At 39.2% G+C, this 288,358-nt stretch overlaps 4 protein-coding genes across 4 annotated transcripts; 3 read left to right on the forward strand and 1 right to left on the reverse strand.

The window, feature by feature from the left end:
- The first annotated feature begins 24,606 nt into the window (after positions 1–24,606).
- LOC149289381 (fibroblast growth factor 2) lies at positions 24,607–55,993 on the forward strand. The gene is made up of 3 exons (XM_089490766.1): positions 24,607–24,784; positions 42,567–42,670; positions 55,808–55,993. The coding sequence occupies exons 1-3, from the start codon at positions 24,607–24,609 to the stop codon at positions 55,991–55,993; spliced, it is 468 nt and encodes a 155-aa protein (XP_089346892.1).
- A 473-nt stretch (positions 55,994–56,466) lies between these two features.
- Positions 56,467–72,089, reverse strand: LOC149289382 (nucleoside diphosphate-linked moiety X motif 6-like). The gene is made up of 5 exons (XM_089490750.1): positions 71,822–72,089; positions 70,558–70,761; positions 68,584–68,639; positions 58,205–58,259; positions 56,467–56,861 (listed from the first exon to the last, which is right to left on the reverse strand). Exons 1-5 carry the CDS (start codon positions 72,087–72,089, stop codon positions 56,467–56,469), a joined length of 978 nt encoding a protein of 325 aa, XP_089346876.1.
- Positions 72,090–72,601: 512 nt separating this feature from the next.
- LOC149289383 (ATPase family gene 2 protein homolog A-like) lies at positions 72,602–207,752 on the forward strand. The gene is made up of 16 exons (XM_089490695.1): positions 72,602–72,728; positions 75,443–75,567; positions 76,297–76,454; positions 77,512–77,573; positions 78,084–78,707; positions 79,747–79,876; positions 80,286–80,342; positions 80,491–80,614; positions 81,903–82,158; positions 92,513–92,667; positions 93,713–93,922; positions 97,932–97,985; positions 98,676–98,755; positions 115,534–115,660; positions 180,893–181,057; positions 207,576–207,752. The coding sequence occupies exons 1-16, from the start codon at positions 72,602–72,604 to the stop codon at positions 207,750–207,752; spliced, it is 2,631 nt and encodes an 876-aa protein (XP_089346821.1).
- Positions 207,753–228,901: 21,149 nt separating this feature from the next.
- LOC149289384 (protein sprouty homolog 1-like) lies at positions 228,902–229,861 on the forward strand. The gene has a single exon (XM_089490779.1). It carries the CDS (start codon positions 228,902–228,904, stop codon positions 229,859–229,861), a length of 960 nt encoding a protein of 319 aa, XP_089346905.1.
- The last annotated feature ends 58,497 nt before the right edge of the window (positions 229,862–288,358 follow it).

Genomic DNA, 288,358 nt, shown 5'->3' on the forward strand with positions numbered 1-288,358 from the left:
AGGATGGAAAAGAGAATTTCTGGAAAAACATGCATAATAAGACAAAACATGAGGACAATATGTAAATGAACTAAACAGTAAAATGATATCAAAAGCCGCTAGGTTAGGATCCCTACTATGTCTATACATAAGACACAACAAGGAATGTTGCAGGATTCCCTGAATGAGAGGGGCAAAAGAAATAAAGGAACGATGCCTGAGTTGTCGTCAAAAGGAGTAACAATCATTGCGCCTGTGAGTAATAACAAAAACACGGTAAACATTTTCTAATACATGGTGCATCATGGAAATTCTGTACTTAAAAGTCTCCTAAACAAGGACAAGCCTCCATAGTGGTAAGATTAAAAAGTGCGTTAAATATTCTTACGATTAGACTTAATTTCATTTCTAAAAGACGTATCCTAGCTGATTGTGATAATTACCTTTCCCTGATCTGATAGGAAATGTCTCAGCACACAGAATGGAAATGGCTATGAAAAGAACTGCTTTGTAAAACATCTTGTCACTTTGAACGACTAGATAAACTGAGTGCTTCTTCTTGTTGTGAACGGTTAGAAGATTCTGCTGAGTGCCTGTGACATCACAACCTAAATGTGAAATCACATCTGCTTGATGTTCTGCTCGTGTTCTGTGATGTCAACTGGATGAAAAAGTGCTTTTGTTACTCAGTTAGGCTGTCTATTTAAGGACAGAATTTATGTTTTTAAAACTGATGTCAATCACAAATAAAGAACAGTGGCTATATGGTGTCCATAACAATCAAATATAACAGAAACTCTGTAATGTGGCTATTACTATACTTATCGAGCAACATACTGCATGCATTTGAGTATTTATGCTTTGAGTATTTATTCGGGAAGGTTAATTCACTAAAGGTTTAGTGCAGTCGCGCTGGGGGGGAATTTGCAACATATATTCAGCTGTGGCAGACATTTATCTCTGCACATTCTAATGCGAATTGAAAAACAGCAGCAGCTCTGGGATTTATTAACCCACAAGTTGCTGGAAAATGAAAACACGCAGGTACATGTAGCTGTCTAAATTTTAGTCAACCGACAACTTGGCTGTGAATCAATTCCATTACATGGATTGCAGCCTTGCAAGCTTTCTATTAGCAGGATGTGCCTAATAATTTGTCCCAGTGTGTTAAACCTCCAACATTGCAACATGTTTGCAACATTTTGATACACATTACCAAGCGCAATTACCTATTTGATGGAATATGTGGCGAGGTTTTTGTCAGAGCAAATGCTCTGAAAAATACCCCTCATGTTATATTCAAGGTCGGGGACAAGTCTAGGGATGCATTGGTAAGTCTGGGGGGGACAGAGTGGCATATAGGGGTGTATAAGGCTGACCTGGTTTGCAGAGACACATATTGGGTGCTATAAGGCTGATCTGGGGTAGAATGGCATATAGGGGATATAAGGGATATCTGGGGGTGGGCAGCATGGCATATCTGGGGCAAATGTGCAAAACTGGAGGCAGATGTGCATAACTGAGGGTCAGGTTGACGAATAAATGGAAATAAAAACAAGAAATGCATTTTTATCAATCATAGTTTTTATTAAATATGAAAAAACAGTTTACATGTGAATAAATATTTACTAGTAGAACTTAGAATCACTGTCATCTTATAGTCAAGCAAATACGATACATATGCGTTAGACATGAATTTTTAGCTACATAAGATGTACTTATCTCTTTGAAGAAAAAAAGTGAAATATGATTTCAAACTAACGGATGAACTGGCAGTTAGTTTTCAATCGTTAATATTAGATCCTTCTGCCAATATATATTAATATTAGACCCTGATGCCAAAATACATATATACATATTACCCCTTGTTGAAAATATATTTTAATATTAGACCCTGCTGAAAATATATATTAATATTAGACCCTGCTGACAATATATATATAGATCAACATAACATGTAAACTCAGCACTGATCGCATAGATGAAATAAACAGCGCATGGAAACAGCACTGCAGGTATTGATCAGCTGAATAAGACATAGAACCCCTGTATTTGCAGGTCTACATAAATAATATATGGAAACATAGCATAGCAGATATGGATCACACAAACCCAGCTTTGCAGGTATAGATCAATTGGAATTCACATACAAACTCAGCATTGAAGGTATAGATAAAACCCTAAATTACATGCAAAGATCACAGGTTTCACACCCCGAAAGCCAACCCTGGCGTCCACACTGCCCACAAAGAACCTGACCTGCACCCAAAACGCACACATAGGATTTGCCATCTTTGCCCTCAACAGCCCGGTATGAGTCAACTTTGTCTCCAAGGCTCAAACGTGTTTGGGAAAATCACACACAAAAAACTACTACTGAGTACAGTGATACCCCCCATGCATTTTTCTTCCACACACACAAATACGTGGCAGTATGCTTGGCCCATGGGTGGAGGGGTTGGCGATGCTGGGGTTGGAGCAGGCTTGATTAGGGAGATCAAGGATCTCCCTCTAACTGGCTTATCCGGAATGCAGACCTTCGATACTGGTCCCGTGTGATACGTGCGGCAACTGTTGCGTTGTAGTTTGGCGTCATATCCCGGCGCACAACACCGGCGCCTTCCGCGCCAATAGAAATAACAAAGAGGATGTGGAAAAGGAGCTGTAGCGAGAAAAGTGACAGTGACAGAGGAAAGATAGGAAAACATTCAGTGAGAGTGACTGTGGATTAGTAAATGTGGATTAGTAAGTGTGTAACAGTGATAGGTATTATGCTGTAGCCTGTACCATTGCCGATCTCTTATTCAGTATATAATTATGGAAGTTATGCTCTAAAGTACATCATAACTCCCATCACTATATACTATGAATATGAGTATGATTATATGAATGAGTGAATTAATGTTTGTGAATGAATAAGTGTGTGTGTGTGTGTGATGGCATGGTTCTGTAAGAGGGGGATAGCATGACATAGGGAGGCTGTAATCTCACTTCTATCATGTCCAGGTTCCAGCATGTATATCTGCCTTGGCATGATAGGGGTGCGATTGCTGTTAGCAATCATATATGTATATAATATTGTTATTGATTTTTTTTCATGCAATTTTGGTGTGTTAACCACCCTTTTATTAAATAAAATAAAAAATAAAAATAAAAGAAAAATTCAATAAGAATATTAATATATACTAGGAAAGCTTACACCACTGGCTCACCAAATATAATGAAAAAGTGATATTAATATACTAATGTGATATTGGAAGTTATACTGTTCCACTGTCAGTGTCTGACTCAGTATATAGTGATGAGAGTTAGGGTGTATCATCGTCAATGCCTGGTAAAGTATATAATGATGGAATATATGCAGATACACTGTACCATCCTCAGTGTCTAGAGCACTGTATTATGATAGTAGTTATACTATTGTGGTGATTGAAGTTGTAGTATACCACTCTCAGGCTCAGTGTATATCATATTTTGCTTGATTATAAGACAACCCCCCAAAATCTGAATATTTATTTAGGAAAAAAAGAAAGCCTAAACATAAGACTACCCTATAGGAAAAAAGTTTTACTAGTAAATATGAATTCATGTACACTATTTTTTGTCATATTTAATAAAAGCTATGATTGAAATAATTATTGTTTTTGTTTTTATTTCCTTTTATTTGCCAACCTGCCCCCCAGTTATGCTCATCGGCCCCCAGGCTTGCCACTCAGCCTCCCTGATATGCCTTATACCCTCCTATATGCCACTCTGCCTCCCTGATATGCCTTATATCCTCCTATATGCCACTCTGCCTCCCTGATATGTCTTATACCCTCCTATATGCCACTCTGCCTCCCTGATATGCCTCATACCCTCCTATATGCCACTCTGCCTCCCTGATATGGCCTTTAACCCCCTATATGCCACTCTGCCTCCAGAAATGCTTATACCCCTATATGCCACTCTGGGGTTAAAAGGCATTTATGGAGGCAGAGTAGCATACAGGGGGTTAAAAGCCATATAATGGGGCACTCTGCCTCCAGAAAAGTCTTATGCGCCCCATATAAACACTTCCATCAACTTACCAGTGCTTCTGACTCCCCGGTGTCTGGTGGGGGCAGCGGGTGGAGGCTGGGGTTAGTTCCGCAGGAACTTCTATGAGCACTGGAAGGTCTTGTGAAGTACAAGCAATAGCTAGGGTTGTCTGCGTCCATCAAGCGGACGTTCGCCGGCTGCCAGAGAAGAGAATTCCCCGCAGCCGGGGAAGGAATGCTCGGCTGCTGCCGGCACTTTTGCCGGTACTCGGTGATAGGCACCCGGTGTAAGTGCTGAGGTTACCAGACAGAAGGATCCAGGTCCCCTGCAGTGCTGGGGGGGAGTCTGGATCTTAGTCTCATAGTCAGACCTCATTTGCTTGGGGGACCCCAAGGGGACCTCCCTTGTAACTGGTCCATTGTGTGCCATAACACCGGGGGGCTATCTTCTTTCTTTGTCCACTTCTCTGCGATATTGAATCCATTCACCAGGCATTCCGGAGCGCTTCTGCATAAGGGCAGAGCCTCTACATACCACATGGACAATCTCAAATCTGAAGGAGAAACAGAATTTGACAGCACATAAGAACTACTCAGCCCATCTAGTCTGCCATTTCTCCTGATGTAAGTGATTCAAACCCCTATCAGTCCTTAGTCAGGTTTCATAGTGAGGAACGCTTTATATCTATTTTTAAATTCCCTCACTATATTAGCCTACACTACTTCTGATGGGAGACTGTTCCATTTGTCTACCTTTTGGTAAAGTAGAACTTTCTTACTTTACCTCTGACCTTCTAGTTTTAAAATATGACCTCTTGTTCTCACATATGCTTGCCTCCTGCCTTTGTTAATGTTTCTATTGCAACCCCCATTGTCTTCTTTCCTCCAAGTTATATACCGTATATTAAGATCCCTTAATCTTCCTGATAATTTATATCTGGCAAACCACTCACTATTTTTGTAGTCCTTCTCTGAACTCACTCCAATGTGTCCATATCCTTGAAGAGGATATCACACCATTATAACCTACAGTACTGATCCCTGAGGTACACCACTAGTAACAAGTCTGTCCTCTGAATTTACACCATTAACTACAACCTTCTGCCTCATATAACTCAACAATTGCCTTATCCATCAACTATTTTGACATCCAAAGATTACAATGTATTTATAAGTTTTCTATGGAGGACAGTGTCAAATGCTTTACTGAAATCTAGATTGGCTATATCAATAGCTCCTCCGTGGTCTATTGTCTTATATACCTAGTCAAAATATAAAGTTAGTTTGACTTTATCTTCCTGTAGTAAACCCATGCTGTTTCTGAACATGCAAACCATTTGCTTCAATATATTTGAAAGTCCTATTCTTTATCTCAGTTTCCATTAATTTGCCAACTACTGATGTAAGACTTACTGGTCTGTAGTTATCTCAGTCTTCCCTGACACCTTTTTTGTGGCTCTTTTAATAACTTTGGGTGCATCCCATCATGTTCCATGGATTTGTCTGTTTTTTTACTTTCCAGAATTGAAGTACAACATTTTCCTCTGTAAACACATTTGTTTTACATGTCAGATTGCTTCTCTTTTCTAACTGAGGACACTTATCTTCACCTTTCTGTGTAAACATTGAACAGAAGTATTGATTTGGGCAGTTAGCTAGATCGTTATCCCCATTTATATATTTCCCTTCCGTCTTTTTAATTATTCCTGGTTTATGTTTTTCTTTTTAACTTATATATCTATATTTCCTCCCATCATCTTCATTTAGAGCCTGTTTATAGTTTCTAAAAGCAAGCCTTTTCTCCTTCAATACATGGAGAGTACCACAGTGGTTTCACTTTTCTTTTATTCCAACTAACAAGTTTAATGCAATGTTCTGCAAGCCTTTAACAAAGCATCCCTTAAATAGTTTCATTTCTCCTGGACTCCATCTAAAGATGTTAAGACCATCAGAGACTCGGCTACAAAAAGAATCCACCTTTCTAAAATCAAAAACCTTAGTTTTAATGTGGTTCAATGAAACACTCTTCTACAGTGACATCTGACATCAGGTTCCTATTTGTAAATACTAAATCTAGCACAGCCTCCTTCCTTTTTGGCTCTTCTACCAATTGCCTAAGACACAGTTCCTGTAAGGAATTTAGGATGTCTCCACTCTTGGCTGAACTCGCTATTTGGTTCTCCAATCTACATCAGAGAGTTTAAAGTCCTCCATAATCATAACCTCACTGTTCATTGACATCTTATTTTCTTCAACTAGCAGATGGTCTACCTCCTCTGCGTGTCCTGGGGGTCTATATATTACCCTGATGCAAACAACCCCTTTGTTACTACATTCTAAAGTTACCTTAACTGTCTCTAGGGTCTCCTTATTACTTTTGTATATTAACCTTTAAACTATTCTTTACATAAAGGGCAACCTTCCTTTCTGCCATCTGTATCCTATAACAAGTATCCTCGTATGGCAACATCCCAGGTCTCGGTAACCACCAAGCCTTCATCACACTATTAACCCCTCCACGTCACAATTCTCTTACAGGCACTACACTACGCCAGACACTTACTACCTTAGCTTCTTCATTTATTACTAAGCACAAACAACATTAACGATATTGTATAATATATTATATTGCACCTTTACAAATGTATTTGTGAAACTTTATGTCTGTCATCATAAAACATCCCTTGCAATGGTTCCTGTTTTCATGGGACAATCCTAGTGTTTGGACACTGTCCTAGGTAGCTGACCTACTGTCCCACAGACAATGGGTAACATGGGCCAGTTGGGTAGATCCTCTGATCTCCCATGACTGGCCCAGGGAGGTGTAAAATCATTTGACATCTTTGTAGCACAGACCTCCATTACAGCTCCCACATGGATAGGTGGTCATGTCTCTGCTACTCCCCCACCTTTTGCTGCATACCCCAACATAGGTGCCCTCATTTGGACACCTGAAATGTTCAGTGTATGACAAAAGCACCAAACAAATCTTTTTGCTAGGACAGTACATTCATGTTTTTCTGGCTTTGGTACAGAAGGCTACCTGAAGGAATGAATGACTGCAGTTTAAATAAAAGTATGAGCTCAGAATGTTCCAGCAGCCATAGCAAACTAGGAACATGTTCATCATATGAATTATGTTATCCAGATGCAGATACTACTCCACGTAATTAAAACAGATCTTATTAATGCAAGATAATAATGAAAGTGTATTGCATACTACATGTTGATATCTAATTGCCTAATATTTCTTCCATTTTTGTTGGCATACGTAGCTCCTTGCTAAATTTATTTTTATCTTGATGTATAAACTAAATTGTTTTGGTTCTCAGAAAATGACTTTTCCAGAAATACTCTACAGGAAATAGCCTATGAGCAAATCAAGTGCTTCTGTTGATACGTGTTGCGTGTCTGCACTTTCTACAGACAGAGAGAGATTTTTGTTTTGCAAGTTTTCTTGGCAAATATTCTATAAAGAAAGTAAACATGTTTTGCTACTGGACCAAAAAATTGTGTTAATATAAACTCACTTAATCAGCTAAACCTACTGGGCAGGACTGGGATTAATGACTATTGGGAAAAAGCTGGAGGCTATTTCAGTTTTAACCGATTACAAGTTCAGTGGGATATGTGAGGGCAAACAGGGCAGCTGCCCTGAGCACAAGCATTGTACAGAGACTCGCAGCCGTTGTGACAACTGAAACAGAAGGAGAAAAGTTTAGATTTAGGAAGTAAAATGAAAAGTTACTTTTGTAGGAGAAATTGATTGTGAGATACGGTAGAGATGGCACTGGGTTGCTAAGAAGCACCTGCAAAGGTTCCTTCAGGATGGCATAACCATAAAAAACCTTACCATTTAGGATGTGAAGACTGAGAAGACCCCCCCCTCCAAAAAAAAAGAAAAGCATGTGATCAAACTTTAATATGTATCTTGTCCTTATATAACATATTGGTATGAACAGATTTTCATTCTCTAAGATTAATTATACATTCTGTATGTTCATCCACCTTTTTTGGAAGGGAAATGTATACACAGGCATAAACTAGATTTCAAAGCTGAGAATGATAAGTTAAAAAAGACTAGCAGTGAATCCTCTAGACAGTATAATTGATGGTTCCAAAGGTGTTACGAAACATAAATGACAAATAAAAAATACCAAAATAGAAGACTGCACACAAGAAAGGAAACAAACAGGATATACTTACAACACCTGGTCACTGGTTCATGGTCTGTTTGTATACAGATTATATGGTTTAAAAGGCTTATTTATATCATATATATATATATATATATATATATATATATATATATATATATATACATCCTATGAAAACGTGATTACCTAGAAATAAGCCTTTGCTGCTGGATTTTTGTTTATTATTTTATTGGTATAATTACATAGTGTTTTAATCCTAATTAATGATAACTCTCTCTACAGTTAACAGTTGAGTACCTTGGAGAATGAGAGGATTTACCTCATATTATGGGTTAAATTTCTAGATTGTAAACCCAATTGGGCAGTGTGATGTTATCATCTGCATTCCTTTTGAGATTTTTCCTAGGAAAGGAAGGACATGAGTCCCCACAAGCAGGGCACTCCTCGCATATTGTCTTCACAAAATGTTGAACAGATCAACGTACTCTCTCTATTTTATCCCATTCTTTTATTATTGATCACAGTCCCTTATGTACAAACCTCTCCGCTCGATAATGTATTTTCATTTTTAGAGACGGATGTGAAATAAGAAGAGGAAAAAACAGAGAAAGAAGAGATAGAAGACAAAATACATCAAACACATACAGTGTGTGTGTGTTTATACAGGTAACGAGCTGAGATTAGGAGCACTCTCTAAAAGGGAGTGCTCCTAATCTCTGTTTGTCACCTGTATAAAATAAACCTGTCCACAGAAGCAATCCGTCAGATTCCAAACTCTCCACCATGGCAAAGACCGAAGATCTGTCCATGGATGTCAGGGACCAGATTGTAGACCTACGCAAGGCTGGAATGGGCTACAAGACAGTTGGTGTGATTATTCGCAAATGGAAGAAACACAAAATAACTGTCAATCTCCCTTGGTCTGGGGCTCCATGCAAGATCTCACCTTGTGGAGTTTCAATGATCATGAGAACGGTGAGGAATAAGCCCAGAACTCTCAAGGCAAGAAAATAATTGGTAACACATTATGCTGTGAAGGACTGAAATCATGCAGCGTCCGCAAGGTCCCTCTGCTCAAGAAAGCACATGTACAGGACCGTCTGAAGTTTGACAATGAACAATGAACATTTGCCTATGACCCCAAGAACACCATCCCTACCGTCAAACATGGAGGTAGAAACATTATGCTTTGGGGATTTTTTTCTGCTAAGGGGACAGGACAACTTCACCACATCAAAGGGACGATGAATGGGACCATGTACTGTCAAATCTTGGGTGAGAACCTCCTTCCCTCAGCCAGGGCATTAAAAATGGGTCGTGGATGGGTATTCCAGCATGACAATGACCTAAAACACACAGCGAAGGCAAAAAGGAGTGGCTCAAGAAAAAGCACATTAAGGTTGTGGAGTGGCCTAGCCAGTCTCCAGACCTTAATCCCATAGAAAATCCATGGAGGGAGCTGAAGGTTCAAGTTGCTGAATGTCAGCCTCGAAACCTTAATGACTTGGAGAGGATCTGCAAAGAGGAGCGCGACAAAATCCCTCCTGCAATGTGTGCAAACCTGGTGGGCAACTACAAGAAACGTCTGACCTCTTTGATTGCCGACAAGGATTTTGCCATCAAGTCATGTTTTGCAAGGGGATCAAATACTTATTTCACTGATTAAAATGCAAATCAATTTATAAGTTATTTGAAATGCATTATTCTGGATTTTTTGTTGTTGTTATTCTGTCTTTCACTGTTCAAATAAACCTACCATTAAAATTATAGACTGATCATGTATGTGTCAGTGGGCAAACATAAAAAATCAGCAGGGGATCATATAATTTTTTCCTTCACTGTATATCACCTATGTTACAGCGGCACCATGGAAAACAGACGTATTTCATGTATTCTGTGAATACAGTGATGGCACATGACACAAACGTAGATGCTTCTATTCCAGATTAAATAATAGTAATTTTTGATTATGCTGACATGCCTCCTCTCAGACCTTCTCTGGTCCTTATCAGGTAAAGAGTTAGCTATATACTAAAATGTTTTCCTGCAATGCTAGACAATGGAAATGTCTTGAGGCCTGTGTGGATGACAAGAAAAATCCTGACTTCTGCTGGTTATAAAGCTTAGTTATGTTTTTTTAGGCCTGCTCATTCATCCTTTGGAGAGTCTTTTCCCGCTTTCTAAAATAAATATAATCTGCTTGTTTAAATCACAGGTAGACCTTATTTTCATATGAAGACAAAATCTACATCTCTGACTGCATCTCACTCTTGACTGTGAATTATATAACATAAGTAAAAGGTCACCACTTTTTGCGCCATTTACCATTCAACTGGTCACTAATTTTTCCTAGCTTTTCTACTTATGTGGAACAAACTTGTTGTGCATTTTACCCTCGCTCCTTCTTATATTATCTTTTATATCTTTTCATCTTAAACCATTTCATTGTGTGCAAATCAATGGTAGACAGTAACACTGGGGACTAATTATTTTGTGAAGAAAAACAGATAAAGCTATTGTTTAGGCTCTGACTGAGAACAGTGACTTTGTCCCAATACATTTCTTTAATGCTCTATTGTGTTTACAAATGCTGGAATAGTATATATATCTATATATATATATATAAACAAATACAAAAAGGAAGCACTCACCTGAACTAGCATTAATTATAAGGGGATGCTGCTGAAGACCAAAATCATACACAATCTCTAAATCAGCGCACACACATCAAATAGATTATAAACTCTCATGACTGTAGTTAAAACTACTTAAAAACACCTTTCTAAGATGACAAAATAGGAGTTTTAGTCACATTATATGGCCATATTATGCTAAGCCCACCACAACTAAGCAGCAGTATTTAGGTTAGGACCCACCTACATTGGAGTACTTTGGCGTAGTGGTGGGCTTAGCATAATATGGCCATATAATGTGACTAAAACTCCAATTTTGTCGGGCAGGCGTCATGACGTAGAGACGTAGAGACGCAGGGATGATTGCAGGAGCCACGGCGATGGGAGTCTGCAAGAGAGGGTAGCAGTGTCGGCACTATCTCCTCTATCACAGCTACGAGGTTTCGTGGAGTAAACCAAAGGATCTTGCTCGGACATTCCTTGAAGATAAGAGACGGGAGGTTTGAAACCTGAGATTCGACTCACTAAGGAAGACGGCACAGACAATAAAAGGTCGGAGGTTAAGTGGGGGAGGAGGGGAGATCACGAATATATATATATATATATTTTATTTTTTTTTTTGGCTGCATGTTCTGATCTGCTTCATACAAATACTTATATTACCCCTGGACCTGGAATTTAGAAATACTTGCCACACTATCTGCTTTGAGGCAGGCAGACTGAGGATTGCTCCTATTTAGAAGCAGAAATACAGTCCTGATCTCACTATAAATATATCATATTAACCATTCCGTTAAGGGTCTTTTTTACGTGCTACATGACCTGATTTTCTTCATAATAGCATCCAGATATCCAGTTTACCTACAGATTTGGAATTTAACAATATCTGCTTTACCACAAGCTTAGCGGCAGGTAGAGTGAGGACTGTTCCTTATGTGTGGAATTTATACAAACAGCAAAAACTCAACTGTGATCCTACATGAAATAGTGGGACAAGAGGAAGCAATCGCAGCGAACTCTGGGCACTATTAACCATTAATTTATGCTCTCTCAACTACAGGATTTAACTCACTTAGAATATATGAGAATTCAATAAAAACTCAACAATAACTCTCCCTCCATTCCTCCCTCCTGGTCTTACCCCTCCATCCTCCCTTCAGTGAGAAGTACCATGGGCCCAAAAAGAACGCCGGAAAAAGAAAAGAGACAAAAAAAAGATAAAGAAAATAAACAAGACCTAAAACCAGAAAAACGGTTATCCACGTTCTTCTCTCCTCATGTAGAAAGAGGAGCTACTGGGAGATTGGAAGAGACCATTGGTGATTACTCTAACTTAACTGACCCGACTCCGGCTGAGGAACGGCATGGAGTCTCGCAATCTTATTTAGATCAATGCCTCGATAGTCATCTTGAAAAAATTAAAATTGAATTAGGAAAGATCAAAGAAGAGAACTATATCAACACAGTTGATATAAAAAAAGATATAAACCATATATTAGAACGGTTTAAAGCCTCGGAGTTAAAAGCTGATTCAGCGATATTACAACTAAATGCACAGCGAGATGTCTACAAGGGTCTGGAAAAAAAGATCAACTCCCTAGAGATAAAATTGGGAGAAATGGAGGATAGATCCCGAAGGAAGAACCTGAGAATCAGAGGGATCCCTGAACATATTGCTCCCTCTAATTTAGAGGGATATGTTGAAACTTTTTTTTCATTTTTAGGCCTGCATCCTAACAAAATTATAAATCTAATTGAAAGTTGTTACAGAATCACGAAACCATCAAACATCCCAGAATCACTCCCTAGAGATGTAATGCTGAGGTGTTACTCCCTCACGTATAGATCTCAAATCTTAAAAGCTGCGAGAGGACAAGATCTAAAAGGCTCCATGTATGAAAACCTGAAAATCTTCCAGGACCTTTCTTTTGAGACGAGAACAAAAAGAAGAACCTTTTCAATACAAACAGAAGTTCTACGAAAGGCTAATATAAAATACAGTTGGGCATATCCAAATAGGTCACTGAGATAAAGGGACAAGCAAAGAGTTTAATTTTTTTTATTTTTTTCTCCTCCCCACAAATCTATCGTAGTCACTCCACATGAATATTAGTATGCACCATTAAGTAAGGGAAAATTTCCCTCTCCACAATATTCTTACTCCAGTTATCTATAGTATATTTATAGATCTTAATTTACACATCATACTTTCACAACTTCCCACAGACACTTTGTTACTACACTAACACCTGTATTGGTATATTTTTAGTGTATTTAACTATTTATTTATTTATTTATTTATTTTTACTTCCTATTTATTTACCTATTCATCTTTGTCAATATGACGAAATTCACTTAAATTCACAAAACACACAACAGCACGCACAAACAACACATCAGTTTAGTTATTTATTTAGTTATTTATTTTCCCCCTTCACACGTTCTATGGATGCTCCACCATGTAATTATTAGTGTGTATTAATATATAATTATTCTTATCTCAGGAATTTATACCAGACTGATTTCAAATTATACACTTAACCCGCACAATTCCCTATAGACACCTTCTTACTACACTAATATCTGTATCAGCAGATGTTCTTTTTTTTTTTTCTTTCTCTTTTTCTTCTTTCTTTACAATTAGTAGTTTTTTCTTTTATCTATTATTGAGCTCACAAAATAATAATCGAATACTAATTACTCAATAGAGCTTTCCCAGATATCACATCTGCCCTATGTATAAAGAAGTTTCACTTTAGTTATACTTTTTATTATTATTATAATTTTTCTAATTTATTATCTATTTACCTATTTTATTTATTTCTCTTCTTCTTTCTATATTGAGGGGACATAAGTGAAGATTCTCATAAAGGAACACTATCTCAGCATAGGTTGTGAAACAAGGGTACTAGAGACTCACTTTTCTCTCCTACATTTCTTTCTTTTTTTTCATTATTTTTATTCCCCCTCAATATGCACACTCCCATCAAAGTGACTCCTGCCAGGTCCCTCGCAAATGGGTTGCGAGTGTCCTTAATACAGTCTTAGCTCAGATTTGAGCAACGGCTGTGCTCCTATAGAGACATGTGCTCTATCTATGGGAGCAGGGATGGGAGGGTTTATGTTTTTTTATATGTAGTTTGTAACATATGGTTTCAGGTGTGGTCTAGCTCTTCCTTGTTTGGATATGATACAATCGGGATCAGGGAGCAGGGAGGAAATAAATTGGTTAAGCATAATAAAGGTTTAAAGTCTGAATATTAAGTTAGTTTCCTTTAACATACAAGGTCTTAACTCCCCACAGAAGAGATATAACCTACTACATTTCCTAAAGAATGAAAATATTCAGATATGTGCCCTTCAAGAAACACACTGGAATTTACACTCCACTCACAAAATGAAGTTTAAGAAATAAGTGCTGCCTTACTGTATAAAAAGAAAAGAGGTGTAGCTATTATGCTCTCAGACTCAATCGACTTAAAAACGATCCACCTCGATATAGATCCAGAAGGCAGGTACATAATTATGGTGTGTAAATTAAATGGAGATATATACACTCTGACCAACCTTTATGCTCCTAATAAATCTCCACTACAATTTATAAATAACGTTTTTAAAAAAACAGAAAGAGTTAAACAAGGCACCTTAATAGTACTGGGTGATTTTAACTGTGTTCCTGATCCAACACTAGATAAAAAATCTGCTAAGAGTAAAAAGAAAGATACAAATCTCTACAGTTCTGCTAAAAGGTTTAAGGAATTGATAAAACAAAACGCCCTACTTGATATTTGGAGAATCTTCCACGCAGGTGAGATAGACTTTACTTGCTTTTCTAAAACACACATAGCCTACTCTAGAATAGATTTAGTACTGGGAGGTCTTGCCTTGGCCCAAAGAACAAAAAAAATCCTCATATCAAATGTTACATGGTCAGACCATAACCCATTAATTTTTGATCTGAAGGATCAGTTTAAAAAACACAGATCACACTGGAGACTAAACGAATGGCTTTTGGATAAAAAATCTATACAGGAGAAAATAAAAGAATCTACTGATCTTTTCTTTAAAGAAAATAAGAATAAAGGTGTTGGTTCACCAACACTTTGGTGTGCCTATAAAAGTGTAATTAGAGGTGAATTGATAAAGATAGGCACGATAGAAAAAAAGAAATACGGACTTAATTTAGCACAGCTATATATATCTTTAGACGACCTAATAGCCAGAAACAAATTTAGCCCTACTCCCGAAATAACAAATAAAATTACCGAAATCGAGACGGCTATAAATGAAAAACTAATAGACAAAGCTAAAAGAACTATGGAAGTACTTAAATGTAACTGGTACTGTAAAGGCAATAGAGCAGATAATCTAATGTCATTAAGACTGAAGAAACAGCGAGCAAAAAAGTTTATTGATAAAATCAGAGATGGAACAAACATAGTTCTAAAACCAGATGAAATAGGAGAGGTATTTAGGAAATTTTATTTGAAATTTTATAACATTCAGAATAACACCTCCAAAACAGAGATTGAAAAATAAAAAAAAAATAAAAAATTTTGTCATCTTAGAAAGGTGTTTTTAAGTAGTTTTAACTACAGTCATGATAGTTTATAATCTATTTGATGTGTGTGCGCTGATTTAGAGATTGTGTATATATATATATATATATATATATATATATATATATATATATATATATATATATATATAAACCAGCATATAATGTCTTGATATGTATGCTATTCAGTGGAACATAAGAATGGAAATGTTTCAGTTCTACAACAGAGAATAATTATGGGGTGTAAATTTCAAGTCTATTTAGGAACATATTTTTAAAGCATCCAAAGCAGTTTGCGTTAAACCAAAGTGCATAAATAAGTTTCTGTCATGAAATATACACTCCAGGAGATCTTTTAACCGCTTTATTCATGAAACAACACATAACATAACACACAGGCAGTGTCTGTCATGGCTGCTGTCAGTTACTCTGTCTCTGGAGTCAGTTACCAATGTGACCCACTCATTGTAACTTTATTAGCAGGCCTGCTCCCATGACAGTTTCAAGATCCAGGTTATTAAGCTTTAGATACTAGGTACAATAAAGAAGGTATTGGAAGAATATTTTGTTTTTTATATCCTCCATTTGACCACCATAGCTCTTTTCACACCTTTTAACTGGACTGTCATTGGAGACAGGAAACCCTTAAGATGTTGTATTTGTAGTTGAATTTGCAGCACTGATTGTTTGATGATTATTTGACGGTGAAGTGATGCCAAACTTTGTGAATGACATCAACAATGACTATAAAAGGAATATTTTATATAGTTGTGAAAGTAGGAAAAATAACTATTTAGATGTTACTCTATAAATTCTTTTGCGTGGAACAACAAAGTAGCTAAGTCTTCCTAAATGAGCGCTTGGTGGACAGATGGAATTACACTGGAGTTAAATTAGAGATAAACAGCAGGGAGGGGTGTTGGTGTACCCGTTTTCCCGCTGTACATTTCAGTGTTTACCACAAACTCTCTTTCTTCCTTTGACTTCACTGTATCTGTCTCTTCTCTTTATTTGCCACACATGTGGTGGTCATTTCCTGATGTCCTCTCACCTCACTACCCATTTGACCCTAATCCTTAGCACCTCTTACCATTTCTTTCCAATGTTCTTACACTTACATTAGCCCATCTGTTCAACCCCTCTTTCAATTGGCTCTCATCTCTCCTATTTTGTAGAAACTGTCCCTAGATCCTACACACATGTCCAACTACTTTCCTGTCTCCATTGACCTCAAGGTCTTTACTACTACTACTAGCACTGTTAACCTGCAATTGCCTAACACACTTTTTATTTCTTCTAACTTTCAGATTGGCATGTTATAATCTATTTCTGTCCACAGCACTTTACTGAGGCAACCCTCAAGCAAATTAGTAACAATCTCTTCACTGCTTCTGTGATCTGTGAGCATTCCTATGACATTTTCATGTTAATTGGATGTCTTTTCTGTCATTCGTTGAACCACTCTTTAAAACTATGACGAAACATGCCAGACTTTGGTGCTTTCCTTTACAATGTATATTTTTTTAAGGTACAGTAAATTTGTTGAATTGTCCCTGCTTGATGCAAATTCAGTCTGTAAGATAACATTCAAGACATCTCATTGATTTAAGTAAGGAGCCTGAACGACTAGCTCATAATAACAATGAAGTCACCTAGTCACAATGCATTAATACAATTGAAGATTATGTAGGTATTGACAATAAATAGCAATGGTTGTATATAAAGGTAATACAAATAATAATTCCCAAGATCCCAAATTTTCCTTGGAGGAAAACGTAATTCGAAATATTAAGATGAGTTAGTTGTAGAATGTAGACAAGTCATGTATTTCTAAAGAAATCCACAACCCATGTGGTCTCCTCCTAGTGTCCTCTAAACTATGTGTCTAAACTACATGTGCAAATATTACAAAGTCAAACACTAGGTCAAGCCCAAAAAAAATAGTCCCAGTACAGTGTGTCATAGGGATGTTTTTATTATTTTTTCCATTAAGTTCCAAGCCAGTTATATGTGACTTTGAGCCCCACCTAGGAGTCACAATATTCAGAAAATTAATAATAGTGTCTGGAGAAAGTACACTCATAATTCACAGTACAGACTAAAGGCACACAACACCGCACAGCGACAGACTATGGGTGTGCATTCATTAAACGGGATGTTTCCATGAGATTTCAACTTTTCAAGTGTCTATGCACTATGAAAGGGCAACTCCAGAGAGTTTCTCCTGAAAGACGGCCAGATCAGACCCTGCCTAATGCATAGATAATTCACAGAGGTAAAATGGACTAAGTTAGTAAATACAAAAATGTACAAAAGTTAGTAAATGTCCCTTTAAACCTAACCTATTACTAAACAGCAACTTCAAAAGCAAGGATTTAACTGCACATAAGAACGCGAAAAAATCTTATGACTTATTTAAGAAACACATATATTAAAGTTTTTTCCTTGAAATGTGTACCGGCAGTTGGGTTGGAGGATAAGAATATAAGCCCCCCTTGTGGCTGTATTTATTTTTGTTTACTAAATAAAACTAACAAATAACTGAGAATATTATTACCTATAGAAATAGAAACAGGTATATTACACAAGTTATTTCTCTAAAATTATGTAGTTCCAGTTGCATTTATTATTCCGCCATGTTACTATACATGAGTTCAATAATGCTATTAGTACATCACTTAGGGTGATGAGCTTTTGCACCTTGGCTAAACAGAGTGCCAACGCATTATGATTATTACATGTGTCTGGATATAGGTTTGTTAATTATTTTATTCTCAGATATATAGCATTTCAGGAACAATGCATTTCTGTTATTGCAACTTGTCCAAGAGGAAGTCAGAAGGCATTTCCAATATAGATGTGACTGTAGTATGTATCCAATGCATACCCCCCCATTCTTCCATCTCTGAAAGTAGGTTCCTCCGGCATTGTTGCAGTTAACCAAAACACTATGCGATGTAATGTGATTACTCTTACAAGCATCTTACTTCATTGTCGGTGACATTAGGCATAGACAGATGGCGTGACTAACTCAGATCGTGAAGATGGGTTGTGTTCAGACAGCTCAGTGAGATCAGAAAAATAACCTAATTCCTAAGAGGTGAGTTGTTGCTTTGTTTAAACCTATTTGACACATCACAAATATTCTGCTGATTTGGAGTTAAACTATAAGAAATTATAATTATGGTTCTGGGGCGATCTAGAAGAATTGAACACTCAGCACAAACATTCCATTGGTTGCCAGGGTGATTAGACCTTGATCACCACTTTGCACTAGAACTAGTTTGTAAACAGCCCCTGACGTTTTAAATAACTGGCAATGGATTTTGCTGATCATTGGGCTGATGATATTATGGAAGGCCGATGTTATTTTTAGATCATATAGCTAGGGCTGGTGCTTAACAATGAGATTTTTGGAATAGGTCCAGTTCTTCTACTTTATTTTATATGTAATTTTGGATAAAGACAGATGCTTTGTGGTTATTAGACTTCAAGAGTCCAATAAATCACTGATTATGCAAAAGCGCAATCTTGGCATTTATAACAATATTTGGCTTAGCATGTACTCCCAGCTTCCCAGATCTGAGCAAACTAAAGTAAATTTCTTTAAATGTCAGATAGTTGTGTACATTTGTTGGAAACCATTATTTTATCTTTATTTATAGATAATATCATTTAGAGGATGTTGCAGACACATGGGTGGTCCTAATATCCCAGACACATGCCATACTTTTTTTCTTGCATTTCCAAATAGGCAATATAGTTGTGCATCTTTCTAGAACACTATTACTTGTGGGGAGCTTATTCAAGGTGCAGATCAAGGTCGGATTGGGTCCTGGGGCAAAACTATTACAAGGGGTACCTAAGGGTACCTACTGCACAGGTCCAGGTCAGAATGGCCCTTTTTAAACAATTCTGAACAGACACGGAGAGAGACAGGCACGCAGCTGGGTCATGTTACGCCATGAAACTGTGAAACAGTGTGTGAACAGCTCGACAGAAGTCTGCAGCAGAGGTATGGGCGAGAGACAGGGGTTATGTATGCATGTTTGTATGTATGTTCATCGTGAGGTCGAAACGTTGTTGGTCGTCTCTTCCAATAAATCTGCCTGATGGAACCCATGAGTGCCTGGAGCCTTTTTCTATTTAGGTATAAGTGTATGTGACGATGGATGTGTAAGTATAAGTGTGTGTGAGCATGGATGTGTATCTGTAAGTGTGTGTGAGCATAGCTGTATATGTTTAAGTGTGTCTGAGCATGTATGGTGTGAGATGGAGTGTGTATTAGCATGAATGGTGAGAGAGGGTGTGTTTGTTAGTGAGTATAAGTAAGCATGTGTAAATTTGTGTAGTACAAAAGAATGAAGATGCTATAAAAACAATAAATAATATTACTTTAGTACCTTAGTTTATGTTGGAGGGGGGGTCAAGCTGTTTGGGGGCACTGACAAGCTGGAGCAAAGATGACACAGGCAGGCTGTTTGGGGGCACTGATAAGCTGCCTGGGGCACAGGTGGCACTCACAATATGTTTGGGGCAAAGGAGGTACTCACAAGCTTTTTGGGGGAAAAGGGTGGGACATGTTGCTTGGTGAAGTTGGGTGGCAATATTTCACACCAGGGCACTGAGGTTTCTAGTTATGTCCCTGGTTGAATGGCTAGTTGTGTTAGTGTGAATGTCTGGATACCTGTATTAGTATGAGTTTCTGTGTGTATGATAATGTGAGTGTTTTAGTGGGTGTGTTTGTGTGAGTCTTTGCATGTGTGTATTAGTGTGAGTGTCTTGTTTGTGTTAGTGTGCGGCAGTCTAAATGCCCTTCCCAAGATCAGGCTATGGATCCACCCCTGCCATGCAACTCCCTACTCATTGAAATATTTTCAACACCAGTGTTATAAAGTGTGATGTGAGCTATGGTTTTTGACGTGACAGAAAGCAGACACATATGATTATTAGCAGACTTACACAAAAGAGGTATACAATTTATACATTATCTACAAAACAGATTTTATTCACATTAAATAACTCTACTTTTAGGTGTGTTTCATTTAAATACTCAAATCTCTAACCTACTGGTGCCACTTTAATTGACAATTGTACTTACATAGATCAATTACATAGATGTGTAACAAATCCTTGGGGTGGGCATGGCACCCTGCGATATAACTGGCCGCTTTAAGCTAAAACAAATGACATTTTCTGCTAAAAATTTCTGTAATTATTGATTAAAAGATGTATTATCATATAACTTGCTTATTGTTTTACCTACTTTGCACCGTGTATTTCTTTTTTTTTTAATGTGACTGTACACAAGAGAGACCTAATTTCACATGTTTGCGAGACACAAACATTTAGATTCAAAATAGGATTTACACATGATGGTGGACTTTCAACACAGAGACCTGGGGTTTTGATTCTTGCCATTGCAGTCAGGCCCTGTGTAAGCTACATAATACATAATTTTTTTGCCAGAAAAAGGGGACAACTCAATTGTCGACCTCTTGCCAACAATGGTACATCAGTAAAGATTCAGGTTCCATTCTTTAATGCCAAATCATAGTAATTCCACCCAAGTAAAACCATGGTATGGCTGCCAATATGTGAACTAGCCTTGACCTCTTCTTGCTTTTAGACAATGTGTAAATAATTTATGGATTTTCCTATTCTTTGCCTGCCCCTGCTTAACATGGAAAAATGGTGCATAAACTACAAATTTTATCATGTATCTACACATTTCTACTGGTAACCAAGGTTCCAAGTGCCCTTTAAACCTAACTAGTTAATTTTCAGTGTTCAGGATGGCTGAGCTTATTATAAATTCTGATTGACCTGCCGCCTCACAGCAAAATACTGTCAAGTGAGACACTCCGGCATTATGTTCACACGTATTTATTTTAGCAGTTAATTTTCTATAAGTGATATTTCTTCTCTACGGTTTCCTTCCTTTGCTCCTTAAAGAGTCCATTACTGAACATGAAACGTCATTCAATACCTCCAGCACGACTAGCCTTCTGAAGTCTCAGTGAAACACATGTGCCTGGGGGTAACCAGTATATAATCAAAACTATCAGATGTCATTCATTCAGAACAAAATGAATTCTGGAAAAAGGCTGTATTTACTTTCCTTATTATTTTAGTTCACTGATAGTTTTGTGCGCAGTGTTAATGTCTGAATACGAAAATTGTTCTGTGAAGTGATCTATACAGGAAACATACACATGACATCATATAAAATGATAGAACATCAAACAAATACAAAAATATTCAAAGTAACTAGAACGTATTTGCTACAATTGTGATGTAATCTGAATTGTGCGTGACATCACCTTCATATTGAATGAGGCATCTTAACTTGTGGCAGGACCTACCTTAACATAAAGGCCTCATGTTCAGTCGATAATAAAGAAAGGAGGCACTCTCAGCTTCCTGTCCTGCTTTTCAGTATGGCGCCACAGTAAATGCTCTGTTTACTTTAGTGCTCAATCCTAATGCACACCACGTTATGAAAGTTTGGAAATATGGTTCCATTTAAAGAAGATGGGGCCCCACTTCTAAAGACTCTATTGAGAGCTTCCCATTAAGGAGACAATTTTTGGTTCTCTTTAATAATAAGTGAGGTTATAAAAGCCTGGGGAACCTGTGTAGCACACTGCTTTCCAAAACAGTGTCAATAGAGTTTGCCACCATCCCAGGTGGCCAGATGGCTGCCATGTCATACATGAATCAAATTCAGTGAACACCTAATATGATACAAGCATTTTTTGGCAGATAAGAACCATTCAACCCATTTTGTCTGGCCATTTTTCCTGATTTAATCAATCCTTTGTCTTGTCGTATCTTTATGCCTATACCATGCATTTCAATTCCCTCACTGTATTAACCTCTGTCACTTCTGCTGGAAGGTTGATATCACGTTTGTGAACAAATTCAAACCTTTGTGGATAGACCTTGCAGAGATTAATAAATTATCTCATATTGAAATAAATGTATACTTAAAATGTATGTATGGATCACTTCACACAGGATCTCCAAACTGAAAATGTGATGATATATGTCATAGACCCCATAGTTTAAACATATACAATGGTTTCTTGTAGGAAGATAGTTTTCCAATTTTGAGTGTATATGCTATCTCAGATTCATGATGTGTGGGGGCAGGGTGTACATTTTCCATGTTTTGCAGAAGGGCACATACTGGACACTGACCACTATTATTTAGGATCTGTGCAGAGTTTTCTTGTTAAATGTCCTTTTTAAGTTATCCCTTCATACTGTAAGTATTCACTAAAACTGGATGGGTCAATGTAAAAATTCAAGATGGAGTCAAGCTGGGTCAAACAACTCCTCTAGTTTAGTATTTTTACCCTTGTCTGTTTCTTAACATATTGTCTCTCTATCCCAACAGCTTGGTTACAGAATGTGAGGTTAACGAACCCCACGGGACTAAAATGCATGTGTTATAAGTGCACATTATTAATTGGACGCTGTATATGAAATATTATGTAACTTACTCAATGACCCATGGCCCAAAATAGAAGTGACCCATTTTCAGTAAACCCTTCAACTTGGCATGATCTGCACCATTCTCCATTTTTAGAAGGTGACATGAATACTTTTACATTTTTGGGTTTTGTTTGAAATGTTCCAAGTCATATATATATATTTGTGTGTCTATGTTATGTTGGTGCATTACCTTTACAGAGATCTTTTTAATTGTAATACATCTTGTTTTGTAGACAATATTAATATTAAATGTATTCTCACTAGATAATACTATGGAAAACGTGTTATAATAGTTGTATTACTTACATTATATAGTACAAGTGTGTTTCATTTCACACATTGTATACACATCTAGCCTGCTTGAAATGGGATGAATTCTGGGCAATCCCGTTAACCCCTTTAAAAACCAAATCTGACCCACTGAACGCACACGCAAGCTTTCATGTCTTTAATCAATGTGTTTCTTAAGAAGTGTCTTCAGGCTTAGCTCTCCAATAAAGGATCTGGCAGACTTGGAGCACAAACCCCCTTTTTGGCCTTCCCTCCTCCCTTGTTTGCCCTGTGAAGCTATTCAGTACTGGGGGAGGGAGCTGAGTGCTGAGAGGTGACTGGCAGAATCTGATTTAGAAAATACCCAGAAACACTATACTCCTTCTTGCAGAGCGTTCGTATTCTGGCACTGGGCTTAGCGTTTGCTTCCTACACTTCTAGAGCTGGGAAAATATGTGCTGGTTTTAGAAGCTGCTTGCAAAAGCTGTGAGAGTCTGATGCTTCTTCCCAGTTACTCAGAGTTTAGGAACAGCAGGAGGACTGCCTCACCTACATAAATAAGTGCACTATGACATGTGAAGTCCTGATGACAGAAGGCTGGGTGAAGGTGAGCAGCTGCCTGCACAGTGCTTCTTGACTCTGGATCCTCATCTCCGCTCTATGAAGTAGGCTGTACTCATATGCAAAACTTGAGCACTCATCACTGCCCAGCATGGGGGATCTGCCTTCTCTCAGACGATGACAGAAGAAAGGCCAATAGGTGGCAGAGATAAAATCCTGTGATCACTGGAGCATCATACACAGAAACCCCACACCATGCATCCGCGAGGCATCAGCAGCTAGCGAGAAGAATCACCTTTCACAGTCTTGGATGGGGATTATCCAGAACAGGGTTAAATTGACTTTAGTTGCAGCTGCAAGTTATTGAATGAACAGAGGGGCCCTGAAAAGGGAGAGCGTCGGCTGACAGAGGACTTCAGGACCAGGACTGAATTTACTGGACCTGATTGTGGACTTACAAGTGGCTACTGTTGATTGCTCACCTGTTGCTGCTAAACTTGGGCCACCAGATTCTGGACTGTTTTTTTGTCTCAGCTATATTGGCTGAGCCCTTACCGAACCAGTGCTAGTCACATATTAGCTAGTGTTGGCTGACTGAAGTAGTCCTGCTGATCACCTCCTACCAGTGCTGGACCTCATCTGCTTCCGAATCCTGAGAGTACCCTAGAATTGCTGAACTTTTTCTGGACCAAGTCGAGCCTCCAGCACCCTCTTCCTTACTACTTGCTAAGCCTTGACTGGGCTGAACTATAGACTTTCCATTACCCAGTGAGGCTTAGTAACCACCAACCCAATAGTCCTACTCACCGCGGCTTACTGAACCCTGACTGCACCGGTAGTGTCCGCTGCTGCTCCCTGCTGCTCCTTGAGAGTAGTAGATCTGACAGATAGGGGGCGCCTGTGACTTTTATTTAGGATCGGAGGTGGGAATGGCAGCTGGGAGCATCACCACCTTACCGACAGGGCCCGAGGACGGAGGCAGCAGCCCGTTCCCTCCGGGAAACTTTAAAGACCCCAAACGGCTGTACTGCAAGAATGGGGGGTACTTCCTGAGGATCAACTCAGATGGGAGAGTGGACGGTGCCCGGGAGAAGAACGACTCGCACAGTGAGTGGGGCAGGGTCGCATTGTTATTATTATTATTATTATTATTATTATTATATGCAGTTTCTCTATAAAAACTTTCACAACCGTGCCAGTTATTTTCTGAATTTTCTTTTTTTCTGGCACTTAAACAGTTTATTCTGTTAATATAATCAGTTAATATTTGTAAATAATAATATTCCTACTGATGTGAGTATATCATCTGTATAGAGATCCACCATACACAGGGCAGGAGTGATATTTCATGCAGGAGCTGTTTTGGGGTTTTTTTGCGATAAGGACCACACTGATCATGGGTGTGCAGAATGATACTTAACTTGCTACAATGTGACACCATGAATATGATCAGTGATGGAGACATGTGTTACCTGCCTTTGTAGGATTAAATGTATTTTTCAGGATAATAAATCTATGCTTTCGGTTTCTAGTCTGCAATAAATTGGTGTGCAATCTATTTTGCCTATTGCCCTATTAACCCCATAGTTTACATCTCATGCCTTAATTACTAAGGGTTATTTAGATGTGGTGTAAAAAAAGCTGCTAAGTGGACTAGCCTCACAGCAGAAGTAGTACAGGTTAACACAATGAGGGAATTCAAACATGCATGGGAAAGGCATATGGGTATACTGAATATAATACAAAATCAAGGACGTTTCCAGCAGAAAGATTGGGACAATGTTTCTTAACTCGCCGTTTGTAACAGCTGTCAAGAGGAGTCACAGATCCCATTTCATTAGAATAACTAACACCAATTTGCGCTCTCACAATCTCAATATTATCTACATATTTCGCAGGATATATATTTGGACAAAATGTCATAGTCCAAAGAGTCATAGGATTAACTGTAATGAAGTTTTATGGAGACAGTGGCAGATAAGTGGAACAGACTTTCAGCAGAAGAGTATAAGGGTTTAAACATACATGGATTATTCATAAAGCTCTGTTAAATATAAGAAAAGTCGAAGGACCAAATAAGGTTTGAGATTTCTACAGCAGAAAAAAGGGCAGGATAAATGGGACAAATAGTTCTTATCTGCCATCAAATTCTCTTTCCATATTTACAGTTTAGCTACAATCATGAAAGTGCTTTTACGCTTGTACCAAAATAACTGCATTTCAACAATTAAGATGATGTGACCTGTTCTTGAATGTGCTCAACCACGAAGACCTACAATGCATGGGCACTTATGCCATGTGCTTAGATGTACAGTTGTTTATATACTACTTGTTATGTCCTGTCCACGCATTGTACAGCGCTACGGAATATGATGGTGCTATACAAAACAATTAATAAATGTTTCCTTTGGTACAATCAATGCAATTGTTGCATTCGTTGCAAATTTAGCATTTATATCCCTCCACATAATGTATTGAACATTTGTAAACATTAAATATTGTGTAGCATTTGATACAATCCTTTGATTCGACTTTTTGGATCATCTTTGGGCATTTAACATTTTTTTAAGATCTCTTTGCCCTGTTTCTTTGCAGGGCTATGCTAGCGATGATTGCGCACATGACAGATGAGATCATATCCAGTTACATCAGTGAGAAAGTAAAGCTAGGCACAGGTGTTGAGGAAAATAGATGTGTGCCTTCTGTACATTATAGCTGATATTCCAAATGTTTGCTCCTTGGGAAACTCTCCTTCGCCATCAGTGTTAGATCTAAAATGGGAAGGAGAACAAAATCAACATTAGAGGAGATGATGCCTTATCCTTCTCTGAGCCAGGTGCCGAGGTGAGGGGCAACTGCAGTTGCTTCCTTTCATCTAGTGTGATCAAATGTCATTCTTTGTATTCAAGGAAGGTGGACAAGCCAGTCAGAGCCGGCCTTAGGTGTTCTGGCGCCCTGTGCGGACTACTCCTCTGGCGCCCCCCCATCCCAAAAAAAGAAAGGAATAAAAACTTGTAACAAAACTTGAAACAAAACCCCAATCACTATATACTACGCCAAACATTGATGTGGTCTAGGCCTACCACTTCATTGTCTGGCTTAGTAGTAGGGATGTACCGAAACGAATTCTGGACTGAAACCGAAAGTGCAGCATTTACCTGGGCAAAACCAAATATGACCCCCCCCACACCATAAAAAAATCTAACACTTTTATTTAAAGAAAGTAAGACACCAAAATAGGACAAAACAATTAAATAATATTATATATATATATATATGATTAACAGCAATCACATTCCTATCATGCCCAGGCATACCCAGATTCCAGGATGTACTCGCAGACTTGGCATGATAGGAGTATGATTGCCCTATCTACCCCTTCTCACTCCCTTCTCCCTATCTACCCCCTTTCCCCTGTCTCACTCCCTTCTCCCTATCTACCCCCTCCTAACTATCTACCCTTTCCCTCTTTGAAGTTCACTTACCTTTCAGGAGTCCTGCGGTGGGGGTGCAAGGCCTCTGCCTCCCAGCTCTGTATGGAACAGTATAGAATGATGGGAGTTATGATGTACTTTTAGAGCATAATTAGATCATGAAAAAGACATTGGAAATGGTACAGCATAACACCCATCACTCTCACACATTTACCAATCCACACATATACACCAATCCACACATATATACCAATCCACACATATACACCAATCCACACATATATACCAATCCACACATATATACCAATCCACACATATATACCAATCCACACATATATACCAATCCACACGTATACCAATCCACACGTATACCAATCCACACGTATACCAATCCACACATATATACCAATCCACACATATACACTAATCCACACATATATACCAATCCACACATATATACCAATCCACACTTATACACTAATCCACACATATACACCAATCCACACATATATACCAATCCACACTTACCAATCCACACATATACACCAATCCACACATATATACCAATCCACACATATACACTAATCCACACATATATACCAATCCACACATATATACCAATCCACACACTACCAATCCACACACATACCAATCCACACACATACCAATCCACACATATACCAATCCACACACATACCAATCCACTCTCACTCTCACTGAATGCTTTCCTACCTTTCCTCTTTTCTCCTTACAGCTCCTTTTCCTCCTCTTCGCTCCTCTTCTTCAGTTCTTCTGTCTTCTTCCGGGTCAGAGGGCACGGACAGCGGTGGGCGCGGCTTCAGTGTTGTGCACCGGGATCTGACAACAAACCCCGGTGCACAACAGCTGTTGCCGCGCGGATCACAAGGGAGCGGTATCGGAGGTTTTTAACAGACCTCCGGCTCCCTTGAGTGATTTTAAGCCGGGTTCAAGGGAGATCCACCTCCTGGAGTGTGGCGCCCTGTGCGGTCGCACAGGTCGCACACCCCAAAGGCTGGCCCTGAAGCCAGTTAAATGCACAATATTCCAGTCCATTAGTGCACCTGGCACTTGTCAGAGTAAGCAAGGCACATGTGTATGTGAAGTGTCTGGTCTAGCACCAGATCAGATTTAGGTTTCAGTGCTACCAAACCTGGTATCACAAGTGCGCATACATATATGTACCCGTGCTCTCACAATCTCCTTCGCTCAAACATACATATATACACATGCAGTCTTTAGTACACATAGAGTACCTCCTATGAAGCTGATCAGTAGGGGCTGCCTTCATCAGTAGACACCTTTCAGGAGACACCTTAGCTAATTTACCGTTTATCATTTAATAATGCATATTAATTATTTCAGGTAAATACACTGTGTAAGCATCTTAATTGCTTAAATAGCAATTAACTAATTTACATAGAATAGGCTGATGAGTCCAAGTTATGTGTATGATATTGAATGTAAGAAAATATAATGGTTATGTCATATAGATGCATCATTTATATTAGGGTCACAAAGTCTATTTTCATTTTCTCAGTGTTTTTCCTTATTAGAAGTTTTCTCAATTATTGATCACTTCAAGACATTGGCCCATGTTGTGCTTCTGTACATAGCCGGCCTTAGGTGTTCTGGCGCCTTGTGCGGACTACTCCTCTGGCGCCCCCCCATCCCAAAAAAAGAAAGGAAAAAGAATCTTGTCACCTTTCTCACTATCTATCTCCTCTCCCCCTTTATCACTATCTACCACCTCTGCCCCTTCTCACTATCTACCACCTCTGCCCCTTCTCACTGCCCCCCCTCTGCCCCATCTTACTGCCTCCCCCCTGCCCCTTCTCACTGCCCCCCCTCTGCCCCTTCTCACTGCCCCCCTCCCTACTTCTCATTATCCTTACTTACCTTGTTGAGTCCTGCGGTGGGAGCAGGAGGCGTGCGCTCTGCTGCGGTGCACGCTTCACAGCGGAGTGCTGGAATATGACATCATATTTTGGTGCTCAGCATGAAACGCCGGCACCGCGATGGAGCCCCTGCCCGGGACTTAAAATAAAACATTGGTTTTTTTTGTTGTTTTAACTTTATTTAACATCCTCCATGTTAAATAAAGTTAACAAAAACTTTATTAAACATGGAGGATGTTAAATAAAGTAAAAAAAAACCAAAAAAAAACGTTTTAATTCAGTCCGGGGCAGGCGCCTCTGTTGCCATGGCGCCCTGTGCGGCCGCACAGGTCGCACACCCCTAAGGCCGGCCCTGCTTCTGTACATACACTTTGAGTATATATATTCCTGCTGGGCTCAATGTACAGATGTACTGTTCCACATCTGGAAGTTATTTTCCATCCTTTATCTGTCTGCTCTGGCTTTGCTAGAAGAATTGGAAATGTGTACAGTTGAGCTCAGGTTGCATTTCCTTCCCCCACCCAGAAAGTTTTACAATGAAATACCTTGAATTTGTTGGGGCTTTTGCCATTAAGGTTTAATAATAGCTACCATTTATTATAAAGGAAAAAGTATTATCAGCCCTAGCAGATACAAACCAAATATTTAAATGTGAACCATCACTGACTTTAACTGGCTTTTCCAAATGAAGTTTCTATACACCTTGTAATACACAAATACTGCATTAACAGCCACATGCTAACTTGCAAAAAAACAAAACTAATTTGGGATTTCGGTGTTCTCGCTCACTTTATTTCCAGCATTTAGGTAATGACAAATCGGAAACCAAAATCTGAGCATTTACATAAAAAATATTGTTAAATAACATTATAAGTTAAATCAACATTGACTATTTGGGTGGCCCTTTCCCCTTTGGGACATGGACTCTGAAGTTAGAATTTCCTATGCACCAGCGTTGCCTTTTATATCAAGGTGACAATGGAAGGAAGCACTGAGAGGATAAGACTCGTTATATGGGATAGGAGACAAGGTTATAACATAGGTTATGAAAGAATAGGCTGTATGTAGTTAAAAACACAAATGTGGGTAATAACCACATGGACAAGCTGCTTATACAGCGTCATGACCACTTCTGAGTCAGTAAGGGAGTATGCGGCCAGTTGTCACGCCAGTTTGCCACTGGTGTGGCCTCCACATCACCCAACTCATGTCATGCGCACGCAAACAGTTGTCTTAATTGACTGGGGAATTAGTTATTCTTCAAAACGGACATTTTACTGCATTGCAAGAATTTGTAGAAATCAAAAGTAAACGGTCGCATTTCAGGTGTGCATGCTGCCGATGACTTACTTTACAATCACTTGCCTAGCAATGACTTATCTGTGTTTACCAGAGCAAAGTTAAAATGAAACGCTGTATAAGAAATATACTGTAAACGAATACATTACCCATATAAAATGTTTGGGAAAAATATTTAATGCTTTTTATGCTTTAGAATTTCACCACTAATAATCTTTATGTTTTACGGTGTCATGTTACTGCAAACCTCCCTGAAAATAGCGTGGATTATTTCCATTTTTATTTGCCCAATTATTGTATGTAAAGTGATGTTTGCGAAGAAGAAACCAGATTGGGGTTACTACATTTTACTAACCCTATACGGAGGCATTTTTATTATGTTTAAACCAGGCTTTGACGTTTTTGCCCATGCCCCGGATTGAGCGGGGTTAGTGGTTAATGTGCTGGTCTTGAATACACAAGTTTGTGGGTTTCTTTTTAGCCTTGGCCACTTAGTCTTCGTATGATGTTGGACAAGTAAATTTCTCTTGCTGTTCCTTGGCTTACCCACCTGCACTTGAGAATTCGAATATGTTTTCTTTAGTTCCGTCGGGAATTCACTGTGCAGAAATGAGCTTGCCTGAAAAAAATCTGGTTCTAGATCTTTGTGGCTACTGTACATTAGCTACAGTATTTGGAAACACGCACTGGTGGGAGCTATCGTTGTAGAACTAGAATGTAAGGACCCTCCTCGCCTGTAAGTCAAATTGTTATGCTATAAACTACTTGTTATATGCTGTTTACTCTGTACAGCGCTACTGAATATGATGGTCCTATATAAAACAATAAATAATAATAACTAAGGGAACTGAGTAACAGTGCCCGTAGTTTGATGACAGCTTATGTTATCTCAGTCAGATAGGTTGGAGCAATATCTTTTTTTTACACATTGATATTCCTTGGTCATCGCTTTTTTGGGGGCTACTTGTAAGATTATACAATAGGACAAATAATAGACGTGTACAAATGGACAAAAATTATTCAGACAAAGTTGAGTTTTTGGTCCATTTGTTTTTGGACAATACATTTCGTTAACAAGTGTGCTTATGGGAATAGAATATTTAAGTATACTGTATAAAACAATACCACTTCAGATGGCAATAACCAGTTGTTTCTGTAAATACTTAATTTAAGTGAAAATTACATACACATATCTACCAGCTACTAGTTATCATTATGTAACCTGTATTATTAGCAAAAATAAAACCACCAATTGATTAATAAACCTTTTTAAAATGTTTTTAAATACCATTCCCCACTAGGCAATTAATCATATATGGGCTGCTTTACTTTAATGCACCTTTTTTATTATTATTGTCATAAATAATGGGATAAGGCTACTATGGAGACATGATAAGCTAGTAGGCTGGATTTGAAAAGTTACATTTAATTACTTTTTTATTATTTCTTAACTCTCTTAATAATTTTACAGTTTGTTAGCAATAGTAAGATCAGTACTGTTTTCTGTAAAGATATCCTATAAATGATACAGTACATATCAGGAAATACTCCCACTGTATATATGCTTATCTCTCTATTAATATATTATGGCTTTCAGCAAATATGATATTATATATAAAAAGACTAAATAATCAAAAAGCTTTGGTACATAATGAATACAGACAATCAAGCCATACGAGTCTCGTCATAGTTAAAACAAGCATCTGTATACAATGTTGAGAAAGAAATAAACAATCCACATACACAATTCAAGATTTTCATAGCCCCTTGTGCCTGAAAATATAGATTTTATAAAAGACAGGAGGCGAGTATTATGCAATAGTCTTTCTTTACTACTGGACAGCAATATATGTTGAGAAAAAAACAAAGAATCAATCAAACATGCTAGGTATGCAGGTAATAACCAATCAGAGCATATCACAGGTAATATAACAGGTAACTTCCTTAGACTCCTCCTCTTTCGAGCTGTAGAAGTCATAAAACATAAGTCCAATATAAGGAACAGAAGAAACGTTCAGGAATAATAACTTGGGAAACTGTGTCAAGATGAGACCGAAGATGAGGAATCCATGGAGATTCAAACTGAAAAATATGAGAGAAGAACCAAAGGGAGGGTTAAATGGGTGGGATAATACTCGCCTCCTGTCTTTTATAAAATCTATATTTTCAGGCACAAGGGGCTATGAAAATCTTGAATTTTATGGCAGACAGGAGGCTCGTATTATGCAAGTTTAAAGCTAAATAAGCATAATAGTTATAATATTACTGCGGAGACATGAGGTTCTGGTCTAAAATAGAAAGTTTTGAACGTGGATTCCGATGACCAGTCGGCCGCCGTACTTTAGTAGACATTGCTCCCCTGGTGGAATGAGCCCCAAATTTTGAGATGTCAATGTTAGCCATGGACATGGTTAGTTTAACCCATCTCGCCAAAGTGGGTGAAGAGACAGGAAGATGGGGTTTACGAAATGAAATGAGTAATTGATGATAGGACGGGTTTCTAAAATCCGATGTCTGGAGTTCATAAGCTTTAAGGCAACGAACTACGCATAGGGAGGGATTATGAGGGAAAGCAGGATAGAAAATAGACTTCAAATTGGTTTTTGTACGTCTATGAACAGTGAAGAGGACACCCCGTGGGGTGTATTGTCTTTGTGTCAAGTCTAGGGCCCTAACATCTGAGACCCGTTTAAAGGATATGAGACATAAGAGCATAGTAAGCTTAAAACTTAAGAGCTTGAGAGAGAGAGAGTCATAATCATCCCATGAATCAAGTAGTTGTAAAACTAAATTAACATCCCAGGTAGACACGTATTTGGGTAGGGGAGGACGTTTAAAACGAATGCCCCTAAGGAGCCTGCAAACTAGGGGGTGTTTGCCTATAGGTAAGGCATCAATGGGAGAATGCTGAGCTGAAATGGCTGAGCGATAGAGATTTAATGTACGGTAAGCTTTACCAGAATCGAATTCAGAGGACAAGTAATTAAGGATGCAGGCTACAGGTGCATGAATGGGATCCAGGTCCCTTTGTGTGCACCAATTAAGCCAAAGTTTCCAGGCAGATCTGTAATTAGATCTGGTACCTGGAGCCCACGCTTCTGAGAGGATGTCTCTAGTAGATTGAGAAAACGGGACGTCTGGTTTGGGAGCCCCGAGATCAGCCAAGCTACTAGAGAGAGATTCCCCGACAGGATCAGAGGATGAGGTTCCCCTGACGGATTGGTTAATAAATCCTGAGACAAGGGAAGAATTCTCGGGAAGTCTGTCAGCATTCCCAGGATTTGGGGAAACCACGACTGGGTAGGCCACCAGGGGGTTATGATGGCTACAGTGGCCTTTTGTGAGAGTGTCTGGAGTAGAACCCTGGGAATCATCATGAATGGAGGGAACGCATATAGGGTCCCTGATGGCCATATCTGGGTGAATGCGTCTGAACCCAAAGCGTCCGGATCCGGACGCCAACTGTAGAAATCGGTGACTTGCCGATTGAGACGTGACGCGAACAGGTCTAGCGTTAGAGGTCCCCAGAGATGGTTCAATTGATGGAAGACAGCTGGATCTAGCATCCAATCGCTGGAGTCGGCCAGGTAACGGGAGTTCCAGTCTGCAATTGTGTTTGAGAGGCCAGGAAGGTACACTGCCTTTAGGACAATATGTCTGTCTAGACAAAAGTGCCAAAATCCCTTGACAAGGTTGGTCAGTTCTTTTGATTTGGTGCCCCCCAACTTGTTGACATACTGGACCACAGATATGTTGTCCATCCGCAGGAGTACGCAGCAATGGGTTCTGTCTTTCACAAAACTCTTTAGAGCGAAAGAACCTGCCAAAAGCTCCAAACAATTTATGTGCAAGAGAGATTCTTGAGGGGACCATTTTCCTCCCGTGGAACAGGGGCCGCATCTCGCGCCCCAGCCAGCTAGACTCGCATCGGATTCTATGGTAATATCTGGGAAGGATGCGAAGATAGTCTTCCCATTCCAGGATTGGACACGGTGAAGCCACCATAGAAGTTCTTCCCTGGTTTCTGGGGTCAAAGAAATTTTCGTCTGAATAACCTAAGCCTTCTCTCAAGTGTTGGGCCTTGAGGCGTTGAAGTGCTCGGTAATGCAGAGGAGCAGGAAAAATTGCTTGAATAGAGGCCGAGAGAAGGCCTACTACCCTGGCAAGGGAGCGTAAGGATATTAGATTCTTGTTTAGGATCGAATAGATTTCCCTCCGAATAGTTTTCAATTTCCGTGAGGGTAGGCTGAGAGTGGCATCCAGGGAGTTCACTAGGAAACCCAGGAACTCTATACCCTGAGAAGGGGTCAGAATAGATTTCTTGGAGTTTATAATGAATCCAAGATTGGACAACAAAGATAAGGTCCAATAGGTATGAGTGTGGAAAGATTCTAGGGATTGAGACATGATCAAGATGTCGTCTAGATAGATGATTAGACGAACACCCCGGCTCCTGAGGAGGGCCACCACAGGTTTGAGAATTTTTGTAAAGCACCATGGTGCTGATGAGAGGCCAAAGGGAAGACAGGTGAACTGCCATAATTTCTGATTCCAAAGGAATTGGAGGTATTGTTGGTGAGAACGGGGTATAGGCACGGTTAGATATGCATCTTTGAGATCTATTTTTACGAGCCAATCGTATTAGTAAAAGATCTCTTAACAGATGGATGCCCTCCATCTTGAAATGTTGATAACGTATGAAATTGTTTAAATCTCTCAGATTTATTACAGGTCTGTGACCCCCTTCTCGTTTGTTTACGAGGAATAGATTGCTTACAAAACTGTGAGGGGATAGAAAAGCTGGGATAATAGCTCCTTTTTTCATCAAATCTAATATCTCTAGATTTATGAGATCGTGATGCATTTGGTCGAAGACCAAAGGTTTCGGGATTTGGGTTTGGATTGGAGTGGAAAGAAATTCTATCTTGTAACCCCTGATGGCGTCTAGAACCCATTTGTCTGAGGTAATTTGGGCCCAAACATGGAAAAAATGTGAGAGTCTGCCCCCCAACTTTGTGCGGGAAGAAGGGAGAATAAACAGACTTACCAGCCGATGGTCTGGATCGTGGGTAGCCACGTTGGCCTCTAGCCCTCCAAGGTCTTCCTCGGGAAGGGAAGAAAGGGTTGGCTTGATATGAACCAGAGTATTGAATTCTGTCATATTGTGAAGGGCCTTGTTGGTGTTGTCTAGATTGAAATTTTCGGCTGGGAAAGCGGCCCCTGCCTTTCCCAGCCCTGACGAAAACCTTCGGAGTAAACACCTTTTTAAGTGAATTCTCTGCCTTGTTGAGCGTAGAGAATAGCCCCACATTCAGGGCGGAATTAACATTGCCGAAAAGGCATATAGATCTTTGAATCCAACCCCTAAGATTTTCAGTGTCAACCGGTGTACCGGATTGGCACGCTTCTTCAGCCATATCGAAGATTTTGGCAAGTGGACCCAACAGGTCGAGAAGCTTGTCTTGACAAGCCTTAAAAGACCTGTCCAGGCCTTTTTGGGGGTTCTTACCAGTTTTATTGAGGTACTGAATAATTATGGGGTCCAATTCAGGGGTAGCGGCAGCTTTATTAGGGATAGAAGGTCTTGGGCATTCTGTCCGTAATTTGTTCCTGACTGACTTGTCGAGTGGCTTGCGCAGCCATAATTCCATGTACTGAGAAACATGAGTGGCTGGGATCCACTCAGAGGATCTCGGGTGTTTAATATTACCCGGGTCAAAAAGGGGGTTGCCTTTTTTGTCGAGGACCAAATCCTCCGTAGCGGTAGTAGCCGCCTGATCTTGTGACTCCTGAGAGGAGACACTAAGAGGGGGTTCAACCTCCGAATCTGAATCCTTGGAGGTGTCCGAGGATGAATTGTCACTATGGGACGTGTCAAATGAGTCTGGTTTACCCCTGTAAGGAGTTATCCGAGCCCGTTTTGATATGTCGTCCTCTCGGGCGGAGGGTATGTGGTGTCTTTTGGATACACCATGTTTTGAACTGCGGTGTGAGTGCAGAGTGTCATGAGAGTCTTGATCCATTTCCCTCTGCATAGAGGTTGGATCGTCAATACAGAAGTGTCTTTTGCGGGACACTTTACCAGACTTTTTGAGTCCCTTTGATAGGTGTCTAGTGGACTCTTCAGTGGACCAGAATAGGTCTGAAGGAGTAGAGGGACCTTGAGTTTTACGCTCATGTGTATTGTGAGCAATGGCAGCCGCCACAGATTGGGCAAATGACTCTTGCATCGAAGTCATGGCCATGATAATTGCCGAAGAAATTGACTTATTAGTAGAGTCTTCCTGAACCCTCTTATAACGGTCCTCATTTAAGGAATCCGCCTCACCTGCCGGCCCCATAAGGCTAGCGTCTGTGATAGCCTTCTTAGAATGGTCCTTAGAAGACATAGTAGGAAATAAGTAACAAACACTTTAAATATGAATAAAATGCTGAGGGTTCAGAGGGTTGAAAGGCTGCCAGGCAAACAAATAAAAATATGTAGAAATGTATATATATATATATATATATATATATATATATAGTTACAGTAACGGAATTCAGGATGCACGGCAAACAGTGTTTCAATTCTGAGGTAAATCCTCAGACTGAAATATTCCCGCCCACACAAACAGCTGAGCACCAGCTGGCGGAGCCTCGTGGGCAGCGAAGGGAAGCCGCATCCCATGAGGCGGGGCAGGGGAAAGGCTTCCACAAAAGGAGACCTCTCAAAATGTCTGCCGTGCAAAATGCACAAGTGACTCCAGTGTCCGTTTGAGCCAAAGAAACAAACAGCAGAGTGCACAGGAGGGCTGAAGAAGGTTTCAGGTGAGCGAAACCACAGCCCTAGAAACAAATATCTGAAAGGAAAGCGGTCCAAACGTTGAAAATGCGGCCGCAGAGATAAAATAAAATGTATGTAAAATGAGTTAATGAAACCCCTGGAAAGGGGTAGGAAGGTGAAAAAGAAATGAACACACAAAGGTGTATGTAACTTTGCAGTATATGTAAAAGATATATATTAACGATAAGCAACAATAAATCTGCTACTGTGAGAGAGAAAAATATATAGGTGTATACTTAACTGTCGCAGCAGCTCGAAAGAGGAGGAGTCTAAGGAAGTTACCTGTTATATTACCTGTGATATGCTCTGACTGGTTATTACCTGCATACCTAGCATGTTTGATTCTTTGTTTTTTCTCAACATATATTGTTTGGTTAACCCTTGCTGCTGTCCAGTAGTAAAGAAAGACTATTGCATAATACGAGCCTCCTGTCTGCCATAAAATTCAAGATTTTCCATTACATGTATGACATACAAAAATCAAACATTTCCATATGGACAAATGAGCGCACCACATGTTAAAGGGACACAAAACTCTGCATTGTATTATATGGGCTGTCTTGTACCACATTTCATTGTTCTTACTCAAAATGTGAGTTTAAACATCCAGTGGGATCTTTCCAATGGGTTGTGTTGAATAAAGATATAAAGACAGATGGGTAAATGGATGGGTGGACTGACAAATGGATAGGCAGACACATTTAATAGACAGAGAGACAGAAGGGTGCGTTCACTAAACTAGGTTTTTGCAGCAACATTGATCACTCAGATCACTCACTTCTCTTTGCATTATATAGGCTAACTAATTAATAAAGAATGTAAAGGAGTTTATCCTAGAGCTTGATAATGGAAGTAGGATAACAGGCAGGCAAGTAGATACATTTTCAGTTTTTTTCTCAAAATGTAATTTCTAAAATCCCAAGCAATAATCTAAGTTTGTGCGTTTGTGTAGCTAGAGTTTATGGACAGATTTATTATAGATAAATAGGCATACAGAATGAGCATCAATCCCACCAAAGCTGGGAATATATATATCGTGTGTGTATATATATATATATATATATATATATATATATATATATATAAACACACACACACATATGCACACACATTAGCAGCACTTTGGGTGTGATTGTACCATCATCAAGTTGATCCAGTTCCAGTGGTTTCAGATAAAGCTGTGAGAATGTTAGTGTTCTCGTCCTCACCCTATGACTAGAGAAGAGCAGGTCAAGGTCACTTGAGGAGGAACTGATTATGTCAGCACACATATCATTCCTTCGTGTATTTACACTGGAATGGATCCCAGTCCGAGGGATTGAAATAAGGGTCACATAGCTTCAGCATCACATCCATTCCAGTTTATGCAACTTACTTCTCATTAGTGTTAGGTCATAGTGTAGTCATTAAACTCACATTGCCGTATGACCGTTTCCATTTGCAAGATACATATTTTCATGAAATATTCATGAAATCGGCTTTGTTCTAAAGAATAAAACTGAGTGTGAGTACTTTAATATACATTCTAAAACACTAAATAAGAAAAGATATTCACTTAGCTGAGATAGAAACTGCAGCTGTGCAGCTGCCCTTCTTCTCCAGCCAATAGGTAGCAGGAAAGTACTACCATTCAAATCAATGGAAGTACTTTCCGCACATGTGCATGGGGGTCTGAACTGACCACTACCTGCATCTTTCACTGAGTAACTATATCGCTTGCATGGAGATATGTTCAACTGGACACATATATTGCATGAAAAATAGCAGAAGGGGAGGGAAAATAGGCAAATGCATGAAAATTTAAAGGGACCACACATCATGTGCATTAAAATAAATATGGTAGCTGGAGTGTCCTTTCACCCCTTCATTATTAGTTGTTTTTCCATATTTAACCAAAGCGGGGCTTTCTTTTAAAACCATAGAAATACATAAAACATAATAATTCTAAGTGATATAATCAGAGGAATACCCCACATACATTTTGTTCAAAAGAGTCACATTCATATATTACATATTACCCTATATTACATATTTATTAATACTACTTGCTTAAAGGATTTTGGAGATAGAGATTTTTATATAACTTTTTAGTGGTGGGACTAAGAGATATTGGGGCACTTATTAAAAAAATATATTTTTTTTTTCCTTCTTTGGTACTGTACCCAGTGCAGTATGGATCAAGATAGCTTTGTAGCTCTCTCTAATATATAAATATGTATTTAAATGTCATTTTCCATTATTTTTTCCCCTTTTGTCAAAGAGTGAGAAATTTTGCTTCTCCCCCTGACTTGTGATCACACTGTTAGGCAGGGAAGAGGGGAAGTGAATGCACCCAAAATAATTTCCTCCTTGTTCTCAGTGAGTCTGGGGGAAGCAATTTAATTTGAAATCTAAACGCCTTATTTTGTCTTACATGAGCCTTAAAACACACTAAGGAAGTGCTTCTACGTGAAGATTTTTTTTATAAAATAAGTGGGCTTTCATTTCTTTTAAAATAACTTTTTCTTCCAGCAAAATATTAATTTTCGAAACGGAAGTCTCCTCATTGCTAATGCTAATTAAACAGACATCAAATATTTTTGGTTATTAACCAATTGTTTGTACAAAAAAAAATAGGTGATTCATTCTAATAATTGTGGTTTGATATAATGACTTCTAGTCTTAGATGATTCAACAAGTCGTTTCTAACATTTCATATAGTTCAGTTTTTCCATCTTCCTTGGTGTGCCTCTCCTTCACTTTCATGGCCGGAACTTGACTTTATAAGGTTCTTCACTGTGATTGTCAAAGCTACCCTGTTAGTGGTTTCCTCTGGCTGATGAATGGAAGTGTGGGGGCAGGATCTGCATCACACAGTGACAACGCTTGGATCTGAATGAATAACAATACTACCGCAGCACGCTTCATCTGGGAGAATTACTCATTTGGACTCCTTTAACATCTTGGCACTATTAAGGCCAGTAATTTGCAACCTTGTCCTGGCAGTGGCAGTATCTTCCTGGTCACCCACACTCTGGTTACACAGCCCTTTCTTTTGAATGGTTTTGTTATGTGCTAACTGAATCTATCTAGAAATTATATTTCATACACTTTTAACAATAGATTTTAACTCTCTGGGTTTTCACCAAACTCAGGGTGAAGGGGCAAAATATCAGGGTCACACAGTTTGCAGCTGACTCATTCATACCCCTCTGATGATAGCTAAGACTTCCAATTCGTATTTTATGGTTGGTATCCCTGTTTGAATGCAGGTAAATCAATTAAGTGTCTCTGTAAATAATGACTTTTATAATAAATCAAGGTTTCCATGAAGACCGGTATTAGAGACATTTGATTAACGCATTTGATGAGTTTCTACAAAGAGTCTGCATGATGGGCCATTATAGCGTCAGCTCATTGAGAAAGATCCCAGGCAGTGACATAACTACAGGGGTCACAGCTGTGGCAACTCTGATGGGGCCTGTCTCTCTAGGGAGCTCGGGCGACCGCTGTGACCACTTATTCCTGTCTCCTCGAACCAGTAAAAAATTGTTCAGGAAGGGCTCTTCCGACATGGACTGCTAAACTATTTTGAACCGGCACCAGAAGACATGAACTTATCAGGGTCACATTATGTCATGTGACCCCACACCGAGGCTGCCCGCACAGTGTGCCGGATATATGTGTATTTGCATATATGTATGTATGTATGTGAGCATTAATGTGCATGCATAAGTGTATGTGGGCATGGATATGTATGTACAAGAGTGTGTGAGCATGAATGTCTATGCATAAGTCTATGTTATCATGAATGTGCATAAGTTCATGTGAGCATGGATGTCTGTGTAATTGATGTGAGATGGAGCATGAGTGGTGTGAAAGGGAGTGTGTATTTGTTTGAATGTGTACGGTGTGTGTTAGTGAGTATGAGTAAGTATGTGTTAGCATGCATAATTTGTGTAAGTGTGTTTACATATGTGTGCCAGAGTGTATGTTGCAGGGCAAGAGGCAAAGGAGGCACAAAAAAGCTGTTTGAGGGCAGTGATGGCACATACCAGCTGTTTGGGGCAAAGATAAGCTGTTTGGGGGTACTGACAAGCTGGGGCAAAGATGGCACAGGCAGGCTGTTTGGGGGCTAGGATGGTACTGATAAGCTGATTGGGGCAAAGGCACTCACAAGCTGTTTAGGGCAAAGGTGGCGCTGTGTTGCTTGGTGAAGCTGGGGGGGCTGGTGCAATTTCTAGTTACGCCCCTGATCCCAGGTATGCCCACCTGTCATGAGAATATATGCATGCACATAACGAGTGTTAGTCCTTAGCCAAGTACGCCAGGCAAAAAGCCCATTCATTGTCCCGTGCACATGCCATTTAGAATACCTTTTTTAGGCATAGATATCATGTGTTAGTATCCCCTCACATTGTGGAGGCCCCCGCTGAACCCCTGCTAGATAACAGGCTGTTATCGGTTTGTCTTAGTCTGTCAATTCTCGTCTTGTCATATATGTATTGTATTAAGCACTGCATAAATTGTTGGCACTATATACATAAAAGATAATAATAACTCAGAAGCTGCCACACTAGTAGCCCACCGATTGCTTGCCATAGGGGAGTAGGGGATTACTTTTACTACGATTATTTGAGTAGGGGATAATTGATGGTGCCATAGATGTTTTGTTTCTCTAGCCCAGAGGCGTATCTAGGGTATGGCAGCTATGGCTCGTGCCATAGGTGCCATTTGAAAGGGGGCGCCAGTGAGCGGCTTTTAAACGCCGTCTTTTTTTTTTTTTGATGCGGAGGAGAGAGAGGGGCGCCTAGCAACGGCTCGGCGCCCCTCATTCTCCTCCAAGAGGCCTCTACCTCCGACCCGGTGCCGGCATTTCATGCTGAGCGCCGTAATATGACGTTATATTTCGGCACTCAGCAGTGAAGCAGCGGGCACCAGCGAGCAGCTTTTAAACACTGTCTTTTTTTTTTTTTGATGCGGAGGAGAGAGAGGGACGCCTAGCAACGGCTCGGTGCCCCTCGTTCTCCCCCGCATCAAAAAAAAAAAAGACAGCATTTAAAAGCCGCTCGCTGGTGCCCGCTGCTTCACTGCTGAGCGCCGAAATATGACGTCATATTACGGCGCTCAGCAGTGAAGCAGCGAGCACCGCAGCAGTGCAGGAAGACAGAAGACTCCCGTCGCTGGACCTCATGGTGAGAGAACTACAAAGGGGGAGAAGAAGAGGGTAGTAGGGAAAGGGGAGGGAAAGGGGTTAGAAAGTGACAAGGGAGGGAGAGGGGGTAGTAAAGAGTGTGAATTAATGTGTGGAAGTTTGGACAGGGGCGCAATTTCAGTGCTTGCCATAGGCGCTATTTTCACTAGATACGCCTCTGCTCCAGCCTCTAGCATCTATTGGACTCTAGAAACCTATGCCTAACTTTCTTTTATTTTTTCAGTTAAGTTACAGTTACAAGCAGAAGAGCGAGGTGTGGTATCTATCAAAGGAATGAGTGCAAATCGCTACCTAGCGATGAAAGAAGATGGAAGGTTAATAGGCTTGGTGAGTACCTGCTTTTTTGTTTTGTTCTGCTACTTGTAATGAACAAATAATCAGGCTCTCGAGACTGTTCTGATACATTTGCTTCAAGGGCACATACCGTATTTGCTCGATTATAAGACGACCCTGATTATAAGACGACCCCCCAAAATCTGAATATTAACTTAGGAAAAAAGAAAAAGCCTGAATATAAGACGACCCTAAAGGAAAAAAGTTTTACCAGTAAATGTTAATTCATGTAAACTATTTTTTTTAATAAAAGCTATGATTGAGAAAAATATTTTTTTTGTTTTTATTTCTTGTATTTTCCAGCCTGTCCCCCAGTTACGCACATCTGCCCCCAGGCTTGCCACACCAATATGGCACTGTGGCCCATGATATGCCTTTTAACCCTCTATATGCCACTGTGCCCCATGGTATGCCTTTTGACCCCCTATATGCCACTCTGCCTCCAGAAATGCCTTATACCCCTATATCCCATTCTGGCATTTAGGGGGTTAAAATGCATATTATGGGGCAGAGTGGCATATAGGGAGGTATAAGGCATTTCAGGAGGCAGAGTGGCATTAAGGGAGTTAAAAGGCATTGTATAGAGCACTCTGCCTCCAGAAATGCCTTATACCCCTATATGCCACTCTGGCATTTAGGGGGTTAAAAGGCATATTATGGGGCAGAGTGGCATATAGGGAGGTATAAGGCATTTCAGGAGGCAGAGTGCTCTATTAAATGCCCCCTTAACGCCACTCCAGAAATGCCCAATGCCCCCATTTAACTAACACACACACACACACTCTCCCCCCCCCCCTCCCCTCCCCTCTCCTCTCTCCTCTCTCCCCTCTCAGCCCTCTCTTACCGGTGCTTCCAGCCGGGGCAGCGGGTTGACGTCGCCTTCTGCTGCAGCCGGAAGGAGGTGGAGTTGGCAGCGGGGGTTTGTATGCGTCCGTCGCGTATACTTTCCCCGGCTGTCAGAGATCAGAGATCTCTGACAGTCGGGGAAGGTCTACGCGACGGACGCAGACAACCCCCGCTGCTAGCCACACCTCCTTCCGGCTGCAGCGGACGTTGTCTACGCGGATCGCGTAGACGTCAACCCGCTGCCCCGGCAATACAGCAGGAAGCACCGGTAAGTGTGTATGATGGGGGGGGGGGGTGAGACAGGAGGATCCAGGTCCCCTGCAGCGGTGCGGGGGATCTGGATCTTAGTCTCCTAATCAGACTCTATTTGAGGTCTGATTAGAAGACGACCCCGATTAGAAGACGAGGGGTATTTTTCAGAGCATTTGCTCTGAAAAAAACCTCGTCTTATAATCGAGCAAATACGGTATATGTCTTTTATTAATTCTTTGTCAAAATCCTCACTTTTCCTAAAATATGAGAGATATATCCAATGAGTTTCTCTTCAGGAGGGACAGACCCTCGTTGGGACCTACATTTTTTTGCCCTTCTTTTTTTTCTATGTATCCTTCTTTTCTGTCTGACAGGTATCAGTGTGTCACGATATTCTACACAATTACAAATCACAATAATGTGTACAGAAATAGCAGGAATTATATTTAGAAATAAAATGTTGCGAATACAGTATGTTACTCTACTCCCTTACCTCAGGGCTAGTCATAGTAGCAAGCATCAGAGAATTGCTGGGCAGTAACAACATGGCATGCAGCACTATGGACCGCAAGTCACAAAGAAAGGATTTGACTTACTGCTTTACTCACTTAGTTACCCAAATCTGTCTTATTATAGAGATACGTTAAGTACAAGATTGTTATGGCTTTTAATTAGCTGTTTTTGATTCACGTTTAGCCCTCCACACTATCGCGTATGTGTTGTTACTGTGCTAGATTAGCTCATCATTGAATGTGGAACACAGACACTGTTTATGTAAGACTTGATTCAAAAACAGCCAGTGATCAAATACGGGGTTTGGCAGAGTCCGATGCAGCTAAATTCAGGAGCTGGCATTCAGATTCAGGTTCCATTATGCACAATAGTCTCCTTATTCCCCCGCGCAGAAATGCTGGTGTTTGTAGGACTAGAGGAATCCACGAAATGCGAATGTTTCTAAAAATTCTACCATTTAAAAGCAGTGTTACGTGAAACTCGACTGTATGAAAACATTATAGTTGTTATTATCATTATTATGTTTTCTTTCATTTAGGTCCATCATACACCACAGCGCTGTACAATGGGGTATTAGTTAGTGCGGAACGCATTAGACGAAAGATTAAAAATGTCACAGAGATTGGTTCATGACTCCATATATGTGAATTATTATAACGTCAAAAAAAACTAACGAATAGCCTTGAACAATTACCAGCTCTAGATCTAACCCTGCAAATGCATATATTGAATGTAAGGTAATTTAGCCAAAGTACACAAGCTCATCTGCCATGTCAAGGTACCCCACATGGAGTCCTAACTAAAATACAGTGCATAAAGACAGCAAAAACAAAAAAAAACGGTTTGGTCCTGTAGCGCAAAGATTGTAAAATACCCCCCATCATGAAGGGGTTAATAGCGAACTCAAACAAGATATATCCAACAACCTAAATGTAATTGCACATTTCCTTTTTAAAAAAAGGAAAAAAACCCATCACATATCCGTATTTGTATATCTGCTGGGATATACTCTGCTGGATTCCATACTGGCAATTTTAACGTCCAAAAATGCCATTTGGAATTGGTCCCATCCGGTGTTAGATATGGAAAATCAGCTGAATCTCACGGGGTTATTTTTTATTTGTCTGTAACTAGAATTTATCAACATAAGTCATTGATTTAAAGTATCGATGGAAAATCCCAGCCCTAGTCATAAAAACATTCCAAAAGCAATACGAGTTAACAGCACACGTGTTAAACCCCTGTTTGCTTCCAGGAACCAGCATTTTATCTGCTAAGATAGTCTGCCTTGCAGTTAAACCCAGTTATAGACAAAGTGCCTGTACAATAACACCATTATCTGTAATGAGCCTAATGGAAGTCATTGGTGCCAATGGACATTTGGTAAGATGGCTACCACACAGCCTGGTGGTCTAGCATAGTGTATGGCACAAGCTGGTATTGATTGTATTAATTTGAGGGCTTCTTTTAGGCTTCTATCAGTTACAAGAGTTATTCAATTCCTTTCTAAGGATCATTTATGAGTTTAGGTTACATAGTTCATAAGGTTGAAAAAAGACCTAAGTCCATCAAGTTCAAACCTTCTACCTAACCTTCATATTCTTGATCCAAAAGAACGCAAAAAAAACCCTAATTAAGCTACTTCGAATTCTGCCATCAGGGGAAAAAAATCCTTCTTGACTCCAAGAGGCAATCGGATTTCTCCTTGGATCAAACTTCCCAATATTTGTGACTAGTACTAGACTCATGGTCACAGGATACAGCAGCTTAGGTAAGGCCTTACTCAACACAAGCACTTAATAAAAGGTGCCGCCGTGTTTCCGATAGTTTTGTCCCTTACTGAGTCAGGTTCCTAATTTCTGTGTTGGCAGTGAAATAAGCGGCAAAGAACATGTTTAACCTGAGCATTGGGTATTGCGGTGGATGTAAAAATAAGGCCACTTCATGGAAACATGACTGCTTTCTGGCCCTCAACAGAAACAAGGGGATTGACCTTCTGCTGGCTGTGTAATGTTACAAAGTTGATTTGAAGGTTTTCCCAGCATTTCCTGTAAGTAGTGAGACATCTGGGTAAATGAATGCTTCTGTGACCTGGGTTAGCCTTAATGATCCATTGAAAATACAGCAAAACTATGTTTTTAGATTATTAAACCTGTTTTTATAAGAGTCAAACTAGAGGATAAATTAATATTATATATTATAATCCATTTTTATACTGTACTTGTATGGCCAATGGGTACACTCAAATAATTCTTGTGTTCTTACACTCTGGTTTTTTATTGTAGGCAGATGTATTATTTGTGTATTAATTGTCATTGTAGGATTATATATATATCTTATATGTTTTTGTTTTATATCCCTGAAAGCTGGCAGCTTTTGGTTTGGTATATTTCATATATTTGTGAGAATTTCATATATTTGTTACAAGGACGTGTGAGCAGGATGCAGGCTGTCAGTATCCGTAAGCTGAGTAGCTAATTCACAACTATAGTTAATATATTCTTAGTCCTCTTAGTTTTAGTACCTCTGCTCTCTATGCCAAGTCTAAAGATGTATAGTGCCTTTGTGTTTCCATGCATTTTTCCATGTGCTAGATAATTTCCACTGTGTTTCCCTTTGCATATGGAACTCCCATCTGCAACCCTAAAGCGATGGTCATCCAACCCGTCTTCTCAAGGCACAATAACAGGGCATACTATGAAGCCGCTATCTGTTCTTCAGCCCTGAGTGTCTTAATGATCTTAATAACTCCTCCAGCTTCTTCTGTAACCCTCTTGGTGTTTTATGCTTTCAACTTATGTACAAAAGTTGAGGTTGCATCCCTCATCTCTTTGTTTGCTCCGACCAAATGTCTCAAAAAGTAAGAGCATATAGCTGGTGAGTCATTGTTTGTTGTTGTGTCATGGTATAAGGACAATGCCCTTGGTGGAGATTGAGTTCCTTAGTGACATAACTTACGGTCTGTTGGGTTGATTCCTCGCTTTGCTTATTATACTGTATACCTGCCCCTGTAGGCGCTAAACCTAGAAAATGTGCACTGAAAATTTTAATTGTTAGACACGCTATGAGCTTCTTAAGAGAGTACACTTTTAAACGACATATTAAAACTTTTTAATCTTGTGCTTGATTTAGTGACCGCATAGGATCTATTTTTGCATCTGGAAAGCGGACTAAGGTTTTACTTTGTCAGTGTTTTTCCTGGCTTTAGTTCCGTGGAGATGTATTGAACCTACATATGAGATGTTTTCCATGTGGCATACATTTATGTGCTGGATACAGTATTCCTGACTTAATTGCCAAAGAAATCCCAGGCCTGTGATTACAGCGCTAGTAGTCTTGGACTCATGCAGGTACGTTGTCAATGCAACTCAACCGTAAGGTGGCTTATACAGTAACCAATTATGCTGTAAATCATTTAGGTTTTCTCGCAGAAATTGTTGTTAGATTTATAGCTGAATGGTTTATGGGGTACAGCAGAGCATGAAAGAGTCATTTTGGATCAATATCAACTCAGGGAGTGACCATCACTGGAGGGGAATCATAAGTTCATATCTTCTGTCCCATTCATCTCAAAATACAGGCTGCAGGGTGTCAGAGTGAAATATGTTTTTTTAAAGTGTTGATGACCTGAAATCTCGCCATCTGAATACAGGTTTAAAGGCAAAGTTTATATTCATTACTTTGTAAATTGGTTGCCTCTTTGTGGTTGCTTTAACTAAAGGTTCACCTCCAGGGTCTGTCCTGACCAAATAGACCCCAGACATAATTACATTTATAAATTAAGAAGGGCCCAAAACAGAAATACTGGTATATAGACTGTCAAGATACACAAATATACTCTTGTATACGGCCCATACACTTGTACATATTAATGGTTGCAAATATCCTAGCGTACATGTGACCTTATAGACAAATATTTAATTGCCCTTACACATACACGCATGCCATTACATACAAACTTTCCAGGGTCCATATCCAATAGGGGTCCAGTACTGTAGGGTGGTTTGAGTCTGCATTGCGTTTTAAAACAAACCATGTGTAGATATTTACTGGGACCAGACTTCTAGTTAGTATGTATAGCTGAATGGTGAAGTTCCCTGCTCTCCCTGCTCCCTGCTGCCCACTGCAGGTGAACCTGAATTATATTTCCCATCATGTATGTTCCTTAACATAAACTTGATAAAAAAACCATAAACTTGATAAAAAGGCAAATCCGCATAAGCTCTAAATAGCTGCTTAGTGTAGTGATGTGCTTGGCTCTTGAATAATCGCTTGTATTGTTTATCCAGCATTCCAAAAAGGGACATGAGAATGCTACGGCTCTTTGGTTATCCCTGGATTAGCAGCACAATTATTATTGCTAGAACATTACATCATTTACTTGGGAGACTGGAAGATTACTCAGAGTTATTACAGTGGCCAACATAATTTACACTGGATGTGGTTATTGTGACTATAAGCCCAATAGCCCAGTTTTCTTTTGTTTTTAGGATTTAATATGCAGTTTGATTTATTTGTGCCTAAGTGAGATGCACTTTGACTAGGACATATCTGTTTACATTTTTACACATATTTACTTAGTGTAGTGGTGTATTCTGGCCTATACTGGCATTTCCAAGGGGTGGTAGACCGTCTGCCATGCCAATTGCCCTCTTGGGTGATTAGGCTCCCTGTAGGCTCCTTGGGTGATTAGGCTCACTGATCTCTCTAACTAGGCAATAACATTGACGTAGGTTAGCACTTTTGTTGACAAATCCATGCTAGCTAGCCCTTTATTAATCAAATCCAAACCTACTGTAGCCATATCAATCTGCATATGTTTGTCATTGAGCTGAAGGTATATACCGTATATACAGCTCTACAGTATTATATAGTTATTTAGCATAATAAATCATGTAAAAGTATTTCAAAATAAATAGAGGCCCTTTACTAAAGGAAGAATGACATAACACACTGGATCCAGCTCGCCTGAGATACATCCTTCTTCTGGCTGAAGGGTGGGTGAAGGGTTTTAGATAGCAGGACCTTATGTGAGCTCGGTACTTGCCACCCAGGAATCCAATAGGAGTACAGCTGAAGAATAGTAAAACAGAGGTCAGGAGTAGGTACACAAGCCAGTAGTTAGGGACACCAGGAAACAATAAAGCGTTACGGACTGAGGATAGGGAAGTACATTAAAACAGTAAATAACAGATGACAAGAATCCAGAGTAAGCCCAGGTCATACTGTGTAGGGACTTTAAAAAAAGGTTTTTGGCATTACTTTGCACATCAGCACAGGATCCACAATTCTGAAATCATCTTCCATCCTCTTAAAGGGGGGGGGGCTTGTTTTTTGTTGGAGGCATACTTATAAAGTCAGGATAACTAGTAATGTTGGCTTAGAAGATAGGTGTTAGGTGAAGCAGTGTACTGGAACATGTATCTAAAGTTCCCATGAGTGACTTTACATGCACAGACTGTTGTATCTTACATGGAATAGCTTCCTCAGCTGGACTTTGAACCAAACAGGTAGGCGCTATCCCCCAACAAAGTCAGACACCCCATGGGTACTGAAAATAAGGCCGTTCTTTTCTGTACATGGTTTCCATATGGCATATACTGTCATATTAATCTTAGTTAAACCTCTTTACATTTAATCTTAATGCTTTATTAAAAAAAAATATTGGGCAGAATGGTGGGTGTTCCCCAATAAGTGTGTTATCTTGAGACTATTGGTTTAGGACACATGCATGTGATAAGAGTGGAGCACAGCTGACGAATAAATGAAGTGTGTGTAGGGCAGCAGTCCCAAGTTGATGTGTGTTCGCAACCTGAAGCTCTACACAACAACGAACACCAAAAGGATGCCCACAGAACTCACCTCAGGGACAAGGTAAGCATCTTGTAGAAAGTGGATCATCTACTTATTGCTACTGGATCGAGAGGTCAAAGCCAGAATAGATTATTAATGCTTCAAAAAGTATCTTTTGGAATGGCCCTGGAGTATTAAAACAGTGCTTTGGATTTATACAGTCTATTTTGTAACAAAACCACTAGTGTTGGGGGAGATCGGGTTCAAAGTCTACCTGCAACTGTATACTTTCAAATTAGCTTGTATTGTAAGAACGATAGTACTGTATTTAGTTCTTGTAAACATAACCAAGTCAAATTGAATATAACTATAAATGGCCAAGGATTAGGTAAAGCAACCACATCCTTTTGTAGTTACCCATGAGTGTGCTTTTGTATATTAAAACCAGACACACTTAACCACAATAACCCATTGTCTGCATAAATAAAATAATAGCTGCAGATGTGCATTACACCCTGGGTATTAAGCCTATGACACTCGCTGCCTAACACCACTTGAATTTAAAATTGAAATACGTATCTCAACAAATGTGAAAAGCTTAAAATCCTTTTACAGAAAATGTTGGCTTGGAAGAGGCATGAAAACCACAAGCAGATGTTAGCTTTCCAAAAAATATTTTTTTCCTAGATATAACTACTCAATCGGTTTTATCATTGAGACGCAATGCACAGGAATGATAAATCAGACTGAACTTGGATTTCAGATTTCATTGTACATTTTTGATGAGAGTAGGCTAGGTAATTTGGGATTCCATGGAAATGTTAGGAAGATTAGATGTCCCTTTTGGACTTCCCAATGCATTAAACTTCACATACAGATTATTACAAGTGTTAAAAAGATTTGTCCATTTTCCTTTGACCTTGGGGGACCCTTACATTGTACATTGTATATTTGTATAATGAAATTAATAGTTATTTTTAGGCACTCTGTTAGAACTTTTTGCTGACACCTTGTAAAATCATAATGTACTAAGACATTTTCAGAGAATATTTCCCAGTGTTGCATTTAATTCTTAAGCATAACACAATCAGACAGATGCATATCCCACATAAAGCACATACTCTCGTCCATAGTTGGAAGGTCCATTGAGACATAGGAAAGGTTCAGGATTTTAATGTTGTGTTTACGGCTTGGCTCCATCATATTCTAGATACACGCGACTTTATCTGAAATAGACCAATAAAAATGTTTAGTTGTTTTTCATCTTCGTTAAGCCCCCCCACTTCCAGACATTGCACTCAGATGCTTCAGTCCGAGACACGACAGTAATGTTGTAGCCCCCTTATCAGCTGGTATCTGTGTAAGGACGTTAGGGGACATTATAATATAAATATAGGAAAATGGAAATAATCATGCACATAGGGAGTACAGAAATAAATTAATCATTTATATTCTCTGACCATCTTTCAGTTTTCTTTACAAGTTCACATGCTAGCGATATGTTTGTCCAGACAGAAAAAATATGAATGGGTGGGAGATTTGTGATAGAGTTTTCCATATTTCGGTAATACTAGTCAGACTGATGATTTTGGCCAAATGTTTTCCGTTACCTGGAATATGGAAATTTTTATTAGCCCACACGCTAATTATTTGAAAAGGGAAACTGTCCTCTTTATATAACAAAAAACCTGTAACCGTAATGCATCTAGGGCATAAAAATCTCCAAGGGCAGAGTATAGAATATTTGATACTGTCCTAACCTCAATATGTGAGGATTTAGGGGTAATTATTTCTGAGGATTTAAAGGTAGTTAGGCAATCCAATAGAGCAGCAGGAAATGCTAGCAGAATGCTTGGTTGTATAGGGAAAGGTATTAGCAGTAGAAATTTGCTTGTTTTTTTATATATTTTTTTAAAATTAAAGTTATCAGTGCAGTATAGTTAGATGTCCTCTTGAACATGTTATTAATGCCAGTGATGTCACAATAACATCACTTAGCTCACTTTATTTTTTATTATTATTTATTGTATTATTTTAGTGATTTGTTTTTATTGTTAAAAAAAATCACTGACACTTTTTTTTGTGTTGATTTCTGTTTGACATGGTTTCTCGCTCATCTCCCTGCAATCCCCCTGCACCGATCACACTGTGATCTCTATGCAAGTCCCTATAGACTTGCCTAAAGATCACAGTGTCTGTGATCAGTGCCTCATCGGAGCGATCTGATATCTCAGCAGGGTCTAGACAGACCCTGCAGGGGATATCCTGTCCTTCTAAGACCTTCCAGGTGACGTCAGCAGTGACACGACCCGGAAGGGAATGTCCGATGCTGGCTTCTGCTGTCAGCCTGATATCCCGTGTTAAGAAGGCCAGGACGTACCAGTACAACCATAGGCGTTTCTTGAGATGTATTTTATGGACGTACCGTTACGTCCATAGGGGACTGAATGGGTTAAATTTGCATTTTGATTTGATTTGATGGATTTTTACTGAATCGATCCTTGAGCATATACAATCTTTGAGGATTTATCATATACAGTGCAGTACAAAAGTTTTAGACAGATGTGGAAAAAAATGCTGTAAGAATGCTTTAAAAAATAGACGTGTTAATAGTTTATTTTTATCATTTAACAAAATACAAAGTGAGTGAACAGAAGAGAAATCTAAATCAGTTTGGTGTGACCACCCCTTTCCTTCAAAATAACATTATTTCTTCTAGGTACACTCACACAAAGTCAGGGGTTTTGTAGGCATATTTATACCATATAGGTGCTAATAATCATCAGTTTAATATGTAGGTTGAAACACAATCAATAACTGAAACAGAAACACCAAAAAGTCATACACCATTTCAGGACTGAGCACAGCAACAAGACACAGGGTAGTTATACCGCATTTGCAAGGCAAACAGGGGTTTCCAGATGTTCTGTCCAAGCTCTTTTGAAGAAGCACAAGGGGTAGTTTCACAAATATCAAATTGATTTACATTTTTCTTCTGTTCACTCACTTTTGCATTTTGTTATTTTTCTAGTTTTGTCTATTTTGTTTTTAATCATTCTTACATTACAGCATTTTTTCACACCTAAAACTTTTGCACAGTATTGTATACATGTCTGAACGTAGGATTTATATGAAATTAAGTAATGTGGAAAATAACAGTATTGGCAGCTAAGGAACACTCGAGACACCAGCATGAGATTCATGGTGCATTAACAGTCTATCATTCCATTGTCCTTAACTGATGAACAATAATCCCAGAGTGGGTCTGTCATGCTCATTATCAGTTGAACTTCAAATGGCTTTTATGACATCTACGGAATGCTATGATTTCCTATTCACTGTGTACCATGAATTTTATGGGAAAGTCCCGTGGAAAAAATATTTTTCTCGTTGTATACAAATATTTAAGCTAGCATTTTGATTCTCAAAGAGGATAGCAATGGATTCTCAAAGAGGATCAAGGTTTGCAATTTTGAGTGAAAACTACTTGGATATTAAACAAAATAATGAAATAAAAATTATTAAAAAATTAAAGTTAAATATTATCTTCTAATAAGAGATCTACATTTTAAAAGCTTCTTCTTTTTATTTTAACAAAGTAATGAATTAAACCTTTGAGAAGGCAATAAACCAGCAAACTGAGATGAGCCATTTTAGTCTGCCTGTGCTACATGTTTTATTCTTTTTCTTATACATATTGAAAACCCCCATATAATAAAACAATAAAAAAAACATATGTATATAGTTCCAAAATTTGATTCCAAAGCATCCACATCACACTTCAATCTACGATACATCTGAAGATCTTCGCCCCGTCCTCCTACAGTTAACAGTCCATATTTTATCGTAGACATACACTGTATTATTACATCTATGAGACATCTCTTCCATCTCTGTTTTCTTCTCAAATGGACATAACCTCTAGAACACGGGAAGCATCTACTGTTTTCCGTCTTCTCGCCATTGCTTGTTTTGCGGCAATAAAGTCATGTGAGATAAATTTCCACTCAACCTTCTTAATATATGCTTGCTTCATATGTAAGCCATTTTAGGACTGGGGAGCCGAGGCTAAACCAAGAGCTCTGCCAACATTTGTAACGCTACATTTATCATTTTGTAAGCACTTATGGTGAAAACAAAGCTATAGAACTACAAACCATAGAAAATGGTTGGAAATGTGATTACAGCTATGTGGGAACAATAATTACAAAATAAAAAAATAAATACATGTTACTCATTGAAACATTCAGTAACGTATCTTCATTTAGGGAAAGGAGTAGAAAACTGCATTAGTTGGCTGGAGAGTGTCTGAAATTAATGTATTATAGAAATAGATTGCAGTTCTTGTTAGCAGCTGGAAGCGGATTTGATTACAGTTTCTAGAAAGTTAGATAGTGGCAAAGGGTGACAGTGAATTAAATGACATCTCTGAAGCAGAGGCATCGGCTGTTTAAAGGAATAATTAAAACCTTTGTATTTATTTTTTCCACAAAAAGGCGATAGAAATGGGGGTCCCTAAAACAGGACATTTCTCCTATGTCATTATTTTATTTTCATCCAAACATAGCCAATTGATTTCTTTTTCTTAATGCCTTTTCTTCTGTTGGCCTTCTTTCTGAAGATCCATGAAAAACATCCCCAACATCTGTGAGATTATATATAATTACAAAGAGCATGTTTCCCTTAAGATTGTAAACTTGCGAGCAGGGCTCTCTGCACCTAATGTATCGGTTCGTCTCGTCTTGTCACAGCCCTTGAATATATGTATTGTATTAAGCACTGCGTACATTGTTGGCGCTATATAAATAAATAATATAATAATAATAGTGGATGCAAATGCTGAAAGCAGAACCAGACACTATTGCCAGCTTGTCACAAACTAAGGTTCAGGGCTGGACCCTAGAAAACCAAATGATGCAAATGGTACATAAACTGTTTTTCAGCCGCTTATCACTTACTCTTATTACGTTTTATTAATCTCACACCAAAACGTTTTTTTTGCTGTGCAAAATAAGTTAATGAATAAGGAATATTTTGAGCATCTATTGCAAATTAATTACCTGCACCAAAGGAGTCCAAAACGTATCCGTGTTCTCTAATCGTTTCTCCCTAGTGTTTAGTATACAATTGTAAGTAAAACCACAACTCTGGGAGAGATTTAAAAGTTAACTATCAAAGTAAACACATTGCGGAGCTAATGCGGAGATAATTACTGGCAGAGACGCATTAGAAGTATATTTATCAGTGTTCTCTTTTTCTAAGATAGGGAAAATCGTATCATTTCTGATTTTGCTTATGTAAAAGTTAAAAGAAATGTTTACGTGGTGTGTGTGTGGCTTTTGGTTTTAGAAAGTATACTTTGCCCTAATTACGTTATCAGCCACCAGGAAAGACTGGATCACAGATCATCATTAACACTTGGGTTTTAACAGAGGTAAATGTCCTACAAACCCTAAATGAGATGCTCGATCCTAACCAGAGGTGTAGAAAACAAAGAACCTATTATTTAAAAAGGTATTAATTTACACTGCAGCTTAGTCTTAAAACCAGAGGAAAGAAACATTTTAAAGTCATTTTCTTTGCTTGAGTTTTGATACACATAATGATTATATGCCCTCGATCTCCCCCAAAGATTGTCTTCTATGTTCACGTTGGAAATGTGAATTGAGATCTCGCAGTCGTATCATCATAATTGAAACACTCCCCCCCCCCCTCCTTTTCTTTCAGAGATGCATAACCGAGGAGTGTTTCTTTTTTGAACGTCTGGAAGCGAACAACTACAATACTTACCGTTCACGGAAATACAGCGACTGGTACGTGGCACTGAAGCGAACCGGGCAGTACAAAAACGGAAGCAAGACGGGACCCGGGCAGAAAGCTATTCTGTTCCTTCCAATGACAGCAAAGAGCTGATCTTGTGGACACTTCCAACATTTTGTACAAAACACTTGGTTTAATATTAAAGAGAAGAATATAAATGCATTTCCGATAGCATTAAAATTGAGCTAGAAAGTTAGTGCGTTTGTACATGCCCTTTAAGTATAATCGTATAATTATTTGTAAAAAAAAAAAAAGGGAAAAAAAGTCATTTACTTTTTTTAATGAATTTATATAAATATATATATTTGTGCATCTGTATCATACTGGGGAAAACACTTCATTCTTGTATAGAAGAGTCTTTCTAATCTCATGAGGACATCAAATCAATATATATTTAAAATGAATATTTTCCTTGAAGACCAACAAGACCCCCCATGAGGTATTTAACTAGTATATATATGAGAGCTGCTCACAGATACAGCGTTCCAGATCTTATCTAAGCACCATGTTGGTATAAAATGACATTACAATGCCTTGGTTAATAAAGAATTAAAATGTGAAGCTTCTTAGAGGCCCGGCTTGCTTTCATAGGCCTCCGGCAGTTCCTTATGGTAGAGAGAATAGAAAAGCCCTGAGTAAACAGCTGGAAGTGTCCTCATAGCTAGGTCGACGTTATGGAAACCTTCCTTATAGCCATAGAGCAGCAGTTTAGCAATCCTGCTGGTGATGGGGGTTGTATCGCTACAGTATGCCAGTTCTTGGAGGTCCATCCACTCACACTTTAGGCACTCCTGGGGGCAGAAATTTATCTGGTATGACAGAGGCTTTAGGCGACAAATAATATACATGTCGGACTTCCCAAAGGCTCCTGGGTGATTGTGTTGTTGTCTTATGCTCAAGAGGGATTTAAATTGTGATGTGATGCCTGTTTCTTCAAACACTTCCCGAACTGCAGTAACACCTGCAATGAGAAGGGAAACAAGAACATATGAAATGTAATGCTCCACAGATGACTACTTAAGTTATCCATTCATGAATCCATCTTCAGCTAATTACCATTAATCAGCAAGTTACCATTAATCGTTTTTGAGGTAAACTCACTCTAAGCACATCAAGTTCACTGTTGATCCCGAAGACAAAAACCCACATTGAAATTATTTCCAATTCGCGCGAAAAGGGGAAACATTCCTTCTTGACAAAACGGCAATCTGATCTCTCACCGGATCAGCAAGATATAATCACACCCTTATAGCCAGTTATATGCCTGTATATTCCTTTTTTTGCTAAAAAATCTAGCCCATAGGCATCTCTTGCATTTGATGGGACACCCGTAGATTGTAAATTCCACATTCTTACTGTAAAGAACCCTTTTGGCCTTTTGTGGTGCACTATAACTAAATACCCATGTAATTTTGGCTCTATTTATCTTATGATAGTTCTCGTTTCCATTTTTTTTTTTTAAGCATACAAAAGATCTTCCTTACTTCCAGTAATTTTTTACACAGGTATTATACCTCATCGACTCTTACACTGTATGTCATCACATGAGAAAAAAAAAACCCACCAAGACACCGTGATTAAACCTAGCAGTCCTCCTGGTTTGACACGGGGTCTCTGGGTGAAGAGCTGTGTCCTGGATCTCCAGGTCACTTTTCTTTTACTCCGGGCAGGGCAGCAGCTATTGGTCACACCCACTTCCCTCTTACACCACACCTACTTAAGACTAGCTATGCCCACTTTCAAAGCCACTCCCCATAAGAGGGAGACCTCCAAATAGTCTACCCAGTGACAATGCTTTGTTGAAGCAGTGGTAAGCACTGTTTTGCAACACTTTCCTGCAGTAGAGGGTTTGGTGGAATTGGAAAAAAAAATTATATCCCCATGAGTTTTGTCCAAAGTATTTGCTGCATCCATTGTACGGGTTTGGTGAGCATTTGTTTATTAGAAAAAAGCCACACTTTTTTTGATTGATGGACAACTTGGGTGAACCAATACTGTAACAAATCTTATGGAAAAAATAATTCTTAAGAAAAAAAACCCAAAAAAAAACAAACCTTAAAGCCTTGTTATATTTGAGTAAGATGAAATGTTTTGAGTGGAGGTCGAGGAAAATTCTCCCCGCATGTAGTAATCGCGGATCAACAAATCTGGCACTTTTATTTACACAATAGAGAAATATAAGATAACCACATTAATAAGTCATTTCTGGATTTATTTTGAAAATGTAAGGACCGGGGGGGCAGTACTTTCTAGCATAACAATTTTACCAAGGAAGCTGAATTGTGAATTGATTTGAATACCAACCAATATCTTCACCAGGATCAGAGAGTCCTCCGGGAAACTTCCATGTGTTCAAAGTCTGTAGATAGAGAGTATTTGTCACTTAATTTTTGCAAGGAAGGAGACCTTTTCTCGACAGACGTCTCATCATGTAATATGTACTTTATAAATATTTTTTTTAAAGGGTTGAAGCAGATTTCTATTGAAACTATATGACTGATTTCACATTACAGAATACTCCACCTTCGAAGTCAAAATGGCTAATCAATATACAATTCAGGCAAAACAGTCGCATGAAAAGAAAACCTCTTTATAAGAATATATATTTTCCAACAGCAGCTTGGGTAAATTATTTTGATCCGTTTGAACCTCGTGTTTCTTGTCTCTAACATATTTGCAGAGTCCTGGTATGAGATAGAATTGCATTGTTGCTTTCAGCTTTATATACTAAAAGGATTTAGAAGCTTTGCAAAAGCCACCAAAAGCAGCCAATCTAAAAGGAACAGTAAAGGGAGAAGAAACGCTCCTTAAAATGCGATTTCCTCCAGTATTGAAGAGTCAACAAGTCACGGTGCTCTCTTTAATCCTAATCCGTCTCCTTTTTGGTGTCAGAAGGGGGTACTTCAAAACCAAATATATTTATTTTTTAATGTTACTGTGCCGATTAGAAGAAATGTATGTGTTCCAGTGTGTTCTGTAACTATGCTGCTAGCGATCTAGTAAATCATGTAGGGAACCTGAGGAAGCTGCTATGTGAAAGAATAACCCTGCCTTGTATATGCGTTTATTTAATCACGCAAATATTTACTTGTGTTTTGTAATATATTTAACCAGCTGAACAGATTCTGACGCGTAGTACTGTTCCATAGTGCACTGATTTCAGTAGTTTGTCTGGATATTAAATGTGTATGCTGAATTCAGACAACGGCCTCTTCGTTTTTATCCTTCCACTGTTGCCTCTCTACTTAACAGCTTGATGCTTTAGCATCCGGTACCATTATTTTATACACACACACTCAAAAAAAGATGTTTTATGCTTTAACACAACCAATAATTGTAAGCGCAACATTGCAGCTGTGACCCTTTCGCTGCCTTATGCTTTTTGTAGCATGACCATTGTAGAGCTTTCTGCTAAGCCACCGATCCATCTCCAGTAATGAACCGCTTACACACACACATGGCTGGCTGTAATGTACCCAGTTTATTTAGCGAGCAGGAATCATACCTCCTACACGTGCACAGAAGCACTCCTTTTAAAATCATACATATTTCATCATCATATACAAGTTTCAGATAACATACTTGGGTTGTTGCTACTCCCTTTGACTAGAATGGGAGCGCTACTGAGCAGGAGCATACACAAGAACGGGTCATATCGTGCAACTTAACACCCCTTGAGCACTAAAATACCCCTTGAAACTAACAAAATTTTGTATCCACTATACATTTCTTTAAATTTGGGAGTGTGCTCCCCTTTTACTAAACTTTAGGGTAAATCAATGTTTATTGAGATTTTCAAAATTTTCAAAATATGTGGGATACAGAAAAGAAAGGGTAGGGGAGCAAACAAACCGTGACATCCAAGTTGGTACACATCAGAACAATGGCATCCCGACAATCCGCCCCCCGACAAATTACCCGCCTAGCGACAAGATATCATCAGAAGACCCCTGACAGACACATGTCTTAAATAGCACACCTAAGAGAGGGAGTGAGGAGCCTCAAAGGTTGCTGACTTCAGCTCTGAATGGCCTTAGTGGCCTTAAGTGCTAAATGAGCGCAACCACCAGCGTAGAGGCGCCAGGGATGGAGCAGCCTGTCAAGGGGGATCCTTGCACGGGCATACGGCCCATATAACCGCAGAGGAGAGAACGGGGGTCGAGCGGGTAGAGTCAAGAGCGGCATGCGAAGGAAGGCAGGCCACGGGGGAAGGGAAAAAAAAGGGAGAAACAAAAAGGGGGGGAGAAGCGAAAAAAGAGAAAGAACGAGAAGGAAAAAAAAAAAAAAAAAAAAAAGGGGGGGTTAGAGGAGGGGCCAGGACTGGGGATGTGGACCAGAGCGCTACAATATCGTCGGGCAAGGGGTCAAGATATAAGGGCTGTAGGTAAGTCCGCAGGCGCCTGGGACAGTAAGGAACGGGCGAGGGGACCAGAGGCACATGCCAGCCAGTGGTACCAGGTGCGTTGGTATCTCTCAACCGCATTCGAAGCCGACAGGGCCAATTCCTCCAATGAGCGCTTATTGTCCACCCGGAGGAACCACTCCCTAAAAGAGGGAGGGGAGGGGTCACCCCAGTGGAGAGGTATGAGGGCCTTAGCGGCCGTGATCAGGTGCCTAACAACCGTCCGTTTGTACCAGGAGAAGGAGAACGTCATATGTTGTAGAAGGTAGAACTCCGGGGTGAAGGGGAGGACCCTGTCAGTGAGGGACTGAGCACAATCGTGCACGGCGGACCAGAAGGGAGCGATACGAGGGCAGTTCCACCAGAGGTGAAGGAGAGAGCCCGGGGACTCCCCGCACCTCCAGCACTCGTCTGTCGACCCAGGCCGGTAGCGAGACAACACCGAAGGCGGGCGGTACCAGTGGGCTAGCAGTTTATAAGACATCTCCTGGTCTTTAGCGCTGAGAGAGCAGCGATGTGCGAAGATGCACATCTTGCTCCACTGTTCCTCAGTAAGGACGACCTGCAGCGCCGTCTCCCACCTCCCCATGAACGCAGGGGGTGAGGGGGTCAAGGCGGACAGGAGGAGGCTGTAAAGTTTGGAGATACCGTGGGATAGAGGGGCATCCATCACACACAGGGACTCAAAAGGGGAGAGGTCACGCAGCACGTTATGTTTCCGAGCCAAAGAGCGGTAAAAGTTTTGCAGTTGCAGGTAGCGAAGCCTAACCATCAGGGAGGTCGTCCCCTGGCCGACAAGGTGATCCAAGGGCTTAAGCCCCGCAGGGGTCACAAAAGATCGTAATCTCGGGACACCCTCCGGAGTCGCTGCAGGGAAAAGATTGAGTCCCAGCCCAGGCGGAAAGTCGGGGTTATCTCTGAGTGGGGTGAGTGGGGAAGGGACAGAAGAAAGCCGTGTAGTGCGGAGCAAGGAGTGCCAGACCCGTAGCGTAGCACACATGAAGGGGTGAGGGGAGGCAAGACGACGCGCCGTATCCACAGCGAGCCAGGGGAGAGAGGAGATCGGGAGGCCCAGCAGCGCGCTCTCCACTCCCACCCACTGTTTATGGGCCGGAGAGCGGGTCCACTCCACAATGCGCAGCAAATGACAGGCGCGATAATACGTTCGCGGGCAGGGCAGGGCGAGGCCACCCCTAGACTTAGGGAGGATCAGCGTAGCGAAACTGATGCGTCGCGATCGAGGGCCCCACAAGAAACTGAGAAAGGCGGAGCGGACAGAGGAAAAGAAAGAGGGTGGGATGGAAATCGGCAAGGTTTGAAACAGGTAGAGGAGGCGAGGCATAACATTCATTTTGATGGTGTTAACCCTACCCAACCAGGAGACCCTAAGTCTCGACCACTTAAGCAGGTCAGATCGAATCGATGACAAGAGGGGAGGGAAGTTAAGGCTAAAGAGGCGAGAGGAGTCATCCGTCAGCCAAACACCCAGATATCTCAGCTGGGAAGGGCACCACTTAAAAGGAAAGGAAGCAGCCAGGGAGTCCCTGTCCGCCGGGGGTAAGTTGACATTGAGAATCTCCGACTTAGACATGTTAATTTTAAAATTAGAAAGTTTCCCGTAATCGGAAAGCTCCTTCAGGACGACCGGCAAGAAAAGATGAGGCCGGGTGATAGCGAACAGAAGGTCGTCGGCATAGCCCAGGACCTTGTGGCTGGACCCCCCGCCGTCAGACCATGAATGTCCGGGTTTAAACGAACGGCCTGGAGCAGGGGTTCCAAGGAGAGCACAAACAGCAGGGGCGACAGGGGGCACCCCTGCCTCGTGCCGTTAGATATAGGAAAAGGGTCCGAGAGGGATCCGTTGATACAGAGGCGAGCCGTAGGAGATGCATAGAGTGACTGGATCCAAGTCAGCAGGCCGGGGCCGAAGCCCATGCGCCGGAGAGTAGCAAACATGAAGGTCCAGTCGACCCTATCAAAGGCCTTCTCGGCATCCGTGGAAAGGAGGATAGTGGGAAGGTTGGAACGCTTGGCCAACTGAAGGAGGTTCACAGCACGAATAGTGCTGTCCCTAGCCTCGCGGCCCGGAACAAACCCCGTCTGGTCAGGGTGCACAAGTTTTGGCATTAAAGGGTTGAGTCGGGTGGCTAGAATTTTGGCAAAAAGCTTGAGGTCCGAATTAAGGAGGGAAATCGGCCGATAGCTGCCACAGTTCTCGGGATCCTTACCGGCTTTGGGGAGAAGAGTCACAGAGGCGGATATGGTGTGGGCATGGATGTGGCCACCCCGTAGTAGAGAGTTGAAGGCCTCAACATACCGCGGGCCCAGTTGGCGAATAATACTTAAGGGGAAACCCATCAGGGCCGGGGCATTTCCCGCTCGGAGACGACCGGATGGCGAAAAGTAACTCCGGGAGGGTAATAGGGGCGTCTAGCCCGGCCGCGTCTTCAGCAGAAATGCGCACACGGATCGTGCGTTGCAGATAGTCCGCAATTTGCGATTCCCGGTCTCCAGTGGAGTGGGGGCCTGACGGAGGAACGATGTTATACAGTTTTGTGAAGAACTGGACAAAACCATCCGCGATATCAGAGTGAAGAAGACACACCCTGCCGGCGTCGGAGCGGATTTTAGGGATGTAGGTCAGAGTACGAGAGGCCCGGAGGGCCCTCGCCAAATATTTCCCAGGCTTATCTCCATGTTCATGGAACAACGCCCTGGAGCGTTGGTAGGCACGTTGGTGTCTGGCGTTCAAGATCGAAGCCAGTTCCCCCCGCAACGACACAAGCAGCTGCAGGTCGTCCCCCGAGAGAGAGTCCTTGTGGGCCCTCTCCGCGTCCGCAATGCGCAGGCAGAGAGAGGCTATCTTTTCCGTGTCGAGTTTCTTGCGCTGTGAGCAGATGCGGATAAAGTGACCCCGAAGCACACTCTTGTGGGCCTCCCACACCGTAAGGCTGGGGACATCACCCGTGAGATTCTCGTCAAAATAACTGGTGATAGCCTGAATTGTATCGGCACACACCGAATCATCAGACAACAGAGATTCAAGAGCGCCGAACGAGAGGTGAATCAAGCGATAGGAGCACCGGGGCATGGTCCGACCAAGTGGTGATGCCGATGCGGGCACGACAGACGAGAGCCGTATAGTGGTAGGGGAGGAAAAAGTAGTCGATACGAGAGTAGGAGCCGTGCGGCGTCGAGTAGAAAGTGTAGTCTCTAGTCGTGGGGTGGAAGGCACGCCAACAGTCTACCAGGCGGTGGGAGGTCAGCAAGGAAGAGACCTTTCCCAGTACATGTCGAGGGATATGGGAAAGTCCCGTAGAGGCGTCCAGAGCAGGGTGTAGAGGGATGTTAAAGTCTCCGCCGAGGACCAGGACGCCCTCCTGAAAGTCTCGTAATTTAGCAAGCACCTGTCGGAGGAAAACGTGTTGTCGTCTGTTGGGGAGGTATAGGTTAGCGAAGGTGTATTTTTGATTGGCGATAACCCCTTTTAACAGAAGGTAGCGCCCCTCGGGGTCGGAACAGACGCCAACCTCCGAGAAGGGAAGATATTTGGAGAGGAGAATAGCCACGCCCCTAGTTTTGGTGGAGGGATTGCTGCTGAAATAGCCGGTAGGGTAGAAGCGATCTGAGAGCCTAGGGGACCTGCCGGAGAGGAAGTGGGTCTCTTGAAGGAACGCTACGTCCACTCTGTCGCGACGTAGATCCCGGAGTAGGTGAGAGCGCTTCTCAGGGATATTAAGTCCACGGGCGTTAAGGGACAGGAAGGTGAGGGGGGAAGCGCGTGGTGGGGGCGACATGCCCGAGGGGAGGAAGGGTGGAGGAGAGAGAAGAGGAAAGAGAGAAAAAAAAAAATAAAATAAAAAAAAAAAAAAAAAAAAAAAAAGGGGGGGGGGGACAGACAGAGGGGAGGGGGAGGAGTACGAGGGAAGGGAAACCTGAAGGGTTCGAGGACCGGGAACAAAACGGTCAGTAAAGACCGCGAGACGCACTAGACACGCCAGCCAATAGGGCAACACTAGGTTGCCCGAAACGACCCTAACGGACAGGGAGGTCGATGGCAGAACGAAGGCGTGAGCGTGAGGGAGCCGAGGCAACCGAACAAGGAAGAACAGAAAAAATAGAACAAGGTATGAGAGATCAAAAATATATTGGTAGGAACAGCGAGAACAACTGCGCGCCGCCGCCCGCAGCAAAAACAGTAATAGAGTAACACAAACTAGCCAGCTAAACTAGGTCGAAGGAGAGGGAGGAACGGCATGAGGCATCAACAGGCCTCAACCACCAGCCCAAACAACAAAGGTACATCAACACATATCCGCCCCGGAAAAAGAAACAAAAAAAAAAAAACAAAAAAAAAAAACAACAACACAATAATCAACACGGACAAACAAGCCCCAGGCCCTGGTGCCATGGGAACGGAGGTATGGTACGGAACATAGATAGAGGGCAGAGGCCCCCGGCACCGTACACTCAGAGCGGTGGGGAGTAGGCCACCCCAGGTCGCGCATCAAAGGCAAAAGTAGCCACAATGCAACCGGTGGGCGAACGGAGTACAAAGACAACGCAACAGACAAGGCGAACGACATATAGATCCATTGACACAAAATATATATAAAGAGGAAGTGACATTATACACACTTGTTAAGAACAAACCCCGGGCCCAGGCACCGCGGCGTCGCGTGAACAAATGTATGGTAGGAAACATATATAAAGGGCAGATACACCCGGTACCGCAGGTTCAAGGCGGGGAGGAGCAGGTAGCCCCTGAAAGCGCAACAAAGGCAAAGTGCGCATCAATGCAACCCAAGACAGAAACACCGGGGAGGGCGAATGGGCTGCAGAGACATTGCAAAAGATAAGGCGAGCAAAGTACGGACCTACTGACCCATAGGAAAGTTGGCAGCAATGGAGTAAGAGACCAGAGAGAGCGATTATAGTGCATAAACATTGCAATAGATAAGGCGAACAATATACAGGCATAGGGACATAGAGAAACAGAAATAAACCTGCAGACGTCCACGGAGGAATATGGCGAGGAGTGGAGCCCCACAGGGGTGATAAAAGAAAAAATAAATAAATAAAAATAAAAAAAATAAAATAAATTAATAATCAAAACAGACAAACAAACAAGCCCCAGGCCCCGGTGCCGTGTCGCCACGTGAACAGAGGTATGGTATGAAACATAGGTAGAGGGCAGAGGCCCCCGGCGCCGTACACACAGAGCGGTGGGGAGTAGGCCACCCCAGGTCGCGCGACAAAGGCAAAAGTAGCCACAAAGCAACCTGTGGGCGAACGAAGTACAGAGACAATGCAATAGACAAGGCGAACAATATATAGATCCATTGACACAAAATATATATATATAATAAAAAATAAAAAAAAGGGTGACATTATACACATTTGTTAAGAACAAACCCCGGGCCCAGGTACCGCGGCGTCGCGTGAACAAATGTATGGTAGGGAACATATATATACACCCGGTACCGCAGGTTCAAAGCAGAGAGGAGCAGGTAGCCCCTGGAAGCGCAACAAAGGCAAAGTGAGCACCCATGCAACCCAGGACAGAAGCACCGGGGAGGGCGAATGGGCTGCAGAGACATTGCAAAAGATAAGGCGAACAAAGTACGGACCTACTTACCCATAGGAAAGTGGGCAGCAATGGAGTAAGAGACCAGAGAGAGCGAATATGGTGCATAAACATTGCAATAGATAAGGCGAACAATATACAGGCATAGGGACATGTAGATACAGAATCAAACCTGCAGACGTCCATGGAGGAATACGGCGAGGAGTGAAGCCCCACAGGGGTGATAAAATATAAGAGAAAAAAAATAAAAAAAATAAATAAAAAAAAAATAAATAAAAAAAGAAATAATAGTCACAATTCCGTATAGTGGCGGAGTGAGCATCGAGGGTGGTGGTCAACAGGGGTGCAGAGGGTGATCATTCCTCAATCTCCAGATGGCGCGAGAAAGGTTGTGGTGCTGGTGGTTCGCGCCGGGTAGGCTGCTCAGGCAATCCACGCCTGGTGCGCCGAGAGAGTGGCTGCCTCGCCGGCCCGTCGTCTGCGTCAAGGCCAGACAGAGCCCAGTCGGCCACGGTCAAGGCAGGGAGGCCCAGGGCACTCAGCAAGCGGGGAAGTTCGTGGTGGTGCCGCAGCGTCAGCGACGTGTTGTTGTGCCGGATCAGGAGCGCAAACGGGTGACCCCAGCGATAGGGGATGTGAAGGCGCTGAAGCTCCAGGGTCAGGGGCCTCAGGGCGCGACGGGCCTGCAGGGTGAGGTCAGAGAGGTCATGGAACAGGGTGACAACCGCGCCATTAAGCGGCCACGTGCGCACTTCCCGCGCGCGGGACATTATGGCCTCTTTGAGGCGGAAGTCCGTCAGGTGACAGATAATGTCCCTGGGAGGACTAGATGGGTCAACACGGGGCCTCAGGGCACGATGCACCCTGTCTACCACCGCCGAGGCGTCCACAGCCCTGCCCAGGAGGCCGGAGAACAGGGTAGTGAGAAGGGCCAGCAGGTCTTCAGAGGCCTCAGATTCAGGAACACCCCGGACTCTAATATTTTGCCTGCGTCCCCTGTTGTCCAGGTCCTCCAGCCGCCTCCTCACAGCACGGAGGCAGCGCAGGTGGTGTTCAGCAGACCGAGTCACGGCCTGGCCTACCTGTTGCTGCGAGGCCGAGGCCTCCTCCAGGACCGTCACCCTGTGCTCCAGTGAGGAGAGGTCAGTACGGAGGGTCGCCACTTCGTCCCGGACCACCTGCCGGAGCTCCGCGATGAGGGTGGAGAAGTCCGAGCGCCGAGGAAAACAGCCGGAGCACCTCAGGTGAGTGGTGAGGCAGCGCGGGAGCAGGAACGGACGTCGCCTCCTCCAGGGAGGATGAGCTGGCCGGCGAGTCCGCCGCGTGGTCCGCCAAGGCCTGCGAGGCCAAGTCCGCAGGCGTCCTGAAATACTCCCGAAGGGAGTTAGCGGCTTCTCTGGTGCGACCGCTCGGGGTTGGGGGTTCGGCGGGAGCTTTTTTTATTTCGCCCCATCGTGTCTGGCAGCCGGATGACAGCAGATGAAAGTGCGGGGGGCAGCGGAGCACAGAGCTCAGACGTCCATCTTCCTTGGCGGCTGGACACGCCCCCCCCTTTTACTAAACTTTAGCTTTTCCTCATATGCATAATTTTCTCCAAGACACTTAATATTTTGTTTCGAACATAAAAAATGAGTTCTTTTTTACTACAGCCAAGTTTGGTGCATCACCGAGAGTAGTTGCCAGAAAAAGGTTTGGGGGCCGATTAGAGGATCTGTACAGACCAGCGAGCACAAACACAATGATTCTTTCTGCATGACAGCCTAACCCTGGACCTCACTGCCCGGGGCCTCCATTCATGGCATTCATTAGTGTAACATGTCTTCCACTCAACAGAGCGGGTCCTCCAGCGAGGAAACCAGAGTGCCTAGCCAGCTCTTACAGAAGCATTAAGTAAAACATTTTAGTAATTGACATGCTTACCATTAATACCGTTATAGTTACATTAAAGATTAGCATAATTCTGTGAAAAACTGAACATTTTGTATCCAATGTGTACATTTTTAGATGTATAACAGGGGCCAGCATAAACACAGTTATATGGCTCACAGGGAATTTCTGGATCTTATTAACAACTGGTGTTGCGACCATAAACCGCATTTATTAGTTTAAAGGAAGATGCAGCAACTGTCAATGTGGTGTGAATCAAAAGCCATGCGTGCAACAGTTCTAAACGATATAAGATTCTGCAAGCTTTGTAAACACCCATGATTCTCAATTACCATGCGCTTCTTAGAAATAAGACGCTCGGTTCAAAATCCAATTATAGTTTACAAAGTTAATGAGAGAATTAATCACAGCACTGTACTAAACAGGAACATATGCCTGGAGCTACATTGTATACAATGCAAAACACGGCCGATCTATTGTGTGTCCAAGATCAGACTGATAATTATGAATGGTAAAATTAAGAGCACTCTTTTCAAACAACGTAATTTATACTAGCAGCTGGGAAGGAATTCCATCTCATGGTGCCAGTTTGGACTACAGTAATGTCGTATCAACGGTAGTACACACAGTGACTAGATTAATCCCAAATTATTTGGACATCAGGCTCCTCTCTTGTGTTCAGATGGACGTTTTATCAGCAAATGCAGCTGTGTTGGAGCAAATTGATCTTTTAAAGTGCGGCATCATGCAACATGTTATTATACTACACATAACATACTTAACCAATATTAATCTCATTTTTCTTACCTTATTTCTATCCTGCACTACCAATACTTTGCCAGTGTCCTCGTCTAGAACAGCTCCTGAAAAACAATTGGTGCAGATACATTTGGTAAAGCAAGACAAAGTTCTCTGCATGGTCCATATTTCAATATATCATAGATGTGCATGATAGCCTTATTATACCATGCTACAGAATTGGGTTACATTTTATAAATAAATTGTTATATGCCTGTGGCCCTGGAGTGGTTTATGTAGAGGTGATAAAATAGTGACACTGCTATTTTTTTTAAATTATATTTAATTTACAATATTATTTCCAGTGCTTGTTAGACAGTGTGAAACTATTTGGATCATTAATTCCTACATCAAGCAACTAATCATTGTCTGTAGTTCTCTGGATTCTCAGAGAATATCTGAAGCTCAGTTAACGGGAAGAAAGCACTTCATGATGAGTAGAGTAAGTGAGGTGGATTCACGATCATTGAAGACTGGCATTAAACGTTAAAAGACAAGATCAGAGAGCAGCCAACTAATCTGCAGAACACTTAGCAAAAGTAGATAAGCCAAGCAACAGAATAAAACATTGTTTGGATGCATTATTGATTTGATGGGGTAGAGTCCAGTTAGATTGGTACAGTAGTCCAGCTGGTGAAGAAACAGGTCAAGGTTTTAGATATTGCTTAGTGAGAAATGGATAGATTCAGGAAAAACACTGCTTAGCTGAAGACCACTGGGTAGAAGGTCTAGGAACAGAGGTGAAAATGTTCACCAAGGGCTGATGACAAAAATGTTTATAGAGTCAAATATGCCTTTCTGGCAAGGAATGCAATGTGACCTATTGACTGGAAGCACGGACTTTGCACATAAGAAGCGGTTACCTTCACCTTTAGTTTTAGCTTTGCTAATATCAGGGGTTAATAGGCAGGAACTAGGAGAGAACTAAAAGAAACCAAACACGCGACAGGGATACCTGTGGAAGATAGCCAGGGGCGGCCATGATATTTGTCCCCATAAAATGTTTGGCTCAAAAGGATAGACACCACCTGGTCACATAGAAAGAACTATGGATACGACGCTCAAGAAGAGTGGCAACAGAAACGAAACAGGTAATTTATGAGACTACTGGGAATATCCTTAAAATCTTTTAAACAGCTTCTGATCTTTTCCATTAACGTGGTAGAGATGCTACATAGCATCGAGACACTTCTGCCTCAACCCACTTGCTTTCTAAATCAAAGCAGTACAATTTCGTTTACATGCGTCAATTCCTCTTCAGTTATATTTAGCTAAAATCCAAACAATTCCATGAACATTTTCAACAGATCCATAGCTAAACAAATTACAATGCGGTTTCGCTTTAATAGGATGACACAAATCTTGCGTTTGTTCTATGATGAATAAAAACATGTTCTAACATGTCTATTGATCAGTTTTTTCCCTCTTGCTGCCCTCTGCTGGTTATCGGCAGTAACCATCGCAGAAGGTGTCCGTACAGCGAGATGCAAGAACCAGCCCGTGTCATTATTGCTCAGTATTAAAGCAGGGAGAAAGACACTCATATCTGTACATGTAGACACCAAAAAGTGGGCTCCTGTCCTGGCCCTCCTGTGCTAACCTCTCCTTCTCATTCATGTTCTCTCCAGTTCCGGATGCTATAATTTACAAGTGTCCTGCTTCTCTCAGACCTGCAGAGACCACAAACAGGAAGATCTGCTGGCCCCTTTGTAAAGGGACGCTTCAGCCACCATATGCATTTTAATGCATATGATAGCAGTATGGTCCCTTTTCAATATAGATGCCATTGCTTTTAGAAACTCATGGAGGGGAGATTCAGTTTAATGGAGTATTTCCTGCCACTAATTGTTTGCTTCAATGAGCCAATCAGTGGCAATAAACAATTGAGCAGGAAAGAGGAGCATCTGCAGCAGAAGGGTTGCAGCTTTCAGGAAACCTTTTCCCAAGCCCCATAGTCATACATACAATAATCTCTGAAGTTACCTGCCACCCCAACTTGGTGTGTTGCGTATCCAGGCAGTTTGCTTGGCCCATCCTTTAACCAGAGCGTAAGAGTAGATGTGTCACGTTCTGCATGATGAAAAGTAAACCCCTCGGAGGCAGCGGAGGTTATCAGCTTGCTAAGAATGATCGGAACGTGCAGCCATACTGCAATTCTGCCATCTTCCCTCCATGCTTTAATAGATTCTAGAACGAGCGGGGGAACAAAAAAAAAACCAAAAAAACACATTATTCTACACGGGTGTAAATAACTCAGCACAACGAAATAAGCATCTGGAAACATTTTGGATTGGTCTGGAGTAGTCTGTGTGCTTAATGTATTGCATGCGGCGGTTCGTTCTGCCAATATCCACCATGTTATTCGGGAATGTCCTCTACATCTGGAAGCTACTACACTCGGATGGTTTGGTATATGCATATTACACAGTAGTGTACCCAAAGGGGGACAGTACGCCCTGGGTGCCACTCATCACGGGGTGCCTGGTGGCCTGACGGCCGCCTAACACATGCTCGCAAATGATTTCACTTTCCTGCTAGAGACAAAAGTGGCCCAAATGAACAGATATTAACAGGGAAAATATCCACGATAAAGTTTTGGACACCACTGATAAATGAATTGCCCGCTACAAAGAATGCTACTGTAGACCCAAACGCATTTGCTATCTACCTAGTTGACCAAGTTTCACCGCACGACAAGCAGTTTAATCAGCCAGGTTAGTCTCCAATGCTGAGCTGGATCTTCCAAATGCACCAATACTGCCATTCTAGAACCACACATGCCTCCATCAAGAAATAGGATTTATCAAATACAGAGAGAATTTACAGGGGGGGCAGAAAATGTTTAGCGATATTAGAGAGTTAAAAATATCAAGGGCAAAGTCCGGCAAGTTTATCCGGCAAAAAAGAGCCAACTTGTCTCTGTATAACGCATAGAGAAGATTGTGTTATACAGGGCCATCTAAGGTCATCAGATCACTGGGTTTGTCCAGCATGCCTCATAGTGAGCTGGGTCTGTCTTATGTATGGTTATCAGCCAGCTGTGCATTATACAGGGTCCAGCCCCCCCATAATGAACAATAACAGCACTGCAAATCCCAACTCGCCCTTTACCGAAAGGATCACGTTATATCTATGGGTCATTTAGTAATGCTGGGGGTAATATTTGGTTAAGGGCATGCTGCACACGGTCACTGTTAGCCGGCACTGGCCGGGCGGCCCGTGTCACTGTGCGGCATGCTGCACTTGCCATGTAGCCAGCTCTTGAAGCCGGCTTCGTCCAGATCATGATGAGGCCGCAGCCGGACCGTAACTCCCCCGAAGCGGTCTATCTTTTCCTGGGGCCAAGCGCACGGGGCTTGCTCGGACCGGCTGGGTTCCGAGGTGAAAAACCTGCCCGTCACCGCTTTTACCCCGGCTGTAGAGCCCCGAATCAAATAACGCCGACACACAAGCCGCAGCATTCCAGCAATCAGCTGTAGCACCCTATCCTTACATAACATAGGCGGAAGCGACATCACTAGCCGGGCGGCGCCATCTTTGTTATGGATACGCTTTTCAAAATGCTAGAGCGCCAGCCTCATGTACCGTTTCGCTTCCGGAAACATAGTAGTTTATGTAACCCTAGAAAGGGGTCGTTCACACTACACCGTGATATAGAAACCATTTCTGCCTATTATAATCACATTGTTTAAAGACACCTCTAGAGTCAGGTCAATGGTCGTTCTTTGCCGGAACCATTAGAAGCTCATGGCTAGACATCTTTCCATAGAGTTTCGTACTGACTGGTGCCCTGCCAGGAACAAACATGTCTGCTACCACAGGATTTTAAATTTCCTGCGAATGATTACCGTAATTATTCCCAAAATCTACTACTGTCTGCATCAGTTAATAACTCCTAACCCGGTAATTGCGCCTCTGCTTTACACATTACGGTAGGTCACAAATCCCACCCTCCCTTCTGCACCCGGAAGTTGTTGTTCTGCCGGTAGAGCACGCCTAATGCTGCTGCTGGTGAGATTTGCTCAATATGTCTGCTTCCAAAAAGAAAAGCAAAGAGAAAGCTCTACAAGGGGCAGCGTCCCCCTGTCCGGAGCCCCGAACGGGTAGTAACAGCAACCCTTGGCTGTTTAAAGTCACCGACTTCTTAGATAAAGGTATATTGCCCAGCGCTTTAATGCACATGGTGTTTCACGTTCTGAATGATCTCTAGATGTTATAAGCACTTAAATACGTCAAACGACTTAACAAAGTACGAAAAGGAAGTTTATATCAAAGGAGAGGAAATGTTAGAGCATGAGGTCATAGTCAAAAACTAGAGGGACAGAGTCCTGGATGTAATGTATGATAATTTTGCTTCACTAAGATAGTGGTAAATAAGTGGAACAGCCTCCCGGCAGAAGCCATAGAGGTTAATATAGCAAGGAAACCTAACCTTGAGACGTACAACTATCCTGAATCTAAGACAATGCCAGGTACTGATTACGATCTGAGTCTTTACAAAAAAAACGGAGCCTACGCGGGTTCTTATCTGCCATCAAATTCTGTGCTGTCCCTGAAAAAGTGTCCCGTGTGTTTGGGGGTAGATGATGAATGGGCCAGCTGTGGGCTTTCCACGGGTACTGTGTTAAATCTAGCCCTGAATTTATCCCGTCACGGAATATCCCGTCACGGAATATCCCATCAGTGACGGATGCTGTAATATGCTTGTTCTGAGTGATAGGGAGACGTATGTTATATCGATGACATCACCGGAGTCTAACCGGCAGCTCTTACAATATCCTTGACAGTCCGTGGCAGGGGCCTAGGTCTATACTGTCACTGTGGCATGTATAATAAAACATGTATTGATCTATCGGTCTCTGTTTTCTTTTTATATGTCTGGATTCCGGTGCTCTCTGGTGTGTTATAAAGAATGCATGTTTATTTTGTATGGCTACCCTATACATATAAGAGCATATCCGCTTAACGCCCGATAGTTTCACTAGCCTGTTGAAGGCAGGGCACGTTTCTCCTATAGAAAGAGACGGGTTGTCCCTTCCTAATGCGGAGTTAATTGGTGAGGGGGTTTGTCAACGTATAATCAACTTAAACCAAGCTTTATGCAACCTTCTTAAAACCTTTGTGACATTTCATGCCATCATGAAAAAAGTGACCAACAAACCTATCACAACAGCATTGAAAGCCAGTTAGATCAGCTGGCTAAACATTTTAACCCCTTAATGACAAAGCCCATACATGTATGGCCCGTGCCGCCCCCCCTCGCCCGATACATCACATATGTACTGGAACACACATTCTCCTTTACAGAAACTTATACCATCGCACACATTCATGCTCACACACACATTCATGCTCACACACAAACACTTAGATGTTTTTACCGTGCGTCTAGAATATTACATGACCCTGTTGCATTCCTGCTTCCCCGGGCTGGTCCAACATTGTTCACCAGACCAGCACTTTGTGAAGACCTTGGGACCAGCCAGGGGGCAATTCCCTCCTGCCCCTGGGCCAGCCCACACCTGTTTCTTCTGTCTAACCTGCGTATGCTGTGTATTATGTCAATTTCCCTTTTATATTCTATGTGCCTACCCTGCCATATTCAGTGTGCTATTGCGCAGCGAAATTAGTTTGTTATGTGGTGTGCCCAGTAGATTTGAAACATTATACAATAACCTATCCACATGGAGTATTTCTGTGATCTGGAGGTGCAGCTGAATACGTTTTGGGGAAAAAGAAAATATATATATAATGGTAAAGATTGGTGGCCAAGTTGCTGCATGACAAGAGCCTAAATGGCCCCAGTAAAATACCCCAGGTTGTCTACTTACCAGAAAAATGTTTTTTTTTTATAGTTTTGTTTGTAGTTCACGTGGTCCGTGGTAGTGGAGAAGACATTATTCTGTTAAAAGGGGGATAACATGAAATAATGCTTTTTAATAAAATCTGGAAAAGAAATGACTCATATACATTGTAGGGTTTTATGTTTTAATCATTTTAAAAATAATAAAAAATCTATTGTTCACTTATGATGTCATTGAATGGTGTGTTTGGACAAATGTTCTACCTCATACTCCCCTAACCTTAAATTGACCTTTCTACATTTTGATGATGGTAGGGAGAACATATTTAGTGGATAAAAATGCTTTTTGGGAATATGCAATAATTACAACCAAAAAATCTTACAGCTCAAGAAGGGATAACTGTATGTGGAAACAAATTTTATCAGAGGCTGAACCCCCCCCCCCCCCTTGCACTCGCGGTTAGCGGTGGAGGTTGGGGTAAAATGGTTATAGGCTTGTTGACTTTGCCCATCGAATTCCATACGTGTTTCTGTAGCATGTCCAATGAATCTAATCAATGTATACTCCAAGAACATGTTTAATTGTTTGCAGGGACATGCTCGAAAACCACTTCTTTCCCTCTAAACTAGATTATCTTCTTGGGAGCCGAAGCTATCACCAATCCAGCTTGCCATTTGTGGCATCTTCCTTACAGGAGAAGTATGGTAGAGCCTCCCCACTGCCTGTGTTTAAAGTGATATGTTTATAGAGTTCTGCAATGACGTCGTTAGGTGTGCTGGTGTAATATAGATCTTTCTGTTCCAGTAACTCATCGATCGTGCCAAGTTTTCTGGCGGTATCAGTCGGCGCTGTACTAGAAATTCAAAGTCACCACATAATTGGCCCAACTAATTGCTGCCAACCTTATGATACTGATCTCTCTTAACCGCTGTCATAGTGCATACTTTGTAATTGTTACATTACCTAATGATTTGTGAAGGTATATAGTTGCGATCCCTACCAAATCAAATAATTCGTCCCAGAATCATCTGTCTGTTTCAGATTTTCTTTTCTTTTTATTGTAGCAGAAGACAATGTACCAAAGGCTTACAGATGTTCTTTCGTACAGCTCGGCCTGAATAGTATGAAATCGGCTGACGTGTGTATTGGACGCCCTGTTTTGATAACCAGCATAGATGGGAGACAAGAGGTAACCTCCGATGGGATTGGAATATATTGTGGATTTTTTTTTTGTATAACTTGTACTATGTTGTACAAGTTTTTTTCCAGAAAAAAATATCTGAAAAAATGACCACATCTTATAATCAAGGTCATCTTTTATTCAGACCTCAGATCCATGGCACAATCTTTTTTACTCCTTAATTTACAGAGCAGTATTGCAAAGAACGCAGGGGCTAATAAAATGCAGTAATGGGTTACTTTTTTTTAACTGTTTGTTTAAAACTGTTTACGGGTTGTCTATATTGTATGATCGTTTTCTGCAGTGTTACACTATAGACAAAATAACCATATGCAACAAAGTGACATTGACAAAAGTAGAGGAAGCCCGTAAGAGCTTACAGATGGTTAAGTATTCATGTCTCCAAAAGTGGGACGAGGAGATAGGAGTAGGAGCCCATACTAGCGGTTATGCATGAAAATGTATCTGAGTTTAAGGTTATATGTTTGCATTAACCCATACACGTATTGTACACAGATCCCTACACAAATTCTGTGTAAGTTATCAGCGCCATATAAATAAAAGATAATAAGTGTTCTTTATGGTCATATGGACCAGCTTCTGGATAAGGGGCACACCAGTTAGGAAAGATGCTCAAAGGGACTTGGGTACTGGTCCCTCCAATTGTGGAACGCCCGAGAGGTGTAAAGCCGGTTACTTTTGCCGGTAAACGTTTGGATTCTGTGCTTCTCTCTGCAGGTGTGTACAGCATGGCCCGTGTCTGGTCTTCCTTCTGGCAAAGTTGGGCTCGGGGCAACAGCGCAGAAAAACCTCAAGGTGAAACCCGGGGACTCGGTGCTTGTGCGGCCCGTGACAGGCTCTGTGCTGCAGGCTGAAGAAATCGAAGTCAGCCTCAGGTAGGATATTGTAAGAATGCTGTGTATGTAGACTGGGCTGACCACCCCATCCGTAACTTTCCTTCGTCCTGCAGTCCTCTCTGCTTAGTGCCTGGATATGAAGTGCTATCCCACACATTTTACAGATTTTCAGTAATATGCTGACTAGTTGTAGACCTCTGTAGCGGAACTGCTGTAAAGTGGGGATATATTATCCCTGTTCTCCACTCTTTGTCACATATAAAATGAAAAAAACATATGGCAGAAATAAAAACGCTCCGGGTTTTTAGAGAATGATATACCCTAAGTAAAGAAGGGGTTACATAATGCCTTGGTTTAAATGATGCAATGCTTTATATTTACCATGTAATCAAAAAAGAGGGAACTGTCATTTTTGCAGTAAAATGTCTCCGCGGATCAGTAGGAAGGAGAGAGTTGTTACCGTGCATGCATCTGAGCTGAAAGTATGTCGGCGAGCTTGGTACATGCCTTGCACATGCAGACCTTTCAGTCTTTTGATTTTGAGGGACTTTATACGATATATTTTCTATTACTCCTAATACGTGAGCTCATACATTTTGAATTCAGTTTTTTTAAATATAGATGATGCATTTTTGTGTACTAACAGCGTTTTAACCTACTAAGGGCTTCTTGACTGCTCAGTGTGAGTGGAGCAGTGTAACAGATTGGTGGGATTGGAGCGCCATCTAGTGGAAATATTGTATATTTGTAGAGATAACAGATTTTACAGACCATTTTTAGTTATTTTTTTGTAGATGAAAAGTGTTTATATTTATATCTTTGTAACGGTCCAGAATCATGGAGCTGAAACTTACTTTTCTCTCAGAATTTTTTTTTTTTAAATATACTTTAGTATTTATTAAAGAGACACTCTAGCCATCCCTTTAATTGGTCGCTTTAAATTTTCGTGGTGTCCCTCTTGTATAGCTCAGAGAGGTTCTGCAGAATCCCCCATATTCATTTGGCCTTTCCTCCACCACCTAGCTATATGCCTCCAGCTGATGTGTTCTCTCAAACACAGTTCATGGGGTTTGTATGTTTCCATCCATCATCACAGGGAGAAGAATGCCGGTGGGATCAATCTCGAAGAGCTGTCTGCCTTTCTGCTAAGGCTCATGGGTAAGAGACCTGTAATAAAGTATACTTTTAACTTAATATGTATAATATACATATAAAGAAGTATCGGGTACTAATAAGCGGATTGATAGATCAAGGGACTCCTTGAAGACATGGCCGAGTTAATTATTACATACTACACAGTTGCCTTTTTTTTTTTTTAAAGGTGCTGTTCCAATTACTTTGGTGAATACAACACTAGTAGAGGATAAGAACAACATATTACTAGTGGATGACCAAACTCTGTCAGCAAATAATTCGATCCAGATACATTTTTGTCCTGTTTAGCGTTATAAATAAGTGATAGACCGGCTTGATTTCCATGGTTTAAAACGGTGAGCCAGTTTACTATATCTTGTTACAAAATGGACCACTTTCACATTTCACAGACTTGACTTGGTTGCTGTGGAAATGTTGCTTACACTCCCTATGAGTTAACCCCTGAAAGCAAGAATTATGACTTTAATGCCCTACATGCAAGGTGAGCTTCTACTGTGTGTTTTACCTTTTCAGATGGAAAGATAGTTTTGCTTGGGAACCTTTTAAGTATGAACTTCTACGGTAGACCATGCACCTTCCAAGTGACTAAAATTAAAGGCATTGATGACATGGTGCAAGAACCACTATCGAGTAATGTTTTTACAAATGACATGTCTATGGACAAGAGCAGCATGGAGAGCAGTGCCTTGGATTTGTCTTTGCAGCTTGGCCAGCTGGATATCGATGATAACCAAAATGTAGCTGCCACAAGTACTCCATGCAGAAGTGATATGGTCAGGCCCTCAGGTCCTTTTTGTCAGGCTGTGGCAGAAGTTAATCCACAGGAGCCGAGCACAGGGCAGTCACACCAGGACAGCTTTCAAAGCCTTAACTCGTCAGACAGCGATAATGACAAGCGAGGACAGATGTCTCCATACCTGAAAAATGGCTCCAAATGCAACACGGATACGTTTTATTCAATTTGTTCACAAACTCAAATCAGATACAAAGATTTCAAGTCGACATCAGAGTCTGAAGAAGGTGAGCAAGGAAATAAAGTAACTTATGACATGATTGGCGGATTGAAGAGCCAATTGAAGGAGATACGAGAAACGATTGAGTTGCCTCTGAAGCAGCCGGAGCTGTTTAAGAGTTATGGTAAGGCGGCAGCGGACTTTTTCTAACTCTACTCCAGAACTCTCTTTTTTTTTTTTTCTGAACTATAATAGTTCTGTATATATTTTATTATTGGCTGGCCCTTCTGTCACGTCTTTGCTTGACCAACCAAACACTATCAGGTCAACAGTGTAATTTCTGAGCTGCATCCCGGGTACAGGCTTTGAGTTATACAGAGCAGGGTTGAGCTCTTCATTAGAAACCTACTGCTTGGTGACTTGGTGTTAAATAACATGCATTATGTAGCTAATCTGCGCAGGTGGACACAAGAAAATCCCTCTTGTTTATTAACCATTGTGATTGAAATTGGTGGTGGATTCATTTAGGTTATAAACTCTCTGGTACATTTGATTATTTAGATGGTATAGAAAAACTTTGCAGTTTCTACCTGTTATTCAAGTAACAAAAATTGCGCTAAAGGACAATGATATGCCCAAAGATATGCTTTATTGTTTCCTACACAAACCTTTTATTTGCTGATGTCTTTAATAGAAAAGATATATATATATATATATATATATATATAAAAATAAAAGAAAAACCTTAAAGGGACACTCCAGCCATCGTTTGCACATCAATGCATTTGATAGCTGCATGGCCCGTTTAAGGTATTGTGTTGTCAGCTTTACAAATGCATGGGGTTATTCTGCAGGATCCCCCTAAATGCATTTGCCCCTTTCCACACAGCTAAATGCCCCGCAGAAGATGTTCTTGGCTGAACACATCTCTCTTAACTTGACTTACCTATCTCCAGTCAGATGAAGGCTGCATGCAGAATATATGTTCAGACGCCTGTGCACATGCGTGGACAATCCTATTGATTTGAATAGAGCACTTTCCTGCCACAGATTGGTTGTTCAATCAATCAATGAATCAGTAGCAATGTTTATTCTCATTTTGGAAGAATGTATATTAAAGCATGCACGGGGTACTTTAGTATGCATTCTTCTACGGTGGCGGTGTCAGGGACTTTTAATGCTGTGTATGGGCTGGTAAAGTATTTATTTTGCTTTACTTCTAGGAATTCCTCCTCCACGGGGAGTGCTGCTCCATGGTCCTCCCGGGACAGGCAAAACACTCATCGCTCGAGCAATCGCTAATGAAGTCGGTGCTCATGTTTCAGTTATCAATGGTCCAGAAATAATGAGCAAGTAAGTTGAAATTTGATCTTGAAGTCCTTGGCTCGCACTTTTTGTTGACTTGGAGATAATGAACCCAAGCTTTGTCTTATCTGCTCTGTGTTCGACGCTCTATGTCCCTTTTGCGGGCAGATTATTTTTTGGATTCATTATTTGCAGGATTCATACTAACCTGAATTACCAGAATACTGATTTGGAGAATTTCACATACGGCATAAGTGTAAATAAGCCTATTATCGCTCATTGATAGAACAACCGCTTTAAGCTTTTGTGTGGGAGAGTTGTTCAGGCGTACCTGAAAGCCATTACTGTGGCAGGTTTCATTTTATAATTGATACTACCTAACAGGCATAATTATCTTGCATTCTGAGCTGCTATATTTTATGTTGAGTATTTTGCTTATGTTATTTTATATTTACAGGTTTTATGGGGAGTCAGAGGCCAGACTGCGCCAGATTTTTGCTGAGGCATCGCTACGGTAATATTATACAAACCATTTTTATACGTTTAAATTAAGTGCTATTTATAATATAATAAGACAAGAATAATATTGTTAATTTTTTTGTCGTCTTCTTCCACTGAGTTTTTTTTCCTCATCTTATTGATTTACTGTTATGTTTTTGTAGCCAACCCTCCATTATATTTATTGATGAGCTTGATGCTCTATGTCCAAAAAGAGAAGGGGCTCAGAATGAAGTGGAGAAACGTGTTGTGGCCTCCTTACTTACACTTATGGATGGAATTGGATCGGTAAGTCCTATTGGTACAAGACCCAGCATTTATTTTATTAATGTTTTGGGAAGTAAGTCAGACATACATGAAAAAAGTTTATTTAAGAAGCTAAAATGTTGCTTACCTAGCAAAGTATCAAACTTGGGATTAATGTTGTCTCCCTGTATGACCTTCCAACTAATCAACTTTTTGGTTTCGCGCACCTCTCTGTTCTGTTACTTGGAATCTGAAAGTCTGCATCTGTACTCATCAGACATATCTCTAAAAGAATAGTAGCCAGAAAATATAATTAACAAGGATTTGTGCTCAGAGACCATTATAGAAGAGCCAAAAACAACTAGGGTCCTTAGATTTATCCAGCTCTTTAAGCAGGTGTGCCTTTGGCTAGAAGAGGCAGTGTAGAAAAGAAAGTTAAAATTACACCCCAGTTATCATATTCACTTTAATACATATGACAGCTAAGTGTCACCATATATGTTAGCCTATTTTTGTTGCATCAAAATGCAAGTTGAAATGAAGTTCTAAGTACTTTTAATATCCATTCGTAGACTGTCCCTTTAAGTAGCATAAAAATGATCTTATTTATTATGACAGTTGCAACGCCCTACAATACTTTATTATATATATATATATATTCACGTTTATTCAATTTTATTTACTTTTAACTGTTAATTTGCAATTTTTATATGCATGTACCTGAAAGCCTAGCTAAGAGTAGAAAAAAGACCTGTCAAGCTCTTGTTATAGATTCTTTGAGGCTATTAGAAATATGTTAGTTAAAGAGAGGACTATAATGTATAAGAGAATATCATATTTTCCATACTTTTGCAAGATTCGAGAATGTTTATTCGGATAATAATGCGGGTTCCAAGAGAAAGTCTTGGCCTTGGTAAATATCCTCTGTAACCACTGCATAAATATTTGCCGTGCCAATGCTACCAGTGCGCTCACTGGAAATGCCTGCCACAGGAAAACGACTTTTTATTTATGATTGTTCTGGGGAAAGCTAACATTAGCACTCCTCTGCTGCCACCAGACATGGATGCAGCCACCCATGACATCTGCACTCCCTAGAGAGACCAAAAATGCGTTCCATTTGTGCAACTTCCTGGAAATGTCACGCGGGTCACGGCTGTGTGCTCATTGTAGCATCTTTCCATGTCATATGGCCAAGAGTATATTTCAAACGTTCCTAAACGTCAAAATTAACTTCTAACTGATATTTGTGGGGGTTTGCCTTCTCTGTTATTGAGACACTTGGTAGCAGCTGCTAATTGATGAAACCATCTTGATTTTTGTATCGTAGGAAGAAAGTCAAGGCCAGCTTTTAGTGCTAGGAGCCACAAACCGCCCTCACTCGTTGGATCCCGCTTTACGCAGACCTGGACGCTTTGACAAAGAAATAGAGATTGGTGTGCCTAACGCTCGAGAACGTCTTGACGTTCTCCAGACCATATTGAGAAAGGTCCCTCATCAGCTGACTGAAGAAGACCTTGTGCAGCTTGCAGACAGCGCCCATGGATATGTTGGAGCCGACCTGGCTGCCCTGTGCAAGGAAGCAGGTGCGTTGCCTAAATTCTACTTCCACAGAACAATGCCTTTATATTCCTTTACCACAGATTATTGAGGTCTAAGAGTTATGTTCTTGGCATATTATTTATAAAGTGCCGGCAGTGCCTACTCGTCAGGCTCGCCTGCTTTTTGATTCAACCTGAATTGCGTGCATCTTGTAGTGTTTTTTTTCTGGGAAAACTTAATGTCTACAACTTTCTCTCCAGTTGTGTTGACAAATCAATTCCCCCTTAAAATTATTGGAACAGCTCTGGGTAGCTCAAGTTGTGGGTCTTGGATTGAGTATGAGGATTATAAAACACAGTGTGTCTAAAAGATAAATGATACCATCAGAGCTCCGTTGGATTATATGTGTGCCTTTTATTAACCCATGGCGACATCATTGCTCATGGTGATATGATTACTCTGTCACTGGTGCTAGAAGACATACTGAAGAATGTACTGTGCACAATGCTATAGAAATCACTAGTGGTCATTTGCATAGTTATTAACGCTACTGAAAATTCACACGTTTCCTTTAGCCGACCCGGGGGGTCACAGCTTAACTCATGTTGTTTAATGAAGCCTTTCCAGCGATTTCACAAATTAATATGCATTCTAGCCGTTTGGGTATCAAGAAAAAGTGTCCAAATTGCTAGCTGCGCTGACACCCCTCCCCCCCAGGACATAAATCCAATCCTTAACTGGTTTGTTTTCAGGGAAGTTATAATTTGTCCGGCATTTCATCAGAAAGCAATTTATCAGTAGCCCCTTTTAGCATTAAATGACTTATGGCTCCGTTCTTACATATTGCAAATATATCTAGTTCCTGTATAGCACATCTGTTATTTCACAGAACGTTTGGGGAAAATGAATCCTCGCCCAGCGCTGGCCAGGATATTAATCTCTGAAAGCATGCTTGAATTTTCATGAGAAAGGTAAGCCCTCCAAACCACTAGGAAATGTTAATAATTGAGCAGAGGACAAGCAGTTGTGATCTCTGCTCCAGGAATCTGGTTTCCCTAATATAGGGATTTATTAGAGATCTGGCCTTCTAAGGCATCCTGCGCAGCTGCACCCGGGCGAATGTAAATAGAGCCTGATATTTTTTTTTCTTCTTCGCGAAGGGGATTCATTTGATTTGTTTGGAGTGGAAGGAAGTATTTGGTTTTGTAATGCTTAAAATTAATCTTCAATATCCGCACGATCTGCACACCATTCTAGCGTACCGTTGTGAAACGTCGGGCCTCTGATGTGATAGCGTCACGGAGGCCTGGGAGGGAGGAAGGCATTGTTTAAAAAGTAAGACTAGACAGTGAAACTCTAATTGAATCCAGACCAGGCTGTATTACTGGAATGTTTATTATCATTTAGAGGAAGGCGAAGGGGGTAGGGAGCAACTGATGTGCAACAGGAAAAGAAATTATTAGTCTCTTTTTAAAAAAAAAAAAAAAAAAATTAATAAAGAAAAAAAGTACTTTAAGAAGCCAAGATCTTAAACTCAGAACAAGGAACCGCTAGCACTATCCCTTATTTAGTTTCTTTTTTTGTTTTTTCTTATATAACAGTCAGTGTCATAAAAGGAGAAATGAATAGCATTCCTACATGGTTTCTAAACATGTAAAGGCACAGTTGGCAGGCATCCAAAAGCCAGTTTATGAGAGTTTCCATTTAACCCCCTGATCTCCAGAGGCATGCCCAATAAAATGATTGACCAAGTTTAGCAAATATGGCGTGCTTCGGAGTTGCGCCTTGTTGTGTTGTATTTGAACGCTGAGGTCACCACAATCCCACTGATGGTCTCTAATCAGTGGGAATGGCTTTATGGCCGATTCTGTGTTCGTCGCATATAAAGTACTGCGGGATGCGCATGAACGGCCGAACTGCCTTTACGCAAAAAGGAAGGCACATGGCATTGGTGGCTTAAAACTACAACAGATGTTTGTAGGCTGTTTCGTGGACTATATGTGGAGTGTTTGCTTCAATTCTAAAATGATCTCATTTTGGCATTCACAACGGAATGCATTTGTCTTCAAGCTTGTTCTTTTTCTAACAAAACATCAGCAATATTTTTAGGAGAGGGCCTGGCGTAAGGTAACCACACGCACTCACGGCTCAAACACTTGGGTTTTATTGACTACGGATCAGGTTCTGCTGATGGAAAAGTTGCTAAATGGGAATGGAAGGTATGTACCATAGCTGGGACGCAGGAACAATCAGGGCAGCGTTTGGAATATGTTCTGGAAGAGTATTAGGACTTTACCGGGAAGAACGGGGACACAGCTTAGGTTTTGGGCTCAGTAGCACAGCACATCATGGCATGGCTTCAAACATGCAAGGAGGGTGGTAGAGGAAAGATGCAGGGAGCGAACAGCTATAGACAAAATGTATTTATTAAAAAAAAAAAAAATTTTGTTTTTGCAACTTTAATAAATGGCAGTGAAAAGAAATGTTTGCATAGAGAACAAAAGAACACGATTAGAGATCTCCTGGGATCTTTATATACCCCACAAGATTGCATTACAATCTCAGGGCACTTCCCATGCGTGGATTCGCTAGCCAGTGGTGCAAGCCCAGTCGTTCTGTACGTGCATTCCCTCTCAATACCGATGACACAACTCATCGGACACACTTCTTTAAGCCTTATCCATACTAGAATTTCAGGGGAATGGTTTTGTAGAATAGAATGTTGATATTAAAGTCAGCACGCACACAGTCTCAGATCTCTCTATATTCTAATAATTTTATTATTAATAATATAGGAGATTTCAGTGTTCGCACATTTTTCCACAGGCTTGCTGGCTCAAACGTGTTGGCTTCTCACTGGCAACCCTTTTCTACCTTATCCATAATTATTAGTACATTTTTTTATTAATATTATTTCTTTCAGACTTCCGGAAGAGTATTTTAAGCGAAAGGCGCTTTACTCTCCATGCGCTGTCGACCATCGCATGGATTTTATGTGTGCTTAGCGCTCTTGGCATTGCTGCCATCTTCCTGTCCCATAACAAATTGGGAAAACACTGCATATCCACCCACACAACATTATACGAGCCAAAAAACATGTCCTGGTTGCTAAGGGCTTCGGCAGCTTGTTAAGGCCAGCATTCATATTCGGTACAAATATAATTACATTTTAGGAAGGCGTAATTGTTTGGAAAAGAATTATGCCCCTTTCCAAAATATATAACACATAACAGACATCCGAGTAAATGTGAGGCTACCAGGAAAGAAAATGAACAAACCACAAAAACCACATCCTTATTCTGTATGGTAACCCAGGGCTAATGGACAAATATGAAAGGAAGGAGCAGATTGTAGAGCGATTGCCGCTCGAAAATATTAAATCCAGACCTGAAGAAAAAAGCCTATGCGGAGAAGTGATTTGACTGCATATTTTCCCTGTCAGCTAATAGTGATCCTGGTACCTAAGCAACAGTCTGTATTAAAATTATAAAGTGTCCACATTCTTCTGCTTGTTGAGTTCTGCACTGGAAAAATCCCGCTTTGCTTCCACATGTGCTTTAATATCCTGCCCTTCCTTTATTCCGAAAATGTATTGTTCTAAACTAAATGACTTTCTAGAGACCTTGGATAACCTCAGGAGAACGAGCAGTCTGTGTAGGCAGTGGGGCAGGGACTTGGATAGCGAGAAACGATTAAATAAGTTACTGGAGCTCGTAGCTAGAATATAAAACATTGTGGTTTACGCTCATGCTATAAATATATATACTGAAAAAGTTAAGATGTAGGAAATTTGTTTTCTGGCGGATGATTGAAGCAATATTTAACTTTTCAAACAAGGTGAGATTAAGAGACTTGGACATCCTGGAGAAGTTCTAAAATGTCATCGCCTACTTTGAGGTTAATAATTCTATAAGAGAACCCGCCCCATCAACATTATGGATGAGCCTGACATGTCCTTTCTAATTTTTCTGTCACTTGATTAGGGCTGCAACTAAGGATTATTTTCATAATCGATTAGTTGGCCGATTATTTTTTCGATTAATCGGATAAAAAAAATGAATGTAAATTTTTCATTTATTTAAAATAATTTTATAAACAAATGATGTTAAATACAAACAGCAGAATAAAAAAAAACTTTGATAAAATACATTTCTTGTCTTTATTTCCCAACCAGCCCCCCCCATTTATGCACATTTGAGCCCAGGCTTGCCACGCTGCCCCCCACATATGCCACTCCACGCTGCCTCCCACATATGCCACTCCACGCTGCCCCCCACATATGCCACTCCACGCTGCCTCCCACATATGCCACTCCACGCTGCCTCCCACATCTGCCACTCCACGCTGCCTCCCACATATACCACTCCACCCCCACATATGCCACTGTGCCTGATACGCCTTATACCCCCTGATACACCACTCCATCCTCCCCAGACATGCCACACTACCTCCCCACATATGCCACTCCAGTCTACCCCCAGATATGCCACTGTGGCCCCAGATATGCCTTATACACCCTGATACACCACTCCGTCCTCCCCAGACATGCCACACTGCCCTCCCCACATATGCCTTATATAATGTATATGCCTTATACCCCCAGATATGTCACTCCGTCCTCCCCTGATATGCCTTATACCCCCCAGATATCTCATAGTCCCCTCATAGAGTCACAGACCCGTTCACAGCACACTGACACCATACTTTTTTAAATAAGTACTGGGTTAATCTTCACTGCCCCCAGGATTTAGATTCCCCTTAGTTTGGCCCCCCTTTATCTCTAACTGCACCTTAAGTTAACTTTATTAAATTAATCAAATTAACCCTCAGTCCTCATCATTAAATTAACCCTAAACACCCCATTAACCATAACTACCCCTAAATTAACTCTAAATACCCCATTAAAAAAACTACCCTAAATTAACCCTAAACACCCCATTAACCATAACTGCCCCTAAATTAACCCTAAACACCCCATTAACCACAGCATCCCCTAAATTAACCCTAAAGACCCTGTCAACCACAACAGCCCCTAAATTAACCCTAAACATACCATTAACCACAACTGCCTCAAATTAACCCCAAACACCCTATTAACCACAGCTGCCCCTAAACACCCCATTAACCATAACTGCCCCTAAATTAACCCCCACCTCCCCTAACTTTCAGTAGCCCAAATATTAATTTTATACTTACAGTTAGATGAGTGTCACAGCCATGTGGTTCTGGCCTTCTGGGAGAAGGAAGGGGGCGGGGCCAGTTGTCACAGTGATTACAGGGAGGGGCTGGTAAGTAGGAGCTGCTGCTGTGAGTCAGACTAAACGGATTATATAATGAGGGGTATTTTTCAGAGCGTTTGCTCTGAAAAAACCCTCATTTTATAATCGATAATAATCGATTCAACTAATCGATAATGAAATTCGTTGGCAACGAATTTCATTATCGATCATTATCGATTTTATCGATTAGTTGTTGCAGCCCTACACTTGATGCAAACTCTCATCTGCCTATGTTGTTTAGCTGTTGTGACAAAACCTTGCTGCTGAGGTCCATGACTGTTACTTCTAAGTGTGGTCCTCTAGGGCAGTAAGGCTCAGGAACACTGCCATATGGCAAACTGTGCCATTTATTTGCACATGAAAACCCCCGTAAAAATAAACCCCCGTAAAATAAAAGCCTAGGTCGAGATATGAGAGCGTTCTCTAGCCTGTGCTTTGCTGGCGCAGGTTGACCAGCCTAAACACTCACCAACTTCTCTGCCAGACCCAGGTAAACCAGGCTCCAAAAATCCTCCCCTGCACAAAACACATGTACAGGTTCAGGCAGGTACAGGTGATGCCTTTCCTTGCCCTGGGAGCACAAGCACAAGGGAACATCCTCGCCCAACAATGCCCAGAATCTGCTTGAGGGAGCTTCAGTTTCCTTTACCTGCACCTGTTGCAGGCTTCATCAGTGTCTTAGATTGAACTTTCAAGTCTAGAATATACTTCGTCTGTTGCAACTCTGCAATTTTAGCCTCAGCTAACCTTGTTCTCCAAATGCTCCACCATATACATGATCTGGGCAGCAACTGCGCACAAAATCCAAACAGATCAACTCCCGGGGGTTCAATAGTGTCCCACTGTCTAACGTACTGATAGGAACCCAAGCAGAAGCCTCTTTGAAAACCAAAGGGATACATTTTCCATGGCAAATGAACCACTTTCACAGTGTATTTTTTCTAGGCCAGTGGTAGCCTACAAATGGCTTGTGGGTTGTTTACAAGTAATATCTCAGTAGTTCTATCAACAACTCTGGCAGAGAGTGTCTCTCATTTGACACTGAATGATAGTGTCTTTATTATAAGTTGTTCTTTTCCCCCAATCACAAGAGCAGTGCATAAAGCAATGGACCTTCCAGACGTGTGTTGCTCACTGTCATATTATGACACTGTGTTACTGGAGCACAAACCTAATTTTGGTGTCTACATCTACATCTATGGGGTTTTGACAACTATTGAAAAGTACCACTGGCTATATAGTCAGGATAAAACACAAGTATATGTGTCTAGGTAGTCATCAAGGGTACCGTCTAGGTAATTTACCTTTTGGCAGTAAACAGTGGATGCGTTTGAATCCTAAAAATAAAGGTCTTACTGCAAAATGCCCTTGAATAAAAGTTCATTTTTGTGTCCATTTTTCTGATAAAATCCCATTCCTTATTCAAGCCAATATGCCAAGTTGAGGCAAAGTATGGAAAGACTTCTCTTCAGCCGTTCTTCAGTATTACTATTTGAACAATGCACGAGATTCCTAAAGGGTTAAATATCTACACGCAATCGTAATTCTAGGTTATTCATTGGTTTCCCCGCTTAATCTCGTAGGATTATCTGTTGACATTTTGCTAGTAGCGGCTCTGTGAAAAGACAACGATGAAAGCCGGGTGTATTCACGCACGCTTTCCTCGGGGTATGTTGTGGTATGTTGCATTGTGTTTTGTGTGATGTAGCAAAGCATTGTGGGAGGAGAGGCGAATCCTAAAAACAGGAAAATACATGCTGCTATCCGCAGTCTGCTTTTTATTATCGCTCGATGTAACAGTTCTTTCCAGCTACATGATGACCCCAGAAGCAGCCTGTGCACGCACATTCTAAACCAATGACTTCAGGGTTTGTTTGGTAAGCTTTGATCATTCGTTCCCTGATTTGGAAAGGGGAATCTGGATTTTTGAAACATAAATAGATCAGAGTTTCTGATTTTAGATTAATAGCGCAAGCACAATAGAATGCATTTCACATGGGGGTTTTGAATTAACGTCTGCTTATTTCCAGACATTTGTGTACATGGTTACAGACACGGTCAATTGAGTGTGTTACACGAAGGAAGTCCTCATTACTACATGTTATACTTTATAAAACCAAAGCCTGTTGTTGTTGAAAGTGTCCTGGAGTTAGTAACCTGTATCCAAGCAGGGATTTCAGCTAACGAGTAGACAAGTCAACACCTAGTCTTTGGGGGCATTTTGCATTTGCCCCCTGCCAAGTGCCTTTTAGGGGATGCGTTTGGCTGAACAGATCTCCCCGCACGTCACTGGTGAATGCTGCGTGCAGGGGCCTGCATGTTTGTAAAAGCCTTCTATTGGTTTAAACAGTAGCACTGATTGATCGCTTCAAGCAGCCAATCAGAAGCTAGGAATCAGATCATGGAAGATGTCGCCATCAGTTTTTCAGCATGGCTGCATATTCTGTGTTGGTTTCTTGATTGGTTGCTTGAAGCAGCCAATCAGTGTCATGAAAGTGCTACCATGCACATGGAGAGTCTAAACAGACCGCCACCTACGGCGCTGGTGCTGATCGATAACTATACCTAATGCATTTGCAATGTAAAGGTACCACGTGCCGGCAGAAATACAGCGTTAGCAACATAATTGTTAGAACAGTTTCCAAACTCCTTCCCCAAAAACAAATCTTTTAATCAAGTAAAATTTGGCCTCGTCTGTAATTTTCGCTGGAAAGGCTTGTCAAGCGGTATGAAAGCAGGCATGGTTGTTGTCATAGAAACTAGGAAGAAAAATTCTTAAAAGTTTCTGTGTTGTTTATGGGACTAAACGTCGAGAGGAAAATCTAAAATGACAGATCTGCCAAGTTTTATTTGTCTTAACATACAAGAACTGCAAAAAATAAAAAAAAGATTTTATCTAAGTAGAACAGCACCTTTAAACTTGAAATAAAAATCACTAGTGACGTTACTGTAACGAGCGAGCGTAGTGCCTGCCGTTCCATGAAGAGCAGGGGCTGTAATCATTGTCAGATGTCTTGCGGATATTATGATGACCTCCGTTGTGTCACAGCTTGTCTGCCTTTGCCGTGGGGCTTCTTCAAATAATGACTTTCAAAACCTGATCCCCGCTTCCACTGGAGAAGATATTTCCAGCGGTTTCCGTCCCCCGAAGCCTCGTGCGGCCGTGTCTCTTATCCATCTGGCCTCCTGGAATGCTTTATTGATATTGTAGCGTATCCTGTTCATTACGAATGAGCCACATTACAGGAAGTCTGAATTGCAAATATTTGTGATTTGGGTTCCAGGGCCTGGGGATTGAAGGCAGGTGTTCACGCAGATTTTTTTTTTCTCTCCCCCCATTGCTTTTATTTTATATATACGCTGCACAGAGCTTTTTTTTTAGGCTATAGAAGAGCAGATGCTGTAAAGCATATCGGGTCTCCTTAAGCACATTTAGCAAATGTCACCCAATCTGTTTCTTTTACTACGTGGCGATGAATAAAGCCCCCACTCAGGTAACTGCAATGTACCGAACCGTGAAAGAGGGGAAGCGGGTTAACCCTTTCAGAACTATGTCGTGACTTGCCCCTCAGGTTCTCTTGGGTTTAAGCACTAAACTTGCGCAAGGAACTGTAAGTCTGATGTAAAGCATTGCGTTGGTGCTGATGCTATTCTTCAAGTGGATACGTGTAGCTTCCTCGAAGTCGAAAGGCACGTTCCGGTTCAATTTTACACATCGGATTTAAGTACGAATAGGGTCAAGTTCTGCAGAGGTGGTTTTGTTGAGTTGCAGCCTGTTCTTGACTCGGCTTGCAATTGGATCGCCAACTCGCTCTTTTTCTCGGTTGCATCAATGTAGATCATGCCTGTTACTTATGGCACCAGCGACGTACTTACCAATGGTGATGCCCTATGTGTTACCTGTATGCGATGAGATGAGATGAGATGTACCACTAGCCATCCCCCCCTCGGCACTACTGTCCTTACTGGTGATCGCTGGGACATGACATCATATCCCAACACTCTGCCTTTTAACAACGTGCGCACCTGGCGGAAATGGACTGTGGAGGCCTGTAGAGTTAGAAGGCCAGTTGGGGAGCAGTGGAGCTACAGGGAGCCTGATTGTCCAAGAGGGACCTGCTGGACCTGCGGTCTTGGCCAGAATATGCCACTCGATGGCCTATTTATGTGTTTATTCTCTATTTCCATTTGTTACCTGGAAGTGTTTTGGGAGAGTTAATGACAGCCAGATTTAGCAAAAACAAATACTTAAGGTTTCATTTTGATCTGTGTGCATCCATAAATAAGTGGAAATGCTAAAAACCCAGGTATTCAGAGAAACGTACATGCTCTCTTTCCTACTCGTACCTACAGTCTTTGTTTCGAAAGAAGCCATCTGTTCTTCTCACTTTTGATAGCCTCGCATGGGTTATGTGGTGCTATGGTCAAAATCGTACTCACCCAAACAGTCTCTCTCCTTCAGTCTCGAGCCTTCTAATAGATTGTAAGCTCACAAGAGTAGGATTTCTCTCTCTTTCTGCTTGCCTTCAAATCTATTTTGTATATTGCCAATTTTCATATTTTTAGTTTCCACTCACCTTTTGCAACAGAGAGTGCTCGTTCTGTGTAAATCAAATGTAATAATATTTTTACAGGTCATTGGAATATAAACAGGGAGCACAAATCTTATCACCAGGAGCGAGCATTTGTCAAGTTACTTTCATTCGCAGTGGTGTGCCATCTAGTGGTCATTGCTGTAATAGCGTTTTTTTGGGAACGTGATGGCATTCTGTAATCAGCTAGCTGAACACACTTTGAAGACCTGATCTTGGACTTTTAACTACTCAGGCAGCACCTAATAGTCTCACAATGATTGTAGTTATTATATATATACCAACAAATGCTGGCAGGTTTGCCCATTACATTATAACATTTATTGCTTGTACCCATAAAACATGATTATTTTAATATTTTGCAATGGAAAACATCGTGTCGCTTTGTTTATCGTTGCAAAGTTCTTATTCACAGTGCAGTTCGGTAATTTGAGTATGCTGTAGTATTGATTCGAAATTCTCTTGCTTCCATTCGGTTTCCATAGGGAAGACAGGAGCAATCATGTTGTAAATGGTTTCCTTTGCAGGCTTGAATGCTCTGCGCAGTAAACTTGGAGAGCTGTCCTGCCCGTCAGACAGGGAAGTGGCTGGGTCCGTGGTCATCGCCCTGAACGACTTCCAGCAGGCAATGAATGATGTCAGACCCAGCGCCATGAGGGAAGTTGCCATTGACGTGCCCAAGGCAAGTCATGGAGAAACACACTGCGACATTTAAATGGCTGCAACTTGGTTAAACCTGATATTTATTTGTACCTGTCTTACACGCATGCGTCACCGTAGAACTTTCCACTCGCTGTACTTTGGTTTTCTGTTAAGTATATTTTAATCCGGTCTCCACAATGAAAAATCCATTCATCTAATAAACATACCTATTAAATTTAGATATTCTAAGGCAGAGGGGGGGTGGTGTTTTATATTCCCTCTAGAACGAGTTCCGTTTTTCTGGACTGTTTGAGATTCCAGTAACAGAACTCCCTGAGTGTAGCCCTTTTTGGCCTTCCAGCATGAACATCTGGAGATACTGTTGCGTGTCTAGTCATCTCTCAGCAATTAATCCCGGCCAACTTTTCTCTGTTGAACTCCTGTTCAGGAAAGGCGTTTAAAGCTGGTTAAATAAGCAGGTGATCCCAACGTGTTGCCTTTTGGTAAAAGTGGGATTAGGTTTCCTTTGTGGAAGTGTTGGAGCTATTCTCTTTGACATTTGAAACCCATATCTAAAAATACGGATGAGATTGCATATGTGTAGGGTAATAGATATCTCCATAGCTTTGGGTCACTTTCCTGGAATGGAATTTTGAAACCATTGAAAATAAGTAATAATATTACTGTGTCCTGTGTATTGTTTTGATACGTGGACACATAAGTGTACTTCACACGTGTACAATACTTACCGGACAGTACTGGAGTCTTTAGTTGAAGTTGAGAAAAGATGTAAAGTGACATAGGTTTTTGAGGACCAACAATATCTCTTCTCCAGGTGGAAAACCCATGTACTCATCAACCACTCTTAGTTCAGTGAGTGTTGTTTTTCCTTTCTGATTGTTTTCACTGCTAAAATTGATCTATATCAGAGTAAATACACTGGACTTTTCAAATTTCTCTTTATTCAATTTACAGTTCATTATTTTGCCATCTACCTCCAGTTTAGTCAACGTATAGCATATATTCCTGGAATTAACTTTTGTAGGTTTAAATTGGTGTATTGGTTTGCTGTTTACTTTTTGCAGGTGTCATGGTCAGACATTGGAGGTTTGGAGAATGTTAAACTAAAATTGAAGCAGGCTGTCGAGTGGCCGCTAAAACATCCCGACTCTTTCATTCGCATGGGAATACAGCCACCAAAAGGAGTGCTACTCTATGGACCCCCAGGGTGCTCGAAAACCATGATTGCAAAGGCTTTGGCTAATGAAAGTGGACTTAACTTTTTGGCAGTAAAGGTGAGTCATCTTTGTGGTCTGTGTTTAATATTTTATCTGTGTATAGGTACATACACATATATGCGGATGTGTGTGTGAATGTGTGTGCATAAATATATATATGATCAGGAATCCCTCGTGATCTGATCGTTGTTTGGTTTGAAGATTTGCTTTGTGATTGTATGGCATGAAATTTGATATACATAAGTATTATTTTAGAAGTTGGCTAGAAATATTTAACATATTGACAAAGTTACAAACATTATTATTATTGTCTAATTCTCTAATGTAATTTGAGTGTTCACTCGAGTGTTCATTAGAAGGATTTCCTATTGGGTGGTTAAAGAGATAGTTAGGGTCAATGGTCCAAGGAAAGTGCATCTTTGTGCATGGTTATTACATGGTTACTGATTAAGTACATTACTAAACTAGCATTATGAATTTCCAAGCCTCCTCATAAAATGCACAAGACCATATTAGCAGACAGAATAAAACTAAAAGAGATGTAAAGTTTTCTTAACCCTTCACAACAGAAAAACACCCCATTGGTGACAATTGATGTAGAAAGCAATCTATAGTTGCTTTCCTCACCCAAACAGTGTTGTCGTAATGCCTCGATGTGTGGTTTCATGGGGGTAAATTGAACTGACCGACTTCAAAGATGTCCCAAATAGGACATGGGGCAGATTGACCATATTTGAAAAAGAAAAATGGTTTTGAAATAGAAAAACGCTACTTGTACTTATTGCCCTATAATGTGAAAAAACCCATAAAAAAAAATTGGCTACTCCTAAACTAAATGCATTACTTTTTCTAGATGAAGAAAAGGTTTTTCAAGTAAAAGTCCTTTTTTCTCAGTTTATCACCATATTTTATACTTTTTATTAAGTAGTCGATCAAAATAATGGCAAGATATTACGGCTAAACACAAGCGCAGCATAAATGTTAAAACAGCCATTGTCACAAAGGGTACAGGAAATAAAATCAGACGTTGTGACGAAGGGGTTAAAAAATATAAAGAAAACAGCTTTTGTTTTTTCTTAAGATGTAGATTCAGAGAGTTTTTGTAATGGCTTGGCTTGTTATTAACAGATAAATATATAGTTCAAATGAGATTACAGATTTTTTAATTCTTGTTAGGGTCAAGATGTATCATCTCCTGATTCAACATTGTTCCTTCTAACCTTGTCCCCATCTAAACTGGCAAATAAAAATTACATTTTAAAAAAGTGTACGACTTGATTTATTCGGATCAAAGGCTTTCGGTCAAAGCATATGTAAAATATCCTTAAGAACTTTGCAAACGTAAAGGTAGGGAGTTCACACAGAGCACCTATGAACATGGTCAGTTGAGGAACCACCAGTCCTTACTAAAACCGTATGATTTAAAGTGAATGTGTCTTGCGTGTATAGAAAAAAGTCTCAGTGATTTGGGCTGCTAATTTCAGTTTAACACCAACTTTAATATAATATTATCCACTTGCCACAACTTCACAACCCACTTAGTGGCAGAGATTAATGTCAGGAGGATGACGACATACCTTTAGGAAACACTTTTATATAAAATCAATAGATTTGGTTCCTCTTTGAAAATATTTAAAGAAAAAATATTCTGGGAAACCATTGCTGTGGGGAATGGTTTTAGGGTTCCTGATGAATGGTGGGTTTTTGGTTTTTTTAGTTACTTGTGAATGCATTTTGGGTAGTGTACTGGGTTTAACTGTTTAATAGCCATAGAATCCCTTGTGTAGTGTGGTTTTACTTTGGCATTCCACTATGGATCCTGGTGTTTGATATATCTGGCTAAATTGAGTCTATGAAGTACTTCTCTATATCTGAAGAGCCACAGAAGCTAACACATAATATAAAATATAAACAAACAGGCTTTGCAGTGCTTGATTGCCCTGGAAAGTTTGATTGCTCTCCTTTCTGGGATTGAAACGGTTCCATCTTGCATAGAGACAGGCTGTCTGTTAGATAGCCATCAAAATGACTTATTCCTGGCATTTCAAACAACCAGGTTTCACATTTTGAACTTGGAATTGATAAAGATAATAAGTAAAACACAGCACACAAAAAAAAAGATAAGATCCAGACTCCAGCCACATGCCTCATATACAGAACAGCTGCACAAATATTTTCTGACTATGGAACATTGTTTTGACATTCTATAAACCATGGATGTATGAAACTTGTGATAAAAAGACAAAAACTGTACTCCAAGTCTCATGGAACAGAAAAGAGCTATTTTGACATATTTGTAATATCTGACACCTTCTTTTAATTCAAACAAATTGCTAGACTTGAGCGTTATCTGCTATACATTTACTCCCGACTGGCCTCTCTTCACTGCTAGTAAGGACATGCAGTGATCAGTGTTATTAGATGCCCTTCCAGGTATAGAACAAAACCTGATTGTTCCTTTAAAACAATTTTTTGTTGTACAATGACGTCAGACTTTAAAGCTCTGGAAGTCAAAATAAACTCTAAATACAGGTAGAAGCGTGTTTATAAATTAAATTGTGTAAATAAAATATAGGATTTGTTTTTTTCTTAGAAATGCTTTCCTCAAATACATACAAAATGACAGATTTTAAAGCCCTGAAAGTCAAAACAAGCTCCAGGTACATGCAGAAGTGTATTTATAAATTAAATTGTGTTAATAAAATACAGGATTTTTTTTTTCTCAGAAATGTTTAACTAACTTACATAAATACCTATGACAAAGTCATAGTCTTAGTAAAAAATCTGCCCTCTAACCATTCCCCCTCTTTATGTGTCTAAAATGTTGAGGTATGTTTTAGGAAAGCATGTTAGTTTCTAGCACACACCTAGGGACAGGCTCTTTGCACATGTTGGGTGATTTTTGTTACACTCTTTCTAAATGCAACCCCATGATTTGTCACTTAGTTCTGGCATCTGCATACTTGTGATCTCTCTGCTCTCCCATCATATTTCTTTTTTTCCCCTCCCGCTCCTTTCCTCTTTCTGTATTTTTTCTCACTCTTCTATTTTTTTTTTACAACTCGCCTACAGACAACACTATCCAGCAGCTTCTCCCCCGTCACAACACTGTCTGGCAGCTCTCCGCCACCCCTGAAACAGAAGGCTGCCCAGCAGCCCCAACCTTACATACAACATCTCGCAGGCCCCCCTCCCTCACACAATATGATCGGGATGGTCTTTCATTCATAATAAATGCTTTAACCAAAACTCTACTCTGTGGTTCTTTCCAAAGTATTTGTTGCGGTATGTGGACCAGGTGGACATTTCAGTCTGACTCCCAGCATTTGATCATTTTTCTCAGGGTGTTAGTATGAGGCTAAATGTTTGCTCAAAGACGATATGTATTTTCCATCATAGATACTGTATTTCCTTCAAAAGACATTTAGGGTCAGATTCAGTGATCCTTATTCCATTTTCTTTTTCTACGCACTGATGGTTGAAAACTCAGTCACTATCCAACATCTGCTGCCTGGGACAGCTGCTATGGGACAGATAAACACAATGGGTGGTGAAAATCACCAAACTGGAAGCTCAGATACTAGGCATAGGTACATAACCTTTGTGTATCAGATGTCGTTTTTCGGTCCACAGGGAGGACAAAATATTTTCTAGAGACTGAGACTCCCAGCCTTTGTTGTATGGAGCCCTTGTAATTTTTTTTGTTTGTTTGTTTGTTTTTACTTTGGGTTGGGGAACTGGCAAGGACAGAAATTGGCAAATGTGTTTACCTGCTGCAAGGCCTTTTCCTTTTGATATGGAGGAACGTAAGCCAAAACAACCTAATTAAGCTCACAGTGATGTTTATGACTCAGCCTAGCCAGTGGTAGCCATCTTTTCTTCTTCAGCTATTGAGCAACATTAAATCTGTCCCTAGTAACGTAAATAGCGTCGTTTTTATGTGGTCTTGCTTCCTCCCTGCAATTACAGATATTGAAACTTCCCTTTTGTAAAATCTATATTGCATATCCAAAACAAACGTCTAAGTCTAAATTTGTATTATAGGGTTTTTTTTCTGTTTTTGTAGGGCCCGGAGCTGATGAATAAGTATGTTGGTGAATCAGAGCGAGCTGTTCGAGAGGTAAGAGGTGCAAAAAAAAAAGCATTTTTACTAGGCATATTGATAAATAAGCTATTGATGTTTTATAGAAGTCTGCATTTTGTAATGTAGCCAGCGTGAGCCTAGGGTCGGCCTGGCTGCCGTATATTTTTTTCTTATTCTCTAAATGAGTGACACCTTCCAATGAATTCTAAAATGATACTATTAGAGTGCATCTAAGGCCCTCACAAAAATAAATCTCTAAACAAGCTCAAATTTCCTACCAGTAAGACAAGAATAAAAGGAAACTCTTATTTTTTGTTTTACTAGTATCACATATAATTTAGAAAATATTGAGCTGTTTTGTATTTGTTCTAACTCGGTTAGACTGTTATCTACTGGACAGACACCCTGAATCCTTACTACCTTTTGGTAAACAGAAGAATGGCTCCGTCTCAATCTCCTTGGCACTGGTGCTGCCTGAAAGTCTATGGAAGAGCAGACTTCCCTAGATAAACATGACCTAATTAGCATTGCCATAAAGAATCAGCTCAGTGTAGTGTTTGACCCCAAATATTTTATGTCCGACGACAATGGCAAACGTCGGGTTTGCAGATAATAAAATGAAAACACATTCTTGTCAATGCTAAACTTCGCTAATGTATAAAGCGCTGTATTTAATGCTCAAAGAAAAATACTTTCTTTTCCATGATTTCTGTTTGTTTTATTTAGATATTCAGGAAAGCAAGGGCTGTTTCTCCTTCTATTTTATTTTTCGATGAAATAGATGCTTTAGCTGTTGAAAGAGGAAGGTAAGCGAATGATTCAACCTCTGATTTAAATAATTAAATAAATCAACATTTGTACAAATTATTAATTTCCCTTTTATTGTATCCACAATGAAATGTGTGCATAATTTCTATAGCTTAGTTGGAATAAGATTGTTATATTTTATTGCACGCATACCTTTTAATTGTATCAGCAAACTTGGCTTGCATTTTGCATTCCAGATCAACTTGGCAACCATGTTACATTTTTTGCAAGTTTCATTAAAAAAAAAGTCATTGAGTAGCAATTGGTCTTGGTATGCTATTCACAAAGTAAAGTAAATCAGTAAAAACAGATTTTTTTTTCTTTGAAATATGAAGGAGAAAAAATAGAGTATTGATGGCTAATGGCAGGATTGGAATTTAATTCCATAAGTGGTGGCGTTCTATTTTTTTTTAGCAGTTTAAACACTAGTTATATATTTTCATTTATTTTTTCATTATTTTTTCATTACCTTTTTTTCTTTTTCTCTTAAGTCTCTAGGGTTTTTTTTTGGAATGGGGAGTTTTTTCTCCCCAGGTAAAGCCATGGTTAGTTTTACTTATACACACAAAAGCCAGGAAATACAGTATGTTCTCAAACCACTTCCCAAAGTACTTTAGAAACATCACAAATAATACTTTCAGTGCCAAACGGACATCACTATTTACATAATCAATGACATCATTTATGTTATTGTATTCCAAAATATGTGATCTACTTTAGAGCAGATGTGCTTGATGATGACAAAGACAATGGTTACCGGAAAAGTCTCCTGGTTTACTTTTTTCTGTATTTTTTGCTGTGATGTATATTTTTAAATTACTTTTCCTACAATAGGAATTTTAAGGCTCTTGAGTGTGAGTATTATACTCAAGTACAAAATAACATGATGCCGTATCCATCTTCAGTTCTAAATGAAGCATGTATGTTACACATGGCTGCATATTTTATCCACTATTGCATATGATCATTTTTGTCACGTAGCTCTTGTACGTTGGCTTTCAGCTAGCTATGCTTATAGAGTGTTATACGGGGGCACATTTTTTGTCCTTTGGCTATTAGGAGTAGATCCGTTGATGGAAAAAATGACTGTATAAAGAAGAACAGTTTTGAATTATTTCGGGTGGTATTTAATCCTGAAAGCTTTCTCTTCAGTAAAGCGTTTGAGTTTTTTTCAGTAATGCAATGGAACCTGCTACCCGCATGTTTTCATGAGAGACATCTGTTCGGAAAGCTCAAAAAAGTGTGCAGGTTGGGAAGTACAAATATCTCATTGTCAAATGGGAACCAGATGGGAGGTAAAATATGTAGCAAAGTTCTCATTAAAGTCATCTGAAATTAAACGGTGTAGGAGCCCAGACAAGGCACTTGTTAGAAATAGCCTGTTTTTACAAGCTGAATTTGCACAGTAGGAATTTGAAAATGCATTAGAGATGCTTACAATTTGTTGCCTCTAGAGATCAATTTCCTGTACTGTTATTACTAGCCGTGCTGAGTTTTTAGGGAAACACCTGTTTATATTGTCTCCACCAGCCACCATCTACCTTGCTTCACAGTCTTTTTTCCAGGCCTTAAACAAGTCAGCTGCAATTTTTAGGGAATTATCTGAAATTGTAGACGTCTATTCAGCAGAAACTTTATCATCTGAAAGGGATTTTCAGATGAACACTGTATGGTCATGCTTTGGAATGACCCTGAATTTTATCCTCTGGCTCCTGAACAAATAAGGCTGTTTCTCATTGCGGAGTGTTAGGGTCACCAAAGGTTTAATGAAGAGTTAAAGCTCTCAATTATGGAACTACTCATTTAAGTTAATTGGTTTTTAATTGTGAATCAAGACTGCAAATTCTGTGTGATGAAGAAATTGAAAACACTGTTTGGGAAATTGGTTTCCATAAGGCTTGGATGTACCAGCTGACTGACTCATAGTCCCTAACGTTTCATGTGGCCATTTTGGACCCCTGTGTTGAAGGGTGAAGAGATGAAGAGGGATAGAGGGATCAAGGTGGGAATGTGTGGGATTGGAGGTGGGAGTGTGTCGACCCAGAGAAAGGACAATCCACCTCTCTTACCTCAAGAACCACCTCATGGTGTGCCGCCTCAAAGCATCTCAAGGTGGCCAAATGGGAGCTAGAATACTATTCATTTTACAGTTCCCTGGGTCGGTAAGGGGAAATCAGAGGATGTCCCGAACTGGCCCATGCCATCCTGAAAATCAGCCCTAGGGACATATGTGGACTTCATAGTATAGAAAGAAGAGTTACATTTTGTTCTGGGTAAGATTCCTTGAGGGACTTGTGGTCAGCATATGCCAGTTCATTGGGTTTGATTGGTATTGATATCATCCCAACACTTGATCAACACTACTGTAGACAATAAATTACTGCTACCTACATACTGTATTAATTTGTCTATATGTTTCTGTTGAGTAATGCACTTACCAAGTTAACTAACCAAGTATATATGGAGTTATTTGCAGTCTATATTTCACTTGTCTGTTAGATAGTATGCCAACACATCCAGTAAGTAAGGTTCATGCAAACACCATTATTTTGCAGTATTAACTTTATAGAAATGTTTTATTATGTTAACAAGTGCGAGTATTGGGCTCCAAGATACACACTTGAAATATTTGCTTGAGGAAGTCTTTCTACTTCAGATGTGATTGAAATGTGGACATTTTAAACCCGAGCGTGACCATGCGTGTTTATGAGTACAATTGTGAAACAGCTTAAGAACTACAAAGTAGACCAGAAGTGCTTTATGGCTTATCAGCAATTGGTAACCATAATATCAGCAGTATATGATAATTTCTTGCACTATTAAACCATATATATATATATATATATATATATATATATATATATATAATATTAATTCCTTTCTGTAAAGAGAATATAGTGTTCTGTACAACCTACGCAGCTTCAAAAAGTTTTGTTAATTGGAACACATTTCAGTGTCTTTAGAAACAGGCGCCATACAGTGTGATAATGGAATAAAAGTTGGACCTTGTGTTTACTTTCTTAAGAAATACTGATTATTCACTTAGCTTAACACTATCAGTCTGTATTAGGTGTGCACGTTTTCTGCCTCCCCACTTGCAGGACTGTAAAGTTAAAGTGGAGTGTTGGAGAACAAACGTTCCAACAAGCTCAAGCATATTTTATTGACTGTATTGACCCCATAATATGAAGCTGTATATCCATGCTTGGGCGCCGATAAAGTTTTCACTACTATTTCTCCACAGCCAAAATGTAATCTTGAGTGTTTCAGATTATAATGTAGCATAAATGAAAATGCATTACACTTTTGGCATTTGTAGAGTAACCTTGTTAGTGTGATTACGTTTATGATTTGTATCTCCCAGTTGATCTTATCCAAGAAATGTTTCTGCGGCTTAGTGAGGCATGCAAATAACATGTGAAACTACAGTTGCAATGTCATGAATATTTAAGAAGAAACATTGTAGTCAACTACCTTAGAACAGATTTTAGCCATCAGCAAACTCCACATGCTTATTATATCATGTTATTTAATATATAGATTATAAAGTATACCATACTAATACTTAAAAACATTACACAAATTTCCGCTGACATCGGTGGGTGTTCTCGCTGATGACACCAAACGCTGGGATTTTTTAGATTTGATAATTAGTAGTCTAACACAGTCTCCCACAAAAGGCACGGCTTTGCCCACCATTAAACCCTTTATAATGTAAAAAAAAAGTATAGATTGAGAGCACTTTATTTCTCTGCCCCATGGATCTAGCTCTTTTTTTTGTTTTAGAGTGCCTGTCACTTCATGTAGAGAATATTTTCTCTAAGTCATAAAAGGAAAAATATTTATTAAAATAATGCTTGTGTGTAATTTCATAAAAGAAAATGGTACTTGCCACATTAATATTGAAGGGCTGCAGTGCACCCCTGGCATGCTTGATCTGTTTGTTAAATGCCCTATTTTATAAAAAAATGTAAAAAGCTCTAAGTTTAAACCATGTCCTACATTTTTAAACCTACTAACTCTACTAGATGCTTTATTGTCCAAGTCCTCTGCCTAATGTCTCTAATGAATGCTTACATGGAGTTGCAGAAACACATGGGTTAAATGCAGCATCTGTTATTCTAATATTGATATGAAAAGAAAGTTGGCTGGCCTTTTAAAAGAATGTGTTAAGGAAATAGTGTCCAGCGTAGTGTGCCAGATTTCTTTCACTTTGAAATATGGAAACCTTAAGCACTGGCAAGAATGGTCTCGAACACCCGGGGCCTCAAAATGATTACACCAGGAAGCGAGGGGGGTAAAAATGTGTTTTTCAGTATACTTGGCACCAATTTACCAAGGCATGTTGTCCAGAAATTCAATTTACATTAATGCCTGAAAGCTAAAGCAAGTAAATATAATAGTGGAAAGGGGGATATTATTAAAATGACAGAGAGGCTTCACGTTTAGTTATTGGTGTAATCCTATTATAAATGTCACATAAGTGATAAAAGTATTGTTATCATCCAAATGCTGCCGGTTCATATAGTTTAAAGTCCTATTTTTATGTTGAATGCAGATTGCAGCCAATTGTAACAATCTAGCGAAGGCAGTCTTTCCCGTTAGTAAATTAGACTTCTCATTCATTTAACACCTCCCCCGTCTTCCTCCATTGACATCATGGAGCATACTATAGTACACTTCTTGCATGTGCTCACTAGAACTTCCATTCTACATAATTAAACAAGACTTGTTTTAAAGATTGCTTTAAATTAAATAAAGACATCACAAAGTATTAATTACCTCAAAAAAGAAGTAATAAAACCCCCCAAAATGGAGCTCCTTATAAATACATTACAAATAATGATACTAGAAAATTTTAATAAAACACATTGGTGTGTCAAAAACATTCAATATTTAAGTATTTTGTAACACATAGTTGATCTTCTACCTCTCCACATGCTGTGCCTTGCAAAAGGATTCACCCCCTTGGCATTTTTCCTATTTTGTTGCATTACAGCCTGGAATTAAAATGGATTTTTATTTGGATTTCACCATCTAAGTGTCACATGATCTCGGTATATATATATATATATATATATATATATATATATATATACGGAGGTCTCTAAACAGGTCAGGGACAAAGTTACCCTTACAAAAAAAATACTGCAGTTTTTCTGAAGTAATACTGCAGTTTTTTGGACATGAAAAAACTGCAGTACTGCACTTTTACTGCAGTATTACTGCACATTTACTGCACTTTTACTGCATTTGTACTACAGTTGTACGGAAGTACAAATGCAATAAAGCTACAGTACTTTGAAGTACAACTGTAAGTTTGCAGTATAAAAAAAAAGTGCAGTAAAAGTGCAGTATTGCAGTTTTTTCATGTCCAAAAAACTGCAGTATTACTTCAGAAAAAAAATCTGCAGTAATTTTTCGTAAGGGTATGGATAAGTACAGATCAAAAATATCTGAAACTTTCCAACGGTGAACCTTTAAATATATTATTAAGAAATGAAAATCATATAGCACCAATATATGTCAATAGAGGGCCCCTACCAAAACTTACTAACCAGGCAAGGAGGGCAATAATCAGATTAACCTAAGAAAACTCTGAAGTAGTTACAAAGCTCCATAGCAGAGATTGGAGTATCTCTCCATAGGACCACTTTAAGCCGTAGACTCTACAGAGCTGGCAATTACAAAAGAGTGAAAGGTTCGATAGGGGGCGCTCGTGTATTCCGCTCAATAAAAAGAAAAAGAAAAAAACAATAGTGCAGGTGTATAGGAAATTGATGTGCCCTGCGTATTGCAGATTTTGCCCTCACAGTGTTTTTGTTTAGTTCAATGCGTCGCAGGGGTACCCTCAGGGTCCACGTATGGGATATATGTCAAAGAAAGGAACAAGAGAGGAACCAATAGTGTGTATTGCATATGCCGCTAAAGGGCGCAACAAATAGAGTTGTACTTACACTAACACACGTGTAAAGATGCCCGTAGTCGCTGGTGATGTTCTGGTTGCATCCGTGTCCTCCTCTGTTTGATGGATCCAATGATCAATATTAGTGGATGTGTGGTGTGTCAAACAACCACTGTCCACATAAGCGATATGGTAAAACGTATATTTATTCCAAAAATTACAATAAACTGGATCTATGACAGATGCAGCTAAAAATTGTTTTTTTCTTTTTATTTTTATTGAGCGGAATACACGAGCGCCCCCTATCGAACCTTTTGCTGAAATTCCCCAACACCCGGAGAGTGTTGTATAAGGGCTGCAGCTGTGATTCCAGACAAAAAAGGAAAGTCATTAAGGCTAATTACTCTATTTGTTCACTACTCTATTCCTCTTACTGGTTTTCTCACTTTTTACACATATTTACAAAAGAGTGACCAGAAAAAAAGCCATAGCTTATAGAAAAAAATAAGCCAATTTGCCAAAAAGCACGATGGAGACTCCCCAAACATATGGAAGAAGGTACTCGGGGCAGACGAAATTACAATTTAGCCTTTTTTGCCGTCATTGAAGACACTATGTCTGGCGCAAACCCAATACCTCTCATGACCCTGAGAACACCATCCCCACAGTGAAGCATGGCAGTGGCAGCATCATGCTGTGTCAATGGTTTTCATCGGCAGGGACTAGGAAACTGGTCAGGATTGAAAGAATGATGGATAGCACTAAATACAGGGAAATTCTTGAGGGGAACTTGTTTCAGTCTTCAGAGATTGGAAACTGGAACTGAGGATCACCCTCCAGCAGGACAATGACCCTAAGCATACTGCTAAAGCAACACTCGAGTGATTTAATTTGAAATGTCTAAATGGCTTGGAGTGGCCTAGTCAAAGCCCTGACCTTAATGCAATTGAGAATATGTGGTATGATTTAAAGATTGCTGTACACCAGCGGAACCCATCCAACTTGAAAGAGCCGGAGCAGTTTTACAATAGATGTACTGGAAAAAAAGAAAGGGGAAACCATAATAGTGTAAAGTTCCCCTCGACCAAAAGACTTTTCTTCACATGTATAAGAGCAGGGATATACTGCACTTTTAACCTCTGGGGTTAATATATGATCAAGCTTGCTGTGATCTGTAGTCTTCATTTCTCTGACCTAACACACTCCACATATACAGTCGCGTGAAAAACAAAGTACATATCAGGACATAACAATCTGTTCTTGAGCAGGTCTAAAAATTAGGTAAATATAACCTCAGATGAGCAACACATGACATATTACACCGTGTCCAAATTTATTAAAAAATAAAGCCAAAATGAAAAAGCCATGTGTGAAAAACTAAGTACACCTTATGATTCAATAGCTTGTAGAGTCACCATTAGCAGCCATAACTTTGTATAATCTTTTTCTGTATGACTTAATCAGACTCTCACATCGTTGTGAAGGAGTTTTGGTCCACTCTTATTTACAATGTTGCTTCTTTGAAGTTTGCATACATTTGTTTATGCAAAGCTCTCTTAAGTTCCTGCCACAGCATTTCAATCGGAGTTGGGGATCTGGACTTTGATGGGCCATTGCTACACCTTGACTCTTTTCTTGTTCAGCCATTCTGTTGTAGATTTGCTGGCATGTTTAGGATTATTGTCCTGAACGAACCACAATCATTCAGTCTTTTTCTAATTGTACTGTCATGAACTGTAACATTTAGCCTGCTAACTCAAGCCTGTACGGTTTGAGTTTTTTGCAATTTCTCTGAGCCATGGTCTGATCTTGGGGTGAATTTGATCGGACGTCCACTCCTGGGAAGAGTGGCAAATGCTTTCCACTTTTGAATAATCTTTCTCACTGTAGAATGATGGACTTTAAATTGTTTGGAAATGGCCTTATAACCCTTCCCAGATCAATGGGCAGCAACAATTGCTTCTCTAAGATCATTGGCGATGTCTTTACTCTTTGGCATTGTGTTAACACACACCCGAATCCTCCAGACCAGCAAATTGCTAAAATGTTGGCTTTTATAGAGGTGGTCACACTTGCTGATGATCAATTAATCAAGTGTATTTGATTAGCAGCACATGTCTGCTACTTAGCATCTTAATTCATATGGAAGCAGTAAGCGTGTACTTAGCTTTTCACACATGACTTCTCCATGTTGGTTTTATTTTTGTTGAATAAATCATGACACAGTGTATTATGTCTTTTTTAGACCTGCTAAAGAACAGATGATTGTTATTGATATGTCCTAATATGTAAAACCATAGAATTCAAAGAGGGTGCACTCTTTCCACACGAATGTACATAAAACAGAAAAGACACCATAGTGCATACAAGTGTCATTTTAATACGCCATTAAAAATGAATGGAGGCTTACAATATTTCAATTTGGGAACTCGCAAGAAACTCACTCAAAGTGTATAGGATATAGCAGTGTTGAAACTGAAACACCTTAAAGTTTGCAATTACTGTTTTTTTTATAACTATTTTCTATTATTAACGTTATTTTTATTATATTTATGAAGCGCTCCAAATGTTTTGGGTTTTAAGAACTTCCACTGTAGTCACTGCAGCTGAGCTTCTGGCACTTAAATGCAACATCTTGGGTAACAAGTAAAGGAGTGGGCTACCCAGTCTGGTTGATGGGTGACAAGAAGCTTGAGGGGACACTGTAGCCATCATATGCACCTTAAACACATGATAGCTGACTGTTCCTTTTAGATTAATGATTCACCTCCCCCTTGCAAATGCATGGTGGGATACAGCAATATTTTCTCCCATGCACTTGCCCCATTTTCTGCCCCCAGTACGTTGGCTTTAAGGAGATGTTTTTAGCTAAACACATTTCATGTGTGCCAATGCACATGCTTGCCATACTTACCACCAGCCAATTCTAGGGATTCTAATGTGACCCCCGCCATGAAAGGGCAGAAGGTAACCCTTTTGTATTAATGCCTCTGTATGGGTATTCTTAAATAACCTTTACATGGTCACTCCTAGGTTGGTCCTCAAAAAGTAGCGATAAAAATGTTGCATCCATTTTGCATCAATCCTACCTTCTGAGGTTGTCAGTTAATGATGACATTGATATGGAGGCGAATCTAGTCCATTGGCTATCCATCAATAAAGCTTTGGAGCTGGACTGACAGGCTGGGTAGGGATATCGGCTGTCTTAGTATGATAATGAGCCTGCTTGTCTCCTGTCCATTCATATAACTATTTACAAGAAAGTCTGCAACCTAATCCTAGCTGTATTGTTAGACCCTTTACCCCAGAGACAAACACTGAGCAGGATGCGGTTCTGCCTCAAGGGGGCACTGCCATTTCCACAACATAAGGAAGCAGTTCACCGTGCCTTTTCTGCTTATATACTTCCTCTACTGTTGACTTTTGACCTAGAGGTTGGTCAATCTTGCTCCTGTTCTCCTGATTAGGTCTCAAGGGACCATCAGTGGACCCGTGTTAGAACGTTCTTTGTTTTTTTGCAGATTTTTTTTTGTTATTTTAGAAAAACGCCAAGACACTTCAAAAGCCCGCAGCTATGTGGTTAATGAGTAATTTTGATTAGGAAATGTGTAATTGTTGTTGGGATAAAACCATATATCTAATTGTGAAATACAGAAAATGTTATAATTAGAATATGAGCAAGTCATATTATACAAAAACACTTATAGTCTATGGATCAGTTAAGATCACTGAGACAAGAAATATTGTTTTCCATTTTTCCTAAGTTAACAGTTTTCTAAACAGTTTATGAACAGTCATGTATTAGTATCTTTATACTTAACATGAAAGTAACCACAAGAGGGTTTTTTTTTTTTTTGCAAAGAGGGCATTTACTGGAGAGGTGCATTATGAAGAGATATCCCGAATGAGCTTCACTTGGCCTTGTATAATGTATAACTAAATCTGTAAGATTGCCCGAAAGTATCCTTACTAATTGAACTACACATTATGCAGGGCTGGTTTATCCCTTTCTCCTGGAGAAGCTTACTGGGATTTGGGCCTTTGTAATGTATGTAGTAAATTTTGGAGAGTTTAAATCAAAACTTTCCTGCAAATTCTAACTCCTACTATTTGTATAGACAGAGTCAGTAGAGTTTGCGTGGGACAGGGTGTTTATCCTGTACATATAAGTGGACAGCCTAAAATTACATTTTTTAACAAAATTTGCCAATTTCATCAATTCGTACAAATGTGCAAAAATGAGACAGGACGCCAAGAAACAAAGCAGAGAGCTCCCGATTTTTGTTTTCATGTTGTTTTTTTCACTCTTATGCTCTCTCACACTCTCACTCCCTCTTTCATGCTCTATCACATACACTCACTGTTTCTTTTAGTGTCTCCCTACTTTCTCTGTCTAACATTTCCATGTCCCTGTCTCTTTTCCTGCATCTCCATTTCTTCTCTTGCGTCTTGTTCTTCTGTCTTCTTCCGCTTCTCCCAGTGCCTCCTTTCTTTGTCCGCTTCTCTGTGAACCATGCCTCCCGGAGCACTTCCACAAAAGGATGGAGCCTTCGGGCACACCCTCTCTACGCTGTTCCCGTGGCTCTGCCTATTTGCGGAAGTACTCAGAGAGGCCAGAATAATGCTGATAGATTTTCGGATAAAGCAAGGTGCAGCAACGCTGCTATTTCATCATGAATCTGTCTTCCGGTTCGACTTTATTTCCTTTTGGAAACAAAATTTGTTGTCACGCTCTCTCACCCAAACCCTTCGGATTTTCATCCATACCGCAGGGGCAGAAAACTAAATTCATTGTCCAAAGACGAATGAACCAAAAAATAAAACAAAATATTTTGGTCGATTTAAGTCTACTTTAGAAAAAAGAAAAAAAAAAGTGTGAAATAACTTAAAAAGTGTGACTAATGCTGGAAAGTAAGAATGCTTTCACTAATGGACATGTCCATAGTTTATTTTTTAATCATTTAACAAAATGCAAAGTGAGTGAGCAAACGAAAAATCTAAATCAAATGAATATTTGGTGTGACTACACTTTGCCTTCAAAACAGCATCAGTTCTTCTAGGTACACTTCCACAAAGTCAGAGATTTTGTATGAATATAATTAGGTATATGTTTAACCCCTTAATGACAATTGCCGGTCCTGGCACGGCACGGAAAAGCATGTGCTTTACGACAATTGACGTGCCAGGACCGGCACGTCTTTAAACGGGTGCAGAAAGCGATCTACTATCGCTTTCTGCACCCAAAAAGCGTTGCTGAATGCCTCGACCTCGAGGCATTCAGCAACGCCGCGATCGGCACGAAGGGGCCATCTCTGGCCCCTCCACGGGGCGTCAACATCCGCCATACTTTGTATGGCGGCGGACGCCCGTTTTAAAAGCGTTTAGGAGGCGATCGACGATCGCCTCCTAAACTTAAATGGTGTCGCTGGAATGCCTCGATCAGGAGGCATCCAGCGACACCAAACACTAACCTTTTGATGGGCTGTGACCGCTCCGGAGAGCGGTCACAGCCGCAGCTGCCGGCAATCTTCGCCATCAAGGAAGATGGCCGCCGTCCTGTAACAGGAACCACAAATTTTAAAAGTTCGCTAGATAGTCCAGACCATCTAGAGAACTTTGGCTCCACTTGCAGGTTGAATACAGGTACTGCATTCACCATGCAAGTCAATGGAGCCCAGCTTTCTAATCACAGTGTGATTAGTAAAAATAAATTAAAAAATAAAATAAAATTAATAATAATTAGAAAAAAATAGTAAAAAAACAGTAAAATGTAAAAATCATTTCCCACTGATGTCACTATCAGGGGAACCTCCAAGTTGAAAAAAAATGTCAAATTTTTTTTTAAAAAAAAATAAAAAAAAAATATATATATATATAAAAAATATATTTTTGTGAGCAAGTCCTAAAATTAGCATATTAGCTTAAAACAATTCTCGCATGGAAAGAGTTAAAATACTGGCATATTAAATGCCCGTGGGGTGTCTACTTTTAAAAAATGTATGATTTGATGGGGTAAATTGAATGGGCCAGGTTCAACAACGTCCCAATTAACACGGGGGGAAGGATGGCCACACATCTAATTTCCAATTAGAAAAATGCACACGTACCAAATGTGGCCTTTTAGTTCCCCCCAAAAATGACACACCCATGCATGTGGGGTATCACTGCACTCAGGAGATGTTGCTGAACACATTATGGGGTGTCGTGTGACAGCGGCATATACCAGGAGCTGTAAATTCATACATAAAGTAGGTGTGTGTGGGAAAAATACACACACAAAAATATTACTGCAAACTTTGAAAAAATGCTGGTGGTAAAATATGTGCATGCAAAGAGTTAAAATACCAGCATTTAAAATACCCTGTGGTGTCTAGTTTTGAAAAATATATGGGTTTATTGGGCACACTGAAATGGCCCGGCTCAAAGATGTACCAAATAGGGCATGGGCAGTGGATCCCCAAATGCCAAAGTTCAACATTGAAAAATGCGCATGCCCCAAATGTGGCCCTTTTGCCCCCAAACAGCCAGGCAAAATCATTCATGTGGGGTATCGCTGCGCTCAGGAGATGTTGCTGAACACATATTGGGGTGTTTTGTGATAGTGACATAAACTAGAACATTTTAATTCATACCTGAAGTAAAATGTGTATGACAAAACAAATGCAAAAAAATGACTACCATAAAGTTTGACAAAGACTGGTGGTAGATATGGTGCATGGAAAGAGTTAAAATACTAGCATTTGGAATACCCTGGGCTGTCTAGTTTTCAAAAATATATGACTTGATGGGGTAAATTGCATTGGCCGGGTTCAAAGATACCCGAAATGGCACATGGGGGGAAGAATTACCAGATTTGGAAAAAATGGCTTTGAAATAGCAAAACGCTACCTGTACTTATTGCCCCATAATGGGTAGAAAAAAGCAAAAAAACATAAAAACATTGGGTATTTCTAAACTCAGGACAAATAGTAGAATCTATTTAGCAGGTTTTTTCATTACCTTTTATAGATGAGTAAAAGATTTTTCAACTAAAAGTTAGAAACAGTCATTTTTTTCTAAATTTTTCACCATATTTTATAATTTTTTTAATAGTAAATAATATGATACAATCAAAACAATGTCATCTAAAGAAAGCCCTTCTTGTCCTGAAAAAAACAATATCTAATGTGTGTGGGTTCAGTAAACGGGAAAGAAGAAAATTACAGCTAAACACAAGCAGCGCAGAAATGTTAAAAAGGCCATTGTCACAAAGGGTACAAAAAGTAAAATCAGCCTTTGTCTCGAAGGGGTTAAACAATTATACCAAACAGGTTGAAACGCAATCATTAACGGAAACAGCTGTGTAGGAGGAATAAAACTGAGTGAGGAACAGCCAAACTCACTAACATGGTGAGGATGCTGAAAACAGTTTAATGTCAAAAGTCATACTCCATGGCAAGACTAAGCACTGGAACAAGCTCTCTCCCAGGCACAAATCCCATGACAGACAGGCGTTGCAGTACCCCAAAAAAGTGCGTCTCTGTACAATTGCGGTCAGCTTAGCTAGCACAATGCATAGGTAAAAACTACTGTATTGCACTCGGTAAAACTGTGTTATATTCTACTAATTAACACATAATCTGTCTACATTCTGTACAACTGTCCCAATCTTCTATTTGACTTCCCTGAAGGGTAAGATCTGTGAATTTATATGGGTGTACCACTGTTCTTTTTTAGATTTCTCCAATCTTACTAAATTAATTGTGACCCCTCAAAATTGTATGTTTGTATGAACATGTAGTCATCAGCTGGCAGGACACATAGATACTTGAAGTTCCAGCATCTTGGAAATCAGGCTGCTGACGCAAATATCCGGCAGGAGCAGGCTAAATCTCTCTCTATAAATATCTAGCTGCATTCCTGTACATTATCTCAGTAAGCCCACAAGCTTTGCTTTCCATAAGTTTCACACCAAGTATTGCTTTTCAAAAGTTCCTGGCACAGAAAGGACCCATCTAAACACCGGATATAAGACTCTTCATGCGTCATAGGAATTCCTAACATTTCGTTGCTTGCCTTCGTTTTCATATTTCTTTTTGTTTGTGAATTTAGTACTTGTGAAATGCGTGGGAAGCAGTAAAAAATGAGGGGTGACATCACTTGTGTATCCCTACAACAGCTGCAGCATTTTTTCTCTGTGGTGTCCGACCTTGTGTCTTAATGATTTGGGTCCCAATTTAATTGCTAACCTTTGTAGAAAGCCTGTATTTCGTATATATATATATCATTCTATTTTTTTCTCATTGTATCTAACTTGTAATAAATAATGGTAATTTGTGTTAAGTTTAATTTTAAAAACAATGTTAGTTTTGTTTAAATTGTGGGAAGAGCTTATTACAAAGAGCAGTGATTGATGTCCATTGATGTAACTTACTTTAAGGATATATTTTTGTACTTTATACTGGAATTTAAAGTCCCTTTTCACGTAGACAAAACCGTAATTGCACTCTTTATCAAGAAACAAAACCTAAGCATATCTGTACTTTTATTATTTTCTTCTGAAGGTTTAATGATGTTAAAACAACATAAAGGTTTAAGAAGATTTTTCAGTTTTTATGGCAACAATATATCTAAGTCAGCTTGTAGCATTCAAGGCAAAAATTATGAATGAGACAATTCTTTACGCGATTAAAGATTTAATTGTGTGAATTAAGCTACACCCCCCATTATCATAGTATCTTTTATGTATTTATAATGATAATCTTTGGCTCTGCTGTAGTCCTTTAAGCTCAGTTCTAATTAACTGGTTACTGTATAAACAATAGTGAGTTTTGACAAAGAAAGCAAAATTGAAATGTGAAAGGATGTGTGCATGCATCCCTAGGCAAGAAATATGTAGAGGTCTAGAGTTTATCTTCAATGTCAAAGTTCAGGCTGTCATGCGTGAGATATTTCCAAACAGTATAACTTAATCAACAGTCTAATTTATACTTGTCTAAGGAGACAGGTCCCTGGGTTTGCTTAAAGCATCATTCTTAGCCTCCTGCTAGGAGCTGCTTAGCATTCCATCCACTACTGGAATGAGAGGAGATTACAAACGCCAAAGGGCTTCCTGCCCTTCTATCGCCACTGGATCACTGTGTCACAAAACATCCTGCCTCGGCTGTGACTCTCTTGAACCAAGATGTTTGCATCAGACTTGAACCAAGTCTGATGCAAACATCTTGGATATGCCACAGCAAGCTTTCCAGATCTCCTGTCAAAAACAAAATTTAAATTCCAAAAGGGAACTCTTGGACTCAAAGACCTTACAACTATCTTGGTTCCTGTTACACAAATGTTAAACAATAGCCATGCCAACAATGGCTTTTATGTGGAGAGTTTTGTTTTTGACATGAAGTATCAATGAAACCCTTTCAGTTTTGTTATTACTTCCTATTTATTGGGGGTAGAGGATGGATAGATCTGCTTTCAAATGTTATTTCTTACTGATGGTAACTTCACTGTGATTCTTTGTTCACATTTTTTTTAAAGCAACATCTACTGCAGGCACGCAGATGAAAATTCTAAAATATGTTTTCATCTGTATGTTGATAAGCACAGTACCCCCATTTAACTCATTTTCATTATTACACAGCTCTGCTATATGTGGGTAGCAGATCCACTATATGCAAGTATTCTTTTTATTGCTTCAAATTCCTGAATGGTAATAGCCTCAACATGCATTATATTTATTATGGTTTTTATTAGTATTTAGATTTTTTGTAGCCAACTAAAATGATACTGTTTTCCTCTTCTGTGGCTGTAATGTGCAATTCTACCAATGCACACTGTTCAGACATAACATTATGGCCAGTGACAGGTGAAGTGAATAACACTGATAATCTTGTTATCATGGCACCTGTCAGTGAGTGGGATATATTAGGCAGCAAGTGAACATTTTGTCCTCAAAGTTGATGTGTTAGAAGAAGGAAAAAATGGGAAGCGTAAGGATCTGAGCGTGTTTGAGGGCCAAATTGTGATGGCTAGACAACTGGGTCAGAGCACCTCCAAAACTGCAGCTCTTGCGGTGTGTTCCCGGTCTGCAGTGGTCAATACCTATCAAAAGTGGTCTAAGGAAGGAAAAGTGGTGAGCCGGTGACAGGGTCATTGATGAACATGGGGGGCAAAAGCTGGCCAGTGTGGTGAAATCCAACAGCCGTGCTACTGTAGCTCAAATTGCTGAAAAAGTTAATGCTGACCCCTGTCCACTGCCGAAAGCGCCTACAATGGGCACATGAGCATAAGAACTGGACCACGGAGCAATGGAAGAAGGTGCCCTGTTCTGTGATGTAAAACAATCATGTTTTCTTTTACATCACATGGATGGCTAGTTGTGCGTGTGTCGCTTACCTGGAGAACGCATGGCACCAGGATGCATCCATGGAGGCCTCACCTTGCAACTTACAGGACTTAATGTATCTGCTGCTGACGTCTTTGTGCCAGATACTACAGCACACCTTCAGAGGTCTAGTGGAGTCCAAGCCTCGGCAGGTCAGGGCTGTTCTGATGGTAAAACAGGGGAACTACACAATATTGGTCATAATGTTATGGCTGATTGGTGTATGGTGATGTTATTAATTGATCCATACCATGTACAACCTAAACTGCTAGTGAATGTTCAGAAATCTCGTTTTACCTTCTCTGTTCCCAGAAAGAACACTCTCCTGCATGTTACGTCTTTGTATGCATGATAATTGAATTTTTTCCAGATTCTGTATCGCTTACAATGTAAAAATAAGAAAATAGTGTGCTACCTATAAAGAGCAAAATGAGATTCTGACCCTCACTTCTGGTAAATATAGTATTGTCATACAACTTGGAATAATGCCATGTGATGCTTATCTCCCCTAGTTCTTCTGGAGCTGGGAACGTAGCTGATCGTGTCTTAGCTCAGTTGCTAACAGAAATGGATGGTGTGGAACAGCTGAAAGATGTTGTGATTGTGGCAGCTACAAACCGCCCCGATTTAATAGACAAGGTAGGAATATGCCTTAAGTTCTAACAGCAGGTCTGGAGGACAAACCTATTTTTGTGGGATATCACCAGGCTCCATCCTCCTCCAACTTCGTAAAAAAAAAAAAAATGTTAAGGCAAAACCAACCTTTAATTCATTTTTGTTATAGCACTATGGGCTATCCAACTGCAATTTATTTTTTTCCTCTCCTTTTTTCTCACCTGGAATAGTACAAACACATACAAGCAATACGCACATATGGACAACTTAAATGTAATAACTGTGACTTGCATATAGACAAAGCTACATGGAAAATTAAAGAAAAAAAATGAAAATAGTTTCAGTGAATTAAATGAGAATACTGTATTCACAGCTTTTAAATGATTCTTTTTAAGATTTTATGTTTGGCTGTGGAATCCTTACTGTACTTTCCAGGGATTTGCTTGACTTATAGTGTCACTAATATTTATGCTAAACATACATTGGCACAATATCTTGGACATGTGAATGAGCAGGGAAAAGACATATTATTCTGAGGAGGCCATGCACTAGAAAGAGAATACGACTACATAGAATAACAATGGAAGTTCCCACTTTAACACTCTAACACTAATTAAACATCGTATTAATGAAGATCTGTAGGGATTCCTCTCAGAAGAAAACAGTGGTAAGTCAGTATTAGATAGGTGTATCACATTAATGATGTATGTATAGATCGTCTAAAAGCCTATATATATATATATCGTTACAGTGGAATTTTCATTCTATAACGATGAGTTAGAGATAAATACTTTTTCAGTTTTGATTATGTTCAAGCTCTTTCCTATTTATTCTGTCACTAACGTCACACGTGACTGTTAATTAAAACGGAAAAAAAAACACACCCAGGTACTATTGTCATTTAAAATCTGTGATATCACATTCCCCCCCCCAAAAAAAAAATTTGGGAGAAGAGCTATCCCAAAGATTCTTAAGGTTTGTTTATGGTTTCAACAATGCAAGGAATCAGCACCGACCGAACAAATACTAAAAGGACCTATGTGAAGCATAAATATGTGGCCGTATATTGCTTAGCCTGCCACTAAGTCAAAGTACCCCAAATTTGTCTAGTCCTATCTAACCCTGACATGGCTATATTGCTTACCAAGGAGCTGATTCAGCGGGGTTACACTGCCAGCAATTAATGTCCTCTCTGGACAACCATTAATGAGGTATCCATAGGGTAGGTGGGGTGCTTAACCTTCAGAGCTAGTCAGAACCTCCAAATATACACAAAAAAAGAACACAAAAAGGGAAGCTCACCCTAAAAAAGCATATCAATTCAGATTTTGCTTTAGATAATTTAAATAGTATCTGCTAGGTGTGCGTTAATTTCTTGTTTTGTTGAATGTACATATTGGTCATTCCAGCAGCACCCCAATATCTGAATTTATATTCGTTTTAGTGCGTGCTTCCCTTTTGGCTTTTTATGTATTTACGGTTTCAAATACAAGATTTTAGCTTGTAAGCTTGTTTGGGCCGTGTCTTCTTCCTGTAAGACCTAATTGTTATGTGGTACACTTTGTTGTGTCGTGTTTACCCATTGTACAGCTCTGCGGAATATGATGGTGCTATATAAATCAAATAATAAGATAAGCAGGGTGTCATATCCACAGGGAGCTCGCTGATTGCGTTAATATGGGAAGTGGAAGGGACTGAGAAATGGGATTACTTTGTCCCCCATTGAGATGGATGTAAATGTCAGGGATATTATCACGGATTCAGAGCACAAGGCGCAGAATAAAGGCAGGGTCTGCTGTCTGTAATGGCACCCTGGGGGCTTTGACAGCCTTTCTCCACCTTATCATAGAGTGCAGAAAAGATGCATCCTCATGTGTCCAATTTACATAAGAATGACAGGATGTGATTGGACAAATGAAGATGAATGAAACACAGTGATGTCAGCCTGGCCCATTGTGTGAAGATGGATGGGGGGCCTGAGTTCCATCAAGCTTCACGGGCTTCCTCACAGTCCAGAATAGTTGCAGAAAGGACACCACAGCACAAAGGAGCCAATTCAATGCCAGACAGATGGGAGTTTATATTTCCTCAGAAGCTGTCACTCTCTGTGATCTCGTAAAGCTGGAGTGTCTTCATTAAAATAAACATTTGTGTGACAGGATCGTGAAAGATTTCTGGACACACAACAATAATTGGAAAAAGTTCTTGGGCACTTTTTTTTTTTAAATGCAGAATGCTGTCCATGATGTATGTTTCCTGGTACTTAAATGGTTAATGGATTAAAAGCTTTTTGTTCAATGGCAACAAAGGTGCCTATTTGTTACTAACCTTGTGTTACACATCTTTTTTGGTTCCAGTGGCTTCATCCTCAGTTCCTAACAGAATGCTTTTTTTTTTGTCCCGTAATAGCGGTGAGATTAGGTATCGTTAGCGTGTATATGTATATATGCATCAGTGAGACATGGGACACTATGTGATGTACAATTATTCCTATTTCTATCCAGAGCTGCCCATCCGGCCAGTTTTATCGACTCGATCTGTATATTTATTTTGTCTGTTCCCAAGCCCCTAAACCAGGTCCTTAAGAAGTAAGGACCCGGTTATGGAAGGCGGTGAAACGATTTCCTCCCCCACTCAAACTTCATTCTGGCAGGAGCATTTTCCATCAGTATCGAAGCCTAGTTTGGCTCTTTTCATATGATGGAACTCTATACCATGCAAACGTTCTTTTTTCTGACCAGCTGTCCCTATTTGTGACTCTCTCTTTGCTCTTCCGCGCTTAAGTATCACAGTGATCTACAACCCTAAGGTCAACTTAACATGTGTATAAACAAGAAACTAAAAGAAACATCTTTTGCAATTGTGTAACTAAAATACATTAATGTTTTTGCAGATGCTTTGCTCATTTACTTATATAGCTTCCAATATGTCACATTAAAGCCTGGATAGGGTCATATCTCCTAGTCATACTTCAAACCAAACTTTCCTCTATTTGAACAGATCCCAGTACCAATTTGTTGGTTGTGAACAGTTGCTTAAAGATATTTAATATTTTTTTTAAGTTGCAACGTTAAGTGATCAGTATGCTTTATCATCATAAAGAGTAAGTAATGACAGCCAAGCTTAGTACTTTAAGGCACTACCAAGGAGCTGACAGTAGGTGGCTCCTTGCATGAAACCGGTATTTCTATATATTTAGTTAGTGTCACAACGTTAGAGGTACGACTGGCTGCTGTCATTCATTTTCAGGTTTGAATCATTCAGCAACGGAACAAACTTTACCACAGGAGTACGTGTGTGGTTATGGTTAATAACCGTTCATTTGCAGCATGATTATAATTGTAACTTCAATATTTTGAGATATATATTTCTTTGAAGCCCAAAGTGTGTCACTGTGCTGTAGTAAGGCCACAGTGATGGGTTAGGTGGGTGGATTGTCCGGCCCTTCCTCCAACAATGTTCTGGTCACGAATTCCAAATTTTGACATCTTAACTGTTTAGTGGTATGCATAGCTAAATCAGTGAAAAGTCACCTTCCAGATTGACCTGTGAAGGAGAAACGTTCCAGGGTTCTTTGTGCTTGATGAATTCAGTAAGTGAAAAACCAAGCTCTCAGGAAATACACTATACATATATTAAAAACTAACATTTTTGAAATACAGGTTGAGTAATCTTGATTTCATTGGCATTACGCCTACAAGGCTATCCCAAATTTCATACTAGGCCAAAACCCAGATAAGGATTCAGTTAAGAAGGTGACCTGCAGGGATTCTGAGGAGGGACAGCAGGAAATTGCCTCCTGGCTTCTGTAATCCCAAAGGTAGCCACAGAGGTGTCTATAGTAACACGTAGAATGGTCATAAGGCAGTTTTTTGCAGTATGTTTCATTGTATAGTCTTACTATAGACCACACAGACAAGTCTGGAGTGTTTGTGGGTTTGCAAAGTACAGGGCAGCGAACTTGTTGCGTTGGGCTTTTTGCTAAATGTATCACTAGGCTATTTGTCTGAGTAGGTGCCAGCCCGCTCTTATTGTGAAACTTTCCAGCTGGTTCAAAAAAAGGGACAGACAAGGTGGGTCAACTATCTGCCAATATATTCTACTTGCCCGTGTGTACCTGGCTTAGAGAATTTTGGTTGGAGTTGTAGAGTGTGGTTTTGGCTGTGCTTCTTTATGCCTTCTACCGCAGTCATGGTGGTACTGTGTCTCTGCTAGCACAGACACCTCTTCCACTTATATCCTGCCACCATCCTTGTTCGATGAAGATATGTGTCAGTGATTTTCACATGTAGTCACTTATTCTGTCACTCCTCGATGAGTGGTATTGGGCCCTAGTACTCTTGACAGACCTATATCTAATTAGAGGAATGGTGGAGGATTGTTCCTTGTATTGTTCTCCTGCATAATGCATAGTTGAGTTGGTGAGGTGACTTTCAAGAAACATATTTTCATCATACAGCCTAACCATGCTTGTTTGCAGCTTGAGATCTCTGGAGCTTGCCCTTCCATATTTCTAGTGATGTGAAATCATTGAGACGGCAACTTTTCCACAAACTCCCTACCAACACTTGCTTTAGTGATGGGTTTTTCATACTGTACAGGGCCTTTAAGGCATATCTAAAGGGCCCACTGAAGATAAGAAATTATATACTACCATCTGTGACCTCTCCCAGCATTAACATCTACAAGACCTGCTTTGTAAGTACTTTGTATGGCACAACCTTACATGCCCCCCCTTAGCCTAATTGCAATTATATTTTTGCAGTGCACCATCAGTGTGATAGAAAATAGATAATTTTGTCTCCTAATTTCCAAATCCCGTCATCACCATAGTTAGGTCCTTTCTTGCACAAAAACGTATTACCGAGAACTTGAAAACAGAGTTTTTCCTCGAGTGCAGCCTATAAATATTTCCCAGGTGTTCAGCAATGATATATTTTTTTTAAACTGTCAAAGCTTTAAAGTAAAGCAGTAAATCAGAGATTCCAGCCTCCAGTCCAGGTATAATAAAATGTCTTAGTGACAGCTGAAGAACACTGCCACTTTTTGGGAAAAGTCACTTTTTTCTCAACATACCACTATTTCACCATTTTGGGGATTATTAAAATAGCTCTTTTGGTACAGTACATATACAGTATGCACAAAAACCCCTAATTTTGGTCAATTTAAAATAGAATTAGGAAAACTAGTTTTCATCCATCAACAAACCATAAACACTGCCTGGGTATTATTTATTGATTTATATAGTGCCATTTTATTCTACTGTTCTTTACATTGGACAAACAGACCATAACAAGGTATGCATCACATAATCATTTGGATTTACAGAAACAAAGTACTCTGCTTACAATTTCGAAGCTGACCAGTATACATTAAAAAATAAATAACATTTCCATAATGTAATTAAATTTTAAATGCTTTTCAGATTTTTACAAATTATTTCATTTATAAATATCCATTATTAAAGATAAATATGCTAACAACATGGGAACTTGCCGGTTTCCCTTTAAATGCATCCTTGTCAATGTACAAAGAAGTAGGTATTATCTCATATTATGCCTTATTTAAACCCTGATAGCTGTGTTATTACCCAATCTTACCTGGCTGTTTGCATGGGAGGGACCTCTGTTATAATGTATGTCAATATAGCTTCTTTTGACAAACATTGTTTCTATAGTGTTACGAGTCAGGCGAATGCATGGATTTTACCTACTGTAGACAAATCGTATGGTTTGTAGCTAATTTATTTTACATGATTTATCTTACATGATTTTATGGTGAAGGCCACTCAATTCTGATATCCATTCTACTCTATGCATTTAATTATAGTATTGGCAACAACACTGTACAAAGTATTGTAATTTATGGTTGGTCCATAGGTCATGTCTATTGTATCTTACAAAAGTTCCTTGGCAATTTAATATGAGCAGTGTTGGGGACAGGTTTATAAAGCTTGACATACTTTCTATATTATTGCTTTCAAATGATTTCATGAGTGAGGTACTAGGTCGTCAAGATTTCCAAGCACGTTGGCGTATCTCTATTAAGTAATATGACATGTAGCTGCAATGCAGTGTTTACAGGTCAATAATCCAGAATGTGTTCCCTCATGATACAAAAATGGTTATATAAGACTACACAACAGATAGAAAGAATCTGCTATGTGGCAGTGAACAGGAAAGTGCAAAAGTTGTCACGTGCTTTCAGGTTTGATTGTTACATTGCAGACTGATCTCAACGAGATTTTTTATCTGTATCACTGTTGTTTATGATTAAGTAACCCCTAAATTCCTTATCTTTGATGGTGTACTGGTTGGCGAACAACTCTCCTGCCCTGGTCTGTATAGTCTGGAAATAAGCTTGCCACCTAGTGGTGTCCAGTCAAACATTAATGTGTTGCTTAAGTTATGGTATTGTTAAAATACGTTTGTTTTCTAAAGTTACATAAACTTTTGTGATCTCTTTGGTCTTGCAGGCTTATGTACTTTTACATCTGTTTCTTAGTTGAGCTCAATAAAATGAATCCACTCCAACAAAAGACTCTACTCTCTTGGACTAACATGGCTTCATCCGTATTGTTAGCGCACACACCGTGGAGAGCTAAAGGTTGCAATGCATATAGTAAGCCTTTCTTACTGGTCAGTTTAGTTTCTTCTTACCCCAGACTTTCTTTTGCCCTATCCTCCCACATCCATCGAAACTCTGGTCCGGTGCAAATTGTCTATAGTCTTAAAAATCATGTTCTGGTTCTTGGAGTAAGGGCAACAGCTTTGTGCTATGTGATCAGATTTGCTTATCAAGCTGGTTAAAAACTTATTTACCTAGGTAATGTAGATAAGATTAGAACTTTTTTTTATTTTTCCATCAGACGTTTATCTCCTACATATCAAATGCCTGTGATTGCCTTAAACATTATCTTTAGATCATTAGATATGGATAAGCAGAAACAATCAGAGGTCAAATGGCCATGTATTATTGGCAAACTATTCAGAGGTTCTGCCATATTTTTGTGGTTTGGTATGTTTTTTTCCCTCCCCAAAAATATTATTTGGTTCATAAGCTAATCACTGGGTGTTATAAAAGCTGCTACTTTTCAGCAATTGAAACAATTAAAGTGAGTGAAAAAGATACTGTAGTTATGCATGATGCATGTGATCCCTAAATGTGTTGTGGCTTGTGTATAAAAAAAAAATATATATTTATATATTGGTGCAAAAGTTCAAAGGGGTCATATCACCATAGAAAGCAATTAAATGTTCTTGCTAACTAAACTATTACATTAGGTGCTATGGTGGTAACACTTTAACTAGATAGCTCTATTGTATTCAACTGTTTATGCGACAGGTTGACATATCAGAGAGACAGTCCTTTCAGTGAACACATCTCCTGTTTTGAGAATTACTTACTGCCGATCAGCTCCGGCACTAGCTTGGTGAGCACTTTGACTCATTGCAATGGGAGTTCTTTCTTGCCGTTGATTGGCTAGCTCCATGAAACGCTGGACCACAGAGGAGGCGTTCTGCTGCAGCCCTGGAACTGCAACTTCTCTCTGGAAGGTTTAATGAATGTATATTAAAGTTCTTACAACATACTTTAACATGGATTCTTTGTTTAGGAGGCTGTCTGGGACATTAAACAAGCTAAGGTACCATGTTGGTGTAAAAGGTGGCTAATGTGGTTATAATTATTAGTTTCTGTAAATAATGTCAATATACAGTGCATAATGATTCACCTTCTTTATTTGTCTCTGTTTATTTAAGAAAAGTCATTATTATATATGATTACGGCCGTAAAATTCTGCAAAATTTGTTGACGCTCTATAAATATTAGTTTCTTTGTTAGAACTTTGAGCTCTCTCTTATTTTATTGCTTCCTTGTGTAAAGTAGGAAGAGGAATTTAAAACCCTGTTACAGCGGTTATCAACATGTCGTTTTTACAACTGACTCCAAGCACTACAATTCTTGAAATGTTCTTCCAAACTGACTTATTAAGATGTTAACAATAACTCATGGTATTTGTAGCTAAGAAGCAAGGTTTTTGCTATCAGTGGTCTATAGTGTTTCCTCAATATTTACCTCTTTCCTCTACTTGCCCATTCTGTGTTTCACAGAATCCAAGTGATGTGACCCAGTGGTTAGATTCTAGGTGGTTTTGCTTCATATTGTTTACTCATGATTATATAATATTAGGTGTGGTGGGTTTTAGGAACTTTCCAAATGTCCTTAAAATGTGTCCTTTCTGTTAGTTTAGTATATAAAATTAACCTGACCTAAACCATGGTATGAAAGTTTCCTGGCTGGTTGGCTGATGAAGGACGTCATTCTTTTAAGTGCGTGGTTCTTTCTAGTCTATGCCCTGGAGACTGGGAGTCAGCAGAGTGTGTCAATAAGCAAACAGTGGTCCCGAGAGCAAACTATTACATTTCCAGCTCCTACTCGGCCTCAGTCTTTCTCCATGTCAACTCCCTGTGATGAAAGCACCCATCTCTGATGTGCTGTGTTAAGTGTCATTCAAGATAGCTCATGTCTCAGCTGCCACTCTTTCATCTAGATGAAAGATGCCTTTATGCCGGGAGAATTCCTTATTGGTCTAAAAAGTTAAAGCTTGTCTTGCCTAATTATCTGTTTGTGTGGATAGAAACCAGAGATGGAATAGCGTTTGCTATGATGAGGTGAAATGTTTTCAGCCTCCCCCATGGAATATAATTACATATACATAAAATGACAGGAAGTCAACTTCATTTTTGTGCGGAACGGCCTTGTTACTGTGCAGTAAGCCACTTCTGGCACCACGAGTCTCAGTAAAGTGTTTTGGGTATATCATGTTTCCAAGCAGATAACATAGAAGATTGCATCCTGACATGGGGATATAAGGCTACTAGCCACAAGAGTGATTTAATGTCAGAGGAGTAAGTGGCCTTCTCTTAATCCTTGAGGGTTCCACAAAAGTTTATGGTGCTTTAGTTAAAAAATGATTACTCATGGTTTTACAGTGCATCCACAAGTGTATCACCATACGTGGTCCCATAAAGTGCTCAAAATGATTAGTCTTGGGGGAGAATGCTACCTATAGGCCACATTTTCTTCTGCGTATTTATATCTGCAAGTGCAGTTCAAAGAAGTATATCTTTGGTGGTCCAAGTTAGTTTTCAAACTAAGAAAAGTAAGGAAGCAATACTTATATTTGCACTCACAGCCTATAATAGATATATGCATGACCAATTATGTGTCAATTATTATATATATATTTTTTAAAGTAATGCACCAAACACAAACTATGTTGTACCAATCTTTAGTTGGTCTACACACTACCACCACTCAAGCACTGGAAGGGTTAACTATTAGTCTTCCATACCACTTATAACCACTTAGGAAGTATTCATATTGGCAGGCGGTGAGTGTTATGGGTGTTTTAAAAAACAGAACATTTAGCAATTAAAAGTATTCTATGTATTTTATAGCTTTAATACCAAAAAGTCTGATATTAAAAGAAAGAAAAAAATGTGATGGATATTATCTCTGGATATTAGCTCTGGTCAGTCAACTGCAGGCAACAGTAAACTGTCTGGCTCTTGAGGAGTTTATCGTCGGAAATGAATGACGAGCCTGGCTAAAACAAGATAAAGTGGTGCTTGGGGGTCACATTTGACTTTCTTGGTGGGAAACACCATTGCTTCATTTTCTTTTCATTTTTTCTGCTCCCACATAGCTGTCCCTGTTTAATTTGCAGCTTACAATACATCGGGTTGCCTGTGGTGAGCCATACCAAAATACAGCTTCAGGTTCATTCAGCTCCTTTCCACGAAAGGAACCATATTTTATAAGAAAAGAAAAAAAGACACTCATTCTATGAGCCCATCTCTTCATCGCATTTTTCCCTAAAGATTGTGCTTTTTTATTTATTTATTTTGTAATGAAAGGCTTGGAATGCTCAAAAAAAATGAATTTATATTTGACCTAAATTATTAACTAAAGGAAATTCATTTGATCCACAAAGATGCACTGGCTGTAATCTAAATATATAAGAAATTTGTGCCCATAATCAACACTAAGTGATTATAGAGACAAACCTTTCCTTCTAAATTTAATTTGTCCGTGTGCTTGTAACGTCTATGTTCAGGCTGACAACAATATCACATTAAGATCAGTCAACTTTAGTGATGTGTTTATTATTTTCTTAATTTTATGCATGTTGACAGATTTTTTTTTACCTTTTAATAGTAAACTAAATTGCTCCTAAGGTTCTTCAGATTTGATACTCATACAGGAAAGAACATTAGACTTTGATTAAATACATCCTCCGTAAATTAAAAAAACGACTTCTGCTTATTTACATGTTCTTTTCAGCTTGTCCTTTTTATCCCTTTTATGTCGAAAGCATGCACTTAATTTCTTGCTTCCTTTGGCTACAATGTTCTTAACCGCCTCGGCTATTTATCTATTCGACCTCCAGCGGTGATCTTGTTATGATGAAGTCCGGCTGTCACTTTTCCTTGCTTGTCCTCAAAGGGAACAGAGGACAAAAACAAAGAATGAGGTTGTGTATATATAACTTTGATGTAGTTCTCACTCAGACGGGAGACACATGAATATAGCAAAATAAAAGTAATAAAGACAGAATAATAGAGGTAATGTAATTAGTGTGCCTCCAAGGTTGGGACTGCATTAGTGTGCTACATGTTTTTTCAGAAGATAAGCTTATGTGAGCCACAATTTCCTTTGATTGAAGTACTGTTGTGTGTGTAATTGTATAGCTGCCAGCAGTCTAAAATTTGTAGGGATAGTCACCAGCTACCAGTCTCGTGCCTTGAATGTCTGGGTGGAACACCCCATAAGGTCACACAACTCTCCTATTAACGTCAAAGGAACGTGATATGACATCCCACCACTGCCCACATATTATGAGCGGTAGTTTGGGTGACTTTGCCTGCACCTCGCTGTCCCGCTTGCTAAGTATGTAATAGCCGGTGGATTTTTGTACATTGGCCCCACTCTCTGAGAAATATCATAGCAGTTGAAGAAGTACACGTGGGTAAAATTTATGCCGCTCAATGAAACAATGAGAACTTCCTGCCTGTGGTTCCTCAGTGTTAACTCTGTCACTCGATTCATAAGTATTAGCTGTGCTACTGAATTCCAGTGCTAGAAAGAAAAAGATAAACAGAAGAAAAGCTCTAAAAGTGTTTCCACTAAAGATATGTAGCCATACCAGTCAGGCTGCTTTTTTTTCTGTGTGCAAAGAGGGGTGGGGTATGGCTGGCAGGAACACGTTAATCACAAGGGACTCTTCTCCTTCTCTACCAGTATGTCTTAATATGCGTCAGTTGTATTGTCTACTTGTATAATGTTAATTTGAGTGGTCTTGTTAATTTTCACTCTCCCCTATTATAACGGCGCTACAGAAACTGCTGGCGTTCTATATAAATGATCTATAATGAAACAATGAAGTCAGTAAACTACAGAACACTGGAATTCTGGAAAAAGGTTAACACAATGTCTGAATGCATAGGGCTAATAAAACATTTTAAAGCTAAGGCTGTGAGGCTCAAAGTTATGTTATTTAATTCATGAAATAGCTGTTTGCAAGTGAAAAGTCGATTCTCGAGAGGTGACCCTATAATATAAGCAGATTAAGCTACTGTATAGGGCCTCTAAATGGTTTCTAGTCCTAGGGTGGCAGACCTGAGCATCAGTAGGTCCTCTGTCGCATAACCATCAAGCTCCCTGGAACACTGCTTACTCGAAGGGCCAGTTGGGTAGATAAGCACTCTGCCCTCCATAGCATGCTGTATCCTGCACCATGTGTCTTTAAGAGGTGGTGCAATGGAAGGTGAAGTGGATGGCAGAGCAGGGGGTAAGTGGCAGCTGTGACGCTACGTGGGGCAGTCCCTGACCCAAATACACCACTGTTGGTGGAAGAAAAGGTTATATGTGTGATATATGCGTGAAATTCCAAATACATTTCTAGCACTTGAAATTAATTGTCATTATAAAAACTGTGTTCATGTTTCACGCGCAACTTTTTTAACACAATTTAAAAGAAAACTTTTTGCAGAAGGAGCTGCCCCTGGCATGGAAATACAATACCATATCTCAATATTTTAAACCTACTCATGTGCAAAGGATTATGTTTCATGTCACGGATGCATGGCTGGCACTTGATGGCACTGCATGCTCTCCAGAGTGCTGCTTTAGCTCTCTCTCAAAATGTCAGGAGGAGGCTTTTCTTTTCTGGAACTTGCGTGCATAGAGCAGCCCACAGTGTTATTTTAAACAACGTCTACAATCATAATAATCACCTATTTCCGAAAAGCTGCAGAGAATGTTACAAATGTAAACAGCTTGTTGGAGTGAGGCAAAGCGGAGGGGAGAGCTCAGATAGGGCGGAAGCTGGATTGCACAATACAGAACTTTATCAGATCGGAAAGTGCCCTGAGCCACTCACCTCGTTTCCTATTGCCTGCTTAACCCTTTGAGTGTCAGAATAGCCGGCTAATCCTTAAATTAAAAAAAAAAACCAAAAAACAATTAGAAATTAAAGTACATCTACAAATCATAAATAATAAAAGGTGGTAATAAAGGTCGAGAGATGTGCAAAAAGAAGCAGTATTTTGAAAATCATTCTTTTTTCCTCCCAAGGTTTAGGTTAGTACACGTCAACATCCACATAGCGAGGGGCCAGATTTCCCATTATAGTCTTGAGTCGTTTTGTGCCTTAGATTTGGGGCATGTGTTGTTACAGTCTGCCATTAAAACCCACTTCAAAAAAAATAAATATATAGAATGTCAAATACTCTTATCACCTACATTGAGACTAATTATAGTTACAGATAGAGGGGGTTGAGATTGTCTAGCTGTGCTAATGTTTGGCCCACAACAGGGAAATGTGTGTGTCATACACCACTATACTTATTGCTGGGTCTCGGGGTACCTTTGGGACCACACGGGTTAGTTGACGGAAGCAGATTCCTGACTTTTTCAGACTGTATTGAAGTGAGGTAGCTTGAGTGGTGCTATGGAAAACTAGCAAGTACAGATTGCTATAGCATTAATTTAGGACATTTGAATTAATTGAATGTTTTAACCAGAATAAGTCTCCAGATCTAATTTATTCCACAAAATCTCATGACTCCCACCACAATGACTCGTCAGTATTCTCATTATGGTTAGTATTATTCACATTGATTTATTAAGCACTGACGTATCCACCAATTAACACTAATATTTGAAAATCCTGCCTTTGAGCACCTTATTTACAAAGCCTACAAGAGTTCTGGAGTTACAAAGGTCCTCCTCTGCGAGGCATTTGTGGCCACTGGTGAGTAGAAAGATACCGTAATTAAGGACCAGCTCCCTCCCACTAAGCAAGTATTCAGTGGGGTAACCTTACGGACTCAAGGCTTGTCTCTTCTCTAGTTTTCCTTCTGCTGTTGCTTTGTTACTTCAAATTACAGATGTTACCCTCATTAGAAAACAATAAGGATTTTTTTTTATTTTTATAAAGTTGGATAACCCCCTTAATTTTTGTTTTATACTTTAACTCTTGAAAGAATGAGATTGCTTCTTCCTATAGATTTACTCCCGCTTTGAAATGGTTATGTCATAAGCTGGAGGCTAGCTGCTGTAGTTGTCACTGCAGCCAATAATGGGTGTGTGCGTATGGATTTTATTTCTATATTGCCAAATACTTACATAAGTAGATACGAGTACAGTGAATTACGATACAATGTAGGGACAAATGGATCCAAGCATGAAGGCAAACATTGAAGAGAAGAAGGTTACTGTCTGAGTGGTATATTGGAAGGCATACAGAGAAATTTGGAGTATGTATAAGTGCACTGGTTTGTAGTGTTTGATCAGACTGGTGAGCATTTTATAGAGAGGTTTGTTGATTCTTGATTTGAAACTGTTGAAATGCTTTATTAACAAGGCGTGTTTTTGGCAAGTGAGAGAATATTTTGTGTGAAGGCAAGGGGTCATCTTTGGTTATACTTTATTGTATTTATGTATGAAAAGAGGCATGACAGGTGGGCTAGATAGGAAGTGAATTCAGGCAATGCAAAAAGGTTGGTGTTTCCTTAGAATAATAATTAAAAAAATAATAATTTTTGTGGCTATTTCATATTGATTATGCTTGCCACATTTTCTACAAGTGCTGCTTCCAAGTAGCATTTGAAACTAGATGTGCTTTTGAAGTATATCATAGAATATTGATAAAAGATCAATAGCGCTTAAGAACCCATGCGTGTTGTTCTCTATGATGTCATCTTAATAGACATTACTGCCGGTTATAGGCAAAGTGTCCGTGCAAGGACACTAGTGTCCGTGCAAGGACACTAGTGTCCGTCGCAAGGTTTGTCAAGGCCCGTAGAACACAATTAAATTGTCTACCACAGACCAAGTAAATAACCACCATGAGCAATAAAATTTGCTGCTTTACAGTGTCCATGCAAGAAATGAAAGCTGTTGCTAATAAGAAAGTAATGTATGAGCTGTTTGGTGGGACAGAGTATGGTTGGGGTTCCCAAACCAACCCAGAAATGAGCACCACCAAAAGTATGTTATCTGCTTCCATTTTGTCTGAGGGCCTTTTACATTAAAACTCAGCTGGTAAGAGAACTCTAGCTATGAACTACAGAAAGATAAAATACCTATAAATCATATGCTAGCAGTGCTTAATAATGAGGGTTATAAGTCTCAGCAGGGGCCTCATCATTTGTTTCTGGATGTCCAAGCTGTTATGTGATACTCTACTTGTTGTGTCATGATTACCCATTGTATACCACTACATCATATGAAGGTGCAATGTAAATGATTAAATAATAATAATAATGAATTTTGCATTGTACTCTGAATAGAAATATTTGAAGAAAATGCTCTTTTCTTTTCTATGGGACCAACCCTAAATCTAGATGAGTGGTTCATGTTTGGATTGAAAATCAGACATGCAAATCATACCTTATCTCCAGAAAGGAACAGACATCCTGATCCTATATAACAAGACCACTTGTACCAAGTGTTAGATACTGGAATGCTCATTTTATTCAAGGACATATACTTTCACAAGCAAACATTAGACACTCTTATTGTGTATCTATATATATATATGTGTAAGAATAGGACATTTCTTATGTAATCGGATGACTTACTTACAGTCATTATCTTGGAAGGTAAAGTCTGCTGTGTATAAGTGTTTATACTATGATATGATCGTATTAGATTTCTGCTTGCATCAGCAATACTGAGGGCCTGCTTCTTTTGTATGTCCTATAGTTACACTATATATTCATTGATAAGGAAGTTTGCACCAAAATCCAAGTTGCTAATAAATTAAATGAAAATAAACTAGTTTCCCATTTTGTGTTCTACAATTATTTTATTTGTGTGTATAAATAAACCACATAGGGTGCTGTCAATAAGGCAGGGGTGGAACTACCCCTGAGCTGTTCTGATTTAAACATTTTTGCGACTACCTACTTTAATTTCCACATATATCCGCCAGGCTGGGTACATTAACATGGCATAAAGACAACATTCACAGTCCTACTGCTCTTCTAAGGGGCTTCTTTACATTCCCTTTGTAAATATGTTTTGGAGCAGACTGCATAATACTTAATGAGCATACCATCTGATATGTCTTTGGATGCTTTATTACTTGGCAACTTACATGGATGTGGATGAATTTGCCCCATCACCAGCCGCCCCCTTATATGGCATCTAATATTGTTTGTTCTCTTTTCAACTGATTGGGGTAGGCCCAAGATAAACGGAAACGTGTCCAGAACCCACACATTTCTAAGGAGCCCACAGTGGGTCACCAATACATCCAACAACCAAGTTTGATTCATCAAAGAATTATCCATAATGTCCCCACATTAGATTTGAAATGACCATTATTTAACATTGTACAACAGTAGTTTATTTAATTTCCTATTTACTTAACATCTTTATGGTCTTTCTGTTTTAGATGCTGAAAGTTCCATTATCTTTTTATACCCAATGAAATATTTTGTACCCATCTTCAGTAACCACATTTTATTTCTTCTGAAAACTATTGTTAGTAATACCAGCCACACTGTTGCCTGATACAATAAAGCCTTATGCCAAGAGAACATTTTTTTGGCTCAGTGACTGGGCCAATTTTTTATTTGCATTTATTTTTAAGGCATTTCATCTTTATTAAATAACGTTACGTTGTAGAATGGTAGTGCAACCATTAGTTTACTTTTATGTTAGTAAATATGTGCAAATTACTACAAGCTTAGTAGGTGCCGCTAAATGGCCCAAATATGCCTGATTACTGTTCACTGCTGGGCCAGTGCTGGGCTAAATGACTTAATGTGCACTCTTCTATTAACCCCAGGTATCACTTATGCTCTAATATTTATAATTTGTCAAACATGATGACACAAGCATTCAGCATTTACAAACAAAGGAATCCCATAACCATATTTCATAAAATTCTGCAATGATAAAAAATTTGTGTATCATCTATTTTTCACCCATTTTGCTCTAAACAATGTAAGACTTCAGAAATGCCAGCGCTCTGGATTGCCTTCCAAGACTTTTTTTTTCCCCGTCAAACAGATGCACCAAGACAAATCTATTTAATTTTAATAGGAGAAAGGAAGTTGGAGTTAAGAACGAAATAAAGAAACACGCTGTATAAAGAATTAAGTGACAGTCTTGTGCCTGTGAAGCTAATTCCCTCAGGGATCATGCAGCTGAACGGCTTGTGAGCTTGGCAGCTTTTCCGTTTGCTTTCCCTCTTCCTTCCTCTTTTGAGTCCACCAGTAATAGGTCCCTTGTTCCTGAAGAACAAAAACAGAACTTAACGGTAATTCAGAAGAATTTATTAAAATCAGGAACTGGGTAATTGTACACAGATGTCCTCCACCATAGCCCACGGCACAATAGGCACATGTTCTCTGGCACGACTTAGACTCTAGGAGTGTGAGGGAAAAACACATCCACGGATGGCCATGGATGGGCATATTCTAGTTTCCTCTTCTGTGTGTGTTGCAATTTCACCATAGGGGGCCAGAGAGATTCCAAATAATGGAAATGTCATCATCCTTTGTAGAGGTTTCAAAGCAGTCGTTTGAGTTTTGAAGGGAAATTATGCAGCAAAATGGAAAATATGCAATCATGTTTAGTCTGAAATATGGTGTGTCATTGTATGGCAACAACTGGAATACAGGGTTTTTGAGTTGATTTGTGAAATCTTATACGCCTCCATCTAAATCTGTGGATCAGGAGACTATGATATTACTCTACTCCTTCTTTCCAATCAGCCATTTGTGGAGCTTAATGGACTTATGGGCATTAGTCTAACTGGGGTCAAGTACAATGCACAAATGCTTCTTTCTAAGCACTTATCCATAGTCTTAAGTAGATATATAGTAACTATTATTAATGTAAATATATATATCTGAGGAAATTTTGTGTACAAAAAAAAGCAGTGGGTTTGACTTAAATTTTAAATTCTGTTTTAATTGAAATATTGTTTTAGAGGAGATCATTTTCACAGTATAATTGAGGTTACTAATTATAACTAGATACATGGACTATTTTGCATCCAGAAGTAAGTGATCCATACTTGCCCACCAGAATACGTAGGGTTTCTCATTTGGCATTTATGTAATCAAGCACTCGAAAACATACAGAGCCAGCCCCACTGCTTTAAAACAATTAGTGGGGCAATTACCCTATTCTCTTTAAATATGTCCACTGGTTTGAACATAATTTAATAAATATTTTATGTCTGAAGTGAGCTTTCTAAATTATTTTGCTTAGGGACCCTGAAAACCTAGAGTCATATCTGCTTATTCTATAACATAATTAACATTATTCATTTGCTTCAGTCTCTGATGCGTACTAAGTAGCTTGAGGAATAATGTCGGCCTCTTCCTTCTGTTTCTCACACAGGGCTGGTTGTACAGTCAAGAAGCCCCTGAGCACAAAGATTATTTGTACCATACATGTTAAAAACATGAATGTACTTTGTAGGATGGGCAAGGGCATTTCATGGGTATAATCAAGGCATACAATGTGGCAAAATGGGTGCAATTTTGGTAGGGCTTACATTAACGGTGCTCTTGCTCTTAGACAACGTTAATTGCATTTAGTGCGTTCAACCAATAAACCTTAGCTGATCTGTCATTTTATTATTTTCTCTAAAAATGTAATCATTTCCCATTTGACTCCCAAGACCCCCTACAAACATGGCACCATACACACATGCCTGGTCTATTCCTAAACATACACTATATGACCAAAAGTATGTGAACACCCCTCCCAATAATTGCCTGTGTGTTTTAGTCACATAGACATTGCTAACAGGTGTGTAAAATCAAGCACATAGGCTGCCATCTCTATAGACAAACGTTGGCAGCAGAATGGGTCATACAGAACAGATCAGTGTGGCACTGTCATAGGATGCCACCTTTGTCAGAAATGAGTTCATGACATTTCTATCCTGATAGATCCACTGCAAGTGCTGTTATTGTGATATGGAAGCATCTACTAGTGACAACAACTGAAGAGGGAAGTGCGTGAATACTGCCCGTCCTCTGTAGAATTATGCACTACAGTTCCAAACTGCCTTTGAAGGCAACTTCAGTATATACCTCCAGCAGATTCACAATAAGTACACGTGAAAATAAATAATTTAATATAACATTAACACATACTGGGATAGAAGGAAAATAAAGCCCTGCTCTTGCAAGCTTACAATCTAGTCAGTGGTCTCACTTCCCCTTCAAGCACGACTGCTTGAATAAGGATGAGCAGATTGAAGCAAGGGTGATATGTAGATGTTACTGATCTTTCAGGTGGCTTGATTAGGATGCTGGCTGTGAGTGTTAGGAGGAAAGGTTGCATGCTTCTCTGGGTTTTTAGGAAGCAGAGGGAAAAATTCTGACAGAACGTGGTAGGGAACTCCAGAGAAGCAGTATAGCATGTGCGAAATCCGGATATTTAAGTGGGAAGATGTAATGACATTAGAAAAGAGACGCTTCTACCTCCTATCCTCGGAAAGTCTGATGGACGAATCTGGGTTTGGCGGATGCCAGGATAACGCTAACTACCAGAATGCGTACATGTTCTGTGCATGGTAGTCTGGAACCATTGGTGGCCATACCTGCAGCACATATTCGTGACTGATTTGTACAAACCCCCTAGGACATCCCTATTGCTTGCAGTCAGTTTGGAAGCTGTTCATTGTAGTCACAGTCGTGTTTTGAACATGTTGTTTCTTGCTTCCTGGCTTCTAACCGCCACATGAAAAAAAAGACCCTCTATTGATTTCTGTAATGTTTACAACACATGTTGGTTTAATTAGGGCCTAATTTAGAGCGAACAGAGTAAAGAATGCAGCCAATCATCCAATTTAGCAATCTTCGTTGGTCACCCAAACAGTTATTAAACACAACTATTTCTCCAAACAATGGAAAACTGCATCTGGATTTCACAATGTAAAGGAAGAAGAATGACATATTTTTTTAAATGAATGCATCAAAGAACCCATCAGTGCTTAGACGTGTAGATGTATTACCCAGCCACCAGAGAGAAACGAGAAGGGGCCTACTCCGGGTCTGCCTCAATTAGCCCTTTGCATGCATTAGCAGCGTAGACAGACGGAATTTTTGGTAAAGGTTTCTAAACACAGCGCTGATTCACTTGGAAGTCACAACTGCTATTCTATCAGCGCTCACTGCCAGACGACCCCATACCCCCTAACAAATCAAAACGTAATTGCATTCATACATATCCAAATATTCCAGCCATAAACTCTATGTAATTAGGTCTAATTGCACAAGAACCTGACTGAATAAATCAGGAAATGACTGATTATAGGGTTACAAAAAAGAGAAAGAATATTATAATACCAGCGGCATGAACTCTTATTTTTCTTTTGGTTGGTTCAGTTGGATTCTCTACCTTGTTTCCGAGCTGAATATTATATCCACTGGTTAGATTTCAGTGTGCGCCCGATGACACACGACAAGGGAAGGTAGAAGGAGGAATATTTGCACTGGCTTTTGAATGCGGTTTCTTTACTCGTGGCATGGAATAATAAATGTTATTGACAATGATTAATAGCATGTGCTGATGAAGCCATGCAGATCTATTTTTACACGGCCACTGAATAATCAGAGAGGGTAGAAACTACAACCCCATTTTGTCTTCAAGAAAGCAGCGTATAAGGAGCTCGTAAAGTGCGTATAGTTACGCGCAAATGCAACTTCCTATGCTAATCCTGAAGACGTGACCTTTTCTTCCATGAAATCGTAGCCGGTGAAGAGGCCGACGTGAATATAGATTTGATTTCCTGTGGCAAGCCACTGTAAATACTTGTCATCAGACCACTGCTGTGCGAGGCTTCGTGGCTTAATAATTAATCACGATTAGAGTTAACGGCGTGGAAGCCTCAGGCAACAACCTGGAATGAAAACCAAGGTTATTTTTTTTTTTTGCCCCTAGCAGCCTCTTGGAATTACAGAGAGACAGGTATTCCCAGTTGATTGTCAAAGGGAAACATTTGTATTTACTTAATGCTTGATGACAAACACAGGATCTCTTTGATCCAGATTGTTTAATACCTTTAAGTGCAGAAACATCCAAGGGTACATTGTATTTTAAAAAGGGTATTTTTGTGTTCCTAACCTCAGACCTTTTCCTTGCAGGATTAACCTATTTAATTGAAGGGTAGCGTGTCAAGACCCCACCACACACCTAGCAATTGGCAGAAAGGGTTAACTCATGTCAGTTCTTTGACCTTGGTTGGTGACTGTGTGGCAAATCCTTTGGGAAGTTAATTATTTATACGTTTTTTAAGTGCCAGGGAAATGGGATACTGGTTGTGTTTCAATTCCTTGCACACTCCAGAAGTTCGGGCCCAATATATTCTCGGTACTTTTTTTTTTCTTTTTCTTCCAAGACTTGGTGGTTATTTAGAAATTATGGCAACTGCTAAAACAAATTTTTCTTTGATTTTTCCCCCCCTTTTTTAGCTGTACTAAACTATATGCTTTGTGTGCATTTACTTTACGTTGTATACTTTCCTTAATATTTGACTTTTCAGTTATTCAACTTACATTTTTATTTTTTTTTTACTTATATAGGATCCCTTATATAGGATATGCCTTTAACATAACAAGTAATGAGAATAATTATACATATACTAACGAGCTTAATATACAGACATATAATCTTTAAGGAATCTGTGCCACTTTTCTGAGTGTCTTCCACTTCAGCCTGTAGGGGGGTTATGAAATTTCAGCTTCTGATGGAATAATGAAGCCCTAGAATTCTCTACTGTTTAAAATGAAACTTTTTACACTACCGAGGTATAGCGTAAAATATCTTGGCAGTGTAAAATAAAAATGTACTAGACTAGCATGATGCAGGGCCCCTTAACTTACTCTCTGGGCCCATGGACAATATCTCAAACAAATTGTTAACGTGACCAGGCAGGGTACATTGTAATATAAATGAGGTTTGCGGCTAGATTTCTTTTCTGGGCTTGCATGTCAGTAACGGTGTCTCGTTGGAAGTGGTTAGAGATATTATATTAGAGGCTTTCGTTTGGCAAGCGCAATTGGTATAAGAAAACCTTTCGAACCTGTAAGCTGGCCAAACCTCTCTGTGCATTACGACTGCCCAGTATTTAACATTTCTAGCCGTGTACAGTAACAAATACTTCTGTGTCATCTAATTAGCTTAAAAGGTGGCTGGTCTGCATACATTCCTAAAGCTTTCCAGCTGCTACAGCAAAGTATGTGTATGCATGCAGATTTTATGTGACTGTTAAGTTTTATGTCCGCAGACCATGGCAAATATATGTTTTTATCGGTGCAATTTAGTGAGCACAGCTGGCAGCTACATAGCCTGGGACACCTGCTTGCTCGGTGCTACCGATGAGGCACATTTAATGTGTGTTGCCTGAACACGAGGCGCAACCATACTTGCTACATTTAAAATGAACCTGAAAATGTTGTGTAGTTGGTTTACATGCTCTTGCATTGACACATTTTTTGGCAAGTTTCACCATGTGCAGTGGAGCATGGCGACCTTCTAGCAGTGTCTGTTCATTCTTGTGCAGTGCACAGTGGTGTGTTTATGGGAGTCACTTAGGTCTGACTCTCAGGTCCTACCACAAACTTCACGTCTTCTCTTCTAAAAGATAGGACATTATGTCCCAGCGCTCTACCTCTTGTGGACCTGTGGCATGTGGGAAGAGTGCTTCAGAAGCTGTGCCAGCTCGGCCTTTAGGGTGGAAATGGTTAAAATTGAAGTCACCTATGGGCCTAACGAGTAAGAGGCACACCTGCGTTCCCCCAGACTTACCGTACTAGGCCACAATATACGGCTGGTAGTGCGCACTCACGTAGAACCATCATTCAAGTGGGCAAGTATGCAGCTTAGGGCAGGCATGTGAACTGCAATTTACTGTAGGTAAGGATGCTGGTTAACATCTGTGGTTTCAAACAAGTTAGGAAAAAAGATCAAATGTCACAGAATCCCATTGACGTCACTTTTTATTTCGTTCAGAGCAAGCTTACATTCTAGCCAACCTCTCCGTAGACTTTCCGTAGATAGTTGTATTCCCCAAAGAGGCACACACTGTCCCTGTGACTTTAAAAAGTTTAAGGGGTTAAGGCAATCCATTGCTATCACCAAGAAGGAAACAACTAATTTTGCAAAACAAAGGCCAACCGTAATAATAGACACAAAATGACTTTTGAAGTGGTGCTAAATGCACTTCTGCCGTTTCTTTTATTCTTTAGTGTTCTGTTAATATTAAAACAAATCCCATTGTTTCATAAACAGTATGTTGCAGTAGGTGCTAGGAGCTTTAGCAACAGCTGGGAAGAGATCTCTCATTAAAGCAAGAAGACATAACGTGTGAACCCTGAGCATGTGTATCTACAGTAAGCCACAATGGGATGATAAAGCTTAGTAATTATGCAGAAAAGCTGCTTTATCCCTTTGAAGATTTCACAGAGGTGGTGTTTATTTTGAAAGGGCCTAAAAATAATCCATCGGCCGGAAATTTCAGAATTAGAACAAACACTTTTCATTAAGCTTCCAAGGGATCTTAAAGGGAAATTACACCCAAAAAATGTTAGGCTTAATTACTTGAAATTGTATAACCTTTAATGTGATCATTTGTTTTTACATATGCAATTGCAGCCTTTTCATGTATTTTCAAGAGGCTGAGTGGAACCAATCTTGTTCTCTTAGTAGTTAAATTAGCCGAAGCAAAAAAAATAACAATACCTTTATTGAGAAGTTTGTTTATGTTATTGTGCAAAATGTAATCTGAGATCACATAGTTCATAGACACAATAACACAATGAGTGATCTCAGCTTTGTTTTGGTAATGTTGCATAGTTCCGTACACTTTACTAAATTGACCTGTTTCTTATGGTTAGTAAACAGCCTATAGCCTAACATACTACAGGAACATGAATGAATGAGGACATAGGTCAATAAAATAACCAGATCCATTGAGCTTGGCTAAGGCCCTTATGAGATTGGACTGGAATGAAAACATCCCTGATTCTAAAAAGCAATGTAGGAACCAGAACCTCCATTTCAACTCCCATTTTGACATCCATTCCAGCTCCCCACTAACTGGCCTACCCCTTTCCTATCTTTCACAGCTCCAATCCAGTCTGATCACCTCTGTCACATTCATTTTCTTATCTCATCTCACTTTATCTGCTGCCCCACTTTGCCAGTCCCTCCACTGGTTCCATATCCTCTCCAAAATAAAATTTCAACTCTTGAGAGTCTTTAAAACCCTTTATCTCTTATCACTCCTCAATCATTCTTCTTCCCATCACATATCCAGGATTTTACCTGAGCTGTACCTATTCTTTACCTAAACTTTATTCTCAACCTTAACTCGGGAAATGTGTGGGTGCTATAGGAAATGCTAGCCAAGAACTCCCAGTCTTTACCCAGTGGTTTACGATGTGAATATAATGCTCATGAGACTTACAGAAGGAAGGAAACTGGCAGCATGGCCCCAGAGATATAGAGGTCTTCCATTCTGGTATTCTAGTATGGGGTAAGGAATAAACCATTGACTTGGAATAGATGGACAGTTTTACTCCAAGGCAAACATCAAGATCAAAGAACTAAGCTAAAATAGTTTTAACTCCCTGAGTACGAATTTGCCAGGAGCTTAAAAATGTCATCTCCTCTAATTTTTAAAGCGCATGTAATGCAATTTAATGTTTGAAGTGCAATTTGTTACTCTTCAAAAGCAACTTCTTGTACCTAGTTTAAGAACTTGTTTCATTGTGCCCAACGATGGATAATCTGCAGTTTTATAATGTACTAAGAAGACTCAAATGTGTGTTACTTACTAGTGAGAAGACGTTGAGGTGAAAAACTACTGATAAGAGGCATCGGAGATTTAAAGACTAAAACCCTGATCCTAGGAGTTTACAGTCTACTTTGCAAAATAGGATCATAGTAGTCTACCACTAGTTGCCCAGTAACTTTGTGTTGCATATAGAAGTGTTGACATGGTAATGCAATTCATGTGCGCTCCTATGTTGGGATTTACCAGTGTGACATAATATGTGAGTGGAATTGGAGACCGCACCAAGGTAAGTACTCCTTCCCAGTTCTCTATTCATATTTCTATACTGAATAGAGTTCTGCAGTGTAGAAGAACTATAACAGTCAATTGCCCCGCAGAAAGGGCCCCGCTTTATATGGATATAAGAATTGTTTGGTGTACACTAGCACATATTAAGTAGACTAGAACTCAAGCTAAGTCTTTGTTGTAGGGGAGTGGACCTTTTACAATAACCTCAGCAGCCAGTTCCTCTAAAACAAAAGGAGGAGAGTGGAAATTGCTGTGTGTTTACCTTAGCAAGACTTGGGTGATTAGCAGTTGGTGATGGGCTGATGAAGAATGATAGTGTGGAGAGTGGCTTTGGTAATTGTCCTGTTGTCTGTGTCTCAGGAAGAGGTGTGTCTGTCTCTTGCCTGCAGTAAAATTGATGACACAGTCTGATAGACAAGTGCTACACAAAGACGGAGGAATTTATGGGCACCTGAAGGCAATACAAGTCAATGATGAAAGGCGTTCTCAATGTTAGGCACTAATTCATAGTGAAATGAAATCCTCACAAAGCGTTTCATGTCAGTTGTGCAGCCTGCAAGGATGAAAGCCGTCACAAAACCTTTAAATGCCATGAGGTCATAATTCAAGTGTGGTTCGGTGCCACATTGAAGTTTATAGTGGACACTCAAGCAGCAATTAGAACATTCGATTAGAACTAGCAGGGTCATTTCACGCTGCACAGTGTTCATTTCTCAATGGCTCTTGTTATTCAATGAGGCAATGCCTTTTAACCCTTGTCATGTCACCATCTCGGTGAAACAAAATCTTAACCATGCCGCTCTCAAATATTCAAGTTTTCTTTCCCCATTATTATTATTACACAATGCAGATAATAATAATTTTTATTATATATTGTGGATATACATTTCTGACTTTTATTTCTGTATCCATTAAATTACATCACCCGATCCTGTATTGCCGCATCTGGTAAGATTGACATTCTCCCTTTAAATTAAATTCAGTCCCTTGCTGCCCTGCTTATTATGTCGTTACTGACAAGTAAGTACATTTCCGCTTTGAATATTCACAAGGAAGGGAGTACTGTTCTTTTTAAATGCACCTGTCAGTCAAAACTGACAAAGTGTCACATTGTAGGGCACAATATTTTACTAATGGGTCATGCTTGTTACTCTGCTAGCAAAATCTATTAGTGGAAAAATATTCCCACTCGAAGTTTTCTTATCTTTAATAGTACAATTGAGCACAATTGCTCAAAACAAATGACTGGAGGCATGGTCAACGATATGGCAAACATATGGCAAACACACACTCTATTCCTCTGTCATTCTTGCCATCAGATTGACGTCAGCACGTAAGGGTCCAAAGCAACTTCATGCTCTCGCTTAAACAACATTCCTGAACACTTCTGCAAAACAATTGTTGATGGACCCGTGGACAACATTTAGGGATCTGCAGGCCTCTCACATATTAGCTAAGGTTCAAACAAGTCATCTGGATGCATCTCAACACTTCTGCTGCACCCCTGACATATGGAGGGACCTAAAACAAGCAGTTTAGGCTCCAAAACCTACAGATGTCACTGAGTTAAAGCAGTTCTGTGTGAAGGGGTGGGCCAAATCCCTCCAGGTTGGAGTAGAAATAGTTTTTGCTTTTTATTTATTATTTTATTTTGGCTCTCTTGTTGTTATTATTATTTATTATTTTATATAGAGCCATCAGATTCCAGAGCGCTTTATGAAGGGTAGACAGGGAATAACAATTAGTATATAACATAAAGTGACATATAGTAACAACAGGTGTGGAGGACCCTGCTCAAAGGAGCTTACAATCTAAAGGGAATTAGGGTGTGTTACACAAAAGGTAAAAGTGCTGTTGTTAGGGATGGACCAGCCACACTAATATAAGTATTGCGTAAAAGGGATGAGGAAAGGTGAACTAAAGGAATATCGAAGGAAAGGTATTAAGGTGTAAGTTTGTAGGCATCCTTAAAAAAGGTGGATTTTTTTGAAGTACCGAAGGCAGAGGGAGGGCATTCCAGAAGATAGGGGCAGCCCTTGAGAAGTCTTGTACATGTGTATGAGAGCTAGAAATCTGAGGAGAGGATAGAAGGAGATCATTGGATGAGCGGAGAGTCCGTTTAGGAGTGTATTTAGAGATGAGGAGATGTAAGTTGGGAAACCGAAATAAAGAACTTTGAATGTAAGAGTCAACATCCACCAGCCTCAAAGTCATACTAACCCAGCTTCTGCCATTTTACAAGAGAGGTATCACCATGACATACAATTGCACACAGTATATACATCTCTGGATGGATTTTCACCTAATCACTGCACGGCATGTTTTCTGCACTGAACAATGCCCCACTATCAGACCTCCAGCATGGAGCAGGACATGCTGCACTCATAGTAACAGCATATTCTTGGTAACATTGGGTGGGGCCTAATGTGGCAGTCCAATCATAGTCTACCAGCTGCACTACGATTGGACCTTCACCTTAAGAACCACCCAGTGTGACCGACAATTCCTACACTTGCATTATTTGTACAGATTGGCCTGAGGTGTTGATTGAAGATCTAATAGAAACAAATATGCTGCCGTGCAATTTTAAATAATATAATAGCGCTAAGGAGTTTCTAAGCCTTTATATAAATGTAACGATTCAATTAGCATTTCAGTTAAAGCATTATAGGTAATTAAAATTTTTAATATACAGTATATTTAAAAAATACATGCAAAACCGTTTGATACCGTTTATGGGTTAACCTGGCTGTTTTCAAACATCGGTATTTATTTAGCAAACCTTTGCACTTATGCAATTTCGGTGTGCTTCGGGCAGCTTGACTGTGCAGTGATTTCCTGGCCGCTTGCCATGTGTTTTCAGTGCTTTTGGTTTAAGAGTTGGGCTAATTAGTGAATAAACATTTTGCAAAAGAAGAGCTCCAATTAGTGCCATTTGGCCTAACTTAGCACTGAAAAAAAGCAGCATGGAGGAGAGGGAGGGCTGTTGTCCTAACAGTCCCTTTTCACCACCTCCCCCTTGCAACATTGAACCCTTTGAAGAATAGACAAGCTGTTAGAAAGCTGAAAGTGATTGCCTTTAGATTGACTTACATGTGCGTGCTGCTAAATACGTACGTGTGTGTATATATATATATATATATATATATATATGTTACTTGTTTATTATCATAGCCATCTGTAATGGTGGGGCTAGCCGTGCGTAGAATGAGGTAGCCCCAGATAGTGTTAGGAGGGTGGAGAGTAGGAGGTAAAGTGGCCATGGCCAAACATTGCTCCCCCTGCCCAGAAAAAGAGTAAATAAAACTACAGTGTTGGTGTCTGGACTGTTCTCTACAGCTGTTAAGTTCTATTACAAGGGCCAACCCCACTGAGGCCAAAGCACAAGAGAGCTGCGTTTCCTCTGAATAATATAAAACTAGTAATAGTTCTTTAATATCTTCGCCATGGATTAACTATACAATATACAGGGTTTAACTCACGTATAAGTGCAGGATACACCAATCATGGCCCTTTGCACCTCTTGTGTTTCTCCAACTGTTTTATGACTGGTGTGAAGAATACTGATACATACTGATACAATTGTTTTAATGGGTTGCTTTACAGTTGATCAATAGAGGTATCATATAATATTTGGTATCATGTATGCCTTGAGTGTGTTGTCCATTTCATGAATATAGGGGTATGTAGGGTATGGTGTAATGTTCTTCAGCACAGTCTCTGGAGAGATTGAAGCGTAGCCAAGAGGTGGAAGCCATTAATGTACTCCTGTCCCAATTCTGGATTAGCAGTGGCCAAGTCAGTAAAAGCAGTTACCCTTATTTTACAACCTTATTCCCTGTCATATGCCCTTCAAAATATAGCATAACAGGTTTTGCGTGTTACCTCGTTAGTGTCCTTACATTACAGCTATTGTTTTCCTTTTCTAATCTTTCTTAAAAATGTGTGCCTTACCCCTATGGAGAGAGCCAGTATTATGATAGCGTGCCTCAGCTTGTTAAAATAAAACATACCCGCCAGTGTTAAACGTGAGCATCGATATTTCGTGCAGGGTCATGAATCTGACTTTTAAAATGTCTCAAGGGCATTAACCCTCCTAGTGCCAGAGAAGTGCACACATGCAAATGATGGAATTTGAACATGTGTGGAATAAGCACATGGCTACCCTAAATCTAAGATGAGACTAAGGTACATAATATTTTTATTAACAAACATATTTTTACTTTAGTCAACCAGTTTTACAACAGATCAGCTTTACTACATAGTCCTTACAACTAGAGGCCTCTTTAACCAGCAGCTGTCTTTTGGGCCCCTCGACAGCCACCATGGGCCGCAGGTGGAGGGTAGAGATGTAAAATTTCTGGAAATTTTGAAGCCATGGAATTAAAATAAAATGAAAATGGACATTTTTCAGAAAAATGTAATAAAAAAATGGACATTTTACAAATGTAAAATTATTTTGTGACACTGGGAACATGAAATGCAGTGCAGGGGCTTGCCACTTTGCCCCCAGAAATGCCTTATACCCTCCTATATGCCACTCTGCCCCATGATATCCCCTTTTAACCCCTATATGCCACTCTGCCCCCAGAAATGCCTTATACCCTCCTATATGCCACTCTGCCCCATGATATTCCTTTTGACCCCTATATGCCACTCTGCCTCCAGAAATGCCTTAAACCCCTATATGCCACTCCTATATAACTGCCTTATATTCAGAATCAATTAGTGAGCTTTATTAAGGCAGCAATTTTTTTTTTGTTTTTGCTTTGCGTTCACTACTGATTTGTTTTGTATGGAATTATTCAGTCTTTTTGAAGCAGTCTTTAGTAAAAGTTAAATTTTAACCAGATAGCCTTCTAAAAGTGACTTTACTGTACCTCTTATCGGGTAGAAACATTTCCGAAGGAAGTCGTGCATCCAGCAGATTCACAGTCTGATTTATTGTATTGCAGTAAGTCTGTGTAGGATATTATTACGAGTGAATATTGTTTGAGGGCTGTTTCGAGTGTTGTTCCACTAATCTGAACACTTATATAAGACACATATTAAATGTTTACATAGTAGACACCACATGGAGTGGATGCATTCCCTGGGCATCACAAAGACGCCCCCAAAACATGGCTTTTCAGCCACTGCACCCAACATGCAAAAGCAACATGGAGTGAAAGCAAAAAAAAAAGCATAAAAATGTGATTTGTTTTGCAGAAGGTCTGTCGAGTGAAGGTTTACCAGCATTGCTGTAAGAATTCAGAGCATTCTCACAATCTTCACGGCTATCGTATCTCAAGTTGTAAAAGGCAACTGCAAAAGCATTTGTTTTTATTTACATTGCTGAACTGAGTTCAGACCATATGTAGACTTACAGAAAGTGATAATGTATAGTACAACATTTTTCGCCAATTAGAAGTCCATCTTTGGACTGAACCATTGATGATGGTTTATTTTTACGTGCAAAATCCTAGATCTTATTAAACGGTATCGTAAACAGTGGAGGAAACAAAGCCACCGTTTTCGATTTATAGCTGGCCCCCGGTATGGCTTAGCAAATGGGACTGTTGGCTTTGGTGCCTGTCTGTCTGTCTCTACCTGGACAGCAGACACCAAGGAGCTGAGAATTTCCTCCCAGTATTTCTGCTCAATGTGGCATGTAAGCTTAAGTGGTCAGAGGTATCACCTATGGAAGGTTTGCTTATAGTGGTAAGCTAAGCCCTAGCTTTCAGCATTCTTTGAAAGCAGACATCCAGTTTGCTTTAAGATTAAAAGAAAAACAAATTTTTGTCTATATGCATTTGTCATGGTATGCATCTCTATAGAAGGCTATCTGCAAGCGCTAGGGATCACTTCACAGTACGGAATATAGAAGATGACGACATCACTTGTCTTTAGTTTCAATAGGATTGTCGTATAAACTGTCCATTGGCTTGGAAGCATCAAACACTGCTTGATGACAATCTTGTGTCACTTATTAACCTGCTTAACATCTCTTTATTTTTATGCTCCTCCAAAATAATGAAGTTCTCTCTGTTAATACAGATAGTGTTTATCTTAATTTGAGCCAATACTCAACGTGCTTGTGTCGGTGCAAGCCTTGAAATAGAGAACTCCATTTTTTTACTTGTATGGGCACCCCTTTTCATGAGATGCCTGTCTCATCATTTACTGGGTTGTGATCATTACACCCCACTCTCTGCATCTTGAAGAAGTCAGTATGAAGTCATGGGCTCTTGCTATCAAATCGGTACAGAGAAGGAACTTCTCTGGTTGATCAGAGCCTGCTTTTGGATACTTTTAAACAATGATAATTCTCGTACCTGAAAAATTTCCTAAATTAGCTCTTTGGATATTAACCCTGTAGTAACCTCATCATAATTTTATTTGTAGTGGTTTGCTAATTGTGACAACCAAATTGTTTCATTAATCACCTTTCAAAAAGTAAAGATATTCTGCATGAAATCACCTATTTACATGCAGGGGTTTTACCCATGATACACCATTGAGAAAAGGTCCAGCTGGGACGTTTAAGATATTGGATGTTATAGTGTGTCCTCTTCGATATGTTATAGGCAGCAAATCTGATTATTTATTTAAAGTAAAGCCATTTTATTTACAAATATTGTTTTCAAAAAAAAGTTTATTACAAAAAAGGGAATGTTTTGAAGGTTTATTGTAGGTTATTTTAAGTAATGTTTTGCCACATAGTTTTAGGATTAAAAAAAAGACCTAGTATTGATTGATCAGAGCTGTTAAGTGGTTGTGTCTACTGCTTGATTTACTTTGTATTCATGTAGCCAACCTATAGACAGGAGGACCATAACACTGGGGATTTGTATTCGATGTACTCTGTGCATCACACCCACCAGTAAATGGAAACTAAGGAGACCTTGGTAATGCTACTGGAGACAGTTTACGTGGGATTAGTGCCCTTGTCCTTTTCTAGCTTAAAAGCAGTGTTTGCCTTAAATAGCCCTGCTAATGCCGCAGCTTTCCAACTTGAAGAAAGCAAATTTGAAAGAACTGTCAACAGATTTCTTAAAATGTCAGTTGAGTCATATGTCTATAACAAAGAAAGAATATTCTGCTTTTACTACTTGAAATGGATATTCCATTTGCTGGCTGTTTGCGAATTGTTCTTGCATACGCTGTTAAATTGCCTTCGTTCAGCACAAAACCAACAGTCCGGTTTGTTAGAGTCTGAAGGAGGTGTACAAGTCATGAATGGTTATATGTGATGGGGATGAGGTATGGTGCAGGAACACACAACACAAGTATTATCTTTTTATTTAAAGAGCATTAGAATTGGCAGAAGTTGTGAGCCTTGTCATATGCAGTGCATTGCAGGCTATACCATGATCTATATAGCTCTAAAATTCAGTATATATATATATATATATATATATACCTTTCATAGACTGAGTCACAAGGGGGGGGGGCTAAACTTTGATTTTATGATCAGTAAACCATTTTTGTGATGATATTGATCTATGTTTTGTATCATTGTCCTGCCGGAAGATACAACTATGGCCCATTTTGAGCTTTCCGGCAGAGACAGTCAGGTGTTCAATTAATATCTATTTATATCTGATGATATGAATTATGCCATGTATCCTTAAACAATGTCCAGGTCCCAAAACATTAAAGAGCCACCACCATATTTAACCAGAGGTCCAAGGTACCTTTCTATATGGCTACCTCTCCCCCAAACCCACCGATGTGGACCATAGAACCCGATACCATTTGAAGTCCCTTTCTTTGCGAATAGTTACCAAGGCTGCCACTAGTAATACAGGGCACTGTATATATACTTACATTACATTAATTAATGCCCACGTACTGTGTGTATTTCTCTTTCTGCATAAATACATGATGGTGTTTGGTGTTAAACACAGTTACTCTTCTATAAACTTTCATTTAACGTGGATTGTGCCTCTTAACCCCCTTGTGAATTGACACAAAATGTACCAAAGTATTCATGTTACAAACATTTTGAAAGACCCAGGACTGCATGTGCCGTATAAAATGCCAATCTGCGTTTTATATGCAGTTGAAGAATTGTTAGCAGTTATGTAAAAAACATTTGGACCCACTAACGAGTTTGCCATTTCAATAAAATTATAGAAAATGCTATTGAGTGAGAAGAAAAGGGAAATTTTGGTAATGCGCAGAAACACAGGCGCTGCTGTTTGTGGGATGTAAATGGCAGCAAATAAATAAATATCCATTTGTTTTTAAAAGACACTGGTACAACTGACATGCCAGTATATTTTTCAGTTCCTGTTTAGAATAGACCAAGCAGATGTGGTCTTTGGCTAGAAGGACAATTGGCATTCACGGGAAATACTAAGGGTTCAGTAATGATATTAAATCCTTATGTTTCCACCAGCCTCAGGGCCAAACAACAATTTGGAATTTGGGAGAAATCTATGTTAAACTAATACATGCACACTGGTGGAAAATCTGCCCTGTACTTACACTTTTGACAGCCTCTGTAATAAAGTGCTTGATTTACTTTGCAGAAAACTGTATTCCCTGATGAGGGAAACATCTAATCAAGGAGGTATTTCTGCCTGTGTACATGCTTTCCCGGGTAATTGATCCTTTTTGACTGTACATTATATTAGTTACTCTGCTCTCAATGGACCAGAGTTTGCGTTTGATTTTTTTTTTTTTTTTTAAAGCCATCTGAAGTACAAAGCCACTTTTGATATATACAGATAGGCCAACTATTTTAATGACAAAGGCGAAGAAGTCTAATACATTTGTTTTCCTGTTTTTGTAAATATATTTCCACACCAAACTCATCCAACCATATCTTTATGGACCTTGCTTTGTGCACCACTATATAGACGCACCTCTTAATTATTGAAATCAGGGTGACTGTGCCCCAGCATACAAATAAGGTCCATATAGACATGGTTGGATGAGTTTGGTGTGGAAGAACTTGACTGGCGCGCATAGAGCCCTGACCTCAACCCCATCAAACACCTTTGGGATGAACTGGAACGGAGATTGCGAGCCAGACAAATGCTCTACTGGATGAATGGGCAAATCACAGAAACACTCCAAAATCTTGAGGAAAGCCCTCTCAGAAGAGTGGAAACTGTTATAGCTGTTTTAGCTACATACTAATGTCTATGTATTTAGAATACAATGTCATAAAAGTCACTGTTGATGTAATGCCAGTTGTTCCAATACTTTCGTCCATATGCTGTACATTTAGATGCAGGGACCATGAATTTCTTAAAAACATTTGATTCCCTGACTAGCGGCCCAGTGTTTTTGGCATTGCTACAGTCTCTTATTATGGTTATGGTGATGATAATTGTGAATACATTCAGTTTTGTGCTTAAGACCAATTTAAATCACATTGTTAGCTTCTGAAGACTTAAATTTAGATGCTCGCCAGGAAGCAGGAGCTGTGAATGAATTCTTTGAGGTCTGTCACGTTTGCACCTGGATTGTCAGTCTCCTGCTCACTGCAGATGTGGCTGCTCTTGTTTGCTTATATTCCCCGAAGCTGATGCACCTTGATCTCTGTGGGTAACTTCCTGTTTTATTTGCTGTTTGAAGCTAATTGTGAAGGCAAGCAGCTTACCACTTCTTGATCTCTGTATCTACCAGTACACCCAAATGGTACAAGGCAAATCATATGGCTCCATGAACAGTAAGCTTACCAACGGGGACACCTGTTGAGAAGATTTCATTGTTTAGAAAGCTGTGCTTACACTTCCTATGCCCCAGTCCTAACTCACAAGATACGGCAGGGCTGCCGCAAGCTTTTCATTCACCATGGTAGAACTATAAAACAGTCTGAATTGAGACAGTAGTAGCCGGCATTTCCACATATTCAGGTATAATAAGTTTTACTTTTTCATGTTTCTAGAAAAGGGGTTGGCTAACCGTATTTGCTCAACTATAAGACAACCCTGATTATAAGACGACTCCCAAAATTTGAATATTAGATGACCCTATAGGAAAAAGGTTTTACTAGTAATATTAATGTAAACTAGTTTTTCATATTTAATAAAAACTATGATTGAAAAAAATGATTTCTTTGTTTTAATTTCCTTTTATTTGCCAACCTGCCCCCCAGTTATGCACATCTGCCCCCTGGCTTGCCACTCTGCCCCCCAGATATGCCTTATACCCCCTATATGCCACTCTGCCCCAGGTATGCCTTATATGCCACTCTGCATCCCTGATATGCCACTCTGCCCCTCAAAAATGCCTTATACCCCCCTATATGCCACTCTGCCCCCAGATATGCCTTATACCTCCACATATGCCACTCTTCCTTGCTGATATGACTTATACCCCCTATATGCCACTTTGCCCCCCCCCCACGACTTACCAATGCATTCTGACACTTGTCCCCATGCTTCAGACTCCCTGGTGTCTAGTGACAGTGGGCAGCCAGTGGGCATCTGCTCGATGCGCGTAGACAACCTCTGCTGCTCGTTAGTTCCGCCAGGGCTTCTATGCCTGACCACCGGAAGGTCATGTCACGCTGGTGCTCCGTCATAGAAGTCCTGCCGTTCACCGGCGGCCAGAGAGGAGGATCCAGAGTCAGACCTCTATTTGAGGTCTGATTATAAGACAACCTCGAATACAAGGGGTATTTTTCAAAACATTTGCATTGAAAAAAACCTTGTCTTATAATCGAGCAAATATGGTATTATCCATAAAAATACACGTAAAAATTAAATACCTTGGAGGCAGGAAGAACGGTAACAAGCTTTGTGTGCATTTACATCAGCTAACCCTTTATCACATGCAGACAGAAGAGAGGAGAGGTAAAAAGACACATAATGCCTTGGCTGGCAGAGGAGTATGGGAGGATAAGTCATGCAACAGCTGGAGGGCCGCAGGTTTGACTGCTGAGTGGTACAGTTACAAGAGAGATCTCTGCTTTCCCTAAATCACCTGATTATACTGTTAAGGGCTGCCTTTATGGAATCCCACATGCCTTTCAGAGACTGAGCGTCAGGATATGATGTCATGTCCCAGCACTCAGCAATGAGAACAGCGGCCGTGGAGGGGGTGGTTGGGGGCACCACTTTGGGTAAGGCCTAGTGCAGCGCCCATCGCTGGGTGCAAAAAAACAAAACAGAATGATGCAGGGTCTTTGTGCAAAAAATCCTGTAAGAACTTGATTTAAAAACACCATAATTCGCTGACGTATGCGTTGCTGTTTTTTCACTAATGGGCTGATCTGCTCTGGTTAGAGTCTCCCACCCAAACATATCAAATATCGGCTTTACATTTTTTTCTTAAGATGGCCACTTAGAAAATGTCATTAAAATGATTTTAACATTTAGGATGCCAGAGCTTTCATAAGTATGCACCTGTCCTGAAGAGCTCACCATCTACAAGACTACACAATGCCTTGCTTTTTACAATCCGTGACACACTTATTGTACTGCTCTTATTTTTTTACCCTAATACTTGTTTTGCAGGCCACCAAGACCTCATAAAACAAACACCTGAGCGTTCATGGATTTGAGGTGTATGGGAAAACTTAGGATGTTGACAGCTTTCTTGACTGTACTTATTAGCACTTCCTGACACATCAAAGTGTGAGCTCCCACACACGGCTACCTTGAGTTTTTGTTTTACATTCCTGCGGCAGGGCAGCCTCGGCTTTTAAGGAAGCAGAATAGGAGGAGAGGGGGGGCTCTTACTTTGCATGGGATGAGGCAGTGAAGGAGGTGGCCGTGGCCGTGTTTTTCCAGGTGCTTCTTTTGTAGTCTTTGCCTTGTAGAGTGATAGAGTGTACAAATCCTGTCATTATCCAAAAAGATAAGTGAGAACAAAGAAAATGAGCCATTCTTGTTCCAGGGTCTTTTATGGCCTTTTTCTTTTTTGCAAATGTCATCACAAAGCACAGTTTCAACAATATTCCATGGCAAGCTTAGGGATGTTTTCTTGGTGCTACTTTGTATGGGGTTTAGTTTCAAACATCTAATTAATTAGTGGGAAAAACAAACAAATGCTTATTGTATTTTAATTAAAAAGTTTATCTATATATCTATTTTGAGTATATCGCAATCTAAAAACAAAAATAAGTAAAATATAGAAACATAGAAGCCACATTTGTGTATGTTAATGTCTGAGCGTTGTTGTCCAACATCATTACAGTCTTGATAAAGGTGGAAAAAACATTTCCAGTTAGAAAAAAATCACCAATTATGTCCACTGCCCACCATCAGTACACAATGAATAGAGAATTTATATAAAAGTATCATTAATTCTACCTCCTAGTCCATCTTTAGTGCCGGCAGCTTATCTTGGATGCAGAGCTCTGTGCATTCGTTGACAAAGCCTAGGAGGAAACATTAATGCAGATGCCTGTGCTAACCGGTATACAGACCACCACCTCGTACAATTAGGGTGGAGGTACCCTTGCCCCAGGCTCCATTAGTTATATGTAAGATTATATGTAAGATGGTCCTCATTGTGAACTGTTAGTGATGCTCATTGTGAAATGTAGATGTTTAATAAACTCTTTTTGCTATGCTAATCTAGTGATAAGTAGGTCGTACACCGGCACCAAGGAGCCATGGCTTACACTTTTTTTTTTTTAATATAAGCAAAATGTATATAGTGTAATGAGCCTAGAGGATCTTTTTTTCAAATTAGACATCTGAGGTCCCGGAAGCTTGTGTGACATTTTTTTTCCTGTGTTAGCCTAATAATATCACCTACCACTAACATCCCTTTTTTTTTTTTTTTTTTTTTTTATATACATCCCAATGTATATTCACCAATGCCGAAATTGCTTCTATCCCGGGTACCATGTATACCGTCTAGTGCTCCTGGACTACCGCTACTTATAAATCCAAGGGGCATGCATTGACAAAAAGGGTTATAGCCCTGGAACATTTGCGTACCAAGTTGCTATTATGCTGGAATAAAGAAGCAGGGTGGATACATACAAACATAATGGTGTGTGTGTTACTATTTTCTTCTGTATATAAATATGCATAGTGAGAAATATTTTGTTTCCTGTTACAGTGACCTTTACCTATATGGATAATAACCGAGATCTTCTTTCGGTTAGCTAGAAACAAAAGTATTGGTTTTCCAACTGTTTCTTCGTTTTAAGGCTTATGATACCTGAGCATATGTTCTCTACTAGTTACACCCATTGTGTATCAGAAGCAGTTAGGTGTCTGTCAAATTATTAATTCCCCCACATCCGTCACATTAATCATTCTGATGACATATCTGCCCAGCAAGATTTATTTAGCCTAGTATATGATGTGATGTTCGGAAGAGATTGCCCTCACGGTATTTAGTTAGTTTCCTTTTATGCTTTTGTGAGGCTTTTTAGTTTTACTGATCTGTTTAAGAAGGGAAGTAGGAAGGTTTTATCACTGCTGTAATAGGTTAATGACGTCAAATATTGAAGCAACGGGTGCTTCTTTTAAGATGCTGCTTCTTAGGTAATAGAAAGCACATGTTAAGATAATTTGGATTAACTTTGACGGGGTGGTCTATTTGTACAAGCACTGCTGGTTTGCTATTCAGTATTTGCCTTATCTTCTTAGTAAACAGAGTAACTTTGCAGATTATTAAAATGTTTTGGGGCCATATGCCATATTTTAACATTTCTCTTTAATACAGGGTTGGTTTCTAACCCTAAATGTACAAGTCGAATGAAACATTTCAGCTCACCAACCTCGGTATGCTTTACGGAGGGATAGACCTAATGTTTACATATATATATGTATATATATATATTCAAAGCAGCATCAATTCTTCTAGGTACATTTGCACAAAGTCAGGGATTTTGTAGGCATATAGATAGGTGTATGCTTAACCAATTATACCAAATATATAAGAAATATATATATATATAATAATCATCATAAATCGGAAGATGTCCAGCAGTGCCATCAGCTTAACATTGGCAGAAAACAGTGGGACCCTGGTATATCTATCCACTGTTCGGAGAAGTCTGATTAGACATGCTCTTCATCTTCATGACTGTGGCCAAAAAGCCATACTTGCGATATGGGAACAAGACCAAGCGACTCGACTTTTCATTAAAAAATAAGTAGTGTTCAGAAAAATGGCAGCAGGTACTCTGGACTGAAATACTTGGCTGTAGCAGAAGGCCGTTTGTTCGCCTTAAGGGCTGGAGAGCGGTAATGAGTGTTTGCATGCAACAGTAAAGCATGATGGAGGCTCCTTGCAGGTTCGGGGCTTAATTTCTCCAAATAGAGTTTGAGAATCGGTTAGAATTAATGGTCACCTCGATGCTAAATGCCCCATATTTATTTAGCTTGACAGGGACCCCAAGCATAGAACCAAAGTCATTTACAACAAGGAGTCCTGAAAGTAATGGTATGGCCCCCACATATCTGGGGTTATATAAAGAGAAAGAAGCAATCGAGGCTGCCTAAATCCATAGATGAGCTGTGGCTAGCTCCTCAAGATGTCTGGAACCAACTACCTTCCGAGTTCCTTAAAAAACTGTGCAAGTGTACCTAGAAGAAATTATGCTGTTTTGAAGGCAAAAGGTGGTCATATCACATAGGTTTTTCTTCTCTTAATTCACTTTGCATTTTGTTAAATTATATTATCTGGCTAAATAATGAATTGTTGAGATTTAAGAAGTCTCACCGGTTTAACAATGTATTATATAGAGGCCAACTTGCCCTTGAAGAATTTTATAAGCAGTTCTGAAAGTTAATGTCATAACACCTAGTATTTACATAGCGCCTTTTATACAGTGGACTCAAAGCGCGCACGCTCTTATTATTAACTGAATCGGCAGAATAATAGTTGTTATTGTCCGATGTTTCCACTCTATAGCACACTTTCACAGTTTACTTCTATCCCTTTTCTACCAAACATTGTGTTTTATGATTTTACCTTTCAAATCGTAAATGTTAACTTTGAGTGCCAACGTAGCCGCGTAAATAGCTGTATACATATAAACACGCGTTTACATGTATTATAAACACGCGTTTACATGTATTATAAACACGCGTTTACATGTATTATAAAAACGCTGTATCTTTCCTGCGAACCAAGAAATACTACATTCTCTGTACTTTATAAAACCTCCATATATCGCAGATGAATACACGCTGGAATATTCACGTGCGTTGTGCTGCATATTGCTCAAGAAGGGTTACACGCCTGTTTTGCCACAATAAAATGTTCATTCAATTTCATGGTGCAGAATCGGTTATCTCGTTGGATATCGTACATTGTAATATCGTCTTACCGTTTTGAAGTGCACCTCTGACATTCGTATAGGTCTGTGTGTATTTACAGTAAGGAGGGAATGTAAGGACAGAATCAACCTAGTGTTTCTGGGAAAGATGAACAAAGACATTTATTCAGCGGAGTTCCACATGGTACTGGAATGTATAACATCAATATGCTTACAGCATTGTTATTTCAGATTTGAAGATTAGGTGCTCATCTTCTCAATGAAGAACTGTTTGCAGTGCTTGCTTTACACCTCAAGACGCTTGTTGATGTTTAAAGGGACAGTATTTTTTTTAATTGACGTATTTATGTTTACAGGGATCAGCGAAGCAAACATATCTTGCTTAATGGTCACTGTCTGAATCAGAATAAAGAGTTGTTTCATTGAATGCTTTCATCTGTTAAATTATGATCAAATGGCTCAGAAATACAGTGTAGACAATTTTTTATGTTGTCAATTGGTAATTTAGCTGGAAATGGCTGATGTTGAATGAAATATCTTTATAGGTGTACAGAGACTCTTTATCAGCAACCATCGCTCCTGTCTTCCAATGGCCTGTTCTGCTTCGCTAAGCCATTTTAACTTTAAAAGGCCAATTGATCTTTCGAAAAAACCCTCCAGGAGTTATTTTAGTACAGCTAGAAATGTCCTTGTTTTCTATGAATATATTATATATTTAATATTAGTGTTATGTGCTTTTTTTTTTTTTTATCAAAAAATTCATATTCCTACTAAATTCAGACACAGACGCAATGTTTGCTGCGGATTCTCACATTCTCCTTGCAAGCTTTTTGACAACTGGGGCTGAGCTGGAGATAGCTGTAATGTGCTCTGGCAGCTCTGTGATAACATCACCAAGGTCAAACTGGGAGCTAAAGTAGGGCCACTTGACATTGTTGCTGTTTTGCAGACCACCCACATACACTTTCTGACAATGCAATCAGACCTGCATTAAAACCAATATGTTTATAAGAGACGTAACATTTAGGGAGATTTTTTTTTTCTGTAAGGAACATTTCCATATGTTGCCAAAGAGGAGATTGCTCTGAATGTGAAAGTAATTATTTTCGATGTCACGCCACACCCATCTCGTAACAGTACCATATGATACATATTCACTGTACTTTCTGATTCATTCGGATTCTCCATAGCCTGTTGCATTATTAGAAATCATTGCACAAATACAACATTTAAACAAAAAAAAAAACCTGAAAAACATTTTTTGCACGACAATTCAGCATTTTCATTTTTTGCAAACATACAACCCACAAAGCCTGTCAAACCCAATTTTTTCTACCTGCCATGAACTTCTGCGCGGCTCGATGTGTGATCGTGTAACACAAGCCCCTTCAGTCTTAGCTTTCCTGAAGATCTGCAGATTTACTTTTCTGGAATCTGCTGGTAGAGGGGACTTCAATATTTTGTTAAAGAAAGGGACGTGTAAAAAGATTGTTTCTTTAAAGAGGTCAGTACCTTTAAAGTTGGAAGTAGGCAACCTATGACCCTGGGCAGAGTTTACGAACTCAAAAGTTCGACCTTGAGTTGGAGTAAAATTGCAGTAGAACAAAGTGTATTGGATATAATGGCAGTTTTATTTGAGTGCAGTATTCAGGCTCAAGAATATACATTTTTTAAGTAAAACTATTTAAGTATGTGTGATAAGGAGTAAGTTGTTGGTCTGGGTTGTTGTCCTCGGCCACCAGCAACTATGTGATCGCAGGCAAATCTCTTTTAGACAGTTATTTATTAAAACGCCTGACAAAGCAGTGTGATAAATGATTTCCTCTCCTTCCCTGAGCAAATGTTGTAAGCATACAAATTAAAGTACTCCTCTATTTACCAGGCTTTCATCAAAATATTGGCATGCTGGGAGGAATCCTGGATCTCTGTAACTGGTCTGTTACCTTCTCATTTAAATTCACTAAAGCATCTGTGTACATGCACAAGCACTATGGGAACGGCAGCATGTAATATAAATGGCAATTTCCCTGACATCTAGTGGGGTTTCAACACCATGCAGTGCATTGTAAGCTCCGGGGCACTTGAGAGGAAAGCTTCATTCACCATAGAATATCCAGCCGTGGCACATTTTTCTGATCATTTACATTACTTGTTTCTACATTTGCGAGCATACTCTGATTCTGATGACTTACATGCTGCTGAGGTCTCTTTACCTAACCGAGCGTTCTGTTTAACAGTGGTAAAAAGTTTTTGGAATTGGAAACTAAAAAAAAACCTCACTCTATTTTCTAAGCCAGCCCTGGCACAGAAAGGGTTAATGCCGTACTGCTGGGATCTTGTTTTTCATGCCTGATGCATGTCTTTCGAACCCCTATATTATTTGGTCCCCTGCCTTACCCTCTCTGTTTTGGTGTGTCTCACTCATCATGGTACGTACAGAATCATCACACTCACTCTCCCTGTCAGCATTCGTGGCGGCAGCCAGTCTGACCTGGAAAGGAGCCGACATGCTGGAGGTCTCCTCTTAAACCCGGAAGTGTCAGTAATCCAGTGCTTTCCTACAAGCTGGCTCTGTTTACGGTGGATATCAAGTGGCTGCTTCACCTGAGTCTACTGTCACCAAGTAGCCTAAGGCTCAGGCAGCGCGGTGCCTATAGCTGATTGCAGTCTGGCTATTAGAGGAAAGTGTGTGTGTTTTTCCCCCCTCTGGCTTGTCCATTTGTCTGTCTAATAGTTTCAAAGACTCCATCTTGCCATTTTGCTCCTATATATAGAATTTATGGGAAGCTAAATACACTGACCAAAGCATTAACTTAATTACCTTTTCTTTTGACATGGCAATGTATATAAAATAGCAATTACCTTAATGCCTTTTTTTAATTACATTAAGTTGTTTACCATATTAAAACCAGCTGCTGAATTTACTTTTACATATAAAAAAAGTATGTTAATGCTACAGCACTATAATTTATTAACGAGCGAGGGATCCTTCTAATGTCAAATTCCCGTAAACAGCTATATATATTGAGCTTTCCACCTGCCCGTCAGTGGTGATGTTTGTATTTATATAGTAGACTGGACAGGAATTAAACGCCTGCTGGGTGGGTTGTAAGGTTAATAATACTATGAATTATATTCAGCACTTGAAACAAGGGCCAACCTTAATTTTATATTTGATAATGAGAACGACAATCAACAAAATGTTTTTTGTTTTTTTAATACCCATAATAACCCCCTCTTTTCCATCAAGGAAGTGCATTGGTAGCGCATGTCCATCTACTGCTTGACTTCCTGGATTTCAATGGGTTTGTTCAGCAACTGATGTTGGGGAGGGGGGGTGAGTGGATATTGGATACTATAGAAACATAGCTCTTGGAAATAATTAAAACTAGAGATAATAATTAGCTTAATTTGGAAAACAAGGTTTACTGACAAAAGTTGATACTATCAATGACCAGGCTTATGGACATCTTTGGCTCCTATGGGACTGTTCATCAGATGTCCATAACTAAGTATGTTCATCTAATTTTTTTTCCGTTCACAAAACATAAATTTTCCTTATTCATAAATGTGATGCTGAAATAAGAGATCTATGTTTTTCTGAGATCATAAAAAGTAACGATGTATGTGTGCAGGCATCTTTATCAGTGTTTGTGGATTCTAGACATTTAAATAGTTACCCATGCGTCCGTTCCTCTGTATATAGATAGATGCACTTAAAACACTATATATATTTTTTTTTTCCTATCCGAGTACCAGAATTCGTCAGCGATGTTTTTGCAGTGTGATCTCAAACTGCCCCGGGTCTCCTATGTATCATCTGAAATTAATTTGATTCAGCGCTTTGACAGTTTCTCCTGTTTTACCATTTGTACAGTTTACTGAATTCGGCGATGCATGAAAGGCCTCTCTTACATGGAAGAGATATTAATGATCTGAGAAGTACAAGCTTGACATGTCCATTTGCTATTATTCATTTGCAATTTATGAGCCCATACATAACAATGCCAGAATGTGTTTAATGGCCCGTTGGCACTGTTGCCTCAGGAAATCCTGTTTTAATAGATCTTGTGTTTATTTTTATGTTCCCAAAGTTTTTGTTTTAATAACTGGATAGGAAAATGGATACGTCCACGTTGGCCCACGCGTAGATTAAGTTTTTAGTTGAAGGTGATAACCTTTTGATTGGACGGAGACAGAAGACACTGTAGAGTCATATATGCTTTTGGGACTTCAATTGTCTCTACTTCATCTCAAAAATGAGAATGTAATCCCAATGATTATTCTTATTCTAGAAACGCTCATTAATAAGGGGAATTTAGCAGGCTTTGCCAAAGAGTTGGACGTTCTGGATGAGTGAAACCTCATCCAAGGCTATATTACAATACCCATTTCCATTTCAGTAACAAAAACAAGTAAGACTACAGAAGTATCCAAGCGCATATTAACCTACACCTAAAAAAACACATATCTTCAGTTTTCAGGAGAAGAATAAATACCATTTTTGGCCTAAATGCAGGCCGTGCCGTTTACAAGCTTTACTGGCTTACTGACAATAAGTTGTGGCAGTGTTAGGCTACAATTAGTTTTGTTATTGATAAATGTGGAGGAAAGATTGAGTTTCTTTTCAGGCCGGTGCAGTTAAAAGGATTCCTTAATGTCTCAGACAGCCTCACCAAAGAAGAATGCATAATAAAACACTCTGTGAGTAAGAAGGAACTGTATATGGGAATCCCCCATGCATTTGCAAGGGGGCCGCCACGTAAAGGGACCACTCCGCTATCATATGCATTAAGTAAAAACACATAGCCACACCTGCTAAACAAATGTTAAAATGTTTTACTCTCACAGAAAACAAATATTATTTTTATTGCTTCATTTTGTGAATGATGTGTTAAAATATGCTCCATGTTACAATTTTGTTTGTCTTTACGATGATAAAAATGGTCTGTTGGAAATTGCAAAAGTTGATCTGAAATTCTTATTTTCATTTCTAAAAATCTCTTTTGAAATGTTAGCCAGTGTTAAGAAAACAAAATATTTTTTTATTGGAAATTTTAATTTTCCAGTTGTGAATGTAATATTTTCTTTATAAACCTGGTACCAATAAAATGATGTCATCGCAGTATAATTAAAAGCGCATGCTTTAAGTTGTGTCCTTATAAAAAGCCAATGGCGGATATTGTGTAATTAAAGGTACAGAACCTTTGTCTCTTGATCTTTTGTCAGATGCACATGTTCTACATAATACATCTGGTATCTCCCTGCACAAAGCGTATTTTAAGCAGATTTTATCATGTTACAATTTACTTGTAATGTTTATAAAACATATGGATTATTTACACAGCAGAATCTTTTCCTAATTACAAAGCATGCTCTTTATTTACTCAGCGGCTTCCTCTCTGTTGCGAAACACTGCAAGTTACAGATGTTTTTTCAGTAGGGGGGGGGATAACATAAGCATTTGTGTGATCCATTCTGGTAGGGATGGGAGCGTGGCTTATTTGTATTTCTTATAATTTTGACCTAATGTCTTAACTATTTGAAATGAAAAATCAAATTTGTAATAAATAGAAAGCTCATCTAGTACTGACTCAAAATATAAGAATAAAAAATAATATAAACCTTTATATTATAAACAAACTTTATAACACGCCTAGGCTTGGTGTTCAACAGTGATTTCTTGATCATACTATCTTCCCATAATGTATATATCCTGATGTTATCAATGTCCACAATTATTATTATAACTACAAGAAGTGGCGAGGGACCATTCACGATTTCCCTGGAGAGGAACAGAAATTTGTTTTATGGATGTTTACAAAAAACCCATTGGGGTAGATTTATTGAAATGTGAAATGTTTGAAAGGTTTCACTTCCTGTAGGACTATTCTGTGGAACCTATTAATCAGGAGTTGCACAGTACTGAACAGCTATATGTTGACCTTTTGAGGGGGCCAGTGTGACCCTTTTGTGGTTAGATTAGCAAAAGGGACAATTGCCCCCAAACGCCAATATATATTTTTGTAAGCCCTTTCCACACTAATGTAATTTATATAAGGGTCACCTTCTACAACATCATATCTTTGTTAATTGTAAGTTAACAAGAGCGGGTCGATAAGTTTGCTGAAAAGAAGGTTAATTTACAGGGAATTCCATCAAATGTTATCTGTGTGTATGTATGTATATATATATATATATATATATCTATAATACACACACAGTTGCATACTAGCCATTGGTATAAGTTCTGGCTGTGATATCATAGCCCAGTCTACTAGAGAAATGCCCTGAATCCTTATCATATTGGCTTGTGGTAAACAAGAAGAGTGTTAGTTACCCACCCAGACACTCAACCAATTAAAGTCTGTGGAGGAACAGACTCAGTATGGTGTTTGAGCAGGGAAAGTCACCAACATATCTAATGACTGGCAGGGGTGGCAACCCCCTGGTCTGCACATAAATGAGACTCCCTTATATAGCACAGAAATGTAGTCACCATTAAATAATATTTTATATCGTTTATATTAATGGGAATTCTGTGGCCTAATTGTCTTTCATCCATCCATCCAAATGATGCAATTACTTGGTGTCATTCCTGGAGAAGTCAGTCTGTATTAGCTATATGAATGTATACATGCTGCAGTCTACAAAACTAGTTGTCATTTTTTTTTTAATCATTCTGTCTCGTATGTTCCCTCTCTGTAAACAATGGGTCTTTTCATCACTCAATCAACATCTATAAGCTATTAATTGGTCTTTAGCCCTGTTTTCCCACCATTGCGCTTGTAAAAACTTTCAAAATGATGTTGCCAAAAGGCCTTTTCCTGAGTGAGATGGGATTATCGTAAATACCGGTACTGAAAGGAGAGGGATTCATCCAGCCCACTTCACAGCTCTGACTAGAAGTATGGTGCTTTCTAATTGCCTACCCTCTGGTGAATAGCTTCCCCGACAGGGAAGTCTACTTCATAAGGTGTCTTAAGCCAGCAGGCCCCTAACACAAGTTCCCTGGAACCAAAGGGATCTGAAGGAACAAGCATGCTAATTAATAGTTTATGGGAAGAGGCTTATTGTTAGAAAGGAAAGTGTGAACCATTTTCTCTTTTAGAAACAAAGAAGCTAATGTTTGAATTTTGCCCCCAGCCCTATGTAGTCGCAGATAACAACAGGTACGCCGAGGAGATACAATTTTGCAGAGTTACGCAATTTGTAGGGCCCAGTAACTTCCCATGAATGTATTTATCTGAGATGCCTTTTTTTTTTGTCTAGAAAAAAAAGCTGAGGCTTTTTTTTTGTCTAATAAATAAAGTTGGGGCTATTCAATTTTTTTGTGCAAAATGGTAAACCGCCGTGACGTTTGGCCCTGTGCGATACTGTAGATGAAGTTATTGCTTGTGAGTTTTGCAATTTGCTCGTTGATGTAAGAAAACCCATTAACTGGCAGGGTTGCCACCATCTTCTTTTGGGAAGACTGTCCTAAAATGATAAAGAACATAGAAGGGTATTTGTGCAGCTGCCTATATTTTCAACCAGCAAAGACTTGTGGCGCATATAGATGTTTTTTCACTTTGTTTGGTGAGCCCAGAACAGCAGGAGCTTTTCCTGCCACAGGACTCAAACAAGCTATCTTTTGTTTGCATTGCACGTAAACAACAAAACTCGCCTGACAGCAAATTAATACATTAGGGTTTTTTCTTCGTCTTCAGGAAATAGAACTTTTCTGGTGGTTTCTCAAGACGTTGTTTCAACAAGCCAAGGAACTTCTACATCCTATAATTTATCTGCCAAAAATTACTTGTTTAGGTCTGACATGAATCCTTCTGTGTACTGAGGTCTAACGTATACATAAAACACATTTCTACATGTAATACATGTAGTGCTTCCTCCCCAGAAAACTCTATTTGTCTCCGCATGTTTAGTATGTCAACTTAAATACTATGTACTGATATGACATATCTATTAAAAGGAAATGCACCCCAACTGCAGAAGCATCGCCCTAAACGCACACTTCCTGACAGATCAGGCAGCTGCCTGATAACTCCCATATAAAGGGAATGGAGCCTGTTCCATCATGTACACTTATAGGGGATTTCAGTGAAAAGTATTGGACTGTTTAGTAGAATTAATCTGATTTAATATATTATATATTGTGGAACTACAGCTCCCATCATCCATACCCCATCTCTGAGGCTGACACTGATCAGGGAAGTAACAGCTTAAGTGGTTAGTGGCCCTTTAGTACTTTCTGTGTTGCTTTTTTTTATGTGTTAGTTTGGTTAGGTGTTTCCACAACTGTTTGAACAAACGTTTACAATGCACCATTACTAATTTCCTCCCTTGTTTAATTTCCGTGTTAGGATATATAAATAAGTTTAAAAATATTTTATTTTTATTATATAAACTACTTTTTAAAGGTTTGAGGTCACTTAGAAGCGTCCTTGTTTTTAAAAGAAAAATGAAAATAACATGAAATGGATCAGAATACAGTGTAGAGGGCGTACAGAGACCCTTTATCACCAACCATCACTCCTGTTTTCCAATGACACGTGTTCGCTAATGCACAATACACAAATTTACAAGTGTGTGTGTTATATATATATACATATATATATATATATATATATTGGAGTTTTGGTGTCTGCTGTTGCTAATCCTGTAATTCCTACCCAGGTAGCAGAAGTCATAATTCATTCCTGTTTGCAGTCTTTTTTCAGAGCAGTAAATATCCCCTCCCTCTGGGTGAAGAGCGATGAAGAGATCAGTAGGTCGGCCCCTGTATGCCATCTTTCAACACCATAGACCTTCCCCAGGAAGTGCATAGGAACCACGTTATACAGGCTTCACTGGTGCACGCTTCAAAGGAAGCCGTGTGCTCACTCAGTAAACATGTACGTGTGACAGCAGCAGGAATATGCAGACGTGTGGAGCTGCGAAATGTTTCAAAGCAGGTGCTTGTTGGAAAACTGTTACACAGCACTGCTTTCACTTTTTTTAGTTGTTTAATTTAGCGTTTTGGGGAGACATTTTGATGTAAAGATTCACAGTATTTTAACTATCAGAAATAAAGTCGCTCAGCACGCCATTAGTTAAGTGAGGTGTAATTAATTCAGCAACAAGGGCAATGTTTCGACCTTAGGGTCTTTATCGAGCCTTTATCGGACAGGTCAGGTGACCAATGGCATTTATGGATATAGATACCACAGGACCTTACACATCAGAGCCATGCCATAGATGTACACACAGCTTTCTGAGTATGTATGCCATATTACATTTCTACATTGTTACATTATTGATTGATTTATATGGCACCATCATATTCTGCAGCGCTGTACGACGGGTAAACAGGACATGACAAGTAGTGCATAAAATATCTATTTGGACAGAAACAAAAGGTAAACAACCATTATCTGTCCGAAGCCTGGCTAGGAACAGTGACGCTCTGTACCGAACCTTGAACTCACTGCATATAAATCACGGCGGGGAAAAGCCGGAAAAAGGACACTCATGCAAAACATTAATTCTTCTGCTCTTTTGCTTCAAGTAACAAAACCGTAGCAAACATTGCTCGGTACCCTGCTAAGGATACAAATATACCACATACAGAAAAGAAAAAAAGGCAGTTACCCCTAGCCAAGAGAGCCTAGCCAAATTGTATTGCTTGCAGCAATTAATTCCATCCTAAACTAGGATGTATCTATAATGCTGTGACTTACTTTAAAAACATATGAACATTTCTTTTTATTTGAATTCTTAATATAGCGTATTTAAAATTGTTTAATAAAAATATGGATTTAAATCACCATTCTTCTGTTAAGTAGAAGTCAATAATGAAAGAGTTGGATAGATACACATTCTGTTTACAGTATACAAATCTCGTTAAACCAGCCATTCCCCCATTACATGCTCGCACATGTTTCTTCTATGAGTCCCTGTATATGGTCCCTTTAAATATCTTCCCATCCTCCACCCCACATAGTCATCCACCTCCCAATCTCCCCAGCCTCATCCTCTAATCCTTCCCTTTAGTGTCCCTTCTCTTTATCCTAAGAGTTTTCTTCCACATTATTATCCCCACCATCTTTAGATATCTTCCCACACCCTTTTATATACAATATGCCATTTTGGGTGCCCCTCGATATTATAACCTATGGAATCTTCCATTTGTTGTAAAGTGTATATATATGTGAGTGTGTGTATATATGTATACACACACATATATACATAATATATGCACAATTTCAGACCATGTACTGTGAATTCTTGCATATAATACAGTATCGGTACAGATAAGAGTTAAACAGGAGGGGCACTGCAGTGACTGGAACACTATCTCCCTGTGTAATCAATAGCCATCATTCTAATCAAGCCCCTTAATACTGAGCTGGTTTAATGTTATGACCCAAAAAATGGAAATTTCCCTGGGAGGAAAGATTAGGGAAAGATAGCCAGGATCTGACTAATGACAGACTGGTCTCCCTGTTATCAGCAAAAACTGGGACTGATGGCCTCTTGCTGACAGAAACACATAACGGGGCTCCAACCCATCACTGTTACATTGAAATGTATTCAAGTCCCGAAACTTCTGTTCCCTTCTTGTATTGTCAGCTTTGACATCACAAGAGGTATCATTTAGTGAAATTAAGACCCAACTGGATACCCCTGCAGCTGATCACACTTAAGGCTGCTTACTAACATGGTAACCTACTCTGAAAAAAAGTGACAGCATGCTGAGGTATTGTGTAACAACTGGTTAGCATGCTGGAAAAACAGACACGATCCCTGTTAATATGCAGTGTACCTCTATTCCAAAACCACTAAAATAAAAAAAAAATTTAAGGATAAATAAAATTGCACATATAGGACTTGTTCCAGCATGCAGATTACAAGGCCTGCATAACACCCAGATTGGATGCGTGGGGCTTGCCACCTTTGCCCCAAACAGCCTCCCAGTGCCACCTTTGCCCCAAACAGCCTCCCTGTGCCAGCTTTGCCCCAAACAGCATCCATGTGCCATCTCTGCCCCAAATAGCCTGCATGTGCCATCCTTGCCCAACAACAACCTGCCTGTGCCATCTCTGCCCCAAACAGCCTGCATGTGCCATCCTTGCTAACACACACATACTCATTCATTCACTCATTCTCATTCATAAATATATTAATAAATTGATATATGAATATATGATAAACTGTCTAAGGGGGTTGCAGTTTTTTAAGAAAAGCATTTAGTTTTAATATTTGGTTTGGTAATGCAGTTCTTGGGAAAGACCTAGGCATCTCAATATGTATAGCTTGGATGAAAGTTGAACAGCCTTTCATCAGAAGTTATAGATGCTATTACAGTGAGTGGGACAGGCATAAAGCTACTCTCTATATAAGACAAGACCAAGAGTCTTTACATCAGGAAAAATGGGCAGACTGGATGTACCGAATGGTTCTTATCTGCCATCAAATTCTGTGTTTTTGTGTTTTCTAATTACCAAGATAGTTAACAATCCTAGGCACATGAGGGCTTTTTTTGAATCAGGGCAAATATTTGAATAAATATGTATTTTTTTTCATTTACTCTATATATAATTATTGTAATTTAAATAGTGATAAGGAATAAAATACAGATGGGCAATTGAAAGTGCTACCTGATTTATTTTAACCGTGGCGATGAGGCTTTTGATACCAAGGATTATTGACATCTGTCCAGTCCTTCTCCAAGCAAAAATGTGCATCTCTTTTACTGCTTCTGAAAACAGTGCCAGATAGCCAAATAATTAAAGACTTATTGTCTGTTGGATCTAACATCTGCATTGTAAATAGCTTCTCTTGCATTCGTAGCTGAGTCCCCCGAGCTTGCTTTTCTGGATGAGTTTGGTTAATTATTCTTCTGGGTGAATTCTTCTTGTTTGCTTGGAGAAAAAAAACCACTAACACATGTTTGTGTTCATACACAATGTCGAAAAGGCTCCCTCCCCCCCATTTTTTTTTTTAAAAAAGCTCCCAACTATTTCACTGGAGACAGGCCGAAGCTGGACAAGATGTTTCCTATTAGTAATGAGGTTAAATCTTGGATAGAAATTATTCAGCCTTGTTTGAAAGACAGAGTAAATACAAGCCAAAGGAGTCTTGTGCATACAAATTAGCCACTCATTGAAATGCACTATGATTTGCATACTAATGTCCTCAGTTGTGTATGCGTACATTGTTGTGTACAAGTATCCAAGTGAAGCGCACTACGGGTATTCTTAATGAATATTAGTAGGTCAATTTGGAACTTACACCTTGGATGACATTAAGGTGAGTGATGCGTGGCTTACCACCTCGATAATAGAAGCGTTAGTTGCCTCCAGGCTATGTGTTCCATTTGATAGAAAGGTACGAACTCCTCCATCTGGCTGATGCTGAGTTGGAACACACAACTAAAAGCCAGTGCAAGGAATATAATGTATAACATGATCTCCTTTGGCTCTTGGTTTAGCTTCAGCCCTTTCATAGTATGTACTATGATATCTGAATGGGCTCTATACTTCATAATTCATAATAGCTCTATGCCCATGCATGTTTAAATTCCCTCATAGTATTAGCCTCTACCATTTCTGCTGAGACACTTATCTACCGCAATCTCAGTCAAGTAAAACTTCTTACATTACACCTAAGCCTCTGTCCTTCTACTTTTTAGATTATGACTTCTCGTCACTTGTAATAAAACAATATTGCAACGTTTCTTTTATACATTGGCCGTTAATCAGGGCATATGGTGGAATACAATTTTAGGCATGCCCTTTCCTTTAAAACTTGTGGCATTCTTTTGTGTGCCCAGTTTGATCGGAAGCAGCTTACTGAACTCCTTAATATAGGCTCTTAAAGGTATAGTACATCTGGTAATGTCTCATATCTCAGAAATCCGTCTCTGAAGCTGACACTGTCTGAATGAAACTGTCCGTTTTCTGCACTAAAATACTTATTTTTAATGTATGAACTGCATTCACATAAGGTACTAAGAGATATATACCTATGGGCATTTTGAATGACCTGCATTGCTGTCCAGAAGATGAGGTCCCTTTAAAACCACAATAAATCAGGTGGGGAAATATTTGCATAAATACTTTTAAAGTTTCTCTTATTTTTGTGACCACATTAAACATTTCAAATAGTAGTCTTGATTCTAGTTATGATTCCAACTTATGAAATACATAAATATCAGTCAGACAAGCTCCTTTTTACCTCTAGTTCACCATGGAATATTTATTAAATGTAGTAATAAAAAAATGGCATTTCCTGTTTTGATGCTAATGAAAATGGTGGATGTATCCAAATAATAGAAATTTTCATTATATTCAACATCTGTTATTTTGGGACAAGATTCAAGATTTAAAGAATCTCAGATGGTGTAGAAACATATCACAGTTATTATGACTGGATGATTTTCCTCCGTGCTGGAGCCCCTGGGATATATATATATATATATATATGTAATATAAATATATATACATATTACTATTACATTTTATTAATAGAGCACCAGCAGATTGTGTGGGTCTATAACAATGAGGGCACAATAAAAAACATGAACAGACAAAAGACCTAAAGTAGGACAAGAGAGCCCAACTAGAGTTTACGACCTGTGGACGGGGAGTTAGACAGAGTGTAAGGGACTGCTCAGGTGAGGATGATTTGATTGTGGTGACAGTCACAAACAGGTCATAATTTTGTTTTTGAATGTGCATTCCAGATGGAGAGCTAAAGCTCTCCTGCCTCGGTGCGGGAATTATATATTGACCACAACATGGATCGAGTAACACAATGTCCGTACTTCATAATGTTCTTTCCATCCATCGGACTGGATTTGTTTATAGTTTAATTTAAAAAAAAAAAAGTTATATTAGACTCATAGTTTCTGCCATGTTTCTTTGTATTATCTGAACGTGGAAAAAGATTACAGCTTAGCCGGATTCATGATATATGGGTGTGGGCACCCCACAAGCTATATAGAGATATACAGAAAGATTAAATGTAAACAACATAATGTTAAAAGTATGTGGAATGCCACATTACAGATTGCAGAAACTTTTGTCTCAGTCAGAAGAAGTCAACAAGATCACCAGAATTCCACACATCTCCTGTCCTTGTATCAACATCTGTCTAATTACTCGTCTTCCACTATACATTCTTTTCAGAGATTGCATCAATATGTTTTGTTATTTTTTTGGCACTGCTACCTGTATTTCGCAATCAAAGGGGCTTCCTTGGTAACTACATCTAGCTGTTTTCCGAACATTTGTATTTTTGAGACCTGAAAGGAAGGAGGTGGTGAAAAGGATCTCCTCTACTGAGATGCTCATGTTGCAGGGACTTGCTACAGCTTGCCACACTCTTCTACAGTGCCTGGGTCTTGGCAGATGTCTTTGAGCCATTGCATAAGCATGTTTATTCCTATTCCCTTTTTGCTCTTCCTCCTTTGTTAACTTGAAAGGGAGAATTTCCTTAATGATAACAGACAGAATTCACACTTCAAGCCTTTGTGCTACAGGGAAGCACCAAACTTCCCGGGGGAGTTAACTTTATATTCCTTAGGCTCACTAGAAAATATAGTGTATGTAGTTTTAAGCTTTTGTTTGTACCAATATTCTAATTCATTGGGTGTGGATGGGTCAGGCTTACTTTTAGTGGAGTCTGACTTGGTAACATAATGTAAGATACATGCTAACCGAGGACCAGGGAAGTCCAGGTTTCTCATGTTAAAATTAAGTTGACCGATAATGTAAGCAGGAACCTGGCAGGCATGATGGTTCACTGTACAGGATGGCTAAACCAGCAACACCGCTAATAAATAGAAACAGTATATAGAAAAATACAACCTATGTTGAGAGATTGTCTCCCTGCCTTTTCCCCTCTTTGGGTCACAGCAGACATGTTTTTAGTCTTAGCGTTTGAATATACAGTTTAATGTGTTTTTATATTGAGTCGTATAGTTGTATGTTGCCTAATATTATTAATTTTGCCTTCTGAGAATTGAGTGCAATTGTGTAGCATTCAGGCAGGCAAACGTACATCATTTATTTAAGTGCCAGGCTGATTTTCATCTGCTATGCGTCCCTATTCCTCGGCCCTTAGTACAATACATCGCTGCGACTAGCACCAGTCGTAAAGGAAAAGTAGAAAGTCGACCTGCTGTTTAACCTGTATGGTGGTATTTTAAAAAATCTAGTAATTTAATCACCCATGGCAGTATTAATTCAATGACAGTCTGTGTATGGAAAATACTGAAATGTGACCTGGATATTGCTGCAGCTACAACTTTTCAAATCGGTGTATACATTTGGACAAGACTTAATCCCCTTTTTTGTTTTCATGTCATTTTGAGGTTATCCAGTAACATCTGTCTGAACTGCGCTAACCTGTCTTGCATCTGTTGCAGCGGTGCCATTTCACACTGCATTTCCCACACTTCGCTTGCTCAGTCCCTCATGCAAACATCTGCCCTATCTCCAGCTCTCTAACAAAAAAAAAGTAAAAATAAAATGTAAAAAAAAATCAAAAAAAAATCAGGTGGAATGGAGTGCTTATAAAAGCATCTATCAACACATGAACAGCCTGCCAAGTCAAGTATTTGGGTTGGAAGCCATGCTTTCCCAACCGCTTGAAAACAGGAAGTATCTCTGTTAAGTGATGAATAGCGTTACCTTGCTGTGAAGTTTAAGAAAGGGAGAGGGCGAGATCGTGCACGGACCGCAATATCGCACTACACACAACCCGCTAAAAACAAAAGGCACATTTGCAGCCCGTGATCCCTACGTACATAGATCATTTTATTCTAAGGTATTTTTGGATACAACATGATTTAAAACAGATTTGCAAAGCGTTTGCACTGTTGCTGTAGTTATGTGTATTATATGCTCAAATGGGCCATGCACAACACTGGAGTTTCTCCAATATACCATGCTAAAAGGTTTGGGACTCTTACTTAATCCGATTTTTGGCAGTCATTATTGTTTGCGTTAAAGGAGACGTAAAAAAAACCCCAAAATCTATGTAAATAAATAATATTAGTGTAGCTGTCCGCATGTGTTTTCTGATTCATACAGTGAACACGTTAATTTTGTTTCCTTTAACCATTCTTTAAGCTTCGGGCATTCTAAGAGTGTGGTACATGCTACAGCCTTTAAGTACCGGGTGGGCTCTGTCTCCCCTTTTTATTGTATGATGAGCATTAACAAGCCACTAGATTCACAGTAATAGGATGGGGTTGATTTGTAATGATGTGGTAAGACCATATTTCTGCTAAAGTGACAGAAATGTGTGACAGGTTATAACAAAATCTGATTTTGTCAGCAAGTGCTGCAGGAGTTCTCTGCTGTTAACCACAGCCTAGTTAGAATAAGATTTCAGAAAACGCTGACATTTTATGAATGCAAAAAAAACCCTGCCAGCTGCCTTGATACATTTGAATCTGGCCATGGTGCTAATGTGTAGCATCGTACACTTTTTGACATAAGCCGTGTATCCCTAGCCTGCTGCCATGCTACAGCGCCCATGGCATAGACTACAACATGAATGCATGCAATACTGAGGGGTTTAAGCTGGATATGGAGGGGTTTAAGCTTGACTTGGTTCCTACGTTTGGCCTCTCTTGTTTGTGAGGAAGGAAGGAGCAGAATAAATGCCTGACACTTCCCATGGATGTCCTTATTGGCTCGTTCCCACTGTGCACACAGACTGCTGTATCTTCTTTCTTCGCAGCGCTCCAGCCATGCCTCACCCAGCCGGACTTAGGACCAAACAACGCAGTTATAGCCTCTGCTTTCAATACTTATTGCCAAAAATAAGACATTTTGCAGTCTTTTCTGCTATATGCAGCTTCCATATTAAAGCCTTAAGGACAATGGGCGGTCCCTAAACCCATTGAAAACAATGCATTTTGAGCCCGTACATGTACGGGCTTTGTCGTTAAGGGGTTAAATTGATGATGTTGTATACTATGTTGAACTGGCTGTGCATAATGTGGTTGAATTGTCATTACATGCATTACATGTGGCAATCTTTACCCTGCATAGTGAAATTAAAGAGCTATGGGAAATCCGTAGAGGTTTGCTATAATCAGATCATCACTATAAAACTGTGGACTAAGCCAGATCGTTTAGAGATTTTTATTTCCTTTATGTATTGAGTACATTTGAATACAGACCAAGTTTGCTGCTCTACAATTTATTACTTTAGTTGGATCTTAAGGGAAGAAAACTGCATATATACGTGAAAGAAAATGCACAGAAATTCTGGCAAAGGTTATGGTCCCTGACAGAGTTCAGAGATGAGCTCAGTTTCGATAAGCTCTTGTAATGCTAATGTAGGTGCTGAAATCTGCTGCAGTCCTGAAATAACCTTAGCAACAAGTTCTTGCAGAAATCAAGATGCCTCATAGGAAGAAGCCTTCCAAGATCATGAAAGACAGATGGAGCGCTTTCCACTTCACATACATAGCCTCTGTAAAAAAAGAAAAAAGAGTGCACGGAAACAGCACTGTCTACCTCACCCGTCGTCCGTTCCTTGGATCTCCTGCAAACTCCTTCTTTTATGATTATAGGCCCCGTTGGATCCAGATGACTGAAGTACATTATCTTTCCAGCAAGCACTATAAAATACTGAGCAGTTTTTCCATTTGTCTTTAAAATTCCCAACTTTCATTGACCCTCCATTGGTATTTTGGACAAGACATTTATGTGTTGTGACCTCACAGTTTGTTAGTATGCATTACATCATGTTTACATGGGCTCCATTTATGTCATGTAATATTAGTAAAATTGCACGCTGTTTATATGTAAGTTGTCGGACACTGTGCCCCACCAAATCAAAACTACCCAAAGTAGGGATGTGGGGGCTCCAGGACCTCTCTAGAGGCTGGGCCAATTTTAGCTGTAATGGTTGTTACTCCCTGATGGATTCTCTGCTATGCAAGAGGTGATCATAACTGCTGTTGGAATGCATAAAGTATTTTTTCTTACTGTAGAACTGTTTTACCCATCGATACCAGTTGGTGTCTTTAAGGTGCATGTGTCATGCTCCGATGAGATGATTACCAAACATGCTTCACGTAGGAAATCAAATTCCATCTATGCACAGTTAACCAAATGTCAATGTGTATTTTGTAAAAATATTATGCATGCAGTATTTATTTTGCCTTCTGAAGAAGCCCAAGGAACAAAAAAATAACCCAGCAGTGAATCGTTATTCCCTCCCAGAGGATTATAGCTATTGAGACGATACCTAAACACAGAGATTTTATATGAACTAGATTTTGAAATACAGCCTAGAATATTTTCAGGCTCCTGTTACCTGGAAGGTTATCACTGATTTTATCATGAAGTTGACTAAAATGTACAACATAGTATTTCAGACAGAAAACAGGGATAAAATACAGGTGATTGAATCCAGCCCATAACGGAATGTTCAGAACGTAGCATTATATTTCTGAAACATGGTTAGATTTTTGTGTTTTTTATGTTAATGACATTTGTTTAGTGTTTTGTATTAGGGTTAAATTAATATGTGGTTACTGTTTGTATTATTTACACTTTTTGTTTTATTTTTTTCTGTTCTACATTGGACTGTTAGAAAACTTCCTTATTGTCCTTAGACTATTTCAATTTAGAAGGGTTAGCTTCCTGGTGATACAACTCAAGGACAAATGGGAAAGCTTTTAGTATATTCGGTATATTTGTGATCCATACATAACTAAAACTACAATACGGTACAGTGGATTTATGGAGCCCTCACTTATGGTAGATGCATGTGTAAAACATGTTGTGTATCACATTGTAGCCCAACAGTCTGCAATTCTTCATGTTTGTGTTGTGAATTTCTTCCTGGAGAAGAACTGATCTTTAACAAAAATATAACATTTTATATGCACTACATGTTCATCAAGTTTCATTTTGTGTTTTTGTAATTCTGGCAAATTCTTCACTTATTCAATTTACGAATCAGAACTGGAAATAATATTTCCAGTATAAGATTGGCCTTTGTGATACTTTTCTGCTTAAATTTGTAGACTGCTCTGAATGGATTATTCTCTCCACACTCAGGAGAGTATGGTTAATGTAATTTTCATATGTGCAAGAGCCCAGTAGATAGCTTGGGGATTTCCCCGGTACTCTAGATGATCTACTCTTTACATGTCGGCGTTCCATTTGGCCAGCAGAGGCTTGTTAGTACTGAACCACTTGGCAAGATGTGGTCTCTTTTGTGGCTAAACATCACTCTGACAGGCTAACAAATGGCAGATGCATTTGACTAGCAAAGCCCTAGGGTTCAATCTAGTTGAAGAATTAGTTTCTATCACAGTAACATAAGCCACAAGTAGTTATGTAGGGTTTTATTGGCACAAATCTAAGCACTGTGGTTACGTTTCTTTCTCAAGCTCAATGGGAAGTATTTTAAGGGGGATTTTATGATTATGGGTAATAATATTATTTGATTTGACATTTTAATATAAAAATGTGTCCCACTATAATGCATTATGGTAGCCCAACTATGGTTAGTAACGTTCCCCTCCCATGTAAATAACACAAATATTGTTGATCAGACTTTACAGTCTATAGTACTTTGTATTTACTCAGTAAATTGCCTAGATGTATACCTTCAATAAATAGAAAATCAAAGAAATCCTTTAATCTGAAGACGTATTTGTATTGCGCTATGTAATAGTGCTCAGCTCTTCATTCTTTTCCAGCATATGCCCTTTAAAGCAGTAAAAACATTGTGTTTTTAAGGTATGGACAGGTTAGATGGGGCAAATCGTTCTTATCTGCCATCACATTTTTCTGGGAACTTGAAGTAATAGTATAGGCATGTTCCCCTAATATTTCTCACTTTCAGTCCATATACAAACTAATGCAAACACCTCAGGCTTCTGCTTCTTTGTTGAAAGATCTGCAAGGACAATTGAAGTAATCTGAGAACAGAGGATACGTGGTCAGACCTTTTATTAACATTTAGTACAGGCGTTTCAATCAAGTAAAATTATATTTTCCAATAAAAATAAATTAGTATGTGCCCCCTATTTTACATAGACCCTCAAGCAGATATGCATGAAATGCTAAACAAAAAAGTAGGGTATTTCCCCCGTGTATGTATTTTTAACATGTTCGCCATCTTGGAAATGAACAGCATGTTTTCTTTGTCAATAAATATTAAAATATTTAAAAGAAGGCTTAAGATGCTAAATCACAAATGTATGTTTTGCGCATTCGTGTTACTTTAAGCACATTTATTTTAGTGTAAGCTATTTAAACAATGCACAGTAACATACACTATATCAAATTAAAAGAAGTAGTCAAAATAAATTGCAAACTTAACCAAGACCACATGCTTGGGTTGATTGCTCTATTTACACATTCCCATGCTACCCAATCTGATGTCAAATTGTAGTCTAAAATTATATCTTAGTTCTTTTCTTGATGATGTCAGAAAGTAGGAAAAGAAAATGCCTTTGCATCCCATCCCCTGGAGAATTCTGCAGCTCAGTAGGCCTTCTTGACAGAAGAAGCTTAGGAATGTTTAGATACGCATTGCGATTTAAGGAAAGAAGAACTAGTTCAAAGGCACAGCATTCAGTCTGCATGTTAAGGATTTGTGTAGAAAGTAGTTTGCCCTAATAGAAGCAGAGCAAATCTTTGGTGAAATATGAGACATCTGTCTCCCGGGCCTGTCAGAACCCATTCCTCTTGTAGCATACCAAAGATTTGAAAGTGTCCATGGGATTGAGTGCACCCTAAGGATGCTGTGTTTCCAGCTTTGGACAATGCATATCATCTGTTATGAGAACGTTCAAGAAGAAGAGCAAATATCTTCAGTTCTTAGTGTTTCCATATTATTTATTATTAATAGGATCATAGCCAATATTTTCCAGGACAACAGCCTTTTTAAAGCATCAGCGGGAAGGGTGTTAGCTGTGTTGGTGTGTTACAGGAAGGAAGCCTCTTTCCTACCATTTTCTGCATGACTTTCACTGACATGATGAAGCTGGGAAAGCGCTTAACTGGCTAACAGCCCAAGGCAAGCAATGTTATATTTTTAATCATATGGAATTTAACCGTTTGGTTGTATATACCACATAACACAGCAGAATGTTAATACATACATACAAGAATCCTTGGAAATAAAAAGATTACCCTCATTTCTAACATTTTAAGTGTACACATATAAATGGGGGTTGTTCTCTTCATAATAGTCATTTGGTTATTACTTGGTTATGGTTATTACTATATTTGATAATGTATGTGTTATACACAACATACGGACCAGATTATTGAAACACATACTACCAAAAGATTGGTTAGTGTGTTGAATGTGAAGTAAAAATGTCCAGTTTAGATATTGAACGCTTTACTCTTAATATCTAACCACAGAGACAATGTAATTTAAATCAAGTATAGCCACCATCCCCAATGTTATTCATTTGTATTCTCAGAATGAAGACGTGTCCTATTACTGACTGCATGTGTGTGCCGCCACCAGAACAGGGTTGTAGCCTCAACGTTAATCACTCAAGCATGGTTGTATCCCCTCAACCTCTGATCTATATTGTAAAATTGGCTCCTACCTTACCCCACTAAAAGCTCACAGGTAATACCATTTGGCTGATTTGTCGCCATAACGCAGTGAGGATACACCATGCCAACATAAAGAACAAATTAATACATGCAGTATTTTGCTTAATATAATGGGCATATCTAGCCCAACATTTTGAATACCATGGATTTAAATGTTTTTATGTCTCATTTTAACACAATTTGAAAACAGACAAGTCAAACAGTAGCTCAGATTCTATTGCATGGGAGCCATCAACTACATATAAGTACATATACATGAACATTGGCTCTTAGTGATTAAGAGTGACAATAAACTAGAAAGCAGCAACAGGAAATAGTGTGTGTGAATGTTATTTATGTGTGATTTGTAAGTAAAATATATTCTTCTTAAAAAGTGACCTATTAACAGCTACGATCAGGTCACAGAAGCACTTTAAATATTTTTAAAACCCTTTCCTGTAGCTGTACCTCTAACCATACCACCGTTTTTGGACATTTGAAATGTGGAGAGGTGATCTTTTGAATAGCTATTGTAGTCAGTTTCAGCCTTTTTAAATGGTTCCAAAAGGTATAGGTGTATTCATTAAGTTGCCCTTTTTTAATGCAGATATTCCAGTTGACCTTTTAGTATAGTTCGTGTAGAAAAGTCTTTCATGAGGGCGTGGATATTATGTCATTTGCATCTAAATGTATGATTTGAGAGTATCGGTTTTTTGAGGGGAAAGTAGAAAATCATTCTGGATAAGTCACCCACTTTTAATATTGTTAAAGTATAGTTGGAAGCCAAAAAAACAAAATAGCTCAAACCAAAGGAAATTACACAGTGTAATGTGGGATAAATATTAATATAAGGAGGTATAGAGTTCTGACACATATTTCTTCTTCTGCTCAGTGTTTGACCTTACACCATACTAGCAGTAAAGAGCATTAATGATCTCCCTTGAATACATGTTATTCCAACAGGACTTAAGGTATTGCAAAAAAATTTCATATGATGAGAACCTAAAAAAAACCCTTTTGTTAAAACTTAAACGCCAACTATATTCATATAACACATTCTTTAGACAAGGTGGGTGTTTAGTTTAGAGCTACAGAAGATACATAGCTGGCTGAAAATCCAAAAGTATTCTTTACAAATACAACAGGACTATCAATTAGTGATCTAGTATTGCAAAATGTTCTATTCAAATAAATTTACAGAGTACTTTAAGAAAACCTGGGATGCTAGCAAGCTTGGGTGTCCATGGGACGGCCGGGTCACAGTTGGCTAGTAAAGAATTTGTTGGGAGTAAATGATGTGACATCCCCATGTCTATACATGTACAAAAGCAGAAGATATAACCATGCCATCAGAGAAGAGAGAGAACAGAGTAAGGCTGCCCAAGCGCAGAAGACCTCGTTCATAATTGAAACCCACTCTTAAAATCCATTTTAACAGGATTTAATTTAGTTTAACTGATGCCAATGTATTCATGTCCATGTGATGAATCTTACCTTGGAGAATTGCATCATCTTTTTTAATTAAATTATATCCCTTTGGATAAATCTTTATTGAATTAGCCAATCCATCAACATTCCTCCAATCTAGCCTCTCCTGATGTATCAAATGTATACATAAAACAGCTCCTTGGAGCACCCACATGTTAAGTATTAGACCTGTCCCTTAATATGCAAATAAAGTAAAAACACAGGGATTCAGCTTCATATCACCTTTCCCCAAATGGATTTGCTGAAATGGTTCTCTTAAGTTACACCAGGAGCTACTGGTTGGATCATGTGGAGCCTTGACTGAAAGTGATAACATACAATCCTACTTAATTCCTTACAGAGAAAATCCACAGTCTCTGGTGTTTAGGGTGAATTAGAATTTCAAAAAATATTAAAGTAACAGACTTAACATGTTTACATCTTTCTGATCAAAGCAAAATATATAAATCTTGCCCTTTCAATGTCAGCGATTAAACAACATGCTAATTGTAAGTAATGAACCTCTCTTTAAAATCTTGTGATGTATGTAAATGATAGAAAATTCAGAATTAGTTTCTCTAAAGCAATATTTATCTTTGGGAATCTATGGTGTTATCTATAAAAACTGTCCACTTGAATAATTGTCATAGTACCATGGCCACCAGTGAGGTGTTCCTGGTGATTGGACCATTCTATTGGTTGCAATAGTAATAAAAACTACTTTCCAAACCTTTTCTACATAACCTTGTATTGTAGGTAACATTTTTTAGTTAGCAAGTCCTTCACAATGTAGAGAAGTTGTATCATAGCTGGGCAGGTATACATGGCAATGTTTCATATCGCATTAAGCATCAAATCTGTATGTACCTGTTTATTCGGTAGCACAGTCTTCAACCAAAACCTAATACAACTTGAGTAAAAGGAAACTTCATTTCTTCATTTAATCAAACACATCCTGTAGTATATCGACATTGCTGTGGAAGAATTATCTGCTTTAACTAGGTAGCATTTGTTGGTTTTTGAGCATGAAATATTACACTTCTGACTCATCTGTCCCTAGAACATTGTTCCTCAATGCTTGATGAGCATTAATGTTATTCTTAGAGGCAGGGCCGGCCCGACAATGGAGCCGAGTGGGGCAACCGCTCCAGGCGGCACTTTTGAAGCCCCTTTTTTTTTTTTTTTTTTTTTTTAAAAGCCGAGAAGAGAGAGGGCGCCGAGTGGTTTTATCTTACCAGATTGTCAGTACCCGCTCAGCGCCCCTCTCTCCTCTGCGAGCCCTCTAGCTCGGTCTCGGTGCCGGCTTGTAATGTTGAGTGCCGGAAGATGACGTAATTTCCAGCGCTCAGCATTACAAGCCGGCACCGAGACCGAGCAGGGAGACTCACCGCAGGACTGCTGAAAGGTAAGTACGGGGGGGGGGGAAGGGTAGATAATGATGGGGGGGGCGGCATTTTAAACTTCGCCCCAGGCGGCATTTTGTCTTGGGCCGGCCCTGCTTAGAGGGCACTAGTTTCAGTCTTGATACTCTGCCATGAAACCCATGATTGTGTAGTGTGTTTCCACTGGTGGAGTCATGAACACAGACCTTAGCTAAGGTGAGAGAGGCTTGCAGGTCCCTGGTCATTGTCGTTTGTGACTTCTGGATGATTTTACTTTTTGCTCGTTTAGAGATTCTGGGAAGAGTTGTCCCAAACCTTTTTCCATTTGGTCAGTTTGGCTCTGCGATATTGGTGGAGCCCCAGAGCCTTAGAAATGTAACCTTTACTAGTCTGATATACTGTACATTAACAGCTGTTTTCTGGATATGTTGAGGAATGTGTTTTAGATGTCACGTGACGTGGCATTGAATACTTGGGTGCTGACAACTTCAATCTGATGGAAAGAACCAATGTTACATTTGTATTGGACAGGGCTGACCCAAATTGGGCCTGATTGTTTGTGAGGGCCTTCAAACACCAGGCTCTCATAATCACTTTCAGCAGGTAGTGTTTACTATGGGGGGCACATCTATTTCACACCTGCACGTTGTGTGCTTCATATCCATGCAGGTCAAAATATGAAACAAGGGCCAAACCTTGGTTCAATTTGTTTTCTCAGATTCCTTCTATGTATTACTCGAATTCATGAGATAATCTGACCAAAGTCAATGTAAATATGCAACAGTGCAGAAAATCAGAGGGTGTAGGAGGGGTACTTTATCCACTTAGAAAAGTGCAGCCTAATGTTGTGTAATTAAATGAAAGTGGTGCATAGTGGTTGTTGGACCCATTTAAATCAAGATTGTTGATTTTCAAGACATATTCTTTTAATACGAAGGTTTGAGGAATAATAAAGTTGAAGTGTGCTTAACTGTTTTTCCTCACATTCATATACATTCTTTCTTTGCCTTTCAGGCTTTAATGCGTCCTGGGCGTATCGACAGGATCATCTTTGTGCCATTGCCAGACGAAGCCACACGCAGGGAAATTTTTAAAATCCACTTCCGCTCCATGCCCTTCAACGGTGAGATCTGCCTAGAAAAACTTGTGAAACTGACAGAGAAGTACTCTGGAGCCGAGGTAAACATGGGCATGCCGTTTGAATTCCAGTATCCATGAACATTTATTAGTAGGAGAGAAACTGTGTAAAGCTTAAAGGTGCATGCTGTTGTATCTACACTTTTGTAAGTAAATGAAACATTAGAAACATCATTCCCTATCCTATTAAATTGGATGTTGACAAGTGAAACTTAAAAAATCCTCTTTTTAGTAAATAAAATGGCAGATCTGCTTAACATTCCGGATAGTGGAAAAGTAAGTCAAAGCATCGTAACAGACATCATGGAATGTCAATTGAATGCTGTTATCAAGGTCAAAGTACTCGCTAAGTAGCTACTTGTCTGTATTTGTACATTGTAGAAGAGTGGCAATGACTGCACTAAGATGATGGCATATATATATATATATATATATATATATATATTTATATACATATTACAAAATAATAAGTAACAGAATATTAAGTGCTTGAGGGATTGTTTAGCCAACATTGTTTTTCCTGAAGTCCATCAAACAACAATATACAGTATAACAGCAAGTGTCATTGAACATGAACACACTATTTTTGAAAGTAGTTTTTGATACTGAAGTGGAATTAACACAATTGCAAATGTAGTTACACACCTGTTCACGAGAACCACCGATTGGGCTATTCAATGCAAACAAGAGGATGGTGTCTTCAAATTGTCAGTCTAAGAAATAGAACAGTCTCCGCCTCACTTTATCACATGGAAATCACGTGAAACCGTCTAAATAACCAGGGGCTCGGAAAGCAAGAAACAGTAACTTGTAGGTTTTTTACAACCTGCTTGGCAAGTAATACAAACGACGACCCAAAAACCTCTGTTATTTTGCTGTTTTATTCTGTCGATTAGATATAGTGAGAGTAACCTACACAAAATAGCACAGAGGTTTAAGATGATTGCTGAGGCATGGCATTTAAAGGAATACAGTGCAACGTAAGATATTAATCATTGAATGCTCCTGATGCCTGCTAAGAAAGGAATAAGGGGTACCTCACAAGACTCTGGGAAGGGGAGGGGGTTATAATTATCCTAATTTTGGTTTTCAGTTCCCTGCATATTTATGGCATTTTGACTTCAAGTTCAAAAAAAAGCCCAGTTTGGTGGAGTTTCTGAGTGTTGCCCAGTGAAGGTTCCCCCACCTCTGCCTTGGATCTCTCTAGATCCAGTTACCAGTGATTATTGTCAGATTCACTTCTCTAGAGGTTTATGCCATATTCTTCTCATTTTGTAAATAATAGATTTAGTGGTGATATCCATAGTTTGGAATATTTTTTTAGACTCTACATCTGGAGTTTCTCCAGAAATTTACCCGGAGCTTGTTTTGACAGCTCATTTGCCTTCATGATATTTAGATATGTTCTGTAACAAATTATGGGGCCCTCCAAGCACAGTGGTGTTTAAGATCACGCACAGATAGACTTTATTCAGCTAATTACAGTGTATGATTACTGATGGGCTACATCAAATCATAGTGTCACAGTAATGCAACATCTTGGGCAACCAAGACTCAAGTTTTTTGTAAATCTTGTAGAATTGTATTTTTTTTAAACCGCTTTTATTAAATTGAATCAATTAATTCCATATTGAAACATCTAACCAATACACTATGTAGAATAAGTATAGATAAATATATAATCAAAAGCCAAATATGTATTATAAATGTAGGATTTAAATAGAAAAGCTTGATGTTTCAGTCCCACCCGGAGACTTTTATCAAGAAGGTAAGACTGAAACGTCATGGTTTTATATTTAAACCCTACATTTATAATATTTGGATTTTGCTTTAAAAGTCCTTTGTGCCCTCTCTCCCCTAAATTATATATATATATATATATATATATATATATATACACACACACACACACACACACACACACTTACTGTCTCATAACTAAAAATCAGTACGGTAAAAGTAGGTAACAAATTAAACCCACAATCAAAGGACCAAAAACATCGCATTGAGGCATAAATGTGAAGCTCCATTATTTGAGTCTATTTTCCTTCCTGACTCGGTGAGAAACAAAAGGCTACAGGTGTTTGTATGTTAATTTGCTCAGACAGGTTTGAGTTTCCAATCTTACGTACATTGGCAGGGAGTTTACTCTTACTACAATTACCTAAAGGCTACTGCAGGAAGGATGTTTATAGCAAAAACACAAGCATTCTCGGGAACACCTTGTGCTGCCTTGCCTCACAGCTTGATGGCATGCCAGGTATTTCTGTCTGCCGTGAAGCTGCGATCCAGTCATGGCATTACCCAGAAATAATGGTAAATTCATTGCTAATGGCAGAATAATACAGGGAGGGGTACCAGCTCAGGGCCTCAAACTGTAGCTCTTAACAAAGATGGTGTCTTTCTATCTGATAGTTCTCTGTTTGCACTTTGCTGAAGTATATATATGTATTGGATGTTAGCCATTCAAAGTCAGTGAAAGCATTGTTTCTGTTGTGTATGTTCCAAATCCATTAATCTCGGCAGCTGACAAAATCAGCAGTTCTTGCATCGAATTGAAGCCGCTCTGAGTATACTATTTGTGTATTGTGCTGAATATCCAACCTACCATCTTTAGTTATGAATGTTTTATTTGTGTTGGGACTCCCGTCTACTGCTTCACAAATGTTCCAGTATATTCTGTTTAATTTTTCTTTGCGTAGTCTTTGGGTTTTTGTCAGGAAATGATCCTTATGTTATATTTCCCTCATTAACTACATAACACACATTAACACAAGTCTGTCAATGGAATGTCCAGCTATCTCCTCAAACATCAATGCCGAGGCTGCATTATCATAAATGGTAGTGAAGTGTACACAAGGTGAAATTATTTCTCCTGACATATTTGCATAGGCTCTATCTTTATTTGCTGTTGACCTGTCAGAAATAAAGGAAGATCTTGTCAATTAGCATTGGTAGTCCTGAGGACACCAAAACAAATGCACCTAACTTGTCAAGGCAACTAATCCAGATACAGGTTTTGGTTCTAGTTGATTTAATGATGAAAGGTTTTTCACCAGTTTTAAAGTGGATCAATATTCCCTTTTGTCAGGTGTTACCTAAACCAAATCACAAAGCAGGATTTGTTTCCTGCTTTCCTCTCCATTATTTCTGCTTGACAGGTGGATGTTGAGCTTGCACATATTCAGAGCCAAATAGAGCAATAGAGGCCAACATATACATTGGTCGGAAACCCTATCTGTTGTCAATCAAGGCTAATTACTGAATCTCCAAAGAGATTGCCCAAAGTCTGTGCCCACTCTACAAGCATTGTTTTTCCAGTTTATCCAAAGCCTGCCAAGTTTGTGCTTGTACACGCACATTTTATAACTTAAAAAAATAAAAAAATTGTCATAAAGAATCTATGTTACAACTTATGTTGTGAGTCCTGGAATGCTTCATTTATTTTAATTACTCAAAATAATGTGGAGGAAAAAGGGATAAAATGATAGATGCTTTAAATATATTTCCATAGAATCTTAAGTAGCCTCTTTTACGTGGGACAGTCCTGATTCTTGGACAAGTGAGGAGTGGCACCTTTTTGCCTTGGAGGACGCACATGCTAACACACACTTGCACATACACTCTAACATACATACATACATACTCATTTAGTGCCCCTTAGTGTCTCTCACTCACTCCCTCCTTGCCTCCCTCTCTCCCTCTTCTTACTCCTTTAGCTTGTCTCTCAGTCTTGCTGTGCCTCCCTCCCTTACCCTCTCTCACTGTCCCTCCTCCCTTTGCCTGCCTGCCTCGCTTCCCTTACCTTAAACGAGAGCTCCTTCTGGCACTGTACAAGCAGCAGCGTTAAGGGACCCCACCGTGTTGGCCCCTTTTCAAGAGTTTTGTTCCCCCTCAAAACATAACATATGTATAGGTGACAGGTTATGTAAGGGGTATATTTTCAGTTTTAGTATCTGCTAGCACAGTGTGTGGCTTCAGAAAGTATAGGCAGGCCAAGCATGCACAGCATTGGGGGAGTGTACATGTATTGCACCTCGATTAGAAAATTCTGTACTAATACAGTCATGTATAATCTGTATATATAAGTATAGATTTGCTGGTGATTTGACTACATGAACCATCCTCTTACTATAGTGGACCATCTAGTGTAGACGAGTCCATCTCACGATAGTGGACTCATCAACACATGATGATAACTTATGACAGATCTATACAGTGCGCTCTCTTTATGTAGAAATAAGGGTTTTATGAAAGCCAGAAGTGGAAGCAATAGATTGGTAAGTGTTGTGATATTATAAAAGTACCAAACAGCATCTTGTTTTTATATTAAGAGAAATAAGGACAAACTGCAAAAAGGTATATGCTCAGTATTTGTTTCAGGTAATGAAAGACCTGATGAAGTGAACGTTATGTTTAAAATGTCTTTCAGATAGTATTGAGTGAACAAGACAAGAACGTGAAAACAGATTTAATACTGTTGCAGATTTTTTTGTATCTCCTGCCAGGACACTCAAGCTTTGTCCAAGCGGACATTACAATATCATGGTGAGCCAGATTGCTATACCTACAAAGAAATAAAATTAGTGTTTCTGGCTGCTGATGACATCTCCAATTCGGTAAAATATTTGTGGTTTGAACTTAACAAGCAGTTCAAAAAGCAAATCTGAAAAAATCCCCCTGAAGGAATGCTTAAGAATTCCTAAGTAAAAATGTGCCAGAGCTTTATTACTACACTATAGGTGGTGTCTTCTTAGTGTCCTCAGAGAGAAAGGTTAATGATATTGACTGCATGGTTTTAAGTTTTTAATTACCAAAAAAGTCCACTTGGTCATAACATGGAGTACGTTTGAGTATTGACTAAAAATATTGCCGTTATTCTTAAGAAGAAAAATGTCATGCTTCTTTTGTTAGACATATCATCTTGGAATGTCCACTGCTATGCTTAAGTGCAGATCTTCAAGGTCACAAAGTGTTTAGATGGTTTCCCGTGGCTCTGCCCCTTCGGAGTTCAGAGTTTTAGAATATCCCAACAGTTCTGATTGAACTTTCTGGATTGTGAACCTCAATTAGACATATGAGGGTTGGATATAAGAAGAAATTGAAAACCTAAGCTGCTGGTGGGCCTGTGTTAAGAAACCAGTGTTCTACATGTATTATTACCAAAGCCTACCAGTTGGTAATTTTCTAACTAATTTATTCTACTCAGATAGGGTTTTCATTATGCCCTCATATCGACAGACTTGATAATAACAACTGTAGTCAGTATGTAAGTGTGGCTATTAAAGAGTTAATCCTTTTTGGCTGGTGTGGTAACAGTATTTACACATCTCATGCTGAAACTGCGTGATTTGTACTGTAAGGAACACTTTATACCCAGTTGTTCTTTTTGGTGTTAGGTGTGAGGTAACTACACTAATTGTATAAAACAATTACATTTGGCATTCGATAATGTGCTTTTATTCATTTAGTACGTAGTGGCCTGTGTATGTCTTCTTGTACAGTTACATGATATAGGTGCAGCCCATCCTTCTTTGTAGGTGTAGCTGAGGACTGCTTGGCTGATTGACTTGAGCAAACCATGCCATGGGATTGAAGACAGCTAAGAAATCACTTGCACGTTGCGTGACAGGAGTAATGAAATGATTAACAGCTGCATTTCTGTAGCTTTTTGCCTGGGGGCTTCATATTTCCTCTGTGATTATATCTACCGGTATTGTATTGTCCTTTGCAGTAGCAGAGCTAAGGGCTTTGCTGCAAGATAGCTTGTAGGGCCCCCCAAACATTTTTTTTTGCAACAAAACATAACTATAAATAAATTAAACAACAAAAAAATTTAATTTATTTAAATAGAAAAATAAGTCATAAACTTAAAAAAACAAAACATAAAACATAGGTGAGAATTTCAATGGACGTGCGAGAGAATTGCAAAAATTTAAGATAAAATTGGAAGAACAGTTGAATTGGAGATTTTTGAGCCTTGGTTCTGAAATTCTCCTACAGTTACTTTTAAATGTGTTCCCCATCACATATGTGTTTATTAACCCCATCCTTAATCTTTATTTTATTTTCCCTCACCCTCGTGTCAAATCACTTGCCCCTGTCATATACCTATTCCCCAATGTATATCCCCTACTCCCTGCCATATGCCATTCTGTCCTGTATCATAACCTCAACTCCCGTATTGTCCACCCCGCGCCTGTATTATAATCTGTTTTCTTTTACCCTTGCTTACATTATAGTAGTTCCAGAGTAATAGTGTTTTCCTTTTCTACTGTGAAAAGTGCAGCCATTATAGCGACAATATGCCTAGATTGGCTGGCCCAAGTATTTTTGTATGTGTCTTTTTAACACCGTCACTTGTGTGGGACATAAAAACTGACATTGTTCGCCCCTAGCAGGCAGCACTGATAGTGATAGAAAAGACAGAGGTTACTTAGTATGAAGACAAATGCTTAGGCCTTGGGAGGCAGAAAATGTCTGGCTCTACCACTAGTAGTTAAGTGTATATTAAAATTTGTATGATGGTAGATATGAGTGCTGAATTCTGCATAAAACAACCTTAAAATAAACCTAAGACAGACATTTCTCTCACTCTTAATATGAGTTGTGTTTCTTTATCCCACAGACCTGCATTTTTGTTTTGTTTCTCTGTTTTAACTATATATTCATATATTTAAATATATCTGTTGTGTAATAGCGATTTAAATTAAATATGTATATGCCAGCAGACCTCCGCTTATACAGGTGTTTGGTCCTAAGGGACTCATTAGTGAAGGGTTAGTACATTAGCGATGCTTAGTGGAACTGGTAAGCGCAAGCTACTCATACACTCAACTAGAGAAGGAATCAAGGAGAAGCGTTGATTAAAACATTTACTGGAACTGTATAAAGAAAGTTTGCCTGTTGTGTAGTTTGATTTGTTTCTTTGCAGCATATAAAAAAAAAAAAAAAAAAAAGCTGCCCCTTTATAGTAAGCAATACATTTGGAAGTACGATGTATGTGGTAGCCATGTTGTCAAAGATGGTGTTTTTAGTAGCTAATGCTTATACTCACTCACGAATGAACCCTTACCTTAACCTCGTAGAACACCTTTGGAATCTGAACTGGAATCCTGATTGCAAGTAAAGATACATAATTGTGGCCCCAGTTATCTTGACTTGATGGATGGACAGAGGGGCAACTTTCCATACAAGACTTTAAAACCCAATTATACTATAAAAGACTCAGCACATTTGCCACGCGCCTTACTGCAAGCAGGGTAACATCAGTTATATTCATTTTAATCATTATCCAAAACTGGATTGTGAAGAGCTATATATTATTAACACATCTACTGGCCTGACCAATAGAAAAACCCCTCTGAAATCACTTAGATTGTCCTCATCTGAACTTATGGCAGACAGCACTAAAACAAATGTACATTGTCTGCCCTGTTTATGAGAACAAATTATTTTTGTTGGTGGAAATAAAACTAAATTTAACCTCCTTAGCAGAGCATGTAATCGGTTGCTTAATGCATTACATAGCAGGACCGTGCCTCATGCACCATCTTAGAAACTAAAAATACATAATATTAGCCGTCTGGAATGAAATCTCTATTTTCTCATAGTCATGTAGTCTCTACATATCTAAGTTTTTTTTTTGCATTCAAGCTGCGCTTCTTGGCGCGTATTTTGTTGTATTAATAGAGCACTGGCCGAATCTGTACCACAGTTACAAAAGGGGAGAATACAAAATTACCAATAACATTAAGTAAAAATAGGGTGAATACGTGTAAAGACTACTAGCACAGAAGGAGAAGAGGGTCCTACTTTTGCAGGTTTATAAACTACGGGGTGCTGATAGATTAGATGTTTCAGAGCAGATAGAGAAAGCTTGCTTAAACAATCGCCAGCTTCCAAGCCTTTATCCTCTCTCTATCTAGATCCGTATCATTCCCATGTCTGTGTATCATTTGTTAGATTGATACTGTCCGCTCCAAAGTGCATTCATCAGAAATACTCACATAGCTGAGGACTAGATGGTCCTCCTAGAATTCAAGCTATATTTACTACTTTCATAAAAGGGGTTTACCTGAACCAAAAAGGAAAAGGAAGTAACACTTGTAGTATGTTTTCCTATACTCACAATCTCTGTCTGTTATTTTTATGTTAGCTTGACAAAGGTAAAGCCAACATTGGGGTTGTCCGATTATTTTATTGCAGTGGTGATTCACATCATCTTACTCAGTTATAGCATCTCTCTTTTTATGAATACTTCCTTTCCCATGTCAAGCGTGATATTGTGAGAGGTGTCCTCACTCCTGACTTAGGAAGCCCTTTCGGCCACTGATGACATTGGTGTCTCTTTAAAGTTGGGAGGAGATGCTTCCTCTTGCTGATCTGTCTTTGTCCAGTGTTTACACAAAGCTCACTGTAACACTTGCTAAATTCCAAGGTATTCACTCTCTCATTAACCCACTTGACCTTTCTGCACCCTTTGACACTGTAGATCACCCTCTTTCTTTCAATTTTTTTTGGCAACAAAACTGTTTCCTGGCTTCCTTCCTGTATTATCATTTCTTGCTTGTCATGCTCCATTGTTGACCTTTTGCTTTGTTCTAGGTCAACTTCATCTTGTTGGCCATCTTGGTTTTGCGTATCACCTAGGTGTACACATTTATATCCCTGCCCCCGATCTCACTTCTACTTTACGACATTTCTTTATGAAATACCTTAAATTGACTAGAGGAACTTTAGAAACACCAGGACTAGCCAAACTTAGTGCAATGTGTTAGAATATAGATGTTGTGTAAATATATGGTGCATGGTGTAATCAAGTGCTATAAGCTGGAGAGCAGACATGGTGGTTTGGGCCAGATAATGGTATTTGCTCAGAGCAGTAAGAAAAAAGGGTTATCAGTCTGTGCATGGTGTGGATCGGAGACGTAACTCTGGATCCACTCAGATGTGCGTGTGGGATAGATATTTGAATTTAAGGATTTGTTTTTGTTTCTTGGCACATTAGGTTTAGTCTGTAGTGCTATTGGAAGGATCAGACGTCCCTTTGATTAATAATTGTGTATCCTTATTTTGGCTGCTAGTTTCTCTCTCGTTTTTATGAACAGTAAGCAGACACTGCTTGTTATGGGAAGGTTAATGAGCCCTCTCTTTCCTTTTCTTATTGTCTATATCACAATTGTTATTGTCATCTGTATGATATCTTGCATCCCATATTCACTTTTTGATGGAGGTAAACTTATCAATAGTTGAATTCCATTGCACTTCAGTGTCCAAGCTTCTGGGTCCAATTGTGCCTGTCCTTGTGTCTCATTCTGCTGAATCTAAACAGGTAATATGCAGTATTCTTTAAAGCAAAACTACTTTATTCCATTGCACAGTGTTACACAAGAAAATATTTCTGCCCAGTTTAAGCCTTTGTCATTCTGCTAAATGCCTCCGCTTCATTCTCTTTGTGTATGGCAGGCTTTGTCTTCCTGTGTCTCCATATCTTGTTTTTGTCTCACTCAGCCTCTCTGATTATCTCACTCTCTCTCTATATATATGTGCCCCCTTCTTTGCAGGCAGGTTCCCTCTGCTTCTCTCTTTAAGGATAGACAGGTTGGTGCATTTACACTTCATTCCTTGTTGTCTTTGTAAACATTCCTAGTGGCCACTTCCCATAACTGCTGTGAGATTGCCAAAATGTACTCGTTGGTAAACAAATCAGTAAAACATCCTGCTTTGAAAATAAAGTAACACATACCATCAGCACTCAAGAAAACCAAATTGGTGACAAGTGTAATATGACAAATATCCTGTTTATCTGACATAGGACTGTATACCCACGTGTTCAATATTTACCTATATCAGGCATTGTTTTGTTTTATAAAATATTTATATTTATAACACTAGAGACTTCAAGCCTATTCTAACATATTGGAGGTAGAAATACAACAGAACATATCATGATCTACATTGATACCTTGTTGATCAGTACAGGAACTTGCTGTCCTTCAATGAGTCCTTCAAAGTGACATAAGTGATGTCACTGATTCTGTCAGTGTCAGCTATCGAAACATGAACACAGGAGAATGAGTTAGTACCACTAAACAAATCCCACTGATGAAATCTCTCTATGGAAATTATAAAAAGAGCGTGCTCGTGTGTTAAGGGCCGCAAAAACAGTTTTGTGAGGGGATTTGGGGATGTGAAGTTTCGTCTACTTCTCATTATTCAGTGCTAAAGCTTGTTGGATGGACTCTAAGAAGACCACATACAAGGCTTCTCTAAAACATGTTCCTAGGAGTTAAAAAGGTTGAAAAAAAATTGAATTATGAAAGTCAATTTTGTTTATCACCAAATAAACATCAATAGGAGGAAATATTTATATTAACCAACTATGTCAAGTATGTTTTCTGCAACACGCTCCAGGGAGAGTTGTATTCTTCTTCAAAGTAATGACATCTCAGCACACAAAGAAAAAATGAACAATGCCATTGAAAACAGACCAACGGGTTTATGAAAGCCGTCTAAATTTAAAGTCTGACTTCAAAACAAAATGGAAAAAGATCCAAAAACGCTTTAAATTCTCCCCCCATAAATCTCTACATTGTTCATCCTGAAATTCCGCTTCCCAGAGTTTTTTTCAGAAACAGTCCATTCCTAAGATATAACTAAGAGACTGGCTTATAACAACCTTAAAAAGAAGTCTTAGATGAGTGAAAGTCTCAAAAAATACAATAGCAAGATTTAAGACCTTCCGATGTGTTATGTAACAGCATAGCAGGAGAATTACCGCATGTATTCCATGTATAGTGAACTTGTGATTCTGTGCCGTCCTATCTTTTACCTACTACCACACCTTCTCTACTACTCCCATGAGGATGGGACTTGCAACAACATATTGTAACAATGTATTATGTAGCATGATTTACTAATATACTGGTATCCATTTATAAATGTCTCATATGTATCATCCAGGTGGCAGTGCCACATGTCCACTCATTGATACAACTCACCTCAGCACCTCTTGCTGATGATGTGTATAAAAGCCCAACTATCCTAACTGTACTCGTAAAGAGCGCCTGACATTGACGTCTCTGTTTTGTCTTTTATATGTGCCACGAAGGTAGACAGCTCTTCAGCTTCATATCTTTTTAACCCCTTCATTCCCCTATAGACGTATCGGGACGTCCAAAAAACGCCCACAAAGAAACCCCTATGGACGTCCCGGTACGTCCAGCCCTTCGTGCAGCGTCAGGGACACATCCCTGCTGCTGCACAGGAGACCAGGCTGTCGTTTGACAGCCTGGACTCCCCCCTGGCAGCAGAAGCCGGCATCGCCGGCTTTCTGCTGCCCGATCTCACGTAACAGCTTCCGGCATGAAAGGCGGTAAGCTTTTACAGTTGAAAGTGCGCGATCGCGCAGTTGCAAACACGCGATCGGGAATTCCCTTCCGGGTTACGTCACTGCTGACGTAACCCGGAAGGTCATCGGAGGACAGGTCATCGGAGGCACAGAGACGCTGCAATCTCACAGTGTGATCGGTGCAGGGGGATCGCGGGGAGGGGAGTGAGAAACCATCTCTCTCACTCCCCCTTCCGTCCTGAAAGAGAAAAGCAGAAAAAAAAAAGTTAATTCATTTAAAAAATAATATTAAATAAATCATTAAAATTATAATATATATAATACAAAAAAAAATTATAATGTGAGCTGTGATGTCATTGTGACATCACTGGCATGTTCAGGGGGTCCCTAGGAGGACCTCTAACCATTTCTGTGTAAAAATAATATATAAAAAATAAAAAAAAATTTGAAAAAATTAAAATTAAAAAAAAATATATAAAAAAAGATAATAAAAAATTATTAAAAAACCTTACTTCCCATTGCCCTAGCATAACATATAGCCAGTATAACCCTCCTGCCCCCGTTTACAACCCCCAAACCCGTTAAGCCATAGGCATAAAAATTATACAAAATTGTACACCTTATAGTATGCTCCCTGGTGCTGGGAAAGTCTGGAAAATCTATATAAATTAGGTATTTCTGAAATCAGGACACCTGAATTAATAAACTTGGAGGAGATTTTCCATCACTTTACCTAATTTTGTGAGGATTCAGAGGGAAAATGTAAAAAAAAACTTAGTTTATTTTTCTAATCTTCGCTAGTTTTTACTAAATTTCTCATTCTAAATTTTCAGCTAATCATCCAACTATGGTATCAAACGAAAGCTCTATCTCTCCTTGAAAAAACAATATATAGTTTATATGGGTACACTATTCACAGGAAAAGAGAATCATCGCTAAACCGACATACCCCAAAAATGGAAAAATTGCTCTGGGCTTTGAGGTACCAAAAACCCCTGGGATTGAAGGGGTTAAACATTGATGAAGCTCATACAATTACCTACATTGTATGGCATGCTCTTACATCATGTATGAATATTATAGTACAGAGGATAATATATGAAATGTCACCAGGTTTCTAACATTAGTATTGGGACCTCGACTTGATGGCCACTATTGCTACACGGTGTCATTCTGGGAATACAGGACCTAAAAAATCTTGAGCTATTCAATTTTAAAACGGTAATTTAGGTATATTTTTCACTAAAAAACAAAACAATACAATATGGATATTTGGCAAACGAAATTTAAATGGGGCGCAGGTACAAGTAAAGGGAAAAAAATAATAATATAGTGTAGATAATTTGCTCAGTGTGAAACTTAAGTGATATAATGCACTCACAAATCAAAGAAGTGATTCCGACCCATCAATAAGGACTGTATACAATCTTTAATATTCTTCTTGAGAAAATCTAAAAAAACAAGCTTCAATGGTGCAGTATTCCAAGATCAGGTACAAATAAATGGAAAAAAATGCACTCACAATTGTATATGCACTGAAAAGTGCATATATAGGCGTAGAAGTCCACCAGAGTGTGGGGTGTAGCAATCTCCAATTGAATGTTTCAACGCGTTTCACCCGTAGGCTTCTTCAGGAAATCAATTGGGAAAGGTATCCGTAAAAATCAACGAAAATTCAACAATTCCCTTTACATGTACCTGCGCCCCATTTAAATTTCGTTAACTTTATATTTTAACACTTGGAGGAAAGTGTCATTTGGGTGCTGCGGTCTGAATCAGGGAAGTATTACTTATATTTCATTTTCACCATATGAGCACGTAATTTTGGTTTTATTTTTCAAGTTGTAAACCTTGTCAGTATAATCTGTAGAATTCCAGGTAACGTGTGTGTAAATCTGTGTTGCACATCAGTCCTTGAGGGCCACAGATAGGCCCAGAATCATACGTATCTTTGCCTAAGAACAAAATAGTTTTGATTTATTTATTTAGAAATTTGTAATTGAGATGTGTGTGATCAAGCAGGGATGTCCAAATATTTGGTGGCCTATTTGCAACCTTGAGAACTACCGTTGTGCCTTCCTGGTATAGATTCCTACATAAATATTTTTAATTATATAATTTATATATTTTTCATAATATTTAATCTACAATGAATTAAAAAAAATCACCGTCAAGAAAAAAAAAAACCCTGTGTTCTTAGCGAAGCTTTAAGGTTTGTGGTCATATGAAGGTGAAGATTGAGTCCACGACTCGTGTTCTGTTTTGCTTGTTTGGCTTTTAATGTTCATTAAAGCCCCCGGTTACTATGTGGTCCTCCTTCCAACCTGTGGGCAGCCTCCTACAACTATCTCAAATGACTTGCACATGGAGCTGAGGTTAGCCTTTATTTCTCTTGGCTTGTCCCCATTGCAACAGACACTTCCTTTCCGCCTTTAAAGGACGGAGTGATGTTCAGCTGACTGGGCTCGAGCCCAGCACTTGATTTATACATTATTTAATTTCCTTCAGAAAATTGAAAACAGTGCTTTCAGGAATGGAAGTTGATATTTTTTTTTCATTTGCTTCAGAACTCTTTTAGGACTAATATAATCAGTGCTTGCGCGTATCAGCTTGTTTATGGAGGCTCGAAGTAATGGAATGAGGAGCTGAAGGGCGTTTTATACATTGCATGGATTTGCACGTTCAGTAAACACAGTAACTCAGACACAGAACAGAACATTGAGTCAATAACTCTTGGTTGTGAGAGGGGGTGCTATATAGACCTGAACGCACAGGCCTTCCAAAACTGTGTATTATTATTTACTTTTACATATAGCGCTATCATATTCCACAGTGCTGTGTAGAACAGCTTTTCTGAAAACGGCTACAACACCAACCTCATTTTATTTAGATTGTAAGCTCTTTTGAGCAGGGCCCTCCTCACCTGTTGCCTCTGTAAGTCAATTTGTTATGTTACATGCTACTTGTTATGTCCTGTCTACCCATTGTACAGCGCTAGGGAATTTGACGCTATATAAAACAATAAATAATAATAATTTAGAAATGACAATCCAGTGACCATTCAGTCATTTCCTTATTGATTTTTCTACAATAACATTTCCAGAAAACACAATATTACACATCACATTAGGGTTCCAAGGAGAACGTACAAAATCTAGAGTTCTATGTTGCTTTTCCTTTTTAAGGGTTGCATGTGAGGAATTGTATTTTGTCTCTTCCTACCTCCAGAGAAGTTTATGTAGGTTGTTTTATTTCAGAAGTCATATCTAACCTTGCTTCATAGATTGACTAAAAGTAAAATACAGACCTGTCAGCCACGTGACCTACGCATCAACAGTTCTTACAGAATAAGATGTGGAAATGCACTAGAGATACAGTATTTCAGATATGTTTTAGATATGTATCTAATGGAGACAGGAGACTGGCCATTGGGCAAATGCCCAGTGGGTCGGTGCCTGATGGCACTACACAGGTATCTTCGTTACGGCTCATACGCCAGATCCCATCCTTGAATGTGCGGCTGGGTTTGTACAGTATGTGTGCAGGATAAGTTTAAGAGCATAGAGTGTAGCCTTATGTATCCAACAGTTAGCTGTACTTACGTCATTTTATCTGCCGCTGGCCTTAAAGTACCAGGACCAATTTTTATCCCCAGTCTGGCTCTGAATAAAGACATTAGAATAGTCTGTTTCTGCCACATCAACATAAGAATTATGTGCACGTTGGCACCGAATAGGAAAACTGCCTTAAGTGACCGTTTATTTAGCGAATGCAAAGCCATTTGCAATTCATAATATTCTGGAGGAGACGTTCCAAATTCTTTTTTTATTTTAAATGCTAAATACACGTTTTCTATGTGGTTTCTCGGGCAGTGTCGCTGTGGCCCTAGACAGGTAACATTTATCAGCAAAGGAAATAAGAGATGCTTAACAAATACTGGATGTGTGCTATGTGTGAAAGGTGGACTGAAAGTCAAAAAGAAACATGCCTTTAAGTTTTTCAGTTTCTGCTTATCATCACAATGTAGTACCCCTCCTTTACTGTTGGGTGTAATGGTAACCTAAGACACTCTGCTTCTTATTCAATATGCAATATCTGCAGGATCTAATTCCATATGTAGCAAACAGACAGAAGAGCACACCTTTGGGGCGATACCAAGCGCTGAAAAAAAAATCAGAATATTAATATCAACTCCGTCCATCCTTTTTTTTTTTTTCACCATATTCCGAGTGCACAGACCCAGCATCTCAGGACCTCTCCTGGTTTAAACAAAAAAACAACACTGTGGAATATCTAAAATTGAATAAATGCAAATGAGTCTGGAAACACCTGTTTAGCATTTACTTTAGCTGCAGAGAGGCCTATGTGGTATTTGTATTTATGGCACTGGAACATTTTGAAAAGTCTGAATAATTCTACAGTGATTGTTGAATTGGTTCAGGGCTGACTCTGCAATGCTCTCGGAGCGCGGGGCCACATATGTTGCGAAAGAGTGCCAAGATTGTTTGAGTATTGCAGCTAGGTCAGGAAATTAAAAATTAACTCCGGAGAAGCTTTTGGCACTGCTTTTTGAATAATGTGTCCATTAGGAACTGGATTCCTTCTCTGCACCCTTTCGGGAAGTAAAGAAGTGTTTCTCCAGAGGCTAAGCCGTCGATAGGTGAAACGGGTTTGTAACTGGATAAATATCCCTGCTACTTTTGCTATGTTCTATGTAATACAGTCCCCAGAATATGTACCGTAAAATGGAATGCATTTATTGATAAAGATCAGTGTAGTCCACATGCAACAGACAAACGCCATAACTCCATTACAAATAGAGACTTTATGCAAGTCAAATATTGAAACATCCATTCTTAGTTTGCTTGGCATTTTATCCAGTTTGGGAACAGTAAGAAAATGGATATAGCTACATTACTTCAAATGGGGTCTTTCGCTCAAGTTGATAAGTTTTGCTAACACAGATGTTAGGGGTCATCTGTGATTGCATACGAAGAAGCGACCTCTGAGGTCCCTAAAGCTTATTTAACTTTACTTTCTCTATGTTGACCCAATAAAAGGTATCAACATCAGCCAAAGAATAATATTGTAAATATAAAATGTAAAAATCCAGTTGAGTTGAAAATGTATTTTTCCCGGCACAGTATGTGTGTACAGTATCTAGTCTCTATATATTAAAAGTGTGTGTGTATATATATATATATATATATATATATATATATATATATATTTATTTATTTATTTTTTAAAACAACACAGAATCTTTTGATGGCAATATTGGTGTTTACTTTTGTGTCACATGAAAATCATTCCCTGATATATAATTAATGGAGATCATTTTCTGATGATTGAATTTATTCCCACATCCAATGAATTTAAATTGCAAAATCACCACAGTTACAGTGACAATTATACATAAAAAAAGTAAAGTATATGACTCAACTGATTAATAGTACATTTGTCCCAAAACACTGTGTCCTGTAGTAACTAAGAGAACACTGTCATGTACACAGAACACACACAGTGTACCTGGTGTATACACCCTGTACTATAGAGCAGCTCCTTCGCTTTAATACAACACAGCGCTACATGTTCTCCCAACCCTGCCTTCCGCATCAGTCATTGCTTTCTCCCCCCCCCCCCCCTTCTCTCCCAAAAAAAAAATATTTCTAAAAGCAACATTTAAAATATTTACTGGCTTTCCACTTAATAAAGTTTGTGGAGACAATATTTACAGTTCCTTTTAAGACTGTGGGAGTGTTTTTTCCTCAAGGGTACAGCACTAAAATGTGTCAGCGCCTACAACAAATTATAGTCCTGCAGAGAATCCACATTTCTATAGGATCAATTTAGAGCGGAACAGTGATACACAGTCATTTCCTCTTAAGAATGAAGTATGCCTTGGGGAAATTAGAGTGGCATTCCTAGCTTTGCTCTTACTGCAGATGTTTCTCTCCCCGAACAATAGGTATGATCTGCGGGGCATGAATCACTGTGTCATCACCAGAGGAAGCATAGTGTGTAGCATCTTTGGAAAACAGATCCTGTGAATGAATAAACAAACAGATTTTAATCATTGACACCAATAAACTGTTTACAACCAGTGGGTTGCATTCGCCTACACTGGGAGGAAGCAAAACAGGTCATCGAGTTTGGTGACAAAAATATTGTATGTGTATAAGTCTTAGTGTGTAAATAGCTAAGATGCCTATGAAAAGCGTCTAATGGCTACGACCATGGCACTAGGCAGACTTACGAGCAAGACACACTGTATCTAATATATCAGTTCCTCATACCCCTTGAATATACGTATTGTAATAAGCATTATTTAAATAAAAGATAATCATAAAAAGGCCAAGGGGGTTGAGCTTTGTGTAGTCTCCACCCACTTTGTGGCCACCCACTTTTCTAGCACCACTGGGTTCCACCAATGTTCTTGGTACCTAGGGGGATATGGACCGTAAATATGGCCCTGTCTTTGTCATTGGCTGTCCAGTAATCAATAGCACAGGTTGGTTGGTTGAATTTTGCAGTAGGCAACCAGCCATTGTATAATATGATCATCTTTATCAGATACTTTTAAACCCATCTCTACATTTATTAATCCTATGGTTTTCTGTGCAAAAACTTTCAAGGAACACTTTTAAGCAGAGACACTTTAAATGCCCCAAGCTCTTCAAAACAACCACCATATTGGTAGGCTACTGTTGGTCGTGTTTTATTTTATAAGGCCACTTACCTAATCATTATAGAAAGTATGTTTTTCAGGATGCTCAAGCGCGATATTTTAATTTCCTGATTGACATATATCGGACGTTCTTAATGATTCCTGTTTGCATTCATCTCTTAATGTAACGTCTGGTAGAGCCACCTCTAATAGTATTAAACCATCTGCCAGCTGGACCACTTTAAAGGCTCTCAGAAAAAGGAAACATTACATGAGTACTTTGTACAACCTAAAGTATAATCTATTGGATTATGTTTGGTACAACTATGTTAATAGCTAGCTTGTGTACACGAACATTTCTGCAGTCATTAATTGTTTTACATCAGCTTCATTTACTCACGTAATCCATTCATTATAATGTCCTAACTAAAGCATATTGGATGTTTATACAAGGTTTGCAGCTCCATTTCCTCCCTGGCTTGTTTCTGTATGAGATGACATTTGTTTAGTGCCTTTCTACATGCAGATGTTACTTCCTTTCACAATCCCATGGCCTATTCCCCTAAATGGCAATCTTTCCCCCTTCAGCTTTGCATCTAAAAATAGGCAGGATTTTCATGGCATGTGACGCTGCAACAAGGGACCTGAAAAACTCAAATGATTTATTCTCTATCCTGTCAAAGAAATTGAGGTTGCTTACATTGAAAGGGGGGGGGGCATACCTTCTCTGCTCCTCCTGCTCACTACACGTATGAGAAAATACTGGGGACAAGCATGTGAGATTTGTTATGACCTGGGCCGTGCAACAGTAGGCTGGCTTAGAGTCATTAGAGTGGAGGTCAAGCAACATCTCTAGTGGACGTAACAGGCCTGTGTACAATCTTTCCTGTGTAATTCTTCCATAACAGAACACATCTGACATGCTTGGAAGTTTCCAATGTACTTCACATTGGAAACGTCCAAGCAAGTCAGATGTGTTCTGTTATGTTCTGACATAAGAAAGTACCATTGCTATTTCAGTCCGTGCCCGGAGCATATAAGATGTATGTACTTTTATTGTTGGTATTTCGCTCTATGCAGTAATCTGAAAATGAAAAGACAGCTAGAAGTTTTCAAGAACGTCTGCTGCATTACTGAGAGGCAGATTGTCCCGACAGTCGGGCTCCCTGGTGACCCTTTACTCAGTGGTCCAGTTGGGGAGATCAGAGTTCTGCTTTGAAACCTGTCCAATTACACTTCGGTGGCGTTAGAGGCTCGTAGGTAAGTGGTGGCTAGCTGGGTGAGGCCTTACAGCAGCTTCCAGCCAAAATATGTGACTGCTTACGATAGGAAATAGGAGACCTGTTTTGGGGCCATGGACAAGCCTCCTCGCTGTTCAGAAAGGAGAAGCCAACTGAACTCTGGTGCAAGAGAAGAATGCACTGGGAACATTAAAAGCACGTCCCAGTGCCTGTGCAAATATATGTACCGTATGAATAAATATAATAAAAGGCAGGAGCAATAAGTGCAGTCATATTTGAAGTAAAATAGTCATACTGTAAGACGAGATACAATAGCTATGAATATATGAGGCAAGAAGGCCTTGGCTCTGTAAAGCCGAGCTAAAAAGCCTTGAAGGAGCACTGTGATGGTGATGCCCTACTTTGTTGGATGCCATGACACTGATTTTAGTATAGGATTAAGAGGTGCTTTCGAGTAAAGTAATAGTCCAGGGGCGAGGTGCAGCCCGCGTGAGATCGGCAGCCAGGATCACAAGAGCTCTGCTGCTTACTTGTGGGAGGGTCTATTCTCTGCTCCAGTCCTGCCTCCTCTGTGGGGAGAACGAGGGAGGCCGTGCCCCCTGCTGAAGTCTGTGAGCGGCATCGAGAGCTGTAGAGCAGGTAAGGGGATGGGGTAGGTTGTGTGAATGAGTATGTCTGATTGAGGGAATGAATCTGTGAATGAATGAATTTGTGTGTGTGTGATAGCATGGATATGTAAATGCTGGAGCCTAGGCATGATGGGACTATGATTGCTGTTAGCAATCACACTCCTATCATGCCAAGTCAGCCAGTACATGCTGAAACCTGGCTAGCTGCCCCCCTTGTGTATTGATGCTGCCAGTAGTATGGGGTCTGCACTTACAGCCACCCTGTACCAGCACGTATTGGCTGACTTGGGGTGATAGGAGTGTGATTGCTAACAGCAATCTGCTAACAGCAATCACAGTCCCATCATAACTAGTTTCTATGGTTAGGCAAACATTGACAGGGGTACAGCAAAATTGTTATCATTATATACTTAGGGATTATGCGGTACCACCGTCAATGTGTGCCTATACATTGAGCCAGACACTGACAACCCCTATCACTATATACTAAGCCAAACATTGATGTGGTGTAGGCTTACCACTTTAGTGACTGGCATAGTATATAGTAGGGATGCACCGAAATGAAAATTCTGGACTGAAACTGAAAATTCAGCATTCACTTGGCCAAAACTGAAAAAAAAACTTTAAAATACTTTATTAAAAGTAACACCAAAATTAGACAAAAAAATCAATAACAATATTAACATATATATATATATATATATATATATATACACACACACACACATATATATATAACAACAATCACGATCCTATCATGCCCAGGTTCTAGCATGTGCTGGCTGACTTAGCATGATAGGAGTGTGATTGCTGTTTGCAATTATATATATATATATATATTAATACTGTCATTGAATTATTCTGTCCAATAAAAGTGTTAACACACCAAAGTTGGACCAAAAAATAATTTATAACAGCAGTCACACTCCTATCATGCCTAGGCAGCCACTACATGCTGGAATCTGGGCATGAAAGGAATGTGATTATGTACTCCCTATGCCAAGCTATCCCCCAACACTTACACATCCATGCTATCTGAAGCCCTCATTCACAAACATTCAGCATAACACCCATCACTCTCACACACTTACATTCAGCATAACACCCATCACTCTCACACACTTACTAATCCACTCTCCCTGAATCTTGTCCTACCTTTTCTTCTTTCACTCTCACTTTTCCTCCTCCTCCTCTTCTTCTTCTTCTTTCTGTCCTTCCGGTGTACTGAGCGCGGAAGACGGTGGGCGTGGCTTCAGTGTTGTGCGCCGGGATTTGACATCAAGTCCCGGCGCACAGCCACAGTTGCCGCGCACATTGTTACTGAAGGCGTGCCGGCATGGTGGCACCCCTCAGATGAGCGGCAGCCAGGGCGGACCCCCCCTCCCCCTACCCGCCAGGTACGCTACTGGCATGACGGCCGCATTCAATCTTGCTCGTGGCCGCTTAGTTTTTAACTTTGCGGCTGCATTGAATGCTCGTCTGCCGGTCGTCCATCCGCCCCACCGGCCCGGATTTAGGGCGGCCTAGGGGGCAATTGCCCCCCGGCCCAGCCCTCCCCTGCCTCAGAGAGTCAGAGAGTAGAATATATTTCCCCAATAAGCCTTTAGGCTTCTATTCACATGTCTGGTTGCTACCATGTCCTTCTGTGAGGATCACTTCTTCACTCCACGCCCTGGAGGGAGATAGAATGCCTTCCTGCGTGTGACTGTATATGCTTCTGTTTTCAAAAAGATCTTTAAAAAAGCACCTTTCTAAGATAGACATAAAATGTGTTATAATTGGTAAATTTTTTTAAAATAGTTTGTTATATGAGGAAGTAAATCTTCCAGGCATGTTGAAACCAGTGGGAGAAATGTGTGGCCCAAATCATCTCCACCTGTTGAACGTGCATTTAAAATACTGCTCTTTGCAGGATTCCATACTTTAACTCATTCTGTACTAAGGTACTTCACAGTTTGACCTCTGTGGTGATAAGGAAACCTTTTATTACCCCATGTATCTGTGGGACTGCCAACTTTCTCCACCCACTTCACTGAACGGGGCTGGCACTGCCCCACAAAGGTAACTGAGCCGTGCTGACGCAGCCCACGAATGTTATTGAGCGGCTCCGGCTGACTCAATTCAATTTCAAATCGACAGGGGCGGCATTTTAAGAATACACCCCAGTCGATCCGAAATAGATTTGAGTCAGCTGGCCAGCGCGGCTCAATAACCTTCGTGGGTGATGACAGCCCCGTTCAGTGAGGTGCACTGTCCCGGATTGAATCCGGGACATCTGGTTCCAAATTCGGCGGGGGGGCAACAGGGGGGGCAAGGAATAACCTAGGGGGGGGCAATTGCCCCCCTGTAGCGACGCCACTGGTTATTCAGTTAAGGCAGGTGGATGGCCACATGCACTTTGGGACTGGCCCTGCCCCTCCCCACTTATTACAACACCCACCAACACAGGCAGTGTTGCAGAATGAGAGGGTCCCTCACTGTGAAGCTAACAGTCTTTTAGGGGGCTGAGGGGGAATGAGACAAAGTGAGAGACGGAGTGGCTGAGTATGATTTAATTAAGGGTGATATGGAGTTTTAGTGACCGTTTAAAGTTAGAATAGGTAGTATTTGTCGCTGTCAGTCATAATCACTGTTAATGTAGACTATCATTTCTGGAAACACGAGGGTACAGGCACCTTGGTACATCTCATGTTTTCATTTTGACACTAAATTCATGAATTCATTGCATTTTACCTCGATACATATGGCTTAGAGACTGAAAAGGTTGTTGGGAAAGAAAGTTCTAAGACACCAGATATTAATGCTCCATTTTGTTAGACCACCAGAGATTGTGGAAGCGAACCTCACACCCCATGTAAAAAGAAGTGGAGACAGGGGTGAAGGGGTCATAATATTCCTGCACTCAGCCTTATGTTACCTAGTCTAACCTCTGTGTTCCCATTGTGGCTGTTTAGACAGATGTCATGCTGCCAGCTGTCTAACACTGCTTACTATTTCCCAGGAGAACAAGTGTGAAAGACACCAAGCAGTTCATGTAAATATTATTTATATTTAAAATATGTATATACCGTATATAATACCCCCATCTGATTTTCTGCATTATTGCATACTAGATTGTCATCCATAGCTAATATTAAAAGAAAAGGAGATGCTATTTGTACTTGTCATAAATGTATGAATTTATGAAACACCCAGTGCGCCTCTGTGCTATCACCATCTAAGACTCAAACCCTTGATACACTCCCTTCCACAGAAATGATTGCAATCAAAGATTTCCTTTAGTTATTGACCAGTCTCTCACAGCACTAAATTTCAGTAAGGTGTTTTTGGTCTTGATTCAGCAGAGTGTCCTCTAACCATGACACTGCCAGCGCTAGGCTTTACTGTTCGAATGAGGTTTGTAATACAGTGTTTGTTTTTCCCCCCAGAAATATTGGGGCTTATATCACCCAGAAAGGTACACTTTTGTGTCATTGGTACATAGAACTTTGTTCTGCATTTCCTGAGCAACATACTAATGCTTCTTGGAGAGCAATGGTTTTTGCCTTGCTTCCTTACCAACAATCCCATGTTTACCCACTGTGTCTATTTGGTAGTGGAGTGATGAACATTGATCTTTGCTGAGATGAGAGACCTGTAGAATCCTAGATGATGTTCTAGGGTGATTTCTTTGGTGGTTTTATACCTTGATGTTTGAGAGGTAGATCACTCATAGGAAGATTCACTACTGTCTTAAACTTTGTTCATTTGGTCATTATGGCTGTGCTAGTGGCTTGTGGGTGCCTTGATCCTTATAACTGGTTGTGTAACACTTCCTAGACTGATAACTATTGTACATACAAAGGAAAACCTGGCTTTCTATAGAACTGGTTAGTGTGTCCAATCAGCAACCTGCTTCACCTTAGAAACCAGTTAAGCTGGTCAAATACCATCAACCAGTCATACACAGGGCCCTAATTTTTCTACCCATAAAATGTTGCTTTTGGCACATGGTAAAATATGTATGTGTAATATCTCATTAAGCCACTTTATTCCCTTAGTTTTACATTTGGAGAGAGAGAGAGAGAGAGAAAGAGAGAGCCATCTCAGCAAAACAATCGCTGCTTGCAAAAATAAGTAGGCATTTTTTTTATAAAGCAGATTGAGTAAAAAATGTTTTAAGGGTCCAACTTCTATCTACATATGCCCTTTGTAAATTATTCCCGGGAACTGCCATGATATTACTATGAGGGACTAAAAGTGAGTTTATGGTTTTATTGTATATATATACGTGTCTAGCTGTTTCTTTGGAGTGCCATCGGAATAGTGTTTTGGCCAAAAGTAAGTAGACAAAGGGCAGTGATAGACAGGGGCTGTTGCATCTCTTCGAGGGACGGTTCCTAGACATAAAGAAAATGGTTGAAATGGGGCATGAATGGAAAAGGCCATTTTTTTAGTGGTCTAAAAATTCTCCTCCAACAGAAATCCACTGTTTTTTAGCTTCATTGGCCCTGTAGAAACCAGCCACACGGCACTAAGTGTAATATTGTTGCATGACAAAGCCACCTAAAGCCGGGCATGTTTTTGTGAAAGCTTCCTAAACCATGCTGCTAAATCCCTCTAAAATGTGACTTCCATCAGCACAGCACAAGCAGAGCAACAGCAAATGAACAAATAAGGGGAAATATGCTGAATGAGCAAACAAGTAGGTTTGAGCTGGTGCTTTTGGTTCACAGATACGGGCACACTGTGAATACCAATCGCTGCGCTCTGTGCTGAAAACCCACAATATCTCTTTTTATCCAGCAAGCTCTTTTCACCGGAGCAATGTGTCTTTCTGTCTTTAGAATGACGCTCGCTTCAGTCTGCTTCCGCTGTCTGTAGCCCAGAGATGTGGAAAACCCAATTCAAGCACAACTAAAACCTTTATCCTGTCTAAAAAAGGAAGGTTAAATATTTCTCTATTTTACTACTTAATGCTTGATCAGGGCTTTAGGTATCTAGCATTATGAATAAACATCATGGATAAAATGTGGAAAGGATGGATTTTACCAACAAGAGAACCAAAAAACACAGAAAGTGAAGGAGTACTATTGATTTTTGCCTCTTTTATTGCAAATGGTAGCAGTGCATGGAAGAGCTTCCAAGTATATGTGTCAATAGGTTCCTAAGGAAAATGATAAATAGTGATGCAAAAATTGACAACATGATTATGTAAGAGAAAGTAGATGTAATCCAAATATAATAAGTATTCTAACTGAATTTGTGGTATAAGACGTCCCCCCAAGATTAAAAAGAAAAGCTTCTGACTTTAAGACGGCCCTATTAGAAAAAAAATTAAAACTACTCTTTTTTTCACACTCTCACCCTGTCTGTCAATGTCTCTCTACCATCTCACCCAATCGTACAATCAAACTCTTTGCTTTGTTATATACTATTATCTCTAATTCCAGTTAGTATGTCCTTTATTTGATAATGGCTTGTACAAAGTTGTTTAGTTGGGAATGTAACTGGTGACAATGCTTTATATCCAAGCAGTGTTACTATACCAGTGCATCTCGGTGTGTCTGAAGAAGTGTGTGATGGCTGCTACTTCTCAGAATCCTTCTGCTTCAATTATTAAAACAATCCGTAGCAGACAAAAAAATGCAATTTTGTTAAAATTGTTAAATTCTCCTTTTGAGAAGGATATGAATAATTTAAAACACTTTTTAATGGTGCTTCTCTATTGATTCTTAATTTTATGTTCTCGTGTGTTCCGTGCACCTTGGTACATTCTCTGTAAATATGACACAAATCCCTTAGGGCGTTTCTGCAAGTATTTACTGATTTGGCTCTTGTAAATCTGCCTGGGAAGTTGGTGAAGACATACAGATGTTAGTGTATTACCGTATAGATTTTTTATTTAGGGTATTAACTGGACTGCATTGTGTTTTTATGTAAAGGAACTGTCAAATAATAAAAAAACAGTACTTTTTCACAAAATAATTTCTATAACAAAATGCAGAATTAGAAACATTCCTAGTACTGTTGAGTGCCTAAAGAATTTCCCAGAATGAATTCTTTAATAAAGAAAAATGTTCCCGTATTCATAATTTTCTAAGGAATGCTCAATAGCAAAGTGACAAAAAGCAGACAGTGATGGGTTGTTTAGGAAGAGAATAAGCGCATGAAATTACATAGCTACTAAGAAAAGGGAAGAACATCCTTAATGTCCAAAAGCCCCCCCAACATCCCTGTGCCCTAAAGTAGGTTTATATGAGACACACTCTACTTCCATGCCACCTAGACCTGTCTAGCAGGCTACTGTGTGACTGTTTCTCGTGGGCTTGTGAATTTACAGTAACGGACACCTGGTACACATAACACCCATATGTTTATGGCGATAAAGAATGGCATTGCGAGCGAAGCAAGGATTGGCAATGACTGCCCATTTATAGGGAATAATGGTTCTGGTCACTGGAGCCTTGGAGTATAAACCGTATCTTTTCACTGGTCAAGGGCTGATCTGGCTCTGTGTAGAGTGGGGTGTGTCGGGACCCCGCATCTGCGACACAGAGGATTCGGTTATCGACCTCAGACAACCCCCCCTTAAGAAATAGCCCCCGAGGGTTGTATGTTATATAAAATAATTAATTTGGAATTAAAACATGATAATATAACATATGCTTCTATTTTTACATCCTTGTAGATCGCTGCGCTCTGCAGAGAAGCTGCCCTTCTGGCTCTTCAAGAGGACATTCAAGCCCAGTGGATTATGAGAAGACATTTTGACCAAGCCTTGGCCATCGTAACACCAAGAATACCAGATTCACTCATTCAGTTTTACGAGGCTTACCAGCAAAAAAGTGGACTGCATAATTTATAAGCTTATTTTTCAGCTTTATTAAAATAAAATCAAGCGATTATTTCAACCAAATATCATTGGAATGCACCATTTTTCAAAATAAATATTTTTTAAAATACAAGCATGTGCGTTGTAATTGTGGTAAAGGAATTATGATTCGGTATGTATGCTTTAAATGCGACATATTATACAATAGATACCAGTTGGACATTTATTTTTAATTTAATTTTGTCCATAAATCACAGTTACTAAGAGCAATTGAATGTTGTTTTAATTATATCAAAATAATTTTTAATAGAGCTCATAATGCTCTATGCCAGCATCGACTTTCAGCTTTCAGCTTTCTATTTGTGCCTAACTTTTGTACCAAACAAAGCACATCTGCTTCCACAAATGGGAAATTGTGCCATAACAATAGATCTAGAATAGCTTAAAGAGGCATTAATGACCATATATTTTGTACCCTAAATAAGGCTAGGGTGACATTAGATTAGTTCTTCACAGAAAATCACACTGCAGAGCAGGAAGAGGGTTGGGCTCAATAATAATAATAATAATGTTATGGCTTAGACATGTAAAAAGATTACATTGCGAGGAACAATCCTAGAAACTCTAAGGACACACAATAATAAGATTAGGATAGCTTGTCCCATTTATTTGAATTTGTGAACACCGCATATTTATATAGCATTGTATTCAGTGACGGAGAAACGGAAGCAGTCGTCCGAAAACTTAAGGAGACATTAAGAGAGAGAGAAAACAAGTGTGAGAATGTAAGTGTGGGTATTTTTACATTTTAAAGTGTTGAGGGGGCAGAGGGAAATCTAACACCTGCCCCAGGTGCCAAATACTCTTGTTACGCCCCTGATCCCAGTAATACCCCAGCTGTCATATCATAGAGACTTATTTCTGGTGTTTTCTACTATTTATACCAACAATAAAGATCAGACTTAAGGCATGGAACATACAAGAGAGGTGCCAGAGAGTTAGTTCTCCATATTTTCCCTACCAACAGTGAGGAGATGACTGACTTCTCCAGACTCTGGACCTGATCTCAACCTCATTTTTTAAAACATTACAATGAGTTTGGACATTATGTGGCATTATGCTCAGCAGTGCCCCTTTCTCCCCATGGTGGATACATTCACACCTACTTAGGACATAGGTAGAAGGTCAACACTCAATCATACAGTAGGTTTTTAGAGCAATAGACCACATTTTTTAACTAAAGTTGAATCCTTTATTTTAGAGTTATTTTTCGTTTTATTTAAAATACTTCCTCAGAACAATGGCTATACTGGGATCCAGATTGTGCCTGTTCCATGGTATCAGTGTGTGGAGTGAAGCAACATACTGACCTTGAGGGCAGACAAAAGAATGAACACGCTGCTGGGGGGACCTTAGTGATTGATTTATTTGGTTTTGCCCTAAATCCATCTGTGTTTAAACCCTGTAATCCTATTTGTTTTCTTCTCTATCCTGTAATTCCACTGTAGACTTGCACAAAAACATCTCTACACAGAAAACTCCATTTCATAGCACATTTGTGATTTGTTCTGTCCTGTCACGTACAATAGCAGTTTGCCTACATCTTGTGACAATGTGATATGAGCTGTGCCAATTTCTATAATTATTTTGTTATACTTACATTTGAGTCACTTTTTAACAAAGAACATCAAAGCATATACAGAATGTATCCCTAGAATGGTTTATGATTTTTTTGGTTTGTTTTAATAAATGAAAAACAAATATATTTAAATGTTTTATCATAATACACACACACTTTATAGGGCTGGTCCCCTGGAGCGCTACCCCTCCTGCTCCTCACTGGAGGCAGTAGGGCACTTCTCATTTGGATGGCGTACATACCTGCGCATTGTGGTGGCGTTAGTCCCCAGTAGATTGCATAGGGGGTGATAAGTAGGCAGAACTGGCCGGGAATAGGCAGATCTAAACGCCTGAAACTCAAAAGCTGCTCAGGTGGCCTATTAATCTGATAGTGTACCCAGAACCTCTGGCATAAACTCAAAAGAGGGCTCAGGTATGGTATATCATTGGTGTGGCGATTTTCCATCACACCTTATAGTTCTCTTCCCTTGAAAGTTCTGAATAACAATGATCTTAGGTACCCTTTTTGGTAATGTGCCATTTACATAGGACTTGCGGAGACCTTAACTGTCCTGGTTAGCAATGATATTGGCTTTCGTCCTTTTGCTTATTCAAAATAATCACAACATTTGCTTGTTTTCCTTTCCAGCCTTTCACGTAATGTTAAGACTGGAAGTTTTAAAATAAAAATTCTAATAGTAATTTCATCTGTTAAGTACCTACCAACGGTGAAGATAAAGGGTTTGTGCTGAATGTGAGAGTGAATTTTATGGATATTGGAAAGAATAATAAGGGGTAATTTTACAAGGAGAATGTGAGGAATAATGACTTGGAATGAATAGGAGATTTACTGACGCAGGAAGAAAAGGAAGCGTAATTATATAAGTATGGGGGAATGGCAAAGGTAGTTAAATAGGATAGTGCATTAGAAGGATAATAGGAAAGTGGGTGAAAAGACTGTGATGGGGACTGATTATCTTTTAGAGCCTGGAAGAGCAAAGCATTAGGAAAAAGTTGTTCAATTAGCCCCAAGTGTTAGCCTCAATGTTCTGTGGCTGAAATTTCAGGGAGGTTTGAACATGTTTAGCTCACTAAACAGCTGAACGTGTCCAGCTGTCGACTGCCATGTTAAGTCTCTAAATTGGACCATAGTTTAGGTGGTCTTGTTATCCAGGAAACAACACCTAATTTGTGATCTTCACTATCTTAGAGCAAGTTGAAAAGACCTGTAGAAATGAGGATATACAGTGAAGGAAAAAATTATTGGATCCCCTGCTGATTTTGTACGTTTGCCCACTGACAAAGACATGATCGGTCTATAATTTTAATTGGTAGGTTTATTTGAACAGCGAGGGACAGAATAACAACAAAAAAATCCAGAATAACGCATTTCAAATAAATTATAAATTGATTTGCATTTTACCCAGTGAATTAAGTATTTGACCCCTTTGCAAAACATGACTTAGTACTTGGTGGTAAAACCCTTGTTGGCAGTCACAAAGGTCAGACGTTTCTTGTAGTTGGGAACCAGGTTTGCACACATCTCAGGAGGGATTTTGTCCCACTCCTCTTTGCAGATCCTCTCCAAGTCATTAAGGTTTTGAGGCTGATGTTTGGCAACTCGAACCTTCAGCTCCCTCCGCAGATTTTCTATGGGATTAAGGTCTGGAGACTGGTTGGGCCACTCCAGGACCTTAATGTGCTTCTTTTTGAAACACTCCTTCATTGCCTTGGCCGTGTGTTTTGGGTCATTGTCATGCTGGAATACCCACCCACGTAGTGTGTTACCAATTATTTTCTTGCTGACTATGGTCCCAGCTGCCTTGAGATCATTGACAAGATCCTCCCGTGTAGTTCTGGGCTGATTCCTCACCGATCTCATGCTTATTGAAACCACAAGGTGAGATCTTGCTTGGAGCCCCAGACCGAGGGAGATTGACAGTTATTTTGTGTTTCTTCCATTTGCAAATAATCGCACCAACTGTTGTCACCTTCTCACCAAGCTGCTTGGCGATGGTCTTGTAGTCCATTCCAGCCTTGTGTAGGCCTACAGTCTTGTCCCTGACATCATTGGATAGCTCTTTGGTCTTGGCCATGGTGGAGAGTTTGGAATCTGATTGATTTATTGCTTCTCCCTTTAACAGAGTGCTCCTAATCTCAGCTCCTAACCCGTATAAAAGACACCTGGGAGCCAGATATCTTGCTGATTGATAGGGGATCAAATACTTATTTCACTCAGTAAAATCCAAATCAAATTTATAAATTATTTGAAATGCCTTATTCTGGATTTTTTGTTGTTATTCTGTATCTCACTGTTCAAATAACCCTACCATTAAAATTATAGACTGATCATGTCTTTGTCAGTGGGCAAACATACAAAATCAGCAGGAGATCAAATAATTTTTTCTTTCACTGTACACAAATTGGAGGTATAAGAATGACATCAGGGGTGAAGTTAGGGTTACCGGTGCCTGGTTGTAGGACTTATTTGGTGCCCCCTCCCAACTGATGGGCAAAGCTATAACATTGAGCCTGACCTGAAAACATTACTCTTCCTGCAAATCTATATGAACAAAATAGATGAATAATAATAGCAGAGGGCTGGTACCTTCTTGTTCAGGTAAATGAAAGTGGATCCATGGGCCCCTGCCACTCATAACCAACTAACACACGCACTTGTACACACTTGGTATTTTCCAGAGTGGTGGCAAGCTGCCAGTAAATCAAAGTGGCTAGTGTTTGGGTTGAGCCTCGGTTACAGGGGCACCTGGAAGCAGTGCACCCATCTCAGCATGCCCCTGAATGGCACGGAAGAATGAATGGGTAAGTGAAGAGGATGTTATGTTAGGCAAATGGTCAAAAAAGGAGAAAATGCAAACACATGCACATGTATCCCTTGTTAAGCACAGGAATGTTTTATCTAATTCCTTTAATGAAATGTTCAGAAGAAGTAAGTGCCCAATTCATGGTTCCTGGTGGAGTTACACTGGGCTGGAGTTGTATTTCTTATTTACCCTGTGCAGCCATTATGATTGCTTTACGTTATTACTTTGAAACGATACTGTACAGAAAGTGGCCACACAGTGCAGTATTCAGGGTTACCAGACAGAGTCTGCCTTCTGTGCTTTTGTAAGCACACCTCAAGTGCACACTTCCCCTCTACCTGCCTCATTACTTTATGTATGTTTACGGAAACTGCAGGTTAACTTCCGTCGCTCACTCATTTTGAACCTTTCAAAATGAGGCATTGAAAGAACCTTCTATGCTTATGTAGAACTACGTGCGTGAACTGCTTTCACTGGAAAAGCTAGGGAAAAAACGGCTAATTCTGTTTTTTAACTTTTTCCCCCCATTTCACGGCTGTAACTGCGCATTGCTAGTATAACAGAACTTCTTTATAAAGTAACATTTTACAGATCTCACATTTTCCACCGTTTTCAAGCCTTACAATGACTATAGCATGTTTTGTAATTATGCGTTTCTATACATGTGCATTGATCGCAAAGTTGAAAAGGCAGGATTTATAGTGGAATAAAAACAATAATTTGGCTGATGCATAACCAGTAAAGCCAGCTTTAAAGTCAAACTAGACCCTGCCACCCTTTTAACTTTACATTCATGAAGTATGAAAAACCTCTTTTTAAGGGGTTAAAAAGAAGTCAATACACTTCAGTGTTGCTGTTTTTCAGATAAAGCTTTAAAGTAAGGTTTTTTTAAGATCTGAATCACCAGAGCTGTTGGTGAAAAATATCTTGGAAAATACTTTACTGTTGTACAGAAATATAGCGGTAACTCAAAATATAAGAATTCCTGAAAGTGTTAATCATGAATGTAATTTTTAAGATGATGGATCCACTATAAGATTAAATATCTAATATGAGAGACAGAGATAATTGTGCTCAGTACTGGAAACATCATCTCCAGAATCATCCTGGTTTATAGGATACAGGGCTAAAAGATTCCAAGATGTATGTATTAAAAAGTGGATTTCTCTATAATAGAATTTTGGGTCAGTGTCACTTGAGGACACATTTGGTTGTATTTTCTGCATTTTTATAATCTAAACACTGGTGGAAAAATAGAAGAGTAGTATAACAATGTTGAACTATTTTGGAATATTGTAGTGACACCTTTTTTTTGAACAGCTGATAATCACAACTAATTGTCTGTTGAATATATAGAATTCCAAATGTAGTAAATGTTTGGCATGACAGGTAGATCAAAATACGTATTTTCAGTTTTCCGTACATAGTGTATGGATAGTGGTCTGAAATATAATTCACTTTTTCACATAAATTTTCTTATAAATGAAGCTAATTTATTGATAGCTTTCCCAATGCAACAAAAATTAGGTTAATACATGCCAGGCTTTCCAGGAGATTTTGGTAAGAAGCCAGACATTGCTTCCTTAAAGAAAGAGTTAATCTGATTTACATTTGGCCACATGCAGCTTTGCTTTCTCACATGTTGCGCTCCCCAGAAAGCTTAACGGCACAGAATAGAAATCCAGGCTCTAATTAGTTTTCTCTTTTTCTTCTCAAAATTACCTTGATGGGACTTTTTTTTTTAAATTCTCCAGTCCCCATCTGGTCCCCACTCCGAAAGCTATTGTTCAAATGTGAAGGATTAACACGAGTATTCTTTGCTGAAGACATGCAAAAAAATGAGGATGAGGGCACTGACCTTCTGAATTAAACATAATGAAAACCAAATGGCAAAATTTTGGAATCAGATTTCTACAAGTTGATTACAGTAACATTTCTTTTTAGCTGGACAGGATTTTAAGCAAACCTGCAAAACAAGCCAATTTAAAGGACAGAAGAAAAATGGATTGTATGGGATCTAAAACATCTCCATTGAGTCTGAGCATCTGAAATAATCAACTTGTCTCATAACAAAATATAAATCTCAAAAAAATATTTTTTAACATTTTGGAATATAGCTAAACAAAGGCGTACATCCAAAGACGACGAGATAATGCCGATTTTATTGATCATCCATAAAAGTATGCAGGAGCACTGTTTTAGAGCTAACAAAATGCTATTAGATTTTTTATTGTCTCCAGATATCTGGTTTTGTGGTTGGGTATCCATTTTGGTGGGTTCCATAACCTCTTATTTGTTCATTGTTGCAATGACTTTAGCTGCCCTACCTGAGCACCAGGGGAACATATTAAGAAATGTCATTATTCCATATTATTATCTGCACTTCAGGGAGAAGAACTGTGGGTTTATTTACTGACATTCAAGCCTGGCTGCCATTAGAAAACCTGTAGGGCAATGGATGCTCAGCCAATACTTTATCCATAGTCTATTGCAGGGGGTGCACAACTTCACTACTCGAGGGCAGCACATAGGCCACAATATCCTTTCTTGAGTACAGTCATCTCAATTAAAAACTACTTGTTTTGAGGCAAGTATTTCTGTCTGCGGCTCTCAGGGCCTGGAGTTGTGCAGTCATAGTCACCATCCCTGGTGGAATATGCCCAGCCACACGATGCATAAGGAAAAAAACATAGCATGCAGCCTGTTATATACAGCCGTTGACTACGTCATTGGTTGCCACCGACCTTAAAGTGTCTGGGCCGCCTCGTTGCCCCAGTCCAGCCCTGACTGCTACCTTAGCACATAATGACCTAATGACTTAAATTTAAGTAGAAAAATATACAACATTTTTGGTTAATGGAATTTTCAAAACCAGACTTTACAAAGAATATATTAGAATTTTGATGAATGTGTTGACTATTTAGAAATATTAGCCACAAAGAGACGTACACAAAAATACTTAAATCGCACCACTCAAACACTATAACAAAAACAGTAGATAACTTCAAAAATGCTTTATGTTCATGAATGTGTTTTAAGTGTTTGTAAAGGGTTCCTTGTGATGTTAGAGGTATGTGAGTTGAGCGCAGACACAGTGGGGCAAAGCAAATCAAATAACACTAAAGACAATTCCAAAAATGCACAAAGAAAAGAGGGATAATATGGCTCTCAAAAGAGGTCACCAGCATTGAAAAGGCTAAAAGGATAGCTATTAGTGAACAGAGAGCAGCTCTGAAGGAAAAAATGGGAAGCTATACTGGGTTAAGCAAAGGTTAAACACATAATCAGATGCGGGAGAGGCTTATCTGATGAGGAGAAAGAACAACCCGGTTTTAAATGGCATAGAAGTCAAGGAGAAATGATAAAAAATTGTGTAAAAAAATTGCAATGTTAGCTGAACTGTGTTTATAATCTGGTGAGTTTCTATAAAAGGAAAGCAAAATTCCCTGAGTCACTTCTTCTTAATATATAGTTAATGCAGTGACATTAGTTTTGTTCTTGTCGTCCAACTGGCAATTTGGGTTGGGGGGGGGCTTGTAAAAAAAGCCCCTTGGAACCAACCCAACTTTTTTTCCATGCAGCAAAGGGAAATGTCGCCCCAGAATGAGGGGGTTTTATTGAATACCTGTTAGTTGCAAGCACTTCTCTAATGCTGCAAGGATGCACAATTCCAAAATGAATGCTATATGAAAGCAGCTTTCATTATTATAGCTTTGTACCAACTCTTATATAATAGCATTTCAATATCTTGTATGTTCTCAACAGGTTTTTTAAGAGCATGACTTTCTGGAAACGTTAACTGGCTAAAAACCATTGTTACTGTTATTGTTATGCTGTTATTACCATTACATAAAGCCATGTGCTCTTTGGCTTCTCTTATCGCTGCCAAAAAGTCACTACACCCCTCCTGTTTATAGATTACTTTTTACAGGAATCTGAACGCAGCTTTAGGATCATGGCCAATCGTGTGCTGGACATACTGAGAACACAGTAAATGGAGTGTCACTAGATATTATGTCTTAAAGCATTTCATTGATGCATAGAAAGAAATTGTTCTTGTGCTATTATATGGAAAAGAACAGTTTATACAATTCAATGTACAGTTGCGTGAATGTACACCCTCTTTGAATTCTACATAACAACAATCATCTGTTCCTTAGCAGGTCTAAGGTAAATACAACCTCAGATAACACATGATATATTACACCCTTTCATGATTTATTCAACAGAAATAAAGCCAAAATGGAGAAGCCATGTGTAGAAAAACTAAGTACACCCTTACTGTTTCCATAGGAATTAAGATGCTACTCAAATGTCCTTCATTAATTGACCATCAGCAAGAGTGACCACCTCTATAAAAGCTGAAGTTTTAGCAGTTTGCTAGTCTGGAGCATTCAGGTGTGTATTAACACAATGCTAAGGAGGAAAGACATCAGAAATGATCTTAGAGAAGCAATTCTTGCTGACCATCAATCTGGGAAGGGTTGTAAGGCAATTTCCAAACAATTTAAAGTCCATCATTCTACAGTGAGAAAGAGTATTTAAAAGCTTGTTAAAGTATGATATTCAGAAATACATTTGTCCATAGCACATATACTAATATACATACTCACACCCCTACCCTTTGTTGGCTCGGGAGGGTCAACAGGCAGATGTAATACTATTAGGAGCCAACACATTTTTAGAAAGGGCATACTAATTTAATTGCATTCTACAAAGAGGTGAGTAAAATTACAGATCACAGTGTTCCACTGGATGTGATTTATTTAGATTTTGCAAAAGCATTTCCACATCGAGGTTTTCTGTATACACTGAAAGAGATAAGCTTATTGCTTGTCCCTGCATTAAACCCTATCTTAAAGATAGAATTCAGAAAGTTGTTGTTAATTGAAAATGTCTTGAACTCACTGTTGCCCTTGGCAACATGCATGAGATTAGTTCCTAGAGTAATTGCTTTGCATGGAAATAGCTCCTATTGGCTGTTGCTGGTCTGTCTGAGGCTCCAGGCAGCCTGCAACAACACTTCTGCTGCCGATCGGGGCTGCAATTGGCCGTGGCTGGTAACAGAAGTGGAGGATGTAATATTATGACCACAGCATTGAATGCAGGTTTTGCAAGATATTATATTATGTAAGGGCTTAATAGGAGCGTATAAATAACAGGAGTTTTCACCTGATGCAGGGTTCTTCAACAATAAAGATGTGGAATTCTCTACAATAGCTGTGCTATCAAATTCAGTTGAAACCTTTAATATGCACAGAATGGTTTGTAGAAAAGAAGAATATACATGAACATGACTATTTATAGCTTTGTTCTTATAATGAGAAATCAGATTGGCATTTTTTGGATCCAGGAAGGAAGTTTTCCACTTTTTGAGGCACAATCAGAAATCACTTAAATGTGATTTTTTTTTTGTAATACGGTTGAACCTGATGGACTTTTTTAGCACAAAAAATATACAAAAATAGAAGAGCGCAAAACCTAAAGATCATAAAAGGCCAACAATGCAGATTAAATAATAAAGTACACAAAACAAAGCTAGAATTCAGCACATACCCAGTGAATGACATTAAAAAACACCTATCTAAGGTATAAATATTGGGGATTCCGTCACACTATATGGCCATATGTTGCTTAGCCCGGTATTTATGCCTTGCTGAATTCTTCTTTTGCTTTGGTTTTTCTTTTGGATTTTTTTTTTTAAAACCTAGATTACTAGGTTACTATGTTAGGGTATGGCACCATGTGGCTCACTAATCTGGAATGTAAAGAACTTGATGTAATGTTTTCAGTATATATGGTGCAGGTGTCTTCTGGTCCTGCATTTCTCAAAATATGGAAACTAATTGCCAGATGATATTAGAAACCACATGATTGGCCAGTTAGGCGGCGTTACCCCTGAAATAGCCACCTCTTCCTTTGTACTGTACTATGTTTGTTAGAAGTAGGAATCTGATATGCCTGTCTTGTGCAGCTACTTCCTGATCGTCACACTCCTTTTATTGAATGCTAAGCACCTATTGTTATTAAACAAAGAACACTATTTTAGGATGCTTCCAGAGTGCATTAACAGGATATTACTCAAAAGCCGAGTAGACAGAGGGGCATCAGATGGTGGATCAAGTCATCTAATGTTTAAATGTCTCCGTATTTATAAAGCAGGATAGAGTTCTTAAGAAATCAGAGAATTAATAATACATCGCTAATTACCTATATGATACTGGTGATCTGTCCAGAAGAGGAGAGGTCCATTACTTGTTGTCTTCTAGTTGTAGACACTTTAATCCTGAAGCTTATTAGACACAGAGGCTGAGATAATCATTTATCAAATGAATGCACATTATTGGTAACCCCCACACACTCACACATCAATGTCATTGTGAGATTTTGTAACACTTCTGATTTCAAATCTTTATATTTACATGGTATAGAAAGGTTTAAAAAACAAAACAAAAAGTAATTTGGATGAGAAATATTGCTATACATGTATTCCATAAAGATATGTGCAAAAAAGATTTTTCAGCTGGGTACTGCAGTGCGTTTGCTAAAAGTGGGAATACACCTCTCCACATTTATTCATTTCCATAGCCTCTTTGTATCGGCCCCTTTACCCACTCCTTTACTGTCACACCTTTTTCCCTTTTAACTAAGACCTCTCTAATCCAATTTTTTTACCCCTCTCATGATTACAATGTTTTGATGCAAATCCCATCTTCCCATAAACCCCTTTTCTCTCTCATTCCTCATCCAGTCCATTTATCCTTCCTCTCACCCCTTCACTCTACTACCCCACCTTACCAAGTTAATGTCCACCAATTTTTGCCAATCTGAGAATCTATACAGGTTTTAATGAAAAAACTAAAGAGCAACTACCCAATGTCTGCCCCTGAACAGTAAATATGGTGTTTGGGGTGCTGGGAAGCCACCAAATTAAACAATTTGTTACCCCATAGTCAGCGCCGAAAGTAATAACAATAGCAAACAAAACACTTTTAACCTATTTCACACATATAACACTCAAATTATCTCAGTGTTTCTTCCTCTTAAATCAGAATATCTATTCCTTCATTAGAGAAAGAAGACCGTAAGAGAGGGTTTATAAGTGCAGCTGAACATGAAAGAAATGTTGGCTTCAAAGTCAGAAAAGCAGGATTTCAAGGTAGGCAAATACTAGTTGTCAGGTGTCATGTTACTGCCAAACAAATACCAGGGAAGTAGAATCACTGATAAAGCGTATTAGCCTCAAGTAAAGGTGATGTGATCAATGGATTTTCTTTCCTTGCTTTTGGCATGTGTTATCTGTAACAGCACCTCTTGTTCAGGTCAAATGACAAGGGATTAATGCAAAGAGATTGTCCCTCTCTCTCACCGCTTCCGGAGAGTGCTGGGCTTCTATCCATCAATCACATAGCAGCTCATCCCGATAGCTAGGATGCCTTTTTTTTTAGAAATATGAATGTGCGCCACTTTGAATGTCTATACGCTCTAAGAGCTCAATAAAGGTGCAGTTCCACTTAATGAAAAGATTATTGAGCTATGTTGCACGTTACGCAAATGCATTCAGTTCAGCAGCTTCAGACGCTTCTTTAAAGTTTGTGTTGTTTTTACTGTGATTAAACCTTCAGAAGAAGGAATCTGCTAAGGTTTATTTGCTTAACATAGTAGGGAGCCCAATTAATGTTTTACCTAAGTAGACTAGCACCTTTAAGAGAACATTACACTGTCTGTATAATTAATAAAAGACGGTGACTCAAAAAGTGAACAGTGAGAAAAGCTTAACCAAAAACTGTTAAAAAGAAAACACAAGAAAAACATGAAATAAGTTACTCTTTATTGCAAAAGTTTAAAGACGCTTTGGCAATCTTTCCAAATATTTATGCAGAAAAAATATATCCCAAGGAGGTCATTGAACAATATTCCCAAAGGAGCATTGCCTCATATAATGAAGCACATTAGAGGAGATTTTTGAGTATTTGGGCATTCTTTCTTTGTTTCCCATGCACATAAAATCATCTGAATTAACTGTAGCTTCACTGGAAGGTCATAGCCCCATCGTCTGCCCTGATTATCTGGCAAACTGTAGCACAGGATCCTCTCAGTTTAATCTGGGGAGATGAAAATCCTTGGAAAATATCTTCCATACCCCTGTAATTATGAAAAGATTTGTCAATTTGCATTTTCCCATATCAGTACATATATATAACAGAGCACATACATGCCTTGATGATGATGGAATTGATGTGGCATCCAGTGGTATAACAGTACAGTATCCAGCCTGGGAATATACATTACACAAGGCTTATGCCTACGAGGGTGCTGCTTTGGGCTCGAAACACTTTGACCCCCTTTCCAATGAGCTCAGAATATTTTCTGGAGATGATTGGAATTAATGACCTTTTCAATACACTGGGAGTATAGATAAATACTATAAAACCTTAAAGAAAACAAAAAAAACAAACACTGACAGAATCCAAATAAGCTTTACATTCAACGCCATAAATTAGCATTTGGTTGGATAAGTATATTTCTCCTTAAACTGTTTAAATACCCTATATGGCTTCCCCTGTCACACAATGCAGGTTCTGCTGTGGGATGAATGGTTTATCGGTTTTCCTCTGGTTATAAAGTAAAAATGGCAAGGTCTAGCGATGCACACTTGTGTTGATCTTACTAGTTATATTGTGTACCTAATTTACTTTGTTGACTGCGTACACATGCGGGTTTTACCTCTGGCAGCAGCGGATGTTCTAAGTGTTTGTGAGCACATACTAGGTCTTCTATGAACGCATAAACATGTACTGCATTTTGCTCTAAAATGCCTTACTTCTATGAAATTCTAGTATGTCATGACTTAGTTGGACAAAGTAGCAGTTTACTCAATTGTTGGCCATCACTCAGTGTTGGGTGGTTTTACCTGGTTTTTTGTTGTTGTTGTTGTTTTTATGACTGTTGAGAAGCACTGTGAAAAGAAAAGAGCAGGTAAAAACATTTTCTTCAAAAATGCACTAAATGACCCAAGGAACCCCCTTGTTTTAGCAGCTGAGTTTATGTATATTTCACGCAAGGGCCAGATTAGGGATTAAAATCTGCACTGGCACTTTAAGACCAACAGCCGATAAATGACACGCGGACGCACTCTACACTCCTACACTCTCATTTTACAGTGTGGGGGGGGCACAATGTATCTAGCCCACGGCCGCACAATGAGTAAGAATATCTTCCTAATCAGCAGCAAAAGTACAAGGGAGCCAGAGTCAGTCACTGGCCTACCGAGGATTTGCCCAATTGCTATTCTATGTCTGTTTCGGGTTTGCATTAGGAGGAAGTGAAGCTTTAGATGGGAAAAGCTATTGAGGTATTTCGCAGGTTGCCCTAAGGCTAATCTGTTGTCATCCCAACCTCCTAAAAATCATCTGTGTTGCTATTAGTTAATAATTAAGGATGCAACTAATTTCTGCAGTTTGGCAGTCAAAGTGAAATTTAAATTGCTGGAAATGTAAAGGAAGATGAAATGCTGTTCCAAGAATATAATCATCAACATAAAATTAATTAAAAGCCACAATGAGATGAAAAAAAGCAGAATATGAGAAGAGCCGCAACATTCCACTGGCATAGGTCTACTTGTGGATCCTGGTGCAGACGTTGTTTGGCCTTCTCTTGAAGGATTTTAGTTTGGTCTTTGTGACTTCCCTTCCCTTTTGACTTTTAAATCGGGACCAGGATGATGTTTTCTGTGTGATGCTAGTCTTGGCTTGTTTGTGGTATACATCCCTAATGTAATTTTTAAAGTATATATTTCAGGTCTCCAGTTACATATTTTGGCAAGAAATGCCATCAGATTTTGTTGGAAAATACGATCAGGATAAACTTTTATATATTCCATGTGCATTGGAACAATGAAAACTCCAACCTCAGGTGGGATTAGGATGTTCTATGGGTAGCACCAACTGAAGATGACTTCTCTATTCTATTCCAATGTGTGTCTTAGTATAATATATTATATTAGTATTTTAAAGCTAAAGTTCTTGCTTGACTACAGCTGATTCCATTGAGTATATCTGAGATTGGATTGTTTAATTTTTGCCAATTTGGGATCAACCAACCCTGGTATGCTATTTAAAACCATGGCCCGTCCAGGTGTTGTTTCTGGCTGACCCAGCTAGACAGACATTGCACGTTTACAGTTATTCTTATTTGCCTCTTTTTATAATGTTGATTTGGGGAATTGAGACAGACCAACAAAATCCAGACGGTTAGCAAATATGTTATTGAAACCCTATCTGGCATTGCTGTGATGGGCTAATACAGGGTTAATATTTTCAAACGCTTGAGAATTCACTTACTGAGGACATTACCAGGTGGTGTACACACTGTATAAAACAGGTACTGCAGCTGCTTTCAACTACATCCCCCATACAGCTTGGGCCAACATATTACTTGACTGGACATCATGGGAATGTTAACCCATATAGTCCCATAAGATGCCTAAGACTGTTCCGCAAGGGGTTCTACAAATCCTCGCAATTTGACCAGTCTCATAGTACAAACTGGGGCCTGAAAGCTAACAGATTGGACAATGATGAATTGCACCACCTAGTGGGTGTGCTAGTGCTGCCGGTAGGCCTAGTGCTATGGAAGCCACCAGAGTTAATACTGGCACACCAGCCAGAATGATGGATAGATATATATCATATAGGAGCTGGGGAAATGTTAGTGTTTCATCAGTCAGGGGGAAAAGTCACAAGTCCATCTAAAGCTCTAAAAATAATAGATTTAGGAAGAACATTTTTGGGTTCATAGAGAGCTCATAAAGTACGGAATGTTTCATCAAATGAGTCATTGCGTTCTGGACTGAAGCACTTATCTATTCATCTCCGATAGTATGACCTATAACATGACAACACACACTGCAAAGATTACAGATAGCATATATATAAAATAACCTATATGCAAAGGCTACTAGAGTTATTACACTGCAAGGTTCTTTTAAATATGCAGTGCATTATTCTAGAAAAATAAGTATTTTGTTGGTCAGTGAAAATATTATTAGCACAGAACCTATGGAATAGGCACATGGCATTCCAACAGATACACACCAATATATATATTGAGATATGTATAAAATAAAGTGATAAGTGTTATATCTAACCCACGTTAGGGCCCTTCTGCTAGTTACAAATGTAGCTATAAATGGTGCTTTTGAAGAGTCATTGACGTGGAATCAGATTTACGGTAGATGGTGGAGTGATCAGCTATAGGCGAAGAAGTGGGTTAGAATGAGAGTTAGCTCATAAAGATAAATTTAGGATTGAACATCCATAAATATTTTGGGATAGCTACAGAGAATTAACGTATACATTTGTAATTATTTATACTAACAAGGTTGAGCCCCACAAGCCAAGTTGAACATTATGATTGGGTTGTGGTAGCATATACCGGCCACTAAAAAGGGCCTGGAAATGTCGATTTAATGCAATTATTATTTTACCAGGCAACCACCAGCCAAATGAAATTAAATGATCCTTGGAACGAATTCTACTTTCTGAAAATACTTGGGGTATTAACCCTTCTACTCCCTATCCCCCCCCCAACAAAAACTACTTTTATAGTCTGTGTAAAGTATAGCCATTCACACAAAATGATAAATAACTTAAACTGGAATACAAAAGCAAGCAGGACTTTGAACCGGAACAGAATAAGCACAGAATCATAATTAAGCATACGAGGTAATTCCAACCCTTCCATATGGGACGTATATGCTTATATAGCAGTCCTAGATATAATATTCTGTTTTTACACAATTATTAATTTATAAACACATTTCATACTCTTTTATTTAAACATTATTGTGGCTCTTAGCGCCGTGTAACACCGTGATACTCTCATCAAATGTTTTGGGCTACTACAGAAGGACATATAAATTTAAATGGGAATGGCGTTGAATGCTTTTTGTTTGCCCTCATTAAAAAAAAAAGAAAATCCAACAGTAAATTACCCGCCAGAACTGTTTTTTCCTCTTGAATACGTGTGCCCTGTGTAAAACCTTCCTGTGTTTATCATTTAATAAATACCAAGCGCATGATGTGAGCCTGGAACAGACTGCGTGAGTTTCAGTAGCAGATGCTGCAAGCAGGTGACTGATATTGTATGTTTTAAGTGGCACGTTGTTATTGCCTGCCCTTCCTGCTTGCTTTAGTGTACTGGGTGGACGGTATAACCTATGGATGATATAGGAGGCAAATATCTGCCGTTCTTTGGGAAGTGTTGTGCGGTGATTAACCCCACTTGCGGTTTCCTCACACCAAGAATAGGATTTCACATTGAAACGGACCCGGATGTGCCGCTTCCTCTTTCACAATAAAGAGCAGACAGCTGGGTCTAGCTTAGCCATCTGTCCAGCAGTATAATATATCCTAGCGGGAGAGACAGCGATCAGACAAGCAACCATTATTGATCTGCTGGGAACATTGTCAGGGGGCGGCTAACAACGGGCAACGAGGCAACAACTTTGTGGGTTAATCTGTAACATCGATGTAGAAACCGGCGTCTGCCGTTCACATTTAGAATTGTAGCAAAACTACGAGAAGGAATTGTTTTGGGTTATTCACTAAAAAAAAGAGAGTTGCGGTATGAGTCATGACATTATAGTCATTATGAAGGGCCGACACTGGCAGGTTTCTCCAGCGTCTCGGGCTCATCTGACCCTGGAAAACGCATAATTCAGGGGCAGACGTCTTACTGATTTAACTATACGTTATCCGGGGCGGGCCAAGCTCTTCCAGAAGAAGCTCACTGGGGTTGACCTTTTGTAATGTATAGTCAAATCAGTTAAAAAGGAATCACATAGAGCAGTGGGAAAATATTAACATTTAGCGCGTTTTGAGAGCCATGTGGGTGACCTGCCCATCATCGGCTGCCTGAAGGGTTAAAAGATATCCGGAGACCCTAAGGGGGGGGAAATCAAGAGGTGTTTGTGCTGCCAAGTGATTGCAGAACACGCGGGGAGCACTTCCTGTTTACGCGTCTCGCCGCAGCCAGTTCTTCGCCCTATACGGTGGTGAAAGAAAAAAAAAAAAAGAGCTTGATTAATGCCCGGGGCTTTGCTTCATGCCCCCTGCGCTTCTTAACCTTTTCTGTCCCAGAGTGGCAATCACAACGGTGTATAATAGCACTGATTGAATAATTGCAAGGGAGGGGAATATAATATGTATGCACATAAACGTATAGCCCCTTACTAATTTATTTACATTTACATCTTTAAAAAAAAAATGTAAGAGTAATAATTTGATTAATTATTGACCTGATTTTAAATAAATAAAATGATCAGTGCTGGCTGCCATTCATAAAATCTTCAGCTGCTTTACAAGTTTAACCCTTTGAGTCTTCATAAAAGGACATTTAAACTGACAAAATGCGATAAAACACAGCACATAGTCAATGAGAATTGTTTCGAATTTGCATCAAAATAACAACGCGGCACTTTTTATTATTATTGGTGCAGTTAAAGAGCTTCTGGGGTAAGAAATGTGGTGATAAAACACCAATTAATGCCTTTTCTTGGCATGACTGATGCAAGAACCGCCAGCGCTAATGGGGTTAATTAGCACACGGTAACTTTGATCTGAGGAAATGAGAAGAGCGTCTCCTTCCATGCAGCCCCCGGGCAACAATCCGGCTGGGGAGGGGGGCTTTGGCCAGCGAGGAGCACATCTATGTCTGCCACCCCGGGGGCTATTATTACAGAGGCATGTAGATGGCAGGATCGCGCATACAAAAACAACCTTTTCATTGTTAGCAGTCATTTATATTCACAGCGGATATGCGCTTTTTTTCTTTTTTGCACTCTTAACTCTTTACCCTCCAGCAGTAACGCAGGATGCTATTCTTCTTGTAGCCTAAGAGGCGGTGTAATGGGTTAAACCGGTTCATGATGGGGGGGGGGAGAGAGAGTAATTCACAGCCCCGGTTGCTAATTAGCAGTAGAGGCGATCTGTAAGGCAGTGCTGCTGGAAGCTGTACCCAACCTACCCCGGCACCCCACAGGGGTCCCGGACGCGCTCCGTCCATCCACACAGCCCCGCGGCACACTCCAGGCAGCTGAGGCGTGTTATCAGGCCAGGCATACGGTTTTACAAAGCAAGAAGGAACCATTCATTTAACGGACAGATATTAAAGGGGGTGCACAGGAATACTGTGCATGATGGCGGCGGCGGAGCACTAACAGCCTCAGTACAATAGCTGATGAGCGGATTTAAACCGATCCTCTCCTCCATGTGCACCGTCCCCGCGAGCTGCTCACAAAATACACCTTGCAGCATTCGCTGCTTCTCCCAGTCTCCAGGCCGCGCTACCACCGTCAGCGCGCCCCCTAGCCTCAGCCAATCGGAGGCGACATAGCCGCTCAGCATTCTTCTTTTTTTTTTTTTTTTGTCCCCCCACCTATATTTTAAGGTGCCAGCCAATCAGAGCGCTCGCCTTGAACAAACCCAGTGTTCCAGGAATCCATTCATTCAGAGGCAGAAGAGCGCGAGGCGTGGAAGGTTGTCCCTGCGACTTGTGAGTGATTGCTGCAGGGTGACACCCTCATTCATCATCATCATTCTCTGCCAGGGCTGGAGGATTTGGGAGGCGTTCACACGCGAACCTGAGGATTGTTTTCGTGGGAGCAGCTTTTGCATTTGGAGCTGTTATATGCATCGATTTTTTTTTTAATTGTTATTGGATTTTACTCGGGGAGGAAAAAGTTGTGTGTTAAAGAAAGTGTCGCACCCCAGATCCCTCCTTCCTTTGCCTCCTCCCATCGCATGCAGCAACACGGACCCTGTGCAGCGCTGACACGGACTCGCTGCTGCTCTGTCGGGTCGTCCGCATCGGTGCTCGTTAGCAGACATTAACGTGCGCTCTTTACTTCTGATCCCGCTTCGGAATCAACGCGTGTTATTATTTCCCGTGTCAAGAGGAGGAAAACAAGGGCTCTGTGGATTTATTATGTTTTCGTTGCAACTTCTCGGATTCGCGATTTAAAACCCTTCCAGCCGGTTCTCGGGGATACATTTGGGGTCTCTGGAATATGACACGCCTCGCGTCTCATGCACAGTAATCGCAGCGCCGCTCGGATCTCCAGCAGTGCTGCTTTTCATGGGTTTGACTTTGGTGCCTGCTTGCACATAGGTGAGTTTCCGATCGTTGTTTCAGCATCTATGGCTTACCACCTTGTGCACGTGTTCCCGATCGCCACCCGGAGCAGGTGCGATCCTTCGTGCGAACGCCGCAAGGGACACGAAAACGTAGCTCCCCCGCGACTAAAACAGCGCTCAGCTATTCCGCAGCGCTATTCGTAGGGCCGCATAGGTGAGCAGCACCTGGAGTGCTGCACGCGATCTGTATTAACAAGGGCCCTACCTGCGAACAGGTGTTGCAGAGGGGGTCTTTTGTAGAGCAGTCATCGTGTCTGTAACACGCTATGTGGATTGGGCATGCTTGCATTCAGGTGAATCTGCATGCAGCGCCTATTGAAGCTTAGGTCGAAGTTTTGCGAGTGATGGAGCGAATTAAGTTTATGGATCACAGTGGTGGTGATAGTGAATGGCGATCGCCTTCTATATTGTGGGTCTGGTGCCTGTAAATGCCCCCTTTATGGAAGGGGCGATAACACCTGGCACATGATGCCCGTGTAGCCAACATAAATAAGGGGTGTGTCGTGTATTGGGGCAGAAGAAGTGAATTAAAGTGGATGAGACAAGACATGGCTCTGCAGTGGGGATGAGTGGAAAGTCCGCCCCCCTGCGGTAATCTCCTCTTCTTTCTCTCTCCCCCCCCCCACCAGCAAGGGGTTGTTTTCATTCATAAGTTTTTCCTTCCCCTCTGTCTTCCCCCATCCCTCCTCTCCTCTCTCGTAGAACGAGCTCTCTCTCCCCCCTCCCACTGCCCAGAACCTACTCCTTTTTAGCAATTCATGATTATTCTGATCTGTTGACGATCATTAATGGTAAAACTTAACTTTCTCACATTGAAATTCAGATTTGAAATACTTTAAAGATTTTTATTTTTTTTTTTAAAGATCTTTACAGCCCTTGGACTTTTTAATGATTTTTTTTCCCCATTTAACCATACTTTTCTGCAATTACTTGGATTTTTGCAGAAAGAAGCAAATGTTTTGGAATACTGCAAATTTTTGTCACTGGGGGAAAAAAAATATATTCTAGAAAAATATATATATTTGGGTTTTTTTCTAGAATTTTGTGTCCTATCGCCTCACTCTCACTCCTAAATCACAATAGAATTAATTCGCTACATGTTGCCTAAAATTCTTGTTACGATCCATGGTTACAAAACATTTTTTTTTTTTTTCTGGCACAGTAACTTTACATCTGGAGGCTTTGTTTTATTATGGACTAGTTGGATCATGCAAGAATAGACACATTTCTGCCAGAAATATAGCTTTTATTTACAGCCAACATTTGAGTTACTCCAGAAAACTGTAACCTCATGTATTGAATGTATATATTACACAGCCCGTGGGGCATATAAATAATACGCCTAACCCCTACCTAGAGTGGGTTGTATTTTTCAATGTTGGGGCTTCCAGTGAACAAGCAGAAATAACTCTATATTTGCAAATATGTTATAAATGGATATAAACTTCCTCGCTCTAAAATCTTTATTTTGTCTTCTTCGTGCAGGTTTTCAGATGCATGCCAAGTTTACGTTGAATGCCAGACGTCGAGATCACTACAGATGGAGCTATCAAGTCAACATGGCCCTAGCGGTTCATTAGTGGTCATACAGCAGCCTTCTTTAGACAGCAGACAGAGGTTGGACTATGATCGGGAAATTCAACCAACAACTATTTTGTCCTTGGACCAGATCAAAGCTCTTCGGGGCAGGAATGAATATACAGAAGCCCCATCTGTGGTAAGAAAGCATGGGCCCAAAACTGTTCCTCGGCACAGTAAGCCGGAGAGGACTCATGAGATCATACCAATTAATGTGAATAATAATAATGAGCACAGACCCGCTCACCTGGCTCACACTGGGCACCTGTATAATGGAAGGGTGCCCGTGCTCAGCAGGTCCACCAGCACTGGAAGTGCGGCAAGCTCTGGGAGCACAAACAGTGCCTCCTCTGAACAAGAACTTCTGGGACAGTCCCCACCGCCGAGGATGGGCTTGGGGCATCGGACGGAGCGGGTAGTACGAATGCAGCCCAAAACGTCTGCTTTGGTGGTAGAAGACTTAAAGAGCTCTGTGAAAGTAGACTCGACGCAGCACAGGTTTATCTGTGAACAGTGTGGCAAGTGCAAGTGCGCGGACTGCACTGCCCCAAGGACCCTACCGTCATGCCTGGCTTGCAACCGCCAGTGTCTGTGTTCTGCCGAGAGCATGGTGGAGTACGGCACCTGCATGTGCCTGGTGAAAGCAGCCTTCTATCACTGTTCCAACGATGACGAGGGGGACTCGTGCGCAGATAATCCTTGCTCCTGTACCCAGTCGCACTGCTGCTCCAGATACATGTGCATGGGGATTATGTCCTTGTTCTTGCCCTGTTTGCTTTGCTACCCGCCTGCTAAAGGATGCCTAAAACTGTGCCGAGGATGTTATGACAGAGTTAATCGTCCTGGCTGCAGATGTAAAAACTCAAATACCGTCTATTGCAAACTGGATGAGGTTCCCCGAGGGCTGGGCAAAGCTTCCTGAATAGAAGAGGGCTGTTTCTCCCTGCCCTACGGACTATTTGCTGTGTTTGCTTACACATACGTACATATATATTTGTTTGTATGTGTGTTCTGTAGTACCTCCACCTGTCATCTTCTGCCTGGCCGGAATCCCCAAATCAATGGGTGTTCTACTTTCGGCATCTGGCGGTTAACACCATATTAGTTAAAAGGTAAACCAGTCTCCCTGTTTCCACGTTCGCTCCCTTCCTTTCCTTTTAACCTTGTCTCATGGCAAAATTTTTTTTTTTTTGTCTTATAATTTTTGTTTTTTGTTTGTTTTTTAATTTAATGAAGACCACTATATAAATTAGCAGCCCCCACACTGTTCTCCATTGCCTCCTGTGTGTTGCAAAACCTATACATCGCTTTTACAAAGACCGGTCTAAAGTAATATCTAACTAGAGAGAGGATCTAATACGACCTTAATAATATTCTTAGAGTTTTTGATTGTTCCTACCAAAAAGTTGCAAAGGGGTTAGTTAATTTAGAACACTGTTCTCTCCGCCCCTCCACCACGTACTTTATTAAAATATATATATGTATTTTTTTAATATGTATTGGTATTAGAGACGGTTCTCTGTTGAAGGAATATTTGTTATCTTCGCCCCCCCCCCCCCCGGAAGTCTTTCTTATTTCTGTTACTAGACGTCTCATTACAGGTGCCAGAAAACTTAGTAGCCTTAAAGAAATAAGCTCTTTCAACCTAGGAGTACTAGGACTTTGTGTGTCCAGGTGGTGACGTTTTTGTGTGTGTGTATGTGTTTTAATGTTGTGTGTGAGTGTGTGCTCTGTTTTAAATGCCTTAGCCACCACCAGGCTTTTTTTTTGTATATTTTATGTATAAAATCACAAAATTGACTATTTTTAAGACAAAGGTCTGTTTAAAACCTTTTTTATTGTAAAGAATATTTATTATGTGAATCTATTATTTTATGATATTTATTACAAAGGACAGTTGAAATTTGACTCGTCTGAAATATAACAGTATCAATACTTACTGAAAAAATAAGGGTGACACAAAGTACATATCTTAACTATAATTCAGAAAATATAATGATTAATGAATGTGTCTGTTATTTCTTTATTTTGTCAGCAGTCATTATCCACATCAATATGGTCTGTTCCACTTTGTAGCATATATTTCAAAATGATTTTTTAATTTAATTAAAATGCATTTTAACTTTTAATGTTGCTTTTGTCCTTTTTCCTATGTGCTTTAAAAGTGGTCCGTGTCGCATTTCTTTAGCGACTGTCTTTAGCATTACTTTATACAGCCAAATATTAAATATTAGTAAACTATTGATTTGTTTGGCCACTCACAATCCATCTGATCAGATTGTTTTGTTTTAAATGTAAACTTTTATTAACTGCTTTTTGCTTTAGTCATAATATGTGAATCTATATAGAAGATATGTATTCCTATTTAGAGTATTATTTATTATTATTTTTATTATTATGCATGGCCTTGGTATATTATTACAGCTGCGTCCACAATGCATAAGCATAGCTGTTTTAACAAATGATGTTCCTGTACTGTTAAGAATGCTTGTTGTCCGTACAGAGAATTCTATCATCCGGGGGTTTAAAGTGGAGACTTGCAGTTCTCTTAAGATGACATTCTGACCTTGGGAGTGTCACGATTATTTTCATATTGGCTGGTATGCAAAAGGCTCTTGAGAGGGAACGTTCAAACTTTGGCTTGACTCGCAGAGCCTGAATTTTTACTTTAAAGTAGCATCTCCTGATGTCCATTTTATTTCTTCTTTGCCTTACTTAAGAAGCCATAGATAATTGGCTGGCGATGACTGGTTTCTAGATGATCTAAATCTATTATACCATCTATGTCCATTTTTTGTCCCCAATTAATGCTGTGTTCAAATGTAGAGTGACTGCGGAAAATGAATTGCCCATGTGTTACTTGGACAGTAAAATGCCAAAGTACTGTGGGGGAAGGAGGGACAGATAGTTCACTGGGTTAAAATGAGGTCTTTTCCGCAGTACTCCATCTTCAAGGTACAACAGCTGATTACACAAATAATGGTGATTGTTTTGTTGTTTTGCTGTTAAAAAAGAAGGGTAAGTTAAGGTAAAGCAGCTGCCAGCAACGGCCTCCAATGGAGTCTGATCTCTGACCAATTACTTAAATAATGGTTCACAGGAATCTAGTTTTAGGAAATGGGTCTTTTATGGTTTGGGAGAGGAAGAGGGTTGTGTAGACAGATGGTGATCAAATTGTTGCCTGTGGGGGTTCTGTAGTGCCGTGTTTTTAGAAGGACTGCAGGCCTCCCTGCTTTCAAGGGTTTAGTGCAACAACTACTTACTGAGATGTATGCTGCTCTCTTGCTACATAACAATATCTCGCCGTTGGGTGGTGCCCACTATTTTTTTTTTTATATTGCAGAGATCATGTTTCATAAGATTACTTTTTTTTTTTTTCTTGGAAGTAAGTAGGTTATCTGGAAACTGTATTTAAAGGGCACCAGTAAGATATTTAGAGCAAGACCTGTTTATACATTGATTCAAAGATAAGCATTTTCTGAAATGGGCATTTAGATATACAAGAGCTACACTTTTCCATAGGACCATAATTTATTCATATTTTCCTAGATATGTATATTTATTTTTTTTGGGGGGGGGGGAATATACATAGTCCAAAAGGGATTTCAGATTAAGCTGTTCATAACTCATGGCCCACACTGCACACTCATGGTTTAGTTCACTGGTGTACAGTTCCAGGCCTTGGGCCACAAAAAGACTATAATGTTTTGGTTATTTTTTTTTTTAAATCTCGGCTGAACATTCATTAAACTACATGTTTATAGGGAAGAATACATGATGGAATCCTTGGCCTGTTTCTAGCACCTCCAATGCTTGAGTTGTGTACCTCTACAATAGGTGGTTACGATGTTGACCGTGGGTTAAAATAGCCTAATAGCAAACACAGTTATCAATGTTCTTAATACGCTTTGTTATAAAATATTTGCTGCGGAGATTGTGTATTATCAGCATGAATGTGACCACCACCAGACTGATTGATTGGTTGCTAGTTTAAGCACCGTTAAAACTTAGTATGCAGGAGACAGAAAACTGAAGGTAGGAGGTTTAGTAGTGGTGTGACCATTAACGATCTGCGGCCAAATATAGACGTTTGGTGTTAACCAAACGCCTATATTTCACTGCAGATAGTCTCTTGATTATGTGTGCACATAGTAATGGTCACACCATCTAGAAGAAGAGTCTGTATTCAGAAGATCTGAGATCCAGTAGGGCACAATAATAGCAAACCAAGCTGAATATTTACTCACAAGTAGGACCAGAGCCTGTCTGTTATTAAGCACGCTGGTCTATGCTTTAGAAGCCTCTTGTCAAAGGAAACTTTCTTGTGGGTCTTCAAGGATGTGGCGGTATCCAGTGTCCTGTACTTTCAAAAGTGGTGTTCCTTAATGGAAAATGAACATTGGAAGCTCACCACTTCCCTCATTATTTTCTCTAGTCCTCCCTTTGATCATGCTGGAGAATATGGCCCCCCTTCAATTTGGTGAGAAGAATTGTGATACATTTCACCAAACAGTCTATGTGCAAAAGCCAGCTTTGGCCCTTCCATCAGGATTTGCTCGCTAGGGATGGACTTTCAAAAGGCATAGTTAAGTTTGCCACTTAGCGAATACGTCCTTTTACCTCTCCCTTCGCAAAGTTAGATACACAGAGCTTCTGTCTTAAAACGTATGTTTAGCGTTACGCAAACCTTGAATAAATTGATGCCGAAATAATTGTGGGTATCGTTTCCACTGCAATGTTTATCTCCTAGCTGCTTCTTTGCCAATCATGTTATATGCCACATAAACCTCTTCGTGATCCTTGGTTACATTTTCCATATAACCTCTAAAATGTAGTAAAATAAACATTCGGGATAGACGGCGAATGCAAGTGCAAGAATCCGCATTTATGTACTTCGTGTTTTAATTTTATAAAAATAGCGATTAGTCTGGATCTGCGAGTCCGTATAGAAAACGGGCTCCTTATTTATTCTGTTAGGTTAACTCTTTGTAACTCAATCTAAATCTTTTAACCACAACCAGCCCCTGGATTCTTTGCAATGACCTCATCATGTTGGCTTTTCATTGAAAGTGGAAGGTACTCAAACGAATCTGAGGCTTTCTGTTTACGTTCGCATGCACCTGAACAACCTGCATCATGGTTTCAAAATACAGCTGGATTGGACGTCCCTAAAAGAAATGTGGAAAATGTGATCCAATCCACCGAATAACACGACTTGCCAGTAGCGCATATTGCCCCGCTTAAAAATGTAAAAAGCACAAATCTAAAAATAAAACCCAATAAAAGTTTACTGAGTGTTTATAGATTTGATTTTCTGTTCCTGATTCCGTAAACAGGGATCCCTTTTTTTTCCCCAGGATATATATTTTTAATGCTTCACACTTAAACTGAGATATTATAAACACTTTTGGAACAAGCAGCAGCGTTGTGCATGGCTTTTCAATTCTTCATTTGCATCTGGATTTTTTAAAAAGACAGAATTAATAAATACGCTTGGTTCTATACACACACATTTAGTCAATTGGTATTTTTGTAGTACGGTTTGTGTTGACTTTACATACCTTGGAAGTATTTACTAAACTGTGAGTCTGTGACATGACATATAACGCACGCCCTCTCAATATGCATTATGTAGGGTCAACACTGGAGTCTCTTCTCAACTACTCAATATTAGTTCAGCTACAACATTCACATTCAACAAAAGATGGAGATCGCGGGATTTGGAATCTTTCTGGCTTCAATGCTTTTAAAATAAGCCTGAAAAAATGTCTCCGCAAAACATATAATTCGACTGATTAACCCCCATGCAGTTCCCTACACCTATGTGATGCTGTTTACAGCTTAAAATAGACAACATTTAGATTTGGAAACATATGTGTATATCATGGGACGGACGGCTTAACATTCCTATTTGGATGTTTATTCCTTCCGGTTAAGTTAATGACCTCCTTTTGTTAAATTGCGGCTTCCTTTGGCGGCAGCTAATTGGTTCAGGCAGCCTTTTTTTTTTAAGGGTAGGCAAAGACCGGGATGATAAAACACATGCACATTATATATATATATATATATATATATATATATATATATATATATTACATACACACACACATACCTACACACGCAACAAAGCAAGAAATATGTATATATGTATATATGCATATGTCACCAGATTCTGTATAATGGGAGTTGCTTATTTGAAACAATAACAAATGTCAAATAACACATGCTATAGGCTGTTTTAATAAATTATTTTAATTATACTAAAAGCTATGATGGTGACCGTTCTCCTTTTAATCACTCAGAAAAGTGTCAGCCTCTAGACTTCTCTCGAGGACTTGGCTTCTGGACTGTAGAGCAATGGTCAGAAATGGTGTGATTGTATGGAATTCACCTCTCATCAGCTGTTTTCTGTCACTGTCATTTGGATGGTTTAAATATAAATGTTAAAGAAATATAAAATAATAACTGTTAATTTTCTGTTTGAGAAAAATAAAATCAAACCAAGAGCAGAGAGTGTGTTTCCTTTTCAGTAACCCTCCAAGAAAGGGGTCTTAATCAACATATTGTCACACTGTAGGAACCAACACACAAATTTCATTGTAGTCAATGTATGTCTACTGTTGTGTGTATTGTAAAACCTCAGGACTGAACCACGTCTATTCCTATTTTCTTGACCTCCACCAGAGATAGCCTTGTAATAACAGCCGCCACCAGGAGCTTAGAGACAGATTTTTACAGCAGATAATAAATTGGCCCGTCTAGTCTGCTCATTCCCTATCTAACAGTGCTCATTCTTGATTTTATTTTCTGCTCAGAACAATCAATTGTCTGCCTCTGGCCAGAGTATTTACCCGAAAACCACTATTGGAAGGCTATTCAATGCTTTCAAGCCTTTCAGAGGATTTTTATTGCTTTTACATTTTAGTTGCGTCTCGCAACAAAATACGTTGGCATTCATAAAGACTCACAAATCAAGGGGTAATCATTTCTTCTACTTCATAAAGTCACAGCAATTCAACCTTGACCTTCCACTTCCTTATTTTAATACCTTCTACGGGCATTTATAATGCATGCAAGTCACAGGGCAGAGACGGGAAGCATTGCTTCCTGGGGACTTCTAATTAAAGGCCCTCTCGTCTGTGGATTTTCTCTGTCCTACTTGGTAAAACAGATCTGGCCAGGATTTCCAATGGGGAATATTTGAGCAGGAATGTAGTCTTTGTTACTATGAATAGTTCAGTGAAGATTAGTACTATGCCAATTTCCTGTTGCCTTTCAGAACTGCCATTTGAGTCCCATTTGCTTCTGGCTCTTGTACAATCGGAAACAATGGGTGACTTCATTCAAGTTTCACTTCAGAGCTCCTTAGAAACAGTGGAAGTGGCTAAAGCCCTACTTTACAGCAAATTAACAATAGATAATGTTTGCTCTCATTTTTCTCCCCGTCCGATCTGCTAAAAGGTAGAGAAGTACATATACTCCTCCTGTTTCAGATTCTGTGACTTTATGGATACAATAACTGTATTAGCATTAGTAAGTGGCATTCAATATCTGGGACAATTGTATGTCTGTAATATATAATCCCCAAATGGTTACTTCCCCCCTGTGCTGCCCCGGGGGGTTCACATTGCATTGTTTAAGCCGGCAGTACTTGGCAACATAGGTTGGCCCTGAAAAGAAAGTGAAGGCTGTCATGCGTTTAGTGCATTAACATTTTATTTCATTTGCTGTAAATTTCCCAAGTCCAATCCAATTGTCTAGAAGGCTTATTTAACAAGTACTGTTAAACGTAAAAAGCTAATTTATGGATTTATACTAAGAATGTTGCTTATTAACTGCAAAGAACTATTGACCTGCTTTGGGAACCCATTCCTGAGAAAATGGCATTTGTGATAGATGCTGGTTATAAGGTCATCCACCAGTAGGGTTACCGCATTGGCCAATATTTTTCAGGCCAGGTACACAGTTCCTGCACTGCTAACAAAACACGTAAAAGGGCAGCCCTGTAACAGTTATAGCCCTGTGAGCTATATATCTGTGAGCTTATGCATCCCACATACTGCAGGGCAGCCCTTTCCATGTATTGGTCAGCAACATCTTAAATGTATTGCACACCGATTGCCGATGCAGTGACCCTATTGACCAGGCATTTGACCATCACCTGTAGGTATCAGTACTCGCATCCAGTGACCTCAGAGGATGCCATGTGCTATGGCACCATTGTCATGTGTTATGGCAATCGCTGCCATTTCTTGCAGAGTGCACTACTTTGGTAGTCTCTGCTGGGTCTGAATATGACATCATACATTGGCACTGCACTTCTAAGGGCCCAACAAAGCCAACAGCATATCATTATAATAATCGCCAACAAAAAAAATTGTCATAGATTGTAGCATCCTCTGTGGCCGAACTACAATCTGCGGGGGGAAAAAAAGAGGCAGGTAAGAGAAATGGGAGTTCAACAATATTTCCAAAAAAAGGAATATAAAAGTGGGGAAGTGCAAAACAGTAATAGGATAGATAGATAGAGAAAGGTTATAGGAGAAAAGGCAAGGGAAAAGTAAAGGAAAGATGTGAGATTTGCTATAGAGAATACAGTGAGTTGAGGGGTAATTGGGAAAAAAGAAGAATGGTGAAGAAGTTAAGTAGGAATAGGAGGAAGAAAGAGTTAACCAGGCTGCGAAAGTGCAGGGCAAAGTGGGAGAGTGTAGAAAGAGAAGGGTTATCTGTGTTATGAAAGATTAGGGCAAATGATGTAAGAAGAGTTAAACATGATCCCTAGCCTAATTAACTCCATGGCAAATAGAGTCAAATGTGTTATTCCAAATGTCTTAAAAATGCTGAACTGGTTAGAAAAAAAGGTTAGAATAACAAATATACAGTGTTTATACATATACCACTAAACATCATTTCTGGTGAAAGGTCCACTTTAAATTTTCCTATAATAACATAAAGAAAAAGAAAAGCATGTGGCTAGTACCAACACTGCAAAATGGAACAACCGTGAAACACACTACTCACATAATGTCTATAAATGTTATTATTTCATTTGCTTAATTTAGGGGGATAAAAAACTGGTTATAATTTTGCTATAAAGAAAGTAATATTCCAAATACACCGTCAGCCTCCGCCATCGTGTGCCATCATGATTACTGGCCTTTAAAGATTTTGGATCCCAAGCTATAAGACACAGTGGAGCCTGGATCATCTAAACGCAATCAGATCCCTCATTTCCTTTACCCTCCAATAAACTTGTTCACACTTGTTGCCAATAGCAGAAGGCCAATGCTTTGTTACGTTATAATAAAACACTGTTTTGTGTGGAATGTCACACAAAACACCCCCATATTCATGCCTGATGGGGCAGCCGGTAGATAAGTCTGGTTGTTATTCCCCCGGTATTCCTTGGAGGAACATGTTTGGCGCATATGCAAACTGGATGAACAACCTACATAAGAAAATCTTCCCAAAGATACCTGAAAATCTGATCTTCCCTGCTAACAAATATTTTCCACGTATCCTTCAGCATAGATTTTAGGTGGTCAGATGGAATAATAGGAAGCATGCACAGAGTTATAGTACCTGCAAGTGGCCTTGGCTTCCAGTTCTCCTGTAACTCCTTTGCCTCTTCTTGACTCCTGAATTCCACTCTGACAATACACTCTTCTACCCGACTCATAACTTGTCTAAACAGCATTGTAACATCCACTGTAGGCAGTCTAGATAACCATTGGATTCCATCTTCTTCAGTGTTGCTTTGCTAAAAGTTCACAGTATATATATAGATGTTTTTCAATTACATCCACAGATAGCATGCATTCACTTCTGAAATAGCCCATATTTGGACTTACTGGTGGAAAAAATCTCTATAAATTGTACATATTGCTGAAACAAAGGGCAGTTGGAAACTAGGAGATTTCAAGAAATGCTGGTGGAGAAATGGGCAGTAAGGATGAGAGAAAGAGAATTATTATGGGAAAAGAAGGGCCAGGTTTAGGGGGGAAAAAAAGAGAACTGGGAAAGGGGGAGAAGGAGAGATAAATTATTTGTAATAGAAGGTGGAAAATGTTCAATGGAGATAAAAAAATGGGTTAAGACAAAAAGGTATTAATATGATAAAACAAAGAAAAAAAAGAGAAGAATAATAGTGAGGATGGGCTAGATGTTGGTCTAATTTTATACCTCAACATTCAGAACTTATGTTCACCAACAGTAACTCATAAATGCATAAATGACACAAAACAATATTGAAAAGAAAATTAAAATTAGATTTTACATATGCTGCAAGCAATCACAGAACAGTGGATAATCAAGTACCTTGCTGTGATCTGAATTGTTTTCGTTAGTATACATGATCATCATCATCAGCTTTCTTGTCGGGCTTTTATAAAGGTGCATCCTGGATATGAATAGTGTTTATAGTTTGTTGACATTTATACAAGATAGTTAAATATTTTCCTAGACTGTGTATATGGAACTCTAGGAACCACCTGTTCATTCCAGACTTATCTCAAATGACCACATTTTATTCTTGTCATAAAATGTTAACCATTACACATGTATCCACATTTCTATTGGAGACAAATACCACATTGGAAATGCAGGAAGCAGTCAATAAGGTTTACTTAATGAGCTTGCCAGCCTTTCCCTCTGGCAGTGTATTTATGTTAAACAACTGTATGTTGTGTTAAAGTAGTTAGAAAGAACAAGAGAGAGTTTGTGGGACCGCAGTGTTTTAGCATATAATACAATTATCAGACCAAACATTGGACCATTCCATTGGGTGCAGTGTCAAGGCCATTTTTAAAACGTTCGAACAGAATTGTGTCTTTTTAAGTAATCCCCAGTGTTTCTCAGTAGTACATCAGAATAACGCTGCCCTTTCTGATTGGCTGCTCATTCTGTATCCTTTGAAATCATTGGATAATTGTAGAACTAGTGTGGAAATCTAGATATTTGTCAAGAAGAGGAGAAGAGCTATACATGTACCCTACCTATTAGTAGAATTTTGAACTCGATGACACAATGTAACATATTAATTAGAAAATAGTTTTCTTTCCCTATTCATTAACAGTAAATATTTCCTTTTTTTGGTTATACAGGTAATTTTCTTGAAATAAATGATCTCTGGGACTTCGATCCCTGTCATAGCTTATAATACCAGTAATTTTTTTCAACCCTTAAGAGTACAGTTTGCATAATCTTAAAGCAATCAATAAAAAACATGCTTTTCCTCTGTTACGGTCAGCAGAACTGGTCAGGGGCAGCAGCAGTGTCTATAATATTCTGCTGAATCTGCACATTGAAAGGAGGACCACACTAGGCATTAAAAATGGCCAGCGGCAGATAAATGACATGCAAATGGCTGCATGCTGGATATGTGGCAACATTCTACATTCTTTTACTTTTGCAGTTTATGACGTTTCCAGTAGACATATGGTGCCGGATTGGCCACACAAGTGTCAAGGAAAGCACATAGGATCCAACATTATGTTATGGACACTGACTGTACTGTTAATGACAAGCTTTGTCAACTGTGACAGTGTGACAACGGCAAGGTAAATAATTCATTTTATTACTGAATCCCTTATGATAACAATTGTTGAAACCTTACTTTGAATACATGCAAGATCTACTTCATTATTTTACTGAAACAATCATTACTGGTGCTTTAAAACCCCATGCAGTCCAGACTATTGGATTGAGATGTTACTATAACAAACGGCATTTCCTATAATTCACCACATACGCAACACATATACAAAAACATATAGCAATTGTCTGTTGGTTGCATCATGTAAAGAGTTATAAAACACAGTTGATGATGGGGAAAAAAGTAGAAGGCAGAGGTAAAGGAAAGTGTGAAGTGGAGATTACCAAGAGCAACATGTTGATCTCCCTTCTTGACATTGGTGTTTCCTGTTTAGTAACTGTGGTTTCACATTTAGATTTTATCTGATTTGTCACCTGTAGAATCTGAGAGACTAAATGCCAGCAGTATACATCTCATCTGAAAAAAGGAAATTCTTACCAATAAAAAGTACGTAGAAAACAGCTAAAAAAAACCTAATACCCTTTTTCTGTTCTACTGAACTCATCGGCACTGGAAACAGTAAAAGGACAGCCCTTGACTGAACCTACAAGACGAGGAAGACATTACAATGTATCACTCACCCCTCACTCATGAAGGCTTCTGAAGATGAAACACAATGATTTTGAAAGGAAGAAGTTTACAAGCCTCCAAAAGTTAAATGGAAGCATCACTAAATTTTTGATGAAATTACTGGGATATGGAGAATTCATGACACAACTAATAATGTATATCTTCCTTCTTTAACCCCAAATCAAGGCACAAATCTATACAAAATAATAAAATTATTTTCACTGTCAACGTCATGCCCTACTTGCAACCCAATGTGATGTCAGCACAGGACGGGATCTCAGGTCCTTCCTTAGGGGTTAAGGCTTTGGCCTGTTCTCTCCAGCCTCTGACTGGTAATGTTAAGGAGTTATGTTACAACAATATCAAAAGGGTGGCAAAGTGCCTAGACCTGTGCTATGATTGTATCAACTTTTCCCCCCTTAAAAATAAATAACAGAACGTTTATGTAAATTACATACCAGGTGTTTAATATCATAACTTTAGCATATTCTTTTTTTTTCTCTTTGTCTTCAAAAAAGAGAACGGGTTATAGTTGGGTCATTTTAGAACATATTGTACACGGTTTTGCCAATTATGTAGTCAATGAAATATTTGGATATGTTTGTTAATGATTGCAGAGAATCTGCAGTGTTAACTGGACAGAGCATGGCATGCTAAGTTCAAGTATTTTTGCATAATTCACCAATTAAGTGGGTAAGCGTTAATATATTACTTATTTTTGTTCAAGAGTTTAGAAAACAGTCACTAAACTTCTGACTGTGACTATACAATATACCATGTACAATATGACTATGAGTAGTCTAGTAAAATATTTATTAAACGGTGGAATAATTTTCATTATGTCTCTCTTTCCTTTCTCCTAAAGTATGGAGTTTCAAACTGGCAATGGTAGCATGTGAACGTGGACCTGAGTAACAATGTGGTCTGGACTAATAGAGATTCATTCCATGCCTTTGCGAATGTGATTCAAGCAGTTGGGATGTTTTTCTGATTTTAGTTTAATGAGTGATAGAGAAGAAATACCAAAGGGTCCAGATCCGTATTGTATGACAAAGCCTTGGACACCATTTGTCCATAGAACCATCATCAGAGGTAGGCAGCAAATTTCTTTGTGAATGACATTTGACTAAATGCCCTATAAGCAAAAATGACTTTTGTAGACAATTAGCCTCCTCCTGACCACCATGAATGTAGGTGTAAAATGCCATGCTCCAATGCTCTTTCCTTCAAACTTCAGTGGGTATCATGTGCATAAAAAAGGACCAAAGGAATCATTACCATCTGGAGAAACCTAAACATTTTGGATATGATTATCTAGTACCTTGTAATTTATTAAACAAAAGGTCAATATTGAGCAACATATATCACAACCTGGGTTTAGCTGCTATTAAAAAAAATTACATTTCAGCGGAATTGAAGACATAATGTAAGTCTCCAAATTCACTATTTATTACAAAAGGCAAATCCCACTGAGCTTCTGCAAAAATGCCTGAGCTGACCCGGTATAATGCATGAATGGGCAGTGTGACATTTGTTTAAAAAAAAAATCTAATGGATTTAACTATGCAGTCTGCAGGGCTACTCTTAGCCTGTCTTGCAGAAGATATTTTGAAGCTCATGATGGCCCATAATGAATGCATAGTTAAATCAATGAACTGAAATGATTAATTTCACCTAATCTCACCTGCAATCTCATAATTTAGTAAATAGACCTTGATTTGTGCTGTAAATGTGTTCAATTAAATACAGAGAGGAAATGCAATGATGTAAAACTCTGACACCTATATAAAAGGTCCCTGTACAGTGTAACAGCCTCAACACATGCTAATCACACTAATGCCATCTATATTCATGCAAAAAGTTGTTCACACTCCAAGTAATGTAACCCTTTCAACCTCACAAGAACAATACACCAAGGGTTCAAGAATCAGTAGGGAGTTGCTACTTAACTATTTATTTCTTCCATCCCATATGTTTATGGGTGAGGGGTGTAATGATGAGTGTGCTCTTCCCTAATTTAAATCAGTCGTTCAAAACTTACCTGCTTACTGGCAGGAAACAGTAATATGCTTCCTAAAATATAGTATTGTACTCACTAATAAATCAGAGCATAAATAACTCCCCATTGTCTAAAAAAATAAAGGGACTATAAATAAATACATATGCAACTACTGCATTAATGAGACAGGGAAATGTCCCTGACAGCCTCACCAAAAACAATACACATAGTAATTCATACGTTTGTATAATAATATTAAGCTTCTAATATTAAGAAACTTTCCTTAGGGAGAAGCTGCAGCTCCCCTCCTCCATGATCAAATACCGTATTTGCTCGATTATAAGACGACCCTGATTATAAGACGACCCCCCAAAATCTAAATATTAATTTAGGAAAAGAACAAAAAGCCTGAATATAAGACTACTCTATAGAAAAAAAAGTTTTACTAGTAAATATTAATGCATGTAAACAATTTTTTCATATCTAATAAAAGCTATGATTGAGAAAAATATATATATTTTTTATTTCCTTTTATTTGCCAACCTGCCCCCCCCAGTTATGCACATCTGCCCCCAGAAATGACTTATACCCCCTATTTGCCACTCTGCCCCATGATGTGCTTTTTAACCCTCTATATGCCAGAGTGGCATATAGGGGGTTAAAAGGCATATCATGGGGCAGAGTGGCATATAGGGGGTTAAAAGGCATTTGTGGAGAGATATATATATATATAACTGCTAACAGCAATCACACTCCTATCAAGCCAAGGCAGCCAGTACATGCTGGAACCTGGGGATGATAGGAGTGTGAGTACAGCCTCCCTATGCCATGCTACAGCCACCACCCCCCTTACACATCCATGCTATCACACACACACTCATTCGCAAACATTTAAATACTCATTCATTCCATTAATCACACATACTTCACACATTAATCACAAAAACCCTCCCCCACCCCCTTACCTGAACTGCAGATCTCCCACTCGAAGACTTCTGCAGGGGCCTGGCTGTGCGAGCAACTTCTCTGGCCACGCCCCCAGAGGAAGGAGGGGGGAGGCAGAGTTATGTGACACTCTCCTAGCTTCCTGTTCTCCTGATGCTAGAATTAGAGACTCTGCTCGCGACCAAAGCACTGGTAAGCAGCCTGGCAACCTAATCGAGGTCTGATTAGAAGACGACCTCGATTATAAGACGAGGGGCATTTTTCAGAGCATTTGCTCTGAAAAAAACCTTGTCTTATAATCGTGCAAATACGGTAATTATTGCAGCTGATTGGCTGGTTTACAATATTTATGCTAATAAGCATTCATAATTGTTGAGCCTGTTTGGGGAAGCAGAGTTAATAGGTAAGCATAATTTTTATTGTGAAATATGTCTTTCCTCATGGAGCAAGCATTTTGTAACATAGCCAAATGCATATTTACGAGATTTTGACAAAATGTAATGGCTGCTAGTCAGTAATATATATATATATATATATATATATATATATATATATATATATATATACATCAGCTTTTGTTTAGTATTTCTCCCTTTGATGTGATGCTTTTAAACCAAATGCGTATGAATGCACCTGGCTTGATAATTCATTTGCATATGAAGTGTGGCCTCAGTATTATGTTGTGGTGGATGCATAAGAATGCCTGAATTATAAAAGTTAGATCTAGAAAAATCATGTTACTTCTCTCACCTTGTTTTACTGCTCTAATAGGGAAGTTGTATGTTGATGTGAACTTTCACCCTAGTGTCTGTGCAAACGGTAATGTAATTAATTCATTAGCACCTCAATCCGAACACAAAAGCACCAAAACTGAACCGGTTTCATTCAGGCCCTTTCTTTGCACTCGTATTCTCACCTCTTTCTAAACTCTGCATTTTATAGTTCTTTACATTAAACATACATGGATTTAAATTCAATTAATATTTATGGGAAACCCACCTCATTTGTATACAGGAGACATATTCAGTTCCTGTTCTCATGATCTGCTGGAGCAGGAAATCGAGATAGTATGGGGTGGTATCGGCCGGTGGCCCATTGTGCATTTGCCCGGTGTTCAAGATGGGCAGTCCGGGCCTTATAAGATATTTCTAAATAGTAAACTCTTTGAGCAGGGCCCTCCTTATCACTTGTTTCTGTAAGTCAAAATTGATCTGGAAGTCACATTGTTATGTTTTACATTACTTCTTATGTTCTCTCTCCCCATTATCCAATTCTGCGGATTATGATGAGGCTATACATTGAACAATAAATAATAATAATACTGATGTGGCAAAATGTGACAAACCTGTAGTGCAGATGTTTCCCTTCTTCTAGTCCCAATGTTACATTTAGAGCCACCGAGTAATGTAATAGGAAGTGAAATGGCTGCTCTCATAAGATGCATGTAAAGTGGATTTTCTTTGCATATATATTGATTAGTTTAATTACATATGCTTATTCAATGTAATTTAAGGTAAAATATAGGATATGTGAAAGTAACAACTGTTTTAAACATTTAAGCATCAGCGAATAGTAATGTAGTTACTTAATGTTTACTTTTCATTTACACATAAAGTTTAGTCCCACCATATTTTAATATTTCGAAGAAACACTAGGGCAGCCTAATATATACACACTATATGGATAAAAGTATTGGGACCAGCCCTGCTCTCTGAGTGTGCGTGGTCTACCGCTTTGTGCGGTACTAGAAATTTCCACTTCACAATAATAGCAGTTACATTTGACCTGGGATGATCTAGCATGGCAGAAATTTCAGGAAGTGACTTGTGGCAAAGGTGGCATCCTATGACAATGCCACTTAACGCGTCTTCAGTATGAACTGAGATGGCTGCCTGTTGCGCGCGATAGTCCTTTGAGTGATCCAACGTCCATACTAGAAGTAGTACTAAACTTTTTATCTTAATAAATTTTAAGGAAATATTTTTTAAATTAAAATTTACATTGTGGGCACGCCATGCTAAAGCTGTTTATTAAAAAATAATTTCAATACATCAAGTAGTATTATAAACTCTCCAATTATAATATTCACTTGAACCCCTTTATTTTGGGGTTGTGTTGTACAAAATAGGCCATGTTTTCTTCTCTATGTCTTATACATGAGTGGCCTTGATTAGATTTATTTCTACCAAGAATTTAGAAATAAATCCTGACAGTCAGCAGGATTACTTTATGATCCAACATTAGCATTAATCATACATATTTTTCAGTAATTATGTAAGGCAATAGCATATTTGTTATGGAGCTATATGAATGGCAATTTTTTCCTTTAACATAGATTGGGGGTTACCATAATTTATTTTTCATTTTGTTTTTCCATGTTTCAATGGTGAAGCTAAAATGAAAAGCAACAGAATCTGAAACCCTTTGTAATTTTGTATTTAATTGAAAAGTTGGCTCGTGCTTGATTCCGTTTTGCACCATAGCGAGTTTTTGTCTAGCAAGGATTATTGTTCTGCATAGTTTGTAAGCTACTCGGAAACTAATTGTGTCTACTGCTTAATAAGTCCATTCATTGGCACACAGGTGGCATTCAAATGACAAGAATTGAAACAACCTTTTAGTATCTGAATTTATGTGGGTTGTGATACTTATTATGGGACATGAATGAAAATACTGTGTAGATTTTGTTGAACACTAGCTTTCCAGACCTCAAAGGTCAGACAATGGCGCTGAAGAACTAACAATGAACGCTTCTGTGTCAGATTTTCCGGCAAATATTTCTTGTTTTGATCTGTACAAGTCTATGCATTCTACTGTCATGTCTTAAGATGCTTGATATGTTGTAAAACACTACAAAATGCATTTGTGAAGCCAAGGTAGAGATTCATATAGATCAAATCCAAAGCAGATACGCTCCCCAATGATTTGTAGAAACATATTTGTCACAAGCGCTCTTAAATTTCACAGTGTTAATGGAATTATGTGAATCAGAGTTATGCAATGTGAGCAGAGCAGTGTCAGGCCTTGAGGACCAGAACTAGGCCAAATTTTCTGGATATTCCAGTGTCACCTCTAATAGCTCATGGTTTGAATTGATAAAATCACTTGTATTCAAAGCAAGGGTTTATGTAAGTCCCCGTCTGTTTGTGTCCCTCAAGGCCTCGAGTTTGACATCCCTTCTACAAACCATTGTATTCTTGGTCACCACCAACGTCCTAGCAGAAACAAAGATACTTACTAACACATACTATTCTACACTGCTATCTCCACAACAAAGGTTAGCCAGAGGGAACCTGTAACATGAATATAATGTATACAAAAAACAAAATACTGTCTGCGCTTCTCACCCTAATAAAGTTGGCAACAAATATATAAACATAATATAAATGAGAGGTTTGTTTTTTGCTTTTTTGTATACATTGTACAGCCAACACACTGTATTTGCAGCATGCTCACACTGTTTGGTAGGCCTCATATTATACATTTGTATTATTTGAGCCTGAGACTAGCTTAGCGCACCGACATTTTTTCTTTTCCCTGTTTGCACATGAATATAATGTGTCAGGTGATGTCAACGTGGGTATTTAGTCTATAAACTCCACATGGCAGTGAATTCCATTCTTAATATATTCATACCTATTGTACCACAATCAAAAAATATAGCTACATACATATATTTGGTGCATACAGCTTCCTGTAGTATCATGGCTTTTCTTCTTCACAGGGTGACTATATGTTTGTGTGAAAGCAGATAACACTTCTACACAAGCAATCAATTTAATTCCATTCAAACAATGAAACAACACACAGTGACATAAAAAATCTATAAAAGAGAAACATTTACTAAACATATAAAGTAGAAATAGTTAAATGTATAAAAAATTACCATACAAATTGCAGCTCAAAAGATGAGATTTCACCCAAACCTAAGTTTAACCTGAAGAATGTATATAACAACTGCTATAAGCAATTACTAAAAATGGTTCTCTTGTGCAGTAAGGCTGCAAAACCAACGGGCAGCGTGTACACAAGACGTTGAAGACGAATGCCAATAAAGAAAAAAATGCAGAGATACATACGTTTTTGAGACCTCAGAGTTCTTTTCTTTCCATCTGAAGAAAAGATCTCTTAGATCCAGAAAGCTCATCTTTTTCTATGTTGGCCCAGGAATGTATAAGGCCCCCATGCACAGAATCAGAAAGTGGAATCGCTGTTCCACTTTAAAAAAAACACTTTAAACTCTCTCTCCAAATAAACCTTAGCATAGGGCTAATATTTCACACCAACAAAGAGGAGGAGAATCTCGCCACGTTAATTCAACTTCTACACGTTTATTTCTTGTTTCCTTGGCAACCCGGACGGATGAATGGGATTTCCGAAAATGAAAATGTTGGACGAAATTCATCCGAACCGAACACGGAGACAGAGGAATTTCGTCGAATAAGAGGAAAATGTTTTACTCGAAAACAAACACGAACTCTTTACCGGGCCCCAAGTCTAGTTTAAATATAATGCCTCATAATAACACCTATTCAATTATAAGGATGAAGCAATAGCAAGGTTCAGAACTGTTATAGATCTCTATTTAACGTGCATGCTTTTTAATATAATGTTTATATGATAAATATGTGCATCAGGGCCTTACAGAGATTGGGGCCCCTAAACATATGCCCATTATGTGGGTAACCCACCCATGGATTGACGTAATCCCTAGTATGGTTTTTACAAACTAGGTAAGACCCTTCTGCTTTCTTAAGGATTTTCTAAAGAACTTTTATTGGGGGGTGGCAGGATTTGCAAGGATCTGAGAGCAGGATCTCTCTAAAATTCAACTCTCTGATGACCTTTCACACACACTTGACTGAAGCGTTGAGCTAAGTCACAGATGTTAAGAAGAATGCGACACATTTGTTATTAGCTTAAGATGCATTACTGTCCTTTTAAATGTGTTTTTGGATTAAAACTATAAAAAAAACACTTTACTTTATTGATGTTTTACTGAAGTGTCTGGGAAAGCTGCTTGAAATTAGGAAACAAAAAAGTTGTCCTAAAATCATTAGCCCACAGTTACAAGCCCACTGTGAAGTCTTTTCTCACTTCTTAAGGGCAGACCACTGACAGAGCCAGATGGTTCCCGTCTGCTGGCTTTATTCAATGCACTTCCTCCCACAGAGGGGGAGCTCTTTTTGCCATTAATTCCCCTCCCCATCCAGCCACCTCTGGACCTTTCAGTTCTGAGGTTAGACATAATCTTTTATTGCCCAGTTGTTCGGAAGTGACCTTTTGGCCTTGATTAGATAGCACCAGGCTCTATCACTGGATTGCTTTTGAGCTGGCAGTTGCTTTTTTGTGTGTTTGCTGATCCAGTGTCATTACAATAGATGGATTTGCAAAGGAAAAAAAATCTAGTCCCTAAAGGCCTCCTGCGGGATAACAGGGGGCTGGGAGGGTGTCTGTTATGTAAGGCTGGTCCATCAGCCAGTTCATTCTCCAAATCTTTTTCTTTCTTGCCTCCTACACTCCTCACTGGTTTAAAGCTGCAGGAAGATTTATGTGACAGCACATTTTGATTCCATGCCATTCCAACATTTTTGACAATCAATTTTGCTTATTTTGATATATATGGGGCCTTTCTAGAAACCATTGGTGTGAAGCCTTAAAATTATATTGAAGTGGGTCTAGGAAGACAATCATGGGTGTCCAATTTCATTTTCACTTTGCTCTAACATACCCTCCATACATTCCAGGTGTGCAAGATGATATATAGAAACACAAGCATTCTATATAATGCTCCGGCATTCTATAGGATGACAAGTTGGTCTGCTGTCAAAGAACAAATGTATATTACAATAGTGTTGTGACATAGGCAAATAACTACACAGTATAACCGGGTCTTCCAAACCTGTACAGTACTAGTTATTTAAGTATTCCATGATGTAACACTACCTTATGCCAGACTTAAAGATATAGAATGTCTGTGACCTAGTTACACAGAGAAACATAGGTTTGGCCTGTTGCGCTATTATTTGTACCTTGTGCTACATCACATCCAGTGCGTCTTCCCTTACGTATTTTGTTTTATACAGGTTTGTATATGACAAACGTGCTGCAGGTTTTTTCTGTTAACTACTTACCAAGACACTGACTCCTGCACCATTCAGACTCCTGCATCCCAATGACCTTCATTGATCCCAAGGTTTTGGCTGTGTTTGGTAACAAATGTTCCACGTTTACAGTAGAGGTGGCACTAGCATTTATGCATATAAAGCAGCTAATGATGCGCAAGACCACCATCAAACCACCATGCATTTTTTACAATTGAGCTTTTAAATTGTGTTTATTAATTTACCCTATAGTTTTTTTTTTAGCATGAATCTCTTTGTTAGCAGTATCAAGGGCTGCTCTGACAAAGGGTCACATTTATATCCCAGCCTCTAGACACAAGGCCCCCCAGTTGGGGGATTGAAAAGAAACAATAATGAAGAATTGGTGTGACATACTGCACTTGAAAACAGATAGTTATATATGTGTGGGACATACATTTTTTCTTTCTTCTTTCTTAAAGGGGCTCCACCTGGGCCAACAACTAAAGCGTGAATAATGTGTGCAAAGTGACACAGATATGAGTTTTTGGTGTGGATCACCACTACCTCGTAACGCAAATTTACAGTTACTGATCATTGAGTTTCAGACTGTGTGGTCATGTATGTTAGCTCTTCCATACTTGTTCTTCATTGGATTGTATGTTTTGTCTCTATCTATTCATCAATTATATGTGCAGTGTGGTGTTAACCCAAGCCAACAATATCCATCTTTCCTGTATACTTGTGTTATGCTATAGACAAGACCAGGTAGAAATTTTCTTTAGATGACATCACATTCACACTTTTTCCTTTTCTGCCTAGGATCTCCAGACATAAGTTAAAGGCTTATTGAGACATGAAGATAAACTTAATCTTGGACATACATTATTTAGCTAATTAAAATTAAAATACACTCTTCATACATATATATAGTATGTAGTTGCATACATCTTTAAATTCCATATGCATGGCAATAGGATTTCCTCTTTATGTAGTATTCTTGATGATGCCCCGGAGCATAGGTTAATGTTTTTCTAAAGGGAACACTATAATACCTTCTGTCCCAGGATCATTGAGGTATATACTACCAATGTATTTTCCTCTAGAAATCCAGTGGCACCCCATCAATTTCATCAGCAAGGAACCATGTTAGATAGGCTCTGCAGCCAGCGAAAGCAAAATGGACTGGAAATAATAGTATTTCTGACACGGAAAGAAGCTTCAGCATGGCGGACAAACAGAAGTTGCAACAGGGATTTCAGTTATCAAGAGAGAGATTTAATAAGAGGTAAATGAAGTTTGATATGTAAGAATTAGATAATTTGAAGGATGCATATACTAAGCTAATATACTTTACAGAAGACATGTTTCAGTTGGAGCTTAAAGGTGCTGTTCCACTTCAAAGAAACATTAAACTCTTAGAATGTTAAGCAAATAAACCTTGGTATAGGGCTGATATGTCACACCAACAAGGAGAAACATTAAGAATAGTTCAGAATAGGGGTTATGTATAAAAATTGATTCTGGTGCAGCATTTGAAAAATCGTTTGATGACCATAGCAAGCAATGGAATGGTCAAATCAGAAAGATTGGTTGTTATGGTGATAAGACCACTTTTCAAACTTTGCACCCGAATCACTTTTTATACATCACTACCCTCTCTGGTCTCCTTTGGCTCGCCCTAATCCATATAAACCAGATTAACATACGTTATACCCTAATACCCTAGCCTCAGCTCAGCATTCCTTAAAACATGTAATCCTGCTGAATCAGGACATGGGGTCTGGTTAAAGTAAGGGCTTTGTGATTGCAGCCAGCTCATAGCCTAAGGAAGCAGGGTTCCTGGATATGATGTCATATCCTGGTGCTCCTCCTCAGTAGACCACAAACCGGTCATGTGAAAGCTGAGAAGAGCGCATACCTTGATTATTTCTGTAGCTCAATAGGACGATCATAAGTCCGGGGGGGGGGGGGGGGGGGCGGCAGGGTATTGGATAGCCTTGCAGGACAGTGGGACATTTCCATGAAAATAAGCACATAGCACAAAACAGGGCAGAGGTTTGATACAGCCACTACCTCAAGCTTACCAACAAGATTCCTACACAACAGTCTACTGTTTATAGATTTTATGAAATTGATAAATAAAATAAATATCATTGCACTACACATGCCAGCTTACATAATTTCTAAAACATGGAACTAAGCTGCTTTTTAGACTGATTAAAAACAGTATAGAAATAATTTGAAAAAACATAGCTCAATGACCTCTGGCCAACAACTCTTCAAGGTCCCTGGTCCAAAATGGGCTGAGATAGCAGCTGTTCTTGTGTTATATTATCACAACTGTTGAAGTGTCCTGTGGATAGTTTAATTGCCTGTGACACATCATTAACACTTAAGAAAAGTAAGAGGCAAGCTCTCACCAAATATCTGGAAAATAGTGACAAGTAAGATAGGTATCAAGGGTTAAATATTTCCTCTAGTGTTCATAGGCGTTCAACAGCTACTCTAAGAAACAAGCCTCTTGTGGAATTCTATTCTTTACATTCCTGGAATTAACCACAATGGATACATGATACTTCCTAAAGTCAGATTTCAGACTCCCTGATTTCTATCAGCAGAGTTTGACCTTGAAATACTTAAAAGTCCTTCTCTTTGCTCTCAAAGGCTGTACGCACCCGTAATATATTTAAAGACCATTCCAGCCAACTCTGTACTAAGAATATTTATATCCCAATTAAATGCTTAATGTTTGCAGAAATGTGTGTTGCAAGCTTTGCCAAAGCTCATAGACGTTGAACAAATGGCTGGCACAGTTATACAATTAATGAATGCTGACCATTTTATAGAACAAGTTTTAGAAGTTTAAATGTTGATTCCGGTATATAGTTTATTTATAAAGTGATAACATATTCTGTAGGGCTGTACAGTGAGCAGACACAACATACAACTAATTGGTGACTATATATTTAGATGTACCAGAGCAGGAAGTGTGGTCTGTGTTCCGAAAAGATTCCATGTAAAGGATCAAGCTTACCGTTTGGTATCATGTTAACAAAATAATACCAATAATAATAATTGTTGATGTCACAACGACGTATGCAAGATACCACAGGTAAACGCAACATTAGAATAACTGGTGGCATTGGCATAGTAGATATGTAGACGGTTAGAACTTTTTTTATAAATATACAACTAAGTTAAAAAATATATATTCAGGGTTGCCGATAGAGCTTTACTAAATTTTTAATGTACATTTGTGACATAGTAATAACTATTTAGAAATGTTAAACTACACATTGGCTAAATGTATGGTTATATGTATTCACGCACAATCTTCTGTGGGTTTGCAGTTTTACAATTTGTGATAAGCAGTTTTTATTTCCAAATACAGAAATCACATCTGAGCAATGAAGACCTTGGCAGAACAAAGCAATGCTTAGCCTTCTAAAGACTTCATGGGAAATGCTCCACATTAGCATTTCCTTTGGACATGTCAGGTTGGCCTCTTCTTGTTTGAATGACTAGTGACATTTCAAACCTTCCTTTCACTTTTATGATCCTACAGAAGGTCAGTGCTCTTTGGTTTCAAACAATTACAAATACCATGGTTCTCTGACCTGTTGCTTTAACCCTGTTAACCATCTTGCTGCCAGAGGACAATGTGTTGCTGACCCCTTTGGCTATGACAGTGTTAAGTTGTTCAGAATGCAGATAACAGTACATAAGTGAAAAAAAAATATATCCTTTGTTGATGTCAATCCATTTACAATCAATCATTCACAATGATTCACTACAATGATTTGTAACATCTGCAAAACATACAAAAAGAAAAATCCTAAAGGCATAGAGATATTGCTTATGTTTCAGCATATAACCTTAATCAAGCGCTATCCTATGCCTTTGACATTGGAAGCAATTGTATGTGTACACACTTTTGTATAAGTACACATATTGATCTGAAGCTAAACGCTTTACTGGGCCAACATAAAAAGTATCATCACATACTCTTTATGTGTCTTTATATAGTTTTTTTCATGTTGGCCAACCAAATATACCAGTATAATTATTTTCCTTATTATATATATTGTGATAATGTGCTAATAATCTTTTTTTTTATATTTCACACATTTATTCTTTTTTATGATGCTATGGAGGAGCAACTTCTTGGAGAGCTAAAACCCGTTTCTTTAGAAATACTGATTATTATTATTATTATTATTATTATTATTATTATTATTTTGTATCAACAGCTGAAGATATAATACCAAACAAAAGACACGGGTTTAGAAAAAATATACAAACAAAAATAGAAAAAACTCCAATAACTAAATTATTAAATCAGTATTTATGGATGAAAAGATGTCTTGTGATCCTAATATCCAAATAGGTTCCACATCTTGTTTCAAATGAATTATGCTGTAGCATTCACTGCATTCAGTGGTGCTGTGCATACTTGTAAAGTTTTATGTCACTAAGTAGTACATATCCTGAAGAGAATAGGCTAAGAGAAACAGTAAAGCCTGGTAATTGCCTCTGTATGGCTTCCTCTGCTGAGCTGGCTTTTTACTGTGGCAAATGAATGCAGACAATTTAAATTGGTGCAAATAACAGGAAATCCACACACTTATTGCAGCTGAAAGACAAAGCCAAAATAAATCTGCTTTGGCTGTTGCTAGGAATGCTGATGGCATTCTAGAAATGTTCTTAAACCTTAAATGAAAATTTTGACTTTTAAAAATATAAAACGAAGACGATCAATGTTAGGGAAATTAAAAGAATGCCAAAAAAAATAAAATATTTTTTATTAGAGAGAACATCAAAAAGTTAATATTGGCTGATAGAAGTCAAATTCCACAAATAGATTATATTGTACTGAATGATGCTTTGCCTTTTTGGGAATTACTTGCTCTCTTTACATATTTATAAAATTATAGATGCACTATTTGCATAATGTATTATTTAACTGAAAAAAGAAGAATACTTGATTTTCTACATGGAGTGGACTCTTACTAAACATCGAGTAGCCAACCTGAACTTGGCATACACTGAGCAATTAACTGCTGAAAGTTCTAGATAGGCCTAGCTGATGTAGAGTTCAAATGCTCTGGCTGACAGGAAGACATTAGTGAAGTGTGCACGCCCAGGGTCTATTTTGTAATTTCATTAATTCATGTCTAAGTTAAATTATACTATGAATTCAGGATCTGGCTAACATCTCTCAGTTCTTCTGGGTTCTCCTTCTCAATGACAGCCCTGATTAATTTCAGTGACAGTTGAAGCTAGGAGCTGAACTTGGTAGAAATTCACGTAGACTTCTTGTTGAAGAACATGATGAGACCCAATGCAGGATGCTATTTTTGCTGGGACACTGAAATCTGAATAATGAGTATCCCAGAAAAATTTTTTCTTGTATCTCATCATCTTGAGGCTACACATAGGTCAGGCTGACAGGCGGTGCCCAGGGGTCCTGTATATAAATCCATCAGTGCATGATCTATTCACTCATCTTGGGTGTTTACATCTGTGTCAGGAAAAGTGAACGCGGATCTCCTGTTACTTCCTTAAGGTTCATGAGTAGTAACAGACTGAATGTTAATTGCTACTGGTACCCCAGAAACAGTGTGACTATGGCTCTAACTCTCTAACTGACTTATGTTGCAAAGTATTACAGTATATAATTATATAATTATATCTGAGTATCTAGGACAAATGAAGTAAATTGCCAAAAAATATTATTCATTTTTTAAAAGCAATTTGTAACATAGTTAACCATTCATGCAGTTTTAGTATTTAGAACACTACAGGAGGAAAATAAATATATATGTAAACCTGGAATTTTCACATGATTTTTAATATCTTTAGAAAGTGTATATATTTGAGGCACTTGGGATATTGCCAGATTCATTGAGTTGATAATAATGGATAGATTTGGAGGGTGGCAGGGAGAAGTTCTAGTTAAATATTTAGTAGGTCCTAGATAAATACAGAATGGAGTGTCTGAACAAACAGCGCCAAGCATCGCATAAAATAAACATGCAACGCCTGACAGGTTTTCCGATTTCTTCCCTTCTAGTATTGTAGAATAGGTGATTTCAAACATATGTGTTTATAAACTTATCAGATTTCCGAAAAAAGTGCCTTCCTTAGAAAAATCACACTGGGCCCCTCAGCTGTGTTTTCTTCCATTATTTTTAGACAAATTGAAAACAAATGTGTACAGAATATCACTAGCAACTCAAACCATCTGTTTGTGAACAGCTCTGTTACATCTTTAATTTAACCCCTTTGGAACCACAAGGGGAAAAGTAACACATTCCTCAATACACTACAGGACAACGTGTTGTAGTACCTAGAAGCCCCCAAATGGTTGATAGATTAGAATATGATCCATTATAGAGAGAGCTTTTATTTAATACTTAGAATAGCAGTCATTGTTGTACCAGATGGGACCCTGTAACATCAGAGTTAAATATTGTATCATATGTAGAAGACATTTCAGGTGTCTTCTATTCCCATCGCTATACAACTTGAAGATTTGTTTTCTCCAATTTGATCTCTGATCCCAAGGTGAGACTTTATTTTTATTTTTTTGCAAAAGACTAAAGATTTGAGGATTCATTTCAATTTGGGGTTTAGGATACAAGATAAGTATGTGGTAAAAAAAAGTTTAAGAGGTAAAATTAAATTAAAAAGCTAAATCGTAAATGAGTGTTCATTGTGAATTTGTCTGCACATAAGCTTGTTTGGTCTCTTGAGTGTATTCACTTTCATGGGAGTTTGTAGAAGAGTTGAACTATTCAACTTCTTTATATCACTATTAGCCAACTCTAGTGAGTTCCTACAAATAATGCATAGTTATATCAATTCTTCCGTCGAGAGCTGCACTAGCATTTGTGGGCCCTAAGCAAAACTATTTACTGGGGCCCAATATTTATGACCACTAATTTGTAGTAAAGAAAAACACATTACAGTAATATAACATTATCATGAATAGATCTCTCCCTTTCATGTTCTAAGAGGCACCTTAAACAATTGGAGGCTCTGCACCTGGCACCACCCAATGTTTCAACAATTTTTTGTAGTGGCTGAGCTTTCAAGTTTTGAATGGTCTAAGTGAGGCACCCTTACAGCCTATAGACAACTTCACTCTCAGCCATACTACAGAGTTTTAGTTATACCGATTAACACACGATGATCATTATATTATTCCAATATATTATAAAAAAGCAATTTGTGTGTAAAAGTTAGGATCCTTGCAATGTTTTTTGTGCTATGTATGTTTCATACTTTATTTACAAATTGAGTTATTGGTGAAAGTTTTAGATAAAAGTAGGTGACAAGCCACCTAGTGGTGACTGCGGATGAATATGAATGCAAATTAATCTAATTGAGATATCTCAAAAGCAAATCTTGAGAAAAACTTTTTATCGACACTGTTTGAGGACAGATGTGTACAGTACAGAAATAACATGGAAAAGATCAAAGCAAACATGTAGTTGAAGAAAAAAAATGACTCTTCCATCTTTGTGGAATCACTAAGGTTGTGTTGATAAATACCAAAAGTAATGGAACACACCTAAGGGGACTGCTAATGATTTACAAATTCACCCTTTTTCTTCATTTTAGCTCTCTATCAACTTCCAAACCACTGTTTTTGTCGCCCATTCTGCTGACTTGCACACCTGTAACTAATGAGAGTGAATGTTCCTGCATATTATATATCACACCCTGTGCCTTTAACTAGCAAATCACAGATTGCTCACAGATGTACTCTCTTACTGTAGTCATAGAATGACAAAAATATGCAGGTCGAGGCAGATAGACTAACAGGAAACTGATATGCACCAGAATTGTAGTAAATGACATATTTTTTTCCTTTAGAATTGTGGTGTAATGTTTTCCTTTTATTTTATTTATTTTTTGTTTAAAAATGGCCAGGCATAGGCACCAAAGGGTTTGTGGAAGGCATTTCAATAAACACTTAATAGGTACCAACATTTTGCCTATCCTTGCCCACAGGATTCAGCAAAGTAACACAGGTGCTTCACGTTTCTCCACAACCTATTTATAAACATAGAAACATAGAATTTCACAGCAAATAAGAACCATTCAGTTCATCTAGTTTGTTTTTTCCTGCTGTAAAGACTCAAACCTTAATTAATCTTGGTCTTGTCTTAGATTCAGAGTAGTTCCTATACAATGTATGTTTAAGTTCCATTACTGTACTGACCTCTACTAATAGGCGTTCCACTTATTTTCCATCTATTCAGTAAAGTAATAAATACATTTAGTAATTTATGACAAGAAAAGGGGAAGTAAAATACAAGCACCTGTTCGAAGCACAAAATAAACCCCAAATCTCAACTCCACTTTCTCGGGAACTATGACACTATCCACTCGCGTAGACTATGTTTACTTCAGTAGAAGACAGTCAGCGTGTGGTGGTAACATATTGAGCTTGATTCAGTGACTGGTGTAAACAGTATTTGTTCTTAATGGTGGTTGACGGTGATTTGGGATGCAGCTTCATTACTAATTTCAAAAAACTATTGTAAATGCTAAAATGGTGCCACTTAAATAAAGGCATTGAAAGTTATGGGGTACACAAAATATTCCGTATACCAGTGACAATTTAATGCCAACACATTGACTGTAGTTTAAAAATACCTAAATTATAGACCACTGAATTGGGAGTTACCAAAATACCTTTATTACCACATTAACAATTATTATTATTATTTATTGTTTTATATAGCGCCATCAAATTCTGTAGCGGTGTACAATGTGTAGACAGGAGTAACAAGTAGTATATAACATAACAATTTGACTTACAGAAACAACAGGTGAGGAGGGCCCTGCTTCAAAGAAGTCATCTTCAATATAGATGGCTTCTTATTCTGTCACATATTTTTGAACCCAATATTTGACACTTAGATGTAATTATGTTTTTATTGTAGAAATTAAGTATATTGATAGATATTGTTAGATATAAAAACAATATATTATTCTAAGAAACATCAAAACAAACATAGCATAAAATCACACTACTGGCTGTACCATATTGGCTGCAATGAACATCTTTTGTGGCAATGATGTGTACTTACACAAATTAGAGGTTTTTCTTGAATTTCATCAGATACCGGATGGTTACAATGTAGAAACAAAGCACGCAGTGCTGTCACGCTAAATGGGTACATGCATTTGAGCAATAAACGATTGATTTTTGGATCTGTGCCCTTGGACTGCTTGTGAGTATGATTATAGATTATAGAAACAAGATTTGACAAAGGTCACAGAATAAAGCCAACTTTCTTTGTCATACAGCATTATATAACCTAATATATTTTGAAATGGTAATGTAGCCAATGTTTCAATTGAGCAAAATATGTTTCTGGATTACAAACTGAAACCATGTCAGTGGTAGAATTCTTAAAATTAGTTCGGTTTTTTTGAATTTGTAGAAGCTGGAGCAACATTTTTTTAGCTCCCATATTTATGCTTAACCCCCAATGTCTGTGTTGGATGAAGGGTGGTGAATTATAATCATAACTTCAAAAAGTCCCACGCATACTGGCCTGCAGATATTTTTCCTTCTCTATCCATATGGAAGTGAGGAGAGGGTGAAGCTGGGCTCAGCAGGTGGGTGGAACCAGGCATGGAATGGTCAAAGCTAAACACTTCTCCTAAAGTCCCAAATACTGGCCACTAGCCACTATACAGGGAGAGGTCTCCAAAATGGTATTAAAGCCGGATAAACAAGAATGAACTACAATATGCTGATACCAACCATTTTAATAGGGTACAAAAAAAGAATAAACAACAGAAATGAAAATGCACAAACACGCACACACACCATTTTCATTTCTGTTGTGCATGCTAGAATACAGAATCAGTTTGCTATCACAGCCTTCTTTTGTATCCTTGTACTTGTTAATATTCTGTCCAGATAAATGACTTCCCCTTCCTACCTTATCTGATTTTTTGAGAACATGCTTGCTGCTCAAATAAGGGAGGCTCCTTACAAATTACTTTACTGAGTACATATTTATGGTAATGGACCTTGACCTTATCTGTATTTATTCAATCATCCAAGAATAATGTAAATCCCCTTTGACTTTTCATTAAAAGAAAGAGAAGTATTTTGTACATGCAGCTGTTTTCTTTATATAAATGCATAAGCCAGGTAATATTAAAAGCATATAAAAAAGATGCCTCGGTACATCATGGTATAATTCAACAAATAATGTAAAAGGGTCCTGTTCGGTTTGTATGTGATCCAGATGTCTACAAATATTGAGCAGTAAATGTAATCTTTAGCATTTTGCATATTAAATAGCAAACAAACCATTTTTTTAGATCCTGAGATGAGGCCTCAATTTTATTGACTACCTTCCACATTGAATGTTTTCAGGATCTCCTCACATCATAGCCCCTAATGTCTCAAGTGTCCAAAGTTAGACACCTTTGCTGCGGATGTGGGACGGGGCAGGGGCTAGGGCTGGGAGACTTGGGGAAGGGAAGGACTGCCTGTCCATCTTACCATGTGAGCTACCTCCAGACACTCAGTCTCAGATTTTACAGCTCCCTGGTCCAGTCAGGCAAGATCAGAACATCTCCTTAACCAGCCTTTGACCTGGGAATGGATCGGAGATATGCCACATGGTTACATGGGGAGTTTAAATTAACATAGCTGAAGTTTTTTTTGGGACAATCATAGATTATATAAAATGTCTAAAAGCAAATGAAGCCACAACATGGATACCTATGATGAGCAGAATGCAGGTGTACCAAACTGAGTGGCCACAATTATTGTGTGTGTGTCTACCCCTCTTTTTCTGCAATAAATTCATCATATTCATTATATAATATATAATATTCATTATATTTATGAAGCAGTCCATGACTGATATCCGCTCCTTAGAGGGTAAGAAATGACAATTAAGGTGTTTCAGAGTACAATTTGCACTTCAATTAAATCTGCTTGTTAATTTAATGACTGGCATTTCAAAAGCACCCACCAGAAACCGCCTTTGTTGGTTTTTACTCTGGTCAAGCCTACTTGCCGCAACAGGTGAGTTAGACCTATTTAGTTTGGTTAGTCAGGGAGAACACCCAGAAGGAAGGAAAGATTCTCTGTATGACATTCTCTGTATGACATTCTCTGTATGACATTCTCTAGCTAGTGGTAAACCATGGCATCAGAACATCCTGTCTACAGTGACAAATGGGGGATTTGAAGAAGAAAAAGTATTTAGGCTGTACCTAGATTCTGTATTAATATTCTCAACTAAAATGACAATGATCACAATAACAATGCAAAAAAGCAAAATATGTATTAAAACACAAGTATACCATTGTGGTTTATTTAATAACCATACTTTTTTTATACATGAATGTCCAAGCATTGAAAATAGCATTGATGATCCAACATAATCAAATCAGCAGGTGAGCTAACAAACAACGTAACAAGATGTGCAGTACCTTGGTTGATCGCTCTGCACATGTGCTGCCATTGGTTTGAAATGCAAATTGGAATAAGATCTGGATCCCAGATCTGCACTGTCAGTCTGATATCAGGGCAGCTTAAAGGTACGATAACAATAACATACTTCGCAAATAATAAAGACATGTTACAGCTGACCATGCCCTTCATAGTGGGTTTCTGTATAGCTATGAATACAATGCACACAACTACTGGCAGAATGTATGCATTAGGGTTGATATCTTTAGACCAAGAGACTATTATTTTAAGGTATTCATATATAAAATGATATGAAATGGTTCTGATAATAAGAATTAACTAAAATCAGCTCCATGATATACATTTCAAGCCAAATAATTCAATAGTTATATGAAACCTATTGACCCTAAGCAGGCTCGTTATATACCATTTCACCATGGGATATTTTGCTTTGAAATAAGTAAAATCCATTGGGTTATTGGAGTTTGCTAAGTTTGAATTTCACTCTAAATTGCTCCAAGATACCAGGTTTGCTGCTTAGTTTCAACAAGTCCAAAGGCAGATCAATTAACAGTACATATCAATAGAAAAGACTAGGTGTTACAAACAGTTGTTTTGCTACTATATATATGCAAATGGAGTGTTTACAAGCAATTCTATCTATCTCTCATCCAAGTTTCCCTATGTGTGTTGGCAAAAATCCAATTGATGCACCTTTGTTCTTCGCTGGCATTCAGTAGCCTCACTGTCGTTCACCAAAATCTTCAACACAATAATTACACGTAAGTCCTTACATTCACAGCATGTAATGGAATTTGCCACATTATATATCATCAAGGCTATACTATACTACAAGCATTCCTTTCTTTTGAAACCATTTTATGTATTTTGAACACCGTTGCACAATGTTGTGGTAAATACATATGTAACCCATTTTAAAGTGAGGGTCAGAAACCGGAGCTATTTAAAACTTTTGAGTACCAGATGGTTGAGAAATTCATTGTTTAAACTCTTGGATGCTTAAAAGGTTAATATTTAAGCTCCAGGATAGATGTTTTTGTTTCCTGCCAGGTACAGAAAATGTCTCCTCTCTATGGCTTTGTTGCCAAGCAACAGAGCTCTGCTTGTCAATTGCTACCATTTCTTTTTCATGATATTCAGAGCGCATGATTAGCCTTTAGTACAGAGAAATTGCTGTCATTACGTGAAGTAACTTCCTCTAGAAGTAACTTATTAACCACGGTTATGTTACTATGTGATTACAATTACTAAATGCCAAAGGCATGGAAAACATCCTGCATCTTGAAAATGTAATGGATGGAGTTTGTGCCTTACCGGATGTTCCCAAAATATTCATGCTAAAAGTGACATAACCTTTAAGCATATACTTAAATAAATCGTACGTGTTTTTATATATGTAATAAAAAAATCAGAATAATAATATGAGGTTTATAAACCAGCAACCAACACCTAGTACCATCAGCCAGGCAACTAGACATATAAGTTGGACTTTTACTGCAACCAACTGCTATAACTCATAGCCAAACAATTATACATACAATTACACAATTATACATACAATTACACAATTATACATACAATTATACATTTGACTTTTTTTACATTTGTTTTCATATTGGTAGAAACTTTGAAAATAATTATCTATAAAAATTGTTGCATCCATTACAGACACAAAAATCAACCACCCAACACATATATTGTTAGTCATCTTGATTTTTATAATAATTTATTCTCATATGTTTTAATGAAAGGCCAAAATCACTTTGTTCCTTTTGATGCCATAACTAGGCTGTGTTTTCATAGCAGTCCTTTAAATTGAATATACACTAAATTTTAATCAAGGATTTTTTAACCCATATTTATAGCAGTTCCATCCATATCCACGTGGACATGTATTTGATTCAAACTACATTAAAATCCTTAATTGCTTTTACCATAAAGTACATTTTTTTGTGTTTCCAGCTGTCCAGCATTGATTGTATAAAGGTGTGAAACAGATAGAATACACATTGTTGTTTCTGCCTGGATTCTTTTGTTTGAGAGTTAGAAGGACACTTCATACGTACAATTTTTATGATGTATTTTAAAGAATAACTAAGTGATAGATATTGAAAGCACACACAGTAATATACAACTTAGAGTAAATTTTGCTTAGCTAATCTGAAGATGTACAGTCATCCTAGGTGGACTGCAACAAGACTTATCTTACCGCCCCCCCCCCGAATGCACACCCAACCAGATGCATCACCTCCTAAGTCTTCACACATCATTTTCACTCCAACACACCATCCCTCCATGTGTCCAACTGTTCTCACTTCCTTAACAGCACTTTCCTTTGAGATAGATGAAGTGACTAGATATGAGCAGAAGACACATTTACATTTGGGGATGGAGGAAGTAAAGGGGACAGAAAGCCTCATATGTTTTCTTAATAAACATTCATTTCTTCAGGAAATAGGGTTTTGTAATTTCTATTACTGAACTTTTAGGAATCCACAGAGCAGGGGTTTTATGACAAACACACACAAGGTGAGGGAAGAAGGAGTCACTTGTTGGCTATCCTTGGTTAACAGGGGCTCCTGGGGGTCAGTATTTGTTTTGTTCTGTTCTTTAAGGCTGAGTTGAGAGAGCCACGTTTTAACACATTCTGAGTAGATGAGGTGAAATCTGCAAGATGGAACCGTTGTGTGCACTCACATTTACAACGCATAAGCAACTCGAGCATTAATAAATACAAGATTTGGTGTTTTTTTTCCCAATTTGCTTGGACCTTTACTCCAACTCTTGAGAGTAACTTGCAAGCACTCGCAGTTTTGAGAATAAACTTGACAGGGCTGTCCTAAAGAATTTGCAGGACTCCTTTTTTCATTATGGGCAAGTAGGGCTCCAGCTCTCCCTTACACTTGTGGTCTCTGCAGGTCTGATAATATCCACGTCCTCCTAAATGCAGGAACTGAGTGCCCGGCTTGCACAATACAAAATCTGTTTGTAAAAAAAACAAGATCTGTAAAAAACCCCCCCACAATCTAAAGGTTTGGATTTTCTTTTTTCTGAAAGTGTCTTTTAATTCAAGGATGTCTTTTCAAGAAGGAATGCAATGTATACTTTTTTCAATGTATTTTAAATGTTTAGTTGTGCTGCTAACCATTATCTACAATATTTTGTAGCTCTTACAGTGGGAAAGGATTAGAAAGAGCCCTCAGCAGTTACATGCTGGATTTTGTTACAGTCTTAATTGGAACTCTGATAGATAATTATTTCCTGACTTCCATCTAATTATCCAATACAAACTTTAACATCTTAGAAATGCTGCCATCACTAATCATCATTTCCTGCTCCTGCATCATCTTTCCTTGTTTCAGAGCTTGATATGTTTCCAAGTCATGCACAGAGGAGAAGAGGCATTCCTGAATGCTTTCAATCTTTAGTTAACCAAAATAATTAGTCCACTGTGTAGTTTTAGCTACTTGCCAACTTTTTTCTATACAGGGGGAAAATTAAGAATGCCTACATTAGCCTGTGATAGAGATCCATTGTGTGTTACCTTTTAACTATGCAGAATACTAAATCACTATTTCACATCAATTTAGAATAAAATATTCCACTCATGCATTAAAACAAAAAATGTAATTTCTGATTTAATATTTTCTTTTTTGCCTTTTTGACCTTTAATACAACAGTTTATCTGTTTTTCTAAGGCTAGAAAATAAAATAAGCACTAGTTACTACTTCTTTAGTTTTGTTGATTTAACAATTTAGTACATATGGAAGGTTAATTAACACTTAAATTGCAGGCTATCCGTATACACAATGGATTAGAAGATCACTTTGGGGATAACGGGTACAGCATGTCTGCAAAAGCAAAACTGACAAAAACTGATTTGTGATAAGATGTTCAATGGTCACTCAAAAGCCTCTAAGATTCTCTGCAAAAACTTCCTCATGAATACAGTGATGACAACAAACCCAGCTGTTATTCCTCCCTAAAACATTATTTTCTTATATTCTCCATCTCCACCTTAAGCGTAGGCATGTGAATTCTTGGATTTACAATTTCCTCCTCTGGATCACCTGTGAAGAAATGCAAATACAGCATTGTTATTTCAGCTGTCTAACCTTTGGTTCCATCTGCCACTTCCTGACCTTGTTTTCATAATGAGGGCTAGTGTGTATAGAACATATTTGGGCAAATGGGGGTTTTCTGAGGAAAAATCATCATCTTTCTAAGAGTGAAAATTATCAATAACATAAAAAATGGCAATATACAAAACTGACAATAACAGTTATACATGTTAAATATACAGAGGGAGAAGAGGGCTCCGCTCTTGCAAGCTTACAATCTAAGAGGTTGTGCAGGAATGAGGGACTACTTGGATGAGGATGATTTCATTGTAGCAATGCTGATGTCGAGAGGTTAGTGTTGTGGAGAACAGATGTTTTTTGCAGAATACAGGTTGTGGGCATTAGGGGGATATGTTGTCAAATAGATTGGAGCTTTGATAGATGGTAGAGGGGGACCCAGTTAGTAGTGAGTTACAATAATCCAGAAGGGACATAACAAGCGAATCAATGAGGAAAGGACAAGAGGGATGTAGGGGAGAGTGGGGTCAAGTGTCATGCCAAAACGCTGAACTTGGTCTGTTGGATAGATTGTGGACTTTGGAGGCACAGCTCACTTTGAGTTACTGTGTGTTACTTTCCAGTGCTGACAGTGCCAGTTTCCTATGTGACACAAAATAGGAGTTTACCAAGGAAGATCACCAAGGAGGGCAACATGGAGTCTGACAAGGAAGGACTAAGAGCAACTCGGAAGCACCTCTAACTCCCTCTAGATTGTAAGCTCCTTTGAGCAGGGCCCTCTGCATACTCTGTTGTTACTCATACCTTACTAATTACTAGGAACATCTCTCTTCTCTCATCTACAGGTATTCCACTTTTTTGCATTTACCCTTGTTTGTCATCAGCATCACAGCTAGCTTTCCTGCTTAATTGATTAATTATTTAGATATTCCACTTTTTGCATTAGTATCATATCTTTGTTTGTCCTTCTGAATGTATAGGCCATTTTCCATTTATGTTCCACTTTCCATCCAAAAGCCAGTTTCCTAAGTGCCAATAAATAGGAGTTTATCAAGGAAGTTCACCAAGGAGGGCAACATGGAGTCTGACAAGGAAGGACTAAGAGCAACTCGGAAGCACCTCTAACTCCCTCTAGATTGTAAGCTCCTTTGAGCAGGGCCCTCCTTGCCTCTTGTTTTTCCGAATCAAATTATTTTGTATATATATATATATATATATGTATATAGTACTCGTTATGTCCTCTTTACCTATTGTATACAGCTGCGGAATATGATGGCATTATATAAATCAATAAATAATAATAATAATAGTGATACAGATATCAGGAACTGTGGCGAGTGGAGACGAGGAATAACCAGAAGTTCAGTCATGCTGAGCTTCATGTGAGCTGCAATTTGAGAGAGACTAGATTAGTAGATTAGCGTGTCCTCAGCATAGATGTGGTTCTTTCATTGAAAGGAAGATATTAGCTTTCCAAAAGGTGTAGATAGAGAAGTTTAGAGGCCCCAGAACTGAGCGTGGAGCCACACCATGGAATAGCAGTGGGAGAGACAAACAATGGTATGGTCATATATGTAGCATTTGAGCCTAGAGAGAGCTATGTTGAAGGTGACATAAGAAGATTTTTAGGAGGAGGTTAATCAAAGAAAGAAGAGGGGTCCAAGAGGATAAGTAAGGAGAAGCGACCTTTTGTTTTAGTGGTAAGATCTTTTGATATTTTGGTTAGGGCTGTCTCAGTAGTGATTGTAGGTCAAAGGTTCTGCTATTTTGGACACAAGTAGAGGAGGGAGACCTGGGCTTTGTAGAATGTTGTCTCATTCTAGAATTTAATAATAATAAAAATCAATAACTTGAACATCCGATTGCATTTAGAAGATAGTAATATATTTTATCCTCTTTTAAATAATATGTACTTAAAATGTTGTTAGGCTTCAAATGTTTATAAGGAAGGTGAAAGATTCTCAGACTCAGTTGCATTGGTCATAGCTGTTTTTGTCCTACCATGATGAGCTATAACAAGATTAAAAAAGCTGCATGTAGGTTTAAAGCAAGGTAATGCAATTCCAACCTTCTTCTGTGCATGCAGCCAATCAGTTGCAGGACATATTGCACCATTAGTGTGTTCTTTAAAGAATGGATATTAAAGTAAACACAGAGTACTTTAATATGCAATTCTTCTTTAGAGGAGCTCTTAATTACAGTAACTGCCTTCAAATGTTGATTATATCCTGTGAATTAAAAAATAGAACATATGAAAGGGAGTACATTAATCAGTGATGGCAAACCTAGCTCAGGCATACCCGTATCGTTCCATGATAGGAACGATCTACAGACTGACGTGCTGTAAAAGGATCATTCTTAATAAACAACAAAGGCAATAGGAAATAATACTAGCCATGTCTTGTTTTCCTGGCCCGAGGCCCCATTCCAACCTGTTGCAACCAGCTATGAAGAGTCCATAGAGACGCCCCCCTCCAGACATGAGGCCCTACCGAGGAAAGAAATCTTTACATTTCTGTTTAACTGGGATACCTGCCAGTGACTAAGTTCAAAGTGCAGTTTCCAGTAATTTGCTATTACCACTCTGTGTTTGATAGGCCAGGCCAGAAGCATGCAATTTGAAGTAATATTTCCTAATTCCTGTCATATTTTGAGATGAGAATAAAGATTGCTATGGGACCGGCTTGCCTATCTATATATTTTTTTCCGAATTCTGTCTTGTTTCCACTACCATCCCCCGCATCATTTTACTTAAAACATATAAAACATTATTTTTATTCCAACTACTAAGTTTTCTGTTTCCCTCTAAAAGCCAAAGGCTTGTGTACCACGTTAACCAATTTTTAGAATTTGCATTTAAGCATTATTATAAAACTTTTTCTTTTTGGTTTTATTTATACAATGTTACAATTTACGCCAACAAAATCGTTGTTGTTTTCTTAAAATGAAGCCAATACAATCTATTTTATTTTTTTTATCTAGTTTACTTGTTAGTGTTATTTGGTATTCTAAACCCCTTTATGATGCCTTTTTTTTTGTTTGCTGTTTTAACCATAAGTTTGTTTAATCATAATTTCAAGTTTTGTGTATCCACATACATTACATACCGTATTTGCTCGATTATAAGACGAGGTTTTTTTCAGAGCAAATGCTCTGAAAAATACCCCTCGTCTTCTAATCGGGGTCGTCTTCTAATCAGACCTCAAATAGAGTCTGATTAGGAGACTAAGATCCAGATCCCCCGCACCGCTGCAGGGGACCTGGATCCTCCTGTCTCACCCCCCCCCCCATCATACACACTTACCGGTGCTTCCTGCTGTATTGCCGGGGCAGCGGGTTGACGTCTACGCGATCCGCGTAGACAACGTCCGCTGCAGCCGGAAGGAGGTGTGGCTAGCAGCGGGGGTTGTCTGCGTCCGTCGCGTAGACCTTCCCCGACTGTCAGAGATCTCTGATCTCTGACAGCCGGGGAAAGTATACGCGACGGACGCATACAAACCCCCGCTGCCAACTCCACCTCCTTCCGGCTGCAGCAGAAGGCGACGTCAACCCGCTGCCCCGGCTGGAAGCACCGGTAAGAGAGGGCTGAGAGGGGAGAGAGGGGAGAGAGGAGAGAGGAGAGGGGAGGGGAGGGGGGGGAGAGAGTGTGTGTGTGTTAGTTAAATGGGGGCATAGGGCATTTCTGGAGTGGCGTTAAGGGGGCATTTAATAGAGCACTCTGCCTCCTGAAATGCCTTATACCTCCCTATATGCCACTCTGCCCCATAATATGCCTTTTAACCCCCTAAATGCCAGAGTGGCATATAGGGGTATAAGGCATTTCTGGAGGCAGAGTGCTCTATACAATGCCTTTTAACTCCCTTAATGCCACTCTGCCTCCTGAAATGCCTTATACCTCCCTATATGCCACTCTGCCCCATAATATGCATTTTAACCCCCTAAATGCCAGAATGGGATATAGGGGTATAAGGCATTTCTGGAGGCAGAGTGGCATATAGGGGGTCAAAAGGCATACCATGGGGCACAGTGGCATATAGAGGGTTAAAAGGCATATCATGGGCCACAGTGCCATATTGGTGTGGCAAGCCTGGGGGCAGATGTGCGTAACTGGGGGACAGGCTGGAAAATACAAGAAATAAAAACAAAAAAAATATTTTTCTCAATCATAGCTTTTATTAAAAAAAATAGTTTACATGAATTAACATTTACTGGTAAAACTTTTTTCCTTTAGGGTCGTCTTATATTCAGGCTTTTTCTTTTTTCCTAAGTTAATATTCAGATTTTGGGGGGTCGTCTTATAATCAGGGTCGTCTTATAATCGAGCAAATACGGTATTATGTTTTCTTTCAAGGAAAGATAGGGCTTTCTTTTGAAAGCCTTTTATGTATGTAAAGTACACTATATAATATTTAGTATTAGCAATATAATAAAAATATAGAAACTTATAGAAAATAAAAAAAAACAAAACAACTTTGCTTAGTATTTCTTCATGTTAGGTATCACAGCTGAAATACAGTAATAACTCACATCAGGGGCGTAACTAGACGCCTCAGGGCCCGGGTGCGAGAATCTGTTAAGGGCCCCCCCACCCCCCCCCACCCCCCCCCACCCCCTCACCCCCCAAAAAAAAACATGATTTTTACCCAACAATTTTTTTTCAACTAATTCAACAAATTCAATTTACATATTGAATCATAATCAAAGAAAAAGGGGCGCATGTACAAAGGGCATAATCCAGGGGTGTCCAAGTTTTTTCTGCAGTGGGCCACTTCATCAGAATTGTATACGTGCGCGGGCCGCACTCATTTTTCACTGTGACAAAAAATATGGCCTTTAATAAAATATGCAGATTAAAATAAAGTAAAATGACACAAAACCTTTACTCTTCCTCTCACTGATTTCTGGGCCTTGAAAGTTTTGCGACTACAAATTCAGGATTCCCTAGATTTATTCTAGGGATGAACTAAAATGAAAATTCTGGACCAAAACATTCAGGGTTCACTTAGCCAAAACCGAAAATGACCCCCACCTTTAAAAATAATAATAAAAACTCACATGTTTAATAAAAGTAGGTAACACACAATTGGACAAAATTAGCAATATGACTTATCACACTCCTATCATGCCAAGTCAGCCAGTACATGCTGGTACAGGGTGGCTGTAAGTGATGTGCAGACCCCATACTGCTGGCAGCATCACTACACAAGGGGGGCAGCTAGCTAGGTTTCAGCATGTACTGGCTGACTTGGCATGATAGGAGTGTGATTGCTAACAGTAGTCACAGTCCCATCATGCCTAGGTTCCAGCACTTACACATCCATCCAGTAAATGCTGGAACCTAGGCATGATGGGACTCTGATTGCTGTTAGCAATCACACTCCTATCATGCCAAGTCAGCCAATACACGCTGGTACAGGATGGCCGTAAGTGATGTGCAGACCCCATACTGCTGGCAGCATCAATACACAAGGGGGGCAGCTAGCCAGGTTTCAGCATGTACTGGCTGACTTGGCATGATAGGAGTGTGATTGCTAACAGCAATCACAGTCCCATCATGCATAGGTTCCAGCACTTACACATCCATCCAGTAAATGCTGGAACCTAGGCATTATGGGACTGTGATTGCTGTTAGCAATCACACTCCTATCATGCCAAGTCAGCCAGTACATGCTGGTACAGGGTGGCTGTAAGTGCAGACCCCATACTGCTGGCAGCATCACTACACAAGGGGGGCAGCTGGCCAGGTTTCAGCATGTACTGGCTGACTTGGCATGATAGGAGTGTGATTGCTATTTTGTTACATACCTTTGGGGAACGTATGGAGCTTCCTGCTCTTGATGTTATATTATTGCATTTTACTTTATTAAAGTGTTATGTAAAGATGTATCTTTATGTAAAGAGATGTAAATAATGTAGTGAATAAAGGAATTGTTTTGGTCCTAATTATCATAAATGCTTATGGGTTATTCATGGTTTTCTTTTTAGGAGTGACACCAAAAGAGAAATTCAGATTTCTTTTGTTTTTGTTTTCTTTCAATTATCATCTAATATTTTAAGATTATTATTATTAATATTATTATTTTAAGATTTCTAATACATATTATGGCATATGTATTAATCTAGTTTCAAAGAAAGCTATTTAATATTCATGAGTAGACAGGACATAACAAGTAGTATATAACATAACAATATGACTTACAGAAACAACAGGTGAGGAGGGCCCTGCTCAAATGAGCTTACAATCTAGATATGTAATAATAATATAAATGTTCATCATTGTGCATCTGCACCCTTAAAACCCTTTTTGAATGATTTGTATAACAGGCTACATTTATACAATAAAGTTACTGAAAATTTACCCAGTATATTTATTTAATGATGCATGTCTTCAGCAGGCTGCTGTCTTCACTATAGAGCACCGACATATGATGTCATATGCCGGCACTCTGTGTCACCTTGTAATGCAACCTATGTTGCACAGACTCCATAATGGGCCAGTTGGGGAGATCAGAAATCACTGGCATAGCAGAGGGTCAGATCGCCTGAAACTTGCTGCCCTAGGAATTCAGTTCACAAAATCTGTCTAATTTTTTACCCCCATTGACTTAAATTAAATTTTATGTCATTATGTATGCTTGTGCATTATGTAAATGAAAATTAGATCATTTTGTTATTTTTACAAAATATTCTTAAAAAAAATATATATATATATATTTGCAAACTGTCTATCCCTTAAATTGAAACACATAGAAAAAAGTTTTTAAAGTCATTCTGTAGTCGTTATATTCAAGCTCCATTCAAAAAATACTTATTCAAAGACTTAGTTGTTAATGATTTCTGCCACTGTGTACTCACTACTTAATACTTTATAGAACATAAGGAATTTCTCTTAAATTCTAAACGTCATGCAGTCAACACACATTTGCCACATGTAGAAGAAATTAAAAGATTTGTCCAAAGTCAACATGTCCTGTAAATGCATTTTATTACTAGAAATTACTATTAAATGCGTGTTGCTTTGCCATGCTAGTATGAGATATTTTACACTCACAATGTTTAAACGTTAATAATTTTGAATCCAGAATTTAGGGCTGATGGTTTCACTATGATCTTCACTATAAATATTATAGTTTGTATATTAGTTTTGAGACAATTAGGCAATTTACAATTTATGGCATGTCTGGTTTCTTTTTATGTAACATAGATATCCACTTATTTGGTTGGTAACTAGCTCTGGAATTCTTCTAAAGCTGGATCCTAAATTAAAGTTAGTGTTTAATCAAATAATAATGGATTTTGAAAAAGGCTACTAATACTAGCATTTATGTGAAACAGAAAGTTAAAAACTTCTCTATAGAAGTTTATTTTATATAAAATCATTTAAATAGAAATTATGAATTTGTATCTTTAACCTCTTCAGAGCCAAAATAGCATGTCATGTTTTACTGCAAGTATTGCAAGTACTTTGACATTTAAGTCGTGTTAAGCTATCGATATTTTCAGACATTGTCTGATGCTTACCTCAGGGACACCTTTGACACCACAGGAAGGGAATATGTACCCGGTGCTATTGTATTGAATCTGTAAACTGAGAGCCTGGCTCTTGCTGACAGCACCGAGAACAGGCTGTCATCAGACAACCTTCTCACTGGATCCTGGGTGCAACTGGAACTGCTGCAACAATTTTAACCCATGATGTACCAGGCACAGCACCATAGAACCAGTTTACTTGAGATGCATTTACAAAGGGGTTAATATTTTTATGACAGTAGAGGGGACTCTCATCACCCTTAGAGAAATCTGTCCCTAACTTATGCAACTGCTTCTCAAGATCTGCTACCCAATACCAAAATACATCAAGTTATTAGAATTAGCCCCCATTCATCCCAGGGTGTGACCTAAAGGGCATTTACTTTAAAAAGATAAAAATAAGTATCACACATAAATATTAACCTTTTTTCCCAAGGTTTAAAAGCCACGCACAATCATGTTTCCTACTCGAAATATGTGTGTATATAACATCAAACATGTTATTTTTCATTGTCCTTGTTAATGTATGTAAAGAATGTCCATATAAAAACATTACCATTTCAAGTCAAGGTTGTGATTTTGAAGTATGTCATAGTACCAGCAGTTGAGGACAAGAGAGGACAAGAGGATAAGATTGTAACTATTTTATAGAGTCTTTAGATGAAGTCGATAAGTTTTACTAGGCCAAGGCAGAATAGGATATAAAGTTACATAAGCTTTTGGGCCCTCAAATGTCTCTTCTATAGAAGAAGAATGCGTGTAGAGAAAGATTTTTTTAGCTAGACACCTGGAAGCTACATTTTTCATTTAGTGCAATATTTCAGACTTCTCTTTTGGTTTATGCAAATAGATTTTTAACAGAGCAAAATGTATAATTTAAACATAACACTAAAGGTGATGTTCCACTTAGACAAAATAAAAATTGCACCCTATAGAGTGTTGAGAATCCTGTTTTTCTTATTAAGAAGCTTGTTCTGTTTCTAGGGCAACAATCAGTGCCTTCATTTGTGCCACATTACAAGTGATCCCAGTAACAATTATGAATGAGGCAAAGCTTTACTTGTGAAAAATGTATTTCAGAAATGGATTTGGGAACTTAATAGTACAGAGACTGATGTTTCCTATGCTGCGTTTAGTTATAAAAGTGTTACGTATTCAGAAGAGTAGATACAAGCCAGCAAATATAGTGCCAGTTTTAGATGGACTCTTTATTCTTGATGTGATAAGAAAGTAAGGTTTCAGAGATGGTTAACAATTTAAAGGGACACCATAGCTGTGATTAAAATGGATATTTATTAGACTTGTGCATTCGTCTTCGGGCGAACATGGAAACGAACACGAAGAGTGCGTTTTCGTGTTCGTTCCGAAGACACGCCGAAGAGAAGACGGCGGCGGTAAAACGTAGGCGAAGACGAAGACACACACCACGAAGATCTTCGTGATTGTCTTCGTCTTCGTCTACCATTCCCCCCCTTCATCTTACCTTGTCTTGGCTTCTTGGCTTCGCGGCATCGCGGCAGTTCCCGGAAGTGGAAATCCGCAGGTTCGCCGTCACGCTACAGGGCAGTGCGAATGAGCCTATTGGTCGCCTACAGGGACCTCCTCTGGCATCAACCAATTGGTTGATGCCAGAGAAAGACCCTGCAGGTGACCAATAGGCTCACTCGCAGGGTCTTTGTAGCCCCTGACAGCGAACCTATGGATTTCCGCTCCCGTTAACCCCTTCGATGCTGCGTTATCTAACACAGCATCGAAGGGGTTAACGGGAGCGGAAATCCATAGGTTAAAGGGCCGTGCTAGCGAACAATAGGCTCACTTGCACGGCCCCTTAACCCTTTAAAAAAAAGTTAACCCCTAACTAATTGAACAGGGAGGGAGACCAGTGGCATCGGCAGTGCCGATGCCACTGGTCTCCCTTCCTGTTCAATTAGTTAAATGTCCGTACGAGCGACTTTATTGGTCGCTCGTACGGACATTTAACCCGGCACGGACTAACTAATTGAACAGGGAGGGAGACCAGTGGCATCGGTCTCCCTCCCTGTTCAATTAGTTAAAGACCAGTGGCATCGGCAGGGCAAGTTGCAGCATTGGGGTTTTAAAACCCCAATGCTGCAACTTACCCTGCCGATGCCACTGGTCTCCCTCCCGTACAGAGTTAAATGTCCGTACGAGCGACTTTATTGGTCGCTCGTACGGACATTTAACCCGGCACAGACTAACTAATTGAACAGGGAGGGAGACCAGTGGCATCGGTCTCCCTCCCTGTTCAATTAGTTAAAGACCAGTGGCATCGGCAGGGCAAGTTGCAGCATTGGGGTTTTAAAACCCCAATGCTGCAACTTACCCTGCCGATGCCACTCATCTCCCTCCCTGTACAGAGTTAAATGTCCGTACGAGCGACTTTATTGGTCGCTCGTACGGACATTTAACCCGGCACGGACTAACTAATTGAACAGGGAGGGAGACCAGTGGCATCGGTCTCCCTCCCTGTTCAATTAGTTAAAGACCAGTGGCATCGGCAGGGCAAGTTGCAGCATTGGGGTTTTAAAACCCCAATGCTGCAACTTACCCTGCCGATGCCACTGGTCTCCCTCCCGTACAGAGTTAAATGTCCGTACGAGCGACTTTATTGGTCGCTCGTACGGACATTTAACCCGGCACAGACTAACTAATTGAACAGGGAGGGAGACCAGTGGCATCGGTCTCCCTCCCTGTTCAATTAGTTAAAGACCAGTGGCATCGGCAGGGCAAGTTGCAGCATTGGGGTTTTAAAACCCCAATGCTGCAACTTACCCTGCCGATGCCACTCATCTCCCTCCCTGTACAGAGTTAAATGTCCGTACGAGCGACTTTATTGTTCGCTCGTACGGACATTTAATTAATTGAACAGGGAGGGAGACCAGTGGGATGTGCCGGGTAAGTTGCAGCATTGGGGTTTTAAAAGTCTGCACGAGCGACCAACAGAGTCGCTCGTGCAGACTTTTAAAACCCCAATGCTGTAACTTACCCGGCACATCCCACTGGTCTCCCTGTTCTATCAGTTAAATGTCCGTACGAGCGACTCTATTGGTCGCTCGTACGGACATTTAACTGATAGAACAGGGAGACCAGTGGGATGTGCCGGGTAAGTTACAGCACCAGGAGCCTAAAAGTCTGTACGAGCGACCAACAGAGTCGCTCGTACAGACTTTTAAAATCCCAATGCTGCAACTTACCCGGCAGATCCCACTGGTCTCCCTGTTCTATCAGTTAATAAATGATAGAACAGGGAGACCAGCGGGATCTGCCGAACAATTACGGCACCTGGAGTATAACAGTCTGTACGAGCGACCCTATTGGTCGCCCGCAGGGGGCTCGTCTGCCATCAACCAATGGCAGATGAGCCCCCTGCTGACGACCAATAGAGTTGCTCATACGGACATTTAAACTCCTGGCGCCAGAGCGGCTTTAACCCCGTTTTAACCCCTTAACCGGGGAAAACGAAGAAAACCCGAGCACGAAGAGTGTCCGCGAATATTCGCCCGAAGAGAAGACAGGACCAGGCGAATATTCGCGGAATACGAAGTTGTTTTTTTTGCCGAAGACGAGCACGAAGACGAACACGAAGAGCCCCCTGGTGCCTAAGTCTAATATTTATCTTATGAGGTAGAACTGTAAGCTCCTTGAGCAGGGCCCTCCTCACCTGTTGTCTCTGTTAGTCAATTTGTTATGTTACATACTACTTGTTATGTCCCATCTACCCATTGTACAGCGCTACGGAATTTGATGGCGCTATATAAAATAATAAAAAATTATAATAATAACTGCATAGCTGTATATGCAAAAAAGATCAAGCAGCATACTGCCATTCTACCCCCTCAAGCATCCTCCCTCCATGCTCCCTGCAGGCCTAAGATCTTTGCACATATCTAAGTATAACACCTTAATTACAGCCTTACATTATGGACAGGCAATCAAGACCTCCCTCACACAACAGGCATATTCTCTCTACATCCCACCCCATGCACACTGCCCTGCAACCCATCAGGTATCTTATCTCCACAATCCCACAGGAGCATACTTAGGGGGATGGTCCACCCCAGGTGCGCTCATCATGAGGGTGCCACCAGGATGGTCTAGGAAGCATCAGCGACATTTTTGGATTAGACCAAGAAGGCAGGAACATAGCGGTTCATGTAACATAAGGTTACGTGACCCTGCAGTTAAATTCGCGGCTGCTCATGGCCAGAGGGAAAGCTGTGGCTGAGGCAAGGGATGAGTGTGTGAGCATGGATGTGTATTGGCAAATGTGTCAGCATGGATGTAATGTTTGTGTGTAAGGATGAGTATGTATGTATGTATGTGTAAATGTTGGCATGTGAGCATGGTTGTGTCTGTGCACTCAGTTACAACAATTACAACACCCCTAATTACAGTATCTGTATAAATTTTAAATTTTAAAATGCATAAAGGCACACTCCAGCCACCACATGTACTTAAATGATATGATAGCTTAGTCTCCCTTTTCAATTATCATTTCCCCCCCCCTTGAAAATGCATTAAAAGATTCTGTGAAATCTGCCTTCTGCAAAATCTGCATTTGACCTCTTTCCCTGCCGCTAGCTCCTTGGTTTATTTTTGGGACTGATTTATACGAGCGCACCTAAGCGGGACTCATTTGCTATACTCGCTGCCAGCCAGCCAGCCAGCTCCAGTGCAGGCTTGTGCAAGGGTTCCTGGGGCCGAATGCATGCATGCATTGAAGGAGCCTGTACCAGTTGGTTGCACAAAAATCACAAAAAGCTGCAGCTTCTCCCAATTTTTTATTGACAGCTATGGAATGTATATTAACCCCTTAAGGACAATGGGCGGTCCCTAAACCCATTGAAAACACTGCATTTTGAGCCCGTACATGCTTTGTCATTAAGGGGTTAATGTACTTGCAAATAATTAAATATGCATTTTTCGTTGCTGTGGTGGCATAGGAACACTGAAATGTCCCTTTAAAATAGACAAAAAAAGGAATTCTGGCATGACTTCCGACAGTCAAATGTTATTTACTAATTTGATTTCCTTTTTAATTTATTCAGAGAAGCCATTGAAAAGAAAAGTAGCAGTCCTGTAAGGTCGTAGGAACCTGCATGGAATTGCTAAACGGCTTTTTTCATTTATAAACTTTGCATTCACAGCGTAGCAGGCTTTTTAGAACAGAACTTATTTAACTGAGCAAAAATGGCCCCTTTGTTGCTGTTTTATTCCCCTAGTGTCATCTCACATGATTGCCATGGTAACTAGCGTGTATGCTTTCAGCATAGGTTATTGGGCCTCCGGAAGGAAGTGCTCCCAGTTACTTGCCTGCTATTTTTATTGAGCTGTTACATAATATAATCTATGAAAGCTTCCTCTCAGGGTTTTATTGCACAAAAGGGAAATTAAGTTTGATGGCTCTAAATGTTTGATGGAGGATATAAAATGACTTGGGTATTGTTCTACTTTAGCTGTGTAGCAACAGTATGTCTGCCTGCTATTTAGCAACAAAAAAATATACCAGGGGCCATAGCAATATTTAATGGCATGCTGGAGTGGTCAGAATAACTAATGAACACGAAATCTAAAAAGAAACAAAAGAGAGAAACAAGTTCAAATGTAGTTTATAAAAACGTTTCTTGATTAAAAAAAAACCCTGCGGCATAATAATATATCTGGGTCAAAGTGCTAAATGGAACTATCTCTATGGAAACCAGTGCAATATTTATCTCGGTTGTGCCACATTTTAGAAGAAAATAGCTCTTTACATACAGAGCATAATTTATCTTACAGTCAGAGAATGATCGGTAACATGCAGCAGCCCAGGGCATATTTTAAAACAAGCTCGACTGACCAGTCATATCCACCACATAGTTCACCAAAGAGGACTGAATAGAAAATCCATCATAAAAGCCCTGAATAGATCCAGCCATGGTGTAAATTACTGTTAAAGTAATTGTAACGCTAGTCCTCCTGGTGGATATATGTGGAATTGCAAGTAAAACACAACAACGGTTTCTGGTCTAGTGGACCGCAGGCCAATTGCCCCCTTGACTACCCTGCTTATGGTGGCTTTAAGCTGTCTCCTAGTACCTCCATGTTTCAGCTTAGTCGTAAGCAATACGTTAATGAAATGAAAAAGAAAACCAATGTTTAAAAAAAACCAACTGATTTACCATTTCATAAGATCTGGTAGAATGACAAGCCAGTAGTACCTGCCAAGCGCAGCTGTGTGTATATATGTAACTTTGTCCTGGCAGGCTCAGCAAAAGCAGGAAGTCAGAGATTGTTCTGTCATTCTGTCGTTGCCAGATCACTTGCTTATCATATTTCATTGAATAGCGGCTAAAGCTGTCAATACATGGCAAAGTATATGGAATTTGTCCAGCTACAGAAACCCTCCTTTTGTATTTTTTTTTTTAATTATTCATTCTTTATTTAACAATGATCACTTATAAGAGGTGCTGCTATTACAGAAAGTAACCACACATGACTGGCTTTTAAACAAGCCTTAATATGCTTTCAATTGAAAGGAAGTACAATTTTTATTATTTGTTCTGCTAGTGGTTCTGTCTCACTTCCTTTTTGTTAGCAATAAGAAAACCACTTTCTGTTATTACAATAATACTGTTCATATGTATTTGAAGGAAACAAGCCTCTCTCTTTCTTAAGTATTTCTAACACACTCTCTTTACCGTTAGTATCAGCACATCATCTATAATCTGCGGCTTACAAAATATTTAACACAAAGATAGATAACACACTTATAGATAGAAAGGAGAAACATTATGTACATGAGTTGAACTGTACAGAAACCCGCCATCAACATCAGCTTGTATAATGGCACCCTGTTGAGTCCATTCATTCTGATGCATAAGTGAAAAGGCACCATAATTAAAGTTTTAATAATTCTTAGCTTGATTATTGTAAATATATAATACCAAGGACAGGCTAAAACTTTATGCTCAAAGTAGGATGGATGGAGTTTTACCACCAATGACTTTTGCATTTGGCCACTTGTGAGGGAATAAACGTCACTTCCAATTGAGTGCCGAGTGATATTTTTATTTATTCGCAACTTTGTATTTGGATCGGGTGGAGTCCTACTAGAGCACCTGGACTTAAGTGCTGTCTGACACCAACTATTTATATTGATATGTTTGATGTCATATAATGGAATTCCACTCAATTAAACTTAATCATCATAATTAATCCTAGCCCTACTAATTCTCCAATAGTAAAATTGTGTGATTGCAAAGGAAGCAAGGAAGTCTGTAATATGATGTCACATGCCAACGTTCCGCATTGTGCAGCGACATGACAGAGTGCAAATCTCTGCTTCCTCCAATAGACCTCCATGACTCGGCGCTCATTCCTTCTGGTACTGAAATTATGCCTCTTCCAATATGGATTTGACCACATAATTAACATTTTTGTGAATGCATTCATTGGACAAAAACAGACATTTTGGCTACCTCTAGTAGGGTCCCCTTAAGGTTGCTGGTACACAGTCCGTCATGCTTACTTCATCCATAGTATATTCTATATTCTAAATGCTTATAAGATACTACAAAAAGAATAGTGCAAAATACATTTAGTTTGACTCTCATGCATTGTCCCTACTAACATAAAACATATGGCATATGTGTCAGCAGAAGGCTTGAATACTTGAATTCCAATTAATTCATGCAGTATGTTTAGTTGTGGATATTACTTTAGCAGAGCACAAAACAGACACACATATAGTGTACACTATTAACTTTTCTAGTATTTTATCATTCCAATAAACAGAAAGTTTTTTGGCACGACCTGCAGAAAAATAACAGAGAAATGCAATATCCTGAAAAACAACTTTGCTTTTCTAGGTTTATATCAAAACTTGGTTCATTTCCAGGGAGGAATCTTGGAGGAATCTTCACTCCCCCAGGGCTTTCATTCTCTCTTTCCCTCTTCTCTTGAGTCTTGTGATGTGTTTCAGTTCATGACCAATGATCTATGTGAAGAAAAATAGAATGATTTTACCATTGCAGAGTTTAACCTACTGAGTGCTGAAGACACGAGTAAGCAATGGTTTTATAAGGACATTAAACAATGCTTTAGACGACAAATGGTTACCGCTATAAAATTTTCACGTGAAGTAAATTGTGCAGTAAAGAGGCAATGGTCATCAGCATTGTCTAGACGCGGTGCTTATGCTATTTCAATTATAGTATTAATGTATTGTACATTATAGGAAAAAAGAACAACATACAAAAATAAAATAACAAAAGTAAATGCAGAAGTTTGGCAAGTTCTCATTTTTTATAGTCAGTCCTTCCGATATCTCAGATACAGTGGACATGGGATCTTGTAGAGGGTTTTGAGGCATTTACTAAATCAATCACTATTTCTCAGAATACAGATTTTTAAATTTGGTTCCTTTTTGAATAATACTGCAAAGTTTCAGCTTTGGTTAGATATTTGTCACCAGGTAAATGGCTGATCATAAGTTTGTCACTGCACAAAATGTTCCAAGACCAATTTCGGGGCTGTTTAAAATGTAGAAAAAACTTCTGAGGTCCTAAAAGTTTATTTGACTACATTGTTTTCTACGTTGGCCCAATGAAATCAATTCTGGACAAATATTACATTGTTTTTCAACTTTTTCTCTTACACAGTGGGTATAATTTGCTGTTGATATTGGCAGATTTACTCATAACCCAGATCTCCTTAGGGGTACTAAAGCAGTAGCTTGCAGGAAAGTTGACTTCCCATTGGATTATGATGGTCCAAACCAGTGTTGTGCAAGAAGAACCTAGTTAGCCCTGTAAAATTCTTAGTTTAATCAATGACATTTTGTTAAAGTCTACTCACTGATGGGACTCTGCACTAGATCAGCCCATCTTTGGAGCGCTTTGTTAGGGCTAGTTCTTCATAATGCAAAATGGAGTTGTTATATTGAAATCGCAACCCTCATGCAAACTGCCTCTTTAATAAATAAACCTTGCTTTTCCAAGTTCCTTATGTACAGATAGATTTGTGCAAGAAGTGTACCATGAGTGCATTGCAAACTCCCTCTAGTAAGGTAATACTTCCTTATGTATTTTAAATATAGTTAATTTTTTTAAAAATTCACCAAAAAAAGCAAAACGTGTTTTATGAGGTGTAAAACACATAAGGTGGTCTCATTTTGTTTTACACTGACCCTCCCAATCAAGTAATATGAAAAAAACCAACATTTCACCCTATGCTAAAGGCCTAACACACATTTTCCAATTCCCCAATTAACACATAATTTCATTGTAACTCACCCTTGTGATATTTTTCACATGCGCGGCTCCCCCCATATTGCTCATTAATAACACAATAGCTTTAGCTGTCGTAATATGTTGCAGCTGCAAATGTATCTATGGGAGGTTAGTAACTGCTAAGGGTTCTCCCCAAAGTGTGTAAATTTGTACATCCTTCTTCCAGCTGTCTTGACATTTAGTAACTATACAAATGTTATTTTCCCTAATAATTCTCTAGTAACATCTGCTACCAAACTTGCTGACAGCCAGATGTTGGGGTTTATAATCACAGACCATGTAACAGGGCTACACATCCTGTAGCTTAAGTACTCTGCTAGTCAAGCATGTCTTCTATGTTCATCAATTACTCATCTATTCATAGTCGTTCTTCTTTTTTTTTGTTGTTGCTTTGGGCTTGTTTTCCACATTCCGGAGCTTGGTCTGGCTGGGAACATTTATGTGTACACCTGCTCATGCTGTGGTTCCAATCAGTTTCTCACTTACCGCTTATGCACGGGTCATTATAATTTGCTTGAAAATATTCTAGCTCCTTTTATCTATGGTACAACTTCTGATTTGGTTTCATGCCATAATTGCTAAATTCACCACCATCTTAAAATATGTGGAAAGAAGATTTACCGAAAAATGGAGCTTAATAGAGGAGATATAGCACTGCTATACTGTTTTAACTAGGGCCCATCTAGAGGTTTGGAGATCATATTACAAATTAAATCTTTGACATCAAAAGGAAACCATACAATGATAGGTTAAATTACATTAGAAAAATAAAAAATTATAATGATATGGTTCAGTATTGCTAAGAAAACTGTCCTATTGTCTGTCCTATCTATCTATCTATCTATCTATCTATCTATCTATCTATCTATCTATCTATCTATCTATCTATCCATCTAGGATGAAGTTGGATAATATATTAGATCAGCATTACATTGTTTCGTGTGACCACCCTTTGCATTCAAAACAGCATCAATTCTAGGTACACTATTAACATGTCCATTTTTTAAACTTTTTTTTACATGATTTTTTATTAGCGTTTTCTTCTCTTATCATTTTTTATTGGTCTAAAAATGGTGTTTGAAAACTTTCTTTTAGTAGAAAAATAATGAATTATTAATTTATACTCGGTTACCTCGGCCCTTACTGCAAGAGCGGCTCTTTAGTGTTGCTGTTGTTAGCATGATACCCTGCTTTCCTTTGATAAGCTCTGTAAGCCATCAGCAAACTAGTTCAGATCTCGAAATAAAATAACACATGTTCATGCAATTAAATCTGAATTATTATGTCAAAAGATATAAAAAGAATTTACTTAGCTTTGGTTAGTTTGGTAAGCGTGGGGGAAGCCCAATGTCATCATCAACCAATGCACACAATCGAGAGTACAGAATGGCTGGACACGAATATGCAGTTAATCGTTCCAGGACAGCTTGAAATTAATAAGTGGGCAACATATCTTTTATACACTTTAGAGAGTAGTGAAGGCACATACATCTCTATGTAAACACTATGTCCTTAACGCTATGGCCATGTGCCAGGAAACAAGTACAACAGAAAGATAAGAAAAAACACCAAGGATAAAGAACAACTACATGAGCACTAAAGAGAAATATATAAAATGAGCAGGGTATCATGCTAATAACCCCAGTGAGATGCTGTTGCATGAAGAGCTGAGCTGACTATGTACAACACATAGTTAAATCAGTGGGACTTTTAACACACTTCTTACAACACCTTCACATTGTGCAGAGCATGCTCAGTCCTAAAAAGTACTTAGGGTGCCTCATAAAATCTCACCAGGTAAGTGCTGCATCATGTAAAGATAAAAAAAAATATTTTTCTCTTCCCGTCTCTGCATTCCAAAGTTTATTGAGATACTAGAATGCTGTAATTCTTCTCAAGCCACTCCCAGTCCCTTTTAACCTAATAGACCCTCAAGCAAATGCCCCTTCTGTGATGTCAGAAATTGGCAGGCAGCCAGAGCAGAGGCAAAAAATCTCAAAAGGTCTCAGAATGTTCAGTTTGGCTGAAAATTCTGAGGCATTTTTAATTTGTGAACGAAATTGGTTGGCGGAAGTGGTTGGTGGAGAAGGTACCCGGTGCCAACATTTATTCAGTCTCTTTCACTAATTCTTGCTCACTCTCTCTTACGCTCTCTAAATATTTCTCTACCTTCCTTGCAAACCACTTCCACCGACCATTTCTACTTCTGCATATGCTTCTCCCTTCTCTTCTCTCTTCCATCTTTGTCTGCATCTCCGCGTGCATAACCCAGTGGAAATTTACCGCAAAATGGCGGCAATTCCAGTGAAATCATCTTCCCCCGACTGGAGGAGGTTCTAGATGGAACAGCAGAGTAGCTTACTGGAGGTGGCCTTTCATAAACCATAGTAAAATCATGGAGTGTAATAGATTTATAGTTAAGTTAATAGATTCCAATGTATGAAAAAGAAGAGGGAGAAGATGTGTTAGCTACAGAGGTGTATTAGTGGAGGAATAAATGGTCACCATTAGAATAAGTTGAACAGTTCTTTCAAGGGAGTTTGGGAGGTTTTCCAGAACAATTGAGAAGGAGGGAGAGATCTAAAGGTTGTATGTGAATGAGTTCCACACATATAGGACTGCATGATAGAAGTCTAAAAAGGGTGGCTATAAGGTTAAAGGAGAGCCATGTGGCATGTTTAGAGTGCAGATGCCAGGTGGGAAAACGTGGTGAAGAGGACAGAAGAATTGTAGATGGCTTTGTAACTTTGACTCTTAAAGCATTGGAAAGTCATTGGTTGACTTTACAGCATAGAGGAGCTCAAGAGGTATGAGTTTTGCATATATGTATGTATAGCTATTGATAACATGTTGAATGCTAGTTTTGATTTTGCTACTTTCCAGTTCCTAGTTTTTATATCATTATCACAATCAGGGCTCCCAATAAGTGGATGAACAATAACTAGTGCTTTGTACTGGCCATTACTGTACTCTTGCAACATAATGAACTGCTGATTATAGATTTATTTTACATTTTACTCTTGGATTTCAACTTGATTGAAGTGATATCTGCTTCAAACCGACTTAAAAACACTCAGGGCCCCCCTGACCCAAGCAGTCTGAAGAAAGGACTTCTCTGTTACAGGTATGGAATTTTAGTTATGGTTCTGACTCGTGAAACAATATAGTACCATCTGCAATGGAATTTGTAATATTTCCCATTAGATTCTTTTAAAAACACCAGAAGGAGAAGAGTATGAAGAAGTGGTAATTTACATGTTAACAATAAAGTGGCATTTTACAGAGTAAATTATTTGCTCCATGCATTTTAGTAGATACATTTCAGTGACATAAGGTTGATTTACAATGATTTAGAATGTCAAGATGTCACAGAATATGATGAGTAAGCCATTGTGTTGAGTAATCAAATTTAATGTCCTGTGGAGTAACTGTTGGCAAGTATAAAATCAAGCTTTACATCTAAAAATCTTCTGACATTTATTAGGAAGTTGCATTTTTAAGTGCTGTGCCAAAAGCCTGCCTTTAGGTTGTTACTCTCCAACCACAGATGCCAATATCAGATTCATAAAAAGTGGTGTTTATATCTTTGGTTACGTTTGACCATATAGTTAAAACACCCTCCCTTTGTGTGAATTAAATTGATTAATTTCAATATTTGCATTTACATAGTAAGTCAATACAAAAAAATGATATCCCGTGCATTTCAAAGCCTATGATAAAGCTTCATGGAATGGGTTAGGCTAAGTATATGTTATGTTGTATGCTGATGAGACCTGTTATCTCCAGCTAGATGTCACCTTTATTTAAAGTGTATTTTATGCATGCGCATAAAAATAACATAGTATTAACTTTACTGCAATCTAGGTATTTAACTCTTTCAATTCTCTCATTTGGTTATTGTATTCATAAAATCTAAAGAATGAATGATTTTGATATACGTTGTAAAAAATGGTATGATTTCACTGGCCTCCGGTTCTCTCAGCACTTTAAATCTCGTCTCTGTGCACAATAAACTTGCACGCACACCAAGCCCTGGTCTCGATTTTAATGTGACAAAGTGATGCAAAACCTTCTGCCTGGCCTGTCAGAACTTGATAGAACTGTAAACAGAGGGTTTCTGTTGCCATAACATCAGGGAAAATAAGATGAGATACAGCTTATATATGTAACAGAAGCCTGGAGGAAAGGGAGCATTGCAGAGTGACTTGAAAATATTTCACGTAATATTTTGTAAACAAATGGGAACTTCTACTGAAAACATTCTGGATATCGGTCTGATATGATGTGGTTTATAGTGGAGAAGTTTAGACAATGGATGCACGAAAGAATTACTTATTGTAAATAAACATAGCTAGCTTCTTTCTGCTTCTTTTTTTTTTTTATTTTTTTTATTTTTTTTTAATTAACAAACTCCGTTTATTGATGGTACAATAGATGACAATCTCCACATACATGAAAAGGAGGCAGTAGAGGTACAAATTCCGACAGGTGAACAGAAGTATAAGCATCACATACAGATGATGAAATATACAGCAAGCAGGCATAACAAAACCTGCGCAAATATGGGTTACATTGTGTATGTATCACAAAATAAAAGGATGGTGCAACAAAAAGGGCACCAAAGTCAAGAGGAGGAGTAGCGTACATCCCCCGTCGAAGCATATACTTCAGCAGTGGAGTATTGCAGACTAAGGAGGTAACAAGATGTACCATCCTAAGAGAAATTGGCATAGAGTCCAGAACATAAAACAAAAAAACCACAAAAACAAAAAAAAACAAAAACAGAAAGACGCATACCGCCGATCCGCCAGTTGTGCAGTCATAAACAGAACTTCAGAAAGTGAAAAGACAGTGTGTGGTGTAAATGTAGGATTAATTTCTATGGAGAGAGACACAAAATTCTAGGGAACTCAGGAGAAGTCAAATTCTTCCACCAAAACCATCTACGCTCATATTGGGGGGCTTTGCCCCAGGAGGTCCAAATCAATTCCTCCATATAGGAGACGCATTGCATTCTATTAACCCATGTCTGGATTGGAGGGGTGCATTGTTGTTTCCAGAAGCAAGGAATGACCGCCTTAGCGGCGCTTAGTATGTGAAACGTCACCGAGTGTTTATACTGAACGAGGGAGAGTTCGGTATGATGCAATAAAGCAGCTTCCGGGGTCAGAACATAGTCGGGGTCTCCAATCTCCCTCACAACCCATTCAATGATGGTCCGATAGGGCGCGACGAGAGGACATTCCCACCAAATATGGAGGAACGTACCAGGACCCGCCAGACACCCCCAACAAAGGTCAGGGACCTGTGGCAGCAAGCGATGCAGATCATGCGGGACACGGTACCACCTGACTAGGAGTTTATAGGAGGTTTCCTTTATCCTACTTGCTACTGCCCCTTTATGGATCAAAAGAATAACTTTATCCCAGTCCTCCGCGGAGGAGAGGCTGGGCAAGTCTGCATCCCACAAAGCTATAAAGTAACCCTCTCTTACTTGTTAATTAAATAAAAACATATTTCATTCTAGATTGAACCATTGAACAGTGTTTGGCATATGTGCAATATAAAATAACAAATAATAATAACAATAGTCTTGTCATATCTCCTGAATATATGTATTGTAAGAAGCACTGCGTAAATTCTGGGGCTATATAAATAAAAGATAATAATAATAATAATAATACTGAAAATATACATGCTGAACATACACACCAATGCTGAACATACACATGCAGTAGAGCAGTGAAGGGTCCAGGCTTGGATTCTTTTGATGTTCACTAGGTTTTCTCCTCACAAGCATTGGTTTTGCTATAGTTATATTTAGGGGAAGTCTTTATCTAT

Source organism: Sceloporus occidentalis, unplaced genomic scaffold, assembly GCF_023333645.1.
Source record: "Sceloporus occidentalis isolate IW3139 unplaced genomic scaffold, rSceOcc1.0.p SCAF_46, whole genome shotgun sequence".
NCBI lineage: Eukaryota > Metazoa > Chordata > Lepidosauria > Squamata > Phrynosomatidae > Sceloporus > Sceloporus occidentalis.

Bases quoted from the DNA above. Each gene is read 5' to 3' on its own strand.
- LOC149289381 (XM_089490766.1), top strand. From the start codon at position 24,607: ATGGCAGCTGGGAGCATCACCACCTTACCGACAGGGCCCGAGGACGGA. The intron at 24,785-42,566 runs GTGAGTGGGGCA...TTATTTTTTCAG, and splicing joins GGAGAAGAACGACTCGCACA to TTAAGTTACAGTTACAAGCA. The intron at 42,671-55,807 runs GTGAGTACCTGC...CTTTTCTTTCAG, and splicing joins ATGGAAGGTTAATAGGCTTG to AGATGCATAACCGAGGAGTG.
- LOC149289382 (XM_089490750.1), bottom strand. From the start codon at position 72,089: ATGTCGCTTCCGCCTATGTTATGTAAGGATAGGGTGCTACAGCTGATT. The intron at 68,640-70,557 runs GTAACTTCAGAG...ATTGTTTTTCAG, and splicing joins ACACCAAGTTGGGGTGGCAG to GAGCTGTTCTAGACGAGGAC. The intron at 56,862-58,204 runs GTTGGTATTCAA...TTCTCATTGCAG, and splicing joins TGATCCTGGTGAAGATATTG to GTGTTACTGCAGTTCGGGAA.
- LOC149289383 (XM_089490695.1), top strand. From the start codon at position 72,602: ATGTCTGCTTCCAAAAAGAAAAGCAAAGAGAAAGCTCTACAAGGGGCA. The intron at 79,877-80,285 runs GTAAGTTGAAAT...TTATATTTACAG, and splicing joins GGTCCAGAAATAATGAGCAA to GTTTTATGGGGAGTCAGAGG. The intron at 98,756-115,533 runs GTAAGCGAATGA...TATCTCCCCTAG, and splicing joins TTAGCTGTTGAAAGAGGAAG to TTCTTCTGGAGCTGGGAACG.
- LOC149289384 (XM_089490779.1), top strand. From the start codon at position 228,902: ATGGAGCTATCAAGTCAACATGGCCCTAGCGGTTCATTAGTGGTCATA.